At 42.6% G+C, this 288,358-nt stretch overlaps 1 protein-coding gene across 1 annotated transcript; it reads left to right on the top strand.

Moving 5' to 3' along the window:
- The first annotated feature begins 83,281 nt into the window (after window positions 1–83,281).
- On the top strand, window positions 83,282–282,908 carry LOC146772941 (uncharacterized). The gene is made up of 8 exons (XM_085637042.1): window positions 83,282–83,356; window positions 83,640–83,972; window positions 102,777–103,079; window positions 105,195–105,308; window positions 177,142–177,444; window positions 179,518–179,631; window positions 278,147–278,199; window positions 282,636–282,908. Exons 1-8 carry the CDS (start codon window positions 83,323–83,325, stop codon window positions 282,726–282,728), a joined length of 1,347 nt encoding a protein of 448 aa, XP_085493168.1. The 5' UTR covers window positions 83,282–83,322; the 3' UTR covers window positions 282,729–282,908.
- Window positions 282,909–288,358: the final 5,450 nt, after the last annotated feature.

The following is a 288,358-nucleotide window of genomic DNA, read 5'->3' as shown; positions in this document are numbered from 1 at the left end:
GGGTAGGGACGGGGTAGCGGGACAGTCTATAGTAGCAGCTTGGTACGAAAGTACCCTGGGCCCAGTTCTTGATCCTCAAGCTGGAGGGACTCCGGGTCTCGGAGTGGTCGAGCCGCGACGGCGTCAGCAGGGCTCTGGCGATCAGTTCGTGGAGTTCGAGCCGCGACCAGGTCAGCAGGGCTCTTAAGGTGTTTCAGTTCATCTCGAGCCGCGACGACGTCAGTAGGGCTCCGAGGGAGGTTTCAGCGAGGTTGGGCCGCGACAGCGTCAGCAGGGTCCCGATGTTCCGTGAGGTTCCTTGTCTCAATAAGGTGGAGCCGCGACGCAGTCAGCAGGGCTCGTGGTATAGTCTCAAGCAAGAGTTCTTCTCCGTAGGGTCAGCCGCGATTCCATCAGCAGGGCTCTTGACTCCGGGATACAACTACTGTCCCATTGCGGGGTTGCCCCAGATATAGGTCTGGAGCCCTTTGATGTCCGGACCCTTGCGCCTGGGGGGCGGAGAGGCCGGGCTGGGAGAGGCCAGACGCCCAGCGGGAAAGGTGCCAGGCCCGGGGAGGCCGGAGGACGATCGCACCTAGGTGTTGAGGGACGGTGGGGGGTCCCATCGAAACTCTCCTCCTCCGGGAGTGGTGAAGTGGCCATGCGGTGCCCCCTGGCCAGATCTTGGTGCCTCGATGTCGGGGCTTCGCTGGGGCCGAGGCCGGAGGGAGCCGGGCTGCGTGGGCTGGTGCGTGGAGCAAGCATGGGGGGACCCCGAAGGGATGAGGGGTCCCTGGGTGACCTGGAAAAGGGGGCCGCTGAGGCGGGTGTGGGAAACGGGTACAATCCAAAGGGGGCCTCGAAGGGAGGAGGGGTCCCTGGCGGCCTGAAAGGGCGGCCTGTGTAGGCCGGTGCGGGGGACGAGCACAATCCAAGAGGGTTAAGACCCCCCACGAGGCCGGGTCCAACAGACACTTTATGGGAGCAATCTGTGGAGAAGATCTTCTCTTCTACATGTGATCTTCTAAACATAGAAAAACATGCATGAGTCAGATTAACTTAAATAGCCTCCCCTTCCCCTCTCTACTGGTCATTTCCCCGTTACCGGTTATATATGCAGGACGAAGATCAAATGTTCATCGTAGCACCGATAAAGTTACAATTCGTTTGTAACTAGTTCCCAGAAGGCTGTATGAAGAAGTGTTGTTTGCTCATCCCAGCTTGGATTGACAAGGTAGTTCTCCAGCGCCTCACATACGAGTCCAGAGAGGCAAGAGACGCACGCCACCCAAGCTGAGAAGGGTTCCAGAGGAGATAGGGGAGAGAGCTAGGGACAAATAAATGGAGGGAATGCACCCCAAGACACCTGGCCGGCCCTCGGGAGACAATTCCGGAAAGGCGGGCGGAGCGCTGAGTATGCGGAACAAATCACAAGGGCAGAAAAGATGGTGGCGATATCTCCAGCAGAGAAGCAAGGGAAGCACAATAACGGGCCCTGCCTGCCTTCGCAAACTCGAACTACAAGTAGCGTGCGAAGAGCAAGGCAAAGGCACGATACAAAGGCACTGTGCACTGGGCAAAGGCACGGAGCAAAGGCACGGGGCAAAGGCACGGAGAGTAAAGGCACGGGGCAAAGGCACGGAGAGTAACGGTGCGCTTCTACCCCCTAATACAGAGCTCTGTCAGGGCAACAAATAGGAATCTTCAATTGGCTCTAAGTCCCAGGCACGCGAATGCCGAAAGGCGTCGTCCGGAAGGAAAACAGGATTCGAAGACAGGAAACAGGAAATGAACGTCAACGCTGCGGGGCAACACTAGAACGCGAAGCCCTGAGCTATCGCGCTTCAAGCCTTTTCTAGGGTAGCGCCGCTACTGCGCATGCGTGTTAGCAGGATCACTGCTCACAGCGTCCTGTGCGTGGCAATCCTGACACTATGAATGTCGTCCATGTACAAATATCTTGCGTAGCCAGCCAATAGTCTAGCCTGGACCACGAGTTATGAGCAGAGGACGTGCAGGTACCTTCACTACAATCTGAGTTACGTAGTTGCCACACATCCAACAAGGCATATTCCTCCATACCGTCTCTCAGCGCTACAGCCGCCTGCTTCCCGTATCTATCAATCCCAGTTGATCTGTCCAGGGCTGGGTCTATGCAAGTGTTAAAGTCCCCTCCCCATAGGACCGCTGCGGGAGGCAGTGTGTGTAATTTTGCAAGTAACTGTACAAAAAAGGACGGATCGTCAGTATTGGGACCATATGCTGTGACAATCGTTAAGGCGGAGCCTCCAAAATTTCCATGAACCATCACATAAAGCCTTTGGTCATCTTTAATGGAGTGGATATAGTGGAAGAGGGTACCACGTCTTATTAGGAGTAACACCCCTCTGGCGTATGTGGAGTATGAAGAAGCGAACCGGTAGGATGCACATCTCGCACCTATTCTGCTTTCCGCAAGGCCTGTTAGGTGTATCTCCTGGAGGCATGCAACATCAACTTTGTGGTGGTCCAAGTATGCGAATACCTTGCGTATTTTCTGTGGGTTATGTAGGCCACGCACATTCCATGTCAAGAATGTTAAGGGTCTCGTGTCTCTGCTTCTACTATCTGTACTCAGTGTTGTGTCTTAACTGATTTCGAGAGCAATTGGTGTACATGCTAATAGTAAAACAGTCTAAAGTTTCTATTCTATTGCCGACCAGGCTTTTCTGCATAACTCCCATCCCAACCCCCTCCCACTTCGCCACTCCCTCGTTTGCGAAGCCACGACCCATACCGTTACATCTGCCCCATCCCCCCCCCAACAGAAAAATAACTAGGTGTGGTATACACAGGGTGGCGGGAGCCACCAGTCCGATGCCCAGTGATATAAAATCACTAGGGTGGTCGCTATCAAATCAGTTAGTCTGCTGCTCACCATAGCCTGCAAGTCACTAGCCTTACAGCCAATTTAACTGCACTCAGAAACAATTCAACCTTATACATTAATATAATAACCATGTGCATATGCAAAATGTTCAAACATATTGAGTTAACACTGTTGCGAAGCTCTCATGTGCACTTATCTGTATTTCATGGTTCGTGCTGCCTTTACCAATAGGCCCAATGACATGGATATCAGTGCGCAGTCCCAGTTCAGTGACCATGTTGCAATCGGCGTCACCAATTCCATATCATTCTTAGATAACGACGCACACATTAGATCCTTGGGGCCCAAGTCATAGGGCGCCCCGGAGTCACATCTCGCAACCACAGCTTTAGTTCAAGGGATGTAAACTCGCAGCCGGCATGCAACCTGTCACAGCCGTTCCTTCATTCGACATCTGAGGTGGCGGGCTGTTCTTCTGTCACGCCTCTCGGCGACCTCCGTCGTGCGCCCTGGAGTCCTCTTTGTTGTAGGAATTTGAGCACATCTTTTGGGTAGTTGTAGACAGTATTCTTTCTGCTGTCCATGAACCGCAAGCGGGCCGGGTAGAGCATTGCATATGGTATATCTTGGTCTCTAAGTTTCTTCTTTACAGGCACAAATTTCTTCCGTGCCTCCTGGACCAGAGGTGTGAAATCTGGGTAGAAAGTTATGTCCATTCCTTCATGTGACAGGCTGCTCAATTCACGAGCTCTACGGAGCACCGCTTCTCGATCTCTATAGTTCAATACCTTGTCTATTATCGGTCGAGGCCTGGCCGAGTCAGTGGCGGGGGAGCCAGAGATCTATGCGCTCTTTCTATAATAAACACATCAGAAAACAACTCTCGTCCCATCAGAGATATGAGTAGTTGTTCAATATATCATTCCATTGGCCCCGTGTTGGTTGTTTCTGCTATTCCCATGAGGCGTATGTTGCTTCGTCGAGAGCGCGCCTCGATATCTTCAGCCTTTGCCAGCAGAGTTGAAAAAGCTTTTGTCCATCTTCCCTTGGCGCACTTCCATCTGTTGGTGAGCATCTTCTGCGTCTGAGATACGACGCTCCGCCATGTCGATTCGTTCCGTGTGCTTGTCCAGCCGCTCGGACATGCGATCCACCCTGTAGGTTAGAGAGTCTATCTTCCCATCAATACTTGCCTGTATGGTTGAGAACATGGCCTGCACATCGCTGTTCGCCACTTCACTCGCGCTCCCCTCCGGTTGTTGCGTACGCTGCTGCTCCTCTGATTTAGTCTCCGTCAATTTTTTTAGTTTTTCGAAATGGAGTTTGGGCTGACTGCGGTCTGGTTTGCCCATGTTTGCCCAGTTCCTTCCTCTCAGCACGTGCGGATTGCCGCGTCCACGGGACGGCTATCGGTAGGATCAATGTGTCAAGTATCTTTGCTGTGGGGGTGGGCTGGTCTTGGTCGAGCAGTGGAGGGAACGCTCCAAGGATCTCCGCGTATGTTACGGTGCCTGCGATTCCAGCCCTTAGCTCTTCCGTTGTGGGTGACTTAATGGTGATTGGGTGTCCCTCTGGTCCTGGCCCCTCAGATTTTGCTTGCACACCTCCCAGTGTACCTGCGGGGGAGCCGCTCCACAACCATCGCCTACTCGAGCAGTGAGATACGTCAGCCGGGCTGCAGGGACCGCATGCCGTATGTAGCTCAATGGGGCCAACCAGCTGGTAGAAATTTGTCCGGGATCCACTACGCCACACCGTCGGTCCTCAACGCGGTGGCGCCTGCAAAACTCAAGTGTATCGACCCCTCAGTGTTCGTGCTCTGGAGCGCAGCCGTCCCAGTGCGCTGAGGTGGTGCTTTTTGTTGGGCCCCCACAAATAAATCATGCAGTACCCCTGTGGGTTGATGGGTATCACCCACTATCTCCTCTAGCCCGCGGGATATGCGAGGCCCGTCCCAGTTGCTGCTGCTGTCCCCTCCCCTCGGTTTGCAGAGCGGCGCCCTGATGAGCAGTCCTTCATGCAGCACCTTACTGATAGCGTCTGCTCCAGTCCTTTAGCAGTCCGGGGTGTTTCAGTGGGTCAAACTTCCCTGGGGGGCAACAAGGTGGATCATGCGGTCTTGCGTGCCTTGCATCTTGGGTGACTTCTCACACAAGCACGCTGCTTCCCGGCTCGACCGGCTTGCATAGACCTCAGCTACGCAGCTACGCCGGATCTTTTCAGCAAAAGCATCTAGCAAATGGATCCGCTTGTAGCTCCGGTGTTCCGGTGCATTCGTTTTACCAATTTAGTGCCCTACATGCACTCAGTGAGCAGGATTTCTTTAGGATTTTTACAGCGACCGGAGGAGCTCGCTCAAGAAGTGGACATCTTCTGTCGTGGCGAGCTCCACCCCCCTGCATGGTAACAACTTGAAGAAGCACACAGGTCAGTTCACACACATGCGGGGAAACATTCTGTGTTCCAGCCCAATTCTTTTTTCTTTTTTTTCTTTTTTTTTTTAAAACCTTTATTTATGTCAGTCTGGAACACAGCTATTCAGCCGACATCCCGGAGGTTCGGCAGCCAATTAAGTACAACACCTGGAAGCGTCCACAGCTCTGGTACAGGAAAAAACAAAGGTTCCTTTTTTGTGAAACATCCTAAAGTAAATAACACAAGCAAGGCAGTATACACAATAAACTCATGCCAGTTCCCGACGGGGGCGCGGCCCCATTCCCAAAGTCAGAACAAAGCCACCGGTCGGGTGGATGAGGGAGAAGCAGAGGCGTTAACATTCTAGCATACAATCATCTTAAAAGTCCCAAGTTGGAAGTGAAGCTAGGGGGAAAGATGCTCCTCTAGCGGTTCAGTGGCCGGGGGCAGACATATATCACCCCTATACTGGTTCCATCGCCCCCATATCTTATGCCATTTCTTAGGCCGCCCCCGGGCACTATACACCGTTTTCTCCCTAAACATGCTCCAGTCCATATTTTCCATCCATGCTTCCATAGCGGGAGGTCTCTGAGAACCCCACAGTCGCGCAATATCACGCTTCGCCACCATATTTCCTAGGGTCACCCATTGAGTCTGCGCCGCATCATAGTCAGTAGGACCCCAGACATTCAAAAGACAGCGCCGTGCCTCTGGCAGCAGTGCAATGCCCGTGACCTCCTGCATCACAACATGAATTCGCTTCCAGAACTCCGTGATCACACCACATTCCCATATGATATGTAGGAAGGTGCCCACCATCCCACAGCCCCTCTTACATAAGCCATCCTTGGAGAAACCCATATGAATCAGTCGGGGCCCCGTGACATAGACTCTATGAAGTATCTTAAGCTGTACCAGCCTTAGTCGTGCCGGGATCGCGACCTCCTTAGGAGAGGAGATGGCATACTGCCAGTCCTCATCATCCAGTTCAAGGCCGTCCCTAGTCCACTGATCACGCACCCCGAGGAGGAGGTCAGTCCGGACATTAACAAGCTTCTTGTAAATTAAGGAGATTGTACTCTCCGGCATATGGCCATCCAGGATCCGATCCTCCAAGGGAGAGGACTCAGGCACAGTCTCCCCCTCGACGAGGACGGACCGCAGAGCGTGGCGCACCTGTGCATACCGGAAATATTCCGTACCCTCCAGATCGTACTCCGTCCATAGCTCGTCAAACGATTTCACTCGTCCCTTAACCAGCAGGTCCCCCACTCTGGATATCCCAATCAGGTCCCATTTCTCAAACCCCTTCGTGTGCCAAAGTTTCCCCAACACATCTGAGTCAAACAGCGGAGTAGCGCGGGTAAGCCTATCCTTCCAACCCAACGAGTTCGTAACAGCCTTCCACACGTGCACCGCCGTCTTGGTCGGCCCCGTGAGGGACCCATCCGTTGACCTGGAGTAGAGTGCTCTAAAGTAATTACCCCCGCGCAGCAACCACCGATCCATAGCGAAGCCGGGGCTCAGCGCCGGTCCGTAGACTCCGTGGTTGATCGCACTCAACTGGGTGGCCCAATAGTATCTTCTAATGTCAGGAAGCGCGATACCCCCATCGTACCACGGAAGGGTCAGCTTTGCAATAGCTATACGCGGTCGGCCATCCCACAGCAACGAGCGCTGGAGGCTCTCGACCTCCCGAAAATAGCTGGCCGGGACCAGCTCCAGGGTATTCTGCAGGGCATAGAGAAAGCGGGGAAGAGACATCATTTTGAACAGCGCGGCACGGCCTAGGAGGGAAAGCGGCAACCGCCGCCAACCCGCCACATCCCGCCGCAGGCGCGTCAATGGAGGGAGCAGGTTTCTCTCATATCGAATAGTTGGATCGGTGGAAATATAGATCCCTAGATACAAAAAGCCCTCCCGGGCGATCTGGATCGAGAAATTCCGCGGGAGAACAGGGACGTCTCCACTCAGGGCATACAGATGCGACTTCCCCCAGTTAATAGTGAGACCCGAGTTCCTACCAAAAGAAGTCAAAATGTCACAGACTACTATGAGAGACTTCCTGGGTGAAGTGAGGTATAGCAAAATGTCGTCGGCATAAAGAGAAATGCGGTCCTCATGATCTGGTGACCATCGGATCCCCCTTATGTCCGGGTGCCATCGTATCCATGCCGCCAGCGGTTCGAGAGCGAGGGCAAACAACAACGGCGACAGGGGACAACCCTGCCTGGTGCCCCTCCCCAGCTCGAACGGGCAGGACGCCCTACCATTGACCGCGACTTTAGCCAAGGGTCCTTCATACAGTAGTCTCACCCAGCCAACGAAGCCAGGTCCAAAGCCGAATTTTGCAAGTGCAGCCCACAGATATGCCCACTCTACCGTGTCAAAAGCCATCGTGGCGTCAAGTGCAGCCACAACGGTCGACTCCCGCAGCGTCCCCGTCCTTGCGAGCACGCCGTGGATGCGCCTAAGATTCAACGCAGTGTTACGGTGCGGGATGAAACCGGATTGGTCCGGGTGGATCAGGTCCCCAATCACCCTGATCAAGCGGTTGGCCAGAATTTTAGCGAGGATTTTCGGCTCGGCATTGAGTAGCGAAATCGGCCTGTATGAGCTGCATTTATTCCTGGGCTTGCCATCTTTGTGTATGACCACAATTGTCGCCAGGCGTTGGTCGAATGGAAGGCATCCCATCTCCCGCGCCTCTACAAACATAGCTCGCAGATGTGGAGCGATCTTGTCCGGCCGGAGTTTATAGAACTCAATTGGCAGGCCATTCGGGCCCGAGGCCTTGCCCGGGCGCAGTGAACGAATAGCACCGGCGACTTCGTCAGCTGTGATGTCACCATCTAGATCTTCCCTGTCTATGTCAGAGAGGCAAGGCAGAGCCAGATCGCGCAGAAGTTCACACGAGTCCTCCACCGGCCTGTCCGACACAGAGGTATATACCGTGCGGAAATAATCCGCAAAGCACTGGACTATGCCATCCGGCTCAGTGACAATAACGCCACCCTCTGTTACTAGTTCTGGCACCACACGATTAACCCGCTCTTTTTTATCCAGCCACGCTATTAATTTCCCGGCCTTGTCCCCAACATCGTACAGTCGCCCCTGCTGCTCCCTACTCAGTGCTTTGGCCGCATTCGTCACCAGGGCCTTATACTCCGACTGCTTAATGCTCAATTTATGCAGCGTTGCTGCCGTAACCTCCTCCTCCAAAACCAACTCTAGAGCCGCTATCTCCGCCTCGACCTGTGCGACCTCCGCATCCCTCCGACGTTTGGCCGCCGCTATCAAGGAAAGGGCCTCTCCTCTCAGCACAGTTTTAAATGCTTCCCACAAAGACACCGCAGACGTAACCGAGCCTAGATTTTCCTGGAATTAGAGATCGACCGCCTTCAGCACCGCGCTACGAGTCCTAGGGTCGCGGAGATACCAGGGGTTAATCGGAGCCACCCTGCCCACCACTCCTCGACCAACATCCATACAGATCCACACCGGCGAGTGGTCGGAAATACCCCTAGCCATGTGCCTAGCCTCGGACACAAAGGAGGCGTGTGCAGCCAAAGTAGGTACATAATCAATTCTAGAGAGACTGCCATGCGCCCCGGAGTGGAAGGTGTACTGCCGCTGAGTGGGATGCAGCAGTCTCCAACAGTCAACCAGACCAAGGGTATCCACGAAGTCTGGAAGCCACTTCTGTGCCCCCCCAGAGCTTCTTGGCGGGTGTCTATCAAGCAATCCAGAGCCAACCGCATTAAAGTCACCACCCACCACCAACATTCCCTCAGGGAGATCCAACAGAGCCCTCCCCAGGTCCGCAAATGTGGAGGGCTGCAGCGCAGGAGGGACATAAACAGAAACCAAGACCAGCGTCCTGCCCTCCCACCTCCCCGCCACAGCCGCAAATCGCCCCCTGTCATCAACAGTGGTGGAGTCAACCTCAAACGGCAGCGAGGCCCTAACAAGTATTCCAGCCCCTCTAGAGCCCGAGGAAAACCCCGAGTGTGCAACGAATTTGTAGCCCTTCCTGTTGAGTGCGTAGCACGTGTTACCTATCAAGTGCGTCTCTTGCAATAAAACTATATCAGGGGAGCATCGCTTCAGAAATTGCAGGACAATCCCTCGCTTAATACGATCCCCTAAGCCGTTAACATTCCAACTGAGTATCTTTAAGCCCCTACCCCCCATCCCGAAATGTAAGGAGACCTCCACCCCCCCGTAGAACCGCACTCGAACTACAGAAGCTTGCATCACTACGCCTTGCAGAACAAAAACCAACAACAACCCCCTCAACAACCCCATTCCACCCCCCACCCTGCACCCCTGCATAAGCTTAAAAAGCCCCCCCAACTTGCAGTGTGCCTGTCGCCCTATTCTAAGACTAGTCTACAAAAAGAACCCCAGAGGAGGAAAGAGCTCCCTTCATACCCCCGCCACCCCCCGGGCTACTACCCTCCCGGAGAGACCGAAAACTGTGAATCACTGTCCTGGGCAAAGTCAAAATGATCTAGCACCAGAGTCCTCACTCTTGTTCATCACGGCCACCTTCTGCTCCACCAGCATGCTCCCCGCTAGTCCGTCGTTGGGGTAATGTGTCCAGCCAGTCTCCGACCATGTCCGGAGATTCGAAAAAGAAAGTCCGCTCTTCATACACCACACGCAACCTGGCCGGGAAGAGCATGGCGTACTTCAGTCCCATCCCTCTTAGCCTTCTCTTAACCGCCAGGAAGTTCTGCCTTTGCTTCTGCACCGCCTGGGTAAAGTCAGGATAAAAACTCACTGTGGTGTTCGTTCCAGCCCAATTCTGATAATTATTAAAGACAGCAGGGCATTGGCTACACAAAAACTTGGTTTGGGAGAGACACAGTTGGTGTGTACTCTGAATATCTACTCCAAAATATAGGTGGAACACAATATTGAGGGCAAAATCTCGAAAAAAAAATATTGACAGCAAGTCTAGATTTTCAATACCTTACTCCACATATATGTACCATTGCGGTACAAATATCTTCAAGTACTTATATGTTGGTGTTAGGAATAGTAAACCTATACTTCCTTATATGCACTTACCTTTGCACTGCCCCTCAAAAGTCTGTCCTTATTATTCTTGTGGCATAATATTCTGGAGATCGATATTCAGTGTAGTTTCAAGTAGGCCTGCTCAAGATATAGATGTGGATATGGAGGAGATAGGGTGGCCTATCCTGAATGACCCCTGAATCCAGATGCTCTCCTCTCATCACAATTAAAACCAAAAACACTAAATCCAGGGAAAGTAACACCCATGAAGTGGACATGAAACATAATGGACAAAGAGTTTTTTTTTTTTTTACATCTACCCATCTTGTGCGTTATAAACCCTCTTAAGTGGACACGTACTTTTATATGGTATTGTGATCTGCAAACAGGCACCTGGCAGGCTGTCTTCTCTTTTGTAAAGGTTCAGTAAATTCTGGCTGCCTCTATTTGCAAATGTTGAGGCCTGTCAATTAGTTTCTTTGGAAACCCTATGTTGAAGATAAAACAATAGTCAGTGCATGCAAGAACCAGTGCTCCTGTGAACACCGCTCTGTGATCTGCTTGGAGGAAACAGGAGCTGCAAGTCAACTCCTTTCATAAGTGCGTTGACTTGGGCTGGGAATGAGGTCTCAGAATTGAAGTTGGTTCCCAATTTGCTTACTTTTGGTAAAGAAGATGATGGCGTTCCATGGTTGCTTGGTTCTATGCTTCCCATCTCTATGATTTATGTTGTGCCTCTATTCATGCAAAGGATACTCTGCTTCATTGAGTGTATCACCGCATCCAGGTGTGGGGTAATGAAGATGATTCCACTGAATCAGTTTATATTTTTGTGGAAACAAAGAATTGGATCCAAGCCAGACACACTTACACAGTTTTCCAGCCTTTCCAATAGGAGTCCCTGATCCAAATATAAGATACTGAGAGGTGGAGGAGTATCAAGTCAGACTTTTTGAATTTGTCCATGGAAAGGAGCACAACTTCTCTGATGTTAATTACAGCAAATTCTCTGCCCCTCACAGTTCTATATTCAGGCAGTTTATCATGGAGGAGGTGGGTCTTTTCCATATTCTCTTCCATGATTTGGAAGGTGAAGAGTAGTTTGGGGATTGGTCTGTGGTCTTCCTAGTTTGTCAGGCTCTTCAGATCATGAGGGCAGTAGTGGTGCAGTGGCTGAGACAGCAACAGAAAACTTCTTTAAAAGAAAATCATTTGTCATGTTTGTGATACCGCCAAAAAGTGACATTATGCACTTGTAGGAAAGTAGGAGCTGCTTTTTATGGTGACCCCCACTTTTTTTGCTTCATGTGATACTGTTTTCAACTAGTCTGACTGGAATCCTGCTAATAAGGACCCCAGTCTATCTGCTTTCTCCTTAACTGTAATGTCATGTACTAAGGTACACTCCACATTGGATACTGGGGTACCCTTGTCAGTCCCTAGTATGTGGTACCCAGGGCATAGGTACCCCAGAGGCCTCCCATGGGCTAAAGCATGTATTATGCAACCCATGAGAGGCCATGCAAAATGGAACTACAGGCCTGCCATTGCTGCCTATGTAAGATGGTGCATGCCTTCACTTACTTTAGATGTAGGTTTACTATATCTAAGGGTCACTACATAATCACCCCTATAGCAGGCCTTGACAATCCTGAAGGCAGGGTGCTTGTTTCTAAGTGAGAGGTTGCCACTGCATGAGCAGGACACCCCTGCAGCCTACGGAGTCCATTCTCCCGGGTTGTTAGTGCTGCCGCCATTTATTACATATAGAGTGGCATTATGCGAAAGCATGATGACCAACTCTAAAACTGCTGAAAGTAACCCTATTGTGTTTGGGGTCAAACATTGTGGAATCATACCCCCACACCGGTGTGTGGGTTATGATTCCACCCCTCAGAAATTAGCTTTGTGAGGTCCATGGTGTTCCCAGTAACAGCCTTCTAGTCCTGGGCAGCCCAAAATGGTTGCTGCTGACCAGAGACACATTTCTGCCCTCCTGCTGCTGAGCCAAGCTTGAGCTAGGGAAGGCAGAACAATAGGCATCCTGTCACAGGGAGGTGTGACCATCTCCCAGACAGGATTTAGTTTATTAGGCCTGGGTGGGTACGCTTGCAGTGACTGAAAGTCTGCATGAGGGGCACATTTGGTGTCCCTGTGCATAGTCCAGTTCAAACCAGTCCTGGGAACCCTTGGCTCCTGCTCTGGCACGAAACTGGACAAAGGACATGGGAGTAACCTCCCCACTGTCCAGACCCTCACCTAGGAGGGTCCCCTGAATCTGTCCAACCCTCTCCCGTGGGTACAAAAGGGCTTGCCATCCTGTAGGACCCTAGATTCGACGTGGACAAGATTCTGAACCAGATACCTCTGAACTTCAACCGTCTGGACACTCTGGACTTCTCTGGACTTTGATTGGGCCTGACTTCGTCTCCCTCTCAGTCTGAAGCATCGCCTGTGCCCATGCACCATACAGGCTCCGTGCAGGACCTGTGGAGCATTAAGGACAACTGAAGATATCTCCCTTGGAGTGAAGGAGTCACTCCGCTGCAACCGCAGGCACCACATCCCAATTGACCGGTCTACTGCTTCTGAGCTCCTATGGACTCCGAAGGCATCAGCAACAAAAGAGGTAAGTTTCTAAATCCCTCGAGGTCTGAGCTTCCCTCTCACCAGATTTGAGGTCAGAATCCCTCGTGGGGGTTGCAATATCCGTACTCCTGTGCACTGCATTCATTTACAAGTGCAGATGCTTGTTGGCAATTCCTGAACAAGTCCACTGGGCTCCAAATAGCTCCAACCTCTAACTCTATTTCCTACAAAGAACTCTGGCCTCCTCGCACCGAGTGCTCCATGGGCTGTTGCTTTGTGAAACTGCTTGAGGTCCCCTCGTGGTTCCTGTGCCTCTGGCCTGTGGGTCCGCTTGAGGGTCAACTTTGCTTTTCGTGGGCTCCCCTGGTTGCTCCAGGCCTGCCCTGACTCCCCTGTGTTTGGTGAGTCTCCTGGATCTTGCTGGTCCGAACCTTAACCTTCTTTGAACTTCTGCATTGGTTGCGTTGCCAAGGCTTGTTGGTACTCCAGCTGAACACTGACCCCTCAGTACTCGACAACCTTTGTGGGACAGCTCGTATCCAGCTCCTGGTCATCCTCCACAGATCCTGGTTCCTGTGGCTGCAGAGTCAAGAACCCCCTCAACGCACCTGAAGAACCTGACATCGGTGGGCATTCGTCTACTGAGCCCCGGTCACTCCTGAGTGACCCAGACTCTGTCCCCTCTGCTTTCAAGTACTCTTCGACAAGAATCCACCATTGGATTCCAACAGATACTCTTCATCCTTCCAGCAGCGGCTCTTCTTCAAAGTCCTCCATTGAGTTTGACGGCGGTTTCTGACAGCACTTCAGCCCTATGCACCCGGCTTCCCTGGGACAGGTAGCTCTGGTACTATGGTATCCACGGATGGGGTGGCTCTCCAACCTCATAACTTCCACTGGGTTTCTTCGAAGTCCACTGGGAAGGGTCCTTAAACTTTAAAACTTCAACCGCGACTCTCCCATAGAATTGTACGTAGCACGCGGTCGTGTTCCCACACTGCACCCATCCTCCGTGGGGTCCTACTTACTCACCTTGGGTGGTTCCTTGGGGTCCCAGCGATTATACATACTCTAGACACTGTCTTGACTCGAGTCATGGTTCTTATACCACTATTATAGTATATGGTTTGGTCTCCCCCTGGAGCCCACTGTGTATTAGTGCTATTTACTATTGTTTCTGTGCTACAGTATTGTGTGCTTTGTGAGTATCTTTGTGTAGAAGATACTGTGTCATATGTAGAGTGTGTTATATTAATAAATACATATTGTTATACCTACTGTGTGGTTCTCCTTTCATTTAACCAATACTATAAGGTTGCACTCTGGTAAAACAAGCTGCTTAATATTCCTTCAAGACTAAGCCTGAAGGCTGCTCTCCACAGCTACCACTTGGATAGCTTTGTAAGCTTATCTTTGACCACATAAATCAACAAAAGGGTTGTTTGAACTGGTACAGGGTGCCCACTTTAATTAGTGGACAGCATATACCATGCCAACTTCTCACATTGGTGTGCATCGGTTGGGATTCAAGCCTGCATTGTTTTACCAGATAAATCTTTGTATTGATTAACTGAAAACCACTAGGTACAAATAATACTAGCTTAGAATAAGTAAGTTCTACTGAACTTAGGTTTGGGTAAGTCAAGGGTCTCGCACACCCTTTCTCCAACCTCAGAGAGTTTAGTTCCCACTAGGTTAGGTAGGTGCAACACCTCACCACACTTAGCATGTCTACTAAAGGAGATGCCAGTGGTTCTCTGCCCTCTAGATGCAGTGAGCTTTCATTCCAGGAATTGAAAGCCCTGTGTGCCTCTAGAAAGCTGAAGACAGGGAGAAGTGCCAACACTCAACGTCTAATAGAGATGTTACTGTTAGATGACCTAAGGAAGACTCCTGTGTCAGATGAGCAGGACTAAGTGGGTGGGACAGGGAATGAAGAGAGGTCAGGAGGTGATGCCTTTTATGACCTGGAATCTAACCCTGACCAGGGGGACCAAGATGGGTCCTACCTGGATAACGTCGATCTTCCAGAAGGTAGTGGAGAAGGCAATGATGGCCCCCTCTTCAACACTCCTGTGCAGAGTTACCCAAGGAGATCTAGGTCTCCCTCTGCAGAGTCTAATCATTCAGGACAGTCTGTATGGACCTCTGTATCTAGCAAGAGGGACCACTCTTATGATGGGGAGTACCAATTGCTTGAACTTGAGAAAGCTAGGCTTAGGCTCAGGCAAGAGCAATTGGTCCTTGATAAAGAGTTCCTAGAAGTCTAGAGAGCTAGATAAAAATGGGACTAGAGTCCCATGGTGGCAGCAACAGTGTCCCTAGAATTAAGGAACATGCCTTTGATAATAGGAACCTGAGCAAGATTGCAAGATTGTCCCTCCCTACCATGTTGGGGATGACATCCATAAATGGATAAGTGCTTTGGAGAGGGCCTGTAAAGTTCAGAGGGTCCCTCAAGAGCAGTGGGCAGCTATCTTGTGGCTCTCCTTTTCTGAAAAGGTAGAGATAAGCTCCTCACTGTTAAAGAAGAAGATGCTGACAACTACTCAATCTTGAAGAGTGCTCTCATTGATGGGCTTGGCTTTACCACTGCACAGTATAGGATTAAGTTCAGACACCCAGAAGACACAGAATCAAGATTGGGTAGACTTTGTGTATAGTGCCATTAAGGCTCTGGAAGGCTGGTTGCTTGGCAGCAAAGTGAATGATTTCAAGGGATTGTACAATTTAATTATGAGGGAGCAGATCCTTAATAATTGCAAAAATCAGTTATTGCATCAGTACCTGGTTGACTCTGATCTGACTTCTCCCCAATAATTGGGAAAGAAGGCTGATAAGTTGGTCAGAACCAGGGTGAAGCAGAAAAACCAGAACAATGGTGGTGACTAAAAGAAGCAAGATGATAAAACTCCAGATAAGAGTGGGGACAAGGGTAAATATCAGAAGTCTTCATCAGGGCCCCAAAAACCTTTATCTCGGGGGTGGGTGGGGGGGGGATCGCAATCCACTTGACACGTTTACGCTGCCGGTTATTCACTGACTGCCTCCAATACAGCATAGCAGGTTTTGGAACGATTCTACCTTTCATGACTACAATTCCCAGCAAGCTTTGCGAGTCACGCCCCATGTGACACTCACGCAACGCCGGTCGAGAGGTCAAAGAGGCAATGGAAAGACTTCCGCATTGCCGATAATTCCATGGAATGAGCCCTTCGCAGACTCTGCCTGAAAACCACTGTGCGGGGGCGGTAAGAGTGCAAAGGCACCTTTTTCAGAACGCTTGAGAAGAGCGGAAGAAGAATTCCGCCACCTTGTTACGTTGCGCCCCATAGGCAGCGGTAACCCGATTGCTTCGGTCACAGGCAAGGGAAACGCTGCGCTGGTCCTTTGATTCCCCTAAACTCCTCTGTTGGCTGAGACCCGCAGTCCGCGGTCTCGTGCAGAGGAGCCTTACGGTTCTTGGTCCCCTGATCCCCCTATACTCCTCTGTTGGCTGAGACCCGCAGTCCGCGGTCTAGTGCAGAGGAGCCTTACGGTTCTAGGTCCCTTGATCCCCCTTAACTCCTCTGTTGGCTGAGACCTGCAGTCCGTGGTCTTGTGCAGAGGAGCCTTACGGTTCTTGGTCACTTGATCCCCCTTAACTCCTCTGTTGGCTGAGACCCGCAGTCCGCGGTCTCGTGCAGAGGAGCCTTACGGTTCTTGGTTCCTTGATCCCCCTTAACTCCTCTGTTGGCTGAGACCCGCAGACCACGGTCTCGTGCAGAGGAGCCTAACCATACTTCCCGCTTCGGGCAAAGGAGCCTTTTCTTGATATTATTTCTCGCTGGAGATTCACAGCGGACAAGTAAACAGAAAGCCGGTATTTATATGATTTCATGTGGGAAGTTGTGGTGAACAGTTTATACTGGTGATTTTGGTTGCACTCGACAAATCTATCCTGGCAAAAGAAATAAGAGGTGACTGTTCTTTGGTCCAGAAAAGCTCATCTACCCTTTGTCATTTTGTCGTTTTATCTCTACCATAGGAGAGAGGCTCAAAGAGGGCGTGTTGCCACTTTAGGTTAGGCATCTAGCCCCACTTCCAGGCACGTCGGTAGGTGGACAGGGTGGCAAGAGAGAAAATTGGCTCCTGTACATTGTGACGAATGGTCTGATTGCATTCTATGATTTTGCTGTTTCTGTTTTTTAACATAGTGTCAGGAGGTGAACTTGCCGCTGCCCTCAGCTCTCTTCTATGTCCTAGGCGTTACCTTTTGCTTTTCAGGTGAGGGGTGGGACCTGTTAAAACACTGTATTGCATCCAGTCTGTTTCTCTGACTATTATTGGTAGCCTCTGTGTTCTTAAGGTGTTTTTGTCTTCTCCTCAGATCTCCCTCCCTACCCTTTTCTTCTGTGGTACTGTAAATTTCGGAACCATGTCGGTGGCATGGTCCCACCATGCCGATTTTGGTATCAGCGAACCGCAAATGACTAGCGCGGTATGTATGAGTGTTTTCGTCATGTTTTACCGATGAATTCGCATTGTATACGATACTATATATAGTACCCTCAGGTTCCATTTTAGAGCGGCAGCCATTTTGTGGTTGCCCTCACATAGGCTGTGCACTAAGGCCATGCCTAGGTCTAAAGGACACGTACCTAAATATAACAAGATTAGGGAGTGTAGAGGCAGGGCCTACGTAGGAGCTAAGGTGGATACGTCCTCCACTTTAGTATCAGTTATAAACAAAAGGATCCACCTTAAAAAGGAGGTACTGTGGAGACTGAATAAAAGGGATAATGGTGAGTGAGTGTCCCTAAACGTGTTAGGGCACACTCAGTGTTGTTTAAATACCCCTCACACACCAAGAATGGCCCATGGTGTCATGCTTCATCATAGGGGTCTTCCCGTCCCGCTGCGGGACGGGGCGTGCTGCGACCTACGACTACGTGGGAGCACTTTTGATGAAGTACTATGTGTGGTGTAAAGGGAGGGTCTATTGTAGTTGTGAATATGTGTGTGTTAAAAAGCAACTGGCCCAAGGAGACTGAAAAAAACTTTAATTAGTCCCAAGAGGGCTGGAGCTATTAAAAAAAAAAGTGCGGAGTTTGCCTACGTAATGTGTGGTTACTCCTTGTGGGTCAACATGTTTCGATGCGGAGCATCTTCATCAGGACAGGAAAAAAGATCCCTCCCAAATAGGAGCATGTGCTTAGTTATATACAAAAGTGAGACAGATGCAGTAAATGGTGCATGTATATACAATACCTAATCGTATGTATGTGAATCTGCAAAACAAGGGAAAAATGGAAGACTAAATAAAATTCCTTAGTAGGAGATCGTAGTACCTGTAGATACAAAAAAACAGAAAAACTACGCAATGTGACTTAGATTGCGTGCTTCAGCTGTAATATTAACGTTATCTGGAAGGGGTGCAGTGACCTGTAAAAGGAAGGACAGTACAAGACACTACAGAACAGAAAACACACACTCTATACCTAATCGTGAAAAGTTATTAGCATTTCAAGTGAGAAAACGTGGTTGAAAAACGAAAAGCATACTTATATGTAAATGAGGATAATGCCTCATGAACCTAGAACGGGTGGGATCGTAATGGAGCCTCAATTCTAATGGTGAGAGAAAATAAAACAAGGGGTCAAGTTGTTACCTCCGTTGACAGAAGTGCCGGGCGACGTCTGCAAACCGGAGCTGTGGCTCCGTACTTACGTGCCCTGGCTGAAAATCTCAGCTACGAGTCTGTCCCTCCCGCGGTTCCGCTGTGTGATGGAACCAGGGCGGGAGGAATGCTTATAAAGCTCGTGATTGGCTCGGAAAATGGTTTCAGCTGGTGGCGGCGCGGTGTATAGAAGTGCTTCCGGGTCAGGGTTTAAAAGAAGACTAGACTGCGTGCATTGTGGTACGGAAGTGGATATACAGCTCCTCGTAGAATATTAACAGTGAGGAGATGTCGGCAGGAACAATGTAAATGCACCAGCGTGCAAACGCTATACCTAAGAGAAAAGAAATTCTTAATAACGGTGCTTATGGCAGAATAATGCTGAGCTCATAATTATTAAAAGACTATTTATCTTAAGTTGTTAAATAATTCATGAAGGATACAAATGGCCCGCTGCTAATCCGGTACATCAAATGAAAATGATTTAAAGAGGTAACACACCACGGGGGAAATGAAGGGAGGTGTGCTGGTGAACCTAATGCTTCTTTAATATTTAGGGTGCGTAGGCAGGATCAATGCTGAGCTCATAATCAGTGTGAGAAAGATGTTTACACTGAGCTGGTAATTAAAATATTGCTGCGCATGGCCTGTTACTGACACTGATCGCTAGTTAAGAAATGAGTTTATAAAGTTATTGATTGCACCAAAGAGGTGTGCTGGTGTAGGCAAGTATACCTGCGCCGTATTGGGGGGAGGGGGAGTTTGTGTCCAAACAATGGGGTTTTTTAGGGGTAAAGGGACACAATCCGGCTTTTCGCACCAACACGCTGCTGATAGGTATAATAAGGATACCTCCATGTTATATCAGTTGTGCCCAAGGTATATCATCGTTCAGGCCCATTATATGAGTGCCTAGACGGAACACCCAACGTTGTTCTTTTTCAAAGAGTCCACGATCATTGTTGAGTTGCTCAATGATAGTCCACTTGATTTCATCCATACCATGGTTCATGTTCAAAAAATGGGTAGCCATTCTGGTTGTGCTCTTCTTGCAGCGGATATTACTCTTGTGTTCTCCAATTCGTACCTTTATTTGTCTCGTGGTCATGCCAACATATTCCATACCGCATGGGCAGGTGATGAGATATATTACGTTCTTGCTGTTACAGTTCGTGAACTTGCGTTGTTCCCATGACGTACCATTTGAAAAAATGAGCTGGGTACTCTTTTTTGTGAGAGGGCACGTACTGCACGTGCCACATGGGTGATGCCCTCTGATGGGTGGCAACAGACTACACGTATTTTGATGTGCTGGAAGAAGCCGTGGTCTGGTGTGAACCAAGATATCCCTTAAGTTGCAGCCGCGTTTGTGCGAGAACATTGGTTTTGGGAGGTCCAGACCTCCACAGTTTAGAATCTTCCAGTTCTTATTGATAATTTTAGACACTTGGTTAGAGTGGGTATTGAAGGTGGTTACGCAAATTGGTCTGGTTTCCTGTTCTTTCGGTGTTTGGTTTTCCAGAAGAGCTTCTCTATTGTTATTTCTGGCACGCTTGAGTCCTCTTTTGACTATCCGTTCTGGATAGTTGCGATCTAGAAGCCTCCTTTCCAGATCTTTGGCTTGTGTTTTGAAATCCGTTAGCTCTGAACAATTCCGTCGTAAACGGAGAAATTGTCCGTAAGGGAGATTATCCCGCAGATGCCGCGGATGGAAACTCTATGATAGTTTCAATAAGAACTGTAGCTGAGATTTTCAGCCAGGGCACGTAAGTATGGAGCCACAGCTCCGGTTTGCAGACGTCGCCCGGCACTTCTGTCAACGGAGGTAACAACTTGACCCCTTGTTTTATTTTCTCTCACCATTAGAATTGAGGCTCCATTACGATCCCACCCGTTCTAGGTTCATGAGGCATTATCCTCATTTACATATAAGTATGCTTTTCGTTTTTCAACCACGTTTTCTCACTTGAAATGCTAATAACTTTTCACGATTAGGTATTCTGTAGTGTCTTGTACTGTCCTTCCTTTTACAGGTCACTGCACCCCTTCCAGATAACGTTAATATTACAGCTGAAGCACGCAATCTAAGTCACATTGCGTAGTTTTTCTGTTTTTTTGTATCTACAGGTACTACGATCTCCTACTAAGGAATTTTATTTAGTCTTCCATTTTTCCCTTGTTTTGCAGATTCACATACATACGATTAGGTATTGTATATACATGCACCATTTACTGCATCTGTCTCACTTTTGTATATAACTAAGCACATGCTCCTATTTGGGAGGGATCTTTTTTCCTGTCCTGATGAAGATGCTCCGCATCGAAACATGTTGACCCACAAGGAGTAACCACACATTACGTAGGCAAACTCCGCACTTTTGTTTTTAATAGCTCCAGCCCTCTTGGGACTAATTAAAGTTTTTTTCAGTCTCCTTGGGCCAGTTGCTTTTTAACACACACATATTCACAACTACAATAGACCCTCCCTTTACACCACACATAGTACTTCATCAAAAGTGCTCCCACGTAGTCGTAGGTCGCAGCACGCCCCGTCCCGCAGCGGGACGGGAAGACCCCTATGATGAAGCATGACACCATGGGCCATTCTTGGTGTGTGAGGGGTATTTAAACAACACTGAGTGTGCCCTAACACGTTTAGGGACACTCACTCACCATTATCCCTTTTATTCAGTCTCCACAGTACCTCCTTTTTAAGGTGGATCCTTTTGTTTATAACTAAAGGACACGTACACCTTCTGATGACTTCTTTGTGACCTGTGTAAACTAACTTCAATGCCCGAGGTCATTCATGTCCGGCCGGTTCCTTTTACTGCGGCCAAATGAGATTAGCATCAGTGCTTGACACACCATAAAGTCGTTCTTCCCACACGAACCCTGACTAAGCTCTTTCACACCTGACTCTGTTTCCTACTTTATGGCTTTCTTTACGAGGAGGAGGTGCCCGTTTATTGGGGTCCGCTGAAATCTGATGAAGGTTCTGAGCCTCGCTGGGTAAATAATTGTGGGCTGACCGAGCTGAAATGTGGGATTGTCATCATGACTTTGCTGTTTCTTTGAAGCGAAAATATGTGAATGACCACTTGTAAAATGGGGGCGGTGTTGCCCAGAGCGTAATATTTTGTATATAAGAAAAGACTGTTTTTTTGGTTTGGGGCAGTCTCCTGAGAACATACACCGTGTTGTACTTCTCGGATACCTGTGATTGGTCTGCAGCCAATAAAATTCGATCTTTGACTTCACCTAGAAGACTCTGTGTTTCTCTAGTCTGAAACAGGAAGAACTCGAAGTCTTCGGGTGTGTCCCCTGGCACCACTGGGTTGGTTCTGAAAAACCCAGTACTTCAGTTGGCGCCCAACTTGGGGCGATTTCAGCGGTACCGGTCCAAGCCAGAGGTTCGTGAGGAGCTTCGTGTGAAAATTCTGGTGGAAGGCCGCCACTTCATCGACCCCTGCATGTCAACGTGGTCCGAAAGTCTTTACTGCGAGGTTCTCCGCGTCCCGACGGCTACTAAGGACTGCTGCCCTGACTATCGCCCTGTTTTGGACCCTTGATGATTTGGTAGAGCGAAACGATTAAACGAGTCTTCTGGTGACGTCATCGATACCTCAGTTAAGTATAAGTAGAGCGTCTCCCAGTTCTTAGTTTGGTTCTTAGTTTAGTATCCCTTCGGGATCGCTTTGATTTGGAACTTGCAAGTGCCAAAGCCGAAGGACTCGTGTATTTACGAGACTATCGTACTCGATAATCCTTTGAAGTTTGAAACTAGACTAGTGAACGAAGATGCCTGGTTCTAGTATATTTGGAAATTTGTTTTGTTTGGGTTGTAATGGGGACTCCCGATTAGAGGATTCGTGTCCGGTTCCTCCAATTGGAACTCCAACGTATGAGCTTTATGTGAAACACGGCTTGGGCCCCATTGCGTATAATGAAGTATGGATCCGATACACCAGGAAGGATGGTGTTTTAAGATGGCCCCAAAATGGTAGTTTCGACACAGAAATCCTGGATAACTTAGTAGTTAAATTATTTAAGAAGAAAGCCCGGCCGGCGATGTTTGATTCTTTCCGCCTATGGCGAAAGGAAGCCAAACAGAAAGAAATTAAATTAGCAAAGAAAAATAAAAGAGAGAAAGGTATGTCGATAATGCAAGCAGCTTTGCAGTTTAAAGATAATGAGGATGAGCAAATGAATGAGCAGTTGCGCAGGCAACATGAACTAGTAATTGATAAATGTTACCCAGTTTTGCCGCCCCTTCAGCAAGACGCGTCAAAAGAAAAGGAGAAAGATCCCCTAATGTCACATTTGCTGAGTTCACCACCCCCGTATGTGCAGAGTGCTAGAGCACCTCCGCAACATTTAAATGTACAGCCTCCAGTTAATTTCCCGCAAGCCTTCCCGCAGCCGCCAGCTCCTCCTCAGCCCGCTCCTATGCCTACGGCGCACCCCTCTCAAGTTCCGCCGGTTTCGCTACCTGTCTCTTCTGCGGTTTCTGCGACTTTACCTAGTACATCAGCTGCTTCCCTCGGCGCTCTTCCTGATACGACTCCTGTACCTGTATCTGCACCCGTTTTTCTTCCCTCTATCTTTCCCCCTGTTCTTGCCTCAACTTCTCCTTCTACACGACAACGAATAGCTAGTGCGGTCACTAGTTTTATATCGCCTCTCTTTGGGTCACCTAGTACGACCCCTGGTTCCCAACGTAAGCAGTTGCGTAGTCAGCGGCCTGATTCTGGAGAGAAAGAAGTCTTAGACCGCATGGCACGTAGATGGATTGTTTTTCCTTCAAGATATGATGTGGAGTCTGTTGTAAATGTTTTTCATCAATGGGAAGCACCAAAACAGAGGTATGTTTTCGAGAAAATGTGTGAATTCCTCTGTGAGGAATTGGAAGATCATGGACTAGACTCAAGCCCACAGGAGTTGTGTCATGTACGGTTTGAATTTGGAAAAGGCACGATTGTGGGCACCGATGTCGAGAACGCAGTCACGACATTGTTGTCCTTCAGGAAGGGGGATTGTCATCAGTCGTTGTTCGACCAAGAGCTCCCTGTGGGGAAACAGGTGAAGGCGCGCCAATATCCAATGCGGGAGGATCCCCCAGTTTGGAGACCTGGTGATTTAAATGCTAACCCACCTGTTCAGCCATATTTTCAGCGTGTTTGGGTACATGTTCCTTGGAAGCGATCAGAAGTTTTAGCCCTTAAGCAGACATTGCCTGACCCCCGTAAAAACCCTGCAGGGTATTATAAAGAGTTATCACAGACTGCAGAATCGTGTGTCATGAACCTGGCTGTCATAGATATGTTGTTCGGGAATGTTGTTCCGCAGCCTTTGTGGGGGTTGATTCGTAATGCAGACCATGTTGCAGAATTAGGTGGCACATGGGCTAATATCATTGCTACAGACACTGCTCAAGTTGGTGGTGCAAAACCTGAGCCCTTAGTAGCAGAACTCCCTGGTAGAATTATTACCTACTTGAAGACCTTAATGCCGGCAATGCGTGTGAATTGGGATAAATTATCGGCATGCAAACAAAAGAAAGACGAAACAGTGTCTGATTTCTTCACCAGGTTTGAAGAAACATTTATCGACCACAGTGGTCAAGACATGAGTACGGAAGGTGGTCAACGGTTATTTGTTGATAAATTTGTGCATAACTTGCTTCCCGAGTTGTGTAAGAAATTAAAAGATTCAGAGAGTTCCTGGGCTGTTTCCTCATCAGCGCAAATACTGGCTACTGCACAGTATTACAAAAATAGGGATAAAGATGAGAAGGATAGAACAGACAAGAAAACAAAAGAGTTAAAGACGAAGGTTCTTTTACAGCAGGCTTACCCGCCACGTGGAGATCAGAATAACTATAGGCAAGGTCAGAGTAACTCTCAACAACCCCAACAATTTCAGAGTAACTCGCAAAGGTTCGGGTATTCCCAACCGCGTGTTCCCGTTGGTCCCAATCAGTGTTCGTATTGCAAACAAGAAGGTCACTTTAAGTATAGTTGCCCTATATTGTTGCAACGTACGAATAATGCTTATGGTGCGAGAGGTAGAGGTGGTCAGCAGGCTCCTAGAGGTAGAGGGCATGGGAATGTTCCCCAGAATGCGCATCCTCTTCCGCCTCAAAATACGATGAACAGTTTTGATCAGCAGGCCAATGTAACTGGTGGGACAGCCCAGTACTATAATAATGACTATTATGCAGAAGATGGAAATGCGGAAGGTAATGATTACTAGGACAGCCGTAGACAAAGAGAGGGAGTTGTTTCAGTGCCAGTGGATCAGAGTGGACCGTATGTTAAGGTGACTACAGCGGGTGTGTCAGAGCCCTTTTTGTTGGATACTGGTGCTGCAAAAAGTTCAATTATGCACTCAAAACTCCCTGGCGCACCTTTGTCTGGCGAAATGAATGTTTCAGTAGGTTTTTCTGGCGCCCCGGTTAGAAATCCGATCTCTAGTCCTATGTCCCTTTCTGTTGGACCTTGTGAGCTGAAAGCACCCCTTATCCTAACGACAGGATGTGGTGAAAACCTGTTAGGATTGGATTTGTTAAAAAGATTACATGCAACATTATATTGTTCCCGCTCGGGAGTAAAATTTACGCTGGGTAGGGAAGTGGTTTCTCCCATGTATTTGTCGAAGAATAAACTACCAGCTGAATTGTCGTCTCTTACGGATGTCCTTTGGGCTACTGGTCCTAACGATGTGGGTCTCTTGGAAATACCGCCATATGTGGTCACTTTGAAAGCCAATGTTAAATTGCCACACATTCCCCAGTACAAGATCTCTAATGAAGGTGAGAAAGCGTTGTTAGCGATCATCTATGACTTGATTGAAAAAGATGTAATTGAAGAGACAAGAGGTAACGTTTGCAATAGTCCTGTTTTGCTTGTTTTAAAACGTACCGACCCTTCTCAGCCACCTGTTTACAGATTTGTGATCGATCTTAGAGAGGTCAATAAGATAGTTGTGCCACAGTTTCCAGTTGTCCCTGATATAACTGCCTTGTTAACTATGATCCCAGCGTCCGCTGCTTGGTTCTTTGTAATTGATTTAAAGAATGCTTTCTTTAGCATCCCAATTGCAGAGGAAAGCAGGGATATTTTTGGTTTTAGTTTAGGAGGTTGCAGCTTCCGTTTCAAACGCGCCCCACAGGGCTACTGTGAAAGCCCATCAATATACAGTCAGGCTTTAAAAGCGCAACTTGATGCAATTGTTTTACCTAGTGGTGCTACCCTTATTCAGTATGTTGACGATTTACTAATCGCCGCGGATACTGAGGAGATTTGTAAAGAAGCTACATTGTCATTGTTACGTCATTTGTCTGCCTTTCATCACAAAGTGTCTCTCTCAAAACTGCAATATTGTCGACAAGAAGTGACCTACTTAGGTCATCTCTTATCGAAGGAGGGAAGGAAACTGACCCCAGAAAGAATTCAGGCCATTACACAATTGAGCGTGCCAAGAACACAGAGAGAAGTGCGTGCTTTCTTGGGTATTACTTCATACTGTAGGCAGTGGATCCCGAGTTTTTCTTTGCTGGCAAAACCTTTGATAGCACTAACATGTAAAGATACCCCGAATCCCGTCCCATGGTCTGAAGAGTGTCAGAAAAGTTTTTCGGAATTACGTAAGGCATTATGTTCGGCTCCTGTGTTGGGTACCCCTGACTACAGTAAACCTTTTACATTGTATGTCCACGAGAAAGAAGGTTGCGCGTTGTCAGTGCTGACACAGTCTTTTGGAGACAGACAGCGTCCGTGCGCGTATTTTTCGTCGACTTTGGATCCAGTAGCTAAGGCATTGCCAAGTTGTTTGAGAGCTACAGCGGCAGCAGCAGCAGCTGTGTCTATTCGACAGTCTGCTGGGTTAGTAATGAATAACACGTTGATTGTAATGGTTCCACATGCAGTGGACACATTGTTAAACAGGACCAAGACACAGCACTTAACTAGTGCTCGATTGTCAGATTACGAGTTGACACTGCTAGCGAGTCATGTGCACATAAAGAGATGCAATACGTTGAACCCAGCTACACTATTACCGATTTCAGCAGACACAGTGAGACTGAACAGCATGATTGTCTGTTCAGAACAGAAGAAGAAACAAAAGGGAGAGTGGATCTTAAAGATACTCCCCTGGTTGAATGTGATGGTACCTTATGGGTGGATGGCTCATGCTTCAAGCTTCCGAATGGTGATACGACTGCTGCATATGCTATCACGACTTTGCACACGATTGTTGAAACTGCACGTATACCACATAATTCGGCTCAAGCAGCAGAATTAATTGCACTTACAAGAGCATGCGTGTTGTCAAAAGGAATGAAAGTGAACATATATACTGACAGTCAGTATGCCTTTGGTGTGGCCCACAGTTTTGGGCGCTTGTGGAAAGAACGTGGGTTCCTGACGTCGCATGGAATTAAGATTCAGAATGGTCAATTGGTGAATGATCTCCTTGAATCACTGACCTTACCGTTACAAGTCGCGATTGTGAAATGCAGTGCACACAAGAAGATCATTGATGATGTTGGTCGTGGTAATGCGTTTGCTGACGAAATCGCGAAAGGAACAGCAAAAGATGTGACGGATCGAATGTATGTTGCAGGCCCTGCAAGATGGGTTGGTGAGGTTGGAATGTGTGAAGACACGATAGAAAGTGTGAAGTCCCTTCAAGCTGAAGCCACAGAGAAAGAATTGAGCATGTGGAGAGAAAGTAAGGGAAAATTGGATGAAAATGGTTGTTGGATTGATTTGTCAGAGCACCGACGATGGTTGTTACCTGATGCATATGTGCTTCCAGTGGTCACGATGGCACATGGAATGGCGCATATCAGTGTGAAAGGGATTTGTAAGTTGTTAGCTCCAGTATGGCAGAATGCTGAAATTCCCAAGTGTGCAGAGAATGTGGTCAAAAATTGCATGGTATGTTTGAAATACAATCCTGGTAGGGGAACCCCAGCTCCAGCGGGCATTTTGCGCCTCCAACGTATCCGTTTGAGGTTTTGCAGCTAGATTTCATCCACATGGAAAGGTGCAACAATCTGAAATACGTACTTGTTGTTGTCTGCACTTTTTCAAGGTGGATAGAAGCATATCCCCTAAAAGACAATACTGCCTTATCCACAGCTAAAGCCCTTGTTAAGGAATTCTTCCCTAGGTTTGGAATGCCGAGAATGGTCTGGAGTGATAATGGGAGTGAATTTGTGGGACGAGTGATGAAGAATGTATGCGAAGGACTAGGCATTAAGCAGAAATTTCACGCTGCAAATCACCCCCAATCAGCTGGACAAGTAGAGTGCTATAATGGCACATTGAAGCTCAAATTAGCCAAGATCCAAGCGAGTTCTGGGCTTAAATGGCCTGACGCGCTACCCTTAGCACTCCTATCGACAAGAACGACTGTGCATTCACGAGTGGGACTTAGTCCGTATGAGATTGTGTTTGGCCGCCCGGCCAATATATGGGGAGTGCCAAGGCCGACAAAATTCAGTGAGATCGAACATCCAGTACTGCTTGATTATCTATATGAATTGACGGCTAAATTGCGTGTCTTACACCAACAGGTCCACGATACTCTGCCTCAGGCCTCTGAAGCTCCAGGACATCCTATCAGTCCTGGATCGTGGGTGCTGATCAGAAATTTCCAATGGACGAAAAATGATGAGCCCCGTTGGACCGGCCCCCATCTCGTCCTCCTTTCGACAAGATCAGCTGTTCGAGTGAAAGGGAAAAAGAACTGGATTCACGGCGTACATTGTAAAAGAGTTCCTTTGCCTCTGCCGTATGACCGGTGGGTCCAGGAGGGTATCGCTGATTCTGAGACTGACACTGTGCCTCGTTTCGTGCCATTTAGCGATGCACGTGTAAAAGGAGCAATTTCAGAACAAGAGAACGACGACATTTTGCAGGAAGCTGTGCCGCCATCAAACCGATTGGACACCACAGAGCCTGAACTCTTGTTTCAAGACCAAACAGTACCTACAAGAAGTCGCTACAATCTGAGGCCGAGAACTATGGACAAATAAAAATCCCTTTTTGATATTTTTCTTAGAAGTGCAGCTCCCTCTCTTCCATCTGAAAGACTTTCTTATTTTTGCTTTTTCGAACCACCATCCGGGTTCAGCTGTAGGGTCGCGGTGCCAAGACTTTGGGGTACAAGCTGGAGACGTTAGGTCAACGGTTCTGGTTGGTCTAGGGCGTTCCCTGGACTGACAAGTGTACTCCTAAGCAGAAGACACTCATCCGCCGCGAACAGCACGATTAGAGGATGGAGTTTTTCAAGATGAAGAGACCCGCTGAGGAAATTAATTTTAAGAGCAGAATATGTAAAGCAATGAATAGCAAACGTTTTGTAATATTATGTCTGTTTGTCCTATTTAGCATGATGATGTTTTCTGTAGGTTATGTATTATTGTCTTTTCAAGTGCCGTTTGCACCCACTATACAGCCCATACCTCCTCCTACTGTTTCCTCACACTCTTTCCACCCTATGCCTGAACACGAACAAGCTAGACGTTCTGAGTTCGTAAACAATTCGTTTATTCAACTTCTGCACCAACATCAATTAGTTATGAATACGACAAATTGCTGGGTGTGTGGTTTGATGCCGCATACCATTAATAAGGGTATCCCATATCTAGTGCTGCCGTTTAGCTATAATGGGTCATCATGGGCATTCCAGACTATGTTTCTTTTTGCGCTTGAAACCTACTCCCCGCGACCACCGCGTTCCACTAGACCTAGCACGAACAATAAGGCCTTGATGAAAGGAGTTGCTGATATGAGCAGAGATATCGATGCATATTCATCTATTCCCAAGGATGAGTTGCGGGCTTATGTAGGTTGGAACGCGACGGGATATAGCATTAGTCTGGGCGAGAAACAGCGTAAAAGTTCATCCCCAATTTGGGTCGTACCCCACAGAGGTGGTTCTGTTTACAAGGCAATGGTCAGAATCCAAGAGCTCAACTAGGGAAGAGTGACTGTACTGAAACGTACACTTTTCCATCACAGTTTTCCCCTGCATTTTTGGCTGCCAAGGGTACATACTTTGTTTGTAATGATCGAGCATATACATGGTTGCCCCCTGATTTCTCGGGCACATGCTATGTCGCAAATTTGCTACCGCCGACATTTACTGCTGCCTCTGATTATCACAAGACCAGAGTTGTGAGAGGCGTTGTTAGTAAGGAGGATACTGCCGGTCAGGAAGCGGGAGACTTTTTCTTGGGTTTCCTGCCGTTTTGGGGACCAATGGTCAATAGTAGGAACCTGAGACAACTGACTCGTGTAGTTGAATCCACTGTTAATGTAACGGCTGGTGACCTTGGTAACTTGACAGCTGAGCTTCAAGCGGATCGCCTCATGACGTTGCAGAACCGTATGGTTCTAGATGTAATACTTGCAGACCGTGGTGGAGTATGTAAGGTCATCCAATCAAGCTGCTGTATTTTCATACCAGATAACGCTCCGACAGTCTATCAAGCCATCTCCAAACTGCATAAGATTTCCGAATCCATTCATGTGGATAAAGGAGACTGGTCGATGATGGGGTGGTTCTGGGGACTGATATCAGCTTGGGGATGGAAGATTCTAATAGCCACTGGGATGATCTTAGCCATTCTTTTTCTGTTCTGTCTATGTGTACAGTGTGCTCCTGTAATGTGTAGCCTCTGTGTTACATCATGTGTAAGGAAACCTGTATCAAGGGACGAGCTGAGCAATAGGATGATGCTACAGCAACATCTCCATGACTTTATGAACATAGACCTGGACTCAGATTAGTATAGTTATTGCCTATGTAAGGGCAAAAGGAGGGTCTGTGGTACTGTAAATTTCGGAACCATGTCGGTGGCATGGTCCCACCATGCCGATTTTGGTATCAGCGAACCGCAAATGACTAGCGCGGTATGTATGAGTGTTTTCGTCATGTTTTACCGATGAATTCGCCGTGTATACGATACTATATATAGTACCCTCAGGTTCCATTTTAGAGCGGCAGCCATTTTGTGGTTGCCCTCACATAGGCTGTGCACTAAGGCCATGCCTAGGTCTAAAGGACACGTACACCTTTTGATGACTTCTTTGTGACCTGTGTAAACTAACTCCAATGCCCGAGGTCATTCATGTCCGGCCGGTTCCTTTTACTGCGGCCAAATGAGATTAGCATCAGGGCTTGACACACCATAAAGTCGTTCTTCCCACACGAACCCTGACTAATCTCTTTCACACCTGACTCTGTTTCCTACTTTATGGCTTTCTTTACGAGGAGGAGGTGCCCGTTTATTGGGGTCCGCTGAAATCTGATGAAGGTTCTGAGCCTCGCTGGGTAAATAATTGTGGGCTGACCGGGCTGAAATGTGGGATTGTCATCATGACTTTGCTGTTTCTTTGAAGCGAAAATATGTGAATGACCACTTGTAAAATGGGGGCGGTGTTGCCCAGAGCGTAATATTTTGTATATAAGAAAAGACTGTTTTTTGGTTTGGGGCAGTCTCCTGAGAACATACACCGTGTTGTACTTCTCGGATACCTGTGATTGGTCTGCAGCCAGTAAAATTCGATCTTTGACTTCACCTAGAAGACTCTGTGTTTCTGTAGTCTGAAACAGGAAGAACTCGAAGTCTTCGGGTGTGTCCCCTGGCACCGCTGGGTTGGTTCTGAAAAACCCAGTACTTCACTTCCCCTGCTCGATTACCCCAAAAGTCTGTGTTTTTTATGATGCCGGACTTGGGGTTGTCCAGAGGTGGGCCCCTTTAGAGCATCAACACAGTCCTGAGGATTCGGGACGGCGGAGCCTGACACCACTAAGGTAAAGAGAAACCTTGGTGTTATCTCCATAAACGAAAGACACAATCCTCCTACCACAACTGCCCCTAAAGCAACTGCGCCCCCTAGCACTAGTACAGGTGGTGGTACAGGGTACAAGGGATTAGTAGGGTTAACCTTGAGCTCTGAGATGGGTTCTGGCTTAGTCAGAACTCTAGCTCAGGATGTGCTTGTCTGTGATGGTGGCATGGATCTTGCCACCTTACTTATCAGTCTCAATAACCTGGGCAAATACAGACAACAGTCTTTGATCAATGGTAAGGAGGCCATGGCATACAGGAACACAGGTGCAAGTGTCAATATGGTGACAGAAAATCTTGTGGGCCCTGACCACATCATATTTGGTGAAATCTACCAAGTGACCAATGCTAACAATGTCAGGACTGATAATTCCTTGGCAGTTGTTAATTTCAGCTGGGGAGAGGTAACTGGCCCTAAAAAAGCTGTAGTTAACTCAGACTTTCCAGTGGAGTGTTTGTTGATCAATGATTTGGAATAAGGATTCATGCAGCAATGCTGAGCTTCACTGCAGATGTGTTTGCTGTGACCAGGTCACAGGCCAAACTGGCTAACACTGAACGGCCCTGGATCCTGAAACAATGGACCAAGGGCCTTCCGAGAGAAAGAGCAGGAGGGGTAAGGCTGTGTCTCCCACCCCCCCAGACTCAGTGTGAAGATCAGTCTCTTGAGGGAGATGATGTCAGACTCTGTGAAGGAACTGTCTCAAAGGAACTGGAACCTGATAAGGCTGAGTTCCTGGGGACAGTAGGCCATTCCAGGGCAGATTTGAGTCTGGAGCAGAAAACCTGCCCCTCTCTTGAACCCCTCAGACAGCAAGCTGCTGCTGAGGCTGCTGGGATTGTCAGTAGATCCCACAGGTTCTCTTGGGATGAGGACTCCTATACGCAGAGGGTAGAGACCTCAAGCCTGGTGGCACCAGGAGGTGGGTTATACCTCTGAAGTTTAAGGGCTTCCTACTCACTTGACATTCCCTTAGCAGGACACCTGGCCAAAGTGAGACTTGGGACATGCTTATCCCTCACTTTCACTGGCCTCACATGTCTGAGGACACAAAGGAGTTTTGTCGCTCCTGTACCACCTGTCAAGCCAGTGGTAAGTCAGGTGGTACCACAAAGGCCCCCCTCATACCACTACCACTGGTGGGGGTTCCCTTTGAGAGGGTTGGGAATTATATCATTGGTCCCATGAACCATTCTACAGCATCTGGACACAGTTAAATACTAGTGGTGGTGGAACATGCCATTAGGTATCCAGAGGCCATACCGCTTAGATCCACCACAGCTCCTGTGCTGGCCAGGGCCCTCCTCGGAATCTTTTCCAGAGTGGGTGTCCCTAAGGAGGTCTTTACTGACAGAGGTACAAACTTCACATGTAGTTATATTACTGCAATGTGGAAGGAGTGTGGAGTGAACTACAAGTTCACCACACCTTATCACCCTCAATGCAATGGGTTGGCTGAAAGGTTCAATGATACCACCAAGAGCATGATCATGGGCCTCCCAGAAAAGCTTAGGTGAAAATGGGATGTCCTGTTGCCCTGCCTTCTCTTTGCCTACCGAGAGGTCCCACAGAAGGGGGTTGGCTACAGCCCTCATGAACTTCTGTTTGGGCATCCAGTTAGGGGTTTCTTGTGTTTGTTGAAGGAAGGATGGAAGTTACCTCTCAAACCTCCTAAGCAAGACATAGTGGACTATGTGCTTGGTCTTAGCTCCAGGATGGCTGAAAACAGGAAGAAGGCCAGTAAAAACCTTGAGGCAAGTCAAGAATTGCTAAAAGCTTGGCATGACTAAAAGGCTGTCTTGACTGTTTATCAGCCAGGACAGAAGGTCTGGGTGTTGGAGCCTGTGGCCCCAGCAGCTCTCCAAGACAAATGGAGAGGACCCCATACCATTCTTGAGCAGAAGGGAGAGGCCACCTACCTGGTGGACCTTGGTACCCCCAGGAGCCCCCACATGGAGCTCCATGTGAAGAGGTTCAAGCCATACATTGACAGGGCTGACAAGGGCTTGCTCATGGCAACTGATGTGGGACAGGAGGAAGAGAGTGACCCACTCCTTGACCTCCTCTCACAGAACCCTGATGATGGATCTGTTGATGGTGTAGTCTTGGCAGACAGCCTCACTGGTCAACAGCAGAGTGATTGTAGGAAAGTCCTCAATCAAAAGAGGCATTTGTTTTCCCTGACACCCAGTCAAACCACCTGGTGTACTCATGAAGTGGACATAGGTTACAGGCTACCTGTCAAGAATAAAACCTACAGGCAGCCTGACCATGCCAGAGATTCCATCAGGACAGAGATCCAAAAGATGCTAGAATTGGGAGTGATTGAACCCTCAGATAGCCTTAGAGCTAGCCCAGTAGTCCTGGTACCTAAACCTCACACCAAGGGTGGTAAGAGAGAGGTGAGGTGTTGTGTGGACTACAGGGGACTCAATGCAGTCACTAGGACTGATGCTCACCCAATTCTGAGGGCAGATGAGCTTATTGATACTCTGACCTCAGTCAAGTACATTTGACCTAACTGCTGGCTACTGGCAAATCAGACTAGCTGAGGATGCCAAACCAAAAACAACATTCTCAACCCCTAGTGGGCATTATCAATATATTGTGATGCCCTTTGGTTTGAACAATGCACTCGACACATTCTAAAAAGCTGGTGAATAAAGTCCCTACATGCATGGAAGCCTAAGGTGCAGCATACCTTGATGATATAGCTGTCTTTAGTTCGACCTGGGAGGCTCACCTGGTCCACCTGAAGAAGGATTTGGAGGCTCTGCAGAAAGCAGGCCTCTCTATCAAGACCACCATGTGCCACATAGGGCAGAGTAAGGTTGTATACCTGGGCCACCTTGTGGGTGGAGGCCAGGTTCGACCATTGCAAAGCAAAATCCAGACAATAACGGACTGGGTTGCTCCAACTACCCAGACTTAGGTCAGAGCTTTCTTGGGCCTGACTGGGTGTTACAGGAGATTTGTTAAATGATATGGGTCTATAGTGACTCCCTTGTATGATCTTACATCAAAAAGGACGTCTAAGAAGGTTCAGTGGACAGTTAGCTGTCAGAAGGCATTTGATGATCTCAAGCAGGCCATGAGCACTGCTCCCATTCTGCAGAGTCCTGACTACTCCAAGCAATTTATTGTCCAAACAGATGCATCTGAGTTGGGGGTGGGGGCTGTGTTGTCACAACTTAATGCAGAGGGTCAGGATCAACCAGTAGCTTTTATCAGCAGCAGGTTGACCCCCAGAGAGAAACGTTGGTCACCTATAAAGAGGGAAGCCTTTGCTCTGAAGAAGCTGAGGCCATACCTGGTTGGTATTCACTCCATTGTTCAGACAGACCATAAGCCCCTCCTATGGCTAAAACAGATTAAGGGTGAAAACCTCAAACTTTTGAGGTGATCCATTTCCCTACAGGGGATGGACTATACAGTGGAACATAGACCTGGAAGTAACCTTGCCAATGTAGATTGACTCTCCAGATATTTCTACTTAGAAAATGAAGACTCAACTGGGCAAGGTTAGTCTTATCTGCTTAAGTTTAGGGGGGGGGTTGTGTAGGAAAGTAGGATCTGCCTCTTATGGTTACCCCTACTTTTTTTGCTTTATGTGATACTGTTTTTGAATAGTCTGACTGGGATCCCGCTAATCAGGACCCCAGTCTATCTGCTTTCTCCTTACATTGTCATGTCATGTACCTAGGCCCACTCCAGATTGGATACTGGGGTACCCTTGTCAGTCCCTAGTATATGGTACCCATGTACCCAGGGCATAGTTACCCCAGAGGCCTCCAAGGGCTGAAGCATGCATTATGCCAACCATGGGATGCCATGCAAAATGGAACTACAGGCCTGCAATTGCAGCCTGTGTAAGATGGTGCATACATTACTTACTTTAGATGTAGGGTCACTACACTTAATCCCTATGAGTCACCCCAAAGCAGGCCACGACAATCCTGAAGGCAGGGTGCTTGGTTCTAAGTGAGAGGGTGCCACTGCATGAGCAGGACACCCCTGCAGCCTAAGGAGTCCATTCTCCTGGGTTGTTAGTGCTGCAGCCATTTACAGCATACAGAGTAGCATAATGCTACCGCGTGATGACCAACTCTATAACGGCTGAAAGTAACTGTCAGGTTCCCCACGAGTTACCTGTTACAAGTGGAGATATCTCGCAGAGATGGCAGGAGCCAACGCCCCCACTCCCACCCTATCCCACTCTGGCTGTGTTACAAACTAGGACAAGGATGGGAGCCGGGATGGTAGCCAATTATTATAGATGCGGATCACGAGGAATGGTGAATGTCCCTCTGTGCGGGTGGACAGGGAACCCCAACTGTAGAGGAAGACAAGCAAATGGTTACTACCGCATATCAGACCGGGACCATTCATACCATGCACACATGTGGAACGACACTCACCTCAGGGACTCCTCCAGAGAGTAAACTACCAGACTGCTTCCGCAGGTTCAGCAAGCGCTCCTGCGCTATAGGTAAAACGAAAATAAGGACTCCTCCAACTTGTCGCACTGGTGACGGTTGAGGAATAGAAGCACGTCCGTGCTATGTAGTTAAGGGTAAATAGGGAGGTACCAATCCACACCACGCTGACCAAGAGTTCCGGATCAACAATGATGCAACTGGTCTGGAGTGTTGTCTTTAGGTGCGTCAGCACGGTAAGAAAGGAAGGAAGTGCTCCAGCGGGACTACTGGGGATACAACGCGCGATTAGCGCCATGAGTAATGGTAAAGGCGCGTCAGCGCGGTTTCACTGTGGCCAGCGCTTCAGAGCGGTTTCAAATGTAGCACGGCGCTTCAGCGCGAGTTCCAGTTCGCAGGCGCTTCAGCGCGGTTTCAAATGTAGCACGGCGCTTCAGCGCGAGTTCCAGTTCGCAGGCGCTTCAGCGCGGTTGGGATGTGGCCAGGCGCCTGAGCGCGGTTTCCAGGTTTTGCAGGCGCTACAGTGCGAATTCAATGTTGCAGGTACTACAGTGCAACTTCAAGGGTTGCGGGTGCTTTCAGCGTGGCGATGACGCATGCAGCTGACTCCTTATTGATTAGCACAATCAGAATTCAATCCGGCCCTTGTGCATCGGAGGTTCTGGCGTTCTTTATAAAACCTACTACCTCATCCCCTGACGGGGGGGGGCCAAATTCAAGAAGAGAAGATTCCTCCACACCTAACATCATAGGAACTACTGGGGGGCTGTTGTTTTTATATAATAGGGAGATATAGTCCACCCACTTCTTTTCTGAGATCGAAATAGGCAGAGCCCTCTGCCTTGAATCACAATATTCCGCAATCAAGTGCTAATACTTTCTTGAATCTTTGGCCCTTCCGGCTTTCCTTAGCCCAATCCACTTAGCGTCTAACTCCCTTCTCTTTTCGCCAAGTTGACGACCGCTTCTTACTCACTTAAGGCAATTGATTTCCTGCTGTTGACCCATAGAGAATTGTATTTACTGTTTTTGAACTAGTCGATTAATTTCTTGATTTAGTAATTTCAGTGAGGACATACCCTGTTTAGGCAATCGGGGTCTAGTAGATTTAGAGCTTAAATTACGTATCTCTTCCATTTGGGACTCAAAAACTGTATAATATTAGCGTGAGCATAACGCTGCTGTTCTACATAAGCCCTCTTCACTATCGAACCTACTTCTGAAATATTTTTTAGCGTCTAAAAAGAACGTCCGTTTGCTTTACTAAAAATCATCATGCCCTGGCCCAAATTCCCCGGATCCAATACAGGTAGATCAAAAGCCACTGTCATACCCACTACACTATGGTCGCTCCATACCGACAGATGGACAAATAGATTTTCACAAGCCCCAAACATTTGATAAGAAACAACCTCATAGTCGAAAAGGCTCTGAGTGTGATGGGAGTGAAAATTCAAAAATATAATCTAAAGGTTTGTACCTCAGCTAAATAAAATGGCTGTCAACTGTATTTGCAGGAGGGCGCAAGGTCCAGGCTGAGGAAAGAGCTGTTCTTCTCAGCCTCCCGGCACATCTTCTCAAGACAGGATCCAACCATAGACATTAATTAGGGGTCGCCAGGGGTCACAACAGCAACCTTTGGCTAGATCCTTCCAACCCCTGACATTGCTCTTTCGACCCCTGGCTCCACGCTGTAAAAGCAACACCACGTCCTGTTGATGTTAGAATATTAAAAAAAATGCTTTTGGATGTGTCTTTTTGTAAAACAGTAGCAGCTCCAGGCTGCTCGGGACAGTCAACAGTGGAAACATTACATTGTTTTGGTTTCCCATCAAGTCAGGTGTTGCTTAGCAAAATTCCCTTTAATGCCTCCTATGGCCCAGGCTCCACCAAGCACAGCTTTGCTTGTCTTGCAGGCAGCAGCAGCTTAATTAGAGTGTGGGGGCTCTCTGCCATATTTTTTTGCCTCCTTTAGGTTTAAATGAACTAAACTGAACCTATCACTACAATTGTTTTTTGCGGTAGAGAACTCTGACTCTCGCTTTGCGCGAGGGTCAGGCAGAGTCACATCACTGACAGGCACATGCACTGCTGCGCATGTGCCATGTCGCACATTTTAAAGGGCTCGTCTACTTTCAGCCCTAGCTTTAGTAGCAGGTCACTCCTCCTAGATGTGTTCCACCCTCACTGATTGCATGCAGCCTGAGCTTTCCGAGGATGTGTGCCAATCACCACAGGTGCCCCTTTCGCAGCTTGTCACAGGTTGGGGTGAATCAGAAAACCTCACAGAATCCACCCCACCATGTGACGAGCTGGGGAAGGGAAGGCAGGATTGGAGGCATAAAAGCTTTTAAGTGTTCATGTGATAGGCGTGACAAGTGACAAGTGACACCAGATCACACGTTCTCAAAAGGAAGAACATGCTTGAGTTTACTAAAGTGTGCACACTGCATCCGAACATCAGAATTGTTTTTGGTGGTGGTTTGTCCTGACAGACGGACCTGGAATGACACATGTCAGGCAAAGGCTCTAAGGAGACTGCCATGTGTTCGGAGCAGTGGGGATAAAAAATTTGCTAGCATTCGCGCAACGAATTTTCAATTCTATTAAGGACATGGAGGCGAGGATTATTGCTTCTCTTCCTTTACTGTTAAATCAAAGCAGCCTATGAAAACATTTTTTATCATACTAAAACTACATTTCCCATGATGCTCTTGCACCAATCACTTCCCATCAGACCCTATAGGAGCCATCATCTCCATCCCATGAACCTCTTTCTTTGCTCGAGTCTTTTAGTCCAAGTGCGAACATTAATTTGACAATCACTAGTAACATCCTCCAACGTGGAAGAACTTTAACCAAAAACTAGGACGTTGTCCAACCTCTTCAACCAGAAGAATGTTTACTTCGCTTTCTTTTCAGAACCTGGAATAAAAGAAACAGAAAAAACCTGTGATCTCTGTAAAAACAAAGTCTAAATTATATACAGGTGGATACTTTATTGCAATACAGCCGGGTGGGAGAATTCTCGCCTCCGTGTCCTTAATAGAATTGAAAATTATTGTCGCGAATGCTAGCAAATTTTTTATTCTATTACAGGACCGGAGGATTTAGATTATTGCTCGTTTAACGCTTATCAAACACCAAAGTAGTTATATCACCCACCGGTTTATAATAAAATTGTTTAAATGTGGATTCTGAAGACCAATCACCAGACTTCATAATGTCTTGAAATTTGGAACCTAACATAAAAGTTTTAGATGCCATGGTACCACGTACAGAGTGTGCCCCAAAGATCTGGATATCAATTCCAGCTTTTTTCATAACAGACCTTAACCATCTGGCTATCGTAGCTGTTGAGACCGCCTTAAACATTTTTTGCAAAGCAATCAATAATTGTGTCAAACCCTCTGGTCGCAAGGACTGTATATATTCTTCATAGGCTTTAAGACATTGCATCACACACAATTTAGCATTACTGGGGAAAGCATTATATTCAATATTACGTGACAAAGTCTTCGTTCTGCCAGTAATGTTAAAAGAAACCCCTTCCGGAGTGAATACTCTACCTGTAATGTACAGAGCTCTCACATCTGAAGAGCGTCTGCAGGCGGATAAGCACAACAGCATAGCTAGTTTAGCTGATAGTTGTTTCCTGGATAACAAATCATTATTCGGCCATTTGTCAAAAAGGGCAAGAACCAAGGAAACGTCCCATAAACATGAGTATTTCGTTTTAGGAGGGTTAGTCACTCTAATGCCTTTAAGCAACTTACACACCACCGTGTGCATTCCTACCGGTTTTCCGTCTACCTGTGTATGTCCTGCCGAAATGGCTCATCTAAAATTATTCACTGACCGATATGCCAAGCCTTCTGAAGCTTTATCAGACAGGAAATTTGCAATATGGGATAACTCCGCCCCCAAGGGATCCATTTTCCCTTCCAAGCACGAACGTATTCAGCATTTCCAAGCTGTGGAGTACCTCTTTCATGTGGAAGGAGCACAGGCTTGCTTAATGAATTCGGAAGCTTTGTCCAAAATGCCAGGCATTTCCCATTGTTGCTGCAAAACCTCCATGCCATCAGGGACAACTGTCCCGATGTCACCATCGGGTGCAGTTCTCCGTGAGGACCCTGGGGCATCGTCTGAGACCAAGGGAGCATCCTGGGAAGTCATCATCTCCAATAGTATTGGGAACCAGGGCTGCGACTTCCAGAGGAGGTCACCAAAATCACTTCCGCCTGCTGTCGGGCTACATGAGTCGTCACTCTGGGTATTAGGATGAAGGGGGAAAGGCATAATTCAGGGTCACTGCCCAATTCTGGAAGAAGGCATCTGTCGCTCTCGCTAATGGGTCCGGCCTCCAGCTGAAGAACGTTTGTAATTGCCTGTTCGGTCTGGAGGCAAAGAGATCTATCTGGCAAGGACCCCACACTGCCTGTAACCACTGGAACAGTCGCAGTTGTAGTTGCCAATCGCTGTAATCCTTGCGGTGCCTGGAATTCCAATCCATGACGGTGTTCAACTGTCCCGGAATGTATTCCGCTATCACTGATATCTGGTAACTCATACAATAGTGCCAGAAATCTTTCGCTATCGCCACTAGCAGGGACAACCTCCTACCTCCCAACTTGTTGATATATCTCACCGCTGAGATATTGTCCATCCTGAGAAGGATGCAACAAGAGACCTGTTTGGGGGACAGTGTCCGAATCGCGAACAACCCTGCCAACAACTCCAGACAATTGATATGGAAGAATAGTTCTTGTAGGGACCATCTTCCTCCTGTGGAGATATCTCCGCAGCACGCTCCCCAACCCCAATGGCTGGCGTCTGATTCTATAGTGACTTCCGGTTGAAAGCCAAAGATAGCTCTGCCGTTCCATGCCTCTACATGGCCCAACCATCATTGCATCTCTTCCCTGACGTCCTGCGTCAGAGGGACCAGATCCGTGAAGGACAAACCCTTCCTCAGGTGTTGGATCTTTAGTCTCTGAAGGGCCCGATAATGCAAGGGGCCCAGAAAGATAGCCTGTATTGAGGATGCCAGTAAGCCCACTACTCTGGCGATTGTTCTGAGGGAGACCGTCTGTTTGGCCAACACTGAATTTAGTTCCTTCTTGAGATCTCGTAGTTTTGACTTGGGAAGACTTCGTTGCGCTGTCTGTGAGTCTATGACAAACCCTAGGAAGTCCATCGTCTGAGAGGGAAATAAGGCAGACTTGGATTCGTTGATTACAAATCCCAAGTTCTGCAGAAGTGACATTGTCATTTGTAAATGACGTTGGGTTAGGGACTGAGACTGGGCCATGATCAGTATGTCGTCTAGATACACTATAATGCAAACGCCCTTCTCCCGAAGATGAGCTATCACTGGCTTAATGACTTTGGTGAAGCACCATGGAGCAGAGGAAAGCCCGAAAGGAAGGGCCAAATATTCCAACCACCGGTTCCTCCATTGAAACTGTAGGAAACATCGATGGGGAGGAAAAATAGGAATCATCATGTACGCATCCTTTAGATCCAGGCAGACCATCCAATCTCACTTCTGTAGAAGATCTGCTAAGAGATGGATGCCCTCCGTCTTAAGTGCTTGTAAACCAAGAAGTGGTTGAACTTTCTCAGATTCAATACCAATCAGTGACCACCACCTTTCTTCTGCACCAAGAAAACATTGCTGCAGAAACCGCGAGGCCCGTTGTCGCAATAGGCGATTACACGCTTCTGCAGCAATTCCTCTATCTCTGCGTCTATAAAAGCACATTCTTGATCGGAAAAAACGAGTGACCTCAGGTGCGGGTCTGGATTGGGGTTTGATAGAAATCTAGATGAAACCCCTGAATGGTCTGTATAATCCATGCATCCTCTGACAATATTCCCCAATTGTGTATGAATAACTGAGTACAACCCCCCAAAGGTAACTGAGATGTCTCGGTAACTCTTACCGGTAGTATTTTGGGCTTGGAAGTTCGCCCTGTGTCCACCTTTATTGAACCGGTGCTTGTTGAACCTCTGTCTTGTGGGGTAAAAGGTGCCTCGTCTGGTGGAGTCCCAGTAACCTCTACTGCGTCCGTAATCTCCTCTGGGAGGATCTTGGTAATACCGACGGCCTGGTCAGCATCCTCTGCCTCGCCCTGCCCTGTTGAAAAGGCCTGCCTGAAACACTCTCTTTATTCCTGATTGGGATTTGTCCAAAGACGTGAACGTACCCACGTACTTTGAGACATCTTTGAAAACTCTTTCCCCATAAAGGAGGCCCTCCATAAGTGGACCTGATTCGGCCGAAGCCAATTCAGTAAGATTAGAATCCATCCTCATAAGTATAGATTTGTGTCTCTCTGTAGAGATGGGGCAATCTGCTTTCCCAGGAGGTATATTGCTCGCTGTGTTCAGCCTTCCAAAATGTCCAGATCTACTGGACCAGATGATTCCTTTGCCTCTAGTGCCATTTCTATAATCTTGGCAAGGGGACCTACCACATCGAGTAGCTTGTCCTGGCAGCCCCGCCAGGCAAGGTCAATGCCTTTTTTAGGATCCTTAGCGAATTTTTTGAAAAAGGTCTGGAGACTGGTATCAATCTCAGGTGTCTCCGCCACCTTATCCGGTATATCTGGCCTGGAACATTCCGATCACAATCTGTTGCGCACTTCCTTGTCGAAACCCTTCCTAAGGTTTTCGTGCAAGTACTCCGCTACCTCCGGGGCCAGAGCCCAATCTGAGGAGCGGGGATGAACAATATCTGCCGGGTAAAAGGTGAATGGGGTGTTAAGAGCCTGGGGAGTCGTATCGGGCACAAGAATGATTGTCTTCCTAGCCTTCTTCTTGGGAGGGCCTTCTCCTTCCGATTTCATCGTGTTAGTGTCAGTGGTGTCAGTATCTACATACACCTTTTGCTTGCGCTTTGCCTTTCCACCCTCTGGTGCTGGGGTGGTGGAATAGCCATGTTTGTCTATGGTTGCTGGAGGCAGGTTAGCCAATGCACCTGCATGAGGCCACTGCCCTGACTTGGCTTTACTTGTGCCCGAGGGGGCACCATCTTGGGGTTCGGGAGGATTCTGGAAACCATGGTGCTTTGAGAAGCTCTCAAACTGCTTAGTGATTGGTTTCAGTACTGCTGCCAATGCTTGTTGTACTGTATTTGGCACAATGCTCTCAATGGCCCTGTTGACTGACTGCTGGACTGAAGCATCTAGGGCATCAACAATACTAACCTCTATAACAGTCTCCTGTTGCCCATCATAGTAGGGTTCATCCTCCTCATCTTCATATCTAACCCACTCTTCCATTTTAATGGTAAAAGGAAGCAGTTTATTCCTAGTTATACCCAGATAAGACTTAGTCAATTATTAGGAGGAGTCAAGGGGGGAGCTGACCCACGTGCACCCTCAATAAACTTTACTTAGCTTCTCAGCAGTGCTGTTGTCTAAATTATTGCTGCCCACATGTTCCAGGGCATAAATGAGCCAAAATATCGCTTTAAGGGAGTGTGCACTCGCTCCCAGGGCCGACTACTATTGCAGCCTGTCCAGGCGTCCGATCAGTAGAAAGATTGCGGTTGAAAAATGAACCCCAGAAGGCTTGGGGTCACGCTAGACATGCGTAGCCCAAAAAACACCCAGAAGTAGCTCAATTGGGCTACGCACGTCAGGAAGTGTAACAACTCTTTAAGGAAGTCGGGCCCGATCAGGGGGGCTTCTGACACGAACGTAGAGACCGCGTTGACTGAGATGCCAGAAAAAATGTGCTGCTTAAACTACACGCTCCCGCTACGAAACACAGAGACATGCGCTCAACAAGCAGTGAGTTCAGAACAAACACACTGGCAAGCGCAAGCAGTAATGGATACAAAAGAAATTATACAGTCAGCCTATTATAACCAGTAACAAGCGACCGCGGTCGCGCAATGCAAAACGAAAATGCAGCTTGTTCCCACTCTCGCGAACATGTGTGGGAAAAAACTGTTCACATGCAGTATAATTATAAAGGTCAGAAACGGTATAATGAGAGCACTTATCTACTGCTGTGAGCAGCAAAGAAAGAGGCTCATGAGATGGAGATGATGGCTCTGATAGGGTCTGATGGGACGTGCTTGGTGCAACAGCATCAAGGGAAATGTAGTTTTTCTATGTTAAAATGTTTTTTTATTGGCTGCTGTGATTTAACAGTAAAGGAAGAGAAGCAATAATCCGAAGCCTCCAGTCCTGTAATAGAATTATTCTTGTCCCAAAGTCACCCACATACTTGACAGTGCACAGCCTGCTGTCCGTGGCCCACTGCTGGTCTGTGCTTGACGCTGACTGAGTGCAGGCACAGAAATGGAGAGCAAAAATATATGAGAACCCAGTTACTGTTGTTAGTTCGGAATGTTGAATGAACTAAACAATTTATTTGCATGTATCACGGTTCTGTGGTCAATCATTATAGCAGACAGAGGCCATTGTATCAAAACACTTTTAACTTTAATATCAAAAGCAATCTATCTCTGTCTGATTTGTGCAACTTGTACCCAGAATATATTTATATCAAAACATTTTACAGACAAGAGCTAACTGCAATGAACATTTGGCCTTATACACATTGCTAAGCCAAATTGAGCCTATTTGTATTATACCAGTTTGCCCTGTGTGTGTTTTTCTTCCATTGTGCAGCAGCTGCAAAATACCGTTTTCAGCTATACTCCTCACCTGGAGTTAGTTTCTGAGAGCTCATCATGGAGAATGAACATCCCGGTAAGAGAGAGGCAGGAGGATGGAGGTACAGAGCGATAGGAGTGCAAATGGAGATCAATGCAGTTTCCTTGACAGAGAAATACGTAGAAAGCGAAAGATGAGAAAGGTGAGTGAGGTGTGGGAATAAGAACTATCTGGAACAGCAACTGAAATTAAGTTTGAGGCGCCTGAGGGAACGAGAGGTGAAGTTGTACCAATTCACTTGTATAAGTAATCTAGTTGGTTGTACTTTGCATTCTGGTACTTGGAGTCTTTCAACTGAATTACAAAAGCCAGAATGCAGATTAAACAGGTTTGGATAAGCTATTAACTCCTAATGTAGGACATTTTAAAATTTCTACTGAAAGACAGCCACACAGAATAACAAACTTGGAATAGGCAGATGAAAGGAACTGAAAAATATACAAGATAGAGCTGACATGAGAAATCTTGAAGTCTTTGAGGAAAGAAGATAGAAGAAGATGTGGAAACAATGAGGTACTGGATGGCAAATGGAACAGGCAGGGTAAAGAAAGCTAAGGAAGGAAAATAAAGAATAGGGAGAGGCCAAAGGATGTTGATGGAATAGTTATTTGAAGAGGCTAATAGAGGGAGGGAAAGAATAAAATAGATGGGCACAGGAGCTACAAAAGAGGGAGTAGTATGTCAGAATTTCAACCATATAAATATTGTGCTTCAGGATATAGACTGCCAAGATGTAGTGAAAGTACGCTTATATAGGTAAGTATAGTTTTACTATTGTTAGTTCCACATCTATGTATCTTGACACACCTCTGTCTCCACCCCTCGAAGTCCCCTTATGACATTTGTGCTCGGGTTGTTTCTCTCGCAGAGTCTAACTCAGGATTTGGTTTTACGACTCACCACTTTCAAAATTCACCAGCCGCCACTGCTTGCAGAAATTGGTTCAAGAAGTTTATTTGTCAGAGAACAGGCAGATACAACTGTTCACCAGCTCCGACCACTGTAACTGACACACTCAACATTCTCTAAGTAGTAGCATCCTGTCACCTAGGAATGGTGAAAAGAATGTTACTAAGATCCCACATCTTCTCTCTTTAATAAAATACAATAACTGATACAACCAGGAACTTTAGAGTATTCTCACAAGTTAACATGGGAAAAATGTGCACAATAGGGGAACAGAAGAAAGGAACTATTAATGAAAAGAGAACGAAAGCAAGTAAAACATAATAAAACATAATAACATCCCCACTTGACACAATAAAAACATATTATTACACAACATAATCTTGAATCTTCTTTGGAAAAATGATCAGTCTACCTTTAGAGGAGATGAAGGTAGATCCACCAGAGGCACACGTGGAACCACTAGCAGGACACTCCACATCACTTACAGGTAAAGGTAGATCTTGACTAAATGGTGAGGCAGAAGAACTAGAAACATGACTGTCAGAATTAAAATTATTGACATATGCTGAGGCAGAAGAACCAGAAACATTACTGTCAGAATTAAAATTATTGACATTGGTAACATCATCCTACATCCAATTGGAAGATAATTTGAGTCTTCCTCACGTACACTTCCGCAATTCAAAACTCTATTGCATCTGGCCATTCTGCTAAATGCCACACTTTTCCGTCACTTAACTTTGCAGATTTTGAATACACTTCAATCACTTGTAAGGGATTAGAGAATTTACTTCCCCCTTTCTTCATTTTATGAGCAAACTTCACTCTAACCCAATCACCTTGATTAAGAGACACATCTTTGGTGTTGTGCTTCTGATCATAGTGAGATTTACTCACCTCTTGCATCTTCCTTAAATTCGCTCTAACCACTGCAGGTGACCACATGCTGCAAATTTTCTTTTGACTCCAAGCTACATTGCCCTTCGTGAAAGGCTCCCTACCTCTCAAAATTCTAAAAGGACTGTAACCAGTGCCCGTGGGTGTGATTCTAAAGGCCCAAATAGTTTTAAAAAGTTCCTTTATCCAATCTTTTCCAGCCCCAATAGAAGCTTGAATACTGCCCATAATCACTCTGTTGAATCGTTCCACAATTCCATTCCCAGCTGGATGATATATAGGTGTCTTCTTCCCAATAATATCATTCCTGGTTAGAAAATTCTTAAATTTGTCTGAACAAAACTGAGTACCATTGTCACTTATATTGACTTTAGGAATTCCTTCCCTCAAAAATAGATTCTCCGAGCAGTCAACAACTGTTTTGCTCTCAATATTGTCAATTAGATCTACCTCAGGCCACTTTGAAAAGTTGTCCACTACAAAAAGTGGATACTTAGGTTTTCCTCCAGCATCGAACACAAGACCCAATAAATCAACACTTAAGTATCCTATGGTCCATTAGGAATTTTTCTATCACCTAAAGAAGGTGTGAGTAACAATTGAGCTTTATCAGAATCGGAGCAGACTTGACAAGATCTGACAGTATTCTCGATGTCCTTGTACATATTCGGCCACCAGTACCAAAGATTCACCTTTTTCTTTAATTTCATGATGCCCAGGTGACCGCCATGACATAACTCAAGTATCCTTTTCCTTAAAGAATCAGGTACTACCACCCTGTCTCACCTCAAAACTAAATCAGAGTCATCTATTGATAATTCTTCTCTTATTTCCCAAAAGCTTCTGAAATGAATTCGAATTTCCCTCTTGCAAGGCCAACCATTAATAATAAACTCCTTAATACTGGTAAGAATGGTGTCTTTAATACATTCATCTACCCACTAATTTCTTGAAATAGCAACGGAATCCAAGTCATGAATAGCTGCAACGCTACAGTCTTCCCAAACTGAGATGTCCAATTCACAAATACTGGCCACACTGTAATCATCCCAAACATTTCGAGTATGGGTAGAATCTGGTAATGGAGCTCTACTTAAAAAATCAGCCACTTGGTTGTTCTTCCCAGGTACGTATACCACATTATACACAAAATCTAAGAGTCTTAAGGTCATCCTAGCAATCCTGGGTGTGGCCTTGATGATTCCTTCAGAGGTAAGTATCTTCCCTAAAGGCATATGGTCGGTGAGAATAGTGAACTTGGATCCCCAAATGTACTGCCTAAATTTTTCCATGGCCCAGACAGTGTCTAACATCTCTTTTTCCATAACAGAAAATTTGCTTTCAGGAGTAGTCAAGGATCTAGAGGCGAAGGCTACAGTGGATTCTTCCTCACTCTTATCTTTCTGTGTCAGGACAGCACCTAATCCTTTACCACTCGCATCAGTGGTTATGATGCTGTGAGCTAGAGGATTGAAAACCTGCAAAGGAAATGCATCACACAATTCATTTTTAATAGAATCAAAATCATTCTGTAAATTGGAATTCCATATAAATTCTTGTCTCACTTTTAATAGTTCCCTCAAATTATGTGTTTTTGAGGATTTATGTTTTTACAAACTTAGTAAAACTCTGCTAATCCTAAGAAGGACCTTATATCTTCTTTTGAAGTTGGGGAAGGGGCATCTTTGATGGCTTTAATTAAATTTTTCTTAGGACGTATGCCATCACCACCAACTTCATGTCCTAAATACGTTACAGATTTCATAGCAAATTTACATTTCCGTAGTTCAGTGGTTAAACCATATTGTGACAATTTAGATAGGACAAGTTCCCAATTTTTGTCATGCTCAATTCTATATCGGCCCATCACCAGAATATCGTCTTGAAAATAAGTTACCCCTTTTGTGCCTTTAAAATTTTTGTGCATCAGCCTTTGGAAAACAGCAGCAGCTGATGCTAGGCCGAAAGGCATACGTATGAACCTATAACAGCCGAAAGGGGTAATGAATGCTGTAAGATTCCTACTAGAAGGATGTAACTAAATCTGGCGATAAGCCGAGGTCAAGTCTATGGTGGAAAACCACCTCACACCCTGAGACTGTGCCAACAGCTCAACATTCCTGGGAAGTGGGAATTTATCTACAATAATGTTTTTGTTAAGATCTCTCAGGTCAATACATAGACGAAGACGTCCATCAGATTTTCGAGCCACAACTCATGGAGCCAACCACTCCACATATTCTATGGGTTCAATTATCCCTTTATGCTCTAAGGAATCAAGTTCAGCCATAACTCCTTCCCTTACTCATAAAGGAATGTTCCTGGCTTTGTGGCAAACTGGAACAGCTCCCTCTTTTAGTATAATCTAATGCATAAAGCTATTCAGCTTACTTACATTACCAGAAAACACCCCAGGAAATTTCTCTTTTAAGTAGTCTACTAAAACTTGGTTTTGGTCATCCAGGAGCAACACTTGATCATTCTTATTAGGATCAAGAATGATGCCTAGAGCCGATTGATCCTTCCATCCTAAAACAGAAGGACCTTTTTCAACTACGTACAGCTTTCCTAAGCCTGCTCTATCTTTAAACCCAAAAGTAACTTCAGTAAATCCCACCATAGGGATTTCATCACCTTTAAAAGTGACTGTATGTACATCAGTGGGTTTTAACTCTTTTCTTAAAGTCCTAACTAGCATTTTCTCCCATATTCTTCTTTGAATAATAGTGTATGGGGAACCAGAGTCCGCCACAATTTGAATTTGAACACCGTCAATGGAAATTTCATAACGTGTTTTTTTAAGGAGCTTGAACTGATCCCCAAAACAACATTGTTGCAATCCTTGTCATCATCAGTGCATAAAACACAATCCTCAACTGAAGGATCCATATCAACATTGTTATCATCACAATGTTCACACACACACATCACATGTTTGCGACCTGTTTTATATAATGTTTTCCTGCATACTTTTGCAAAATGGCCATAAATACCACAATATGTGCATCTAGAGTTCCATGCTGGAACAGGCTTATCCTTTGCAAAATGTCCTTTGTTACCACATCTAAAACAAGTAGCAATTCTGTCACTTTGAACTTTCTCATTTTGAACTGGCTTACTTTTGTTAAACTCTTTAGAGTTGGGTTTATCTAGCTTTTTGTTCTCCCATTTCGGAACATTGGAAACTTTCCCGACAACATCCCCCTCTTTCTTGGTTGCTGCTTTGATACACCTTTTTGACATCTCAGCTTTTTTAATTAAGGCAGTAACTTCAGCTAACGGTGCCTCACCACACACCCATAACTTGTCTTGAATACATAAACAACTAGAATACATTACTAATTGGTCTCTAATAAAGTTATCATGTAACGGACCAAATTTGCATGTAACAGCTAACGTCTTCAGCTCGGCTACATAATCTTCGACACTCTCTGTATCTCCTTGCTTCCGTTGAAAAAAAGTATATCTGTCTATACCTACACACACTGTAGGATGGTAATGCGTATCCAGATCTTCCAAAGCTTCTAAGAAGACATTGGTGCTGCTTGCTCTGGCTTTTTCCTCCATTCGGTAATATACACGTAAACCTTCAGGTCCCAAATTGTGTAAGAGTAAGATTTTTTTCCTTGAAGGTGTGTATTCATCCTCACTTTCCTCCTCTAATGCAGAAATATAATTTAAAAAATAGTCTTTCCATCCTGGCCATTTTAAAGCTGGTTCACCAGAATGAGCCAAGAATGGGATTAAAGGAGTGAGACCATAATTTTGTGAACTCATATTAATTTCCGCTTAAATAAGTCTTGTCAAACCACTTACCTGTTGAACTTGACTCAATGTCTCGTTGAGAAAGGAAAGATGTACAAATGAGAAGAGGACTCAACAATAGTATATGTAAGCCGAATGACTTTGACTTAATTCAAAGGTAATTAAAGCTAAAAATTATTCAGTGAATATCAGTGCTAAGGACACTTGCTAAGGCCACTTGAATTATGGTGAGCATGACGTGGGCTCATCGCTGTGAAACTCAGGTGCAGTGAATACTAAATTAGTGGTGTGCGTGTCACCGTGAACTACGATGCACACTAATTACGATGCAGTGAAATGTGTGTTTCACTGTTAACTTGAAGAAAAGGCTGCTCCAAAATGGCGGCACGTTACGTACAAACGTGATGACGTAGGCACGTCTGTTCAAGGTTCACTGCAAATCTGGAATGTGCATGTGAGCGAATACGCATGGGCAGTCACAGCGTTTGAGTCTTCTATGTCACAGGGACTCGTGCAAACTTGGGCGCACAGTGATCACGAGCTCACGCACAAGCTCGAGCGGTCTCACAACGGTCGCGAGCCTGCCAACCGCCACACACTCCCAAAAAGAAACACAGAACCTCAAGAAGTCTAAATCACGGCAAGACAGGTCTAGTAACTCACGTTCGCAACCTCAGGTATGTTGTTGCTCCATCTGGTTTGTGCTGAGTAACTTCTAAATTGAGGTGGAGAGAGGAAAAAAAAATCTTCTAACGTCCGATGGAATTTTCCAAAATTCCTCTGCCTGTTCTCAAGTAGGAATGGATGATCCCTCGCTCGTCACCAATTTGCAGGAACCTTGGAAGCAGGAAATTGGTTCAAGAAATGTATTTGTTGGAGAACAGGCAGATACAACTGCTCACCAGCTCCGACCACTGTAACTGACACACTCAACATTCTCGAACTAGTAGCATCCTGTCACCTAGGAATGGTGACAAGAATGTTACTAGGATACCAAATGGTCAATCTAGAGTGGCGACCTTTCTCACTGAATGACACTGTCTATTTGTTCAGTGTTTTTTTATTATTTGGATAAACTTGAGCTAGTACATCAATAAGAAGTTATGTAACATTCTTTATGTATTATATAACAGGGTAATTCAACTTCTGTCTGCTTTAACAATCAAAAAGGGTTGATTTAGAGAGCTTTAAAATACATTTTATCCTCTTATTTTGCTGTTTTAACATTTCAAAGTGGAAAAAGGACCACCTTATTTTTGTTATGACTGGCATTGGCAATGTAATACCAGGCTTGTTGTAAAATACTTGCAATGTGGAAGTCCTAAGTGAATCAAAGAAAGAAACGAATCACTTTCTGTGGCTAAATCAGGGTCAAACATCACATGATGCCAATTTCTGTGATGTCATCAAGGCTAAAGACCATATGATGTCTCATCCTATGAAGTCACCGGGTCAAAGGCCAAATGAGTCACTACGCTGCCCCAGGCCTTATGGCGAATCCACATCCATGGATGCAACAAAGGCTCAGTTGCAGAGATTATGGGACCCAGCTCTCACCACTTCAATACCATTGTCCCATTGACAATGGTAGCAACACAGGGCATCCTTTGGTATTGGGTGTGGGACATGTGGTCACAGGGTCTAAGCGCACCTACTGGCCCACTCATTCAGCTGCAAGTGCGACTTGTCAGTGCAGACATGGCCTGTTTCATAGCACAGGCTATGATTAGTGACAGGTGTGTGAAACATACCATACATGCCGACATCCTCACCCATGGTGCTCCATGCATGAATTCTTCGACAGCAGAACTCAGAGAACATGCACCATCTGCCTCCTTCTCTGATGGTGTCAATTAGGGAGGCCGAGGTTATAGGATGTAACTTTTAATATCAATATTTTGTTGACTTGATGACGATATTTAGAAAGTGGACTTTATGTATACATAACCACAGTCTCCATAAAGGGGAAGAGGGTCTCTAGGGTGCCTGCTTTTTCCTATTGGGGGGTCACATTTGATCAGCAGAATAACTGGCTTTCATGTCTATCTAACCACTGCTTTTGTTTTTCCCAAGAATGTACCGCTCTTTTTAGATTTTCTTCTTCTATTGGTTATAAACCTATTCTTCCCTTTTTGCAGATCTATAAAATGAAATGTCTTCATTTACTATTGTATGGTGCTGACATCTGGGGATACCACATCTGCAAGGCCTTTCAGCTAGAAGAGATCCGCTTCTGTAGGAAATTGCTGGGATTGGGTCCAAACACTTAATCGCTATTTGTCCACTAAGGACTGGTCCTTGATTATGTGGAGGACTGTGTGAAATTGGCCCCAGTATTACTATGGATCTAAGAGTGGTGTGGTAAGCATACAGGGTTCAACAGGGATGTGATCAAAGATTGTCTTGGGTGCGTGTACGGTCAAAAAATACCGTGGTTGAATTATATAAAGCCTGTTGCCCTGAGCTTAGACTGCCCGACTTGTGCCACAGACCACACCTCCTTAATAAGGGGGATAGGAGATTAGTGAGGGAGTGCTTTCTAAAGCAGCTTAAGGAAGTTAGGGAATCTGAGGTACTTATGAAGCCAACCACTATATCTGTTCTATTTTTGCCAACTGATGCTGGCCCCGAGCCCTCCCTTCTACCATGGGATAGTTCTTTACAAAATTCGGATTGTGCTCTATACGTTTGCTTATTTGTTTCCCGCATGGCAAGTTTTATCCTAGATTGATCCATGCATGCCTCTGTGACAGATGTTTCCTACAGACTTTGAAACACTTGGTACTATTTTGTAAATTTTAAGAGTATTTAGTGCCACTACTAAAGCCCTGGGGCTTCTGCCAGTTTTGGACATCTTTGTTACATTTGCAGCTGTTACCTGACCACCCCATAATGTTTGCCGTCTCTTCCTTTTTGAAAGGTGCTTTGCTCTGGAATAAAATTATGAACTCATAATTATTTTTTTTTACTGTAAGTCCGTGGGCAATAATTTTAAATGTATTACTCTGGCATGTTTTTTGAGTTTTTGTATATTTAGTCTGTCATGATGATTTTTAAATGTGTGTATGTTTTTATATGATTTTATCTTTTATGATTGGGTTGTATAATTGATTAAAGGTTTATTCATCATCAATAACCATAGTATGCTACAAAACACTGACCCGGATTCAATTGTATTTTTTTAAATTTGATTATTCAGTTCACCTGATGCGAACTTCAGGAGATGACAGTATTTTAAAACTTCTTTGCCTGGCTAGCTGTCTACCAGTCTGTTGGCATGTCAGCCTGTTTGTTTGGAAATGTATTATTTATTTTTCAAACTCTAGAAAAACCTGCCAAAATCTCCTTAAGCTAGCCAGATTCCGAACTACAATATGAGACCCCAGGCTGATCTGATAGGATTTTACAAAATCATAATTATGTTACTGGCACTTGGACCAAACCAAGAATCTACCAGAACTGAATGTCCAAGTAATGAGCTATTATGATGACTGATATCTAGCTTAGGAGAAATTAGGAAATCTGGATTTTGCATTGTGCTAAGTACTAACATACTTTGCTTAGCATAATCTCTCCACATTTCACATCTTTACAAATTTTAAGCTGTTAAAAATAGGAAGTTGAACTAATAAAGAACCTGAAATGGAAACGTAATGTGCTATATCTTCTCTAGAAACTCAGTTGGATCGAGGAGACTCAAGGAGGATAAGTTACTTTCCTGTAATCCCAGTTCTCTTCCACGGAAAGCCTCATCAAAGTCATAAGCATTGAATATTCCCGCCCACCTTAGGGGCCCCGGAGCACATATTAAATATAGAATATATACATATATGTATAGCATAAAATATATATGTAGTACTTTTATATATATATTAAGGGCTAAAAATGCACAATTTACATTTAATTTTTCTTTAATAAACCTCTTACCAGCCTCAAGCATTTATGGAAAACAGAAAGAGTATAGAATGCAACACACAGCCTTTATCGAAGAGAAAAACGGCAAGGGAATACAAAGGCATTGTTAGCCAATAGGCTGCAATAAAAGCATAACAAGTGGATACTGGCACCATGCCTTTAAGACCTCCAGGACCTCCCGTATCCCATCATGCCCCAAAGGTGACAGCTAGGTAAGTCCTTTTTTACGATGGCGTGGAGTGCTGAATACAGACATGTATGAACTGCTGCATGCAAGATTGGCCCGGGGAGGTGGGTGGGTGCTTATTACTTTGATGAGGAATCCCCTGGAAAAGAACTAGGATTACAGGTAAGTATCTTTCTGTTCCAGGGGATCCTCATCTATAGTCATAAGCACTGAATAGAGTAGCAACCTCATCCTGATCCCTTGTGGGCGAGTCAAAAACAAGCAAAATCGGTTTTCATCATCATTGAAATAGATTTCTTTAGGAGACCTGTCCAACTTGGGTGTCTGTCTTAGTATCTGAATCTAGACAGCAATACATTGTGAAAGTATGCACCGATCTCCCAGTAGCCGCGTTGCAGATTTCGGTAATGGGAACATTTTAGTAGGGCCGCTGTTGCACCTTGCCCCTTGTAGAGTGGGCTTTGGATCTGGCAGGTAATTGTTTGTTGGCTAACTGGTACATGAACAGAATACAAGAAACAATGCCAGTCCTCACAGTGCCATCATTAACAAACAGACAGTCAGATTGTCTAATGGTTTCAGTCTTGCCTAAATGAAATTTTAAAACTCTCAAGATCTAACTAGTGTAATGCTCTTTCTACTGTTGTAGAAGGATTTGGAAAGAACGTAGGGAGTGAAATTGTCTGGTTGAAGTGGAACTCAGACACTACCTTGGGAAGAAAACACAGATGAAATGAGTTCTCATCACCACCCTTTTAGCATGGAACACTGTGTATGGCTCTTTGGTGCAGAGAGACTGAATCTCGCTGGCTCTGCAGGATGAAATAATAGCTACCAGTGAAGCAGCTCTCCTGGTAAGGTGTTGTAAGGATGCCTTATGTATCGGTTCAAAAGGGGTATGAATGAGTTTTGAAAGAACCACATTCAGTTCCCATGAAGAAGATTGAGAAAGTGCAGGTGAGAACACCTTCTTCAACTCCTCTAAAAAAATCCTTCACTACAGGAATTTGGAACAATTACCTCTGTGAAGGGGACTTTCTAGAAGCATAATGGCTGCAAATTCTTAATAGATGAGAATTGCAGACCAGACGTTGCTGAATGTAGAAGATAAGATAATATAGCATCTTCCTGCCCCAGAATTGGATGGAGTTCATTTTAAACACACCACATGTAAAATCTATTCCACTTGAAAGCGTAAGAGCGCCTGATGGGTGGCCCTTTGGACTCCCTGAGAATGCCCATGCACTCATGCAAAAGGCCTAAGTGTCCATACTGCAGGAATTCAGGCTGTCAAGCGAGGAGAGAGAAGATTGGGGTGGAAAATCTTCCCACCTAGCTTGTAGAGAAGATCACGGTCGGCATGGCAGTCTCCTGTGTGGTCTTTCAGACAGGTTAAGGAGATCCGGGTGCCACGACTGATGAGGACATTCTGGAGCAATTAGGATCATTCTGGTCCTGGCTCACTACAGTTTGTTGATGACCGTCAAGATCTCGAGGATGGGGGGGGAACATGAAAAGAAATGTCCCGGACCATTTAATCAGAAGGAAATTTCCCTTTGTTCCTGGCTGGTAGAACCTGGATGTGCAGTCTGGGCATTTTTTGTTGCTTCCGTCTGCAAACAGGTCTATTTGCAGCTGCCTCCATTCTCGGTAAATGTCTCGTACGATGTCGTCGTGCAGAATTCAGTTGTGCGTTTCATCAAAGTTTCGGCACAGAGAGTTCGCTTGTGTGTTCTCGACTCCTGGCAGGTGAATTACTGAGATTGTCAGCTTCCTCACTATGAGCCAGTTCCATATAGCTGTTGTCCCAATGGTCTGTGAATTGATTCCACTGATCTTCCAGATTCAGTTGTAGCGGTCTCATGCGTAGTTTGGCATTGGGAAGAAGAAATATACATGATTCCAATGATCCCAGGAGCAACGCCATCTGTCTGGCCAATGGGTGCAGCATGTAAAGGAGGTTGGCACACTTCAGAGCGATTAAGGATAGTCTCTCCTCCGAAGGACACACTTTTGCGATGTTTGTGTCCAGGGTCACACCTAGGTAGTGTAGTCTTTGAGTTGGAATCTGGATTGATTTTGCAAAATTTACCTGGATACCTAACTATTGATGGTTCTCGATGCAAATGTGGTTGTGTTTCTTCGTTTGACCTGGAGAGGAGCTTTTTACCAGCCAATCATCTAACTATGGGTAGACGAATATTTTTTCCTTTCATAAGGCTGCTGCTATGACGTACATGCACTTTGAGAATGTGTGAGGGGCTGATTTCAGGTTAAAAGGCAGCACCTTGTATTGGCAATGCTTGGATGCCACTTTGAACTTCAGAAACATGTGATGCTTTCTGCCGATTGGAATGTGGAAGTAGGCATCCTGAAGGTCCATGGAACACATCCAGTCCCCCTGATGGAGCTAGGGTATATATGGTGGAGAGCAAGCATTCTGAATTTCTCCTTGCATATGTATTTGTGTAGCAGACATAAGTTCAGAATGGTCCTTAATTCTCTGTTTGGACCTTTTTTCCTTACAAGGAAATACCACGAGTATACTCCTACTCCCCTTTGTGAGAATGGGACCTCTTCTATTGCCTCCTTGTGAAGTAGAGTAGACACTTTGTTCTGTAGTACCATCTGATGATGGCAAAAGACTTTTGAAGGTGAAAAAGCTGAAGGAGCGGACTTGAAGCAAAGTGAGTACCCATTCTCTACAATATTCAAGACCCACTTGTTGTTGGTGATGTTGCGCCACTCGTTCAGACGTTTGGTTATTCTTCCCCCAACAGAGTAGGTAACAGCAACGGGGTAAGCGACACAAGTGGATACTGGCACCGTACCTTTAAGACCTACAGGACCTCCTGTTTCCCATCATGCCCCAAAGGTGACAGCTAGGTGTCTATTAGCTCCTCATCCACACGTTGATCTGTGGGACTGGTAGTGAGATCTGGCTTGTTGGTGTTGGTTTTGTTACTGACATGGAATCCAGTGAGGGGTTTGAACCCTCTGATGGTAGGGGGTCTGTCATAAGGCATGTACCTTCAAATGAAATATTTCCTCTTCTTCAGGCCCACAGCCTTGAGTGTGTCTGACTCGGATTTCACCTATGCCATCTCGTCATCTGTGTGTGACCCAAACCACAAATTACCATTGCAAGGGAGATTCAGGATGCACTGCTGCGCCTGTGTCATAAGACTGGTAATACAAAGCCATGATGAGCGTCTTGCACTGCGAGGTCAGAGCCATCTGCTGCTGTGCTATTTATTTGGTTAGGGACCAACCCTCCTTCTTGAAGGTTCTCCTCGAAGTCCTGTCTGTCTTCCCTGGGACGCTTGACTGAAAACCTGGCTAGAGAGTCCCAGACAGACCTATTGTATTATCCTAATAATGCTGCAGCGGTAGACAATTTCATGAATGAAGCATAGGTGCCTCACATTTTCCTGCCCAAGGAATCTGTTTGTTCACTATTCTCGTCCGGAGGAATGGATGATGAAGCTGCAATGGAGTGCGTCTTCTTGACGGTGACTATAATGACCAAGTCTGGTGGAGGGTCGGTTCTCAGAAATAAAGGGTCTTGATCAGGAGCCCTATATTTCTTTAAAATCCTTGATGGAGCCACTCAAAGGGAGGCTGGAGTAAGAATAATGTCCATGACTGGCTGGAGCAGACTTGGGACCAAAGGTACCAATGGGCTTGAGGTGGACTTATGATGTAAGTCTCGAAAATGACCTATGAGGTTGTAGCAGGTTCTGGAATATCAACGTTCTGCTTGGCAGTCCTTCTAATCAGGGATGGTATACCGCGTCTATGTCTTTGCATAATGATGTCTTTAAATATGTCTGTTGATGACAATTAATTAATTTAAAATTATGAGGAACAATTGTAATTATTATGTAATAGCGAAATACATTTTTGTAAATATTTGAATCTTGGCACACTTCAAGTGTATGACAGTATGTTTTTTATGTCGACGAGTCACTAGGACTATTTCTAAAGGCAATTGGGCACAGTATGGTTACTCGAAAAAGGCTTCTGCCGAATCACGTCATTTTTGTGCATAAATAAATCTTTTTATGCTGTCTGGAGGTGTGCCGCAGTGACTATTCTTTTGGAGTTCCAAAAATTTGCCTAAACTTACTAATATATATTAGTAAGTTTCCGTGCTTATGACTTTGATGAGAATTCCCCTGGAAGATAATTATACTTTCTCAACAAACCTTTTTAGTTAAGGCAAAACCACAAAACAACTTGTTGAGAAACCTAAACTCCACAGGACCAAGCTGTCCATTGCTTTGGATCTGGAAAGGAATAGAAGGCCCCAGCCCCTGAATGGTCGGGGCACACTCCATACTACAGGGTATGGAAGACCTGTGATAAGGCCCTGCCATTGCTTTATGCACAGCTTATGAGTATACGTTGCTCAAAATTCTATCTATCACAAATCTTGCTACCCAGAACTCCCTTTCAAAGCCTCCGCTGACTCTCCTACCTTTGACGGCAAGGTCAAGAACTTACTCTGACAGATATGGCGGATCATCAGTCAGGCAGTCTAATACAAGTGGTCAGTCACTGGGTCTGATGGAGGTAACTCTATCAAATACCACAGTGGAAATTTTGGCAGCCTTTCATTGAAATGTGGGTATGGTGTACCTAACACAGTGAATAGAGAAACCAGAGGCCCTATTATAGATAGGGCGCACTTTTCCTGTTTGCGCCATAAGCAGGTGCACCGGGTGCAAACAGGAAAAGTGCACCATATCATGTAGAATGCACTGCCCTCGAGGTAGCTGTGAACTTGCGCTGCCCCCAGGTCAGTGCATTCAAGAGAAATATGGAGTAGCTGTTTAAAAGCTGCTCTGGCTTTCTCTGTGTAGGTGACATCCCACCTGCACTTTAACGAAGGACTGGCAATCCTCTTGCAGGCGGGTGCAGTGAGTGACTGCACCCACCTGGAAGAGGATGTCTATAGGGGTCAATAGGACCCCCTTTTACCTCTCCAGAGGGCTGCTATTAGACGGCGCACTAAGAGTTTGCCACCTTTTAGGTTGCAGACTATCTGTGTTCAGCACCCATGTCTTTAATGCCGTGCGGGTGCAGAGACAAAAGAGATTGCCTCATTTGCATGTGGCCACACCCCCATACAAATGAGGTAATTCACTCTTGAGAAAGCGATGGTTCTACATGTACACCTTAACATGCACACAGACCGACCCAGCTGACTATTACGTCAGTAAGCTGGACTCGACATAGTTTCAGTCAGACGGCAGACGAAGCATAAGCTCTGAAGGTGAGAGGAAGCAATCACTGGCACGCTTGTGTTGCTCAGATTTTCTCCTTCCTGGAAGAGCATTCCCAGTAGATTTCTTTAAACAAACAGTATTCAACCGCTTTTGGTGGCGTTATTTAACAAAATATGCTCAACATCACAAGACTCCAACCGGCTGGTGGAGGTCACGTTTTTGAGTGATTACTCTTATTTATGGTATGCTTTTTTAAATCGTGTATGCCTAAAACCACTTATTACACCAATTCCTTGACCATTTCTGTTTAGACTCCAACCTGTTGGTGGAGGTCTTCAAAGATTTCTTCGCAAATCAGAATCCCACCGGAGGGTGAATGTTAATTGAATTTACCGATTACCTTACCCTTGGATACCATTTTTGGATCCCCATCATGCCCTGACTCTCAGCAGGGTTCTTGGTAAGGTCCTCTAACAGTTGCATCGCTTTTACTGTTGCACCACCGCAACTTTAGTCACTAAACCATGACTAATGGTGTTTTTCCGGTTCTTGTTCTTTTGTTTTTTCATTTGTAGATCTCCGATCTCTAGTGATTGTTCCATTAGGATCACAGTTTTCTTCTATTTCCATTGAATGGATTTTCTGTCTATGTGGTAAGCGTACCTTAGCTACTGTAATACACATGATAGTCTTTTGACCATTGGAACACACCTGACCCCCTTCTTTAGTTTTTAAATTAATCTTATAGGCTGTCTACTCCGCCTTTTTACAGTCCTGAAGAAGACCCGCTTTGATGGATATCTCTCTGTGCTATCTCCAGGGTCGAAACTTTAACATTATTGTCATGCATGTCCATACGGTCTCCTTGACCCTAACTTAAAATCATCATTGGGTCGCTTATTCATGTTAAAAATTAAGGGTCAGGACGAAAAAAACTTTGAACCCGATTTATTTATGTCACTTATGTATGTTGTGTATATAATGCACCATTGACTTCACTTGTCACCACGTCACTTATTTTCACAATAGTGACTATTGTATCCCCGTAATTTAATTGTGTCTATGACAGCCATATTCAATTTCATTGTTAATAACAAAAGAGTAAAAAACTCTGTTTTTGGCAAATTTACTTCTCTGGGTGTGTTCCTACCATAAGGTTTCATTCCTTTATTCAAAAAATTGTTTTGAATTTGTTGAAAACAAATTGAGACACATCGTTGCTTTTGTATTGAATACATGGATCACAGCAATTGTATTACTCAACAGAACCATTTGTTCTCTATATTATAAATACCCAGGTTCTGAGGGACACAGGGTCACCCCATTAACTCCAATGGTGCTACTTGTGCATCAGCGCTTTCAGTATTACAGAATTGGCAGCACAAGCATCCACGGCCCCTTCTGTAATACCAACGTGGCCTAGGGGCATGCAAAAAGGGCGCACATGCCCGCTGCGCCCCTGGCCCACATTCTGTAATATGGCCCCAGATATGTAGGCACTGAAAACCTACCCTCAATTTGTGGTTACACTGCCTATGTTGTATTTGATGCCATAAATTCTGCAAGCAATGGTGTGCATGTATTGAATTTCCACCTGATGTTTTCTGCTTCTTCCACAACTAACACAGCCACTTTGGTTGAGAAACACTCAAAATACAGCAGCTGCTCTACTGCTTACAAAGCTGTGCAGAAAGTCCACTACATTAGTGGATGGAAAACCTGCCCCAGCTCAAAATAGGCCCATTTCTCTTATCCAATCAGGTTGTGTGAATCCCCGAATGGTCTTCAACCACATCTGCTTAATAACCATGACCTGGGGCTTAGGGGTTGGGTTCTGATTGGCTGATAGAGCTAGTGCTCTGATTGGGTCCTAGGGCTAGGGCTCCCATTGACTTTAGGGTTAGGGTTATTACTGGCTAAGGCTAGGGTTCCCGTTGGCCCACGATCTACTGATCACTAGGGCTGTTTAATGTCAGGGTTCAGCACATCCAGCCTGGGCGTCCAGGTAAAGGGAGACAGGTTAAGGGTATTGCATGTTTGGGCCTGTTTGGGCCGGGTGAGGCCTCGGCCAGAGATGCTGCCTGTTTTACAATCTAAACCACTCTCCAAAAAGAGCCACAAACGCAGTCATGCTCATGAAACTCTACCCAGTTCTAGAACACACTATCACATATGTTTATATCCCTGCACTCACAACTCCTCCATAACCCATCACTGTTTACTACAACACAACCAAATCTTATCTTATCTTATCTTAGGTGCAATTTGTAAAGCGCACTGACGCCGAAGCTTCCTGGCGCTGATAGACAGAATGAGAGAGGAGGGAGCATGAATGGCGGGATTCTTGCTAGGGGGAGGGAAGAGGTGAGTTTTTAGCAATTTCCTGAAGTTCAGAAGGGAAGAGGAGGATTTGATTGAAAGAGGAAGGAGATTCCCAAGCACGGGAGCCAGGTAGGAGAAACGGCGACCACCGAATTTCTTGGTTTTATTTTTAGGAGTGACTAGCAGATGACGGTGAGCTGATCGGAGGTTACGTATTGGACAATGAGGACAGATGAGAGATTTGAGGAACGCGGGGCCAGATCAGTGAAGGGCTTTGAAAGTGAGGCATGCCACCTTGAAGGCTGCCCTTTGATCTATTGGGAGCCAATGAAGGCTATGGAGCAAAGGCTTGGCTGATTGCCATCTGGGGGTTCCATGAATTAAGCGGGCCGCTTGATTCTGGATGACTTGGAGGTGATGTAGCAAGAATTGTGGGAGACCATGGTAAATGGAATTGGAGAAGTCCAGACGGGAGAGCACAAGTGAGATGACAGTTTGGGTAAGTGCCGCAGGGGGAAGAAGGTGGCGGACTTTGCGGATCCTCCGAAGTTGGTACATGCAGGATGAGACTGCCGCTCCAACTTGGGCTCTAAGGGAGAGTTTGGCGTCAATGATTACACCCAAGCTCTTTACTGTTTTTGCCGGGACAGGGGGAGAGCCAAGCTCCGGAGGCCAGAACTGCGGGCCCCAGTGGGCGTGACCGGGGTTCAACTTCAATTGGTTCTGGTTCATCCAGAGTTGGATGTGAATCATGGCTGCGTGGAACGTATTGATGGCATGTGGTGAGTTGAGTGATAGGATGATTTGTAGATCGTCGGCGTAATTATAGACGATAATATCCCATTTCAAAAGAGATTGAATCAGTGGCCGGAGATATAGATTAAATAGAAGCGGGGAAAGGGAGGAGCCTTGGGGGACTCCGCAAGACGTGGCTTTTTTTTTGGCAGTGTAGGGACCCAGGCGGACCGCCTGTGTTCTTCCAGTGAGGAAGGACCTGACCCACTCAAGAGCAGTACCCTGGATGCCTGCCTGCTCGACACAGTGGAGAAGGATGTTATGATCCACCGTGTCGAATGCGGCCGACAAGTCCAGGAGAAGGAGGGCTTGGGGGAGCCCCGCGTCCACGTTGCTCCTGAGTGTGTCAAGGACTGCCAGGATGACGCCCTCTGTAGAGTGGGCAGGTCTGAAGCCGGCCTGATTAGGCTCTAGATGTCAGGAAGATTCAATAAAGTTTGACAGGCACCGGGTTACGTGGGCCTCCATTAGTTTAGAGACGTATGGGAGGAGGGAGATGGGGCGATAATTCGACGGCTCCGCAGGGTCGGCCCCGGGTTTTTTGAGGAGGGGCACTAGGATGGCCTCCTTGAAGGAAGTAGGAAAGATGCCACTGCTAAGAGACCTGTTGAGTAAATGTAGGATACAATCTGGCAAGTTAACGCATATACTCCGCAAGACGAACGGTGGACAGCAGTCGTTCGGGGAGCCAGATTTCACGCGGGTGGCAAGTTCCGCTAGGGAAGTAGGGTCTAAGGCGGGGAAAGTGGTAAAAGTCGAGGAGTTATTAGAGGAGATATCCAGTGAATGTGACTGGGGAAGGGGGGGGATAGATTTTTTAATTTTTGTGATCTTTTCCAAGAAGAAAGAGTTGAGGGTGTCGCAAGCCTCCTGAGTGGGGGTCTGGGCTGGGAGGGTTCTGTCATCTGTAGTTAGCTCATTCAAGACTCTGAACACCTCCTTGGATTTGTCGACCGCCGAAGAGATCCTGTTGGAAAAGTGTTCCATCTTAGCTAAACTGATGGCTGCTTTATAATCTTTACGCGCGGCCAGATAGGACTGTCTGGCTGAATCGGAATAATCGCGTCTCCAGGTGCGTTCTAACTGGCGCGTTTTTAATTTCTGAGCCTTGAGGTCATCAGAGAACCACCTATGGGAGTTCCGATGCCTGGTGCGGGGGAATTTGACTAGGGGAGCAAACAGGTCGCTGGCCGACTCTAACCAGGAGCCGATGTCTTGTTCTAGTTCATCGATGTCGTTAGAAGGGGGAGAGGCTGGGCGGGTGTCGGCCAGGGCAGTGAGGAATCCCTGAGAGTCGTATGTGCTCCATTTCCGTGAGAAGCCACCAGCCATCAGGGGGGCAGAAATCTGACCGGCAACTGTGATGGTGGTGTCAACTAGGTAATGCTCGGACCAGACGCAGGGGAGTATGTCTGGTGGGGACAAGGCCAGAGTGCAAGTCCAGATCTGGTCCAGGATGTGTCCCTTGATATGGGTGGGTTGGGTGACCTGTTGAGTGAGATTCAGACTTTTAAGAGTCTCGAAGAGCTCTGTGGCATGGGGGCCGGCATTGGTGTCGTTAAACCAATAGTTTAGGTCGCCAAAGATGGCGAAACTGGAGTGCAGCGTTAAGAGTGTGGCCAGTTGTTCACTCATAATGGAGGAGAAGGATGACATGGAATGGGGAGGCCGGTATAAGAGGAGGAAAGTAAGGGTGCCGATGTCCGTTTGCACACTGATGAGTAAGTTCTCCACCTCCGGGAGGGGAAGAGAGTGAGAGGAGATAGAGTTCAGTCGTTTAGATATGATGGCTGCCACCCCACCCCCGGGCCGATCACCGGGGCGATCGGCGTGGAGGATGTAATAATCAGGGGGGAGGGCAGCCAGGATATCTGGGAGGGACTCTGATGTTAGCCAAGTTTCCGTAAGCAGGAGCATGTCAGGATTGGTGTTGGATAACAAGATGAAAATGTCCTCGGAGTGTTTCACTAACGAACGAGTGTTCAAATATAACACCCTGATGGACGTGGTATTCCTAATCGGCATAGCTGAAGGTGTGCGTCCGCATAGATGGAGTTGGTCAGGGCGCATAAGGCCAGCAGTGACTATGCGGCGAGTGGCCGTTGGGGATGGCATGGTGGTAGTATGTTGTAGATCTCTGAGTTATTGGGGTGAATACGTGATAAGATGGTCAGCGTGGCGTGCCCTAGGGCCCGTCCTGGCACGGACGGGCGCAGACGGGCTTGCCTTAGGCGCTACCGCTGCGCTCGTCCGCTGCGCGTCCTGAAACGGCACATGATTTATAGAGAGAGGGCGGGGAAAGAAGAGGGCGTGGCCTCACTGAGGGGTGTGGCCTCGGCGAGCGCCGGTGATGGCGCCAAGAGTATCCCGGGTCGACTACCGCAGCAGCGCTGGATCCGCTGCGCGGCGTGGTCGGGTGATTAAGTTACCGAAGAGGAGCTGGGAGGGAGCAGAGTGAGTAGTAAAAACACAGAGAATAGTGACACTCAAATTTTTTAAAATAGCACGAATCACCCTCCCGGCTTTCCGCCTCAGGAGATACAATCAAATACACTTTTTACTTACCAATTGTGAGAAGTTGGTCTGGTATATGCTGTCCACTAATTAAAGTGGGCACTTTGCACCAGTCCAAATGACCCTTATGATGTATGAGGTCAAAGATAACCTTTAGAAACCTATCCTAGTGGTAGCTGTGGAGAGCAGCCTTCAGGCTTAATCTTGAAAGAATGTAAAGCAGATGGTTTTACCAGAATATCACCTCCTATATTGACTAAATGAAAGAAGAACCACACAGTAGTTATATGAAAATATGATTTTATTAAAATAACACTCTCTAGTATCCTCTACACGAGGATAAAATACGAAGCACACAATATGAGATCAATAGAACAGTTGGAAGTAGCACAATACACAGTGGGCTCCAGGGGGAGACCAAACCATATACTAAAATAGTGGTATAACAATCACGACTTGAGTCAAGACAAGGTGTAGAACACGTAGATTCACTAGGACCCCAAGGAACCATCCAAGGTGACTAGATAGGGACCCCACAGAGGACGGGTGCCGTGTGCTAACACGACCGTGGGCTCTGTACAATTCTATGGGGAAGTCGTGGTTGCAAGTTTAAAGTTTAAGGACCCTTCTAGGTCGACTTCGAGCAAACCCTTAGGAACTTAAGAGGTTGGAGAGCCACTCCACCCGTGGATTTCGTAGTACCCGAGTTACCTATCCCAGAGGAGCCGGGTGCATAGGTCTGGAGTGGTGTCAGAAACGGCCATCGTTCTCAATGGAGGGCTGCGAAGAAGTACTGCTGTCGTGAAAGTGAAGAGGGTCCGGTGGAATCCTAGCCTGGATTCTGGAAGGAAGGAACCTGAAAGCAGAGGGATCAGAGTCTGGGTCACTTCAGAGTGACCAGGGGCTCGGTAGACGAATGGCCAGGTGCTTCAGGTGCGAAGAAGGGATGCTTGACTCTGCAGCCATGAGGACCAGAAGATGTTGAAGACAACCAGGAGCCAGAGGTGAGCTGTCCCATGAAGGATATCGAGTGCTGAGAGGTCGTGTCTGGCTGGAGCACCAAAAAGCCTTGGCAAATGCAACCCACGCAGGAAAGTCAAGCAGGTTACGGTGTGAACTAGCAAGGTCCAGGGGACTCACCAAGCTATGGAGAGTCAGGGCACGTCTGGAGCAATTAGGAAAGACCAACAGAAATCAAGATGACCCTCAGGAGTACCCACAGGCCGAAGGACCAGGAGTTGCAAGGGGACCTCGAGCAAGGTTGCAAAGTACCAGCCCACGGAGCACTCGGTGTGAGGAGGACGGAGTTCTTTGGTGCAAATACTGCTCATGGTCAGAATTACACGGAGTCCAATGCACAAGCTCGGAAATCACCAACAAGCATATGCAACTGAAAATGGACGTGGTGCACAGGGGTTCAGGTTATGCAGTCCCCAAGAGGGGTACTGGCCTCAAACTTGGTGAGAGGGCAGATTGACCTCAGGGACCTTCGAAAGCCCACCTCCTGTGTGGCTGAAATCTTTGGAGTCCGCAGGAGCTCAGGAGCAGCAGACCGCTCAGTTGCGTTACGGTGCCTGAAAATGCAGGGGAGGGTCTCCTTCACTCCAAGGGAGATTATTCAGTTCTCCTTAGTGCACCACAGGTCCTGCATGGAGCCTGTATGGAGCAAGGGCACAGACAAAGTTTTAGAGGGAGACGAAGTCGGGCCCAGTCGAAGTCCAGCGAAGTCTAGAGTGTCCAGACGGTTGAAGGTCAGTGGTTTCTTCTTGTAGAATCTTGTCCACATAAAATCTAAAGTCTTACAGCTAGGTAAGCCGTTTTGTACCCACTGGAAGGGGTTGGACAGATTCGAGGGACTCTCCTAGGGGAGGGTGAGGACAGAGGGGTGGTTACACCCATGTCCTTTGTCCAGTTTCACGCCAGAGCAGGAGCCAGTAGCTCCCAGAACTGGTTTGAGCTGGACTATGAACAGGGACACTAAATATGCCCCCAGTGCAGACTTTCTGGCACTCTCAGAGTGCACCCACTCAGCCCCAATACACTAAATCCTGTCTGGGAGGTGGTCACACCTCACTGTGACAGGATGCCTATTGTGCTGACTTCCTCTGCTCGAGCTTGACTCAGCAGCAGGAGGGCAGAAATGTGTCTCTGGTCGGCAGCATCCATTTTGTGCTGTCCGGGTTGAGAAGGCTGGCACCGTATAGACCAGTGACCCCACGAAGCTCGCTTCTGAAGGGTGGACTCATACCTCCTACACCGGTTACCAGTGTGGGTGTATGATTCCAAGGGGTTTGATACCAAACATGATATGTTTCTATGCAGCCGGTTTCAAGAGAGCATTTACCGTGAGGCTATAATGCACCTCTTCCTATATGTTCGGTTGAGTCACAGACAACCCGGGAGAATGGTCTCCGAAGGTTGCAGAGGGGCTCTGCTCACACAGGGGCACCCTCTCACAGAAAACTCAGCACCTTGCCTTCAGGGTTGATAAGGCCTGCTATAGAGGTGACTTATACATTTTAAGTGTAGTGACCAATAGATATAGTGAACCTATATCTAAGTAAGTGGTGCAAGCACCAGCTTACACAGGTTGCAGTAGCAGACCTGTAGTTCCATTTTTGCATGGCCTCCCATGGGTGGCATAATACATGCTTCAACCCATGAGAGGCCTCTGGGGTACCTATGCCCTAGGTACAGGTGTACCGTATACTAGGGACTTATAAGGGTACCTCAGTATCCAATCTGGAGAGTACCAAAGTACATGTATGCCAATTTAAAGGAGAAAGCAGATAGACTGGGGTGCTGATTAGCAGGATCCCAGTCAGACTAGTCAAAAACAGTGCAACATCAAACAAAAAAGTGGGGGTAACTATAAGAAGCAGATCCTTCTTTCCTACAACAATAAAACACAAATCTCACACATATAATCTCACAAACTCCAACCCTTTAAACATAAATACCTTTCAATACCCTCTAACTACTCCTAGCATTGCACTTGCCAACCCTCTGAACCTTTACTTCAACCATCTATTATATGCTTACCAACATAACAATCCTTTTCTTCTCACACACAGCCAATACAATAACAAAATGCTATCAACACTCTCCTACACAAATAAGGCAAAATAACGCCCCAACTCAGCCTACAAAGTTCTCTCAAATTAAATATTTTCCCACACTACACAGAAACTATACTCGCACACACCGCCACCCCCTTCTCCTCCAATATACACCACTCACAGGCCTTCATACTCAAATTATGCACCTCAAATCACTACCAAAATATTGGACAATACTGCCCCTCCAAAACAAAACCAAAACACATCCAAAATTTATCAGCACAGATTCTTGCTCATTCGGCATCTCCCCATCTCAACATGCATACACACATCCACTGTTTGCGAAATACCGGCATACATAACCCGCATTTAAATCTTCTTAAACTCACCCTCTCCATGCAGTAAATACACCTGTTACTCAGTACACAAACACACAACAATACCTACTCACACATGTATGACTCATTGCTCAATTCAGAGCCATTCAACATGAAACTCATGCTTAACCACCATCCCTCTCCCACACCTTCAACATACAAAAAAGAAAGCAACTCCACAATACTCTTCATAACCTTGCATCCCCTTATCTATCCCAAAACAAAAGTGACGTTCTGGTGGTGCTATCCCCTATGTAAATATGCCCACCAATATGCCACACCCCAGAATCATCCTCACTGGCCTAGACACACACAACCTCCAATAACTCATTCCTAACCCCACACACTTCACTGGACACACATTAGATATTATTTTTGGCAGCCCAAAACCTAGTCACACTCCAAAGAATTACTCCTGTCACATGGTCCGACCAATTCCATGTTGCCTTCCAACACAAGACACCAAAATCCAACACAACTGCGACCATCCTACCCTCAATCACATACCAACCATGGAACAAGCTGAATTTGAAGGAACTAGAAAATCTGCTCACCTCCATCACATCTATTCTGTACACACATTCAATTGATAACTCCAAAGAGCTTTTGATCTCTTAATTCCTCTGAAGACATCTAACCATAACAAAAGAAAACACACCTCTTCGATGAATGCAGATTTAAAACAAACCAAACAGCAAATTGCTAAGCTTCAATGCAACTGTCTCAAAACAAAAAACCATGAAGACAAGATATGCTTTCACAGACACAAAAAATATACAATTCAACAATCAAAAAAGCAAATAAATTATAATTTCAATCTGAATCCATAATGCAAAGAGTGCCACTGAAGAATTCTATAAAATACTCACCCAATTCCGTAGGCCAAAATGCACATTATCTTCCAATCCCATCTCACAAGTTTTTGTGACAAACTGACTCACCATTGTACATCTAAAGCAAACATGTTGGATGCCCACTTACACAACAAACAAATAACAGTACTAACCTGTTTCCGACAATACCCTTCAGCACTAGGCAAACAAAGCAGCTACACTTCAAAGAAATATGACCAACTGAATTTCTGGAGCTTTTCAATGCAAGCAAGCCAACCGGCTGCCCCTCTGACCATTTATCACATGAAATCTTCGAAAACATCCTACTATCAACTTCAGCAGCCATCCCAGTAAGAACACTCGTCAACAACTCCTTAATGATAGCATGGTTTCCCAGAACACCCTAAAAAAGTGTACAAATTACCCTATGTAAAACAAATCTTACAATCAAGAAACCAACAACCACAGACTCATAGCAAACAGACCATTCCAGGGCAAACTTATGAAAAGAGCACCTTTCACTCAGATGGCACAGTTCATTAAAGTCAATTCCATACTTTCCAACTTCCGAAATGGTTTTTGTCCAGAAAGAGGCACTGAAATGTCCCAAATCTCTATATGGGATGATCTTAAAAACACAGTGGATCAGATTGGAGCTGCTGCCCTTCTTCTCTTGGACCTTTCAGTGGCCTTTGACACAGTGGATCATTATGCACTGATCCAAAGATTTAAGGAAGCCAAAGTAGAGGGCACAGCTTTCATTTGGATCACACCCTACCTACATAACAGAACAAATATTATACATGACCTCCATTCTCTTCTAAACCATACAAGATTAAAACAGGAGTTCCTCAAGGCTCATTTATCTCACTCATGCTTTGTAACATCAACATGAAATCATTAACCGATCTGATCAATGAGTTTAACATCACCTGCTATAACTACGCAGAAGACACACAAATACTTCTGAAATTGGAAAGGACATTAAAACATCAAACTCTTTGATTGTGTCAAAGCCATTGATCAATGGATGATATGGAGCCACCTCAAATTGAATGGTTCCAAAACCGATATACTCACCTGTGCCAAGTGGAAAGCATATGACTCCGTCTGCACTTGGCCTGGAGATTTGGGACATCATCCTAAAATATCTAAGGTGATAAAGAACCTTGGAATTACAATGGACACCAGACTGTCAATGAATTTACAAGTAGATAAGGTAGACAAATCAAGCTTTCTCAGAATGAAAACACTGCAACACATCTTCCAGCACCCAGGATTCCCACACAAGGTCCATGCTACCATCTCTCTTGTCCTATTAAAACTGGACTACGCTAATGGTCTGTATTGTGGCTCAACTTTGGCAACTATGAGAAGGCTACAAGAAATTCAGAACCCTGCCCCAAGACTCCTCCTACATGTAAAGCCACAACCACATATCCCCCCTGCCTTGAGGGCACTACACTGGTTACCAGTTTCCAGAAGATCCTTCCTCAAGCTGCTTTGTTTCACACACAAAGAAATAGATGTCAAGGGACCACTCTTTAACAGCAAGAAAATCAACAAATACATACAACAATGGAACCTATGCTCAAGAATTGCTCCTCGCCTCCTAATTCCTACATACATAACAAAACCATGGGGGGAACATGTCTCTGTTCAAACAGCCAAATTATGGATTTCCCTGCAAGGCTAGACTGGTTGTACCATACATCGGGCGTTTCCCCGGGAGGCTGGAAGGGTTGGGTGCCCGCTTTTGTTACTAGGGGCCGGTTTTGTAGCAGTGGAGCAGTTTTAATAGTGCTACAGAGTTCCTTGTATAGCCAAAAGCTTTCAAGCAACAATAAAAGTGCCAAAATAAATCTGGTAATTAAGGTACCTGCTGGAGAGAGATCGAAGTTTTGTCAAGGGGCAGTTTTAATTCATTCTGAGGTAATGCAGAGGGTTAATATGCCTGCTGTACAGAGCATTTACTATGCAGATCACAGAACAGTATTTCATGTGCATAGCTCAGTGGGTTGCTGCTTTTGTCACAGAGATCACTTTGTCACTGTGTGGTTCATAAGTTACAATCATAATCTAGGTTAGAAAGTTATGTTTTTTATCCCAGTTTTCATTAACCTGATCTTGCAAAAAGGGGGCTGTTTGGGTAGAAATACATTCTTGTTAGTAAAGTCAACCCTATCCACTTTGTTACGTTCTGAATCCTGAGTTTGTGCTTCTCTAGACCAAGCATTGTTAGAAAATGCCTACTAGTATAGATGACTTGTGAATCCTACACCATGTAGTCCCCTTTGTCTGAAGTAACATTTTCTATACACTGATTTACACATGTATGATTTATTGACTCTGAACGTGTGTGTGATGTAAAATGCTCTGACCTCTCCCCTACACTGGTATGAAAGGTGCTATAAAACAGATGAAATACATGTTAGAGAGAGCCTATGGAGAGATGAGGGGCACTGGTGGAGGATGATGGTGAAGTAATCATTGAAGAGCCCCAATAAAGATTGCTGTAAGCTGATGCACTCTAAGGTCATCATTTACTATGCTTCAAAGATAAATGCAATTACATATATATTGAAATATGTGTTGTACTCCATTTTTGCCATTTTTTCCCCAAATACTTTTTGGAGGGGAGAACCCCCCCCCCGTACCCCCTCCCCCCCCCCCCCAAGTCCCCTTGTAGTGGTCAGGCTCGCTTGCTACGCTTACCTGCTAAGCACCGTATGGGGCTGGTCTGACCAAATTTGCCTGGGGTGCTTTGGGTTCCCAGTTCGGCCCTGATTCCCTGCCCCTAAACATAAGATCCATAGTCACTTCAGAAGACTAACCAAGTGCTGGCTCGTCTCTACAAGACGACTATACTCACAACTCAAGAATGTACCAAAACAGCATACTCATACATGACAAACTATACTTGCCACAGTATGGAAAAGAGCTATTGTTATACAAGTACATGTCATTGAACTATGCATCCTGTTATAAGCTGATACATTTATATAACGGAAAAATTATATATTACACTACAAGATACATGTGTATATCAGACCAAATCAAAATTGCTGCCTCTATGTACATATAAGTACATATATCGAGGATTATGCCTGCTACTAATAACTAAAATAAATAGTATGCATATATTTATGTATTTGTGTAGATATAACTTAATTACAGCTATTTGAAACCATAAAAAATGTACCACAAGATACATGTGGACGGCAGACATTGTAAATGGTGACGCTTCAATGTGCATATGGGTATTTATTAAAAGGGGTTTAATCAAGAAAACAAAACTTTACCAAGCATAATCAGTGTGTATGTATAATGAAAAATGTGTTGTTGAATTAAATATATATATATATATATATATAATATAATGAGTTTCGCCTTTCCTGGAAGCTCCGCCCGTGGATCGGTGGCGCGTGAAGCCAGTAAGGCACAGCTGGCAATTTCAGATGAGGTCCGCAAAGCAATAAAGACGCGCTCTCAGGACTCCAAGGAGGATATTTATTGCAGGTACAGGTTACGCGTTTCGGAAGACAAGCTTCCTTCCGAAACGCGTAACCTGTACCTGCAATAAATATCCTCCTTGGAGTCCTGAGAGCGCGTCTTTATTGCTTTGCGGACCTCATATATATATATATATATATATATATATATATATATATAAATTACTGCGCATAATCTATGCAAAAAGCACACTTTTTTGGAAACTTATTAGGCACACAGAAAAATGCAATCCTAATTATAACTATCTAGCGGTGGCCCCCATTTCAAAATCATTCCCATCATTCTATCCCTACTTCAAACTCTACTACACACACAAGAAATTAAGATCACAATCCTAAATCAGCTAATGCACTAGAAGAAGAAATTGCACTAAGCTAAACTGCTAATCTTTGGTTCTGGAGTGTTGGACTTGGCCCTTCTGGCAGGTTCACCCCTGAACTTTTTTTGCTTTTTACTGGTGACTTGGTGTGGTGATATTTGGTTTCTGCGCACTTTCCCTGTGTCCCAGAGGAAAGTGCGTGCGCATTCTGAGTGCATGCGGTGAGATAGGCCTGCCCTCCCATAGGAATGCATGGGGAATGTATGTGTCCCTAGTAGTTCCTGATGCGTGGGGTGTGCAGGCCCGAGTTTGGTATGTGCGGACTCGTGTGATTGAATGCTACGCGATGATGTGTGCGGCGTGCATGTACCTAGTGTGGAAGTGCCACTTCTAGAAGTGGGCACTTCGGTGTGCAGTGTGTCTGTCGCGTGATTGGCTGATCATGTCATGTGACGGGCTAGGGATTCCCCAGAGTCAGGATGAGTCACCCAGTGGTGAATGGGGAGATCAGCAGCTAGATGGGTGGGAGGAGTACACCTGGGTCCTGAATAGGACAGGGTTTTCCACACACAATGCTGGCCCCGCCCCCTGCGGTGCGACTGACGACCCTAGCCCTGCCAATGAATAGAGTGAGGGGCTGAGCACATCAAGGGTGCTCCCCAACCAGCTGCGACTGGTTTTCCCCCTCACCCTGAACCCAGAACAAAGGGATGTGGTGTATAAAAAGGGGCTGTGTCCCCTTACAAAATGTTCTTGTTCCAACTCGAATCTACCAGGGGCGTGCTGCTGCTGGGGCCCAGGGGAAGGCTTGCCTCCCTGGGCCCTGCCCAGCCCCTGGATACCTGGAGGATTTTCCCTTGCTGGGAGCTGCTTTGCTCCATCTTCAGATGCCCAGGACTGCTTAGAACTTTTCCCTTTGCCAAGGCTTGTTACAGCCTGCTAGCGCCCTAGGAGCGCTTTTATCGGTATTTTTGGCCAGGAAGAAGAGCGTGCATGCTCTGCAGCGCTCAGCTGCCATCCTTGCCCCCAGAGGGAATCCCCAGCGTAGGGATTCCCCCGTAATGGCTGTTCCGTGTGGGAGCCTACCCTGCCGCCTGTCGGCTTATGATAATTATGCGCGGGTGCCCACCCCGCATTTGCGGCCTTAATTTATGTCATTGCGGGTGCCCACCCCGCTAAATATGCCGCCAAACTGCTTGATTTAAAAGCGGGTGCCCACCCCGCACTTTACCTCGTGAAACTTCACCGCCGCGGCTCGCGGCAAAACCGGAAGCCAGGCAGGCCTGCCCGTGACATGGGCGGGGCCTGCAACCAAGCCGGAAGAGGCCGGCGTGAGTTTGTGGTGCGGGGCTCCCATGACCGAGGGAGAGCCCCGCGCCGCACTGCCCGCAAAGAAGAAGACAGCGTCCCCCGCCGCCTCTGGAGAGCAGCCTGGTGAGTAGAGCTGCCTGGAGGGGGGAGGTCGCCAGATAGAGGCACCCGTGCAGTGCTGAGCGGCCCCTCGTTACAGTGGGCCGCTCCAACATGCCTCTCCCGTGTGCGTGCCGGACGAGGCACTGCGCTGGATCCCGTCTTTCTCCGAGCAGCCCCCGCTTGATAGTGGGGCTGCTCCAACGAGGGGGGCACAATTGTTGTGAGAGGCCCAACGAGGCGGGCCGGGTCATTCTTGAGCCCCAGATGGCTCCAACAGTGACACATTGTTTAGAGCCCTAGCATGGCTCCGATTTCGGGGGCATTATTTTCTCTGAGCCCACGAGGCTCCTACGCTATTTGGGGACATGCTTAGTTTAAAGCGCCCGTGCGCTCTACGTTTCAGGGGGCCATTTGATATTTAGAAGTCCCAGGGGGACTTGGGGACATGTTGTTTCTAGAGCCTAGAGGGCTCCCACGTTGTGACATTGTGTCATGGGCCATTTGAGAGCCCAGGCCCCTATTTGCCTTCCACAGCTGCACAGCACTTAGTGCCAGCTGCAGCGTTTAGGCCCTGCTTTGTCCCCAGCTGCCCAGCAAGTAGTGGGCAGCTGCTACGTTTAGGTTCTGGTGCGTCCTGGACTCTAATGTGATTGAGGTGTTATTGCGATTCATGCTAATGTGCTTTTGGGTGCTAGGAAATGTATTGTATATAGCATGTTTTGCGCACCCTGTGTCTGATACCTCTAAATGTGGTTATTTCTGCCTAGAAGGTTGTTTTACCTGCTTAGGTTGATGGTAGGGAGAATGTACTTCCCTGTGCGATGTGCGCCCCTAGTATAGTTATAGCTAGGTGGTTAGGTCTAATGAGTTAGACCAATGAGAATTGCATAATGTGATTTATGCCCCTGTGATAGATACAGGATAGGTTTTATACCTGATGCTAGTGTGATGACGCTGAGGTCATTATTGCGCCAGTAGAGACTGGTTGTGTTCTACAGTTACTTTGTGTTATGTTCTACGTTTACTATTGGTGATTTGTGCTATGTTCTAAGTGCTAATTCCTGACAGTGGTCCATGTGGCCCTGTCCCCTGTATATATAATCCCTTGTAAATTCTGCCCGTGCCTGTTGGCACATTGTAAAGTGTGTGTTTTTATCTAATGTGTTGTGTATAATACAAAGGTTATTTTTATAGAATACCTTGTGTGGAGTTTCCTTTGTGGTGGGCCTTGGGTGTTGTTGCTGGGTGCGCGCGCAAACGCTTTACACATCGCCTCAGGGATAAGCCTGTCTGCTCGTGCCAAGCTACCAAGGGGGTGAGCAGGGGTTATCTTTGGCGTGTAACTTCCTTGCCCTGACTAGAGTGGTGGTTTCTGCCTGACTTTGGCGCAAGCCTTAGCCAACCAGAAATCCCATTTCTAACATTGGTGATCAGCGGTGGGATTTGGACTTGCGTTTGCGCTGTACCGCAGCAGCAACTGGCCGCACTACAAAACTCTGCATTTAGATAAATCACATGGTATAGGGATTATTGTTTTTAAATGTCATTTCTGTGGAAATGTGTTTCTTGTGCACTGTGAGTTAGGTGTCCCTAGCTCGGGAGGGTAGATCATCCCCCTTAGTGCGTTGTGTTTTCTGGATTCACCAGAGGGTGGGATCCAGTGGTGGCAGTAGATGTGTGTCCAGTGCATGTATTCCCATTCCCAGTTCCCGGGGTAGTGGTACCTGTGTCACGTGGTGGTCAGGTTGAGAAATCAGGGGCGGTAGAAACTGTCTTACCAGTCTTGGGAGGGGTTTGGGGATGAATGTGTAATGCGCTGGATGAATGTGAATGTCCCATTCCCAGTTCCCAGAGTGATAGTACCTGTGTCACGTGGTGGTCAGGTTGAGAAATCAGGGGCAGTAGAAACTGTCTTACTAGTCTGGGGGGTGTGAGTGTGGCTGAATGGTGTGAGTTCTCTGAAATAAGGAGCTTGCTGGTTGATTGGGTGTGAGTTCTCTGGGATAGGGAACTTGCATTGGGGAGTGATTCCAAAAGTAGTGGCTGAGGTGTCTTCCAGCCCAGCGTGGTGGAAGAGGTTCAGAGTAGCCCAGCTAGGTCTCGGTGTAGGGGCTCACGTCCTGTCTCTGCGGAGAAGGAGTGGGTGGGACTGCGTGTCTCCAGGTGCCCGAAACCCAGTGTCAGGGCCTGGATTGTTTCTTTAGGGAACATCAGGTCGGGGGCCTAGGCTGTACCAATAGGTCATTTGAGGAGGATCTCCCAGTGTTTAGAGGACGTGGAGTGTCTGTAATCAGAGCTCCAGTAGTCCTGGTGTCTGGCGGTACCGCTCCAGTTGGGAGGGTGCAGAAGTCCAGAGTGAGGGGTGAGAGGGGGAGGGATTCCCCAGTGGGAACAAGTAGATCAGGGACCAGCCAGGAGGGCTGAGTCGCCACTGAGTGACCGTGGTGTTGCCACTTCTGTCCTGGGGCATCTTCACGCACTGTCAGAGGGACAGGAGGTCGTGAGCTCTGCGCCAGGCAGACTGTCACACGACACGCTAGGTATGTGTCACCCTCGGGAGGGTATATGTACTCCCAGGAAGTCCTGGTTCTCCGGGCAATTGTGAGGTGATACCCCCCTGATAGCAGGTGGGGTACAGTTGTGAGGGGTGAGAGGGGGAGAGGTCCCCAGTGGGAACCAGTGGGTCAGGGGGCCAGCCGGATGGGCTGAGCCACCAATGAGTGACCATGGTGATGCCACTTCTGTCCTGGGGCATCTTCACGCACTGTCGGAGGGACAGGAGGTCGTGAGCTCTGCGCCAGGTTGCTGGGGCATCTTCACGCACTGTCAGAGGGACAGGAGGTCGTGAGCTCTGCGCCAGGTTGCTGGGGCATCTTCACGCACTGTCAGAGGGACAGGAGGTCGTGAGCTCTGCGCCAGGCAGACTGTCACATGACACGCTAGGTATGTGTCACCCTTAGGAAGTCCTGGTCCGCCAGGCATCTGACCAAAGGGTACGTCCCTCGGTTGGGGAGCCAGTAGCCGGTGTTTCCGGATCTGGACGTAAGGACGACTGTAGTCAGTGTCCTGGCCGGTTTGCCTTCTAGGGGTACCACTCCAGTTGGGACGGTGCGGAACTCTGGAAGGGGGTGCAGAGGGAGGGCGGCCTCGCCTCTGACCCCGGTGCAGCCGGTGAACTTGGATCCCAGGTGGTAGACCAGTTGGTGGAGAGAGGTCCTGAACTGGTGGGAGAGTTGTGTTCTGGTGGGTGCTTCCCTGGGAGGGTGCGGAACCCCAGAAGTAGAGGTAGGGTGGGGCATTCTTGCCCGTGACCTCTGGTCAGCCTGAGGGTGCGGACCCTAGGTTGAAGGATCAGTGGTAGTTGGGAACTACACTGAGAGGGAGAGTGGAGAATGGCTTGTATGCCTGGGGTTACTACCCCCCACTCTGGGTTTGGCAAGGACCAGTGGTATCTGGGTGGCCTAGGGCCTGGTCCTGGCCGTGGACAACTAGGTAGTACCAGTGGGGTAGCCTAGTTGGGCCTGAGTTCTTTTCGGTTGTTTTTTTTTTTCAGATGGAACCATGTTGATTGAGAATGGCGTAGAACCGGAGAGTGTCCCTGCAGTGCGGGCCTGCGTCCGTGTTCTATCGCCCCAAGCAGGGAAGTCCATCACGGTGGTGATTGGGATGCCCTGCGTTTTGGCTGGAAGGGGGTTGTGTTGGACTTGGCCCTTCTGGCAGGTTCACCCCTGAACTTTTTTTGCTTTTTACTGGTGACTTGGTGTGGTGATATTTGGTTTCTGCGCACTTTCCCTGTGTCCCAGAGGAAAGTGCGTGCGCATTCTGAGTGCATGCGGTGAGATAGGCCTGCCCTCCCATAGGAATGCATGGGGAATGTATGTGTCCCTAGTAGTTCCTGATGCGTGGGGTGTGCAGGCCCGAGTTTGGTATGTGCGGACTCGTGTGATTGAATGCTGCGCGATGATGTGTGCGGCGTGCATGTACCTAGTGTGGAAGTGCCACTTCTAGAAGTGGGCACTTCGGTGTGCAGTGTGTCTGTCGCGTGATTGGCTAATCATGTCATGTGACGGGCTAGGGATTCCCCAGAGTCAGGATGAGTCACCCAGTGGTGAATGGGGAGATCAGCAGCTAGATGGGTGGGAGGAGTACACCTGGGTCCTGAATAGGACAGGGTTTTCCACACACAATGCTGGCCCCGCCCCCTGCGGTGCGACTGACGACCCTAGCCCTGCCAATGAATAGAGTGAGGGGCTGAGCACATCAAGGGTGCTCCCCAACCAGCTGCGACTGGTTTTCCCCCTCACCCTGAACCCAGAACAAAGGGATGTGGTGTATAAAAAGAGGCTGTGTCCCCTTACAAAATGTTCTTGTTCCAACTCGAATCTACCAGGGGCGTGCTGCTGCTGGGGCCCAGGGGAGGGCTTGCCTCCCTGGGCCCTGCCCAGCCCCTGGATACCTGGAGGATTTTCCCTTGCTGGGAGCTGCTTTGCTCCATCTTCAGATGCCCAGGACTGCTTAGAACGTTTCCCTTTGCCAAGGCTTGTTACAGCCTGCTAGCGCCCTAGGAGCGCTTTTATCGCTATTTTTGGCCAGGAAGAAGAGCGTGCATGCTCTGCAGCGCTCAGCTGCCATCCTTGCCCCCAGAGGGAATCCCCAGCGTAGGGATTCCCCCGTAATGGCTGTTCCGTGTGGGAGCCTACCCTGCCGCCTGTCGGCTTATGATAATTATGCGCGGGTGCCCACCCTGCATTTGCGGCCTTAATTTATGTCATTGCGGGTGCCCACCCCGCTAAATATGCCGCCAAACTGCTTGATTTAAAAGCGGGTGCCCACCCCGCACTTTACCTCGTGAAATTTCACCGCCGCGGCTCGCGGCAAAACCGGTAGCCAGGCAGGCCTGCCCGTGACATGGGCGGGGCCTGCAACCAAGCCGGAAGAGGCCGGCGTGAGTTTGTGGCGCGGGGCTCCCATGACCGAGGGAGAGCCCCGCGCCGCACTGCCCGCAAAGAAGAAGACAGCGTCCCCCGCCGCCTCTGGAGAGCAGCCTGGTGAGTAGAGCTGCCTGGAGGGGGGAGGGCGCCAGATAGAGGCACCCGTGCAGTGCTGAGCGGCCCCTCGTTACAGTGGGCCGCTCCAACATGCCTCTCCCGTGTGCGTGCCGGACGAGGCACTGCGCTGGATCCCGTCTTTCTCCGAGCAGCCCCCGCTTGATAGTGGGGCTGCTCCAACGAGGGGGGCACAATTGTTGTGAGAGGCCCAACGAGGCGGGCCGGGTCATTCTTGAGCCCCAGATGGCTCCAACAGTGACACATTGTTTAGAGCCCTAGCATGGCTCCGACTTCGGGGGCATTATTTTCTCTGAGCCCACGAGGCTCCTTCGCTATTTGGGGACATGCTTAGTTTAAAGCGCCCGTGCGCTCTACGTTTCAGGGGGCCATTTGATATTTAGAAGTCCCAGGGGGACTTGGGGACATGTTGTTTCTAGAGCCTAGAGGGCTCCCACGTTGTGACATTGTGTCATGGGCCATTTGAGAGCCCAGGCCCCTATTTGCCTTCCACAGCTGCGCAGCACTTAGTGCCAGCTGCAGCGTTTAGGCCCTGCTTTGTCCCCAGCTGCCCAGCAAGTAGTGGGCAGCTGCTACGTTTAGGTTCTGGTGCGTCCTGGACTCTAATGTGATTGAGGTGTTATTGCGATTCATGCTAATGTGCTTTTGGGTGCTAGGAAATGTATTGTATATAGCATGTTTTGCGCACCCTGTGTCTGATACCTCTAAATGTGGTTATTTCTGCCTAGAAGGTTGTTTTACCTGCTTAGGTTGATGGTAGGGAGAATGTACTTCCCTGTGCGATGTGCGCCCCTAGTATAGTTATAGCTAGGTGGTTAGGTCTAATGAGTTAGACCAATGAGAATTGCATAATGTGATTTATGCCCCTGTGATAGATACGGGATAGGTTTTATACCTGATGCTAGTGTGATGACGCTGAGGTCATTATTGCACCAGTAGAGACTGGTTGTGTTCTACAGTTACTTTGTGTTATGTTCTACGTTTACTATTGGTGATTTGTGCTATGTTCTAAGTGCTAATTCCTGACAGTGGTCCATGTGGCCCTGTCCCCTGTATATATAATCCCTTGTAAATTCTGCCCGTGCCTGTTGGCACATTGTAAAGTGTGTGTTTTTATCTAATGTGTTGTGTATAATACAAAGGTTATTTTTATAGAATACCTTGTGTGGAGTTTCCTTTGTGGTGGGCCTTGGGTGTTGTTGCTGGGTGCGCGCTCAAACGCTTTACACATCGCCTCAGGGATAAGCCTGTCTGCTCGTGCCAAGCTACCAAGGGGGTGAGCAGGGGTTATCTTTGGCGTGTAACTTCCTTGCCCTGACTAGAGTGGTGGTTTCTGCCTGACTTTGGCGCAAGCCTTAGCCAACCAGAAATCCCATTTCTAACATGGAGTAGCGTGCTACTCGCCGAAAAAGCGCTTCAATGCCACCTCAGGGGTTCTAAGCACTATATAATTACATTTACAATTACATGTATCTTTAAAGATACAATTAAATGCGTCATCGGGTAAAGACGTGGTAACAATTTACTTTTGCCTTCTTCATTTTTGTAGGTGGAAGCATATATGTAAGAGGTGTAGACTTGTACAATTCCATGCTGTAGAAAATTAAGTGACTTGAAAAGTATTTGCTATTACGGTAACCTTTAAAGATATATCGATTTCCTGCGAGCTAGGGGAGTAACAGAGCTATGATCCTTATACAGTTTCCCGTGCAATATGATGTTGTTGATGAGACACTTTTTTCACTCACAGCATTTCGTGGGTGCTTGAAAAAACAACAAAAAAACACATTTTCAGTTTCGGAATTATATAAAAGGGTGCTACCTCCGGGTTGTGAACGAGTTTTTAAGCACTTTGGAAAGAGAGAGTGGCTGAGTTAATAAAAAATAGTCACAAAAAGATTATAAACAATCTTAAATGTAATTTGTGCTCAAGATCTGTGTTCTGTATTCTTTCAGGGGGGTAACGCAGGCCCCTGCAGCCACTGCGTGGGGGGGGGGGGGGGGCAGTCAACCCTTCAGGGGCTCCATTCCATCAGGGGCCTACCAATCAGCTCAAGTCCAATGAGATATTGTAGACTCCGGCCCCGAGCTCATAATATGCAGGGGCCCCATATTTAGGGGCCGATTACGATCCTGGAAAAACCCGGTACAAACCGTGGGTCGGAGCTTTTTCTCCGTCCGACTCGTACCGGGTTGTAAAACTTTACTAACATGCAATTACGATTCGTACGGAAACACCATTCCCGTACGATTCGGAAAAAAGACCAACCGACAGAAAAATACATACAAATGTGATCCGGGACACCGCGGACGTGACGTCCGGACGGAGTTAGGCATGTTTTTACGTACCAGCAATTCCGATTCGCACCGACTGCAGTCCGGATGGGAAAATTTTTACGGCACCTAAAAAGTGCCGGAAAAGCTAAGTACGCAGCGATGCGAGCTGATTAGGGGGCCCGGTACGCGCCGTACCCCCCCCGCATGTACAGAGCGAACCCCCGTACCCCCCCGCCCCCCGTATGTACGGAGCGTACCCCCGTACCCCCCAGCCCCCCGTATGTACGGAGCGTACCCCCACCCCCGTATGTACGGTGCGGACCCCCAGCGCTGGGGGTCCGCACCGTACATATGGGGGTGGGGGTACGCTCCGTACATACGGGGGGCTGGGGGGTACGGGGGTACGCTCCGTACATACGGGGGGTTGGGGGTACGGCGCGCCCATCCGCGGGGGGGCTGGGGGTACGGCGCGAACATACGGGGGGTGGGGGGGGGGGGGGGGGGGGGTACGGCGCGTACCAGGCACTTGTTTGGACATCTCCATGGTTGCTATGGGAGTTCGCACCGGACGGTCTTTTTTCCATACAGTTGTACAATCGGACGGATGGGACGGATCGTAATTGCGCATTGGGACATCAGTTTTCCCATTTGTACGTAAAAATGTCCGGGGACGTGTCGGAGACTTTTCCCGACCCGAGGACGTGTGGGGGAATTTTCCCAATGCGATTTGTATGGACTTTTTCCCATACGAATCGTACTTGGCAGTTTGTACGGCGCTTTTACCATTTGTACGGAAAAAAGTCCAGATTCAATTCGGTTGGGGAAATTTTTTCCAGGATCCTAATCGGCACCTTAGTATTTTTCATACCTGGCAGATCCTACTGTAAGCCAATCACTGGCTCCTTGGCCCACTGCTTGGATTTTTGTGAAATAAATAACTTGTTGGATCTACACCTTCAGCTTGAGTGAAATATTGAAACACAATACAGTATTTCTCGGTTATCTTAGTGATGTTATTGCATACACACAAAATGTGTGAAATTCAAATTAATTTGTCGAAACATGTCCAGTGGAAAACATTTATTTTTCAGATTTTAAAATGTTAATGTTTTGCCAATGCCTAGATGTAAGGCATTGCTTCCATTTTTTTTAATGACCTCATCTCACCCTGTCGTCAATTTACCAGAATCATTCAGAACAAACAAGGATTTAACACATCCCTGACGATAAAAACATTCTAGAAGTGATTGCCGCCTGATCGCCCCCACTGCTTCATCCTGTGTGGGTGGGTCTGAGTAGTTTAAGAGCTCCGCCACCAGTCTCCACAGCTAGTCACCGATGAGAAAGCATCACCATTTGATGTCTACTTGTTTCTTGAAGAGCAGAGATGTTCATCAGATATTTTGTGCTCTTTGCTAAGGGTAAGAATGACATTGACCAATAACAAGACAATGTAAAATATTTACCGTTATATCTTTTGGACAAGTCATACTTTTTTTTAAATTAAATTTTATCGAAGCGAATTTATTTTGAAATGAAAAATTCTAGGTAAATAGCTACAAACCCATTCTTTATAACTATTCATTGTCAGAGCAGGACCAGTGATAGATAGGGTGGGCTTCAAATGGCTCAGAGCAGGTGTTGCTACTGAAGGATATTGAGGGCACCAATATTAACATTATATGTTCTGCTTTCTTTTCACAGTGTTGGGGGTCCATCTGTGCCTGTATCAGACGGAGCGGTACCGGTTCGTTACCATCGATGATACCACCAAGATCTCCTGCTTTTTAATTGCAGATAACCAGGATGGAGGACATAGAGTCAACTGGTTCTGGAGGGGAGCAGAGGAGAGGGTCACATTTATTGTGAACTGTCATGATAGCAAGAGGGAAGGAAAATATCTCTGTAGATCTGAACCCCGCCGCGCGACCCTGGAAATCTACAGCATGCAGCGGAATGAGAGCGGCGCCTATTACTGCTCGTATCCAGTCCTGAACAAGCTACATTTTGCCAAAGGATCCACACTCATAGTGGGAGGTAAGACTTACCATGAATTTTTTTTTTTTTTACATTGTTTTGGTCTGTGATAAATCATTCCTGTAACCATACATTATTGAGATATTTCAAAATAGGAAGGGCAAGAAAAACAAAGACGTTAATTTTCATCTTATACTGATGCTGTCATCTTAAGACAAAAACTAAAAACTTGCCAAAAAGTTTAATAAATACCATTAAAAATTTGGGGAAACCGGCTTTTTACCCTTGAGCCCATTTATTGATGAACTCAGAACAACGCTTATCTTATGTATATGAACACAGTCACTCTATAAGAGAATGTCAGGGGTGCACTTTGGCGACAACTGCCCTGGAATTTGTGACTGCGTTGGAAGGAAATTTATATTATAGTTAAGCATAAAGGCCACAAAAACGCTATTGTGGCTGGAAATAGTTTATTCTCATTCTCATAAATTGTCTAAATCAAAACCACTGTGTAGTGAGGAGTTTGAGATAACTTCAAATGTTTAAAAAAGTCAGGTCCAGGTTTATAAAAAGCAGTTAACACCACAATCTATTTGACTGAAAATGATCATTTATTTTAGTGTCAGTTTTTGCCATTTCACAGGTGTCATTATCGGATCACTGACATAATATCGACTACAAAAATATAGACTTACAAAAATATCGATGCCAAAATATAGAATGCCAAAATATCGAAGTCCTATCTCCAAACAGGAAATTACAAAAATATCGAATCCAAAATATCGTTGTAAGTAATATAGTTAGTCAAAATATCGAATTTTTTAAATGTTTTAAAAGTAATGTTAAATAAATGAAATAATACATATAATTAACTGACACATACTTAAAAATACTTAAATAACAGTAAACTTAATGAATAATTAAAGTAAGTAAAAAAAAAAATTAATACATATATCTTAACGTGATATTAATTAAAAATATTCAATATTTTCTGTGTAGGATAGCGGGCGCGTAAAATTTACTATTACCACTCCAGTAAGTGCAATAGTAGGGAAAGCGTTGGATAGCGGGAGGGTAAAAATTACTATTCCCACTCCAGAGAATGCAACAGTAGGGAAAGCGTTGGATAGCGGGAGGGTAACATTTACTATTCCCACTCCAGTGAGTGTAACAGTAGGGAAAGCGTTGGATAGCGGGAGGGTAACATTTACTATTCCCACTCCAGTGAGTGCAACAGTAGGGAAAGCGTTGGATAGCGTAGGGGTAAAAATTACTATTCCCACTCCAGAGAGTGCAACAGTAGGGAAAGCGTTGGATAGCGGGAGGGTAACATTTACTATTCCCACTCCAGTGAGTGCAACAGTAGGGAAAGCGTTGGATAGCGGGAGGGTAACATTTACTATTCCCACTCCAGTGAGTGCAACAGTAGGGAAAGCGTTGGATAGCGTAGGGGTAAAAATTACTATTCCCACTCCAGAGAGTGCAACAGTAGGGAAAGCGTTGGATAGCGGGAGGGTAACATTTACTATTCCCACTCCAGTGAGTGCAACAGTAGGGAAAGCGTTGGATAGCGTAGGGGTTAAAATGACTATTCCCACTCCAGAGAGTGCAACAGTAGGGAAAGCGTTGGATAGCGGGAGGGTAAAAATTACTATTCCCACTCCAGAGAGTGCAATAATAGGGAAAACATTGGATAGCGTAGGGGTAAAAATTACTATTCCCACTCCAGAGAGTGCAACAGTAGGGAAAGCGTTGGATAGCGGGAGGGTAACATTTACTATTCCCACTCCAGTGAGTGCAACAGTAGGGAAAGCGTTGGATAGCGTAGGGGTAAAAATTACTATTCACACTCCAGAGAGTGCAACAGTAGGGAAAACGTTGGATAGCGGGAGGGTAACATTTACTATTCCCACTCCAGTGAGTGCAACAGTAGGGAAAGCGTTGGATAGCGTAGGAGTAAAAATTACTATTCCCACTCCAGAGAGTGCAACAGTAGGGAAAGCGTTGGATAGCGGGAGGGTAAAAATTACTATTCCCACTCCAGTGAGTGCAACAGTAGGGAAAGCGTTGGATAGCGGGAGGGTAAAAATTACTATTCCCACTCCAGTGAGTGCAACAGTAGGGAAAGCGTTGGATAGCGGGAGGGTAAAAATTACTATTCACACTCCAGAGAGTGCAATAATAGGGAAAGCATTGGATAGCGTAGGGGTAAAACATTACTATTCCCACTCAAGTAAGTGCAATAGTAGAGAAAATAATAAATGTATTTTTATTTTTAAATTAATTAATTATTAATACAAAAACAAGTATTACCATTAATTACCAATCACACAAGAATTGATCATTTTTAAATACCAATACATTTTTGTTTAATTAATTAACAATTAATAATTAATTAACAAACAATTGTTTTTCAATAACAAACATTAATAAATGCAAATAATACCAATTAATAATTAATTTATAATATATTAATTAAGGATATACACAAATTATTTAAATAATTTTTTTTTCCCAATTATATTACTTCCCACCATATTCCCGTATAAACACAATACCCGCTACAAATATTAATTGAATACAATTAACATAATTATCAATTTACCTATTAATACTAATTAATTACCAATTAATACTAATTATTTACAAATTAATAATTAATCAACAAACAATTAATTTGCAATACCAATTAATAATTAACTAATAACAATTAAATTACTTCCCACCCTATTCCCCTATAAACCCACAACCCGCTACAGAAGTAAAATGCAAAATTAAATTAAAGATATATTAATTAACAATATACACAAATAAATTACATAATTATTTATTTACAATTATATTACTTGCCACCATATTCCCCTATAAACACACTGCCCGCTACAAATATTAAATGAATACAATTAACATAATTATCAATTAAACAATTAATACAAATTAATTACCAATTAATACTAATTATTTACCAATTAATAATTAATCAACTACCAATTAATTTGCAATACCAATTAATAATTAACTAATAACAATTAAATTACTTCCCACCCTATTCCCCTATAAACCCACAACCCGTTACAGAAATAAAACGCAAAATTAAATTAAAAAAAATTAATAATTCCTATAAATTATTATTTAATAATATATAATTAAATTACTTCCCACCCTATTCCCCTATAAACCCACAACCCGCTACAGAAGTAAAACGCAAAATTAAATTAAAAATAATTAATAATTCCTATAAATTATTATTTAATGTACTATAATTAAATTACTTCCCACCCTACTCCCCTATAAACCCACAACCCGCTACGGAATTAAATTACAAAAAAATAAAAAAACATAAAATTCAATAATTTAAAAATATTCTAACATACATTCCAATATTAATACATACTTTTAACACATATACTAACACTTAAAACACTATAAAAAAATCGATATTTTTAACAACTATATTTTTGCAATCGATATTTCTTACCTGTTTTTCGATATTCTTCACCACTATATTTTTGCAAGTCGATATTCTGTCCATTCGATATTAAAAACTCGATATTCTTGCTACTCGATATTTTTTTTTCGATATTATGTCTATTTACCGTCATTATCACCCTATAGAATGAAACTCGATTTATAGACCTCAGGAGGATGAAAGGCTAAATTGGCAAAATTGAAACTGATAGACGCAGACTCATACTTTGATGTCTGTCGTGTTTTAACTATTTAAGCTGCCGAATATTACATAAGAATACATCCACTTGTAAATACTAGCATTATACCACAAATGTATATTGACACATGCCTTTATTTAAAGAAATTTCATCCTGTTTTTTAATTTCCAAAACTGTCCATCTGCTCATCTGTTGGGCTATAATTCATGAAAGACAGCATGGAGAGTCACTTAAAAGCAGCACAGTTTTCTGTATTTATCCACTTTTAAAAATAAATGCAGACAGACAACTTATTGTTTTCTGTCTGTATTTATCTGTAAAAATCCTTAAAAACTGAAAGCAGGGAGCCTTAGATATAATATATTATATAACTGGCAATTCTCCACGAAGGGACTCGGAGCCAACTCCTCTGACTGGGCGGCCTGCAGGCCGCCCGCCAGGTTCCAAATGCCCCTGTAAGATGAAATGTTTCAGGGCCATCTGAAAAGGGGTCTCAATGAAATTAAGAGTACCCAATTTAAGTTAAAATGAGCTCAGATGAAGGACAAGTGAAAGTTAGGACAATTGTTCAAAGGGTGAAGACTTTGCGCTCGTTGAACAAAGACCAGATGTAAATGTGAACTAGTTTATGTACGACATGGATTTTAAAAACTTGCGATAATAAATCTGAGTCAGCACAAAGGTAGATGAAACAGTATTAAAAGAATAGACGATTTCTTTTTGACCCCTTGACAAAGTACTGCTTTTTTAAAGACCCTCATTGTGACACTTGTCTAATGTCCAGCTATCATTGACAAAATGAATTTTAACTACTATGTAGCTCTGAACATGCCACGGAGTAACCTGTAATCGCCAATATGAGTTCTTGACACATGAACACCGTGGGCGAAGATTTGAAAGTTATTTGTAACAAAATAAATGAAAAATTGAATTTCGGGAAAAAAGTAGTAACCTGTTTACGTTAATTGTGCACCTTCTACTTTACGAACTGCCTATAGGTAGACACTCCAAAGCCTCTTAGACCTTAACTTGTTCAAGAAATCAGTATATTTTTCTAAGTAATACAAACATATGTTACAAAATTGACTGTAGCTGCATTGATACATACTGCATAATACTGTAGGGGTATTTATCCCTTGTGAGTCCTAAAGCGACGTTCTGGGTGGTCCAGTTGCATTATTAATACACCCCTTCGTGTGTATTGATAGTTGGCATAGTAGGCTGTCTATTTCGGCCACTCCCAAAACACAATGAACATTGGTTTTTGCTCTTAACACATTTGTCTTAGCCTTTCGATGGTGTCTCTAACAATCTCTCAAGAACAAATAAAGATCATGTTTCCTCCTCCTGTTTCTCCTATTCCCTACTACTCTCACCCAGGCTCCTCCCCTCTGTCCTTCCATTGCAGGGCTTTGGAGGAGTCCAAGTGTGGCATGTGTGATGCAGAAGCAACCGTTCCACATGAGATAATACTGACTCCTTTTTTTATTTCTCTCTCTCTCTCTGGTTCCTCTTTCCATTTCATGCCCCCTTCTGCTTTCTTATTTTCCTCTCACCTTGATCAGAACTATCTATTGCAAGGTGGTTTCAAGGGCTGTACTCACAATCACAATGAAAGAAGACCAAGCTTCATTCCTTCCACCAATCCAATGGCTGCACTGATGCTCATTCAGCAACATGTGAATCATGGTCTCTATGGGAGAACATCCCATGGTTGCCCATTTGTCTCCTTGGTGTCCTCTCAGACGCCTTCAGTTCGATGCTGCTGTGGTAGAAGAAGAATGGCCAGTTGGGGAAACAGGAAACTACAGAAACTACAAGGAGCTATGAGAAACCTGCTGATTTAATGACTCTAGAGAGCTGGGGAACAAGCAGTGCTTAATTTGAGCTGGTGGTTTCCAGTGCTCGTCACCAGCACTTAATTGTCAGCACCGACACTTGTAACAGTCTGCCACAAGGCGGCACTGTCTAGGTAATTTAGAGATGACCACAACTACAGTTCAGGATTAATGTTACATTAATTAAAAATTACTATTACCTGCCGCCCAAACTATTCTTATAGCTTTAGGGGCCTGAAATTGTCCGAATTGTCACACTTGTACATGTGTGATGGTTTGTAGTTGTGTTGTTACTATCATTGGCAGCATCGCAGGGGCAATATGTGGTACAAGCTGCGGTGGCCTCCAGACAGGAGCCCTGGCACTTATTTCTTTACAAATTAAGCACTGGGAGCAAGCACAGTGACATGGGGTAATTCAAGCCCAGCTAGGAGTAGGAAGCGCTATACCTGCTCCCTGTAACTGACGCCCATGAAAGTCTATAGTACTTTTAAGCGACCACCATAGCCATGCAGGAACTGAACTGTTCAACAATGTCCAACCTGATCTGACCACTTGATGGTTCTTCCAAGGAATAACAATTAAATCCCAGAGACATTTCTTTACCGAGGTTTCACATGATAGATGGGAAATTTGTTTGATACTTTCAAGATGACCACGAGGTTGATTCTACCACAATGTGATGGATATCTTGGAAGAATGGAAAAAAAAGTCAAGGTTGGCCCAATAACTAGCATCCTCCTACTGCTCGGGTACATAACTTAGGGAGAGGGTCTATGAGAGGGCCTTTAACAAATGTTAGAGCTTTTGGCAGGAAATTATAACGCTATATTTAAACAGTTCAATGTATGAACCTCTGATTGGAGATTAATCAATGTGGTTATATTTTTCATATGTACGATATAGGCAAGACCTTAATGGATTTAGTTATTTCACAATCTGCATGCATGCACTAACCAACTGAGAGAAACACATACCAACATATGCACAATTTAGCTCTTCGATCACTGTGTGAGTTAATTAGGCGCTTTGTTCACTGGTCCTGCCATTTTCACCCGTATTTGTGCAGTGTTCAGTGTGCAAAATACCTGAGTTTGTTACAACTTGATTTTGAGCAGAGAAGAATTATACAACCATGAAACTGAACAAAACGCTGCTTCTTAAAAACGAATAAAATAGACCCATAAACCATATAAAAATAAAGAACAAACTAGAAGTTAAATCAAACAAAATACATTGAAAAAGGCAAACACGGTGCATGGATGTTCACAAGTGCTATGTTTACACTACGGTCCTTTTCCTGGGCCGCTGCATTAGCCGACATTTGTAAACACAGCACTTTCCGACCGCCAGCATAGCGGTCCCATCCAAATTCGGTGGTCAGACCGTGGACTGTTTGTCGGGTGGTCTCCCGACCACTGCGATAGCAGTTGGTAGTCGTTGAAATAAGTCCCATAGTTTCCTGTTAGTAGGAAGTTACTTATTTCTTTGGCAACACTGAATACACCTATTTCAAAGTACATCAATAAACAAATAGGCTTAAAGAAGGCCCAGCAAAAAAGTACCATAGCCATATCAAATTTCTATGGCACACATTAAGAGTGGTATCCAATGAGATCCTTGGGAACATTTCAGATCTCTTTACCCTTGTACGAAGGTTCAACCTGCTGAAAACAGCAGACATCTCTAAGTGAAAGTCCAGGAAGAAATGAAAAACTACTGAGGTTATCAGACTTTGAATTACTGGGATCAACTTTGGTAATTCCTTATTTTTTAATGTAATGACCGCAGGGGCTGGCTCATAATGGGCTGGATATGTCGCTCTTATTTAGGGCCTGAGTATTCACGTTCAACAGTATTTCCATAAAGTAAACACCACCTGGAACGGTGGCTGTTTCTTTTCAATATGACTATGTTCAATTCTTTAGCTATAATCAATTAGGGATGATTTCCCAGAACAAAATATTGCAAGACAATCTGCTAAGAGATATCTTTATTCTGCTGCCTCTAGGTTTGTTGAGCTCATATAATGCCATATGAAGAGTTTCCTGGTCAGTGGTCCATTAATTCAGGAGGATAACGTGTTCCACATCCAGTCATATCAACAGAGAAAAGAAACCGTCCTGTAGTGATCCAGAATCAATTTAACAATAATTTGAAAAGTTCACAATCCCTAAGAAGACCAAACCCAACCCTCACGGTGGGACTATTAGTAACTACTTCTAGCCAAAGAAACACTGCAAGGAAGGCAAATTCCTGCATAGAAGATAAAGAATCTCAAATAACTATTGATCGGATGGCCTGGTCAATTTAGACATTGTGTCTGTCCAATCTCACATAATGTGACTGTGAGCAGAAAGGATTAGGGATTCTAGGGAAACACAACCTTTCACCTCACACACTATATGAGGTAATTCCTCCCAATCATTATTTCCTGCTAATGCTAGAGACACAATATGCCCTAGACACCTCTGTATTCTACTTAGCTGTCACCTTACTGTGTTTTCTGCCGACTGTGTATATTTATTCTCTTCAGCTAGTATTCCAACTATACTCATGACATACCTACATATGTAATATTGTTTCATCATTTTCTGGCAGTACTCTCATATCATGGGCCAGATTCACAAAGGGCCTCCGCACCCGTGGTAGAGGCTCCCGCAGTCATAAGGGAGTCTCCGCACTCAGGGCGGAATCACCGCCATGAGAATTCTCATCGTGGATATTTCACCCCCCCCACTACCACAGGGCCTCTGCCACAAGTGCGGAGGCCCTTTGTGAATCAAGCCCAATTAGTCTAGCTAATTTCTGGATATATGTAAATTATTGCTAAATATATCCTAGCCAACTTAATTATATACCTGTAACTTTGATTTTGTGCTGCTTATCCATGTCCACGTTTACAGTATTCTTATGCCTTCTATTTTCTGAAAAGCTCTGCAGTACTCATTCTGGCGTTGAGGCGTTGCTTAAGACCACAAAACAGACAGATAAAAAAATAAAAAAACTTAAAAATAAGTACAATTGTTTCTTACGAGAAGGACAGCGAATATGCCTGTTCAGCTATTGTCCAAAGTATATATTTTTAGGGGAAAAGGAAGAGCAGCAAAATCTCTATGACCAATGTGTTTTGATGGGATATAGTGTATTCAGCTAGCCTTGAAAGCCATAAAACATGTACTATATAAAACCACAACTGCCTAAAGTTAATTTAATCAGCAACGACTACATAGAAGAAATGCATTTGATCTAGTGATTTTGTAAGTTATCAATAGACAATATCCCTTAAAACTGAGGGGTGCATTTACTAAAAAACTCTCACAAGCCGTTGCAGCAGCCAAAGTTGCTGCATTGAGTGTAATTTAGAGAGAAGGACAGCGCCATATCAACTAAGATATGGCACTCTACGGCTCTCGCCCTACAGCTGATGTGCAGTGAGGCATTATAGAGCCACACACACATTTTTGCACTATGGTGTCAGGTCTATCATAGGTTTTGTACTAGAAGGATACCATTCCAGGACAAAATACAATGCCTAGACAAACTTTAAAACTTTTCCCACTTTGGATGTGTACTGTACAGTGCATCACACATGCAAAGACAGACATATTTGGAGAAAGAAAAACCTTTCACCTTTTTAACCTGCACCTCAAAGAGTCATTATTTTTGGGTGCAAAACCCTGTCTACCATTGTTAGTAATCAGGGCTTTGCTTCAAAAACCATGAGTGGCTACATGGCCTGTCTACTTTCTTTCTGGCATCGATCCAGTGCAAAAACAAGTTTAGAGATGGAAAGTAAATCTCAAATAAACATTTTGCACCAGTCTGCTAACCTTTGTGACACAAACCAGGTGTAAACTGATAGTAAATCTGCTCCCTAAATTGGAGAATATAAAATGGTAATGCTTATACACTACAAAAAAATGTAATTGTAGATTACCACAACTAAGGGATTTAAGCTTCCATTGAAAGTTGTAAAGATGGAGCTTGGCCTGTATAGAATATGTACCTACACAACTTGTGCTGAAACATTTTGGACCTTATTACGATTTTGGGTGGAGTTGCGTCCGCCTGACACCGTATCAGTTTGGGAACCACCCGACCATTGGTTGGCGGTTCCACATACCTAGTTACAATGCGAAATTCCCATTTTCCTGTGGGAGCTTGAACTGCGGCTGTAAACCGGCCGTAGCACAAGCTCGCCTTTGGGAAATGGGAGTTTGTGTGAATCCCTGCACCGTGTTTCAGGCACCGTGACACACGGTCCAGGGATTCACAGGGGGCACCATAGGTGCCTCCTTTGCCCCCAAACAGAGGCCATATGGTGAAGGGGGCACCATAGGGACCCCCAATGCCACTTTCCAACAGGCTTTTCAAGTTGGGAAACCCCAACATGGAAAGCCTGTCGAAAACCGACATCGTAATCCCAACGGTGGAAACGCCGTCCATTGGGATTATGTACCGGTCTCTGACTGGCGAATCCAGCTGGAATGACCGGTTGGTTTTAGTTTCAACTGCCTGCATTGAAATGCAGCGTATGAAACTGAAACAGCGATGAGGCTCAGAAAGCCTCCGATCTGCTGTCAGAAACTTTCCGACTCTCATCGTAATTGGGCCATTTGTATCAAAAGTTCTCACTTCCTATTTGCATACATAGGAAGTCTTGCTAAAGACATTTGGAGTTCAGAATTTTTTGGACACTTCAGAATAGTCAATTTGTTTTGGTTGTTTTTTATTTAGGTATGTAATAGGAGAGAGGGACCCCTTTACAAGCAAACCAAGGGGATAGGGTACTGTCACAAGTAAATAGTGGTTAAAGTTGAGGCAAAACCACAACAATCACCTCACCATTCAACTAGAGATGCATATGGACATAGTCCTTATCTCCACACCTTAAAATAAACAATGTAATAATGCGAAAATATTTAAATTCTTAGTATAAAGATAAGATTTAAATATATAAAATTAGAGAAACATTTAATACAATAAAATAAACCTGTTTGTGACTTTACATACACAGAAATTGTTAAAATTGATACACACAATAGATCTAAAGAGCCTCGTACACTCCCAAAATCCTTACACATTAAGGGAAACACATGCTTTAAAAATGAAGAGACAAACAAAACAGACAGTACATTTTGTCATTCAGTGTAACACATTCGTTTTAAGCATAGTTATCCTGGAATCTGATGGAAGACAAATTCTTATAATATCTACAGATCCAGTGGCCTTCACGAATTGTGTGGATATTGCGTTGACGCGTTTCGATGGTATTACTGTTAATATCCCATCTTTAGCAAGACAAAGTAATAGGAAACTCTCTTTAAGTTGCACTTATATGGTTGCACCTTAAAATCCTGAAGCACTTGGATGTATGGCTTCTTTCATAAAAATCAGAGATTGTCTGACACTATCAGTTCTTAGGCAAACTTGTATTTATTCTTCTCATTGTACAAAGAAATGTTAATTATATATCGACTCGATCCGCATCCCATATCTGTTTCTCACAACATTATGGTTTTATGCTGGAACTCGAGGGGCCAGGTCCTTTTAAATGCCCCTTCTTTTGTGGTGGCTTTTTCTAACTTCTTTGTTGATGATGTGCTTTATGATGGAGCTAGCGCCTTCAGGGACACCATATATTCAAACAGGAACGGCAACGGCTCTCATCGCAAAGGAAAGCAGGCTTCCAGGCTCCATATGCACAACGGTGTGAGACGGACCATGAGAGCACCCAAGGAATGAGCCTTTGAAAAAATAGTTGATTGCCATTCCTGTTTGAATATATGGTGTCCCTGAAGGCTCTAGCTCCATTATAAAGCACATCAACAACAAAGAAGTTAGAAAAAAGCCACCACAAAAGAAGGTGCATCTAAAAGGACCTGGCCCCTCGACTTCCAGCATAAAACCATAACGTTGTGAGAAACAGATACGGGATGCGGATCGGGTTTTTTATTTAGGAGCTTACAAAACACAGCAAGACTGCATAAATATCATAATATTGACTATGAAATTAAATAACTAATAATTTTCCCCCACATGCCAATTCAAGTTCATATGCTTCTATAGATTTCCTCCACCATTCTTCGTATGTAGGCACGGACTCAAGTTTCCATCTTTTTGCAATCATAATCTTGGAAATAGTTAATCCACAGAAAACCCAATCTTCTACTCTAACTCCTGTAAGAGTAAGACCCTCCTTTGTAGTATATAGGCTATTTGCTGTGAGATCGAGGCCCAAAATTCATTACATTTCTGACAGTTAGCGAACATGTGGATATTTTTAGCAGCCATAGTGTGACTTTGTGTGCAGCAGTTAGGTGTTTTGTGCCATCTACACAGTTTGAAAGGAATAATATAAAAATCAAATACAGTATGATACACTTGACCTCGTAATATAGTAGGTTTATCAATTTTGCAAAAGTGTCTAGACTATCAGCCACCTCTCATTCCGTAACAATCTCATCTAAGATTATTGACCACTTGTCTGTCCATAATGCTAAATCATTATATTGATGTTGCATTAGGCAGCAACATCTCTCAGAGATAGTAGAACGTTGAAGGCTACAAATCATTTGAGAAAAGTCAGACTGGATCGGTGGTATTATTAAGCTAGCCATGCTCCTAAGTAAAAGGTTCCAATCTGCAGATATGTAAAAAATTCACTGAAAATTCCATCTGTGGATCTGGCCTTGGCCCCGACTATTTCGCAAACAAGTTCAAGTGGTATATTCCAGAGAGGCAGCTCCGCTCTGCGACCTCTGCAAATCTGATAATCTCCAGGGCCAAAACGGCCTCTTCGGGGGGAAAAAGTTTTATTTCAGGCACAGCCAGATTGTGGAACTCCCTCCCACTGGCACTCAAGGCAGAAAACAATTTACTGGCATTTCCTAAACTTTTAAAAACTCAGCTCTTGAACAACTAGCCTGTTACAGTATCACAAATACCCTCTCTGGGTATTAGCATGCGCTATAAACCCAAATTTCATTTAATTTCATTTAATTAAAAAACATTTTAACCTCTGACCATCAGACAAACCTGCTGTATACCTAATCCCAGCCTGGTGCCAGGTGCCAAAGTTCGAAGATGTAAAGCAATTTAGGGTTATCCATTAGTAAGGTATATGGGTGTATTTCCAGGATTTTCAAACGTTTTATTATGTCCACCCAAATCTTTGTTAGATCTCTGGTAGTTTTCAGTCTGACTTTCTTGAAGAATTTCTCATTGTTGAACTTGCCCCTTATAATGGTCGGATTATTGTTAATGGATATTATACTTAGCCAGTTCGTTGAACTATGATCGTACAACATCTTGATGTGATTACTAATACTTGCTCAATAATACAATCACCAGTTGGGGAGTGCTCAGCCCCTTCTCATTATGGAAAGCTTTAGAAACTGAATTGCCCTTTGCTCGTTCTTCCCTTTCCAGATGAATTTGGATACAATATAATCTAGCTGTTTCAAATATTTATTAGGAATGTAGAGGGGTAATGCCAAGAGGAAGCATCAAATTTCAGTCAAGAAATTCCTTTCCACTAAATTAATTCGCCTGATTAGAGAAATAGGAAAATGCATCCACTTGGTCAGTAAAGCCTTTATCTGATGTGACAGTGAAATATAATTATATTCAAAGCAGGGTCTTTTAAGTAGACACAATAGTGATACCCAGATATTTAGCTCTTTAACCACTAGTGCATCTTGGCTAGTAGCCCCGGCTGCAAATACGAGTTGCCTTTTATGAGAATTTAATTTGTAGCCAAATTGAAGGGCTGCTTGTTCAATAATATTCAGAGTAGGGTTAATACAATGTGAAAATGCCAATACATCATCGGCGAGGGTAGATGCCAGAGATACATTAGGATTGTTTGGTATATTTTTCTATAAATACCTAACATTTGTCTCCATGTATACAGCATACAGGACTGGTGAGAGTGGACAGCCTTGTCGGGTGACAAGCGTAATTGGGATGAATGAGGTCAATTCTTGTTGTATATGTATTTGAGCTTTGGGTGTTTGGTATACTGCTCGAATCAATTAGATGAATTGAGGTCTAATATTATATTCTTTTCAAAATTCCATAAAAATTGCCAAGAGACTCAATCAAATGCCTTTTCAGGTTTGAATAAAATGATATTTACTGGCTCCCCTAAAGTGTCAGTTCTGTCTATTAAATTTATTATAAGATTTGTGATATATTTACCAGCAATAAATCCATGCTGCTCAGCTGATGTTAGCCTATGGATAATTTTGTTAATCCTATTAGCCACAAGTTTAGTATAAATATTAAAGTCAGCGTTGAGCAGCAATATAGGATGATATGCATTGCACTCCAGAGGGTCCTTGTCTTTATTTTAAAATATGTTATTATGACATCGCACCAGGAAAGGGGAGTGCCATCCAGAGTAGGATTCTCTTTAACAGAAATGGAGACAGTATGCTAGACAAAATCTTGTATATTTTGGCTGGGATATAGTCCGGGACCTGAGCTCTTCCCAAGCAATAAATTGTCAATGGTGGTTATGACTTCTTCTACTGTAAAGTCTGCGTCAAGTATTTTGTTATTACTGGTTTCCACTGTTGGCAGCTCAATAGCCCTTAAATAGTCATGAATGTCCGTCACAATGCTACCCGCATCCTCTTGGTATAGTTCTGAGTAGCATCTTTTAAAGATTAAAAGAATTCCAGACTGTTGAGTCCATATCCCCCTTTACATCTTTTATCTGGGTAATTACAGTTTTCTGAGTATCCAGCCAGCTTAGACCTGCAAATACTTTCATTGACTTTTCTCCAATTTCACAGATCTGAACTCTGGACTGAAAATCTATTTTATTATGTCTGGCTGTTATTAATGCAGAAATATGGCCGCGAAAGCCCATTTTTTTGTACATACCTTCCTTGTGCTGAATCAGAACAAGAAAAGATCTGAGCTATAGATTAATCTACTCAACTGTCTTCTTGCTGATTCGTCTTCTTCCCTATCATTTTTAGTATCTGCGTAATAAAAGATTGTGATATGCCTCTAATATAGGCTTTCATAGTGTTCCCCACTATAGAGGGGTGGGCTGATCCTTGATTAATTCAGATAAACTCCTGAATTTGCATTCATAGATACTGGATATAATCAGGACATTCAAGTAAATATTTAGGAAAATAGCAGGGGCGCTGTTTCATGCTAGCGATATTATTAGATTCCCATATTAGTGCAGTGTCAGAGTGATCAGATAGTAGAAGATGCTGAATTTAGGCTTGGCAGGAGGAGGCAATTACTTTGCTGATTCAGCATAAATATATTTCCCTGAACACTAGGATTGCTATTCCTCCAAGCATTCACTAGATCCAGCATTTTACATCATATTGAAATACTAGCTCTGGTTCCCTTCATCTGACCAGTATATGTAGTATTGGTAGTGTTCAATAGTCAATATTATTATATATAGCACAATGTCAGTACACTGGTTTGGCACTACTGTACACCCTTTGTTCACGATGATCACAATGATGACAATGTGTGATGTGTCTTTACTACCAGCCTTACATGAGAGATCAGATTTCACCTACATATTCGCATTTCCTGTGCGCTAATATAGTTAAATGATTATGTCATTTTTATTCATTCTCATCATACTGGTAATGTCCTTCCATTTAAGAGTCTGAGAGGGTATTGTATTGTATTGTAATTGCATTTATATAGCGCTAACTACCCCTGACGAGGCGTCAAAACGCTTTTTCGGCGAGTAGCACGCTACTCCGGGACCCATAGAGGATTAGTGTTGAATTAGTATAGTGAAACATGCAAGTACATTTTAAGTGGCAGATAGGTTAGTCAGTTATTTGGATTTGGAATGATAGCAGAAGGATATAGGAGGAAAAAAGGTTTGTATTTATATAGCGCTTGTTACCCCTGATGGGGAGTTGAAGCATGCTATTCAGGAAGCCCATAAATGATTAGTGCTGAATTAGTATGGTGAAATATGAAAGTAATTTGAGTGGTGGATATTAGTCAGTTATTTGGAGTGAGAAGGATAGCGGAGGGATAAAAGGGAAGAAAGGTTTGCATTCATATAGCACTTGTTACCCCTGATGGGTGTTGAAGCACTTTTCTGGCGAGTAGCATGCCACTCCGGAATCCATAAAGGATTAGTGTTGAAAATTAGCATAGTAAAATATGAAGTAATTTGAGTAGTGGATATGTTATTCAGTTATTTGGGTAGAGAAGGGTAGGTGGCGGTATAGAAGAGGGAAAGAGGTTTGTATTTATATAGCGCTTGCTACCCCTGATGGGGTTTTGAAGCGCCAGTAGCACGCTACTCTGGAACCCATAAGGATTAGTGTTGAATTAGTATGGTGAAACATGAAAGTAATTTTTGTGGTGGATATGTTAGTCAGTTATTTGGATTGAGAAGGGTTTGGGAGGGGTAGAAAAGGGAAAAGGATTGCATTCATATAGCGCTTGTAACCCTGATGGGGTGTTGAGACGCTTTATTGGCGAGTAGCACGCTACTCTGGAACCCATAAATGATTAGTGGTGAATTAGTATAGTTGAATATGGAATTTGGGAAGTGAACATGTTAGTCTGTTAATTTTGATTGAAAAGGATAGTGGAGGGATAAAAGAGTGGAGGATTATTTAGGTCTTAGCAGTAGGAGGAGGCTTTTGGATGAGTAAAAAGGAGTTTTGGATGGGAGGAGACAGAGGGAAGAGTTTAGAAAGGTTTGTTTTAGGGGATCGGTATAGTAAAAGAGGTGTCAGATGATGCAAGAAGGGGTAGAGTAGGAGAGAGTCTAGAAAGGGTTATTTTGGGGATCATGGTAGTGGTATGGGGTTTGGGTTAAATGAGAACGTGGATGTAGAGGATATATTGATAGATGTATAGGATGAGAGATAGGGTAGTGCATTGGAAAGAGTAGTAGAAAGAAGTTTGAGATGAGTCAGAAGGTTGGGCTAGAAGATATATTGAGAGAAGTAGAGGCTGAAAAATAGGGTAGTGCATTGGAAATGCTAAATTAGAAGAAAGTGATAAATATATAGATCCATAAGTACATTGAAAGTATATAGATACATAAAGGAGGTAAGTATATGTAGATTAAAGATATTGATAGAGGCACAGGATGAGAAATAGGGTAGTGCATTGGATATGCTTTTTGAGGAGAAAAGTAACAGACACACAGATCCAAGTACATGTAAGGTACATAGATGCACAATGGAAGTATGTACATGTAGACCAAAGATGATTTTTATTTATTAATTATTATTATTATTTATTGTTTTCTCTCTCTCAACAATATAATTATTTTATATGTTTATACAAAGCAATACACAAAGATAGGTACATATCTATAGTGAAAACAAATGCTTATATACAGAGAGATATGCTGTAAATTTCTCTTTGCGTATGGTGCTTATGTGGGGAAGAGCCAATTCTTGAGTAGTTTTCTGAATATAACGAGGTTGTTGGTTGACCTTATGTTGGGGGTAAAGAGTGGAAGACAGGTCTTTCTTCGTGATGCCCTCACACACCCCGAGAGGTGTCATGCTTCATCATTGGGCGTTTGCCCCTCGTCAGGCCGGCGCTGCAATGCCTGACGGGCTCCCGAAACCGGGGCTCTTTTGCGGGGATCTTTTGAAGAAGAAGCCGTAAGGTGCGTGCAGGTGTGGGGGGCGATGATATTCTGATTTTCTGGAGCGGCGACAGGAACACAATCCCTGGGTTCAACCGGTGGATTAACAGCCTTAATCCGTACCTGAACTTCACATCCAATTGTTCTGAACAAGAACTCCCCTTTCTTGATCTCATGATCATCAAGAAACCGAACAGGTTGGAAACCATTACATACAAAAAACCCACCGACAGTCACTCCCCCCTCCTGTACCAAAGTTTCCATCCCAAAGCCTTGAGGGAAAATCTTCCCTACGGACAGTTCTTACTCATCTGTAGGAACTGCAGCAACATTGATGACTACAGAAAACAGGCATGCGAACTCAGCACACACTTGGTCAGTAGACAATATACACCACGGATCGTAAGCAATGCTCAAAAAAGAGCATGCAATACTAACAGGTTAAACCTCCTCAAAACACACACAAAACCTACTAGTGATATCATGACCTGTGTCACTACCTACACCCCTGAGTCGAACTTGTTAAAAAGAATCGTAAAACAAACACTGGAGAATTCTGAGCACAGGGGATCTTGCCTTAAGCAATCCACGGTTCGCCTTCAAGAGGACAGCCAACATCAAGGACCTATTGGTAAATACGAGACCAAAAAAACAATTGTCCAGGGCCCCTAACACCATCTGGAACCTACCCCCTGTGACTGGCCATTACCCTTGCGGACAATGTGTAGTCTGCCCTTTCACTCAAGCCACTAACACCATGCCACTTACTAACAACTGGACGTGGACACAAACCAAGCACACAAATTGCAATACACGTAATTGCATCTACCTTATTACGTGTCCCTGTCCACTCCAATACATAGGTATGACCACTCGAGCAGTCAAAACAAGAATCACCGAACATAGGAGCAACTTTCGTTGCAAAAAAACAAACACTAAAATGTGTGCCCATTTTGTGGAACATAATCACTCAGCCAATGACAAACAATGGACAGTTCTTGAGGCCTTCAATACCATCACTAAGGAGGCTCTCTTTAGAAAAGAACCATGTTGGGTCTTCAAACTGGGAGGGCACATAATATGGTGGTAACTAGTTTAGTATTAGCAAAAATGACATCTAGGATATGTCCAGCGGTGTGTGTCGGTTTGTGGACAATCTGATGCAGGTTCAGTGCCTCTAGGCCAGTGATTATTGTTTTTGGATGGGTCATATTGGGTTTGTCACGCCAAATGTTGAGGTCACCCAGAACGCATAGGTTGGAGTGTATTGTTATCAGGTTTGAAACTTAGTCTAGAAGTGCGTCTGGGAATGACGCCTTGCTAGGTGGAGGTCTGTAAAGGAGCAGGAAGTTACAGGAGGAAGAAGGTGTAGGATTGCAACTTGTTAGAAGAGCCTCACAATTCTTTATGGAGATGTTGTCAATTTTAGTGATATGTAGGGTTTGCCTGAATACACCAGCTAGACCACCTCCTTTTTTGGCTATACGATTTTGGGTGATTGTTTGATACCCTAGAGGAATGGCTTCATGCAGGACTGGAGCCATATCCTCTCCCAACCATTATTAGGTTATGAATAGTATGTCTGGTTTTGCATCTGTGAGAAGGTCGTAGATGTGATGCTTGTTTTTAGAGAGGGTAGCGTTCTTTTAGGGGTTCAGGAAAGCCAATGTATGCACATTTTTAAGTTCAATGTAATGCATATTAATAACTGTTCTTTCCTTTTTCTGCTCAGACAGTTACACAGAAAGGACATCGGTGGAGCTTGTGGCCGCCCCACTCCAGCAGAATGCGCTGCACCGTCGTGTCCTTCTGGCCTGTGTGGTCAGGGCTGTTTCCGGACCAGTCTGGGTGTCCTGGAATATTTCCGGGAGCTCAGGTGAAGGGCAGACAAGATTGACCAGAGACGTAAACAGGGACTTCACCTTTATAAGTCATATCTCCATCTCTCCGGACAACTGGACCAGAGGAGAGGTGTCCTGTAATGTCCGGTTCAATTCATATCAGAGCATGGTGACGAGAAGTGCAGCCTACAGAGGTAGATTTTACATCCTTATTCATGAAAATGGTCTGACATAATATACAGAAATGTGTGTAGTGCTTCAGAGGGAGACGTTGCTGATGACCCAGATGACATTAACTGATTACCCGAGATTTTTATTACTTGGAGCCCTTCAAGGTCAAACGTGGGCTGTTGCTGCTCTCAGATTCTGTTGCTAAACTAGGAGGCCTTCTCAGTAACTCAGGGCCCCTGCCCACAGGTCATCCACACACTCACAACTTGATGCTCACTCTGTTTTTTACACCTTGTTTCTAAATTTCGAATGTCGCCTTTACCTGTTGTATTGCCAAATGTTTGGAGCAGGAGCTCTTAACCTTTTCACTATAGAGGATCCCCACTCATTACTTGAGTACATGAACCCCACTGAACCATTACTGGTATCAGGGGATCCCCACTGTGTCATTATTGGTATCAGGGGATCCCCACTGAGTCATTATTGGTATCTGGGGATCCCCGCTGAGTCATTACTCAGAAGAAGGGGACCTCGGGTTAAGCAATTTGGGTGATTTGAACATCAAAACAATACACAAAAATACATAAGCAAGCATTCATCAAACAAATTGATAAATAGATAAATCTTGAAATATTGTATTTAATTCACAAACAAATCTAAATAATCAAAATTTCAATTTTAAAGTGATGGTTGTGGCTTTTTGAAAATTAACTAAGGCCACTCATTTTCCATACTATATCCTGTTTGATGCATTTGCACTGCTACCGCAAATCAATCTGAAGGCACCAACTTAACTTTTAGCCTCCAATGGGAAAATCCTTCCCACTGCTTAACATTTTAAAATGTTCAATTTGACCTTTTTCTGCCTTATTTACATATACTTTATTAATCTTAAATTTTTTAAGCAGCAGTAGACCTCCTGAGTATGGGCTGCAGCTCCCGGGATCACCAGACCACAGGTTAAGAACAACTGGTTTAGAGTATCAACCCTGAAGCAGCTGTCTCATGTTTGCGCTACCTAAAGGCCTTGAGCGAAATTGTAAACTGTTTTCCATGTGTAAAACCCACAGATTGTGGAATGTTTGTGTTTTATAAGTGGTAGGTGAGAGGGAGAGGTATGGCGCAGCGTCTAGGGCTGTTGACTCCGGAGTACGGGCTCACGGTTCAATCCCCGGCGGAAGCTCAGCCCAGCACCATGTGACTCTGGGCAATAGCTTGCTTAATAATCCCAATGGCCCCCAGCGCCTTGAGACCCTTAAGGGTGATTAGTTCGCGCTTTACAAATACTGGGTTGTTATTTATTATTGTTATCCATGTATACACTGTAACTAATGTACAACAGCAGACAATATAGTACATCATTATATTGCATGTTCAGTTTCTAGTGCCAAGAGGAGAAAATGGCTCACCCACAGCATGCAGCCTGGCACACATCCAGTTTTACAGTTCTAACAAAATATTTTCTTTTGCAAGCAAAAAACACAATGTGCCCATTAGAAGCAATGGAAATTATGCAAAATAAGCAAGGCGACTAAAATTATGAAGTAGGAAAGGGACAAATTAGGGAGCAGGGTTGACTAAGTTATGAGGCAAGAAAAGGCAAATTATGCAGCGTAATAGAGCAGATTTTCAGATAGCATTACTTCATTATTTTGTAATTTTACCAATTGTTAATACTGTCTGGGCATAGGTTGCACCTCAGTTTAACAACGAAACATGGCAATAAGCAACAGAAAGGTGAGAACTCAACCTTTTCAAAGGACCTTCCACTGAGCGGCAACACGTGTCGCTGTAATTTTACAAACTTTAGAACCGTTTGAGCTAGAAACAAACAGGTTTTGTTAAATTCTGCTGATTATGCAGCAGATGATGGAATCTGTGGTAAGTGTAGCAGATCCATAATTATGCAAAAAACGCTGCGGCCACACAATCACATAATTCCAGTGGCCATGAAAATAAGCAAAACCCAATAATTTGGATTTTTGCAAGATTAACACTTGGATGAAAAAAATATTGCCCAGCCCTATCAACAATCCAACAATCACCCAATAATCTGTCAGGAGCTTTGTAGGTGCCTCTGTCATGCATCTGCACATATATGACAATTTGAGTTAATATATTTTCTTTATCCTTCCCAGTTCTCTCCAATGCTGATGTCAGTCAGTGCGCTGCTCCCGTCGGGGCTGGGATCCTCCTATTGCTGCTGACTTTGTCAGTGACCTTCTACAGGCTTTACCAAACTTCAGATAAAGGTAATGGCCTCCACCATCACCCTCTTCACTGCTGTGAACAGCTTTTACTCGCCCCATCAAAATAAAAATAAATGGACTTCGTAATAAGGCCTTTCTGGGTTTTGAGGCCTTTTACCGCAAAAAGGCTTATGAAAAGCACTTAGGACCATTAACTTTATCCAGTGTTAAGTGAAAAACCAGTGTAGTAAAAATGGGATAATTTGCTGCCTCCTCACCTCATGCATCTCTAACGTTTATAATTTAATTTTGTATGAACTTTGTAAAGTAAAATGAATGGCGAAGGTATTCCATCTACTTAGACTCCTAAATATCTTCTGACCATGCTATCATGGTCAAAGTACTGTGACTGCAAACACAATTGTGGACGAATATTGGAGGCAAGTATATATGTTTTTTTACCATAATATCACGCTTTAAAATATATATTGTTGACAGTAATATCATTTTTATTATGATGTTTTAATACATTTCATTATACTTTTGTTTATTTATTATTTTAATCTTACAATTATTTTAATAATTTAAAAATTAATATTGTATTGTATAATTATTTTGGGGTTTCTTGGAGTTATTGGTGGAATGAGTTGAGGTTGTTATTTTTTTTTCCTATTACTTACTGTTAATTGATTCACATGTTAAGTATATTATTTTGTAATTATTTATTTGTTTGCATGATTAATCCATATTTTAACTATGTGATACATTTTAATTTCGGGTCTTGGAGTTTATTGGTGGATTTTGTGGGAAGTCCTTTAAGTGAAACATATTTATATTGATATTAAAAGGAAATTATGTTTGCTTTAACATTAAATTATAAAAGTATGTTTATATACTTTTAGACAATTATGTTATTATTTTTAAGGGTTGTGGAACATCTTACAGTGTGGGTGTGTATTATTATTATAAAGTATTAATTATTGGTAATTGTTTAACATGTTATATTTTAATGTCTGACTTTTTTTGTATGATTTCTAATTTTGCAATTATTTTTAATGTTGGAACGTGGGGTTTATTTTGGGAATTGGATTGTAGTCTTTTAATTGACATTACTTTTCAATTTATATGAAAGGAATAATCTATTATTTATGTTTATTTTTTTACTGAAAATGTTTTTATGTAGCATATTTATTTTTCTAACTTATTGAATTATGTTTTAGTGTTCTTCTTGTTTCAGTCCCATGCTGATGCCCACTCTCTTGCAAATATCAGAACTCTACCCTCCTATTAGCTGACGACACCCTATTGATCTCCAGTTTACGGAGACTTCTGACCTACTTTGACATGTTATGTCGGGCTCAGGGTTTGGATATCAATAGGTCAAAAACAGCGTTAATGAGTTTTAATTCCCATAAATCTTTTAAAAGGTTTCTCACTTTAGATGGTGTCCCACTCAGGAGGGTGGATTCATCTGCATATCTTGGAATAACTTTTTCATCAGACATGTCTTGGAAGCCCCAAAACACCAAGTCTACACATAAACACGGACACCTGGCTGGGACAATTCTCAGAGAGCATTGTGGTTCCTTTACCAAACCCATAGTACCTGCCCCCCAGCTCTACGCAGCCAAGACCTTAGGCTTATCCCTTTACAGGGCTGAACTTTGTGAGTTTTCCAATATTAACCACCAGGTCATCTCTGAGAATAAATTTATGAGAGCAATTACCCTTTTGCCCCCCAGCACCCCCTTTCTCCCCTCATTTCAGGACCTAGACATGAAATGAATCGAGGGCAAAGCCAGGCAGCACCACCTACTATATTGGAGGCAAATCTGAACCATGCCCAAACTTGCTAACTGTGTCACCACCCTACAGGATGTCATTTTTCTTTTTTTTATATAATTTTTATTATATACCCATAAAATCATTTACAGTACATTGATTCATTAAATTAATTTGCGGTAAGGCAGTGTGTTACAGTTATAAAGAACAAATAAATACTTGACTGCTTCTTTAAAATATTTAGTTCAACCTTAGAAGAAAGTTAATCAAACATATTATTAGCATATTAAATACAGTGCGAAATAGACATTGGGTAAAAGAAAGAACGAGACATTTAAGAAAAGGGATTAAATAATAGCAGATCATGATTGTATAAAAATCCCTGAGTATATCATAGTTTATGTTGCGTACCAAATTTCTCCGCTCCTACTTCTATCAGGGCAACCCACGTTCTTTCTCCGCCTTACAATGGGTGACCAAATTGCCCTCCCCACTTTTCTTGACTCTTTACCCCTGCACGAATATAGAGCTGTCTCTTGGTTATAGATCCCCAAAAGGCGTGTTACCCACATTTGAAAGGTGGGGGGGGATCCACATCCTTCCATCTTGTTGCTATCAGGATTCTAAAGACAGCTGTGCAGATAAATACAAAATATTTCTCCATGGTATGCAAACCTATACAGCTATTGCAGCCCTTAATCATCAGGGTAGGAGATAGCGTAACCTTGCGTCATAGCAGCCCCTCCCAGAAACTAGCCATCTCGTTCTTTATGGAGAGCAGCCTAACACAATCGTAAAATATGTGCACTAGCATTGCGAGCCCGTCCCCACATCTTGGACAGCTATCATCAGCTCTCTTGCCCCATCTAACGTGTTTGGCAGGGGTATAATATAGATTGAACAAAGTCCTGTAGTGCTGCGCCTTAAGATTTGTTGAGCGAAGGGTTTTACCCGTTAGTAGCAGAGCCATATACACATCTACATCGGGGTCATTCAGTTTCACCACCCACTTCGATTCAGTGTCCTCCAAATTAATGTTTTGTAGCAACATGCTATAGATATTCCTAATCCTATTGCCTCTCCCTACAATTAGCTCCAATAGCGAAATTCTTTCCCCTGGAGATACTGCTGGCCTTAGACTAGCAATAGACTCCCAAATCTGTACATATTTAAAATAATGTCTAGACAAGATCCCGTTCTCCATTTGTAGGGTGCCAAAGGGGCGTAGCTGATCGAATTCATAAATATCTCCAATCGTCCTTACGACAAGTTGTTCCCAGTGCCTACCCATGGTATCGCAAAAGGAGTGCGGAAAAGCATGGGATCGCCACAATGGGGTGTAATAGTTAATTTTTGGAATTGCCATAGCTTTGCGCACCTTGGTCCACACTTCACAAACACTGGACATGATCTTACATTGTAACTTCTTATAATAGCTTGGCACCACTCGGTGTAATAGCAGCCCCATAGCCTCCCTCCCTATAATAGGTTCAAATATTGTTGGGACACTGTCTTTTCTTACCTCCTCTGTCTCTTCCCTTCTAACATTGCAAAATAAAATCGACATCTGGAATAAAAGGCACGCCCAGTGATATAATATAATATTAGGGAATGCCAGCCCACCCTGTACCTGTGGGAGTGACAGATATTTTAAAGAACGTCTGATTTTTCCATATTGCCAATTGAATTTTGAAAATACAGTTTCTAGCGTTTTCAAAATATCTGCGTCTATCGTAAGTGGTATAGAGAGAAACAAGTATAGAATTATTTGCAGCATTGTCATTTTAAGGACGTTTCCTCTCCCTACAACAGATAAGTGCAATCCATTTATCCTTTTAAGATCTGCTGTAATTGTCTTAATCACAGGATTAAAATTAATCTTAACTATTGTGTTCACTCCTGGACTGATACGAACCCCCGAATAGGTAGCACTCTAAATGCATAGTGAATCATTAAGACTTATGTTATCTGTACATATTATCAGTGTCTTACCTTCATTCAACGAATATCCTGATCTCTGCTCAAATACTTTTGCAATAGCCGTGGCCTCCCTGATTGCGCTAGCCGGATCGGTGGTTAAAATGGCTATATCGTCTGTGTAAGCCAGTACCTTCGATTCATAGCCTCTTGAGATAATTGGTTTAATAGCCTGGATTCCTAATAGTTTTTCTATCAGATGATTTATATATAGGGGAAACAATATGGGTGAACAGGGACACCCCTGTCTTGTCCCTCTTGATATAAAAATGTTGTCTGATGTTTCCCCCATCAGCTGTAACCGGGCTCTAGGATTCATATACATTGCCTTGATTGCCCTAATAACTCTACAGGATGTCATTAGTGTAGACTGCTTTCACAAGATACCCTGGTTACAGATCATTAGAGAGCAGCTCCTCTCCCTTGGTTTAACGGTACTCTGGGAGGCCCCTGCTGGAACACATTTTCCTTCTAAAGAATGTCTAAAACAGAAGAATTGGCACAGTGTAACTGCCATAGACACCCAAAAAACAGCCAGTTCCAATGTATCTCTTGAATTTCTTGATTTTAAGCTGCCTTGTGGCTTTGAGCCCTTCTGGGATTTTATTACGGCACCAATGGACAGGAAGCTATACTTCCAATTCAGACTGGAAGTACTCCCTTTGAGAACCTTCACCTCCAAATGGTCAGCTACATCTTCTACTGCTTGTTCAGGTTGTAACCATCCGGCAGAATCTGTTTCATATATTTTTTTTAATGCCCGGCTTATCTGTTCCCCGTTCTTTTTGGTTAATACCAGCATGTAAACAGGTGGACACATGCAGCCATTCTACTGTTTTGCATATTCTCAGATTAGATTTGCGACCTCTATTTGCCTGTGCAGGGTTAAGTTCCTAGGGGGTATGTGGTTGCTAAGAAGGAAGTGTCTTTCATCTCAGCAGTCTTAATGGGCCTCTGCCTGATTGCATGCATGTTAAGCTCCTTTTCTATTGCCCACACGTTAGGCCACCCTGCTTTTTATGTTTTGTTATTGCTGTTTTTTTAAGAATCTGTAAAACTGTATTTATTTATTATGTATATATGTGTGTTGTGTACGTTTATGGTTCTGGCAGCCAAAAGAAAATTAAATTTAGCTCTGACTTTGAATTATTTTTCATTTAAAAATATTCTTTACATTTTATTACAGGTTTTCTTTATTTTAGTTTTGGTATTTTTAAGGATTGGGTGGAAAATGTTTTTAAATATAATTAGAGTTAAATGTAAAATTTTATATTTGTATTTTTTTCCCTGTGAAATTATTTTTGCGTTATCATATGAAACTTTCTTAGTTTTCTTTTACATGTGTGTTTTTGGGACATTTGAGGGATATTGTTTATTTAAAAAATTATGTATTTATTTGTACAATTCTAATGCATTAAATTATTTTAATGATTTATTTAAAAAATTTAAGATATTTATGCTTGTTAAGGTTTTCATTTAAACTTCTGTGAAAACAAGAAATGATCCCCTACAACCACATTTATAACCTTTTTTATATTTTCATACTCACAATTAAAAACCCTTGACTTCAAACTCACAACACTGAACCCAAATATTTGCAAAAATTTCAAATGTTTATTATACCAATTCAATGTACATATTCATAGCATTTAAAAAAAAAACAATTAAAAAATCGTACTCTAGATATTTACTATATACGTAGACTGCTATGTCTTTTCTTCATCAGTACATTCATACGGTGTCATGAGAGGATCACAGAATAATTAAAAATGGTATTGTTGTAATTTTGACCATTTCACTTTTTATACACAATGTGCAAATATGCAAGATAAATTAAAATTGTAAAAATGCTAAACAGCATGAAGTTGTTGACGTGGCATTTCAGTGGAAGAGAATTGATAAACCACCTTCTTCAGGACTTAAGTTAATAACAACAATCATCTATAAAAAATTTACATACAACATAATTATACCTCTGATATATACATCACAGTTTTACATATACAGTGTTCAGCATGATTAATCACACCAATATCACACTCAAATCTGATGAGATGTCCCATCATTCAACTCTAAACCAAACCTATCAAACATTATGGATGTATATACCCTGTTGTTTACCAGGTATCCATGTTTACAGTCCTACACTGCTTTATTAACTTCTTTTAAAAGGTCAAATAGTTACCTTTATATGATTGTATATATATATATATATATATATATCATATCATGAACAACTCCTTCCGGACTTGAGTGGACCCGTGGAAAGTGGCGCGCATGCCGGCGGAGATAACCGGCTGTTTAAATCCACAATAATCACTATTTCAATCCGCGCGCTCTCAGGAATCAAAGACCCAACACCAGTATAAGTGGACTGCTGTTTATTCACACAACGCGTTTCACCAAAAGGCTTGATCACGTGTAAAAAACCTAAAGTTATAGTTAGGACCTATTTTCCATAGGAAATCCGCAACATTCTATTTGGAATAACGTTGGCGTCGATTGATGAATCTTCGCGAAAGTTTCCAAACTTTTGGCCAGCTCCGGTCCGCTCTTATCCTGAAAATTTCACGGTGATTCGTCAAGCGGGGGCCGAGAAAAAAGGGAGGTCCCAAAACGCGTTTTCCCCATGCATTTTCCCATAGGACCTGTTGACGCAGCTACAGCCCGCAGTGCTGAACGGAATTACACCAAATTTGGCAAAGAGGTAGTCCTCAGTTCAGACTCGTGCCTTTTGCTTAAATGGTGTAAATCCGTTCAGTAGTTCCTGAGAATATCAAAAGTAAAATCACATATATATCTAGGCGGAGCCTAACCACACATCTCATCGTGAGATCTGATTGGCTGTCATCACTTCATCCAAGAAGTGTTGGCAGCCATCTTGGGACCAATATACATGATAGCACCTCATTAAAAAGCATTGCAGTTAATAGAAGGTTTTAAGACTTTAGTTACATTATAAATCATTTGTTCATGGTACCATACTCATTTTAGGAATTGCGGTGTGTTCTAAGGTGATTTTACCATGTGAAAAAGCCTTCTGCTGTGATATCATGAATCATGTTTGAGAGAAAACTATTTTCTCATGCTTTTCCCACAGAGGTTTGGAAGGTTATCTATAAGCTAAACTGAGAGCATATTTTCTGTAAATTCACATTATCTTTCTCAGTCATGTGAGAATGAAGTCTGACATTCTCAGTAAAACATGTACATCCAACAAGGGCAGAGACTGTCATTTGATTCCTTTGTGTTCTACTGCAGCTTCCCAGAGTGTTCTAAAGAACAACTAGAGCGCTAAAAGTCCTACTTATGACAAACGTATGGCACACCTGAAGCCATCTTGGTTGGAATAAAGTGGTAACTCTTAAAACATTTAATTTAAAAAGGAACAAAATGAGGGGGTTCATTTTGCCATAGAAAGTATGATTAGTGCTACAGAAAGAAAAATTAGGGCACATTTTGAGTGACTTCTCAAATCCTCTTCTATTTCATTAAAACATTCTGACATGCAGACTGAAACATGCACTTTCAATACCAGCAGCAGACTTCCCTGGTGAGCAGTAGCTTTACTACAGTGATCTAATTAGCAACTAGAGTGCTAACATTCTGAATTTATGGCAAATGTGTGACACATCTGAATGCCTTCTTGATGGAATCAAAGTAAAAAACTGAAAGTATTTCCTACTGAGGAGACTGTAGTAAATGAGGAAATTAGGAAACATCATAACAAATAAGTCTCCCAAAATGGCCACCAGAGACAAAAGAGCCCAAATGTAGCCCAAATATCACCCAGATGTAGCCCAAGTATAGCCCAATGACAGAATGTCCCAGAGTGTTCTAACGAACAACTAGAGCGCTAACAGTCTTACTTATGACAAAAGTATGGCACACCTGAAGCCATCTTGATTGGAATAAAGTGGTAACACTTAAAACTTTTAATTTACAAAGGAACAAAATGAGAGGGTTCATTTTGCCATAGAAATTATGATTAGTGCTGCAGAAAGAACAATTAGGGCACATTTTGACTTCTCAAATCCTCTTCTATTTCATAAAAAAATTCTGACATGCAGACTGAAACATGCACTTTGAATACCATCAGCAGACTTCCCTGGTGAGCAGTAGTTTTACTACAGTGTTCTAATGAGCAACTAGAGTGTTAACATTCAGAATTTATGGCAAATGTGTGACACATCTGAATGCCTTCTTGATGGAACCAAAATAAAAAACTGAAAGTATTCCCACTGAGGAGACTGCAGTAAATGAGGAAATTAGGAAACTTCATAACAAATAAATCTCCCAAGATGGCCAACAGAGACAAAGGAGACCAAATGTAGCCCAAATATCACCCAGATGTAGCCCAAGTATAGCCCAATGACAGAATGTCCCAGAGTTTTCTTAAGAGCAACTAGAGAGCTTACTGTCTTACTTATCACAAAAGCATGGCATACCTGAAGCCATCTTGATTGGAATAAACTGGTAACACTTAAAACATTTAATTTAAAAAGGAGCACAATGAGAGGGTTAATTTTGCCATAGAAATTATGATTAGTCCTGAAGAAAGAAAAATTAGGGCACATTTTGAGTGACTTCTCAAATCCTCTTCTATTTCATTAAAAAAAATTCTGATATGCAGACTGAAACATGCACTTTTAATACCAGCAGCAGACTTCCGTGGTGAGCAGTAGCTTTACTACAGTGATCTAATGAGCAACTAGAGTGCTAACATTCAGAATTTATGGCAAATGTGTGACATATCTGAATACCTTCTTGATGGAATCAAAGTAAAAAACTGAAAGCAAATGAGGAAATTAGGAGACTGCAGTAAATGAGGAAATTAGGAGACTTCATAACAAATAAATCTCCCAAGATGGCCACCAGAGACAAAAGAGCCCAAATGCAGCACAAATATCACCCAGATGTAGCCCACATGTAGCCCAATGACAGAAGTGTGCAAAACACTTATTTTTTGTGTATTTGCAATTTTATATAGTGCAGACTTGTCAGGTATTGGAGTGCTTTACATGAGCATTGGTTACATCACACAAGAACAAATTCATTTTGGTTGTAGACATGGGGAGATCAAGTAATTTGACCAGAATCACAGAATGTTGAGCTGAAGCAGAAACTCCAACCTGGTTCCCCAGTTGCAAAGTCTGCAGCTCTGGAAGTAACACCACATCCTCTCCCCTAGGTGCAACATTTAATCAAGTGGTCAACAGGATAAAAAAACATAAAGATTCCAAATAATTTAAAAGTTCTTTGTCGCTATTTGAAAACTCAGAAAATATGTCCTCATTTTAGTTCTTTAGAGCACTAACCATAATTTTGATGCAAATAAGACCCTCTCATATATGTAATTTCTAAAGGAAATACTCTAGGTATTACAGTTTTGATTACATCAAGATGACGTCAGGTGTTCCACACTTTTGTTATAAATATAGAATGTTAGCAATCTAGTTGTTCATTGGGATACTGTTGAGAGGCAGAGGCCAGGGGCACGGACTCTGAAAATTGAAGGCAGGTAGGAGAGTGCAGAGGCAACAATTTTACCACACTGGGCAGGCAGGAAGGGCAGTGGCAGCACAACAGACTATGGAGGGCAGTGGAAAGCGGGGCAGGGGCACAAACCAAAAATACAGAACTGGCAAGAGAGGCTGTGGCAATATAATAGACCATTGTGGGCAGACGAAAGAGGCAGTGGTAGTACAACCATACATGCCAACAGACCCGTTTCAGCCAGGAAATGTCCAATGTTTTTAAGCTCAAATGGGCTTTATTTGATCTGTCTCCTGTCTACAATCTCCTCTTTTTCAATGTAACTCAAAGGGGAAAATCAATACCCCAGTATTTTTTCAAAATCTCCCTCTTACCAAGTTCAAAATGTTCGCAAGTATGGTACATTGGATCATGGTAGGCAGGAGGAGTTGGGGTAGGGACATGGACTCGGATAACAGAGGACAGGAGGGACATGGAGAGGTGCACCAAACTGACCCTACAGGGCAGGCATCAGGGTTTGCAGCAGCACAATACACCACACAGCGCATGCGGGAAGGGAGTGCAGCACAACAATCCATAGAAAGCAATAGGGAGGGGACAGGACCATGCAGATTGACAACAGAGAACAGAGGGGAAAGAGGCAATGGTAGCTAGCTGACCATAATGGACAGATAGGAGAGAAAGCTGCAGCATAACAGACCATAAAGGGCAGGAGGGACGGATAAGGGGCATTACAATGGAACAGACAAGCCAGGAGGGAGGGAATAGGGGTCTGCACATGGAAACAGAGGGCTGGGGGCAAGGGGGCAGGGCAGGAGCAGCAAGATGACCATGGAGGTCAGGCAGGATGGGCACTAGAAACAAGACACACCATGGAGAGCAACAATGAGACTATGATGGCATACACACAGACCATGGAGGGAAGGTGGGAGGGGGTCAGGGGCAGCTAGCTGACCACACAGGGAAGGTGGGAGGGGTCATGGCAGCACAGAAGACCATGCATGGCAAGCGGGAGGGTTAGTGGCAGCGCAATGGCTATGATGGGCAAGAAGGAGGGTGCAGGGGCATGCACAAAGGACCATGGAGGATAGAAGGGAGGGTCAGGACCTGCGCACAGACAGGAGAGTTCAGGGGAAGGGGCCTCACAACAGACCGCGCGGGGAAGGCAGGAGGAGCAGTTGCAGCACAACAGACCAGGGAGGGCAGAAGGGTGTGGCAGTAAAATGGACAATGGAGGACAGGAGGAAGGGGATAGGGGCATGGCATGTGGACAGGCAGAGTGGAGGTGGCAGGGACAGGTTATAGTCATCTGACAATGCTAGGCAGGTGGGAGGGAAGTGGCAGCTCAACAGAACACTCAGAGTAGATAGGAGTGGCAGGTCCATGGAACATGGTGGGCAAAAAGGATGGAGCAGGGGCATGCACAAAGACATCGGAGGGCAGGGGGAAGGAGAATAGGGGCAGCAAGCTAAGCACAGAGGCTTAGCAGGAGGTCAATGATGGGCCATAGAATTGAGCAATGGAGGGCAGGAGGAGTGGACTGGTACATCATGCTAAATGGAGGGCAGTGGCAGCATATCAGACCATGCATGGCAGGAGGGAGGAGGCTAGTCCATGGATTCAGACAACAGAGGATAGGGAGGAGGTAGATGGGGCAGCAAGCTAACTGTTCAGAGAAGGTAGGTATTAGGAACTTTATTGTTTTTAAAAATGTGTGTCTGTGTGAACTACTTAAAGTATGCAGCATAATCTCACTTTTATTTAGGAAGAAGAGGACGTTTGTGACTGTGACTCCGGGCTCACTTGGCAGAAACACCCCCTGACTCTCCACCCCCCATCACAAAATGGAATGCCCGTGAAAAGGGTAGGTGGACGCAGTGTTATATAGAACATAGTCCTGAGAGCACGATTGAAAATGAAAACTAGATATAGTATATGGTATAAACTATGCACCAAAAAGCGTGATATAAGACGAACCAGGGCGTGAAATATAATATGCAATACATTGTGCGCAATGACAGATTCATTGGAGAGCGCGAGATAGCACAGGCACTAGCGCGTGCTATGCGATATGCGCCTTGGAGTGTAATATGCTCAGGGTAGTGTTGTGTAACCTAACTAGTCTCTAAAGTTGTAATATAAAATATGTGCTGGGGAGTGTAACGTTGCATATGCACTGTGACAAAGATATGGATCCCAGATTGTAATATGTATGGCATAGCGCTGTGCATTATAACATAGGCATCGAGGAAGGCACGTTAGATGGGGCAATATAACCCGTGCGAAGGCAAGTGTGGCATGACATATTCACGGGGTGGTGTTACAGTGCACATGGGCTAGAGAATGTCATAGCATATGCACTAGCTGGTGGAATACAACACAGAGGTGTGAGGCACTCGGCGGGCACTGGTGGGTGTAACACAGCATTCGGCTCAGCCCGGAGTACGCTGTGACTCTAAAGTGAGGTTCGAATCCTTTCCAGAGAGTAAAATAAAAAGTATTACACATCCGGCGGTGGATGTGTATTTTATTAACCGTAAGGGGGGTTTCTTGCATAGTTTGGTCGAATTTTTGTCGAATCCCCTTTGAATGGCTTGGTGTGCGTGTATATTAAATGTGCCCGTCAATAGCTACCCATGTTTTTATAAATAAATGACAAGGGTGTCTACTTGAAGAGTACCCACCAGCGGGGGCGCTGGGATTAGGCACGGTAGGGTGTCAGACATGTCAGAGCTTCACTAGCAGTGTAAATACATTCCATGTGGATTCATTCTATGTATAGTCGCCTTTTAATGAATATCACACAAATCGTCATGGTGATAGGTACATACGGTTTGTCCAGCATGTCCTAGGTGTTTCTATAAATATATATTTTTTTTAAATAATAAAAAACAAAGGCCGGCCCCGGGGGATGGGGTCCCCGGGGCCATAAGTGGCCTGAGGAGGGGGGCAACGCAGCCCCCTCCTAAAGAGTAAAAAATAAAAAAAGCCCATGACCCGGGGTTTGGGGTCCCCGGGGCCGATTAAGGCCTTGGGAGGGCCAAATTTATTTTTTTCAACAAAAAAAATTAGGGTGCAGGCCCTGGGGGATGGGGTCCCCAGGGCCAGTAAATTAGAAAAAGAAGGGGGGCCACACAGCCCTCCTTCTTAAAACAATAAAATTAATAAAAGACCGGCATCGCGCCGGAGGCCACGCCCCCTCCTTGCAGCACTCTGCAAACGCGCCCCCTGGCCAGTTGTAAGTTGGGGAATTAATTCCCCTTCAATACTGAGGGTCCCTGAGGGCCAACTAGCCCAACAGGTATCTCCAGTATGCGCCAGGGAGCTGCGTTGCAGACAGGCGTTCTGAGGCCACGCCCCTTTTTACACCTCTATGCAACGCAGCTCTGTGGCGCTTACTGGAGGTACCTAGTGGGCTAGTTTGACCCTAGGGACCCTTAGGATTCAAGGGGACTTAATCTCTCAACGTAGAATGGCCACAGGGCGCATTTACACAGTGGTGAAGGGAGGGGACGGGGCCTGAGGTGATGTGTGCAAACACGCCCTGTGGTGCATTTTAAGTTGGGGAAATAATTCCCTTTCAATCCTGAGGGACCCTGGGGGCCATCTAGCCCACCAGGTGCTTCCAGTAAGCGCCACTGCTCTGCGTTGCAGAGAGGTGGTGCAGGCCGTGCCCCTTTTTACACCAATCTGCAATGGCGCTTACTGGACGTACCTAGTGGGCTATTTTTCCCCTAGGGCTCCTCAGGATTCAAATGGACTTAATCTCCCAACTTAAAAAACGGCCACAGGGCATGTTTACACAGTGGGGATGGGAGGGGACGGGGCCTGAGGTGACGTGTGCACACACGCCCTATGGCGCGTTTTAAGTTGGGGAAATAATTCCCCTTCAATCCTGAGGGCCCCTGGGGGATAACTAGCCCACCAGGTGCTTCCAGTTAGCGCCAATGAGCTGCGTTACAGAGAGGTGGTCCAGGCCGTGCCACTTTTTACACCTCTCTGCAACGCAGCTCTGTGGCGCTTACTGGAGGTACCTAGTGGGCTAGTTGGACCCTAGGGACCCTCAGGATTTAAATGAACTTAATCTCCCAACTAAAAATGGCCACAGGGCATGTTTACACAGTGGTGAAGGGAGGGGACGGGGCCTGAGTTAACGTGTGCAAACAAGCCCTGTGGCGCGTTTTAAGTTGGGGAGATAATTCCCCTTCAATCCTGAGGGACCCTGGGAGCCAACTAGCCCACCAGGTGCTTCCAGTAAGTGCCACTGCGCTCCGTTGCAGAGAGGTGGTCTAGGCCGTGCCCCTTTTTACATCTCTCTGCAACGCAGCTCTGTGGTGCTTACTGGAGGTACCTAGTGGTCTAGTTGGACCCTAGGGATCCTCAGGATTCAAGGGGACTTAATCTCCCAACTTAAAACTGCCACAGGGCTTGTTTACACAGTGGGAAAGTGAGGGGATGGGGCCTGAGGTGACGTGTGCAAACACGCCCTGTGGCGCGTTTTAAGAGGTAGTTTTAATCCCCTGCCCTAATATATACTAGGGGCTTACAGAGGAGGTCATGCTGATCACAGGGGGATCCCAACGCATAGTGTTCCCTAGTGTATGTAGGTGTTTTCACTGTATTCTGAGTGTCTTTTAACATAGCACTGGCTCTAGGACTGGTTAGTCAGACTCAGTTACCACCAGTATCCGTCTGAAAAAGTTGAGGGTACAGGATGATTTTGCAACAAGGCTTCTTTCTGCTCTTCTGTTTGTTCTTTCTGCACGTTATCCTTCTTCCTGCACTTTTCTTCGTCTTTGAGGACTTCTGTTGCTTCTTTCTGCATTTCTTTTTTTTCTTTCTGTGCGTTTTTTCTTCTTTCTTCACATGTTCTATCTCTGTAGGCATAGTTAGAAATTAGCATTTAAAAAACCTTTGAAATTCACTGAAAAAACCATAGGTTTCAGGCACGTTATAGTTAGGAATTAGCATTTAAAAAACCTTAGAAATTCACTGAAAAAACCATAGGTTTCAGGGGCGTTATAGTTAGCTGGACTTTTCACTCGTACAAAACCATTGAAATTCCCCCGTTATAGTTAGTTCAGCTAACTATAACTCGCGAGCCCGCAATGCACTGCTGTTAACGTCACATATTACATCACTCATGACATGGTCAGTGACATCACTCATGACATCACTGATGACATCTCAAATAACATCACTGATGACTTCATCCTTGTGATAGAGTGGCAGACCTCCTCTCCCCCTAATATAACCTTTGAAACACACATTCAAAAATAAAAACTAACATTTTCAAAACAATGGACATACCAATATCATTTACAACAACCTATTCAGTAATTCTAAGATCCACATACACATCCACTCATTCACCAACAGTCCTATACAGTCACTCATACATGTACTCACTCATCATATGTACTCATACACCTATACATTCTGTTACACAATGCCACTCATCCATAGAGTTACTCACACACATAGTCACTCATGCTAATAAAGAATCAAACATCCATTTACTTGCATGTACAGTTATACACACACCACCACACTTACTTCTACAGAAACTTACACATACTTAGTCTTTTAAACAATCACTTATAGAAACACATACTTATTCATACAGGAACTCTTTCAATCTCTCACTCTCACATATACTCACTTATATACACCACTAGTCACATATACTAGTTTAAAACATATGTAGTTACTCATAAAGACACTATTGAGACTGTCATTCACTCACTAACACACCCATGCACACACTCATCCACCCATACAGTCCTGCACACATGCTGTCTTCAACACATACAAACAGTGAGTCACTCATTCATGCACCTATGCACTACGTAATACCCCCCACCGAACCATACAGACACTCAGACACTCATACTGATACTCAAAAAACCAACTAATAACCTATATAGACACTCATGTAGCTACTCACCAACCCATGCAGCCACTTATACACAAAGTGAGAGACTGATACAGATATTTACATATTTAAACATTACTCACTAAGCCATGTATTCACTAAGATACACTTAATCAGTCAGTTATGCAATCAATTTTTCAAAAACAAATCATCCATTTAGACACTTATATACCCATTTATTCTTCCATGGACCTTGAGATATACATATATAAAACATATGTAATTTTCAGAAAAACATACATTCACTGGATGATGTCATCAGTGATGTCATTTGAGATGTCATCAGTGATGTCATGAGTGATGTCACTGACCATGTCATGAGTGATGTAATATGTGACGTCATCAGCAGTGCATTGCGGGCGCACGAGTTATAGTTAGCTGAACTAACTATAATGGGGGAATTTCAATGGTTTTGTACGAGTGAAAAGTCCAGCTAACTATGACGCCCCTGAAACCTATGGTTTTTTCAGTGAATATAATTATAGTTATATCTATATCTATCTATCTATCTATCTATCTATCTATCTATCTATCTATCTATCTATCTATCTATCTATCTATCTATCTATCTATCTATCTATATATATATATATATATATATATATATATATTCACTGAAAAAACCATAGGTTTCATGCACGTTATAGTTAGGAATTGGCATTTAAAAAACCTTTGAAATTCACTGAAAAAACCAAAGGTTTCAGGGGCGTTATAGTTAGGAATTGGAATTTAACGAGGCAATTCCAAGACTGTTTGAGCAAGCAAAATTGTTCGGAGAAATCTCGGGGTATAGGGTAAATAAAGAAAAAACTGAGACTATGCACTGGAACAAGGTACGAGGGGCAGTTGGAGCTAAGACACATATGAGGTATTTGGGTATAATTTTGGCCCAAAATATTTCAGAAATAGCCAAAATAAATCTGACGAGAGTCTACAAGGATGTTTGTGGTCTACTGCAGGGTTGGTCTGGCCTCTCCTTGAGTATTTTTGGCAGAGTAAATCTAATCAAAATGATTATTCTGCCGAAGATAACCTTCTTGTTTGGCTCTATTCCATTGACATTCTCAGCACCAGATATTGCCAAAATACAGGGGAAAATAGGCTCCTTTATCTGGAATGCTAAGATAACGAGGATCTCCTGGAAAAAACTTAAGGAGAAGCCTTGGTATGGGTGGGCTGACCCTACCGGACTTACTTGCCTACTGTCACTCCTTCCATTTTAAGAACTTCAGAATGTTAGCCGGAAAGACGGATGCCTCCTCTCTGGGTTTATTGTTTCAAGCCTTATTACATGGTATACCTCAGGGGCAAGAACACTTTCTATTTAAATATGGCGACCCACGGTTTTTTAAGAGAGTCAGACTAAAAATCCTGGATACTGCTCTTAGGAACTGGCTGTATGTTAGAAAGATTCTAAAAATTCCATACTATGCACCTCAGGCCCCGATATGGGATTCCCCGGGTACACCAGACTGCCTGAATGATCAATTATCTCGTCCTCTTAAAGTGGCAGGCTTGTTTTTTTGGCAGGATCTACAGAAAGACTCGCAGCTCCTGAATTGGGATTCCTTATCTTGCCTGACAGGTGGAACGCTATCAAGGTATAAATACTATCAGCTGTCAGGATGGTGGGCAACTAAATCCTGGGAATTCGAATCATTGAACCCTAAATTTGATTATGTATCCAGGAGTGGTAGATGGAAGCAGGAGGTATCTTTTTGGTACTGGGCCATCCTAAAAGCGGAAGCAATAACAGAATCCGAACTGTATAAACTTTGGGGCAATGTTATAAACTCAGACTTTAATCTCATGGAATTATGGGGAGATTCTTTTACCATGATACATGCGGTGGTTAAATTAGCTGCACTTAAAAGAAACCATTTATATACTGCATATAGAGCTTATATATCCCCAAAAAAGCTAACAAAGATAACAGGCTTATGCCATCATTGCCCAAGATGTAAAATGCCTGCAGCCGACGATTGCCATATGTTTATAGATTGCCCTGAGATAGCAAGCTACTGGGCCACGGTGCGAGATTTTTTAGTTGAGGTATTACATAAACATATTGAAGTCACTCCAGAAATGATTATGTTCGGTCTGCACACGGATTACCATCTTAATGATCCGACATCTAAATTTATTTTCTATGTGATTATCCTGGCAAGACGAGAGATATGTAGAGCCTGGAAAAACATAAGTGCTCCAACTTTCACAGAATGCCTGAAACATATAATATACACTAGTGAATCTGATATGGCTTGCGATGGAAATAGCTATGGAAAAATCTGGGCATCACTTGTTGCATGGCGGAATAGATAAAGAACATTCCAATGATTTCACCTGGGCACTGTTGGTTTGATCCCTCCAAAATAGCGCTGGGTTATCGGGTAGCGTGAAAAGGAGTGGACATTAAAAACAGTGGTTGCTTGAGGGTTTGAGCCTCTCTCTTTCCACACTGGTCTCCAATATCAAGGCTTGGTTACGTTGATTGGTGGAGAGAGGTGGTGGCCTCCCATCAGGAATGCCCATCTTGGTATATGAGGAATAAAAAAAAAAAAAAAGGAATTGGCATTTAAAAAACCTTAGAAATTCACTGAAAAAACCATAGGTTTCAGGGGTGTTATAGTTAGCTGGACATTTCCCTCGTACAAAACCCTAGAAATTCCTCTGTTATAGTTAGTTCAGCTAACTATAACTCACGCCCCCGCAATGCACTGCTGATGACGTCACATATTACATCACTCATGACATGGTCAGTGACATCACTCATGACATCACTGATGACACCTCAAATGACATCACTGATGACATCACTGATGACGTCATCCAGTGACTGTGTGTTTCTGTAAAGTTTAAATATATTTTATATATTTATAGTGAAAGGTCTGTGGAAGAATGAGTGGGTGTACAAGTGTGTGAATGGATGATTTTCTAGGTGCGTAACTGACTCTATAAGTGAGTCATTAAATGTATCTTACTGCGGACTAGTGACTAAACTGTGTGAATGTCTGTATGTGTCTGTGTGTAGGTGTATAAGTGGCTGCCTGATTTTGTGAATAGCTATATGAGTGTCTATATGGGTTATTGATTGGTTGTCTGAGTATCTGTATGGGTGCCTGAGTGTTTGTGTGGGTAGGGTGTGTGTGACTCTATGCATAGATGTGTGAGTGGGCGATTCTATGGGTGCATGGTTTTAAGAGTGCATCTGTGATCAACTGTATGGTTGGGTGAGTGTATGTATGGGTGTGTTAGGGATTGAATGTATATATCAGTGGTACATGTGTGACTAACTACATATGTGAAAGGCAGTATATATGCATGTAAGAGTATATAAGTGGGTATATGTGAGAGTGTGTAATTGTGAGAGTGGCTGTATGGATGAGTGTGTGCTTGTATCAATGATTGTATAAGAGCGTAAGAATGTGGTACTATTTTTATGAGTAAGTGAACTTGAGTGTGTTTAACTGTATAGGTGAGTAAATTGGACTGTGTTTAATTACTTGCACAACTGACTAGGTGTGTCAGTACCTCAATGGATGATTGGCGGTCTGTGAGTGTTTATATAGGTGTATAAATGCATATGATAGTCTTGTACGGAGTGACTGTAAGTATGAGTGACTGTACAGGTGAGTGAGTGGAGGTGTATGCAGACCTAAGAGTTAATGAGTGGGTATGTAGCTATTGGTATTGGAGTATCTATGGTTTTGAGAATGGACGTCTGAAATTTTGAGTTGGTGTATCAAAGGTTAAATTAGGGTGTGAGAAGATGCAGTAATTTATCACATGGATGATGTCATCAGTGATGTCATTTGAGATGTCATCAGTGATGTCATGAGTGATGTCACTGACCATGTCATGAGTGATGTAATATTTGACGTCATCAGCAGTGCAGTGTGGGGGCGCGACTTATAGTTAGCTGAACTAACTATAACAGGGGAATTTCTAGGGTTTTGTACGAGGGAAATGTCCAGCTAACTATAACACCCCTGAAACCTATGGTTTTTTCAGTGAATTTCTCAGGTTTTTTAAATGCCAATTCCTAACTATAACGCCCCTGAAACCTTTGGTTTTTTCAGTGAATTTCAAAGGTTTTTTAAATGCTAATTCCTATCTATAACTTATCTCTGAAGATATCATGTTTAATGATTTTCATTGGATTTGTATATTTTTCAAATTCAGTGTGTCAATTTCATTAATTACGTTTTTTCTCAAATACTTTTTTATCACCATTTTTTAAACTTATTTTTTCAATTAGTTCTTTTAAAAATTAAAAAATATTATTTGAACTTAATGGGTTTTTCAAACATATTTTTTTAACTATATGTTCAAAACTTTATTTTATATATATTTTTTCAATGTTTTTGGATCCGCGCACCCTAAGCGCACCGTTCTCGATCCCTACGCAATAGCATCCACGCATGGTAAGTGTTGGGTACGTGTTTAGTGCGCGATTGCAATGCGACCGGTACACGACTCCCAGCCTATACGCGACACGTTCGATGTACGTAACATGATGTTTACACGCTTCCGCGATGCGTCATCTGCATCGATGACGCGGTAGGTGCGCGGATCCCGTGAAATATTTAACATTTAAAAAAACGTATATATATATATATTTCATGTGAATATTATTTGAAGACCAACTCTAAACTAGTCTTAAAACGAATATATTTTCACATCTAATCCTTTAATTTTTTTATTTATTCAATTTCGCGGATGCGTGCTGGGTGCGTGCTGCGTAAGCGAAGGGTGCGCGGATCCCATGTGACCTGCAAAAAAAGAGATTTGATTGGTTCATTACACTTCCTCTTCTAACTATTGAAAGGCCCCACCCATTTCAATCATTCTTCTTTGACCTTCTTTAGAGCACCATCTCTTTGGAGAGAAGAAGATTTTTTAGACTAAGTTTACACTTAGCTCTAACTTTTTTCAACCAAAAATGGCTTCAGGGCAGCAGGCATCACCTGCATCACCTCATACTTCTGAGGATGAATTTTTGGCGGAGGCACCACCTAAAGAACGTTTTTCTTCAGTGGTGTGGACATTTTTTACTTTTCCCGAGGGGCAGAATAAGACCAATGCCACCTTGGTCACGTGCAAGATTTGCAAAAGAGTCCTGTCGCGAGGGGATCCTAACAAGAAATACTCGTGCGGCATGGCAAGTATGATGAAGCACATGAGGACCCTTCATCCAAACAATCTTGCACGAGAAGAGTGCCGACGGATGAGAAACACTCCTGCGCCATCCACCTCATCGCAGCCGAGCACCTCAAGAGTGCATCCATCAGCCCAAACCTTGGACATCCGTCCTCAATTTCAATTTTTAAAAGTGCTCTGCACTAAGTGCAATGCGACTTTGTGCTATGGTGAGCAGTCGATCGATCTGATCTGCCGCCGGCAAGAAAGTCACATTTGCTAGTTTTTTTTGTTTCTTTTTCTTTCTTTTTCCTTGAAGTTCATTGTTTGGTTTCTCCTGTTTTTTTTTTTGTTTTTTTTTTTGCAGAAAAACCAAAAAAAAAAAAAATTGTTCAGAAAACTCAAAAAAAATTATAAAAGAAGAAAGAAGAAAAAAAAAAGTTCTTGTAAGAACTAACTTACCTGGTTTAAAAAAAGAGCTACATTTCTTTGTTAGTGTTAGTTTAGATGAATGTATGTGTAGTACGTAATTGACTGAATGAATGCATCAGTAGCGTATGGTGAATGTATAAGTGCAGAACTATGAGGAAGTGCTGCAGCATCACACAGTAACCTCTTTAACTGCAGTGTGCTGTAGTACTTCCGAAGCACAGGGATGCAACATATGTACATAAATATTTTGCAAATCTATGCTTCTGTCTGCCCGGCTGCTTAAACTGCAGCCATGTGGTGACAAAAGCACCCTTGCACCATAGTGCAAGGATATCTGTGTCATGTGCTGTTTGTTTTTCTACAGGAAGACACGCCTTCCTGCACAAAAACAATGAGAAAATGCATTTTTCTCCTTCAATGTATGCTGAACATTTCAGCATGCATTGAAGATATAAAAATGTGGAGAAATTAAAACAATTCTCCTTGTTGTGCTTTCCTACACCAATTTTAGAATGGTGCACCATTCACACACATATCGAGATTTATGATTTCCGATAAATCTAGACATGTGTCTTGTTCTATGAGTATTAAGTGCAATCATGCACAACAACACTTATAGAACACCCTATCAACGCAAAGTGGTCTGCATGATGAGGTTGTATTTACATGGAGTATAAAAAGTGCACAGAGTGCCTTTTCATCTCTTTGTAATTATGAAAGAGTATCTTACACAAAAACTATGTTACAAAAAGTGACATATTTCCAGTTTTAAAATTCCTTGCGAATGATAAAAGGTAAGCACAGAGTTTTGTCTGCAAAGATGTTCAAAGAAGAATCATTGAAATAATTGCGGTCCTTCAATAGCTAAAATAGGAAATATTATGAACCCCTCAAATCTCTTTTTTTGCAGGTCACATGATATCTGATTATGGTCAGATTTCAAAACTACAAAGGTATAAACAGAGTGTTTTTAGAAACATGTTTCAACTTTGTAGCTTCTTGCAGACCTCCTCATTCTGCATATTGAGACTTAGTTAAACTTACCTTCACAGTAATAGGAATAAAAAATGGTACACATTTTTTTCACATTTTCATTCCAGTCTAGATTCATAAAAATTGCTTATTTTAAAATTTGGATCTGTGAAAGAAAAGGAAAAAAAAATTATAACATGTAATATTACATTTTTTACAACACAGCATAATTTCCACAAAGTAATCTTTTTGCCTTTTTTGCTGTTCTCAGAATATATTAAATTTCACTAAAAATAGTGATTTCAATCGTACTCATCACTTAACAGCGGGCAAAAAAAAACAATTTCAAAGATTGTTAAAAAAAAACAACATGCTATTCTCACAAAAAAAACAAGATACAAATCACAGATATATAAAATGCATACAGCTAACAAAATATTATAAGTTTAACTTACAAAAACTATAAATGCTGTCACTTTAAAATATTCACCGAATCTAAGGATGAATTTTTGGAGGATGCAACACGCCCACAACGTTTTCCTTCAGTGATGTGGAAATGTTCTACTTTTCTCGAGGGGCAAACAAAGACCAATGCCACCTTCGTCACGCGCAAGATTTGCAAAAGAGTTCTGTTACGAGGGGATCCTAACAAAAAATACTCGTGCGGCACAGCAAGTATGATGAAACACCTAAGGACCCTTCATCCAAACAATCTTGCACAAGAAGAGTGCAAACAGATGAGAAACACTCCTGTTCTGTATCTGTAAAGAAGAATCACAAATAAATGTATATTAATAACTTTCAAATTTATACTATTCCATTACCGTACAAACACATTTTATATAAAAACTGACGAAGAAACTATAGCCCTGAACCACAAGTGTGACGATGGTTAAAACACTACATGCATAGTGCATACTACTTTGAAGCAGTTCATGCCCTAAAGCCTACCTCACTAAAAGACTACATGCTAACTGACTAAATGATTACAGTACTATAAGGAGACACACTGGGTGAGTGACAGGGTTTGCTAGAAGTGTATGAATACTAACTAGGGAATTGACGGTGTGAAAGACAACTGTGTAGGTGATTAGAGGACTGCATACATACTGCATAGGCATTTAAAGCAGTCCATGTACTAAGGCCTGGCTCACTGCATGACTACTTGGGTACTGACTGAATGATTAGAGTACAGCAAGGAGAGTGCCTAGGTGAATTTATAAGTGGTAGGCTTTTTGCACAGGGAATGGATTAGTACTTGGTACTGAATGGGTCACTAGAGGAGTGCAAAGGGAGTGACAGGATGTTTGCTGGACTGTATGGATACTGACTAGGGAATTGAAAGTGTGAAAGACAAGTGTCTAGGTGGTTAGAAGACTGCATACAGAGTGGATAGGGGTTTGAAGCAGTCCATGTGCTACCAAATGCTTCTCTCACAGTGGTTCCCAAATGCACACATACTCACTGTGTGATTCTAGACAAACAACACTATCTCTTGCACTATACCAAAACACATTTCTTCATCTAGAAGTACTACATTTTAGTATAGATACAAAACGTAACTCATTTCACAAATTCATAAACAATGACTGGTTTCTAATTCTACCAAAATATAAAAACAGCACAGTTATCTGTCTGCAAACACATGAAAAACACAAATGATTATCACAGAATGGTTTCTACATGCACACTGTCAATAAGATTGTAGAGAAAAAAAGTACTCCCTATACTTTAGCAGGAGAAATACATTAGTCTGATTAAAATCAAAATAGTCTACATACATCCCCTCACAATTAAATAACTCACCTTTCAAGTTTTTTTGTAGATTAAGAAGTATATCAGTCACTCACCATATTTTCATTTACAGAATCTCTGCACTGTGCACCTCTCAGCAAAAACAAAGAATGGAAAAGTTTCCCTTTCATTTTCCACACATATACATGTAAACATCAAATCACAATCCTTCACACATAAACTCAAAACCAAACACACATTTCTATTGGTTAATCATTTCAACCCTTTGCAACTGAAATACATTTCAACCCTTCTCCCAATCTGCCTTCTACCTGTTACCATAGAGACAGCTCATGGAACACTGCAATGAGCACACAGGTCACAAGTTCAGCACACAATGTTGCTAAACAAGACAGGAAGTGTGCTTGACTTTTCAACATATCAGCTTATCATATATAATGTTCCTTACAATCTGTTTTTGTCAACCAATAAGAATCATACCTTTAAAAAACAGAAATATACACCCTACCTTTCAGTGTAGAAAGTAGTCATACAACCAATGATTTCTTTTCTTTTTTCAAGAATAATTTCAGTGGATCCGCGCACCCAACGCGAGAGAATCCGTGCACCCAACGCGGTAGGATGCGTGCACCGTGCGCGCATTCCGCCATTTAAAAAAAAAAATGGGACCCCAGGAGCACCTCTAAAGGGTCAGAGTATTTCCACTCTGCCCCCTTTATATGTTTTACACACTTATTCCCCTTGCTTCTTCAGCCTCGCTTCTACCGAGGCAGAAAATGGCCGCCAACAGTTCCTGGTTTTGAATGTAGACAGACACTCGACAGCCAATTAGCATTCAGCGTGTGATCGGGAGGGTGCGCGCTTGGTCTGGGGAGGGTGCGCTCACGGTGCGGGTAGGGTCCGCGGATCCTCCCTGGCCATAGATATTTATGTACTTTTAACTCTAATTTTCTCAGGAACTACTGAACAGATTCACACCATTTATGCAAAAGGCACGAGTCTGAACTGAGGACTACCTCTTTGCCAAATTTGGTGTCATTCCGTTCAGCGGTTCGGGCTGTAGCTGCGACAACAGATCCTATGGGAAATTGCATGGGGAAAATGCGTTTTGGGACCCCCCTTTTTTCTCGGCCCTCACTTGACGAATCACCACGAAACTTTCAGGGTAGGAGCGGAGTGGAGCTGGCCAAAAGTTTGGAAAATTTTGCGAGGATTTGTCAACCGGCGTCAGACTTATTGGGAATAGAATGTTGCAGATTTCCTATGGAAAATAGGTCCTAACTATAACTACCTACTGGCGACTGCCAGTAGGTAATATATATATATATATCTATATATATATATCTCTATATATATATATATATATATATATATATATTATCTACTGGCGGTCGCCAGTAGATAGTTATAGTTAGGACCGTGTTTACATAGGAAATTAGGATCTTATCGGGGCGCATTTTTTAGTGTTCGCATTTTATCAAAAAGTTTTTATACTCCGCACAATTATCGCGTATTTGCACATAGAACCAATTTGCACTTTTGCACTATTTGCACTTTAGTAGAATGTATATATTTGCACTTTTTGAATAGGGTCATATAATCTATACACACTAAAAAACAATAAAAAATAAGAAAACGAGAAATATGAGTACAAAAATAAACAGTTTAAACTATTAAATTACAATACGCACCGATTGAATGTCACGTTACATACTTTCACTGATTGGACATATTCAGTATGACATTTATGATATGAGGTACTTGCAAACCGGATTCATCCAGATGACAATGTATTGGTTTGTTTGTTTTTTTCTTGACGAGTTGAATTGCAATGGATTATTGGACACAATATGTTTTTTTAACTCGGTTCGCTCTAGTTTGAGAAATTATGCTAATATTTTATTCTCTCTACACGATCCAATTTGGGAATTATTTAGATCTCATGTGTTTGAATTTTCAATTAATCACAGTATTTAAACTGGGAATGTAACATATGAATTGTACAAGGTGGATCATCAATAATGTATTCAATATATGTATTTATGTTGTTACAAGCACATTAGCAGATATAATCGAGTATTTATTTTGCAAACTCGTCACGTTGTGGTTTTACGCAAAGTACCAATCTTTGATGTTAAAGTCTTTCTTTCATTTCTGTCCATCATGTGATGTGGGTGTAAGCATTTTTAAACGCCGTCATACGCAAAGTTTGTCTCATGTGATCAAGGCCGTTTGCCGGCCGAAACGCGTCATGACATAAGGGAGATTTGAGAACTGAATAAAAACGACAGTATCTACCGACGAAGAGGAGTTCGTGCATTCTTTCTTTTCCTTGAGAAAACTGGTGAATGCTCAGTGTTCATATATATATATCTATATATATATATCTATATATATATATATATATATATTATCTACTGGCGGTCGCCAGTAGATAGTTATAGTTAGGACCGTGTTTCCATAGGAAATCTCAAAATTCTATTTTGAATAACTTTTGCGCCGGTTGACGAATCCTCGCGAAATTTTCAAAACTAATGGGGCGCTCCGTTCAGCTTCTACCCTGAAAGTCTCGGGGTGATTCGTCAAGCGGGGGCCGAGAAAAAAGGGGGGTCCCAAAACGCGTTTTCTCCATGCATTTTTCCATAGGACCTTTAGACGCAGCTACAGCCCGAACGGCTGAACAGAATTACTTGAAATTTGGCAGAGAGGTAGCCATAAGGTCAAGGAAGTGCCTTTTGCAGGTCTGGTGTAAATATGTTCAGTATTTCCTGAGAAAATAGCATTTAAATGCATATCAATATCTATACGCGCGCAGGGTGCGCGCACCGTGCGCGCACCGTGCGAGCACCCTAACGTGCGCGAGCGTAATTCTGATTGGTGGTTACAGGTTAGTCAACGTTTGAATCAGTCGAAATCAGGAAGTGTCGGCCGCCATTTTGTTTGTTTTCAGTGCGAGAGTGAAAAAGGAAGGTGGCGAACGTGAAAAGGGGGCAGGGTAGAGAGTTCCTGACCCCCTAGCCTTTGTCAGGGGGTCCCTGAAGGACCCCGAAGGCAGAATTTTTTTTTTTTTTTTCTTAAATCGTGGGGGTGCGCGCACCGTGCGCGCACGGTGAAAATAAAAAAAATTTTAAAAAATTAATACGTAGTTTATTATAAAATAAATATATAAAAAAAATAATAATACATAAATAAATTAGCATTTAAAAAACCGTACAAATTCACTGAAAAAACCATAGGTTTCACACACGTTATAGTTAGGAATTAGCATTTAAAAAACCTTGCAAATTCACTTAAAAAACCATAGGTTTCACACATGTTATAGTTAGGTGGATATTTCACTCGTAAAAAACCAATGAAATTCCCCCGTTATAGTTAGTTCAGATAACTATAACTCGCGCGACCGCCACTCTATCACAAGGATGATGTCATCAGTGATGTCATGAGTGATGCCACTGACCATGTCATGAGTGATGTAATATGTGATGTCATGAGCAGTGGATTGCGGGCGCGCGAGTTATAGTTATCTGAACTAACTATAACGGGGGAATTTCATTGGTTTTTTACGAGTGAAATATCCACCTAACTATAACATGTGTGAAACCTATGGTTTTTTAAGTGAATATATATATATATATATATATATATATATATATATATATATATATATATATATATATATTCACTTAAAAAACCATAGGTTTCACACATGTTATAGTTAGGTGGATATTTCACTCGTAAAAAACCAATGAAATTTCCCCGTTATAGTTAGTTCAGATAACTATAAATCGCGCGCCCGCAATCCACTGCTCATGACGTCACATATTACATCACTCATGACATGGTCAGTGGCATCACTCATGACATCACTGATGACATCATCCTTGTGATAGAGTGGCGGTCGCGCGAGTTATAGTTATCTGAACTAATTATAACGGGGGAATTTCATTGGTTTTTTACGAGTGAAATATCCACCTAACTATAACATGTGTGAAACCTATGGTTTTTTAAGTGAATTTGCAAGGTTTTTTAAATGCTAATTCCTAACTATAACGTGTGTGAAACCTATGGTTTTTTCAGTGAATTTGTACGGTTTTTTAAATGCTAATTTATTTATGTATTATAATTTTTTTTATAAATTTATTTTACAATAAACTACGTATTAAAAAAAATGTTTTTATTTTTTTTTTGGTTTTCACCGTGCGCGCACCCCCGCTATTTAAAAAAAAAAAAAAATTAATACGTAGTTTATTGTAAAATAAATATATAAAAAAAATTAGGGGGTCAGGAACTCTCTACCCTGCCCCCTTTTCACATTCGCCACATTCCTTTTTCACTCTCGCACTGAAAACAAACAAAATGGCGGCCGACACTTCCTGATTTCGACCGATTCGAACGTTGACTAACATGTAACCACCAATCAGAATTACGCTCGCGCACGTTAGGGTGCTCGCACGGTGCGCGCACAGTGCGCGCACCCTGCGCGCGTATAGATATTGATATGCTTTTAAATGCTATTTTCTCAGGAAATACTGAACAGATTTACACCAGACCTGCAAAAGGCACTTCCTTTACCTTATGGCTACCTCTCTGCCAAATTTCAAGTAATTCTGTTCAGCCGTTCGGGCTGTAGCTGCGTCTAAAGGTCCTATGGAAAAATGCATGGGGAAAACGCATTTTGGGACCCCCCTTTTTTCTCGGCCCCCGCTTGACGAATCACTCCGAGACTTTCAGGGTAGGAGCTGAACGGAGCGCCCCATTAGTTTTGAACATTTCGCGAGGATTCGTCAACCGGCGCCAAAGTTATTCAAAATAGAATTTTGAGATTTCCTATGGAAACACGGTCCTAACTATAACTATCTACTGGCGACCGCCAGTAGATAATATATATATATAATTCACTGAAAAAACCATAGGTTTCACACATGTTATAGTTAGCTACTGATAAAAAACCAATGAAATTCCCCCGTTATAGATAGTGCAGGCAACTATAACTCACGCGACCGCAATCCTCTGCTGATGCTAATACTGTATTTAGACACTTATTTGCCCATGTCTTCTTCCATACATTTTTAGCTATACATATATTACAAATATTTTTTTTTCATAAAGACACATATGTCATCAGCAGAAGATTGCGGTCGTGTGAGTTATAGTTGCCTGCACTAACTATAACGGGGGAATTTCATTGGTTTTTTATCAGTAAAATTTCCGCTAACTATAACATGTGTGAAACCTATGGTTTTTTCAGTGAATTTGCAAGGTTTTTTAAATGCTAATTCCTAACTATAACGTGTGTGAAACCTATGGTTTTTTCAGTGAATTTGTACGGTGTTTTTAAATGCTAAGTTACTTTACGCCATTCGTGGCGTGCGCGACCACTTAACGCAGTTCGTTCCGTGCGCGCACGGTGCGCTTCGCGCACCGTGCGCCCACTTTACGCAGTTAGTGCCGTGCACGCACGGTGGGCACGCGGTGCGCTACGCGCACCGCGTGCCCACGTTACGCTAGATGGGCCATGTACGCACGATGCGCTTCGCGCACCGTGCGCACATGGAGGACATATGATGCACTTCGTTTTGAAAGGTAATATTTTTAATTTTTCGTATATGTTATAAGCCATGCACAAATGGTGCCCTTCGGGCACCATTTGCACACGGGGTGGAGAGAGTGTGGATAATTTTTTTTTTTATTATTTTTTTAAAATTTTTTTTAGTTTATCTCAGCACTAATAAGCCATGCACAATTGGTGCACTTTGGGCACCAATTGCACACGGAGTGGGGAGAGTGTGGATAATTTTTTATTTTTTTTTATAATTTTTTACCGTACGCGTACGGTAAGCGTAATCGGCGAAATTACCGAAAAAATAAAAATTCCGTTTTTGGCCTTGGGGGATCTTTGGGGACTCCCTCAACATGGCTATGTGTGTGGGAGCTGTCTAAACAGCCCCTTTACATGTTTTTGTGCTTTATATTTTAAACATCACTCTCAGTGCGAGAGAGAAAATGGCGGCCGCCGCTTCCTGGTTTCGGCCGATTCGAATGTTTACTAAGATCTAAGAGCCAATCAGAATCGCGCTCGCGCACGCCACCGTACGCGTACGGTAAGCGTACCGTAAGCGCACCGTAAGCTGCCTCAGATATATATATTGATTTAAAGGCTATTTTCTCAGAATCTACTGAACAGATTTACACCAAACCTACAAAAGGCACTTCCTTGACCTGAGGACTACCTCTCTGCCAAATTTCTAGTAATTCTGTTCAGCCGTTCGGGCTGTAGCCCTGTCTAAAGGTCCTATGGAAAAATGCATGGGAAAAACGCGTTTTGGGACCCCCCTTTTATCTCAGCCCCCGCTTGACGAATCCCCCCGAGACTTTCAGGGTAGGAGCGGAGCGTAGCGCCCCACCTATTTTGAAAAATTCGCGAGGATTCGTCGACCGGCGCCAAAGTTATTCAAAATAGAATGTTGCGGATTTCCTATGGAAACGTGGTCCTAACTATAACTACCTACTGGCGACCGCCAGTAGGTAATATATATATATATATATATATATATATATATATATATATATATATATATATGTGTTCAATGCCTGAATGTACAGAATTACTCAGACGTGATCTGCTGGTGAAAATTAATTTAATCCATAAACTCCTCAGACGCATTTCGGCATGACGCCATATCACTGAAAAAAACAAAGGTTACAGTGATGTTATAGTTAGGCTCAAGTTTCACTCGTACAAAACCAGTGAAATTCAGCAGTTAAAGCTAGCTAACCTAACTATAACTTGCGCAACCGCAATGCATTGCTTATGACCTCACATATTACATCGCTCATGACATGGTCAGTGACATCACTGATGACATAACTGATGACATCATCCAGCGACTTGAGTGTTAAATATATATACGAAGGTGTATTAATGAATCAGTGGGTGTATGAGTGCCTGTATGGATGATTCATTGGGTGCGTGACTGACTGTATAAGTGAGTGATTATGTGTCTCAGTGAATGTATGGGTGAGTGGCTAAGTTTTGAGAATGTCCATATCAGTCTGTCAGATGGTGTCTAAGTGGCTGTATGGGTTGGTGAGTGGGTATGTGAGTGGCTGTTTGGGTGATTGATTGGGTTTCTGAGTACCTGTATGGGTGTATGAGTGTCTGTGTGGCTGGGTGAGAGGGTGTGTGAGTGCCTGCATGGATGAGTCAGTCAGTGAGTGTATGGGTTACTGAGTCTACAAGAGAAGGGCTGTATAAGTGACCGAGTGTGTGTATGGCTGTGTCAGTAAGTGAATGGATGTGTCAGTGGTATGTGGGTGAGCATGTGGATATGTGTAAGGCAGTATAGGTGAATGTTTAGTATATGAGTGACTGTATGTGTGAGTGAGGGATTGTGATAGTGGCTGTATGGGTTAGTGAATTCTTGTGTGAGGGGCTGTATGGGTGAGTGAGTATGTGTTGGAATCTATATGAATAAGTGACTGGGTGTATAGGTGAGTAAATGGCTGTCTGATTGACTCTATAGGTGAGTGAGTAGGTGTGTGATTAGCTCTTTGAGTTACTGACAGTGTGTGAGTGGCTGTATGTGTGGATATAATAGTGGCTGTATTAGTGGGTGAGTTAGTGTATGAGTGGCTGTATGGGTAACTGAGTGGGTATGTGCGTAGATCTATGAATCAGTGAGTGAGTGTGAAAGTACTGGTATGTGTGTGTCAAGGGTTTTGAGAATGGTAGTGTGGAAGTTGGAGTGGGCGTATGAAAGTTTATATTGGAGTGTGAGTGGGTGCATCAGAGATTCTGTGGATGATGTCATCAGTAATGTCATTTGAGATGTCATGAGTGATGTCACTGACCATGCCATGAGTGATGTAATGTGTGAGGTCATAAGCAGTGCATTGTGGGGGTGCAAGTTATAATTAGCTCAGCTAACTATAACTGCTGAATATCACTTGTTTTGTACGAGTGAAACCTATCATAGAAAAAGTCTCCAACTGGCGATCTACCAGAGGGAAGCTGGAGGGCCATCTACATCAGCGGCAGCAGCAACAATACCCATCCAGAAAGTACCTTCGGAGGTGCACATTAATATAACAGATATGGCTCCAGAGTTTCAAGAATGGCCACGTATTGCACGGACTGTAGTATTGTTATAAGTGCAGGTGAGCAGTGTGTTACAGCTATTTGCAATGCTGAAATAAATCATACAACCACATTTTTTTCTCCCCTTTTATATTTTTTGCACATTTCTCAATGCACATTTTTGGAATTCCTCCTGTCTCCTGTTTTGTTGCCATTAAAAAGAACAAAACATTTTTACATTACAAAAGCACATAAAAAAATTCAAAAACAAGACAGAAAATCTTGTCACCGAGAAAAAAAGGAATATCATTGCATAATACACTTTCCCCCTAAAAAACATAAGAACACACCTATTTATCTATCTTGAACATTCTTTAAAAGGAGTTCATAGAGAGCAGATTTGTGCAATGCACAATATGTCACAAGACATTGTCAAGGGGTACACATAAAAAATATTCTTGCGGGACTATGTCCATGCTTTACCATCTAAAAACAATCAATTGCAATAGTGTAAAAGCAGCAAGAAGGCAACGCAAGGCTGAAGGACCGTCAGCGTCAATAGCAACCACAACAACACGGGCAGAGAGTACCTAAGGAGGTCTAATCTCAACTTGAAGATTTGGCTCCACAGTTTTCCTGTATGACATCATACTGCATGGATTGTGAAGTTGTAGTGAGTGCTGGAGAGCAGTCCATAACAGCCCTTCGCAATGCTGCAAAGAATCATAAATGTTGATTTTTTTTATTTTTGGCCCTTCATAGTTTTTCTACCTTAGCAGGCATTTTATTATCTTACAAAATGGGTATCTATTTTCTATGTGGTCTTCATTTTATTATCTTCTAATTTATTGTAACACTACTTACTTATAGCTTGCCATATGGACAAGTCAAAGCATTCCTCTACCAATAAATACACCGCCAACTTTTGCCAGTTATCATATTATACTTTTTTACTTTTTAAATACAAGTCAACAGTCTGTGTTTGAATCTTCTAGTGAGTGCCTCAACAACATATACAAAAATACTCAGGTTTTTGAGACCACACTGTGTTAAACTTTGTAATCTCTTTTTCAAAACTATCAACTGTAATATCTGTGTCCTGTTCTGCAACTCCTCCTTTTAACAACTTTTCATTTTCCCTAGAATCCTGCTCAGGACGAAAGAAACAAAACTGCACATCATCACAAACCTTTTCTACGTCTGCCACAGTACCATGCAAAAGTGCTGTTTCATTTCTCCTAAAAATAAAGCAGGAGTTTTTACATAATACTGCCTCCTAACTAAAATTCGCATTGTTGAGTGATGTGCAGCTAACATCTTGAAATGATGAAAAGTGCTTTGGTACACTTTCTATGATAAACAAGCTTAGTAGTGTCCTTGCAAATTTGTATGCATTCTAATCTTGCAAGAATCCAATCCTTGTAAAGGACTTATTTTGTGTTTTAAACTTATCCTTGGAAAGATATGTAGGAATGTCCTTAATATAGCAATGGCTTGCTGTCAAATTCTACAAACACCACTACACTTCCATTTATATACAGGTGTGTGACTCCGCCTTTCTTGTACCTGTTCACCAATAACTTTTTCTACATTTGTAGGTACCATCGCCTCTTTTGCTATAGGAGTGCCATTCTTCATTTCATAACATCGTCTTCTCTTCTAGTCACTAATTTTTTTTCTGGTTTTGTCTCCTCATGCTCAACAACATTTAATCAAGAGTCTTCCTTCTATTTATAATCAAAATGAAAAGATTCCTCTTCAAAGCAAAGGCCTTATCAACTACTCTGTCAACTCGTTCTTTCTGTTTCAGTGCCTCTCTCCTCATTCTATATTTTTCATAGTTCTCAGTAGATACATAAATACTCTACTACAAAACATCCTGGCTCTGATTTGCGTAATCTAGTTCTATCTCCTGGTTAAGGTGTGTCCATCTTTGTTACATTCGTCCCTGTTCTTGTTATATACATTTTGTCCATTGTTAATATTTTTCATAGTTTGAATTTTATTTTAATTATTTCATAATCTTTGTAAATGTCCTCATATATTTTTAAGAAAAGACTGTGTCCTCTTACCAATAGCTCTCTTTTCGTCCACCACTTTTTCTTCATTTTGCCCCTTTGGAGTCTCAGTTCTAGATACTGTAGTTGCTTCAGATCCTTTCTCTTCCAAGCTTTTGTAGGCATTCCGTCTTTATATATGCAGATCTTATTCTGTATAAAACAATAACTGTATTTGAATTTTTTTTCTAGCCAATGTACCAACCACTTTATTACTGGCTTACACATAATATAAAAACCGTTTTCATGTTATGTTGCAATTGAAATCTACAAATGAACCTACCTACATAACTACAAGCACTTATTTCAATGTACCAAAACAAAACGCAAAACTTAATTTATTAGTTACCTTTTAATATTATGGCAACCTTTCCTATAACACAGCTGCACCATATCTCAGTTCTCACTTATACACGCTGAACTCAATTTTAAAATAAACATCAACCAATTTGTAAAAGTACATACAGTGTCTCAATACTGTAAATCCCAAAACACAGCATAAGACCAATTTCTGTGCCTCTTTACAACTGTGTCACCAGTACATTTAGTGTTTCAATACTTTCCTGTTCAGATGTGTCAGATTTAAATTTAGAGAAAAACTCCATATAAGAATCTGCCCATTAATGTGTATCACAGCATATAGCAACCCTGGGCGGAGCAGGCGTAGTGCCTCTACGCGAAGTTCCACGGAGTTGGAAAACAACTCTGCGGAACTTCGCTCCACACCCTCCAAAAGTAATTAAAAATAATTAAAAAGGCACTTACCTGCCCTGTGGCTGCTTCCTCCTCGCCATGGCTGCTCTCCTGTCCCCTCCTGGCCGTCCTTCTTCACTGATAACCCCTACGTTGTACGTCCTGCGCTGGTGCATGCGCATTCGCAAGATGTACAATGTAGGGGTTATCACTGAAGAAGGTCGGCAAGGAGGAGGCAGGACAGCGGCCATGGTGAGGAGGAGGCAGCCATGGCAGGTAAGTGCCTTTTTAATTACTTTTAATTACCTTGCGACTATCTGGGTGATTGGATGAACATATGGGTGTTGCCTGCGTAGTTCAATGAGTACCTAATAGGTGCCTGCATGATTGGAAGAGTGCACGTGTAGTGCCTGGGTGATTGAATAAGTCTAGATATCACACTTGATATATAATTGCATACATGACTGTCTAAGAGCATACATTGCTCTGTCACTCAGCGTGCAGATGCATCAGTAAGTTTCTGAAACTGAAAACAACAATTCTAAATTTTTCAAAGCACAAAACCTTTTCTTAATGGCATCCCTACAATATTTCGCAAATATTTTGCATGTCTTTAAAACATACATGCAGCATTTGTCAAAGATAAGTTACACACCAAGTGAAACTAGCTCAAGACCTCTTAAGGGATATTCTGCACTATTAACCCTCCTCAGTGTTAAACATGGCATGTTTAAAGAAATACACCACTCTCTCCATTTACATGGCATTTTCAACAGCCTTAAAGAACATAAATCACCATTTAAACAGATATGTGATTTCATAATCGATATACACCTTCAGGCCATCTTTCCAAAAATATATAGTTCTCTGCATCTTTATGTAAACTGAAGTCTCATCATATATATAACTAACTACAACTACAAAAACCATATCTCACCATCTCATTATCTAAGTACATACAAACCGGTCATATAAGTTTAATTCATACACAGATGCAGCCCATTTTCTCATCTTTTATTTCTATCTACACTACTCCTGTTTAATAATGTGACTACAACTACCACAACTCCCAGAACGCAAATAATATAGATGTATCTATTCTGCACATAATGCCTAGACATATAAAACATTTTCATTTTTGAAGCCATTGCTCATGGTAATTTTCAACAGTACTAACATCTTAAACACATACCCGCTGCCATATACAGTTCATCTGATATATTTTGTTTTACATCACTGTGATACTCTTTTTAATCAAACTCCCATATACATCGTCATTTCTAATCTACATTTTTTAAATATTTAAAACGTTATATACATACCAGTGAATTGAGTTTGCAGATTATATTGTTGTTTTAGCTCTTTTTGGATAGTTTTGACACTGTTAAGATTTGCAAAAACTAAGCACAAGAATGGTACACCACTCTCATAAACAGCAACTATTAAATGGCAAGCTATTCAACTTTCCTTTCTATGTTCATGAGAAAGGCATCAAATGAAATCATGTCTTTCATTTTAGACTACTGTAGCTTCACTTGTGAATGGTTTGCATCTGTTAACCCTTTCCTTCTGTTTCAAAACGAGGTTCCTGCCTCTGTGTGTTTGCGATGTTTTCGCATTCATCGCAAAAAAAGATGGGAGTCCAAACCGATATTAAGCTTCAGTTTTTAAAATCTAAATACTAAACAACAGTTTATTACATAGTCCTGATTTGGAAATTAAAGTTTGTCATTAAAAAATGTTCTGTCATGGAACGTCAATGGGTTGGGGGACCGTATCAAACGGGGTGTAGTTCTGCAGTATTTGCGTCGTCTGACTCCTGATGTGGTGTTTATCCAGGAGACGCATTTGGTTGGCAATGTCTGCCATGCAATGAACAGGGGGGGATACCGCCTCGTGGCTCACTCTGGTTTCACAACTGGCTCCAGGGGGGTGGGCATTCTCCTGCGATCCTCACTTCCGTTGGAGATCACGAGGGTGGTCTCAGATGACAGAGGGCGTTATGTTTGTCTGACTGGGAGGTGGGAGGGGCATCCCCTTGCCCTGGTCTCAATTTACGTCCCACCGGGCCTCCAGAACTCCACCTTCGCGGACTTGGGTCGAATGCTGCTTGAACTTCCGGATGGCCTTTTGCTTATGGGCGGGGATTTTAACTCGGTGGTTTCGGGGGACCTGGATCGTCACCCACCCAGGGCCCTCCCCGCTGCCCAGGCTTGGCTAGGTGGTCTGTTGGAGACCTTCGGCCTGGTGGATAGTTGGCGATTAATGCATCCGACCCAATGTCAATACACCTTTCACTCTGGGGCACATGGGAGTCTTTCTAGGTTAGACTATTTCCTTATGCCCGCGGCGCAGACGGGTCGAATTCGAGAGGTCAGGCCCCTGGCGAGGGGTATCTCCGATCATTCCCCGCTGTGGCTTCTCTTTGACACCGAGTCGCGGTCTGCAGGGCGGATCGCTCCCATTAACCCGTGGTACCTGCGAGACCCTACGACCCGCGAGAGTCTGGTTAAGGCTATGGACCAATACTTTCTTGAAAACGAGGGGTCTGTGTTGTCTGCAATGTCCCTGTGGGAAGCCTTTAAAACCGTAATCCGCGGACACGCCCTCTCCCAGATAGTAGTGGCCAAGAAGCTCAGGAGTGAGGCGGTGGTGAAGCTGGAGACTGACATCTCGGGGCTGGAGTCGGCCTTGGAGGCGGGTGTCACTCCGGACGGGCTCCATGCCCTCAGCCTGAAACAGTTTGAATACAGATCTCTTGTCACCGACGCTGCCAAAACTATGTATAGGGAGCAGCAGGGTCGGTTGTATGATGCCGGGGACAAGGCGGGAAAGCTGATTGCGTGGCTGGACAAGAAGGAGAGAGTGAATCGTGTGGTCCCGGAGTTGCGTGTCTCGGATGGAGTGTGTGTGACTGAGCCTGGTGAGATTGTGGAATGTTTTGCCGACCACCTCCGGACTGTGTACTCCCCGGTGACTGATAGGGATGAGGAAGATTCTCGCCTTCTCCTGAGGGACATTGCTTTGCCTGGCCTTTCTGCCGAGGACCGTGAGCAGCTAGACGCTCCCTTGTCGGTGGATGAAATCGCGACTGCGATTCGGTCCCTTCGCTCGGGCAAGGCCATGGGTCCCAACGGTCTACCTATCGAATTATATAAGTTGCGCCCGGATAAACTAGCTCCCTTCCTCAGTCGTATGTTTCAGGAGTCCCTTGAGGCCGGTTCCCTTCCGGTCGACCAGCGACTGGCCACGATAGTCGTGATCCCCAAGGAAGGTAAGCCACGGGACCGCTGTGCCTCTTACAGGCCTATCTCACTGCTAAATGCAGAGCCTAAAATCCTGGCTAAAGTCCTTGCCAATCGTTTGTTGAGCGTTATCTGCGATCTGATTCATCCTGATCAATGCGGCTTCATCCCACATCGCAACACCGCCCTCAACTTGCGGCGTCTCCATGGCGCCCTCGCCAGGGCAGAGTACCTCTCCGAACCGGCCGTGCTGGTTTCTTTAGATGCCACGATGGCCTTTGACACCATCGAGTGGCCATTCCTCTGGGCTGTCTTGACCAAATTCGGCTTTGGGGAGGGATTTCTTGGCTGGGTGAAGCTTCTCTACACGGGACCCATGGCTCAGGTGGTGGTTAATGGGCGGGTCTCTCGGCCCTTCGCTCTCGGTAGGGGTACGAGGCAGGGGTGCCCGTTGTCCCCTCTGCTCTTTGCTCTCGCCCTGGAGCCACTCGCCGCTTGGCTCCGCTGGGAGCCCTCGATCAGGGGGATCCGGTGGGCCCCGGGCTTTGAGGATCGGGTCTCGTTATATGCTGACGATATCCTCCTGTATCTTACCTCGCCGCGGCAGTCGCTTAACGTTCTCTTCGATGTTCTGACTTCCTACGGGAGAAATTCGGGTCTCACGATTAACTGGTCTAAATCCTGTGTCTATCCTATCTCCGGTGGCCCCCCTCTCCTGCCGCCTCGGCTTCCGATCCAAATATCTCTGTCCGGCTTTAAATACCTGGGGATACACATCTCGCTGGACCCGGTAGCTCGCTATGAGCACAATCTCCTGCTTCCACTTCGGCGTTTGAGGGAAGACACGGCTCGGTGGTGTAGGCTGCCCCTGTCCCCACTGGGTCGGGCCGCATTGTTTAAAATGATGTCCCTTCCCAGGTTCCTCTATGCACTTCAGAACTCCTTCGACATCATTCCAGTGGCCTACTTTCGGGAAGTAGAGAGCCTGCAGGGGAGACTGGTGTGGGACGGACGGGCGCGTATCGCCCTGGCCAAACTCACTCTCCCCTGGTACGACGGGGGCATCGCGCTTCCCGACATTCGCAGGTATTATTGGGCCTCACAGCTATCAGCCATTAACCATGCCACGTATGCGCCTGGCTTGAACCCGGCGTATGAGATGGATAAATTCCTGCTTCCCGGCGGTAACTATAACAGGGCGCTTTACTCCCGCTCGGCTGGACGGACCCTGACGGGCCCCACTAAGATCGCGGTACGGATTTGGAAGGCGGCCAATGTAGCCATGGGCTGGAGTGAGCGACTGACATGCGCTACTCCTTTATTTGCCTCCGACCGACTGGGAAGCCTCTGGACAACGAAGGGGTTTGACCGTTGGGACACGATTGGCATCAGTAGAGTGGGAGACTTATGGATGAAGGGCGCGGTTAAGACCTTCGCGGCGCTCCAGAGCGAATACGAACTCACGGAAAAGGAGTTCTTCCGATACGCCCAGGTTCGGCATGCCCTGCTCTCTGTCTTTGGGGAGGGGACCAAGATCCCGGCCTCTTCGCCCCTCGAGGACCGCATACTTGATGGTCATGTTCCCGACAGTACTATCTCCTTAATCTATAAAAAACTCATTAATAATCGGGCTGACCTATTGGTGCGCCTTCGGGAGACGTGGACGGGGGACGGGGTGGAATTAGACGACGAGGACTGGCAGTCCGCACTATCGTCCCCCAAGGAAGTCGCCATTCCAGCCCGTCTCCGCCTGGTCCAGTTAAAGATTCTCCACCGGGTGTATGTGACGGGCCCCCGTCTGGTCTCGATGGGATTCTCGGAAGATGGGCTCTGCAAGCGGGGGTGTGGGCTCAGTGCCACCTTTCTCCATATCCTTTGGGAGTGCCGGGAGGTGGCGGAATACTGGCGTCGGGTTCATGGGGTCATGGGACAAGTCACCGGGGTGGCGCTGCTGCCGGAGGTGCGTCGCTGTGTCTTGAATGTGTGGGAGCCCAATGATTATAACACGGCGCAGACTCGGTGGGCGGCCCTGGGCTACATGATTGCTAAGAGGGATATAGCGCAGCTTTGGGGCTCCCAGCGGCCACCCACCGTGTCAGTATGGCAGGAAAACATGGACTGGTGTATGTTCAGGGAGAAGACGGTATATGTGGCCCGCGGTAAACCCGGGGCATGGGGTAGAATTTGGGGGCAATGGAACGTGTATCGTGGGGGTATCTGTACGCCCCCCCTAGTGGACACCGATATTGCCTTGTCCCCCTGACCCTTGCAACTGATTGTAATAATCGAATATAGATGTTCCTTTCCCGTTACCCCCCCCCGATCTTTCAGTACTCCCTCCTGTTGATAGCTAATTGAAGGTTTGGAGTAAAAGTCCCCCGGATGTAGCCTGACCCACGCTTTTTGCCCGTATGCCTCGCCTTTTGTTTTTTTGTTGTTATTTATGTTAAATGTATGTCTCCTGCTTCTCTCGAGCTATCCTGAGCCATTTACTGGGCTGGGCCCCAGGTGTCGCCTACTGCTTTAACTAATGTACGATCCTTTCTGAGTCTAGCGGCCGGCCCTGGTGGTTGTAGGCCCATGCTTGTAACTGCTTTATTGTTTTAATAAAATTTTTGAAAAAAAAAAAAAAAAAAATGTTCTGTATCTTTAACATCCTTCTTCCAAAACCCTCTTAGCTCAGTGTAACTAGCAACCCAATGGAACCTGTAGGTCACAAGTTCACCGCACATTCTAGAAGGAACATGCTACTTCTAAATAAGATACAGTAGGTGTGCTTTACTCTATAGATTCAAAGCATATCCATGTCTGTATTACATTTCTTTTTTTTAACAATAGCCAATAATAGGGCTTGTTGCTAAGGAATCAAACACACTACCTAATTCTATTCACTTTCATGCTTACAGCATCTAATGAAATATATCTTTTTTGTTTTTAATCACCTTAATTTTAACTGCTTTTTATTTGGAAAACTACCTCGTTCAGCTCCAGCCTTCACTTGACTGCTACTGTTCATTCACTTCAAAATGCTTAGAGCGTGGATTGTGGCCAACAGTTATGTCTATTGGGCTAAAGAGACTTGGGTTTGCCAAATGTGGAGATTACTTGGTTTGGGCAGAGAAGGTTAACGTTTCATCAGTTGCTGGCTGTGGTTAAATCCATTATGGATTCCCAAGCTACTCACCTCATAATTGTGCACTGTGGTGGCAATGACCTAGGCACATTGACTGGGGTAGGGCTGAAAATCCTAATGAAAGAAACTTTAGCTGAACTGTTGTCGCTTTTCCCTCTCATGGTCTTGGTGTACTCTAATATATGCCAAAGACAGAAATGGAAGTAGTCAAATCAATTCTGTCCACAGACTGACAAAGCCAGGAAATATGTTAATAAAACTGTTTCTGCTTTCCTCAGATACCATAACATGGGCTGTATCTATTTATAGAAAGGATGGAGCGCCCTTTACAGACAAAGGCAACAGCGTGTTTTTAATTAACCTGATAAACTGCATCCGGTCTTTTGCTTAGCTGTCATATACACACAATCAACACAATGTTGTCACTGAGAATGGAAAACAAAAGCAGACATTCAACGGCAACCAGCTCATCCAAAAATAACAAGTAAAGAAGTCCATTCTAGACATTGAGCCACACATATTATTATTTACATGCTTCTTTAAAAACATGTTTAAACTCATGATTTGGTACTAAGTTTCTTTAAAATTCATTTTAAGACCCATTTTCCATTTTCGTGGTTATTCAGGGAGTTGCGACAAGGCTGTTAACTGAGGCGATCATGCCTTTTCCATAATGTGAAAAACACATATATGCACACATATTACAGTACTTTACACACTGGAGGTTTATTACTGTACACTTCAAACTCATGTTTTTCTAGTGTATTTCTAGAACAACCATCTTTAAAAACTATTGGCCGTTTTCGCGATGAGGCAGTAGATCGTGATGATGTCACTAATCACAGAACCCGCGGATAAAGTGTGAAAGCAAAAGCAGGAATTCAATGGCCACTATAACATTAAAATATTATAACTATATAAAAAACTCTAACCATCACACTAGATATCATTATCTAAATAACTCTACAAAAACATTTATCAGAATCTCAATATCTCTATGACAATGCATATTAATGATTTACTGATTTTTGTTTTATATTTCTGCCAATATTTGCGACAACATCAGTAGTTGTGACGTCCCTGCGATGGTACACAGGGGGCGCGCTGGTGATCGCATCAGCGTCGCGAATATCGAGCACGATTACAAAAATCAATTTTGGACACATAACTTGTGTTACTATACACCCATTTCTCTAGCATGGGGTCAGAGTATCTACACCCTGACTCCTTTTGTTAGCTTTCACACACATTTTCAGCCCAGAGAACCGTTACCGGACGATAAAAGAGTAGGCACAACTTTCTGTTCAGGTTGCGTCCAGCCAATCAGAACATTCCCGTTGGTGCAAAATATTTGCAGCCACAGATATATCTATACATTTCTGCTTACATTTCCCCAAAACTACCAGATGGATTTGCACCAAATAAGAAAAAGTACAATCTGCGTAACAGCATCTACCTTTCTGTCGAGTTTGGTGTAATTCCAAACGGCGGTTCGGGCTGTAGGTTCAACAACGCGTTCCTATGGGAATTAACATGAAAAACGCACCCTTTTTTCGTGCCCCTATTTCTCAGTCTCCACTGCTCGGATCACCCCCAAACTTTCCATGATACACAGAACATACTTTGACACATTTTTTGGAAAATTTCATTGAGATTGGTCAAACGACGCCAATGTTATAGGCAAGTAAAAAAATGGTTTTCCTATTTAAAGTAGGTCCTAGCTATAACTACCTCCTGGGAACTGCCAGTAGGTTATACATACATATATAAATATACACACTAGGTGTCCTTTGCATTTTCGCGTGCTATTTAACTTTACAGTATATTGCCCCGTGATATCAAGTGTTTCTGTTATGTGTTATCTCGATGGAAATGCTGTCTCCTCTATATTGTTGTACATTTTATATCGTATCAGCAGCATGTTGGCATTTTACTTTATTCGATGTCATGTTGGGTTACACTTTCTGAATAAAGGAAGCCCTATACCTTCGAACTTCGTGTGCGTGCCTTCTTCCCTTGTGGAGCTGGATGGATTGTATGTATGTATATATATATATATATATATATATTCACTGAAAAAACCATAGGTTTCACACATGTTATAGTTAGCGGAAATTTTACTGATAAAAAACCAATGAAATGCCCCGTTATAGTTAGTGCTGGCAACTATAACTCACGCGACCGCAATCCTCTGCTGATGCTAATACTGTATTTAGACACTTATTTGCCCATGTCTTCTTCCAAACATTTTTAGCTATACATAAATTACAAATATTTTTTTTTATAAAGACACATATGTCATCAGCAGAAGATTGCGGTCGCGTGAGTTATAGTTGCCAGCACTAACTATAACGGGGCAATTTCATTGGTTTTTTATCAGTAAAATTTCCGCTAACTATAACATGTGTGAAACCTATGGTTTTTTCAGTGAATTTGCAAGGTTTTTTAAATGCTAATTCCTAACTATAACGTGTGTGAAACCTATGCTTTTTTCAGTGAATTTGTACGGTTTTTTAAATGCTAAGTTACTTTACGCCATTCGAGGCGTGCGCGCCCACTTAACGCAGTGCGTTCCATGCACGGTTTTTATCAACTTTAATAAGCCCTGTGCATTTGGTGGCCTTCGGCCACCAAAAGCACAGGGGGTGGGGTCAATGTGGATAGTGTTTTTTTTATTTCGATTTTATAATTTCATGTTGCCAAAATATAGTTTTTTTACTGATGTAATAAGCCCTATAGATTTGGTGGCCTCCGGCCACCAAAAGCACAGGGGGTGGGGTAAGTGTGGATAGTGTTTTTTTTATTTCTATTTTTTACCGTACGCTTACGGTAAGCGTACGGTAAGCGTACTCGGCGAAATTGCCGAAAAAAAAATAAAACCGTTTTTGCTCTTGGGTGATGTTTGGGGACTCCCTCAACATGACTATGTGGGAGGGAGTTGTCAAAACAGCCCCGTAACATGTTTTTGGGCATCATGTTTGATAAATAACACTCAGTGCGAGAGACAAAATGGCGGACGCCGCTTCCTGGTTTCGGCCGATTCGAATGTTTACTAAGATCTAAGAGCCAATCAGAATCCCGCTCGCGCACGCCACCGTACGCGTACGGTAAGCGTACGGTAAGCGTACCGTAAGCGGGCTCAGATATATATATTGATTTAAAGGCTATTTTCTCAGAATCTACTGAACAGATTTACACCAAACCTACAAAAGGCACTTCCTTGACATAGGGACTACCTCTCTGCCAAATTTCTAGTAATTCTGTTCAGCCGTTCGGGCTGTAGCTCGTTCTAAAGGTCCTATGGAAAAATGCATGGGAAAAACGTGTTTTGGGACCCCCCTTTTATCTCAGCCCCCGCTTGACGAATCCCCCCGAGACTTTCAGGGTAGGAGCGGAGCGTAGCGCCCCACCTATTTTGAGAAATTCGCGAGGATTCATCGACCGGTGCCAAAGTTATTCAAAATAGAATGTTGCGGATTTCCTATGGAAAAGGGGTCCTAACTATAACTACCTACTGGCGACCGCCAGTAGGTAATATATATATATATATATATATATATATATTCACAGAAAAAAACATAGGTTTCAGGCACGTTATAGTTAGGAATTAGCATTTAAAAAACCTCAGAAATTCACTGAAAAAACCATAGGTTTCAGGGGTGTTATAGTTAGCTGGACTTTTCACTTGTACAAAACCATTGAAATTCCCCCGTTATAGTTAGTTCAGCTAACTATAACTCGGGCGCCCGCAATGCACTGCTGATGACGTCACATATTACATCACTCATGACATGGTCAGTGACATCACTCATGACATCACTGATGACATCTGAAATGACATCACTGATGACATCACTGATGACATCATCCAGTGAATGTGTGTTTTTCTGAAAATTAAATATGTTTTATATATGTATATCTCAAGGTCGATGGAAGAATAAATGGGTATATAAGTGTCTAAATGGATGATTTGTTTTTGAAAAATTGATTGTGTAACTGACTGATTAAGTGTATCTTAGTGAATACATGGCTTAGTGAGTAATGTTTAAATATGTAAATATCTGTATCAGTCTCTCACTTTGTGTATAAGTGGCTGCATGGGTTGATGAGTAGCTACATGGGTGTCTATATAGGTTATTAGTTGGTTTTTTGAGTATCAGTCTGAGTGTCTGCATGGTTCGGTGGGGGGTATTACGTAGTGCATAGGTGCATGAATGAGTGACTCACTGTTTGTATGTGTTGAACACAGCATGTGTGCAGGACTGTATGGGTGGATGAGTGTGTGTATGGGTGTGTTAGTGAGTGAATGACTGTCTCAATAGTGTCTTTATGAGTAACTACATATGTTTTAAACTAGTATATGTGACTATTGGTGTATATATGTGAGTATATGTGAGAGTGAGAGATTGAAAGAGTTCCTGTATGAATAAGTATGTGTTTCTATAAGTGATTGTTTAAAAGACTAAGTATGTGTAAGTTTCCGTAGAAGTAAGTATGGTGGTGTGTGTATAACTGTATATGCAAGTAAATGTATGTTTGATTCTTTATTAGCATGAGTGACTATGTGTGTGAGTAACTCTATGGATGAGTGGCATTGTGTAACAGGATGTATAGGTGTATGAGTACATATGATGAGTGAGTACATGTATGAGTGACTGTATAGGACTGTTGGTGAATGAGTGGATGTGTATGTGGATCTTAGAATTACTGAAGAGGTTGTTGTAACTGGTATTGGTATGTCCATTGTTTTGAAAATTTTAGTCTCTATTTTTGAATGTGTGTATCAAAGGTTATATTAGGGTGAGAGGAGGTCTGCCACTCTATCACAAGGATGATGTCATCAGTGATGTCATCAGTGATGTCATTTGAGATGTCATCAGTGATGTCATGAGTGATGTCACTGACCATGTCATGAGTGATGTAATATGTGACGTCATCAGCAGTGCATTGCGGGCGCCCGAGTTATAGTTAGCTGAACTAACTATGACGGGGGAATTTCAATGGTTTTGTACAAGTGAAAAGTCCAGCTAACTATAACACCCCTGAAACCTATGGTTTTTTCAGTGAATTTCTGAGGTTTTTTAAATGCTAATTCCTAACTATAACGTGCCTGAAACCTATGTTTTTTTCTGTGAATTTCAAAGGTTTTTTAAATGCTAATTTCTAACTATGCCTACAGAGATAGGACATGTGAAGAAAGAAGAAAAAATGCACAGAAAAAACAAAAGAAGTGCAGAAAGAAGCAACAGAAGTCCTCAAATACGAAGATAAGTGCAGGAAGAAGGATAACGTGCAGAAAGAACAAAAAGAAGAGCAGAAAGAAGCCTTGTTGCAAAATCATCCTGTACCCTCAACTTTTTCAGACGGATACTGGTGGTAACTGAGCCTGACTAACCAGTCCTAGAGCCAGTGCTATGTTAAAAGACACTTAGAATACAGTGAAAACACCTACATACACTAGGGAACATTATGCGTTGGGGTCCCCCTGTGATTAGCATGACCTCCTCTGTAAGCCCCTAGTATATAAGAGGGCATGGGGATTAAAACTACCTCTTAAAACTGGCCACAGGGCGTTTTTGCACACGTTAACTCAGGCCCCGTCCCCTCCCTTCACCACTGTGTAAACACGCCCTGTGTCCATTTTTAGTTGGGAGATTAAGTTCATTTGAATCCTGAGGGTCCCTAGGGTCCAACTAGCCCACTAGGTACCTCCAGTAAGTGCCACAGAGCTGCGTTGCAGAGAGGTGTAAAAAGTGGCACGGCCTGGACCACCTCTCTGCAATGCAGCTCAGTGGCGCTTACTGGAAGCACTTGGTGGGCTAGTTAGCCCCCAGGGGCCCTCAGTATTGAAGGGAAATTATATCCCCAATTTAAAACGTGCCATAGTGCGTGTTTGCACACGTCACCTCAGGCCCCGTCCCCTCCCTTCACCACTGTGTAAACGCGCCCTGTGGCTGTTCTAAGTTGAGAGATTAAGTCCCCTTGAATCCTAAGGGTCCCTAGGGTCAAACTAGACCACTAGGTACCTCCACTAAGCGCCACAGAGCTGCGTTGCAGAGAGGTGTAAAAAGGGGCTTGGCCTCAGAACACCTGGCTGCAGCGCAGCTCCCTGGCGCATACTGGAGATACCTGTTGGGGGCGCGTTTGCAGAGTGCTGCACGGAGGGGGCATGGCCTCCGGCACGATGCCAGTCTTTTATTTATTTTAGTTTTTTAAGAAGGGGGGCTGTTTGGTTCCCCTTCTTATTCTAATTTATTGGCCCTGATGACCCCATCCCCCAGGGCCAGTCTCCTAATTATATTTTTTTGACCCCAATCCCCAGGGCCGGCCACTGTTTTTTATTATTTTAAAAAAATATATATTTATAGACACACCTAGGACATGCTGGACAAACCGTACGTACCTATCACCATGACGATTTGCGTGATATTCATTAAAAGGCGACTATGCATGCAATGAATCCACGTGGAATGTATTTACACCACTAGTGAAGCTCTGACATGTCTGATGCCCTACCGTGCCTAATCCCGGTAGACACCCTTGTCGTTTATTTATACAAACATGGGTAGCTATTGACGGGCACATTTAATACACATGCACACCAAGCCATTCAAAGGGGATTAGACAAAAATTCGACCAAAACTATGCAAGAAACCCCCCTCATGGTTAATAAAACACACATCCACTGCCGGATGTGTAATACTTTTTATTTTACTCTCTGGAAAGGGGACGAACATCACTTGAGAGTCACAGCGTGCTCCTGACAGAGCCCAATGCTGTGTTACACCCACCATTGCCTGCCGTGTGCCACACACCTCTGTGTTGTATTCCACTAGCTAATGCATATGCTATGACACTCTCTAGCCCATGTGCACTGTAACACCACCCCGTGAATATGTCATGCCACACTTGTCTTCGCACGGGTTATATTGCCCCATCTAACGTGCCTTTCTCGATGCCTATGTTATAACGCACAGTGCTATGCCATACATATTACAATCTGGGATCCATATCTTTGTCACAGTGCATATGCAACCTTACACTCCCCAGCACATATTTTAGATTACAACTTTAGAGACTAGTTAGGTTACACAACACTGCCCTGTGCATATTACACTCCAAGGCGCATATCGCATAGCACGCGCTAGTGCCTGTGCTATCTGGCGCTCTCCAATGAATCTGTCATTGCGCACAATGTATTGCATATTATATTTCACGCCCGGTTCATCTTATATCACACTTTTTGGTGCATAGTTTATACCATACACTATATCTAGTTTTCATTTTCAATCGTGCTCTCAGGACTATGTTCTATATAACACTGTGTTCACCTACCCTTTTCACGGGCATTACATTTTGCGATAGGGGGTGGAGGGTCAGGGGGTGTTTCTGCCAAGTGAGCCCGGAGTCACAGTCACAAACGTCCTCTTCTTCCTGAATAAAAGTGAGATTATGCTGCATACTTGTTCATATTTTAAGTAGTTCGCACAGACACAATGTTTTAAAAACAATAAAGTTCCTAATACCCGCCTTCTCTGAACAGTTAGCTTGCTGCCCCATCCCCTTCCTCCCTATCCTCTGTTGTGTGAATCCATGGACTAGCCTCCTCCCTCCTGCCATGCATGGTCTGATGTGCTGCCACTGCCCTCAGTATGATGTACCAGTCCCCTCCTCCTGCCCTCCATTGCCCAATTCTATGCCCCATCATTGACCTCCTGCTTAAACTCTGTGCTTAGCTTGCTGCCCCTATTCTCCTTCCCCCTGCCCTCCGATGTCTTTGTGCATGCCCCTGCTCCATCCTTTTTGCCCACCATGTCCCATGGACCTGCCACTCCTATCTACTCTGAGTGTTCTGTTGAGCTGCCACTCCCCTCCCACCTGCCTAGCATTGTCAGATGACTGTAACCTGTCCCTGCCACCTCCACCCTGCCTGTCCACATGCCATGCCCCTATCCTCTTCCTCCTGTCCTACATGGTCCATTGTACTGCCACACCCTTCTGCCCTCCCTGGTCTGTTGTGCTGCAGCTGCTCCTCCTGCCTGCCCCGTGTGGTCTGTTGTGAGGTCCCTTCCCCTGAACTTTCTTGTCTGTGCACAGGTCCTGACCCTCCCTTCTATCCTCCATCGTCCTTTGTGCATGCCCCTCCACCCTCCTTCTTGCCCATCATAGCCATTGTGCTGCCACTAACCCTCCCACTTGCCATGCATGGTCTTCTGTGCTGCCATGGCCCCTCCCACCTTCCCTGTGTGGTCAGTTAGCTGCCCCTGACCCCCTCCCACCTTCCCTCCATGGTCTGTGTGTATGCCATCACAGTCTCACTGTTGCTCTTCATGGTGTGTCTTGCTTCTAGTGCCCATCCTGCCTGACCTCCATGGCTATCTTGCTGCTCCTGCCCTGCCCCCTTGCCCCCAGCCCTACTCCCTCCCTCCTGGCTTGTCTGTTCCATTGTAATGCCCCTGATCCGTCCCTCCTGCCCTTTATGGTCTGTTATGCTGCAGCTTTCTCTCCTGTCTGTCCATTATGGTCAGCTAGCTACCATTGCCTCTTGCCCCTCTGTTCTCTGTTGTCCATGTGCATGGTCCTGTCCCCTCCCTCTTGCTTTCTATGGATTGTTGTGCTGCACTCCCGTCCTGCATGCCCTGTGTGGTGTATTGTGCTGCTGCAAACCCTGATGCCTGCCCTGCAGGGTCAGTTTGGTGCACCTCTCCATGTCCCTCCTGTCCTCTGTTATCCAAGTCCATGTCCCTATCCCATTTCCTTCCATGATCCAATGTACCATACTTGCGAACATTTTGAACTTGGTAAGAGGGAGATTTTGAAAAAAAACTGGGGTATTGATTTTCCCCTTTGAGTTACATTGAAAAAGAGGATATTGTAGACAGGAGACAGATCAAATAAAGCCCATTTGAGCTTAAAAACATTGGACGTTTCCTGGCTGAATCGGGTCTGTTGGCATGTATGGTTGTACTACCATTGCCTCTTCCTTCTGCCCACAATGGTCTATTACATTGCCACAGGCTTGAAGGAGGGTAGATTTTGTATCACAGGGGGCCCCTGGCCCGTTCTGTCCACACCTGAAGTATGAGACCCTTGTCCTTGCCCTGCCAGCTGCATTTGTAGGCCGTATTAAATTGACCAGCGGGTCCTGTGTTGCTATATAATTATCCTGAGACATCCTTACCACTCAGCCAGTATAAAACCCCTGTGTAGGCCCTTCTGTTCAATATGTAGGCCTCTTTGTTAAATTGACCATAGCTCTGCAATTTTAGTGTATAGCAGTCTGAAGGCAGGTCTGCGAGGCCTTCTGCTCCAAACCAGTAGCCCCCACCCTACCCGAGTGCTCCGTGCTCGGTATCAAAGTTCAACATCCCCCTGAAGCTGTCGACATACAGTAGGCTGCATCCTGGACTGGTACTTGCTTCCTGGGCAGGTTTCCCGCTTTTAAGGAAGTGGCAACCGCAGAGCGTCAAGTTAGGAGAACTGAGGAGATTTTATACATGAATATATTGAATTCCCGTACAATACCCATTATTTTCTGCTTGCTCTATGGAACTTACGATAAGCGATTGGCCTGAGAGACTGACCTTTTCACCCAGTCCATTGTCAGCATTAAGTGGGTAAATGACGAAATGTCTGGTAAAATCTGCAGACGAAGCTTTTGGGTAGCATACGTAGGTAGATGTAGCGTGCAAAGCAGCCCACAAAATGATATAAAAAGGGAGCACCCACAGATATCGACGGACTACCTCGCCGTCTGTATGTAGGTTAACAGGCAGTGCAGGTTTTCCCCAAGAGCTGGGAGCTCTTGTCTTCCTTTGCTTAAAATGTCTTGCTCTGCTTTGCTTGAAGTATCTTATTCTATTTTACCTATATGAAATGTCATGTTATGTTTAACCATTGTTCTCTTTACTTTTGCATTTAAAAGATTTTGTATTGTAATTGCAGGAATGCTTGCTCTAAGAGTAAACGTGAGTGTTCCTAGGTAACATTTTCCTTGGTGTAACTTGTTTCTCATGATGCATTTATAGATGTGTTTTCTCTCTCTCTCTGTCAGTACATTAATTGAGATACAGAGAATATCATGACAGCTGTATGATTATCTGGATTCTGTATTTTGTACTTTATGTCTCTATTCTGCGGTTTCTTTGAAGTTGCATCTTCTCATTAAACTGCCATTGTATTCTGCCTCCAATTCCATGTCTCATATGTCTGTTTTCTTCATTTTTGGAGCAAGCGTTCCTAGGCACCCCGGCTCAAATTAAGGTGCCCCTTTTGTCCCTGACTCACTCTCCTGCTCATTTCTGTGGTGGCTCCCGGGGATCTGGGGACCGCCCCTAGCTTCCTTGACCCGTAATAGATCTTGCCTCCAACAGCCTCTCTTGCAAGTCCTGTATTGTTGGTTTGTTGCCCCTGCCCCCCTTTCCACTGCCCTCCATAGTCTGTTGTGCTTCCACGGCCCTTCCTGCCTGCTCAGTGTGGTTAAATTGTTGCCTTTGCACCCTCCTACCTGCCTTCAATTTTCAGAGTCCGTGCCCCTGGCCTCTGCCTCTCAACAGTATCCTAATGAACAACTAGATTGCTAACATTCTATATTTATTACAAAAGTGTGGAACGCCTGACATCATCTTGATGTAATCAAAACTGTAATACCTAGAGCATTTCCTTTAGAAATTACATATATGAGAGGGTCTTATTGGCATCAAAATTATGGTTAGTGCTCTAAAAGGCTAAAATAAGGACATATTTTCTGAGTTTTCAAATAGCGACAAAGCACTTTTAAATTATTTGTTATCTTTATGTTTTTTTATCCAGTTGACCACTTGATTAAATGTTGCACTTAGGGGAGATGATGTGGTGTTACTTCCAGAACTGCAGACTTTGCAACTGGGGAACCAGGTTGAAGTTTCTGCTTCAGCTCGACATTCTGTGATTCTGGTCAAATCACTTAGTCTCCCCATGTCTACAACCAAAATGAATGTGTTCTTGTGTGATGTAACCAATGCTCATGTAAAGCACTCCAATACCTGACAAGTCTGCACTATATAACACTGCAAAAACACAAAATAATAAGTGTTTTGCACACTTCTGTCATTGGGCTATATTTGGGCTACATCTGGGTGATTTTGGGCTACATTTGGGCTCTTTTGTCTCCGGTGGCCATCTTGGGAGATTTATTTGTTATGAAGTTTCCTAATTTCCTCATGTACTGCAGTCTCCTCAGTAGGAAATGCTTTCAGTTTTTTACTTTGATTCCATCATGAAGGTATTCAGATATGTCACACATTTGCCATAAATTCTGAATGTTAGCACTCTAGTTGCTCATTAGATCACTGTAGTAAAACTACTGCACCATGGAAGTCTGCTCCTGGTATTAAAAGTGCATGTTTCAGTCTGCATGTCAGAATTTTTTAATGAAATAGAAGAGGATTTGAGAAGTCACTCAAAATGTGCCCTCATTTTCTTTCTTCAGCATTAATCATAATTTCTATGGCAAAATGAACCTCCTCATTGTGTTCCTTTTTAAATTAAATGTTTTAAGTGTTACCAGTTTATTCCAATCAAGATGGCTTCAGGTGTGCCATACTTTTGTCATAATGAAGACAGTAAGCGCTCTAGTTGTTTTTAAGAACATTCTGGGACATTCTGTCATTGGGCTATACTTGGGCTACATCTGGGTGATATTTGGGCTACATTTGGGCTCTTTTGTCTCTGGTGGCCATCTTGGGAGACGTATTTGTTATGAAGTTTCCTAATTTCCTCATTTACTGCAGTCTCCTCAGTAGGAAATACTTTCAGTTTTTTACTTTGATTCCATCAAGAAGGCATTCAGATGTGTCACACATTTGCCATAAATTCAGAATGTTAGCACTCTTTTTGCTCATTAGATCACTGTAGTAAAGCTACTGCTCACCAGGGAAAACTGCTGCTGGTATTGAAAGTGCATGTTTCAGTCTGCATGTCAGAATTTTTTAATGAAATAGAAGAGGATTTGAGAAGTCACTCAAAATGTGCCCTAATTTTTCTTTCTGCAGCACTAATCATACTTTTTATTGAAAAATGAACCCCCTCATTTTGTTCCTTTTTAAATTAAATGTTTTAAGAGTTACCACTTTAATCCAAGCAAGATGGCTTCAGGTGTGCCATACGTTTATCATAAGTAGGACTGTTAGCGCTCTAGTAGTTCTTTGGAACACTCTGGGAAGCTGCAGTAGAACACAAAGGAATCAACTGACAGTCTCTGCCCTTGTTGGATGTACATGTTTTACTGAGAATGTCAGACTTCATTCTCACATGACTGAGAAAGATAATGTGAATTTACAGAAAATAAGCTCTCAGTTTAGCCTATAGATCACCTTCCAAACCTCTGTGGTAAAAGGATGAGAAAATATTTTTCTCTCAATCATGATATCCCAGCAGAAGGCTTTTTCACATGGTGAAATCACCTTAGAACATACCACAATTCCTAAAATGAGTATGGTACCATCAACAAATGATTTATAATGTAACTAAAGTCTTAAAACCTTCTATTAACTGCAATGCTTTTTAATGAGGTGCTATCATGTATATTGGTCCCAAGATGGCTGCCAACACTTCTTGGATGAAGTGCTGACAGCCAATCAGATCTCAGGATGAGATGTGTGGTTAGGCTCCGCCCACATATATATATGCTTTTAAATGCTATTTTCTCAGGATCTACTGAACAGATTTACACCAAACCTACAAAAGGCACTTCCTTGACCTGAGGACTACCTCTCTGCCAAATTTCAAGTAATTCTGTTCAGCCGTTCGGGCTGTAGCTGTGTCTAAAGGTCCTATGGAAAAATGCATGGGAAAAACGCGTTTTGGGACCCCCCTTTTATCTCAGCCCCCGCTTGACGAATCCCCCCGAGACTTTCAGGGTAGGAGCGGAGCGTAGCGCCCCACCTATTTTGAAAAATTCGCGAGGATTCGTCAACCGGCGCCAAAGTTATTCAAAATAGAATGTTGCGGATTTCCTATGGAAACGTGGTCCTAACTATAACTACCTACTGGCGACCGCCAGTAGGTAATATATATATATATATATATATATATATATATATATATAATTAAAGTTAATGTTTATATATATACATATGTATATGTCCATATATATGTGTGTATATATATGTAGAGGCCACCCTGAAGGGCTTGGGGCTCCCGTAACGGGGAAACGCTTTTGCTTCTTATGGATATATATATACATATGTGTATATATATCTATAATATATATACACATATACCACACATTTGCCAATCTTTTTATGGGGAAATGGGAGGAGGACATCAGGAAAGAACACATACTCCTTCCTTTTTTCAGCAAAGTTAAAATTTGGTTACGGTATATAGATGACCTTTTTGTAATCTGGACGGATACTGAACGAATGGCGACTGCTTTCATAGAACAACTGAACATCAATGATCGCAACATTACACTCACTAGCAATATGAGCCAACACTCAATTGAATTCCTAGATTTACTAATTACACCCCAAGGAGACAAACTGGAAACTAGCCTGTTCCGCAAAACTACTGCAGGAAACACTCTTCTTCATGCTCTCAGCAGCCACCCAGATCCCCTTAAATGGAGCATTCCATATGGTGAGCTGCTAAGAGCAAGAAGAAACTGCAGTACCGCCAGTGCATTTCAAACAGAAAAAGAAATCATGATCAAAAGATTCACTGACAGGGGCTATCCCAAATGGGTGCTTCAGAAAGCCTTATCTAAAGTAAACTCCATTGACCATGCTCAAACCCTTCACACTGATCATGACACCTCTGACAACACCTCAGAAGGCAGCAGCAGAGTTATACTTACTTTCAGTGGTAACTCTGGACAAATACATAAAATACTGACTGACAACTGGAACATATTGAAAAGTGACCCCATCATTGGTCACACAGTTGAGAGTAGACCAAGAATAACATACAGAAAAGGTCGCAGTCTTAAGGACTTGCTGGTACACAATGACATCACGTCTAAAAAAACAAACACACATAATCTCGCAGGTTTTTATCCTTGTGGTCATTGCAAAGCCTGCCGAAATAGCCACATGACTAAAACTGTGAATATACCAGGGCAAACAACACCTAAAACGATCAAGCAATTCCTCACCTGCAGTACCTCCTTCTGTGTGTATGTATTGATGTGTCCATGTAAGTTATGGTATGTTGGGAGTACCACATGTATGGCAAAGAAAAGAGTACTGGAACATATGCGTGCCATCACTAAGAAAGACAGTACTTATCCCATTGCAAGACATTTTGACCTCTTCCATCTGTCTAACAGCTCTTTGTTGAGCTATTTTATCCTAGAACAAGTCCATCTTGGACCAAGAGGCGGAAATAGAACCTTACTACTCCGCAAACGTGAGTCCAAATGGATAATTGTACTAGAGACCAAGTTCCCCAAAGGCCACAACCTCGATGAGGAACTTAGTGTGCATCTACATGTGGACTAATTGTGTGCTTTCTCTGTTTTCAAATCTGCATACCTGTATCTAATAGGCCACTAACTATGGTTCTATATGTTCTTTTTGCTGGTTGTTAAAGTTAAGAATGTTGTTTATTCAGTATGAATACTATGACGGAATAGTAGAATCATGTGTATTTTAATCATGTGTTTTATAGCATTTACTATGTTACCTTATTCTTTTTTCTTTTCTTTTCTGTACACAGGAGGAAAGGAAGGGTCGCCATCTTACCGGACCACTTTCATCCGCACCGGTTACCCTACCCTTTTCTTCCCGGTTTCTTGAACACAGATAAGATTTCTGTATTTTTTATATAATTTTGATATTGTTTTGGGCACTATTTTTGAATGAAAGGGAAGTTCGAAGAGGCTGTTGATTCTTAATGACCCACAAATGGCTTGTGACTCTAGACTCCAATAATTTACTGTGTTGATCTATGTTGATATTTTGGTTTTCAAGAATTTTGGCTTTTACAGGCACTATGCCGATGTCTATTGGTAGTACAAGAATACACATACACACATTATGGAATCTAATGATGTACATTTATCGTGTCCTGCGGCAATCATGTAAATGGTAATTAGTGACCATGATAATTTACAGGTTTTATACATTATTTGCAATTAATAGCTAAGTAAGTTTGACATCAGCATTTGTTAGATTGTATATACTATTATCAGGTTGCGTAACGCAGACACTCCACGTGTCAGTTGATAGGAGCACTAGACTTCAACAATAATAATCAATGACAAAGTACAAGCACCATGAACATCCACCTGGTTGCTGAAGAAAGCGCACTATTTGTGTTTAATTTCTGTTGGTTTGATTTGTCTACCGAACATATTTGGACTAAGTACATCTATTGAACCATGGCAGGTCCTATATCTTTACTTTGTATTTGGACATTTAACAATGGCCGCCATGGTTACTGTCAATACTTGCCATTTTATTTGTATCTGTCGTTTGTTTCTAACAGCCAGATAAATACTTCCTGTTTCCTGTTGCACTTCGTGTGATCAAGTCAGTTTCACTGACGAAACGCGTTACGAGTGTTGATTAAAACTTTATGTGTAAACCTTCCGAGTGCGAGTCCTTCTATCAGAAGAATCCGTGTGTATATATATATATATATATATATATATATATATATATATATATATATATATATATATATATATTAACTTTAATTTTTCATAAATTAAGATGAATTAGTTAGCAATACAATGTACATTTTTGGGACCATAAATAACATTTTGGAAGCTACTATTTTTGCGTTTTAAATTAAATGTGTGTAAAGACGCCATTTTGGTTCATATTTTGACAACCATATTTTGGTCAAATGAAATGTTTATGGTCTACATTTTTACAAACAGTCCATGTGCATCTGCTTTATTCTCTGTTCAGTTTCCATTTGATGCACAGTAAAGAAAACAGGAACAATACAACTTATGACATACTGAATGTACAATAACTTGTGCATATCTTATCAACATTGAAAACATACAATATCTCAGAATGTAATAACAAAAATCTGTTAAAATCAAAACTATTTTTCTGTTTCAGGAACCCGTGGGAGCCAGACTGTGGCAATTAGGGCACAAACAGAAAGCACACAGGTAAAGATGAACCCAGTAAATATGACTTCCACAAGGTTTCTTTTTAAAAACTCACACAAAGTAGTGGAAGTAAGTAAGTTTGGAACTCAGAAATAGAATGATGCAATGGTAACCCTCAATAGATCAATAAGCACTCAGAAAGATATCTTATAACTAGTAATGTCAAAGCCAAAAGGGTTTGGTTTTTCTTTTACGCATTCACGTAGAAGCACACAATATAATAACACACGTGCACACAAACACATCTACAGTTTACATTTTCATAGGGTCCAACAGAAGTACCCGCATCCTAGTGCAAAGTTTAACAAGCATACAGTTGTGAATGCACATATACAAGAGTCCTAGATAATGCTGTGCAGAAGGAGGCACACAGTGATGAAACTCAGCCTGATTTGTGTTCGGAGGCATGGTGCAATTTACGACAGAACAGTTCAAAGTGATGTGCAAAGGGGATGCACTAATGATGCCCCCAAGGTGAGCACTAGTTGATGTCTCTCTTAGAAACACAGGTTGAGGTTCCTCATGAGAGCACTGAGTCCTTTGATTCACGTGAGCACTAGGTGCTGTGCTTTGGGTGACCGCTGGGTGCCATGCTTCATGTGAGCACTGGGTGCTGTGCTTCATGCGAGCACTGAGTCCTGTGCTTCATGCGAGCACTGAGGCCTGTCCTTCACGTGAGCACTGGTTGCTGTGCTTCAAGTGAGCAATGAGTCCCGTGCCTCATGAGAGCGCAGAGTCCTGTGCTTTGTGCAAGCAGTGGGTGCTGTGCTTCACGTGAGCACTGGGTGCTGTGCTTTGGGTGAATATTGGGTGCTGTGCTTCACGTGAGCACTGGGTGCTGTGCTTTGGGTGAATGTTGAGTGCTGTGCTTTACGTGAGCACTGGGTGCTGTGCTTTGGGCGAATGCTGGGTGCTGTGCATTGGGGGAGCGCTCGGTGCTGTGCTTCAGGGATGTACCAAATGAGGTGGAGTAGGAACCAGTTATTTATGGAGGCGCAGCCCACTCCTCCCCAATATTGTCTGTATTTTATTATCAAATGGAGTTGTAAAGTCCCTATGTCTGCATTATGATCCACGGCACAATTTGCTAAGACACAGTCCTTTTAGTCCTTTCTATTCTGTATCTTTATGGGTTTTTTCCATTATAATGTGAGACTGCAAATAGCAGAATGCAAAAGTAAAAGATTAAGGAGCATATATACAAGTGCATTGAGCCACAAGAAGTCACTTTTTCTGACGTTCCTGGGGCACAATGCCCTGCTCCATATTTACAACGCGGCGTTAAGCCATTTTGTATGGTTTACCACTGCTTTGTAAAATTTGTACTCTTTTACGCAGGTATCAGCATGAAAGGGGCATGCAATGGGTGTTGCCATTGCTTTTTGATGCTGCCCCAGATTTACAAGGATCTGTAAATTTGAGACAATGCCAAAGACTAACGCCATGCAAGAGCAGGCATTTGATTGGCGCAATGAGGAGAAATACTTTTATTTCTCCTTGGTTTTGCATTTTACTTGTGTGATGCTTTCTGCAGCACCCATAGAAAGAGCAAATCGCCTTTAAAGATTGATTATGTGCAGGAAATTGTCCCTTCCTGCACATTAACAATCATCCCTGCAATGCAGGCAGCCCGACCGGCGGTGGCGATCCGCCTGCCATAACTCCCCGCCCGATGGCCATTTACCCCCCGCCACATTAGCATGGTGGGGGGTACCACGGCAGACGGAAAGACCGTCCACCGCTCTTCCACCGGCAGGCAATCATCACGATTGCCTGTCGGACGGAAGAGCCACACAATATGGTGGTGGTGCCTTGCAGGCACCGCCATCCATATTAGGATGGGTGCGTGGGGCATGCCTTTCCATGGAAAGGCATGCGGCGAATGCCTTTGAGGGCCCGTTGCGGGCCCCCGGAGGGGGTGGGGGTGGATGCCTGCACTTGGGGGGTACCATTGGCATGCACAAGGTGGCAGGCACCACGCGGTGCCTGTTACATTGTGAATGTCATTGCACAATATGCATATTTTGCATTGCCGCAATGTAAAAGGTGTGGGATGCGACTGCCAGGGTGGCGGTCGCATCCTAATTTGCATAGCGGGACCACCGTACCCATGGCGGTCATTCCCATTTACCGTTACGGTGGCGGCATCGTAATGGGGCCCTTAATCTACCTGATGCGTTTTTAGTGAGGGAGAATTATCGGCAGATAAAATACCATCTCAACTCATCGCCTCCAAAGTTGAACTCTTGAACAGAAGGAAATTCCACCCTGTGCTTGTCTAAAGTGTGTCTCAGGTGCTTCTACAGTGTAATTCATATTCCTCTGTGAGTGTCGTAGATGATTTCAGGTGTCCCACAACCTAAACATCATTCACTATGGAGATCCCAATGAGGTCCCATTCACTAAACCTTTCCGGCTTTGCCACCTTGTGTAATAGCATACCTTGCGATAACAGGGTCTTTCTAACAATCTTGTCTTTCCAGCCACTCCACTTTACACAAATAGGCTTCTTGCAGCAATGGACAGATGCATAAAATGCTGAAAACTGGACTTGCTTCTGGTTTGCAAGCTTTAAAGTGTTTTCTTCTTCATTTTATCAATGTACCATATTCTAAACTAAATAATGGGTACCTTAAGTAACTATTTGTATTTACTTGGTGCCACCAAGGATTCATTATAGCCACTATTCACATTTCAATCCAGATTGTAAGGCTCCCAATAAAGAAGCATTGGTAAATGCACTTGCTCTCCTTCGTTATTATTAGGTACTGCACCGCATGACTCAGATGATTCACGTCAAGACTGGTTTCTAACAGGTCACCAATAAAAACATGGTAAAAGAGCTATACTTAAGCCTGGATCATGATGCGAATCTTCTGTTTTTTTAATGGAAGACGGTAACTCAGATGAATGCACCAAAAGGGATACTCCCCTTAGTGAGAGGCCAACAAATGTGACAATTGGTCCCCGGGACAATTAATGATTTGGGGACTGAACCGAGGGATTCAAACTTGCTTCAGGCTGTTTCCCAGTGGTAGGTCAAAGGTTCAAGTCTTTCAGTCACTAGAAATCTGGCCTCTCTCTAACCCGAGCCCTAGAGTCAACATTGCATAATGCTAATTTAGGAATCCCACAGATGAGGTGTTCTACCGCAGCTTGCTGCCTTGTTGAGCGAAATACAGGTCAATGAGGAGAGCAGGTCCTTCCACACTTAGCAGAGGGAACAAGAAGGCCCTCCATGCTCGCTCAATGAAGGGCTTCTAGTTTGCCCGCTTAATCTCCAGTCTGGTTGAAGGTTCTCAATGGCAAGTCAAAGCTACATGGAAATACTGGACCGGTTGCTCAACATCTTCCACTGATGCCACAGCAGTACTGATGACCAGCATCAGTGCTTAGTCCCATCTGTTTGTAATGTTCAATTTTTCATAAATAGGAGAGAGACGAACTGCAGAAGAATGAGAACCAAGGAACAGGGCTTTTTTTTAAAAGTTCTAAACAACACTAGCTTCTAATCCATAGATGTGTAAAGCAGAAACTCGTAGTATACGTACTATACACAGCTTGCCACAACTGAAGAGGACACATACTAAAACAAACTTGTGGTGTGGCAAGTCTCAAGGTGACCTCATATCCTGTGATGTTCTAAGGGCTCTTTCTGAATAATAACCTCTCCGGAATGGAACCCAAACTAGGGATGAGAGGAAGAAGGTGTCCAGTAGGGGCATGATGCTGCTGGGGAATTGGCGATGAACGACAGAGATGTGGCATTTTTACAATCATAGAGAATAAAGTACCTGAACTGGTACTTAATAAGGATCTGAAAGGAGCTCTGGGGAATTATGGAGCCCACAGCGCTCAGTGACAAGTAATATAGTCGTTACTGGGGAGTTATGGCCTCTCAGTTGGACTGGACGAAGAAGTATCTCTATTTAAATTGTTGAATATGGATCTGATCTCAAATCCTCCACTTCACCAAATTTTGTGATCCAAGTCAATTCATTCTATCTCTGTGAAACTAAGTAAAAGGTTCCAATCTGCAGATATGTAAAAAATTCACTGAAAATTCCATCTGTAGATCTGGCCTTGGCCCCGACTATTTCGCAAACAAGTTCAAGTGGTATATTCCAGAGAGGCAGCTCCGCTCTGCGACCTCTGCAAATCTGATAATCTCCAGGGCCAAAACGGCCTCTTCGGGGGGAAAAAGTTTTATTTCAGGCACAGCCAGATTGTGGAACTCCCTCCCACTGGCACTCAAGGCAGAAAACAATTTACTGGCATTTCCTAAACTTTTAAAAACTCAGCTCTTGAACAACTAGCCTGTTACAGTATCACAAATACCCTCTCTGGGTATTAGCATGCGCTATAAACCCAAATTTCATTTAATTAAAAAACATTTTAACCTCTGACCATCAGACAAACCTGCTGTATACCTAATCCCAGCCTGGTGCCAGGTGCCAAAGTTCGAAGATGTAAAGCAATTTAGGGTTATCCATTAGTAAGGTATATGGGTGTATTTCCAGGATTTTCAAACGTTTTATTATGTCCACCCAAATCTTTGTTAGATCTCTGGTAGTTTTCAGTCTGACTTTCTTGAAGAATTTCTCATTGTTGAACTTGCCCCTTATAATGGTCGGATTATTGTTAATGGATATTATACTTAGCCAGTTCGTTGAACTATGATCGTACAACATCTTGATGTGATTACTAATACTTGCTCAATAATACAATCACCAGTTGGGGAGTGCTCAGCCCCTTCTCATTATGGAAAGCTTTAGAAACTGAATTGCCCTTTGCTCGTTCTTCCCTTTCCAGATGAATTTGGATACAATATAATCTAGCTGTTTCAAATATTTATTAGGAATGTAGAGGGGTAATGCCAAGCGGAAGCATCAAATTTCAGTCAAGAAATTCCTTTCCACTACATTAATTCGCCTGATTAGAGAAATAGGAAAATGCATCCACTTGGTCAGTAAAGCCTTTATCTGATGTGACAGTGAAATATAATTATATTCAAAGCAGGGTCTTTTAAGTAGACGCAATAGTGATACCCAGATATTTAGCTCTTTAACCACTAGTGCATCTTGGCTAGTAGCCCCGGCTGCAAATACGAGTTGCCTTTTATGAGAATTTAATTTGTAGCCAAATTGAAGGGCTGCTTGTTCAATAATATTCAGAGTAGGGTTAATACAATGTGAAAATGCCAATACATCATCGGCGAGGGTAGATGCCAGAGATACATTAGGATTGTTTGGTATATTTTTCTATAAATACCTAACATTTGGCTCCATGTATACAGCATACAGGACTGGTGAGAGTGGACAGCCTTGTCGGGTGACAAGCGTAATTGGGATGAATGAGGTCAATTCTTGTTGTATATGTATTTGAGCTTTGGGTGTTTGGTATACTGCTCGAATTAATTTGATGAATTGAGGTCTAATATTATATTCTTTTCAAAATTCCATAAAAATTGCCAAGAGACTCAATCAAATGCCTTTTCAGGTTTGAATAAAATGATATTTACTGGCTCCCCTAAAGTGTCAGTTCTGTCTATTAAATTTATTATAAGATTTGTGATATATTTGCCAGCAATAAATCCATGCTGCTCAGCTGATGTTAGCCTATGGATAATTTTGTTAATCCTATTAGCCACAAGTTTAGTATAAATATTAAAGTCAGCGTTGAGCAGCAATATAGGATGATATGCATTGCACTCCAGAGGGTCCTTGTCTTTATTTTAAAATATGTTATTATGACATCGCACCAGGAAAGGGGAGTGCCATCCAGAGTAGGATTCTCTTTAACAGAAATTGGAGAGACACTATGCTAGCCAAAATCTTGTATATTTCGGCTGGGATATAGTCCGGACCTGGGCTCTTCCCAAGCAATAAATTGTCAATGGTGGTTATGACTTCTTCTACTGTAAAGTCTGCGTCAATTATTTTGTTATTACTGGTTTCCACTGTTGGCAGTTCAATAGCCCTTAAATAGTCAGGAATGTCCGTCACAATGCTACCCGCATCCTCTTGGTATAGTTCTGAGTAGCATCTTTTAAAGATTAAAAGAATTCCAGACTGTTGAGTCCATATCCCCCTTTACATCTTTTATCTGGGTAACTACAGTTTTCTGAGTATCCAGCCAGCTTAGACCTGCAAATACTTTCCCTGACTTTCCTCCAATTTCACAGATCTGAACTCTGGACTGAAAATCTCTTTTGTTATATCGATCTGTTATTAATGCAGAAATATGGCCTTTAAAGCCCCTTTTTTGTACATACGTTCTTTGTGCTGAATCAGAACAAGAAATGATCTGCGCTATAGATTAATCTACTCAACTATCTTTTTGCTGATTCTTCTTCTTCCCTGTCATTTTTAGTATCTTCATAATAAAAGATTGTGATATGCCTCTTATATAGGCTTTCATTGTGTTCCACACTATAGAGGGGTGGGCTGATCCTTGATTAATTGAGATAAATTTCCTAAATTTGCGTTTATAGATACTGGATATAATCAGGACATTTTCATGTAAATTTATAGGAAAAGAGCAGGGGCGCTGTTTCATGCTAGCGATATTATTAGATTCCCATATTAGTGCAATGTCAGAGGGATCAGATAGTAGAAGATGCTGAATTTAGGCTTGGCAGGAGGAGGCAATTACTTTGCTGATTCAGCATAAATATATTCAAGAATATTGTTTGTTAGTTTGGAGCAAAAAAGTGTATCCCTGAACACTAGGATTGCTATTCCTCCAAGCATTCACTAGATCCAGCACTTTACATCATATTGAAATACTAGCTCTGGTTCCCTTCATCTGACCAGTATATGTAGTATTGGTAGTGTTCAATAGTCAATATTATATATAGCACAATGTCAGTACACTGGTTTGGCACTACTGTACACCCTTTGTTCACGATGATCACAATGATGACAATGTGTGATGTGTCTTTACTATCATCCTTACATGAGGGATGAGATTTCACCTACATATTCACATTTCCTGTGCGCTAATATAGTTAAATGATTATCTCATTTTTATTCATTCTCCTCATACTGGTAATGTCTTTCCATTTAAGAGTCTGAGAGGGTATTGTATTGTATTGTAATTGCATTTATATAGCGCTTACTACCCCTGACGAGGCGTCGAAGCGCTTTTTCAGCGAGTAGCACGCTACTCCGGGATCCATAGAGGATTAGTCTTGAATTAATATAGTGAAACATGCAAGCACATTTTAAGTGGCGGATGGGTTAGTCAGTTATTTGGATTGGAATTATAGCAGAAGGATAGAGGAGGAAAAAAGGTTTGTATTTATATAGCGCTTGTTACCCCTGATGGGGTGTTGAAGCACGCTATTCAGGAAGCCCATAAAGGATTAGTGGTGAATTAGTATGGTGAAATATGAAAATAATTTGAGTGGTGGATATTAGTCAGTTATTTGGAGTGAGAAGGATAGCGAAGGGATAAAAGGGAAGAAAGGTTTGCATTCATATAGCACTTGTTACCCCTGATGGGTGTTGAAGCGCTTTTCTGGCAAGTAGCATGCCACTCCGGAACCCATAAAGGATTAGTGTTGAAAAGTAGTATAGTAAAATATGAAGTATTTTGAGTAGTGGATATGTCATTCAGTTATTTGGATTGAGAAGGGTTGGGGAGGGGTAGAAAAGGGAAAAGGTTTGCATTTATATAGCGCTTGTAACCCTGATGGGGTGTTGAGACGCTTTATTGGCGAGTAGCACGCTACTCTGGAACCCATAAAGGATTAGTGGTGAATTAGTATAGCTGAATATGGAACTTGAGAAGTGAACATGTTAGTCTGTTAATTTTGATTGAAAAGGATAGTGGAGGGATAAAAGAGTGAAGGATTTTTTTTTATTTTTCATTTATTTATTTATTTTTAGGTCTTAGCAGTAGTGGGAGGCTTTTGGATGAGTACAATGGAGTTTTGGATGGGAGGAGTTAGAGGGAAGAGTTTAGAAAGGTTTGTTTTAGGGGATCGGTATAGTAAAAGAGGCGTCAGATGATGCAAAGAGGGGTAGAGTAGGAGAGAGTCTAGAAAGGGTTATTTTGGGGATCATGGTAATGGTATGGTGTTTGGGATAAATGAGAGAGTGGATGTAGAGGATATATTGATAGATGCATAGGATGAGAGATAGGGTAGTGCATTGGAAAGAGTAGTCGAAAGAAGTTTGAGATGAGTCAAAAAGTTGGGCTAGAAGATATATTGAGAGAAGTTAAGGCTGAAAAATAGGGTAGTGCATTGGAAATGCTAAATTAGAAGATAGTGATAAATATATAGATCCATAAGTACATTGAAAGTATATAGATACATAAAGGGGGTACGTATATGTAGATTAAAGAGATTGATAGAGGCACAGGATGAGAAATAGGGTAGTGCATTGGATATGCTTTTTCAGGAGAAAAGTAACAGACACACAGATCCAAGTACATGGAAGGTACATAGATGCACAATGGAAGTATGTACATGTAGACCAAAGATAATTTTTATTTATTTATTATTATTATTTTTTTTTTTCTCTCTCTCAACAATATAATTATTTTACATGTTTATACAAAGCAATACACAAAGCTAGGTACATATCTATAGTGAAAACAAATGCTTATATACAGAGGGATATGCTGTAAATTTCTCTTTGCGTATGGTGCTTATGTGGGAAAGAGCCAATTCTTGAGTAGTTTTCTGAAGATAAGGTGGTTGTCTGTGGACCTTATGTTGGGGGGTAAAGAGTAGAAGACAGGTGTTTCTTCGTGATGCCCTCACATACCCCGAGAGGTGTCATACCTCATCTTTGGGCGTTTGCCCCTCTTCAGGCCGGCACTGCAATGCCTGACGGGCCTGGTGGGGATCTTTTGAAGAAGAAGCCGTAAGGTGCGTGCGGGTGTGGGGGGCTAGGTAGTGCACGAGGGAGTGAGATAGTTAAAATAGGTAAGGAGCAGTCCTATTGGGTCAAATTTTAATAAACTAGGTAGCCCCCGCCTAATTAAAAACTGTGTGTGTGCCCCTGTATGGAAAACAATGTTCCTCAAGGGTCAAATTATGTGGGAATGTTCAACATGTTTTGTGCCTAGTTTGCCCCTAGTGGGTCAATTGGCAATTCGTCAGGACTGGTAAGTGTGAAGAAGTGCACTACCACCTGGTATTCAGTATAATGACTTGAATTACCAGGGAGGTAGGAGAGCCCTAGTAGACGTGTACTGGGGCGTTCAGTAGACTTGTAGGAGAAACAAGAGGGGAAGGGACAACCAAAAAGGGCATTAAGGCATAGGCCTGGTTGGAAGAAATGCATTGCCAATGGTGGCGAACAGCGTGATTCTACAACTGGGTATCAATACATCTTATTAAAATCATAACATGTACACCAATGGGTGCAACTGGTCAGAGAAACAAACATCAACATAAGTGGTCGGGTAATTTGAAACAAAAGTGGGAATGCCACTGGTAATGAATACATATTAGTAAATCCACCATTTTAGGCAGTGAATACGGCTGGTCAATAGACAAAGCAATTGTCAAAGGTAATGGCAACGGCTGGACAGTTTAAAAAGGTTTTTCGGACAAGTGAGTGAAATACATTAAATCGTGGCAAAAGACCACCGAACTCTTTTAAGTTAAATTCATTCATAATGGTGAATTATGTCTCACGTTAGACACCCCTTCGCTGCCGTGAGTACGTGTGTACCTTTGTACTAAGGCTGGTAACATCAGAGTAAAAATGCTTAGTGGCATAGGAACTCACTCCGAGGGTGGTGTTAACTCAGAGCAGGAGGTAACACTGGGTTAGTGCGTAAAAGGCTGCCCGAGGCTTGTGATCTCAATGTTAAGTGCGTGGTAGCATACGATCTATTGGCTGGCTCTATAGGTGATATTATCACTGAGTGGGAGGTAACGCTGAGCTGATGTGTAAATGACCACCCGAATGCCGTGTTGGCAATCGGGGTTGAGTGCTGATGGTGAAAGTTAAAAACAGAGTACCGGAGGTGAATTGCCGGCATTGAGGCAATGAAGCAAATGTGTGCGTTTAGATATCTCAGTGAGAAAGACGCGGTGGGTGCTCTACAATTGCCTATAGGCAGTAACACGTACTCGCACATCTGCAACAGTAAAGGTCACGGTATACAAACAAACACACAAACACACTCCCGATGCTCGCATGAACTCACCCCTAGTACAAGCGTCTGAGGCTGACGGGGCTGGCCAGAGCACGTCGCTTCTCCGGTGATCTGTAAATGAATTTGCGATGCATTCAAGTTGGGTTAAAAGGAGCTCAGATGGCTTACCGGTAGTAGAAGGGCTCCTGCATGCGAGGCATACTTACAGCCATCGAGAGGCAACTTGCCTTCGTCCTACCCTTGTTCTGGGACCCGTAGTAAAGACTTCCGGGTTACTCGTTTTTATAGCAGAGGCTAGAATGCTAATGTTTAGGCGGCCATCTTGGAAGGATGCGGTCCGGAAAACTTTATTGAGAACGACACTGATAATGCAGGGACAGCCAGGATTCACAGTTGGTGAGTTAGGAAAGAAGGGTTGTTACCACGGGAAGGAATGCCCTATGTGGTGTCAAAGGTGTTCCCTATAGTCTATATGTGTTAACAAATGAAAAGGTAACCCTAGGGCAAGTGATCTGCCTGCTGGAGAAGAAAGGCAAGGTGAAATGGGGGAGGGGGTTATAGTACTCATAGTTGGAGTTTGTCATGCAGAGGCTAAATTGCGATGGGCTTGCGAGTGTGTGTTATGTGGATGGAATATACAGCTGTAGGTCCTCCTATCTGAGAACGTGGTGCACTGGAGACACAGAGTAGAACCAGGTCCAGTGACTCTGTTGGGGGCACAAGTTCTCTAGTGTTTGAGTTCTGTCCACTTGGGACACAGAATGGAACAGGTACAATAGGTCTAGGGGGCACAAGTTATCTAGTGATTGAGTTCTGCCCAGGGAATATCATCATTGAGACCCCTTATGTGCCCTCCCAGTTTGAAGACCCAACATTGTTCTTTTCTAAAGAGAGCCTCCTTAGTGATGGTATTGAAGGCCTCAAGAACTGTCCATTGTATGTCATTGGCTGAGTGATTATGTTCCACAAAATGGGCACACATTTTAGTGTTTGTTTTTTTGCAACGAAAATTGCTCCTATGTTCGGTGATTCTTGTTTTGACTGCTCGAGTGGTCATCCCTGTGTATTTGAGTAGACAAGGACACGTAATAAGGTAGATGCAATTACGTGTATTGCAATTTGTGTGCTTGGTTTGTGTCCATGTCTAGTTGTTAGTAAGTGGGATAGTTTTAGTGGCTTGAGTGAAAGGGCAAACTACACATTGTCCGCAAGGGTAATGGCCAGTCACAGGGGGTAGGTTCCAGAGGGTATTAGGGGCCCTGGACAATTGTTTTTTGGTCTCGTATTTACCAATAGGTTCTTGATGTTGGCTGTCCTCTTGAAGGCGAACCGTGGATTGCTTAAGGCAAGATTCCCTGTGCTCAGAATTCTCCAGTGTTCGTTTTACTATTCTTTTTAACAAGTTCGACTCAGTGATGTAGATAGTGACACAGGTGATGATATCACTAGTAGGTATTGTGTGTGTGTTTCGAGGAGGTTTAACCTGTTGGTATTGCGTGCTCTTTTTTGAGACATTGCTTACGATCCGTGGTGGATATTGTCTCCTGACCAAGTGCGTGCTGAGTTTGCATGCTTGCCTTTTGTAGTCATCAATGTTGCTGCAGTTCCTACGGATGCGTAAGAACTGTCCGTAGGGAAGATTTTCCCTCAAGGCTTTGGGATGGAAACTTTGGTACAGGAGGGGGGAGTGACTGTCGGTGTTTTTTTTGTATGTAATGGTTTCCAACCTGTTCGGTTTCTTGATGATCATGAGATCAAGAAAGGTTAGTTCTTGTTCAGAACAATTGGCTGTGAATTTAAGGTACGGATTAAGGCTGTTAATCCACCAGATGAACCCAGGGATTGTGTCCCTGTTGCCCCTCCAGAAGATCAGAATATCATCGCCCCCCACACCCGCACGCACCTTACGGCTTCTTCTTCAAAAGATCCCCGCCAGAGAGCCCTGGATTCGGGAGCCGTCAGGCATTGCAGCGCCGGCCTGATGAGGGGCAAACGCCCAATGATGAAGCATAACACCTCTCGGGGTGTGTGAGGGCATCACGAAGAAAGACCTGTCTTCCCCACATGTCTTTATAGGAACTGCACACTCTTTTTTAGTTCTTAACCTTACCCCGGAGCCTGTGTGCAGGACCTCCTAACCCGGCTCTCTGTCCCTCCTTTTTGATTTAATGGTGGGAAAAGAGTTCCATAGTTTGGCTGCTTGAACAGAGAAGGATGTTCCACCCATGGTTTTTTTCTTGTATCTTGGGATTTTGAGGCAAGATGCTCCTTTAGAGCGGAGGTTCCTTTGTTGAATGTGTTCAGTGATTTTATTCCTGATGAGGAGTGATCCCATTCCATGTATTGCCTTGTGGGTGATACAATGCAGCTTGAACGTAGATCTGGCAACCGGTAACCAATGCAGGGCTTTCAAGGCAGGGGAGATGTGGTCTCATGGTTTGATATGCAAGAGTAGTCTGGCAGCCGAGTTCTGAATCCGTTGTAGTCTTTTCATGGTCGTTAAAGATGATCCGTGGTAGAGGCTATTGGCGTAATCGAGTTTGGACAGAACAAGGGAGATGGTAGCTTGGACCTTGTGTGGAAATCCCTAATGAGGGAAAATTTGTCGCAGCGTTTTTATAGTGACAAAGCTTGATCTTTCTAGTTTGTCCACTTGGGCATTCATCGACAGCTTGGAGTCCATTGTCATTCAGAGGTTTCTTACTTCCTTCGATACTTTAGGCGGTGATCCCAGTTCATTAGGCCATGCGGCAAGTGGGTTGTAATGTTTCCAATCGCTACACGTGAGTATTTCAGTTTTTGAAGCATTCAATTTGAGATGGCTCCAAGTCATCCACTGATCCACGGTTCTGAGACAGCTGAAAATTGGTGATTTTCAATGTCTTTGGGGCATTCCAGTTGAAGGAGTATTTGCATATCATCTGCATAGTTATAGCACGTGAGGTGAAATTTATTGATCAGTACTGGTAATGAATTCATGTAGATGTTGAAAAGCATGGGCAAGATGATAGAACCTTGAGGGACCCCTGCTTTTGTGGAGTACGGTTTAGATGAGAAAGGTGGGGTATGGATGACATTAGTTCTGTTTCGAAGGTAGGACGCAATCCAGTCTAGAGCAGTTCCCTCTATGCCGGCTTCATAGAGTCTTTGTTTCAGAGTGTCATGGTCAACCATGTCAAAGGCAGCTGAGAGGTCCAAGAGGAGTAGCGCAGCAACCCCCTTGCGGTCAACTGTATTCTTCAGGTCATCCCAGATGGCAAGGAGGGCAGATTCAGTGCCTCTTCCCGGACGGAATCCTGTTTGGAAGTCTGAAAGTATGTCATTCTCTTCAATGAATTGTGACATCTGGGCGAACGCTGCTCTTTCTATCAGTTTGCCCAGGAAAGGTCCATTTGTAATGGGTCTGTGGTTGTCAGGGCTCAGCGGGTCCAAGTTTGTTTTCTTCAGTAAAGGGCGTATGTGTGATTTTTTGAGTTCTGGAAATATTCTGGTAGTGAAGGAATCGTTGATGATTCTTCTTACTGGAGTGGCAGCAGAGGTTGTTAAAATAATTGTCTTGAAAGTTTGTGGTGGACAGGGGTCAGAAGAGTTGCCGACAGGCCTGCTTGCTTTGACCAGGTCCATAAATTCATAGTGTGAGATGTGTTGGAAGGAACGGAGAGGCTTGGTTAGAGTATTCTTGGATTGTTGTTTTGTACAAGGGTTAGTTCTGGTGCTTTGTTTCTGTGTTAAGTAAGAGTCCAACGTGTCTGCTTTGTCCATGTAATGATTTGCCAGTTTGTCTGTGAAATCTTGAGTAACAGGATGAGTTCCTTCTAGGCAATTTGGATTGCGAAATTCATTAAGTATTTTATAGAATTCTTTATTTGCACATTTAACGTTTTGAATTCTGTCTGAATAGTGCCTTTTCTTAGCTTTTTTGTTAGCCGACTTGTATAATCTATTAATTTTCTGTAGGTGAAATTTGTCTTGTTTGGTGTTTGTTTTGAGCCAGGTACGTTGCAGCTTTCTAATTTGTAGTTTTATGTCTTTTATTTCAATGTTTCTCCAAGGCCCTTTTTTTCTTTTGTTCTGTTGTGTGGTTTTGAGTGGTGTCAGGTTTTCAAAAGCTTCCTGTAGCCACTCATATAGATTTTGAACAGAATTTATTGTTTCCAGATTTGTACTTGATGTTAGTTGTGTTTTTAAGTGTTCCCAATTGAGTTTGTTCCACGGCCGATAGGTGGATGGATGTAAGGTAGTTTTAGGTGAGTCGCTTAGCGTTGTTTTATGTTGGAAAGCAAGCAAGTGGTGGTCTGACCATGTGACTGAAGTTATAGTTTGAAAGGTAACTAGTGTAGTATTAGCAAAAATGACATCTAGGATATGTCCAGCGGTGGGTGTCGGTTTGTGGACAATCTGATGCAGGTTCAGTGCCTCTAGGCCAGTGATTATTGTTTTTGGATGGGTCATATTGGGTTTGTCAAACCAAATGTTGAGGTCACCCAGAACGCATAGGTTGGAGTGTATTGTTATCAGGTTTGAAACTGTGTCTAGAAGTGCGTCTGGGAATGTCGCCTTGCTAGGTGGAGGTCTGTAAAGGAGCAGGAAGTTACAGGAGGAAGAAGGTGTAGGATTGCATCTTGTTAGAAGAACCACAAAATTCTTTATGGAGATGTTGTAAATTTTAGTGATATGTATTATTTGCCTGAATACAACAGCTAGACCACCTCATTTTTTGGCTATACGATTTTGGGTGATTGTTTGATAGCCTAGAGGTATGGCTTCATGCAGGACTGGAGCCATATCCTCTCCCAACCATGATTCGGTTATGAATAGTATGTCTGGTTTTGCATCTGTGAGAAAGTCGTAGATGTAATGCTTGTTTTTAGAGAGGGTAGCATTCTTTTAGGGGTTCAGGAAAGCCAATGTATGCACATTTTTATGTTCAATGTAATGCATGTTAATAACTGTTCTTTCCCTTTTCTGCTCAGACAGTTACACAGAAAGGACATCGGTGGAGCTTGTGACCGCCCCACTCCAGCAGAATGCGATGCACAGTCGTGTCCCTCTGGCCTGTGTGGTCAGGGCTGTTTCCGGACCAGTCTGGGTGTCCTGGAACATTTCCGGGAGCTCAGGTGAAGGGCAGACAAGATTGACCAGAGATGTAAACGGGGACTTCACCTTTATAAGTCATATCTCCATCTCTCCGGACAACTGGACCAGAGGAGAGGTGTCCTGTAATGTCCAGTTCAATTCATCTCAGAGCATGGTGACGAGAAGTGCAGCCTACAGAGGTAGATTTTACATCCTTATTCATGAAAAAGGTCTGACATATATACAGAAATGTGTGTAGTGCTTCAGAGGGAAACGTTGCTGATGACCCAGTTGACATTAACTGATTACCCAAGATTTTTATTACTTGGAGCCCTTCAAGGTCAAACGTGGGCTGTTGCTGCTCTCAGATTCTGTTGCTAAACTAGGAGGCCTTCTCAGTAACTCAGGGCCCATGCCCACAGGTCATCCACACACTCACAACTTGATGCTCACTCTGTTTTTTACACCTTGTTTGTAAATTTCAAATGTCACCTTTACCTGTTGTAATGCTGAATGTTTGGAGCAGTAGTTCTTAACCTTTTCACTTTAGAGTTTCCCCACTCATTACTTGAGTACATGAACCCCACTGAACCATTACTGGTATCAGGGGATCCCCATTTTGTCATTATTGGTATCGGGGGATCCCCGCTGAGTCATTACTCAGAAGAAGGGGACCTCGGGTTAAGCAATTTGGGTGATTTGAACATCAAAACAATACACAAAAATACATAAGCAAGCATTCATCAAACAAATTGATAAATAGACAAATCTTGAAATATTGTATTTAATTCACAAATTAATCTACATAATCAAAATTTCAATTGAAAAGTGATGGTAGGGGCTTTTTGAAACTTAACTGAGGCCACTCATTTTCCATACTATATCCTGTTTGATGCATTTGCACTGCTCCCGCAAATCAATCTGAAGGCACCAACTTAACTTTTAGCCTCCAGTGGGAAAATCCTTCTCACTTCTTAACATTTTAAAATGTTCAATTTGACCTTTTTCTACCTTATTTACATATACTTTATTAATCTTAAATTTTTTAAGCAGCGGTAGACCTCCTGAGTATGTGCTGCAGCTCCCGGGATCACCAGACCACAGGTTAAGAACAACTGGTTTAGAGTATCAACCCTGAAGCAGCTGTATAGTGTCATGTTTGCGCTACCTAAAGGCCTTGAGCGAAATTGTAAACTGTTTTCCATGTGTAAAACCCAAAGATTGTGGAATGTTTGTGTGAGAGGGAGAGGTGTGGCGCAGCGTCCAGGGCTGTTGACTCTGGAGTACGAGGCTCACGGTTCAATCCCTGGCAGAAGCTCAGCCCAGCACCATGTGACTCCGGGTAATAGCTCGCTTAATAATCCCAACGGCCCCAGCGCCTTGAGACCCTTAAGGGTGATTAGTTCGCGCTTTACAAATACTGGGTTGTTATTTATTATTGCTATCCATGTAAACACTGTAACTAATGTACAACAGCAGACAATATAGTACATCATTATATTGCATGTTCAGTTTCTAGTGCCAAGAGGAGAAAATTGCTCACCCACAGCATGCAGCCTGGCACACATCCAGTTTTACAGTTCCAACAAAATATTTTCTTTTGCAAGCAACAAAACACAATGTGCCCATTAGAAGCAATGGAAATTATGCAAAATAAGCAAGTCGACTAAAATTATGAGGTAGGAGAGGGACATATTAGGCAGCAGGGTTGATTAAGTTATGAGGCAAGAAAATGCAAATCATGCAGCGTAATAGAGCAGATTTTCAGATAGCATTACTTCATTATTTTGTAATTTTACCAATTGTTAATACTGTCTGGGCATAGGTTGCACCTCAGTTTAACATCCAAACATAGCAATAAGCAACAGAAAGGTGAGAACTCAACCTTTTCAAAGGACCTTCCACTGAGCGGCAACACGTGTCGCTGCAATTTTACTAACTTTAGAACCGTTTGATCTAGAAACAAACAGTTTTTGTTAAACTCTGCTGATTATGCAGCGGATGATGGAATCTGTGGTAAGTGTAGCAGATCCATGATTATGCAGAAAACGCTGCGGCCACACAATCACATAGTTCCAGTGGCCATGAAAATAAGCAAGGCGCAATAATTTGGATTTTTGCAATATTAACACTTGGATAAAAAAAATATTGCCCAGCCCTAGCAACAATCCAACAATCACCCAATAATCTGTCAGGAGCTTTGTAGGTGCCTCTGTCATGCATCTGCACATATATGAAAATTTGAGTTAATATATTTTCTTTATCCTTCCCAGTTCTCTCCAATGCTGATGTCAGTCAGTGCGCTGCTCCCGTCGGGTCTGGGATCCTCCTATTGCTGCTGACTTTGTCAGTGACCTTCTACAGGCTTTACCAAACTTCAGATAAAGGTAATGGCCTCCACCATCACCCGCACCACTGCTGTGAACAGCTTTTACTCGCCCCTTCAAAATAAAAAAAATTGACTTGGTAACAAGGCCTTTCAGGGTTTTGAGGCCTTTTACCGCAAAAGGCTTATGAAAAACACTTAGGACCATTAACTTTATCCAGTGTTAAGTGAAAAACCAGTGTAGTAAAAATGGGATAATTTGCTGCCTCCTCACCTCATGCATCTCTAACGTTTATAATTTAATTTTGTATGAACTTTGTAAAGTAAAATGAATGGCGAAGGTATTCCATCTACTTAGACTCCTAAATATCTTCTGACCATGCTATCATGGTCAAAGTACTGTGACTGCAAACACGATTGTGGACGAATATTGGAGGCAAGTATATGTTTTTTTTTTTTACCATAATATCAAGCTTTAAAATATTGTTGACAGTAATATCATTTTTATTATGATGTTTTAATGCATTTCATTATACTTTTGTTTATTTATTATTTTAATCTGAAAATTATGTTAATAATTTAAAAATTAATATTGTATTGTATAATTATTTTGGGGTTTCTTGGAGTTATTGGTGGATTGAGTTGAGGTTGTTATTTTGTTTTCCTATTACTTACTGTTAATTGATTCACATGTTAAGTATATTGTTTGTAATTATTTATTTGTTTGCATGATTAATCCATATTTTAACTACGTGATAAATTTTAATTTCGGGTCTTGGAGTTTATTGGTGGATTTTGTGGGAAGTCCTTTAAGTGAAACATATTTATATTGATATTAAAAGGAAATTATGTTTGCTTTAACATTAAATTCTAAAAGTATGTTTATATACTTTTAGACAATTATGTTATTATTTTTAAGGGTTGTGGAACATCTTACAGTGTGGGTGTGTATTATTATTATTATTATAAAGTATTAATTATTGGTAATTGTTTAACATGTTAATGTCTGACTTTTTTTGTATGATTTCTAATTTTGCAATTATTTTTAATGTTGGAATGTGGGGTTTATTTTGGGAATAGGATTGTAGTCTTTTAATTGACATTACTTTTCAATTTATATGAAAGGAATAATCTATTAATCATGTTCATTTTTTACTGAAAATGTTTTTATGTAGCATGTTTATTTTTCTAACTTTTTGAATTATGTTTTAGTGTCCTTCTTGTTTCAGTCCCATGCTGATGCCCACTCTCTTGCAAATATCAGAACTACTACCCTCCTATTAGCTGACAACACCCTATTGATCTCCAAGTCCCGAGAGTTTACGGAGACTCCTGACCTACTTTGACGTACTATGTCGGGTTCAGGGTTTGGACATCAATAAGTCAAAAACAGCGTTAATGAGTTTTAATTCCCATAAATCTTTTAAAAGGTTTCTCACTTTAGATGGTGTCCCACTCGGGAGGGTGGATTCATCTGCATATCTTGGAATAACGTTTTCATCAGACATGTCTTGGAAGCCCCAAAACACCAAGACTACACTTAAACACGGACAACTGGTGGGGGCAATTCTCAGAGAGCATTGTGGTTCCTTTACCAAACCCATTGTGCCTGCCCCCCAGCTCTACGCAGCCAAGACCTTAGGCTTATCCCTTTACAGGGCTGAACTTTGGGAGTTTTCCAATATTAACCACCAGGTCATCTCTGAGAATACATTTATGAGAGCAATTACCCTTTTGCCACCAGCACCCCCTTTCTCCCCTTATTTCAGGACCTAGACATGAAATGAATCGAGGGCAAAGCCAGGCAGCACCACCTACTATATTGGAGGCAAATCTGAACCATGCCCAAACTTGCTAACTGTGCCACCACCCTACAGCATGTCATTTTTCTTTTTTTATATAATTTTTATTATATACCCATAAAATCATTTACAGTACATTGATTCATTAAATTAATTTGCGGTAAGGCAGTGTGTTACAGTTATAAAGAACAAATAAATACTTGCCTGCTTCTTTAAAATATTTAGTTCAACCTTAGAAGAAAGTTAATCAAACATATTATGAGCATATTAAATACAGTGTGAAATAGACATTGGGTAAAAGAAAGAACGAGAAATTTAAGAAAATGGGATTAAATAATAGCAGATCATGATTGTATAAAAATCCCTAAGTATATCATAGTTTATGTTGCGTACCAAATTTCTCCGCTCCTACTTCTATCAGGGCAACCTACGTTCTTTCTCCACCTTACAATGGGTGACCAAATTGCCCTCCGCAGTTTTCTTGACTCTTTACCCCTGCATGAATATAGAGCTGTCTCTTGGTTATAGATCCCCAAAAAGCGTGTTAGCCTCATTTGATAGGTGGGGAGGGGGGGTCCACATCCTTCCATCTTGTTGCTATCAGGATTCTAAAGACAGCTGTGCAGATAAATACAAAATATTGCTCCGTGGTATTCAAACCTATACAGCTATCGTAGTCCTTCAGCATCAGGGTAGGGGATAGCGTAACCTTGCGTCATAGCAGCCCCTCCCAGAAACTAGCCATCTTGTTCTTTATGGAGAGCAGCCTAACACAATCGTAAAATATGTGCACTAGCATTGCGAGCCCGTCCCCACATCTTGGACAGCTATCATCAGCTCTCTTGCCCCACCTAACGTGTTTGGCAGGGGTATAATATAGATTGAACAAAGTCTTGTAGTGCTGCGCCTTAAGATATGTTGAGCGAAGGGTTTTACCCATTAGTAGCAGAGCCATATACACATCTACATCGGGGTCATTCAGTTTCACCACCCACTTCGATTCAGTTTCCTCCAAATTAATGTTTTGTAGCAACATGCTATAGATATTCTTAATCCTATTGCCTCTCCCTACAATTAGCTCCAATAGCGAAATTCTTCCCCCTGGAGATACTGCTAGCCTTAGACTAGCAATAGACTCACAAATCTGTACATATTTAAAATAATGTCTAGACAAGATCCCGTTCTCCATTTGCAGGGTGCCAAAGGGGCGTAGCTGATCGAATTAATAAATATCTCCAATCGTCCTCACGCCAAGTTGTTCCCAGGGCCTACCCATGGTATCGTAAAAGGAGTGCGGAAAAGCATGCGATCGCCACAATGGGGTGTAATAGTTAATTTTTGGAATTGCCATAGCTTTGCGCACCTTGGTCCACACTTCACAAACACTGGACATGATCTTAGATTGTAACTTCTTATAATAGCTTGGCACCACTCGGTGTAATAGCCGCCCCATAGCCTCCCTCCCTATAATAGGTTCAAATATTGTTGGGACACTGTCTTTTCTTACCTCCTCTGTCTCTTCCCTTATAACATTGCAAAATAAAATCGACATCTGGAATAAAAGGCACGCCCAGTGATATAATATAATATTAGGGAATGCCAGCCCACCCTGTACCTGTGGGAGTGACAGATATTTTAAAGAACGTCTGATTTTTCCATATTGCCAATTGAATTTTGAAAATACAGTTTCTAGCGTTTTCAAAATATCTGCGTCTATCGTAAGTGGTATAGAGAGAAACAAGTATAGAATTATTTGCAGCATTGTAATTTGCACTTCTTGCACTTACTTGCATTTCCTTTCCCTCGTGACCCCGTTCCGCCCCGGCTCTGTGCCGTTTGTGCGGAGGGTCAGCTTGAGGAGCGTCACTTCCTGCTCGTGACACCACTTCCGCCCTGCAAGAAACCTTCGCAGGTTAGCGGTCTAGTGCTGCCGAGCCTGCAGAGTATATAGACCTCGCTTTCAGCTCCCAGTCCCATTGACAAACGCGGCGATCTAGGCTGCGGTTGTGTGTTGTGTGTTGTTGTGGATGCTGTTTTTAAAAAAAACGGTATTTTGCTGCTGATTTTAATAGCACGCCTAGAAAGCATTTTAAAATTGTAATTTGCACTTCTTGCACTTACTTGCATTTCCTTTCCCTCATGACCCCGTTCTGCCCCGGCTCTGTGCCGTTTGTGCGGAGGGTCAGCTTGAGGAGCGTCACTTCCTGCTCGTGACACCACTTCCGTCCTGCACGAAACCTTCGCAGGTTAGCGGTCTAGTGCTCCCTCACCCCCCAGTATTTAATGGCAGTATGGAGGAAGCGCAGCGGACGAGCGCAGCGGGAGCGCCGACTTCGCGCCGAAGTCGCGCACAAGTCAAGCCCGTCTGCGCCCGTCCGCGGCCGACCAGGCCCAGGGCCTTGTCGTAATGCCCAATCTTACTCTTATTCCTCCTCCGATCTCCTGAGACTCAAATCCTCAGGACCCATTCCCGCCCGTGCTGTCAGAGCGGCTCAGGCATGTGGCATATTTGTTCCATCTGACTTCTCGGCACTTGATTCTCTTTACGACCCTTCCCCCTCACTACCGCAGATCTCCGTCTCTTTACTGATTTACTATCTTAATACCCGTTCCCTTATCCGCCATCAGCTTGAGATCTTCCAACTATTGCATCAGAGCTCCATCGATATTCTTCTCCTAGCAGAAACCTGGATCACTGAAGACTCAGCCCCCGACATTCTCGCAGCAATCCCTACGGGATACTACATTATGCACGCCAACCGGCCCGCGGGGAAGACTGGTGGCGGAGTGGCGGCTATCATCCGCTCTGAACATATCTTCTCCGAGATCACGGTGACTTCTATCTCTAAAACTGATTACTTAGCACTAAAATTTACCTCCCCTAAGTCGTCTTTTATTTGTGTTCTCGTATATAGACCCCCCGACTATATGCCTCTCTTTCCCAAACTCTTCAGCGACTCTATCGCCCAACTAGCAATCAACCACGCTAACATCGTGGTGATTGGTGACTTTAATTATTGGCCTTCTGATGTCCATGAAAGCCAATCGTCGGTGGAATTCACAGACCTTCTAAAAGGCATGAATCTCTCCCAACACATCCACACCCCCACCCATCAGAAAGGTCATATCCTCGACCAAGTCTGGACATCTAACCTCGACATTTCACCTCCTTCAGTTCTCCCTTGCTCCTGGTCTGACCATTACTTCATCTCCTTTCACTTACATCTGCACACTCTGCGTCCTCCCCCCCGTATTAAGAATCTTATGGCTCGCAACTGGAAAAGAGCCAATCTGCCTGAATTTCACGACTCACTGGCTTCTACTGCACCCACGTCTTTGACCTCACTAGAGGACCAGGTTGACAAACTTGATGAATGGATACGTCAGGCTAGTGACAAAGTTGCCCCTTTAAAAAAGATCAAAGCTAAGCGCCCCCACGACGCACAACGATGGTTTACGGACCAACTCAAAGCGGACAAACTTGCCCTGCGGCAAGCTGAACGCCGCTGGCGTCGCCACTATTACCCACAGCTTAAACTTGTTTACACTGAGGCTTTAAAATCTTATAAACAATCGATCCTGGCAGCTAAGACGGCATATTTCTCACAAAGAATCCTGGACTCAAACAACAAAACGAAAGATATTTTTTCAATTGTAAATGAGCTCTCATTGCCGGATAGGGTCACCCCCCAACCCCAGCCGACCCAAACCCTCTGTGACTCGCTAAACTCCTACTTCATAGAGAAATTTACAACAATAAAAAACAACATCCCGACCCCGGCATCTCCTACTCCCCCTCCTCTTCCCCCTAGAAATACCAGCACCTTGTCGGAGTTCCCACCTATCTCTTTACAAGAATTCGCCTCACTCCTTCACAAAGTCAGTTCGGGATCCCCCAATGATTGTTGCCCCCCGCAGATCCTGAGAGAAGCCTTTCTCGCATGTCCAGACTCCCCCCTAGCACTACTTAACAACTCTCTTGCTACTGGGTAGGTCCCTCTTTCCTTCAAGCAAGCTGCCGTCTTACCTATCCTAAAGAAACCCAACGCAGATCCCACAATACTCAGCAACTACAGACCCATTTCCCTCCTCCCCTACCTAGGAAAGATTCTGGAGACCTACGTCACCCGCTGCCTGAGCTCTTTCATAGAGAAATCCTCCTTCTTGGACCCTCAACAAGCGGGATTCAGACCCCTCCACTCCACCGAGGCGGTCATAGTAACAGTCATGGACACCCTCAGGAAGGGCGCTGACAATAACACCTCCCAGGCCCTTGTTCTATTAGATCTCTCGGCGGCATTCGACACGGTCGATCACACCATCTTGATCGACCGTGTCCACAATGCCGGCATCCAGGGAGTGGCCCTTGACTGGCTCAGACCTTTCCTTCACCAGCGATCACAGTCCGTCCATCTTTTCACTTTTTCCGCACCCTACACATCCCTTCCCTGCGGCGTCCAACAGGGCTCTGCACTATCCCCTCTTCTTTTTAATTTGTATCTCCAACCCCTCTTAGCCTCCCTCCGCAACTCCCCGGTCACAATTTTTAACTACGCGGACGACCTCCAGTTAATTTTTCCCATAGACTCCCTTCCTTCCTCCCGTCTTAACTTCCAGTCCACCATGCTGACCATTGCGGAATGGATGTACCACAGCCACTTAAAGCTGAACCCTACCAAAACTGAGCTCGTCCTGGTAGGAGGCCCCAATCACCCATGGAATTCCACCTTCTGGCCAACATCTCTGGGGACAGCACCCACTCCTGTGAGCTCAGTCAAAAGCCTGGGGGTGATCATTTCTGAAGATCTTTCGATGAGACCGCAAATCAACGCGGTCACCTCAGCCTGCTTCTTTCACCTCAGGCGGATCCGCAAGATCAGCAGGTTTCTCACCAAAGAAGCCCTGACCCAAGTTGTCATTGCACTCATCACCTCCAGGCTCGACTATTCCAACATGCTGTACGCGGGAATTCCTGCATGCCACCTTTACCGACTACAGCTGGTGCAGAATCAAGCTGCCCGCCTGATTTTCCGCCAGCCCAAACATCAGCACGTCACTCCCCTCCTCCGTAGTCTGCATTGGCTCCCTATTTCCAAACGTTGCACTTTCAAACTGGTATGTTCTACCTTCAAGGCCCTCTCGGATGCAGCCCCCGCGTTCATCTCTTCGGGCTTGACCCGTCACATCCCTTCTAGAGTTCTTCGCTCAGCATCATTTAATCTCCTTGAGGTCCCCAAATTCAAAAGAAAAAAGCACAGTGGCTTGAGCTTTTCTGTCCAGGCCCCCTCCACCTGGAACTCCCTGCCACCTTCACTCCGTCTCTGCCCAAAGTACGACTGTTTCCGCAGACTTTTAAAAACCCTGCTTTTTCAATCCGCATATGACTAACCCTCTCATCCTGGATCACGTTACCTGTCAATGAGCGCCAAGAAACCGATGGTGATAGTGCGCGTTACAAATAATTTTAACGTAACGTAACATTGTCATTTTAAGGACGTTTCCTCTCCCTACAACAGATAAGTGCAATCCATTTATCCTTTTAAGATCTGCTGTAATTGTCTTAATCACAGGATTAAAATGAATCTTAACTATTGTGTTCACTCCTGGACTGATACGAACCCCCGAATAGGTAGCACTCTAAACGCATAGTGAATCATTAAGACTTATGTTATCTGTACATATTATCAGTGTCTTACCTTCGTTCAACGAATATCCTGATCTCTGCTCAAATACTTTTGCAATAGCCGTGGCCTCCCTGATTGCGCTAGCCGGATCGGTGGTTAAAATGGCTATAACGTCTGTGTAAGCCAGTACCTTCGATTCATAGCCTCTTGAGATAATTGGTTTAATAGCCTGGATTCCTAATAGTTTTTCTATCAGAGGATTTATATATAGGGCAAACAATATGGGTGAACAGGGACACCCCTGTCTTGTCCCCCTTGATATAAAAATGTTGTCTGATGTTTCCCCATCAGCTGTAACTGGGCTCTAGGATTCATATACATTGCCTTGATTGCCCTAATAACTCTACAGGATGTCATTAGTGTAGACTGCTTTCACAAAATACCCTGGTTACAGATCATTAGAGAGCAGCTCCTCTCCCTTGGTTTAACGGTACTCTGGGAGGCCCCTGCTGGAACACATTTTCCTTCTAAAGTATGTCTAAAACAGAAGTATTGGCACAGTGTAACTGCCATAGACACCCAAAAAGCAGTCAGTTCCAATGTATCTCTTGAATTTCTTGATTTTAAGCTGCCTTGTGGCTTTGAGCCCTTATGGGATTTTATTACGGCACCAATGGACAGAAAGCTATACTTCCAATTCAGACTGGAAGTACTCCCTTTGAGAACCTTCACCTCCAAATGGTCAGCTACATCTTCTACTGCTTGTTCAGGTTGTAACCATCCGGCAGAATCTGTTTCATATTTTTTTTTTAATGCCCGGCTTATCTGTTCCCCGTTCTTTTTGGTTAATACCAGCATATAAACAGGTGGACACATGCAGCCATTCTACTGTTTTGCATATTCTCAGATTAGATTTGCGACCTCTATTTGCCTGTGCAGGGTCAAGTTCCTAGGGGGTATGTGGTTGCTAAGAAGGAAGTGTCTTTCATCTCATCAGTCTTAATGGGCCTCTGTCTGATTGCATGCATGTTAAGCTCCTTTTGTATTGCCCACACGTTAGGCCACCCTGCTTTTTATGTTTTTTTATTGCTGTTTTTTTAAGAATCTGTAAAAAAAAATTGTATTTATTTATTATGTATATATGTGTGTTGTGTACTTTTATGGTCCTGGCAGCCAAAAGAAAGTTACATTTAGCTCTGACTTTGAATTATTTTTCATTTAAAAATATTCTTTACATTTTATTACAGGTTTTCTTTATTTTAGTTTTGGTATTTTTAAGGATTGGGTGGAAAACGTTTTTAAATATATTATTCAATTAGAATTAATTCAAATTGTTATATGTAGAATTTTATATTTGTATTTTTTTCCCTGTGAAATTATTTTTGCGTTATCATATGAAACTTTCTTAGTTTTCTTTTACATGTGTGTTTTTGGGACATTTGAGGGATATTGTTTATTTAAAAAATTATGTATATATTTGTACAATTCTAATACATTATTAATTATTTTAATGATTTATTTTAAAATTTTAAGATATTTATGCTTGGTAAGGTTTTCATTTAAACTTATGTGAAAACAAGAAATGATCCCCTACAACCACATTTATAACCTTTTTATGTTTTCATACTCACAATTAAAAACCCTTGACTTCAAACTCACAACACTGAACCCAAATATTTGCAAAAATTTCAAATGTTTATTATACCAATTCAATGTACATATTCATAGCATTTAAAAACAAACAATTAAAAATCATACTCTAGACATTCACTATATACGTAGACTCCTATGTCTTTTCTTCATCAGTACATTCATACGGTATCATGAGAGGATCACAGAATAATTAAAAATGGTATTGTTGTAATTTTGACCGTTTCACTTTTAATACACAATGTGCAAATATGCAAGATAAATTAAAATTTTAAAAATGCTAAACAGCATGAAGTTGTCGACGCGACATTTCAGTGGAAGAGAATCGATAAACCACCTTCTTCAGGACTTAAGTTAAAGACAACAATCATCTATAAATAATTTACATACAACATAATTATACCTCTGATATATACATCACAGTTTTACATATACAGTGTTCAGCATGATTAATCACACTCATATCACACTCAAATCTAATGAGATGTCCCATCATTCAACCCTAAACCAAACCTATCAAACATTATGGATGTATATACCCTGTTGTTTACCAGGTATCCATGTTTACAGTCCTACACTGCTTTATTAACTCCTTTTAAAAGGTCAAATAGTTAGCTTTATATTATATTCCCAGGCAAGCATTTATATATTATCTTTTATGCTTCTTGGTTGAAATTCATTCTATAACCAAAGATAAATATTTTTTATTTAGTGTGCTACCTTATATACGGATGCCTCCCTAATGTATCATATACTGCTTATGTCTTACCTCCTGATTAGTGTTCGTATTGTTATCTTCAGATATCCTTTATAGAAGCCTAAGCTGTATATGATGACACCTAAAAAAGTCAAGAGTGTACATTAAGGAATAATCTGTCCCATTGGATATAATGGACATATCCCGCAAATGAGTGGTTCGATTCCTCTCCTTTTGTTTAAAATTGTTAGGCAGACAATATATTTTTTTAATTAATTAGCACAGGTGTAATAATTTTTTCAATTTCGATTGTGGCACCCTTTTTTTCCAATCTACAATGTGTAAACAATCACGTATTATAAAAGAGTTTCACAACATCATCCTGCACTTATACTGTATATAGGTTAAATATACATAATGGTGTTTCTCAATAAGTCAACTAAGGAATTGAAGCATGCAAAAAAACCTCTTCCATATATTGCTGGTTATCGGCAAAATGAAAACTGCAAACAATGTTCATGACTCTCGGCAAAACCCCTGTGTTATTTGGGGTCCTTATATTTTAGTTATTAGAAAACACTGCTAAATGCAGTAGCAACTTATAGAATCGTTATTCAATAGTCCATCCATTGCCTCAGGAATAAGGGCCCTCGGTCACCGACTTCTTATGAAGCATGAAAGATAATAAATGCTTGCCTGGGACAATCATATAAAGGTAACTATTTGTCCTTTTAAAAAGAGGATAATAAAGTCGCGTATGACTGTTAACATGGATAACTGGTAAACAACAGGGTATATACATCCATAATGTTTGATAGGTTTGGTTTAGGGTTGAATGATAGGACATCCCATTAGATTTGAGTGTGATATGAGTGTGATTAATCATGCTGAACTCTGTATATGTAAAACTGTGATGTATATATCAGAGGTATAATTATGTTGTATGTACATGTTTATAGATGATTGTTGTCATTAACTAAAGTCCTGAAGAAGGTGGTTTATCGATTCTCTTCCATCGACAACTTCATGATGTTTAGCATTTTATTACTTTTTATTTTATCTTGCATATTTGCACATTGTGTATATAAAGTGAAAAAGTCACAATTACAACATTACCGTTTTTAATTATTCCGTGATCCACTCATGGCACCATATGAAAGTACTGATAACGAAAAGACATAGGAGTCTACATATGTAGTGAATATCTAGAGTAGAATGTTTTAATTGTTTTTATTTAAATGCTATGAATATGTACATTGAATTGATATAATAAACATTTGACATGTTTGCATATATTTGGGTTCAGTGTTGTAAGTTAGAAGTCAAGGGTTTTTAATTGTGAGAATGAAAACATAAAAAAGGTTTATAAATGTGGTTGTAGGGGATAATTTCTTGTTTTCACTTTAGTGCACCCTGTTCCCTACTTTGGAAAGGGTACCTCCCAGCATTTGTTAGTAGTTCATTTAAACTTATATAATCATTTTAAGATGTACTTTTATTATTTGGCTATGGTGAATCTAATAACACAATGCGGGCACTTTCCCCAATATTTGTTAGACTGGAGTTAGTAAATCTCACTCCTCGCCCTACCTCTATTCTATGCACTTTCTACAATGTTTATTGGATTAGACTTAGAATAGTAAATATGCCACTTACCCAAACATGCAGTTACCCAAATGTTTGCTAGACTAAAGCAGGATATCTGAAGCTCCCAACGTATAGAGTTTCCCTAATATTTTTCAGACTGGAGTTATATCAGTAAGTCAAGTCTCCCACTCCAATGTATCCACTTTCCCCAATATTTGTCAGATTTTAGTTAGAATAGTAACTTTGACCCCTCCCCACTCCAACGTATGCATTTACCCAAATGTTTGTTAGTTTTGAGCTACAGTAGTACATCTGACGTCCCAAAAGTAAATGTGCTTACCCTCAAATATACACTCACCCAAATATTTCTTAGACTGTAAAACTGACCCCACCAGTGTATGCACATTCTTCAATAATTTTCGGAATGGAGTTACATTAGTAAATGTGTCCCACCCAAATGGACCCACTTTTACCTAATGCCCATTACACAGGGTTTAGAATAGTACAGCTACCCACAAAGTATGCATCTTTTCCTTGTTTGTTAGACTTGTTAGAATAGTATATCTGACAACCCCCATCCCCAATGCATGCCCCCTGCAACCACACAATGCATGCGTTTTATGCATTTTTCCTAATTTGCGAGATTTTAGTTAGAATGGTGTATTCGAATTATTTTTATGTGTTTATTTTTTTAATTAATTTAGATCGGAATTGGGTCAATTGATGCTATTGCATCCTGGAGTTTTTTTCAAAGATATCTTGAGCATATTTATTTAAAGTACATATTTTAAAAATTATTTTATATATTTCAAATATTTTCCTATTGTGTAATGGTTTTGAATTATTTTTTATGTTTTGGTTTTAGTTTTTTAAAATAATATTTTTTGCTAACTATTTGAACTTTGACTGCTCACTGTCTCTGAGCCACTTTACCATGGTGAGCTCACGGCAGGGTAGCGAGTCCTAACAAGTCCATCAACCTTGCTAAATCCTTTCAAGGAAAACACACCACGGCTCTGATGCTTTTCAAGTGTGTTTATTTTATCCTGCAGCAATATTACTCAACGCGTTTCGGAGCTGGATATCTTAAGGTATTTTCCAGTGTACTCCCTCTTGAAATACAATAGGTCTACCCTGTGGATTCACCTTATCCTTATGCAATTTACGCAGAAGGTATATGGAAGGCAATTTGGAACATTTGCATGTTAGAAATTGATATTCGTGGGGCGTGGCTTGAACGCCGAAGGAAATGGCCGCTGCCTACCGGAGCTCCGTGACGGAGTAGTGCGTTCGACTTCCCCCAGGGCTCCCTTCCTTCATGACGAACTCCCCAGGTTGTGGGATCATGCTCCGGACTCCTGCCTGCACTGTTTGAGACGTCAATGAAGCCTAAATGATAGCGGAATCGGCTGCTTTTTGGCTCCTGCGTCTATCGAGGCTCCGTGAACGCCGCGGCCGCCATTTTGGATGTTACGGTTTCCCGCGTTTCGTCCTTGAAGACTTTCCTCACATCCATTGTTTATGTGACTGACGGTGAGCGTTTTTTGGCCTCAATTGTTTGCATCTGGGTTTCTATGTCTTCCTGACGTCGTGGTATAAAATTACTGACTTTGGCTTTCGGTATATTAATGAAGTAGGTTACTCACCTCCACCTCATTGGCTAATTTTTCAAAAACAAGCTATTTTACCCACATTTCTTGGTGTTCCATCTCTGGAATTGAATGGCAATGCCTCGCACTAGCCGTGGTGGCGCCCAGCAGCCCAAGTCTTCGTCTATGGCGGACCCTAATCCTTACAGTGTGTTGCAGGAGTCTGTGGAAGAGCCCGGCTCTGAGATTGCTAATTCTGCGCCTCTGCCTTCCGTTCCTTCATGCTCCAGTAATAAGTCACTCTCTAAGATTCCCTCTGCCTCTTCTGCATCTTCGGGTAAAAGAACAAAAATCAACCCTCCTTCTCCTCCTAATGTTTCACCTACGCTTTCAATGGAACTTTTATTGGATGAAATTCGCTCTCTTAAGCCATACATGACAGAGACTAATTTTCGCCTCCAACAACTTGAGGATAATTGGTCAAATACTGAGAAGAGAGTTGATGCCCTGGAAATTCATGTTGACTCTATTCAAGCTGCTACAGATCACATTCCTGTTATGCGAAGGGAGATTATGCATCTGACACAACAGGTGGAGAATTTGGAAAACAGGAATAGGCGCAATAATCTACGCATTTATGGTCTTGCGGAAGGAATTGAAGGTCCTGACCCCTTGCTATTTTTCCGCTCTTTTTTGCCAAAACTTCTTGGTTTTCCTGCCACACCTCCTCTCAACATCCAACGAGCTCACCGCCTGGGTCATATCCCGAGCTCTTCTGCTTCGTCCTCTTCTTCGTCCTCTCATGGGAAGCCAAGAGGTGTTATTTTATATTTTTTGGAGTATACCGACCTACTTAAAGTCTTACAAGCTGCCAAGCAGAAAGGAAAGATTCTTTGGAACGGCTCTAATTTATTTTTTGCCCAAGACTATTCTAAAGCCACGGCAGATCGGCGAAAGAAATTTTTGGACATGAGGCCTGCTCTCCGTAACTTGAATGCTCGTTATGGGTTGTTTCATCCATGTCTGTTCAAGGTCACGTATCAAAACAAAACAACTAATTATGAAGATCCTGCACTTCTTCAGCATTTTTTGGACACATGTAGAGATGAATCTATGGACATGTCTCGATCGTAACTCCGGCCAACGTATTGTCCTTTGTTGTGTTCCTCTGTGTTATGCTTAGGTTTTTGCACTTTCTTCTCTATGTCCCGTATATAACTTTGGTGGTTAACATTTTTTCTTCTTGTTTCCTTTGTAGATATATTATTGATTCCCTTCCTCCTGCCTTATTCATTGTCCCTGGAGGTCGTCGTCCTTCGTACCTTCGTCAGTCTTGGAGTTGTCCGTCTTGGTATGCTGCCTTTTCCTATGTGGCTTCACCCTCCCCATCCTCAATGTTTACCTGTGGTATGTCTTTATGATACATTATATTGCGTTCTTTTATCATGTCTTTTGGTTCTTTGTTTCTCTCCTCGCACAACGGTGTTGTTTTGTAATGTTTATTCTCTTATTGCTTTTTTCTCAGTTTCTCCTCTTTCCATGTTCTTTTTTTATCTCCTCTTTTCTTACCGTTACATTACACATATTGCTGGTGTTGTTTCTCTGTTTCTTGTTCTAATTCTCTTTATTATCTCTTTTTCTCCTACTGTTTTGCTAGTTTTCTTTTTATCTCACTTTCAGTTATGTTCCTGGCGTTTATTGCTTCTCTTATCTCTGATTCTCTCTCGTTTTTTCTTATCTCTTTCTATTTACATTTTCTTATTCTTCATTCATTCTCTTATCTTAAACTTCTGTGCTGCATCTTCTCATTTTTCTTCTAATGCTAATGTTATTTCTCTCCAATTTTTATCTGATGATTGTCTGAGTATTCATTTACTTGATTGTCTTATACACAAGAGTTATTATTGTTATGAGTTATATATTTAGATGTCGTTAAATATTTTTACTTGGAATGTTAAGGGTTTGGGTTCCCCCATTAAGCGGCAACGAGTTTTGTCTCATCTAGCAAATTTAAAGGGAGATATTGTGCTGTTACAAGAAATCCATATACAAGAAGTTGAAGTTGCCAAGTTACGCCGTAACTGGGTAGGTCATGTATTTGCTTCTCCTGGTTCAGGGAAACGTAATGGTGTTGCAATTCTCTGTCATAAGCGGTTAAATATCAAACTTATAAGTCAAGCCAATGATTCTGATGGTAGATGGGTCATTGTATCTGTATTAATTGATAAAGTCCCTCTAACTATTTTTAATTTGTATGCTCCCTCTACATATGATAAATTATTTTGGCCCCAGATATTAGTCTCGTTAATGCAATCCTCTGATGATTATCTGATTTTAGGAGGAGATTGCAATATGGTTATGGATCCCCTCTTAGACCGCAATTCACACTCACGTTTCTCACCATCCTCCATACATACTCAATTTACATCCACTATATCCCAACGCTCCCTTGTTGGTTCTTGGAGACTCTGCCATCCTACACTTCGTGAATATACATATTACTCACCAGCCCATTCTTCACAGTCCCGGATTGACTACATTTTTGTTTCTAATGCCTTGATCCAACACATTACCAGATCTGAAATAGGTTCCATTTTAATTTCTGATCGTGCTCCAGTTTCTCTATGCCTCGATCTGCTTCCCCCCATAAAAGGTACCAGGAGATGGAGGTTTAATAATTCTCTCCTATTAGATCCCAAATTCACCCCAGCCTTCCTTGACTTTTCATCCCTATTTTTTACTGAAAATGAGTCTCCTTTGATATCCCCTCAGGTACTATGGGATACTTTTGAAGCTGCCTCTAGAGATTTCATTATCTCGTTTGTTTCCCATAAAAGGCGCAATGCTTCCCATTCCTTACAGTTAATTAATACGCAAATTAAGCAATTAGAGCATTCTTATTATTTAACTAAGTCTCAGTCTGATTTAGATAAGCTTCTCAAGGCCAAACTCTCCTTTAATAAACTCTCCACGGAATCTGCTAACCTAATCCTACTTAAATCCAGTGCCAAATATTATTGTGCGCAAAACAAGGCAGGCAATCTTCTTGCCAAGTATCTTAAAGTTAAGCAAGAGCGCACAAAAATTGAGTCTATTGTCTCCTCATCGAATCTCATTCTTCACAAAGATGAAGATATTCTGGCAGAATTCACTAATTTTTATCAAACTCTGTATACTCCGGAATCTCCTCCTCTGTTAACAGATATTGATCGTTATTTATCTTCCATTCCTCCTCCTTCATTTCCAGACACTGACTTTGCCCCGTTGGAGGCAGATATAGGTTCTAAGGATATTTTAGAGTCCATTTGAATAATCAAAAAAGGTAAGGCTCCTGGGCCAGATGGCTTTACGATAGAATTTTATTTACATTTTGCTAATTTGCTTGTTCCCAAACTTCATCGATTATTTTCATTTTTTATATCGTCCAAAAAATCTGAAGGGTCTTTTCAAGAGGCCTTAATTTGTCTCCTGCCTAAGGACAATAAAGACCATACTTTATGCAAAAATTATAGGCCCATCTCTTTGATCAATTTGGATTATAAAATCTTTGCAAAAATTCTTGCACTCCGCCTTGATAAAATTTTACCTAGCATAATTGGTAAGGAACAATGTGGTTTCATTAAAGGTCGTCACCTTTCTGACAACACTCGCCTCTTTTTTAATGTGCTGAGTAAATCCCATTCCTATCAGCATTCTTTAGCCGCTGTTGCGTTAGATGCTGAAAAAGCATTTGATAGGGTTAACTGGCAATTTATGCTTGCAGTTCTTGTTTGGTTTGGTTTTGGCCAGAAATTTCTTGCTTATGTCTCTTTGTTATATTCTTTTCCTAGGTCCTTTATTTTGGCCAATGGTCTCGTCTCCTCTTCGTTCCCTCTCTTCAGAGGTGTCCGACAAGGCTGTCCTCTTTCTCCTCTTCTTTTCATTTTGGCACTAGAACCATTCTTGATAAAAATTCGTATGAATACAGATATTACTGGTTTCCCATATGGGGATAAGTATTTGAAACTTTCTGCCTATGCAGACGATATTCTCTTATTTATTTCCAATCCACAGTCCTCTATTCCATCCTTTTTATCTGAAGTATCTAATTTTGCGAAAGTCTCAGGTTATAAGCTTAATGTTGATAAGTGCGAAATTCTCCCCCTGAATAAATTTTGTTTTCATGCAGACTTTTTGACTTCTTCTTTTCATTGGAGTCCGGTTAAGATAAAATATTTAGGCCTATGGTTTAAATCTTCTATTAAAGACACTGTAACACTTAATCTTAAAAACCTACAAACATTGTTACTGGACTCTACGACTCGTTGGCATCCCTTGTTTTTATCCTGGTGGGGAAGACTAGACTCGATTAAAATGATGTTAGTTCCCATTATTTTGTTTTACCTTTCTAACCTTCCAGTTAATATCCCTAAGTCTTGTTATAAGAATATCTATTCTACGCTCTCTAAATTCCTATGGCAACATAAAAAGGCTAGAATGTCCTTTGCAAAACTTAAATGCCCTAAGCAGTTGGGTGGAGTTAATTTTCCGGATTTTGCCTCTTATCATTCCTCATTTTTCCTTAAACATTCTATCCCCTTATTATCCGGGCAGGTATCCGATGCCCTGTCAAGGCCTTTGTGGGTTGAGATTGAATCATCTTTTTTTCATCCTTTTACCTTTGAAGAATTTGTATCATTGTCCCATATTCCCAATAAATTCTCTCTCCCTATTCTTAAAAATTCTTGGAAATCTTTTTCTCCTCTCTAGCTAAATGGCTTAGATGACCGTTCGCGTTTTTTACAATCTCCCTTGTGGTATAATCCTCTTATTAAACTTCGAAATAGGATACTTTTTTGGAAGGATTGGTATGACCTTGGTATACTTTGGACTCATCAATTGTTTGATGAGGGCACGTGTATTCCCTTTTCTATCCTTCAATCTCGTTTTTCTTTGCATGTATCACATGCATCCAAGTATGAGCTTTTACGTGAGGTTTTGCAAAGCAGGTATAATGTTCTTTCTGATTCCATCACTCACACTAACTTTTCTCCTCTCTCTATCCCTTGCTTACTGGCTTCTTCTTCTGCTTCCCAGATATATGCAAAATTGAGAGATACTACTAGTACTCACGATAAATCTAAAACAGAATTGGACTGGGAGTCAGATGTAGAGGACACTTTCTCTGTCTCACTGTGGCATAGGGTCTGGACTAAGATAAGGAAAACCTCTAGAGCAGCAAATATGACTCAAACGTTATTTTTTATATACAACAGACTTTTGGTTACTCCTGTCAAGTTGCATACAATTGATCCTTCCATTCCCTCCTCTTGCTGGTCTTGCTCAGCGTCAGGGGCTGATCTTAAGCACATGTTATTTAAGTGTCCGAAGATTCATAAATTTTGGTCTGATGTGTGGGCTCAGATCAATAGGATTTTTTCCACCTCTTTCCCTCTTACACTTTCACATATCTTTTTAGGTAGTCTTTCAGACATATGGTCCTCTTTTACCACTAACACGTCCATTATTGATTTACTTTTAGCTGTAGCGTTTCAGCAAATCACTAAATCTTGGAAGGATACATCGAATGTTTCCTTTCAGGCTTGGTGGTATGGAGTTTGTTATCATCACAGACTCGATAGAGCCTATGTTTACCCCATTACACTTGCTATTAAGCGTGATTTATTATGGCTCCCCATCACAGATTTCTTAGATGTGTCTGCTCGACCCCTACCCTTACATAATCCGTGTACAGAAGAAGTTCCCAAACCCCCATGATAGCATTCCTAATGGTTTTATGTACATATTTTTATCGTTTAACTTATAGCTATTGTGTATATCTTTATTGGAAGAGTTTTTGTACGTCTGATGCACTCCTTTAATTTTGTGTATAATTTTGTATGGCAATGATTAAATTTCTACTGCAATTGCTTTTGCTATATTTGATGATGCCTTCTACCTTTTTCTTTTCTACCTCTCTCCCTTGTCTTTTCTTGCTCTCTCTTAAATATGACGTTCTATTTTTCTACTTGAGATTAGTTTTAATACTATGCTTTGTTGATAATATGTTGTAAATGAACTTTAATAAAATCTTCTTTAAAACTCAAAAAAAGAAATTGATATTCGTCCCATTCTAATAAGCATTTGTCTTTGCATTCAATTTGTTGTTCCTGATATTTCTGTTTGCATTATCATATTTCTGTCTCGTGGTCAGCTACTATCTTTCTATATCATTAAGCTGTCTGTATCCCTCTTACACAAATGCATCTTCCTATGAAGTATCAACAGGTTCACACCTTTGTCAAGACAACACAAAATGTAATCATGGACATTCATGTGACCGTCAGGATTAATAATGTTAAAACAATGTATTTGTATTGAAGTGTATACTCAATTGCTTTATTCAATATATGTTTAGAGATGTATAATTACTTATTGTGTTTAGAAATTTTTATCTGCATTATGTTGCGATAATTTTGAATATGCAGTAAAACATGAATAAATGCTATTTAAACCTCAAAAATAATTGTTCAATTGGAGGATGATAGCTCTAACACTAGGTAATCATTTAATATTTAGGTGGTGAAAGAGAAACAACCTAATGGGGGAACATTTGCCAGTCTTTTTTCAATGTTCTTTATGCACAAAAAAATCACGTGGTGGATTATAAACCAGAACTTATTGAGTGTTTGTTTACTCGTGAACAAGGAGCCGAGAGCTCCGAAACGCATTGAGTAATGTTGCTGCAGGAATAAAATAAACACACTTGAAAAGCAGCAGAGCCACGGTGTGTTTTTCTTGAAAGGATTAAGCACGGCTGATATATATATATATATATATATATATATATATATATATATATATTATCTACTGGCGGTCGCCAGTAGATAGTTATAGTTAGGACCGAGTTCCCATAGGAAATCTGAAAATTCTATTTTGAATAACTTTGGCGCCGGTTGACTTATGTTCGTGAAATTTTCAAAACTAATGGGGCGCTCCGCTCAGCTCCTACCTCGGGGTGATTCGTCAAGCGGGGGCTGAGAAAAAAGGGGGGTCCCAAAACGCGTTTTCCCCATGCATTTTCCCATAGGACCTTTAGTCGAAGGTATAGCCCGAACGGCTGAACAGAATTACTTGAAATTTGGCAAAGAGGTAGTCCTCAGGTCAGGCATGTGCCTTTTGCATATATGGTGTAAATCCGTTCAGTAGTTCCTGAGAAAATCAAAAGTAAAATCATATACATATCTGGGCGGAGCCTAACCACACATCTCATTGTGAGATCTGATTGGCTGTCAGCACTTCATCCAAGAAGTCTTGGCAGCCATCTTGGGACCAATATACATGATAGCACCTCATTAAAAAGCATTGCAGTTAATAGAAGGTTTTAAGACTTTAGTTACATTATAAATCATTTGTTGATGGTACCATACTCATTTTAGGAATTGTGGTGTGTTCTAAGGTGATTTTACCATGTGAAAAAGCCTTCTGCTGGGATATCATGAATCATCTTTGAGAGAAAACTATTTTCACATGCTTTTCCCACAGAGGTTTGGAAGGTGATCTATAAGCTAAACTGAGAGCATATTTTCTGTAAATTCACATTATCTTTCTCAGTCATGTGAGAATGAAGTCTGACATTCTCAGTAAAACATGTACATCCAACAAGGGCAGAGACTGTCAGTTGATTCCTTTGTGTTCTACTGCAGCTTCCCAGAGTGTTCCAAAGAACAGCTAGAGCGCTAACAGTCTTACTTATGACAAACGTATGGCACACCTGAAGCCATCTTGATTGGAATAAAGTGGTAACATTTAAAACATTTAATTTAAAAAGGAACAAAATGAGAGGGTTCATTTTGCCATAGAATGTATGATTAGTGCTGCAGAAAGAAAAATTAGGGCACATTTTGAGTGACTTCTCAAATCCTCTTCTATTTCATTAAAGAATGCTGACATGCAGACTGAAACATGCACTTTCAATACCAGCAGCAGACTTCCCTGGTGAGCAGTAGCTTTACTACAGTGATCTAATGAGCAACTAGAGTGCTAACATTCTGAATTTATGGCAAATGTGTGACACATCTGAATGCCTTCTTCATTGAATCAAAGTAAAAAACTGACAGTATGCCTACTGAGGAGACTGCAGTAAATGAGGAAATTAGGAAACTTCATAACAAGTCTCCCAAGATGGCCACCAGAGACAAAAGAGCCCAAATGTAGCACAAATATCACCGAGATGTAGCCCAAGTATAGCCCAATGACAGAAATCCCAGAGTGTTTTAAAGAACAACTAGAGCGCTAACAGTCTTACTTATGACAAAGGTATGGCACACCTGAAGCCATCTTGATTGGAATAAAGTGGTAACATTTAAAACATTTAATTTGCAAAGGAACAAAATGAGGGGGTTCATTTTGCCATAGAAATTATGATTAGTGCTGCAGAAAGAAAACTTAGGGCACATTTTGACTTCTCAAATCCTCTTCTATTTCATTAAAAAGTTCTGACATGCAGACTGAAACATGCACTTTGAATACCAGCAGAAGACTTCCCTGGTGAGCAGTAGCTTTGCTACAGTGATCTAATGAGGAACTAGAGTGCCACCATTCAGAATTTATGGCAAATGTGTCACATCCGAATGCCTTCTTGATGGAACCAAAGTAAACAAGCATTGAAAATGCAATAGGTCTCGCCCTCGTTTAAGTTAAAGAAATTCTGTTTGTAATTAGGTGGCTTTTTAGCTTTGCTTTTATTAGTGTTTTTCAAAATTTCATGTACATAACATGCATATATGTATATGTATGCATGCATTTATATTTGTATTTATATAGATATGCAGATTATATATATGTTTATATATGGATGTATATATATATATACACATACATATATATAAATGCATATGCATATATGTGCATATGTGTGCGTGTAGAGAGAGGTAGAGAGAGGTAGAGAGGTAGAGGTGTAGAGGTAGAGACGTAGAGGTAGAGAGGTAGAGGTAGAGAGGTAGAGAGTAGTAGAGAGAGAGGTAGAGAAAGGTAGAGAGGTAGAGAGTAGAGGATGAGTAATAGAGAGTAGAGAGAGAGTAGTAGAGAGTAGTAGAGAGAGTAGCAGAGAGTGAGTAGGAGAGAGTAGTAGAGTGAGTAGTAGAGAGTGAGTAGTAGAGAGTGAGAAGTAGAGAGTAGTAGAGAGTAGTAGAGAGTGAGTAGTAGAGGGAGTAGTAGAGAGTAGTAGAGAGTGAGTAGTAGAGAGTAGTAGAGAGTGAGTAGTAGAGAGTGAGTAGTAGAGAGTAGTAGAGAGTGAGTAGTGGAGACTGAGTAGCAGAGAGAGAGTAGTAGAGAATGTGTAGTAGAGAATGAGTAGTAGAGAGTGTGTGGTAGAGAGAGAGTAGTAGAGAGTAGTAGAGAGTGAGTAGTAGAGAGTGAGTAGTAGAGAGAGTAGTAGAGAGTAGTAGAGTAGTAGAGAGTGAGTAGTAGAGAGTAGTAGAGAGTGAGTAGCAGAGAGAGTAGTAGAGAGTAGTAGAGTGAGTAGTAGAGAGTGAGTAGTAGAGAGAGAGAGTAGTAGAGAGTGAGTGGTAGAGAGTAGTAGAGTGAGTAGTGGAGAGTAGTAGAGAGTGAGTAGTAGATAGAGTAGTAGAGTGAGTAGTTGAGAGTGAGTAGTAGAGAGTGAGTAGTAGAGAGTAGTAGAGAGTAGTAGAGTAGTAGAGAGGGAGTAGTAGAGAGAGAGTAGTAGAGAGTAGTGGAGAGTGAGTAGTAGAGTAGTAGAGAGTGAGTGGTAGAGAGTAGTAGAGAGTAGTAGAGAGTGAGTAGTAGAGAGTGAGTAGTAGAGAGTAGTAGTAGAGAGTAGTAGAGTACTAGAGAGTAGTATAAAGTGAGTAGTAGAGAGTGAGTAGTAGAAAGTAGTAGCGAGTGAGTAGTCAAGAGTGAGTAGTTTAATTTAAAAGGAACACAATGAGGAGGTTCATTTTGCCATAGAAATTATGATTAGTGAGAAAAAAAGAAAAATGAGGGCACATTTTGAGTGACTTCTCAAATCCTCTTCTATTTCATTAAAAAATTCTGCCATGCAGACTGAAACATGCACTTTCAATACCAGCAGCAGACTTCCCTGGTGAGCAGTAGCTTTACTACAGTGATCTAATGAGCAACTAGAGTGCTACCATTCAGAATGTATGGAAAATGTGTGACACATCTGAATGCCTTCTTGATGGAATCAAAGTAAACAAGCATTGAAAATGCAATAGGTCTCGCCCTCGTTTAAGTTAAAGCAATTCTGTTTGTAATTAGGTGGCTTCTTAGCTTTGCTTGTATTAGAGTTTTTCAAACTTCCATATACATACCATGCATATGTATGCATATATGTATATGTATATGTTTGCATGAACTTATATTTATATAGACATGCAGATTATATTTATATGTTTATATATGTATATATATATATATATATATATATATATATATATATATATATATATATATATATATATATATATACACACATACATATATATAAATGCATATGCATATATATGCATATATATATGTGCATATGTGTGCATGTACAGAGAGGTAGAGAGGTAGAGGTGTATAGGTAGAGGTGTAGAGGTAGAGAGGTAGAGGTAGAGAGGTAGAGAGTAGTAGAGAGAGAGGTGGAGAGTAGAGAGCGAGTAATAGAGAGTAGTAGAGTGAGTAGTAGAGAGTGAGTAGTAGAGAGTGAGTATTAGAGTGAGTAGTAGAAAGTAGTAGAGAGTAGTAGAGAGTGAGTAGTAGAGTAGTAGAGAGTGAGTAGTAGAGAGTGAGTAGTAGAGAGTAGTAGAGAGTGAGTAGCAGAGTGAGTAGTAGAGAGTAGTAGAGAGAGAGTAGTAGAGAGTGAGTAGTAGAGAGTAGTAGAGAGTGAGTAGTAGAGAGTGGTAGAGAGAGTAGTAGAGAGTGAGTAGTAGAGAGTGAGTAGTAGAGAGTGAGTAGTAGAGAGAGAGTAGTGGAGAGTAGTAGAGTAGTAGAGCGTGAGTAGTAGAGAGTGAGTAGTAGAGAGAAGTGGAGTAGTAGAGAGTGAGTAGTAGAGAGTAGTAGAGAGTGAGTAGTAGAGTGAGTACTAGAGAGTAGTAGAGAGTAGTAGAGAGTGAGTAGTAGAGTAGTAGAGAGTGAGTAGCAGAGTGAGTAGTAGAGAGTAGTAGAGAGAGAGTAGTAGAGAGTGAGTAGTAGAGAGTAGTAGAGAGTGAGTAGTAGAGAGTGGTAAAGAGAGTAGTAGAGAGTGAGTAGTAGAGAGTGAGTAGTAGAGAGAAAATAGTAGAGAGTAGTAGAGTAGTAGAGCGTGAGTAGTAGAGAGTGAGTAGTAGAGAGTAGTGGAGTAGTAGAGAGTGAGTAGTAGAGAGTAGTAGAGAGTGAGTATTAGAGTGAGTACTAGAGAGTAGTAGAGAGCGAGTAGCAGAGAGCAAGTAGTAGAGAGTGTGTAGTAGAGAGTGAGTAGTAGAGAGTGAGTAGTAGAGAGAGTAGTAGAGAGTGAGAAGTAGAGAGAGTAGCAGAGAGTGAGTAGTAGAGTGAGTAGTAGAGAGTAGTTGAAAGCGAGCAGTAGAGAATCAGTAGTGGAGAGTGAGCAGTAGAGAGTAGTAGAGAGTGAGTAGTGGAGAGTGAGTAGTACAGAGTGAGTAGTAGAGAGTAGTACAGAGTGAGTAGTATAGAGTAGTAGAGTGAGTAGTAGAGAGTGAGTAGTAGAGAGAGAGTAGTAGAGAGTGAGTAGTAGAGTAGTAGAGAGTGAGTGGTAGAGAATAGTAGAGAGTGAGTAGTAGAGCGAGTAGTAGAGAGTAGTAGAGTAGTAGAGAGTGAGTAGTAGAGAGTGGGTAGCAGAGAGAGTAGTAGAGAGTAGTAGAGAGTGAGTAGTAGAGAGTGAGTAGTAGAGAGTAGTAGAGAGCGAGTAGTAGAGAGTGAGTAGTGGAGAGTGAGTAGTAGAGAGCGAGTAGTAGAGAGTGAGTAGTAGAGAGTGAATAGTAGAGAGTGAGTAGTAGAGAGAGAGTAGTAGAGAGTGAGTAGTAGAGAGTAGTAGAGTGAGTAGTAGAGAGTGAGTAGTAGAGAGTAGTAGAGAGAGAGTAGTAGAGAGTGAGTAGTAGAGAGAGAGTAGTAGAGTAGTAGAGAGTGAGTGCTAGAGAGCAGCAGCGAGTAGTAGAGTGAGTAGTAGAGAGTAGTAGAGAGTGAGTAGTAGAGAGTGAATAGTAGAGAGTGAGTAGTAGAGAGAGAGTAGTAGAGAGTGTAGTAGAGAGTGAGTAGTAGAGAGTAGTAGCGAGTGAGTAGTAGAGAGTAGTAGAGAGTGAGTAGTAGAGTAGTAGAGAGTGAGTGGTAGAGAGTAGTAGAAAGTAGTAGAGTGAGTAGTAGAGAGTGAGTAGTAGAGAGTGAATAGTAGAGAGTAGTAGAGAGTGAGTAGTAGAGAGTAGTAGAGCGTGAGTAGTAGAGAGTGATTAGTAGAGAGTGAGTAGTAGAGAGTAGTAGCGAGTGAGTAGTAGAGAGTGAGTAGTAGAGAGAGAGTAATAGAGAGTGAGTAGTAGAGTAGTAGAGAGTGAGTGGTAGAGAATAGTAGAGAGTGAGAAGTAGAGAGTGGGTAGCAGAGAGAGTAGTAGAGAGTAGTAGAGAGTGAGTAGTAGAGAGTGAGTAGTAGAGAGTAGTAGAGAGCGAGTAGTAGAGAGAGTAGTAGAGAGTGAGAAGTAGAGAGAGTAGTAGAGTAGCAGATAGTGAGTAGTAGAGTGAATAGTAGAGAGAAGTAGAGTAGTAGAGAGTGAGTAGTAGAGAGTAGTAGAGAGTGAATAGTAGAGAGTGAGTAGTAGAGAGAGAGTAGTAGAGTATTAGAGAGTCAGTAGTAGAGAAGTAGAGAGTAGTCAGTCAGTGTCAGTCAATGTCAGTCAATGTCAGTCAGTCAGTGTCAGTCAGTCTGTCAGTGTCAGTCAATCAGTGTCAGTCAGTGTCAGTCAATCAGTGTCAGTCAGTCAGTGTCAGTCAATCAGTGTCAGTCAGTCAGTGTCAGTCAGTGTCAATCAGTGTCAGTCAGTGTCAATCAGTCAGTGTCAGTCAGTCAGTGTCAGTCAGTCAGTGTCAGCTAGAGCAGCTCTGCTGACCTGGTTCTCTGGCTCTAAAGCAGCTCTGTTGACCTGGTTCTCTCTCTCTAAAGCAGCTCTGCTGACCTGGTTTCTCTGGCTCTACAGCAGGTCTGCTGACCTGGTTCTCTGGCTCTAGAGCAGCTCTGCTGACCTAGTTCTTATGCTACAGAGCAGCTCTGCTGATCTAGTTCTCTGGCTCTACAACAGCTCTGCAGACCTGGTTCTCTGGCTCTAAAGCAGATCCGTTGACCCAGTTCTATGGCTCTGAAGCAGTTCTGCTGACATGGTTCACTGGCTCTATAGAAGCTCTGCTGACCTGGTTCTCTCCCTCTAAAGCAGCTCTACTCACCTGGTTTCTCTGGCTCTGCAGCAGCTCTGCTGACCGGGTTTTCTGGCTCTAGAGCAGCTCTGTTGACCTGGTTCTTAGGCTCTAGACCAGCTCTACTGACCTGGTTCCCTGGCTCTAAAGCAGCTCTGCTGACCTGGTTCTATGGCTCTAAAGCAGCTCTGCTGATTTGGTTCTCTGGCTCTAGAGTAGCTCTGCTGACCTGGTTCTCTGGCTCTAAAGCAGCTCTGCTAACCTGTTTCTCTGGCTCTAAAGCAGCTCTGCTGGCCTGGTTCTCTGGCTCTAAAGCAGCTCTGCTGACCTGGTTCTCTCCCTCTAAAGCAGCTCTGCTGACCTGGTTTCTCTGGCTCTACAGCAGCTCTGCTGACCTGGTTCTCTGACTCTAGAGCAGCTCTGCTGACCTAGTTCTTAGGCTCTAGAGCAGCTCTGCTGACCTGGTTCTCTGGCTCTACAGCAGCTCTGCTGACCTGGTTTTCTGCACTCACGACGCACGCACCCGACTTCGCGAAAATATATTTAAAAATAATATAAGTTTCTTATAAGTACAAATATCTTATTTTGATGAATATCTTACATAATCTCTTGCCTTAATATGTATATTAAAGACACATACATATCATTTAGGAACATAAAAATTTTTTGCGGGAGTCGCACACCCAGCGCGCCCCAGCACGTATATGATGTCACGCGGGACCCGCAAGCGTGCAAACATCTTGTACCGTAATGCGCATGTGTCGCAAATGCGCGGGAGCAGGAGTCGCAGACTGGTCGCATACCAATCGCGCATATCACGTGATATTAAATGTATATGATGTAAATGAAAAACACGCAGCCGTCGCACACCATACACGGATCCTTCATGACTTTTCTAAAATGGCGGCTAGAATGCGCGCACCCACCGTGATGTGTACACTTTGAGTGCGCGACTGCGAAAAAAATTGGATTTTTTTTTAAAAGAAAATTATATAAATATATTAAAATAAAAAATGAAAACAAGAAAATGTATCAATATTTCAGTTTTAATTCAAAAATGTTTTTTGCAATTTTCAGAAAAATATATAATGTTATTTAATGAATAAAATATTTATAAATAAACAGTTAAAAAACTGTAGAAAATCAGTACAAAAAATAGATATAACTACTATCACACTTAAAAGTTAGCATTTAAAAAACCTTTGAAATTCACTGAAAAAAAACATAGGTTTCAGAGACGTTATAGTTAGAAATTAGCATTTAAAAAACCTTAGAAATTCACAGAAAAAACCATAGGTTTCAGGGGTGTTATAGTTAGCTGCCCATTTCACATGTACAAAACCATAGAAATTCCTCCGTTATAGTTAGTTCTGCTAACTATAACTCACGTGCCCGCAATGCACTGCTGATGATGTCACATATTGCATCATTCATGACATGGTCACTGACATCACTGATGACATCACTGATGACATCTCAAATGACATCACTGATGACATCATCCACTTGACAATCCGATACACCACATCATACACTAGTATAACCTTTTATCACTCACTGTAAAATACAGAGTACCATATTTGAAACCATTGACACACCAATACCAGTTACTACATACCCACTCACTGATTCCTGAGTCTACACACACAACTACCCATTCAACAACAGAATCATCTATACATGCAGTCATTAATTATTAGAACACTATCAAATGCACTTATACACATATATAGACATTGACACATCAGCAGTCATCTTAGTCGGTTATGCAGTCATCCTACTCACTCATGAAAAAAATGTATCGTACTTAAATTTACTCACACAATTATCCAACGACACCTCATTTATTCAAACACATAGTAACTCATTGTTAATATGTTAAAAAAGCACCATTACAATTATACACTCATTCATATATTTACTCTCACAATCACTGACTCTTACACAAACTTATTTATATACACCAACTCTCACATGCAATGCCTTTTAATTTTTTTACTTTGTTGAAGATGTACAACTAAAACATATATTCGCTCACCAACACACAAATAAATACACTCAGTCACCCAAACAACTGTTTACACATGCACTCTTAAACCCATACACCTAGTCAATCAACCATTCACACATCTATGCATAGAGTTACACACACCCCATCCAACCACACACAAACTCAGTGTCCCATACAAATACTCACCCAACTAATCAATAACTAATATACACACTCATGTAGTTAGTGACCAACTGAGGCAGCATGTTATACAACAACAGAGACAGTGCTGCACACATTCACATAGTTTAGTTACTAATCCATGTATTAAGTGAGACACTTTTAATTACTCACTTAAAAAGACAGTCAGACAGCTACTAAATCCTCCATCCAGACAGTTATATATCCACTCAATCTTCAATACAGATTGGTATATATATAATACATATTTAAATTTCAAACTAAACCACATTCAGTGGATGATGTCATCAGTGATGTCATCAGTGATGTCATCAGTGATGTCATTTGAGATGTCATCAGTGATGTCATCAGTGATGTCACTGACCATGTCATGAATGATGCAATATGTGACATCATCAGCTTTGCATTGCGGGCGCGTGAGTTATAGTTAGCAGAACTAACTATAACGGAGGAATTTCTATGGTTTTGTACGAGTGAAATGGGCAGCTAACTATAACACCCCTGAAACCTATGGTTTTTTCTGTGAATATATATATATATATATATATATATATATATATATATATATATATATATATTACCTACTGGCGGTCGCCAGTAGGTAGTTATAGTTAGGACCACGTTTCCATAGGAAATCCGCAACATTCTATTTTGAATAACTTTGGCGCCGGTCGACGAATCCTCACGAATTTTTCAAAATAGGTGGGGCGCTACGCTCCGCTCCTACCCTGAAAGTCTCGGGGGGATTCGTCAAGCGGGGGCTGAGATAAAAGGGGGGTCCCAAAACGCGTTTTTCCCATGCATTTTTCCATAGGACCTTTAGACAGGGCTACAGCCCGAACGGCTGAACAGAATTACTAGAAATTTGGCAGAGAGGTAGTCCTCAGGTCAAGGAAGTGCCTTTTGTAGGTTTGGTGTAAATCTGTTCAGTAGATTCTGAGAAAATAGCCTTTAAATCAATATATATATCTGAGCCAGCTTACGGTGCGCTTACGGTACGCTTACCGTACGCGTACGGTGGCGTGCGCGAGCGCGATTATGATTGGCTCTTAGATCTTAGTAAACATTCGAATCGGCCGAAACCAGGAAGCGGCGGCCGCCATTTTCTCTCTCGCACTGAGAGAGATGATTAACAAACAAAGCACAAAAACATTTAAAGGGGCTGTTTTGACAGCTCCCACACACATAGCCATGTAGAGGGAGTCCCCAAAGATCCCCCAAGGCCAAAAACTGAATTTTTATTTTTTTGCTAATTTCGCCGATTACGCTTACCGTACGCGTACGGTAAAAATATATTAAAAAAAAAAAATTATCCACACTAACCACACCCCGTGTGCAATTGGTGACCGAAGGTCACCAATTGTGCATGACTTATCACATCAGTAAAAAACGAAAATATTAAAAAATAAAATATTAAAAAAAAAAATTATCCACACTCTCTCCACCCCGTGTGCAAATGGTGCCCGAAGGGCACCATTTGTGCATGGCTTATAACTACTGCGAAAAATTAAAATATTACCTTTAAAAACGAAGTGCATCATATGTCCTCCATGTGAGCACGGTGCGCGAAGCGCATCGTGCGTACATGGCCCATCTAGCGTAACGTGGGCACGCGGTGCGCGTAGCGCACCGCGTGCCCACCGTGCGTGCACGGCACTAACTGCGTAAAGTGGGCGCGCGGTGCGCAAAGCGCACCGCGTGCTCACTGTGCGCGCACGGTGCACGAAGCGCACAGTGCGCGCACGGAACGAACTGCGTTAAGTGGCACGGAACGAACTGCGTTAAGTGGGCGCGCACGCCACGAATGGCGTAAAGTAACTTAGCATTTAAAAAACCGTACAAATTCACTGAAAAAACCATAGGTTTCACACACGTTATAGTTAGGAATTAGCATTTAAAAAACCTTGCAAATTCACTGAAAAAACCATAGGTTTCAAACATGTTATAGTTAGCGGAAATTTTACTGATAAAAAACCAATGAAATTCCCCCGTTATAGTTAGTGCAGGCAACTATAACTCACTCGACCGCAATCTTCTGCTGATGACATATGTGTCTTTATGAAAAAAAAATATTTGTAATATATGTATAGCTAAAAATGTATGGAAGAAGACATGGGTAAATAAGTGTCTAAATACAGTATTAGCATCAGCAGAAGATTGCGGTCGCGTGAGTTATAGTTGCCTGCACTAACTATAACGGGGGAATTTCATTGGTTTTTTATCAGTAAAATTTCCGCTAACTATAACATGTGTGAAACCTATGGTTTTTTCAGTGAATATATATATATATATATATTCACTGAAAAAACCATAGGTTTCAGGGGTGTTATAGTTAGCTGGTCTTTTCACTTGTACAAAACCATTGAAATTCCCCCGTTATAGTTAGTTCAGCTAACTATAACTCGCGCGCCCGCAATGCACTGCTGATGACGTCACATATTACATCACTCATGACATGGTCAGTGACATCACTCATGACATCACTGATGACATCTCAAATGACATCACTGATGACATCACTGATGACATCATCCTGTGAATGTGTGTTATTCTGAAAATTAAATATGTTTTATATATGTATATCTCAAGGTCGATGGAAGAATAAATGGGTATATAAGTGTCCAAATGGATGATTTGTTTTTGAAAAATTGATTGTGTAACTGACTGATTAAGTGTATCATAGTGAATACATGGCTTAGTGAGTAATGTTTAAATATGTAAATATCTGTATCAGTCTCTCACTTTGTGTATAAGTGGCTGCATGGGTTGGTGAGTAGCTACATGGGTGTCTATATAGGTTATTAGTTGGTTTTTTGAGTATCAGTCTGAGGGTCTGCATGGTTCGGTGGGGGGTATTACGTAGTGCATAGGTGCATGAATGAGTGACTCACTGTTTGTATGTGTTGAACACAGTATGTGTGCAGGACTGTATGGGTGGATGAGTGTGTGTATGGGTGTGTTAGTGAGTGAATGACTGTCTCAATAGTGTCTTTATGAGTAACTACATATGTTTTAAACTAGTATATGTGACTATTGGTGTATATATGTGAGTATATGTGAGAGTGAGAGATTGAAAGAGTTCCTGTATGAATAAGTATGTGTTTCTATAAGTGATTGTTTAAAAGACTAAGTATGTGTAAGTTTCCGTAGAAGTAAGTGTGGTGGTGTGTGTATAACTGTATATGCAAGTAAATGTATGTTTGATTCTTTATTAGCATGAGTGACTATGTGTGTGAGTAACTCTATGGATGAGTGGCATTGTGTAACAGGATGTATAGGTGTATGAGTACATATGATGAGTGAGTACATGTGTGAGTGACTGTATTGGACTGTTGGTGAATGAGTGGATGTGTATGTGGATCTTAGAATTACTGAAGAGGTTGTTGTAACTGGTATTGGTATGTCCATTGTTTTGAACATTTTAGTCTCTATTTTTGAATGTGTGTATCAAAGGTTATATTAGGGTGAGAGGAGGTCTGCCACTCTATCACAAGGATGATGTCATCAGTGATGTCATCAGTGATGTCATTTGAGATGTCATGAGTGATGTCATGAGTGATGTCACTGACCATGTCATGAGTGATGTAATATGTGACGTAATCAGCAGTGCATTGCGGGCGCGCGAGTTATAGTTAGCTGAACTAACTATAACGGGGGAATTTCAATGGTTTTGTACAAGTGAAAAGACCAGCTAACTATAACACCCCTGAAACCTATGGTTTTTTCAGTGAATTTCTGAGGTTTTTTAAATGCTAATTCCTAACTATAACGTGCCTGAAACCTATGGTTTTTTCTGTTAATTTCAAAGGTTTTTTAAATGCTAATTTCTAACTATGCCTACAGAGATAGGACATGTGAAGAAAGAAGAAAAAATGCACAGAAAGAAACAAAAGAAGTGCAGAAAGAAGCAACAGAAGTCCTCAAAGACGAAGAAAAGTGCAGAAAGAAGGATAACGTGCAGAAAGAACAAAAAGAAGAGCAGAAAGAAGCCTTGTTGCAAAATCATCCTGTACCCTCAACTTTTTCAGACGGATACTGGTGGTAACTGAGTCTGACTAACCAGTCCTAGAGCCAGTGCTATGTTAAAAGACACTTAGAATACAGTGAAAACACCTACATACACTAGGGAACATTATGCGTTGGGGTCCCCCTGTGATTAGCCTTACCTCCTCTATAAGCCCCTAGTATATAATAGGGCATGGGGATTAAAACTACCTCTTAAAACAGGCCACAGGGCGTTTTTGCACACGTTAACTCAGGCCCCGTCCCCTCCTTTCACCATTGTGTAAACACGCCCTGTGTCCGTTTTTAGTTGGGAGATTAAGTTCATTTGAGTCCTGAGGGTCCCTAGGGTCCAACTAGCCCACTAGGTACCTCCAGTAAGTGCCACAGAGCTGCGTTGCAGAGAGGTGTAAAAAGTGGCACGGCCTGGACCACCTCTCTGCAATGCAGCTCAGTGGCGCTTACTGGAAGCACTTGGTGGGCTAGTTAGCCCCCAGGGGCCCTCAGTATTGAAGGGAAATTATATCCCCAATTTAAAACGTGCCATGGTGCGTGTTTGCACACGTCACCTCAGGCCCCGTCCCCTCCCTTCACCACTGTGTAAACGCGCCCTGTGGCTGTTCTAAGTTGAGAGATTAAGTCCCCTTGAATCCTAAGGGTCCCTAGGGTCACACTAGACCACTAGGTACCTCCAGTAAGCGCCACAGAGCTGCGTTGCAGAGAGGTGTAAAAAGGGGCTTGGCCTCAGAACACCTGTCTGCAGCGCAGCTCCCTGGCGCATACTGGAGATGCCTGTTGGGGGCGCGTTTGCAGAGTGCTGCATGGAGGGGGCATGGCCTCCGGGACGATGCCAGTCTTTTATTTATTTTATTTTTTTAAGAAGGGGGGCTGTGTGGTTCCCCTTCTTATTCTAATTTATTGGCCCTGATGACCCCATCCCCCAGGGCCTGTCTCCTAATTATATTTTTTTGACCCCAATCCCCAGGGCCGGCCACTGTTTTTTATTATTTTTAAAAAATATATATTTATAGACACACCTAGGACATGCTGGACAAACCGTACGTACCTATCACCATGACGATTTGCGTGATATTCATTAAAAGGCGACTATGCATGCAATTAATCCACGTGGAATGTATTTACACCACTAGTGAAGCTCTGACATGTCTGATGCTCTACCGTGCCTAATCCCGGTAGACACCCTTGTCGTTTATTTATACAAACATGGGTAGCTATTGACGGGCACATTTAATACACATGCACACCAAGCCATTCAAAGGGGATTCGACAAAAATTCGACCAAAACTATGCAAGAAACCCCCCTCACAGTTAATAAAACACACATCCACTGCCGGATGTGTAATACTTTTTATTTTACTCTCTGGAAAGGGGACGAACATCACTTGCGAGTCACAGCGCGCTCCTGACAGAGCCCAATGCTGTGTTACACCCACCATTGCCTGCCGAGTGCCACACACCTCTGTATTGTATTCCACTAGCTAGTGCATATGCTATGACACTCTCTAGCCCATGTGCACTGTAACACCACCCCGTGAAAATGTCATGCCACACTTGTCTTCGCACGGGTTATATTGCCCCATCTAACGTGCCTTCCTCGATGCCTATGTTATAACGCACAGTGCTATGCCATACATATTACAATTTGGGATCCATATCTTTGTCACAGTGCATATGCAACGTTACACTCCCCAGCACATATTTTATATTACAACTTTAGAGACTAGTTAGGTTACACAACACTGCCCTGTGCATATTACACTCCAAGGCGCATATCGCATAGCACGCGCTAGTGCCTGTGCTATCTCGCGCTCTCCAATGAATCTGTCATTGCGCACAATGTATTGCATATTATATTTCACGCCTGGTTCATCTTATATCACACTTTTTGGTGCATAGTTTATACCATACACTATATCTAGTTTTCATTTTCAATCGTGCTCTCAGGACTATGTTCTATATAACACTGTGTTCACCTACCCTTTTCACGGGCATTACATTTTGCGATAGGGGGTGGAGGGTCAGGGGGTGTTTTTGCCAAGTGAGCCCGGAGTCACAGTCACTAACGTCTTCTTCTTCCTGAATAAAAGTGAGATTATGCTGCATACTTGTTCATATTTTAAGTAGTTTGCACAGACAAAATGTTTTAAAAACAATAAAGTTTCTAATACCCGCCTTCTCTGAACAGTTAGCTTGCTGCCCCATCCCCCTCCTCCCTATCCTCTGTTGTGTGAATCCATGGACTAGCCTCCTCCCTCCTGCCATGCATGGTCTGATGTGCTGCCACTGCCCTCAATTTAGTATGATGTACCAGTCCACTCCTCCTGCCCTCCATTGCCCAATTCTATGCCCCATCATTGACCTCCTGCTTAAACTCTGTGCTTAGCTTGCTGCCCCTATTCTCCTTCCCCCTGCCCTCCGATGTCTTTGTGCATGCCCCTGCTCCATCCTTTTTGCCCACCATGTCCCATGGACCTGCCACTCCTATCTACTCTGAGTGTTCTGTTGAGCTGCCACTCCCCTCCCACCTGCCTAGCATTGTCAGATGACTGTAACCTTTTTCTGCCACCTCCACCCTGCCTGTCCACATGCCATGCCTCTATCCTCTTCCTCCTGTCCTACATGGTCCATTGTACTGCCACACCCTTCTGCCCTCCCTGGTCTGTTGTGCTGCAACTGCTCCTCCTGCCTGCCCCGTGTGGTCTGTTGTGAGGCCCCTTCCCCTGAACTTTCTTGTCTGTGCACAGGTCCTGACCCTCCCTTCTATCCTCCATCGTCCTTTGTGCATGCCCCTGCACCCTCCTTCTTGCCCATCATAGCCATTGTGCTGCCACTAACCCTCCCACTTGCCATGCATGGTCTTCTGTGCTGCCATGGCCCCTCCCACCTTCCCTGTGTGGTCAGTTAGCTGCCCCTGACCCCCTCCCACCTTCCCTCCATGGTCTGTGTGTATGCCATCACAGTCTCACTGTTGCTCTTCATGTTGTGTCTTGCTTCTAGTGCCCATCCTGCCTGACCTCCATGGCTATCTTGCTGCTCCTGCCCTGCCCCCTTGCCCCCAGCCCTCTGTTTACATGTGCAGACCCCTACTCCCTCCCTCCTGGCTTGTCTGTTCCATTGTATTGCCCCTGATCCGTCCCTCCTGCCCTTTATGGTCTGTTATGCTGCAGCCTTCTCTCCTGTCTGTCCATTATGGTCAGCTAGCTACCGTTGCCTCTTGCCCCTCTGTTCTCTGTTGTCCATGTGCATGGTCCTGTCCCCTCCCTCTTGCTTTCTATGGATTGTTGTGCTGCACTCCCGTCCTGCATGCCCTGTGTGGTGTATTGTGCTGCTGCAAACCCTGATGCCTGCCCTGCAGGGTCAGTTTGGTGCACCTCTCCATGTCTCTCCTGTCCTCTGTTATCCAAGTCCATGTCCCTATCCAATTTCCTTTCATGATCCAATGTACCATACTTGCGAACATTTTGAACTTGGTAAGAGGGAGATTTTGAAAAAAAACTGGGTATTGATTTTCCCCTTTGAGTTACATTGAAAAAGAGGATATTGTAGACAGGAGACAGATCAAATAAAGCCCATTTGAGCTTAAAAACATTGGACGTTTCCTGGCTGTATCGGGTCTGTTGGCATGTATGGTTGTACTACCATTGCCTCTTCCTTCTGCCCACAATGGTCTATTACATTGCCACAGCCTTGAAGGAGGGTAGATTTTGTATCACAGGGGGCCCCTGGCCCGTTCTGTCCACACCTGAAGTATGAGACCCTTGTCCTTGCCCTGCCAGCGGCATTTGTAGGCCGTATTAAATTGACCAGCGGGTCCTGTGTTGCTATATAATTATCCTGAGACATCCTTACCACTCAGCCAGCATAAAACCCCTGTGTAGGCCCTTCTGTTCAATATGTAGGCCTCTTTGTTAAATTGACCATAGCTCTGCAATTTTAGTGTATAGCAGTCTGAAGGCAGGTCTGCGAGGCCTTCTGCTCCAAACTAGTAGCCCCCACCCTACCCGAGTGCTCCGTGCTCGGTATCAAAGTTCAACATCCCCCTGAAGCTGTTGACATACAGTAGGCTGCATCCTGGACTGGTACTTGCTTCCTGGGCAGGTTTCCCGCTTTTAAGGAAGTGGCAACCGCAGAGCGTCAAGTTAGGAGAACTGAGGAGATTTTATACATGAATATATTGAATTCCTGTAGAATACCCATTATTTTCTGCTTGCTCTATGGAACTTACGATAAGCGATTGGCCTGAGAGACTGACCTTTTCACCCAGTCCATTGTCAGCATTAAGTGGGTAAATGATGAAATGTCTGGTAAAATCTGCAGACGAAGCTTTTGGGTAGCATACGTAGGTAGATGTAGCGTGCAAAGGAGCCCACAAAATGATATAAAAAGGGAGCACCCACAGATATCGACGGACAACCTCGTCGTCTGTATGTAGGTTAACAGGCTGTGCAGGTTTTCCCCAAGAACTGGGAGCTCTTGTCTTCCTTTGCTTAAAATGTCTTGCTCTGCTTTGCTTGAAGTATCTTATTCTATTTTACCTATATGAAATGTCATGTTATTTTTTAACCATTGTTCTCTTTACTTTTGCATTTAAAAGATGTTGTATTGTAATTGCAGGAATGCTTGCTCTAAGAGTAAATGTGAGTGTCCCTAGGTAACATTTTCCTTGGTGTAACTTGTTTCTCATGATGCATTTATAGATGTGTTTTCTCTCTCTCTCTGTCAGTCCATTAATTGAGATACAGAGAATATCATGACAGCTGTATGATTATCTGGATTCTGTATTTTGTACTTTATGTCTCTATTCTGCGGTTTCTTTGAAGTTGCATCTTCTCATTAAACTGCCATTGTATTCTGCCTCCAATTCCATGTCTCATATGTCTGTTTTCTTCATTTTTGGAGCAAGCGTTCCTAGGCACCCCGGCTCAAATTAAGGTGCCCCTTTTGTCCCTGACTCACTCTCCTGCTCAGTTCTGTGGTGGCTCCCGGGGCTCTGGGGACCGCCCCTAGCTTCCTTGACCCGTAATAGATCTTCCCTCCAACAGCCTCTCTTGCAAGTCCTGTATTGTTGGTTTGTTGCCCCTGCCCCCCTTTCCACTGCCCTCCATAGTCTGTTGTGCTTCCACGGCCCTTCCTGCCTGCTCAGTGTGGTTAAATTGTTGCCTTTGCACCCTCCTACCTGCCTTCAATTTTCAGAGTACGTGCCCCTGGCCTCTGCCTCTCAACAGTATCCTAATGAACAACTAGATTGCTAACATTCTATATTTATTACAAAAGTGTGGAACGCCTGACATCATCTTAATGTAATCAAAACTGTAATACCTAGAGCATTCCTTTAGAAATTACATATATGAGAGGGTCTTATTGGCTTCAAAATTATGGTTAGTGCTCTAAAAGACTAAAATAAGGACATATTTTCTGAGTTTTCAAATAGCGACAAAGCACTTTTAAATTATTTGTTATCTTTATGTTTTTTTATCTAGTTGACAACTTGATTAAATGTTGCACTTAGAGGAGAGGATGTGGTGTTACTTCCAGAACTGCAGACTTTGCAACTGGGGAACCAGGTTGAAGTTTCTGCTTCAGCTCGACATTCTGTGATTCTGGTCAAATCACTTAGTCTCCCCATGTCTACAACCAAAATGAATTTGTTCTTGTGTGATGTAACCAATGCTCATGTAAAGCACTCCAATACCTGACAAGTCTGCACTATATAACACTGCAAAAACACAAAATAATAAGTGTTTTGCACACTTCTGTCATTGGGCTATATTTGGGCTATATCTGGGTGATTTTGGGCTACATTTGGGCTCTTTTGTCTCCGGTGGCCATCTTGGGAGATTTATTTGTTATGAAGTTTCCTAATTTCCTCATGTACTGCAGTCTCCTCAGTCGGAAATGCTTTCAGTTTTTTACTTTGATTCCATCATGAAGGTATTCAGATATGTCACACATTTGCCATAAATTCTGAATGTTAGCACTCTAGTTGCTCATTAGATCACTGTAGTAAAACTACTGTTCACCATGGAAGTCTGCTCCTGGTATTAAAAGTGCATGTTTCAGTCTGCATGTCAGAATTTTTTAATGAAATAGAAGAGGATTTGAGAAGTCACTCAAAATGTGCCCTCATTTTCTTTCTTCAGCATTAATCATAATTTCTATGGCAAAATGAACCCCCTCATTGTGTTCCTTTTTAAATTAAATGTTTTAAGTGTTACCAGTTTATTCCAATCAAGATGGCTTCAGGTGTGCCATACTTTTGTCATAATGAAGACAGTAAGTGCTCTAGTTGTTTTTAAGAACATTCTTGGACATTCTGTCATTGGGCTATACTTGGGCTACATCTGGGTGATATTTGGGCTACATTTGGGCTCTTTTGTCTCTGGTGGCCATCTTGGGAGACTTATTTGTTATGAAGTTTCCTAATTTCCTCATTTACTGCAGTCTCCTCAGTAGGAAATACTTTCAGTTTTTTACTTTGATTCCATCAAGAAGGCATTCAAATGTGTCACACATTTGCCATAAAATCAGAATGTTAGCACTCTTTTTGCTCATTAGATCACTGTAGTAAAGCTACTGCTCACCAGGGAAAACTGCTGCTGGTATTGAAAGTGCATGTTTCAGTCTGCATGTCAGAATTTTTTAATGAAATAGAAGAGGATTTGAGAAGTCACTCAAAATGTGCCCTAATTTTTCTTTCTGCAGCACTAATCATACTTTTTATGGAAAAATGAACCCCCTCATTTTGTTCCTTTTTAAATTAAATGTTTTAAGAGTTACCACTTTAATCCAAGCAAGATGGCTTCAGGTGTGCCATACATTTATCATAAGTAGGACGGTTAGCGCTCTAGTAGTTCTTTGGAACACTCTGGAAAGCTGCAGTAGAACACAAAGGAATCAACTGACAGTCTCTGCCCTTGTTGGATGTACATGTTTTACTGAGAATGTCAGACTTCATTCTCACATGACTGAGAAAGATAATGTGAATTTACAGAAAATAAGCTCTCAGTTTAGCTTATAGATCACCTTCCAAACCTCTGTGGTAAAAGCATGAGAAAATATTTTTCTCTCAATCATGATATCCCAGCAGAAGGCTTTTTCACATGGTGAAATCACCTTAGAACATACCACAATTCCTAAAATGAGTATGGTACCATCAACAAATGATTTATAATGTAACTAAAGTCTTAAAACCTTCTATTAACTGCAATGCTTTTTAATGAGGTGCTATCATGTATATTGGTCCCAAGATGGCTGCCAACACTTCTTGGATGAAGTGCTGACAGCCAATCAGATCTCAGGATGAGATGTGTGGTTAGGCTCCGCCCACATATATATATTGATTTAAATGCTATTTTCTCAGGAACTACTGAACAGATTTACACCAGACCTACAAAAGGCACTTCCTTGACCTGAGGACTACCTCTCTGCCAAATTTCAAGTAACTCTGTTTAGCCGTTCGGGCTGTAGCTGTGTCTAAAGGTCCTATGGAAAAATGCATGGGAAAAACGCGTTTTGGGACCCCCCTTTTTTCTCAGCCCCCGCTTGACGAATCCCCCCGAGACTTTCAGGGTAGGAGCGGAGCGTAGCGCCCCACCTATTTTGAAAATTTCGCGAGGATTCATCGACCGGCGCCAAAGTTATTCCAAATAGAATGTTGCGGATTTCCTATGGAAACAGGGTCCTAACTATAACTATCTACTGGCGACCGCCAGTAGATAATATTTATATATATATATATATATATATATATATATATATATATATATATATATATATATATATATATATATATATATATATATATATGTATATATATATCAATGAACGCTCGCTCTATAACTCCATACCGCTCCGCTGGAACAAAGCGAGATAGGACCCAGATAGGTGCTTGATAGATTTTATTTACAAGCCACTCTCCACCATATATATATGTATGTATATATATATATATATATATATATATATATATATATATATATATATATATATATATATATATATTATCTACTGGCGGTCGCCAGTAGATAGTTATAGTTAGGACCGAGTTCCCATAGGAAATCTGAAAATTCTATTTTGAATAACTTTGGCGCCGGTTGACTTATCTTCGTGAAATTTTCAAAACTAATGGGGCGCTCTGCTCAGCTCCTACCCTGAAAGTCTCGGGGTGATTCGTCAAGCGGGGGCTGAGAAAAAAGGGGGGTCCCAAAACGCATTTTCCCCATGCATTTTCCCATAGGACCTTTAGTCGAAGGTACAGCCCGAACGGCTGAACAGAATTACTTGAAATTTGGCAAAGAGGTAGTCCTCAGGTCAGGCATGTGCCTTTTGCATATATGGTGTCAATCTGTTCAGTAGTTCCTGAGAAAATTGCAGTTAAAAGTACATAAATATCTATATGCGCGCACCAAATGTCCGCGAGCGTAATTCTGATTGGTGGTTAGATGTCAGTCAACATTCGAATCGGTCGAAATCAGGAAGTGTCGGACGCCATTATGTGTGTGACAGTGAAAAAGAAAGGTGGAGAACGTGAAAAGGGGGCAGGGTAGAGAGTTCCTGACCCCCTAGCCTTTGTCAGGGGTCCCTGAAAGACCCCGAAGGGAGAAAAAAACATTTTATTTTTTTCAAAAAATCGCGGGGTGCGCGCACGGTGAAAAACCCTTAAAAAAAAAACATTTTAAACTGTTTATAAGTTTATAGAAGATATTAACTATGCTGTTCAACTTTATCCAAATTCAAAAAAAAAGAGCTGAGCCATTCCATATTACAGGATACAGTCAATCTATAACTATATACATAGGTAGTTTATTGTAAAATAAATATATAAAAAATATAATAATACATACATAAATTAGCATTTAAAAAACCTTACCAATTCACTAAAAAAACCATAGGTTTCACGCACGTTATAGTTAGAAATTAGCATTTAAAAAACCTTGCAAATACACTTAAAAAACCATAGGTTTCACACACGTTATAGTTAGGAATTAGCATTTAAAAAACCTTGCAAATTCACTTAAAAAACCATAGGTTTCACACATGTTATAGTTAGCTGGACATTTCACTCGTAAAAAACCAATGAAATTCCCCCGTTATAGTTAGTTCAGCTAACTATAACTTGCGCGACCGCAATCCACTGCTGATGACGTCACATATTACATCACTCATGACATGGTCAGTGACATCACTCATGACATCACTGATGACATCTCAAATGACTTCACTGATGACATCACTGATGACATCATCCAGTGAATATGTGTCTTTCTGAAAAATAAATATTTTTTATATATGTATATCTAAAGGTTAATGGAAGAATAAATGGGTAAATAAGTGTCTAAATGGATGGGTTTTTTTGTAAAATTAATTGTATAACTGACTTATTAACAGTATCTTAGTGAATACAACTCGGGGTGCACATAGACAACCCACTGGGTAATTTGAACATTGTGAAGGAGGTCGGGCGGTGTCACCTACTACAGAATTTAGAGTTTCAAACTGCAAGTACCATCATGCCTTGTGCTGTTACGCCCACTGGGCGGGACTTTACTACAAATGCACTCATCTGTGACGCCGCTACTCCTCAATATGCCTTCCTGTGAACAAGGGCGGATGGACGCCCGAAACACGTAGGGATGAAAGGCTGATTGTGTCTTATGCACGAGGTTGCTCACCATGTCGCCTGGCAAAATAAAGTTGATTGCACCTTGAGTGTGGGCCTCCAACTGTGGGTTCTTTTTCGTTGGAATATATATATATATATATGTATATGTATGTATATATATATATATATATATATATATATATATATATATATATATATATATATATATATATATATATATATATATATATATATATATATATATATATATATATATATATGTTCAATGCCTGAATGTACAGAATTACTCAGACGTCATCTGCTGGTGAAAATCAATTTAATCCATAAACTCCTCCGACGCATTTCGGCATGACGCCATATCACTGAAAAAACCAAAGGTTACAGTGATGTTATAGTTAGGCTCAAGTTTCACTTGTACAAAAACAGTGAAATTCAGCAGTTATAGCTAGCTAACCTAACTATAACTTGCACAACCGCAATGCATTGCTTATGACCTCACATATTACATCGCTCATGACATGGTTAGTGACATCACTGATGACATCATCCAGCGACTTGAGTGTTAAATATATATACGAAGGTGTATTGATGAATCAGTGGGTGTATGAGTGCCTGTATGGATGATTCATTGGGTGCGTGACTGACTGTATAAGTGAGTGATTATGTGTCTCAGTGAATGTATGGGTGAGTGGTTAAGTTTTGAGAATGCCCGTATCAGTCTGTCAGATGGTGTCTAAGTGGCTGTATGGGTTGGTGAGTGGGTACGTGAGTGGCTGTTTGGGTGATTGATTGGGTGTCTGAGTACCTATGTGGGTGTATGAGTGTCTGTGTGGCTGGGTGAGAGGGTGTGTGAGTGCCTGCATGGATCAGTCAGTCAGTGAGTGTATGGGTCACTGAGTCTATAAGAGAAGGGCTGTATAAGTGACCTAGTGTGTGTATGGCTGTGTCAGTAAGTGAATGGATGTGTCAGTGGTATATGGGTGAGCATGTGGATATGTGTAAGGCAGTATAGGTGAATGTTGAGTATATGAGTGACTGTATGTGTGAGTGAGGGATTGTGATTGTGGCTGTCTGGGTTAGTGAATGCTTGTGTGAGGGGCTGTATGGGTGAGTGAGTATGTGTTAGAATCTATATGAATAAGTGACTGGGTGTATAGGTGAGTAAATGACTGTCTGATTGACTCTATAGGTGAGTGAGTAGGTGTGTGAGTAGCTCTTTGAGTGACTGACAGTGTGTGAGTGCCTGTATGTGTGCATATAATAGTGGCTGTATTAGTGGTTGAGTTAGTGTATGAGTGGCTGTATGGGTAACTGAGTGGATGTTTGCGTAGATCTATGAATCAATGAGTGAGTGTGAAAGTACTGGTATGTGTGTGTCAATGGTTTTGAGAATGGTAGTGTATAAGTTGGAGTGGGTGTATGAAAGGTTATATTGGGGTGTGAGTGGGTGCATCAGAGATTCTGTGGATGATGTCATCAGTAATGTCATTTGAGATGTCATGAGTGATGTAATATGTGAGGTCATAAGCAGTGCATTGTGGGGGTGCAAGTTATAGTTAGCTCAGCTAACTATAACTGCTGAATATCACTTGTTTTGTACGAGTGAAAACTATCATAGAAAAAGTCTCCAACTGACCATCTACCAGAGGGAAGCTGGAGGACCATCTACATCAGCGGCAGCAGCAACAATACCCATCCAGAAAGTACCTTCGGAGGTGCACATTAATATAACAGATATGGCTCCAGAGTTTCAAGAATGGCCACATATTGCACGGACTGTAGTATTGTTATAAGCAGTGTGTTACAGCTATTTACAATGCTGAAAAAAATCATACAACCACATTGTTTCTCCCCTTTTATATTTTTTGCACATTTCTCAATGCACATATTTTGAATTCCTCCTGTCTCTGTTGCTATTTTTGTTGCCATTAAAAAGAACAAAACAATTTTACATTATAAAAGCACACAAAAAAATTCAAAAACAAAACAGAAAATCTTGTCACCGAGAAAAAAAGGAATATCATTGCATAATACACTTTCCCCCTAAAAAAATAAGAACACACCTATTTATCTATCTTGAACATTCTTTAAAAGGAGTTCATAGAGAGCAGATTTGCGCAATGCACAATATGTCACAAGACACTGTCAAGGGGTAAAAATAAAAAATATTCTTGCGGTACTATGTCCATGCTTTACCATCTAAAAACAATCAATAGCAATTGTGTAAAAGCAGCAAGAAGGCAACGCAAGGCTGAAGGACCGTCAGCGTCAATAGCAACCACAACAGCACTGGGGCAGAGAGTACCTTCAGAGGTCTAATCTCAACTTGAAGATTTGGCTCCACAGTTTTCCTGTATGACATCATACTGCATGGATTGTGAAGTTGTAGTGAGTGCTGGAGAGCAGTCCACAACAGCCCTTCACAATGCTGCAAAGAATCATAAATGTTGATTTTTTATTTTTGGCCCTTCATAGTTTTTCTACCTTAGCAGGCATTTAATTATCTTACAAAATGGGTATCTATTTTCTATGTGGTCTTCATTTTATTATCTTCCAGTTTATTGTAACACTGCTTACTTATAACTTGCCATATGGACAAGTCAAAGCATTCCTCTACCAATAAATACACCGCTACCTTTTGCCAGTTATCATATCATACTTTTTCACTTTTTAAGAAACAAGTCAACAGTCTGTGTTTGAATCTTCTAGTGAGTTCCTCAACAACATATACAAAAATACTCAGGTTTTTGAGACCACACTGAGTTAAACTTTGTAATCTCTTTTTCAAAACTATCAACTGTAATATCCGTGTCCTGTTCTGCAACTCCTCCTTTTAACGACTTTTCATTTTCCCTAGAATCCTGCTCAGGACCAAAGAAACAAAACTGCACATCATCACAAACCTTTTCTACGTCTGCCACAGTACCATGCAAAAGTGCTGTTTCATTTCTCCTAAAAATAAAGCAGGAGTTTTTACATAATACTGCCTCCTAACTAAAGTTTGCATTGTTGAGTGATATGCAGCTAACATCTTGAAATGATGAAAGGTGCTTTGGTACACTTTCTATGATAAACACGCTTAGTAGTGTCCTTGTAAATTTGTATGCGTTCTAATCTTGCAAGAACCCAATCCTTGTAAAGGACTTATTTTGTGTTTTAAACTTCTCCTTGGAAAGATATGTAGGAATTTCCTTAATATAGCAATGGCTTGCTGTCAAATTCTACAAACACCACTACACTTCCATTTATATACAGGTGCGTGTCTCCGCCTTTCTTGTATCTGTTCACCAATAACTTTTTCTACATTTGTAGGTACCATCGCCTCTTTTGCTATAGGAGTGCCATTCTTTATTTCAGAACATCGTCTTCTCTTCTATTCACTAATCTTTTTTTCTGGTTTTGTCTCCTCATGCACAACAACATTTTGTCAAGAGTCTTCATTCTATTTATAATCAAAATGAAAAGATTCCTCTTCAAAGCAAAGGCCTTATCAACTACTCTGTCAACTCGTTCTTTCTGTTTCAGTGCCTCTCTCCTCCTTCTATATTTTTCATAGTTCTCAGTAGATACATAACTACTCTGCTACAAAACATCCTGGCTCTGATTTGCGTAATCTAGTTCTATCTCCTGGTTAAGTTGTGTCCATCTGTGTTACATTCGTCCCTGTTCTTGTTATATACATTTTGTCCATTGTTAATATTTTTCATAGTTTTAATTTTATTTTAATTATTTCATAATATTTGTAAATGTCCTCATATATTTTTAAGAAAAGAATGTGTCCTCTTACCAATAGCTCTCTTTTCGTCCACCACTTTTTCTTCATTTTGCCCCTTTGGAGTCTAAGTTCTACTTAGATACTGTAGTGGTTTCAGATCCTTTTTCTTCCAAGCTTTTGTAGGCATTCCGTCTTTATATATGCAGATCTTGTTCTGTATAAAACAATAACTATATTTGAATTTTTTTTCTAGCCAATGTACCAACCACTTTATTACTGGCTTACATATAGTATAAAAACCGTTTTCATGGTATGTTGCAATTGAAATCTACAAATGAACCTACCTACATAACAACAAGCACTAATTTATTAGTTACCTTCTAATATTATAGCAACCTTTCCTATGACACAGCTGCACCATATCTCAGTTCTCACTTATACACGCTGAAAGACCACTTTATCCCTTATGAACTCAATTTTAAAATAAACATCAACCAATTTGTAAAAGTACATACAGTGTCTCAATACTGTAAATCCCAAAACACAGCATAAGACCAATTTCTGTGCCTCTCTACAACTGTGTCACCAGTACACTTAGTGTTTCAATACTTTTCTGTTCAGATGTGTCAGATTTAAATTTAGAGAAAAACTCCATATAAGAATCTGCCCATTAATGTGTATCACAGCATATAGCTAACCCTGGGCGGAGCAGGCGTAGTTCCTCTACGCGAAGTTCCATGGAGTTGGAAAGCAACTCTGTGGAACTTCGCTCTGCACCCTCCAAAAGTAATTAAAAATAATTAAAAAGGCACTTACCTGCCCAGTGGCTGCTTCCTCCTCGCCATGGCCGATCTCCTGCCCCCTCCTGGCCGTCCTTCTTCACTGATAACCCCTACGTTGTACGTCCTGCGCTGATGCATGCGCATTCGCAAGATGTACAACGTAGGGGTTATCACTGAAGAAGGACGGCGAGGAGGAGGCAGGACAGCGGCCATGGCGAGGAGGAGGCAGCCATGGCAGGTAAATGCCTTTTTAATTACTTTTAATTACTTTGCTACTATCTGGGTGATTGGATGAACATATGGGTGTTGCCTGCCTAGTTAAATGAGTACCTAATAGGTGCCTGCATTATTGGAAGAGTACATGTGTAGTGCCTGGGTGATTGAATAAGTCTAGATATCACACTTGATATATAATTGCATACATGACTCTCTAAGAGCATACATTGCTCTGTCACTCAGCATGCACATGCATCAGTAATTTTCTGAAACTGAAAACAACAATTCTAACTTTCTCAAAGCACAAAACCTTTTCTTAATGGCATCCCTACACTATTTCGCAAATATTTTGCATGTCTTTAAAACATACATTCAGCATCTCTCAAAGATAAGTCACACACAAAGTGAAACTAGCTCAAGAACTCTCAAGGGATATTCTACACTATTAACCCTCCTCAGTGTTAAACATAGCATGTTTAAAGAAATACACCACCCTCTCCATTTACATGACATTTTCAACAGCCTTAAAGGACATAAATCACCATTTAAACAGATATGTGATTTCATAATCGATATACACCTTCAGGCCATCCTTTCAAATATATATAGTTCTCTGCATCTTTATGTAAACTGAAGAGTCTCATCATATATATAACTAACTACAACTACCAAAACCATATCTCACCATCTCATTATCTAAGTATATACAAACCGGTCATATAAGTTAAAAAACACATTGTCAAACACTTTCTAATACATAACTAACAAGTATTACTACTTTATAATTCATACAAAGATGCAGCACATTTTCTCATCTTTTATTTCTGTCTACACTACTCCTGTTTAATAATGTGACTACAACTACCACAACTCCCAGAACGCAAATAATATAGATGTATCTATTCTCAATCAATCAATCAAACAGTCTTTATTTCGACTTCATGTCATAAAAGACAATTTTAAAAACAAAACTCACCATTATTTACAAAAAACACATTTAAAAACATTTCATCATCAAGTGTTTCCAATTTGGGCTATGCGTATAAAATTCATGGTACTAAAGCTAGGAGCAACATGATTTGTTTTACTGCAGAAGTGGTATTCCTAGTCGACCAGATAAAAAAATAAATATCTGACTTTCATAAAAACAAGCTAAAAGAATACAAAAGATTCCACCGTTATACTGGATTACTTTTTAGGGCAGCTGGAGGGCTTTCAGTTTCCCAGCTCTAATTAACCACATCCGTTTCAGAAATCTAGCTATGGCAATCACTATTATTTCAGAACTATCGGATTGAAATATTCTTAGTGCAGAGATCCCCGTCTTAATACCCTTCTGAATGCAGACTGCTCTTATCCATCTTAGGCGGGGGGCCTTATATACTGGGCAAATAAACAAAATATGTGCTATGGTTTCACGGTATATTTTACAAAAAGGGCACATTTGATCGTTTTTGCTGGAGGCCCAATTACAGGTGACCGTGTTCAGTGGAAGAGTACCTACCCTGAACTGATGATATAATTTCCTATCTAGAGGCAATGTGATCAAATCCCAGTACATCTCATACCCAATAGAATGTTTCAGCTCCAAAAAAACCTTGGTATGTGATGGATCTGTGTGTGACTGGAACTCCACCTGGGATATATGTGACCAGTAAGCCTCTTTCAACTCTTGTTTAGTGGGAATTATTGTCCCCTGTGGATTGTCCCATAGATCCCCCATTCCTAAGGACTTTAAAAGGATTTTTACCTTTCTGAACCAAGGAATTTTTTCCCCAGTATCCATATTACGCGTCTCCAAAAGTGCTAACGCATAATGGTTCAATTCAGGGGTAACCCACAGTCTTCTCCAATAAGCAATTGGTCTAAATCTACAAATATTTTCTAGACTCTGACACCCCAGATCCATGCGAAGAGGTATTAGTGGTGTAGATTGTGGGAGGCCTGTGATACAGCGAAGAAACCTATTATGTGCTTTTTGTAAGCCTGCTATATCAGACGACCCCCACAATTCAGCTCCATACAGCATGGAAGATCTTACTCTCGAGTCATAGATTTTTAATACTGGGGCTATGGGTTTAGTGGCTGATTGCTTAAATTCTCTTAGCAATGCGCCAGAAAGTTGCGTATGCTTGGAGATTAAATGGGCCACATGAGGCTTCCACTGTAACCTGGAGCCCAGTGTGATACCCAAATAATTAAAGCTGTCAGTCTGCTCTAATAATTCCCCATTCATAAAAACTCTGCCCCTGATGTTCCGGTGCCTGTGCATTGTCATAAATTTAGTTTTGGAGACATTAACAGAAAGGCCAAAATCGTTACAAAACTTTTCAAAGCAGGCTATTGCCTTCTGTAGCCCTTCCTGTGTTTTGGATAATAGGAGGGTATCATCAGCAAACATCAGAAGGGGGACGGGGATGCCATTCTGTTTAGGTGGATCGGTTGTAGAGTCCTGGTAATATTCGATAACTCTATTTATATACAATGTGAATAGTGTGGGTGCCAGCACACAACCTTGCCGGACACCCCTATCCGTTGGGAAACTGTCAGTCACTTGGCTCTGGTTACCCCACCTGACCTGCGCATAATTATTTTCATGTAGTGTAATCAAAATTGCAAGTAATTCAGGTGGGATGCCCTGGTCATGGAGCGCTCTCCACAGCCTGTCTCTCGGTACTAAGTCAAATGCAGCCTTTAAATCAACAAAGGCTGCGTACAGTGTGCCTCCCCCCAGAATCACCCATTTCCAGTATATTGTGGAAAATCTAAAAACTTGGTCCACCGTGCTGGTCAGGGGTCGAAAACCAGCCTGTAAAGTGGACATAATTCCCGATTCCTCAATCCAGGTCTGGACCCTGAGAAGAACCATTCTGGCCACAACTTTTTGAATACAGGCTATTAGGCTAATTGGCCTGTAGTTTCCCGGGTCAGCTCGGTCACCCTTCTTATAAATTGGTACGATTTCGGCTCCCCGCCATATATCTGGCACCGTGGTGCCTTTGGCCAGGGTGTTCGCCAATAGTTCGATGTAAGGGACCCAGACTGATCTGCTATGCAAGAACAAGTCTGCAGGAATTTTGTCTAGGCCCGGGGCCCTGCCTTTAGGAATTAGATTGAGGGCACATTCAACATCCTTTTTGGTGAACACTAGCGTAGTAGCTGGCAGAAGGGGGCTGAGAGAAGCTAGGGCGGGTGGCGGGACATTATTTACATTGGCAAACTGGGACTTAAAGTGCTTTACCCATTTTTCTGGTGGGACATGATTAACCGGGGCTGGTTTTTGGTTTCCCATGCCCCACCTCACAAGATGCCAGAAGTCCGTTAAATCTCTGGACTGACTGGCTGCCAATAGTTCATCCCAGTATTTAGTGTCCCAGGTTTTTTTCGCCACATTTTGTGTCTTTTTATAGTGGATCCTTGTCGCCCTTATAACTTCCCTATCGGTGGATCGCACAGCATCAGCTAAAGATTTATAAGCGAGCCTACAGTTTTTATCGTACCATGATGCTTGTTTTCTTTTCCCCTTGCCGGGGTGCTTTTTCCTGGGGATATTAAAAAAAGTACTAAGTTTAAGAAAAAGGGTCGAATGGATATGAATTACCCTACTGCAGCAGTCCTCAAAATCCAACTGCCCCAGCATTTCGATTGTTGCTTCATTTACCATGTCATTCATTGTGTTAATCGATTCAGGCTTACACAGACACTCTGCCCATCTAAGCCGCCGGGTATCATTTGTCAAGATGATATCATCTATCAAATCAACATGTAATGACCCTTGCCCTTTGTATAACTGCAGCTCAAGACTTAGAGGATTATGGTCACTTTCGATACGCTGTATAACTATCATATCAAGTATGGTGGACCAAAATTCGAGGTTGACCAGTATATAGTCAATTCTACTGGTGCACAATCCATTGTTAAAAGTTGGATTGCCCTGCTTATCACCTCGTGTCCTGCCATTCACTGCTCTCAATCCATACTCAAGACTAAAAGTCTTAAGTTGTAGGGCAGCCTGGGTCCACCGTTTGATAGGGGTAAGGTTAAGGGTGGGAATTTGCCAGCAGATATCCTCTGCCTCCGTGAGCTCCAAGTCTGTTTGATCCAGGGGCTCATAGGAGCAGTTGAAATCACCACAAATTAGCAAATTGGCCCGTCCCCTCCAAATATTAGCATAGTGTCCCAATGTCGTCACAACTTCTGAAGGTTTCCCTCCTGGCTTTCCTCTGGCATATACATTAAAAATAATGAGCTCACCAAACGATGGAGATTTTAGCTTAACCGCCAGGATATCCCTTGAATTAATTTCAAGTTGTGAAATAGTGAAGCCATCGTCCTGCTTTACCCAGGTAGTCAGTCCCCCCTTGGGTCTCCCTCTATTTGTTTTCGTTGCAGGTATTGCAAAGTGGAGATACCCTGTTCTATGTTGGGGCTCTAAAGCCCATGTTTCTTGCATGTTAACTATCATAAAGTTGTCAATAAAGGTAGCCCAGTCACTGGAAGTCAACTTATTTTTTAAACCAGCCACATTCCATGAGACTAGAAACTGGGTCTCCGCATTACAGGTTATATTATTTGGGACAGTTGCAGAAACTCCTGTACCATTAGTATCCAACTTTTCGCCAGACTCATTTCCGCTACCTTCTCCCGGGCGATCAGTGTGACTTGACTTCTCTGGAAGGTTGCTTGGCATGGAAGAGCCTGTGGCCCCAGCATAAATCTCATGGTTATTTAGACCATAATTAGATATATCGTTTGTACGGTCTCCTTGTATAGTTAGTTTTATGCTGCGCGCAAAATTAATTGGGACATTGATAGTAACACCAGTCAGAATGAGATCTCTGTCGGGTATATTTGAATCAGTGGGAGAAATCCTATCCAAGGCCTCAGCCGTACCCACTGGCTCCTCCCCGGGTAGCTGTAAGCTTCAATCACAAGCATCCAAACCACTAAAGATGTCGAACCGGTTAGATACTTCCAGTGGAGTGAAAAGTGCCGGGTAGTCCCAGCTCCTATGTACAGGGAAACCCGGCCTAATAGGTACCGTATTCCACCCAAAGAGTTCTGACGTTTTGGCTGGGTTCCTGAGATTCAACGTGTCGGGAAGTTTAGTACTAGATAATGTGTAACCCCTAGTCTGGTGGGAAAATACTACAGATCGTGGGTAGAAATAAGTCAGAGGACGTGGAATAATGCAACTATCTGAATTGACCCCTGGCCAATTCAAGATATGGCGTACTGCATTTTGATCTCTAAAGTTTATCACAACCACATCCCCCCCAGTATCTTTGGGTCTACCCCCCAACCACTGGAGCCGGCGTACATGGATTATTTCGCCATCAATATTACTGGCGATTGGCCTATGTAGTGCCAGCCAGTGTGTTATTTTATTCTTTAGTTGGGAGAAACCCTCTCTCTTGTTCACTGGGAGCTCAGGAACCCCCGTTAGAATCACAACATAGGGAACAGCCTCAGGTGGAAGATCCGGTAAGGGTCCCCTAGACTGATTCCCTCGGGTCTGCCTCAAGCCTCCCTCCTCATGTCTCTGTGGCCCATCCGAGCAATTACCCATATCATTAGTAATATTGTTTACAGGGATTTTAGGATGGCAAATAGTATTGACTGACTCATTGCGCACAGGAGCATTTGACTGGTTGGTGGTACGATTGCTCGCAGTGAAATTAGAGACCAGAACTGGCCCTCTTGTTAAGTTGCTACCAGAGGACGGGTCACCTAATGATAGATTTGCGGGAGCTGTGTTTGCAGCTAGCCCATTTTCAATCAATAGTGGTCGGGTTTTATCAATAAGATTTCCCCCAGATGGGTGGGCTTGGGCTTGATCGGGTTCCAAGTGAGCTTTTAATTGTGTAGAACTAGACTTCCTATCCAGGTCTGCTTCGATTTTCCCTAGTCGATTCTCAATTTTTTCCAATCTTTCTACAATTGCAAGAGTATAAGAACGCAATATCAGCTCAAAAGTGTCCAAAAGATTACTAGTAAGTTTAATGTTAGACCCATTGTCTTTGGGGCAATGTTCAGTACTGTGTTCCCCCTCTATATGTACAGAGTTCGGCGCTGGTATAGGAACAATGTCTGATCCGGTCGCGTCCTTAGTAATTACAGTGGATATAACTTTAGAACTGGAGGGGATTGCCTTCTTCCCAAAATCGGTGTGGCTCATCCTCTGTTTCGTGAGTTCCATCCCTTTGCGTCTCCTCTTAGCAGGTGGTGGAACTTGCTTTGCGGGTTGTACAACCTTCTTAGTTTTTTTTGACTTATGGGGGGTAGGTGACACTATTTTCGATATTCCTGGAGAGCTGGGTAGATCAAGTGACGAATTGATAATAACTGTTCCAGTGGGAGGAGTACTGGGTACTACACATTCTCTCAACAGGAGTGGTACGCCTTCTGTACTTAGAGTATCATCGACAGGGGCTGGTACAGGAATATAATCATTTAAAGGAGTAGCTGTGGGATTAGCCTCGAGCAATGCCCTGGTTTTAATGTTTTCAATGGAGCGTCTACGCTCAAGTCTTCGCTCTGCTAGGGAAGACTCGGTTGTTCCTGCAAATGGAGTCTTGATAAGATAATTATCCAAAGTGCCATTCATTATAGTTCCCAGTCTGTCGGCCATTGCGGAAAACAGACTCGGCACACTGGTGGTCATAATAGTAACTGTGTCGAGTACTCAGATAGCTACAATAAAAAGTATATGCAACTTACGATGAGACGTATTCTTAGGTCCATCCGTCTAACCAGGGTGCTGTGCCTGGGCCGGTCTCGTCGGTCCACGGAGGGCCACAGAGGGCCCGCCCTTTGCCCGGGCTTAGCCCGGCGCCCGCCCGCGCGCGTCCCGCGATGCGGGAGGCGTCCCGTGCAGATAAGGGCTGTCAGCTGTTCCGGCTGGTGCGTGGCAGCGTCAGCGCGCTGGGGTTTCTGGGGATTGTGGTTTGTGCCGGACTCTGCCGTTCCCCTCACGGCGATATTGGCAAAAGAAACGGGCAGTTTACGAATACAACTGGGTCACAGACAGCAGGAAGAAAACAACAAGCCCGCCACTTCCCTCGTGGCAATGCAAAGAAGGATCTCAATGTGCGTCCCGCGATGCGGGAGGCGTCCCGTGCAGATAAGGGCTGTCAGCTGTTCCGGCTGGTGCGTGGCAGCGTCAGCGCGCTGGGGTTTCTGGGGATTGTGGTTTGTGCCGGACTCTGCCGTTCCCCTCACGGCGATATTGGCAAAAGAAACGGGCAGTTTACGAATACAACTGGGTCACAGACAGCAGAAGAAAACAACAAGCCCGCCACTTCCCTCGTGGCAATGGAAAGAAGGATCTCAATGTGCGTCCCGCGATGCGGGAGGCGTCCCGTGCAGATAAGGGCTGTCAGCTGTTCCGGCTGGTGCGTGGCAGCGTCAGCGCGCTGGGGTTTCTGGGGATTGTGGTTTGTGCCGGACTCTGCCGTTCCCCTCACGGCGATATTGGCAAAAGAAACGGGCAGTTTACGAATACAACTGGGTCACAGACAGCAGGAAGAAAACAACAAGCCCGCCACTTCCCTCGTGGCAATGCAAAGAAGGATCTCAATGTGCGTCCCGCGATGCGGGAGGCGTCCCGTGCAGATAAGGGCTGTCAGCTGTTCCGGCTGGTGCGTGGCAGCGTCAGCGCGCTGGGGTTTCTGGGGATTGTGGTTTGTGCCGGACTCTGCCGTTCCCCTCACGGCGATATTGGCAAAAGAAACGGGCAGTTTACGAATACAACTGGGTCACAGACAGCAGGAAGAAAACAACAAGCCCGCCACTTCCCTCGTGGCAATGCAAAGAAGGATCTCAATGTGCGTCCCGCGATGCGGGAGGCGTCCCGTGCAGATAAGGGCTGTCAGCTGTTCCGGCTGGTGCGTGGCAGCGTCAGCGCGCTGGGGTTTCTGGGGATTGTGGTTTGTGCCGGACTCTGCCGTTCCCCTCACGGCGATATTGGCAAAAGAAACGGGCAGTTTACGAATACAACTGGGTCACAGACAGCAGGAAGAAAACAACAAGCCCGCCACTTCCCTCGTGGCAATGCAAAGAAGGATCTCAATGTGCGTCCCGCGATGCGGGAGGCGTCCCGTGCAGATAAGGGCTGTCAGCTGTTCCGGCTGGTGCGTGGCAGCGTCAGCGCGCTGGGGTTTCTGGGGATTGTGGTTTGTGCCGGACTCTGCCGTTCCCCTCACGGCGATATTGGCAAAAGAAACGGGCAGTTTACGAATACAACTGGGTCACAGACAGCAGAAGAAAACAACAAGCCCGCCACTTCCCTCGTGGCAATGGAAAGAAGGATCTCAATGTGCGTCCCGCGATGCGGGAGGCGTCCCGTGCAGATAAGGGCTGTCAGCTGTTCCGGCTGGTGCGTGGCAGCGTCAGCGCGCTGGGGTTTCTGGGGATTGTGGTTTGTGCCGGACTCTGCCGTTCCCCTCACGGCGATATTGGCAAAAGAAACGGGCAGTTTACGAATACAACTGGGTCACAGACAGCAGGAAGAAAACAACAAGCCCGCCACTTCCCTCGTGGCAATGCAAAGAAGGATCTCAATGTGCGTCCCGCGATGCGGGAGGCGTCCCGTGCAGATAAGGGCTGTCAGCTGTTCCGGCTGGTGCGTGGCAGCGTCAGCGCGCTGGGGTTTCTGGGGATTGTGGTTTGTGCCGGACTCTGCCGTTCCCCTCACGGCGATATTGGCAAAAGAAACGGGCAGTTTACGAATACAACTGGGTCACAGACAGCAGGAAGAAAACAACAAGCCCGCCACTTCCCTCGTGGCAATGCAAAGAAGGATCTCAATGTGCGTCCCGCGATGCGGGAGGCGTCCCGTGCAGATAAGGGCTGTCAGCTGTTCCGGCTGGTGCGTGGCAGCGTCAGCGCGCTGGGGTTTCTGGGGATTGTGGTTTGTGCCGGACTCTGCCGTTCCCCTCACGGCGATATTGGCAAAAGAAACGGGCAGTTTACGAATACAACTGGGTCACAGACAGCAGGAAGAAAACAACAAGCCCGCCACTTCCCTCGTGGCAATGCAAAGAAGGATCTCAATGTGCGTCCCGCGATGCGGGAGGCGTCCCGTGCAGATAAGGGCTGTCAGCTGTTCCGGCTGGTGTGTGGCAGCGTCAGCGCGCTGGGGTTTCTGGGGATTGTGGTTTGTGCCGGACTCTGCCGTTCCCCTCACGGCGATATTGGCAAAAGAAACGGGCAGTTTACGAATACAACTGGGTCACAGACAGCAGGAAGAAAACAACAAGCCCGCCATTTCCCTCGTGGCAATGCAAAGAAGGATCTCAATGTATCTATTCTGCACATAATGCCTAGACATATAAAACATTTTCATTTTTGAAGCCATTGCTCATGGTAATTTTCAACAGTACTAACATCTTAAACACATACCCACTGCCAGATACAGTTCATCTGATATATTTTGTTTTACATCACTGTGATACACTTTTTAATCAAACTCCCATATACATCGTCATTTCTAATCTACATTTTTTAAATATTTAAAACGTTATATACATACCAGTGAATTGAGTTTGTAGATTATATTGTTGTTTTAGCTCTTTCTGGATAGTTTTGACACTGTTAAGATTTGCAAAAACTAAGCACAAGAATGGTACACCACTCTCATAAACAGCAACTATTAAATGGCAAGCTATTCAACTTTCCTTTCGATGGTCATGAGAAAGGCATCAAATGAAATCATGTCTTTCATTTTAGACTACTGCATCTCCACTTGTGAATGGTTTGCATCTGTTAACCCTTTCCTTCTGTTTCAAAACGAGGTTCCTGCCTCTGTGTGTTCGCGATGTTTTCGCATTCATCGCAAAAAAAGATGGGAGTTTAAACCAATATTAAGTTTCAGTTTTTAAAATCTAAATACTAAACAACAGTTTATTACATAGTCCTGATTTGGAAATTAAAGTTTGTCATTACTTAAATTGTGCAAAAACCAAAGGAAATGATGGACGGAGTGATGAACATTGCAAGCACTCACCCCCAGTCAACTGATCTGGGTTTAATCCATCACCGTTCTTTAGCCCACTCTGCCATCCCAGTTTAGACATGACCATATGCAAATCAGTCTGACCCTGTGCCTCATGGGAACAGTCCAGCCCGAACTGCCAAGCCATGTCTTCCCTGGACCGGAAACAAGCTTCCTAGGACCGGTTTCTGGCATTTCAGCCGTCTTCAGCCAGGCTTGCTTGAATCCAGTGGCAAAGTGAGCAAGGGACTCACGTCTGAGCATACCCTGCCAACTTATGGCGAACAAAGCAAAAACCAAAGGAAATGATGGACGGAGTGTTGAACATTGCAAGCACTCACCCCCAGTCAACTGATCTGGGTTTAATCCATCACCGTTCTTTAGCCCACTCTGCCACCCCAGTTTAGACATGACCATATGCAAATCAGTCTGACCCTGTGCCTCATGGGAACAGTCCAGCCCGAACTGCCAAGCCATGTCTTCCCTGGACCGGAAACAAGCTTCCTAGGACCGGTTTCTGGCATTTCAGCCGTCTTCAGCCAGGCTTGCTTGAATCCAGTGGCAAAGTGAGCAAGGGACTCACGTCTGAGCATACCCTGCCAACTTATGGCGAACAAAGCAAAAACCAAAGGAAATGATGGACGGAGTGTTGAACATTGCAAGCACTCACCCCCAGTCAACTGATCTGGGTTTAATCCATCATCGTTCTTTAGCCCACTGTAGGGTTCCACCCTTCAGGGTCCTCAGAATTGTGCTGATGCTCAAGGGGGTCCACCTCTCGACGGCCCCAAGTCCGGAATAAAAATACCTCGGACTAGTGGGATAGTCAAGTGGGGGACGGAAAGGGTAGGGACAGCGTGGAGGGAGATCTGTGGACGACAAAAGCAAACTAGGTTAATGCTACGTCATGTATCATGTGGAACAATTAACAGTGATTTATACTCTTGGTCTTGCCCTCAAAGGCCTAGAATGTACTAGCTGAAAAGTAAGAAGGTGGGTGAGTGAGTAGCCTGGAGAGAGAGAGAGATGGTTGCAAGGCCCCACTGGTACTGAAAGACAAGAGAGAGAAAGAGCACGCATTGGACAATGTTGCCACAGTTCTCCACCTCAGAGGTCTCACTAAAACAGAGAGAGAGAGAGGGATTCCCCTGGCATCACATACCCAAACCACATGTGAGGTACTGCTGTGTCAGCAATGCAGAAAAACGCCTGTACACCCTCTCTGGTCCCCCTCTCCTAGACGAAATAATTGTGGAGATAACAAAAATAAAAGACAACAAACTTCAGCACGAGTGATATATAGGGTCTTGAAACAATACAGTCTTGTACAATCCCTACTGTTCCTGTGATCAAAGTTTGTTTGTAGTAATCCATATACCCTTGACGACTCGACAGACGCAAAGCAAGGTAAAGGACAATGTCTCACTCTGAACGTGAGAATTCTACGTTTTGTTTAGTGAACGAGGTTCTCTCAGTTATATAAGCGTGCTGTGCATGATTCCCAAACTGTCAGCTCCATGCATCACTATTTTAGCAAAGGAAACAGCTGCTCCTTTCCAGTAAGCTAGCTGTTACTCACGGTTCGTAGTCTTCCTCCCTGCATGAGACCACGTCCTCGCCGGTCTCTCCAACAGGGGGATACAAAAGTTGTAGTTCCTGCACTTTGGAAACGCTCTCCCCGAATGTGCCAAGCACTTGAAAGGCTCTGGCAGCCCAACCACCAGGAGGAAACAGGGAAGCGCTTTGTGGGAGTGAAGGAGAACCACCCTTGCTCTATGGAAGGGCGTTGAAGTGATTCCTATGGCAGACGGCCTTGTGAATAGTGCGGGCCGCACTCTCGCCATCTCGTAGATCGCCGGGTAATTCTGCGGGCATCCGCCTGAATAATCGGCGTCTTCTTCCGGGTAGAGCCTCCCTTTACTCACTCCTGCGTCGCGAGTCACGTGTGCCGCGACTCGCGCGTTGCACGCCGGGGACTGTAGTCTGGTAGTAGTTCTACCGGCCGTGCGCACTGCAGCAGTCAGTGTCCAACCGGCGGTGGAATCCTGACACCCACTCTGCCACCCCAGTTTAGACATGGCCATATGCAAATCAGTCTGACCCTGTGCCTCATGGGAACAGTCCAGCCCGAACTGCCAGGGTCAGACTGATTTGCATATGGCCATGTCTGAACTGGGGTGGCAGAGTGGGCTAACATCCTTCTTCCAAAACCCTCTTAGCTCAGTGTAACTCGCAACCCAATGGAACCTGTAGGTCACAAGTTCACAGCACATTCTAGAAGGAACATGCTACTTCTAAATAAGATACAGTAGGTGTGTTTTACTCCATAGATTCAAAGCATATCCATGTATGTATTACATTTCTTTTTTTAAACAATAGCCATAAATAGGGCTTGTTGCTAAGGAATCAGACACACTACCTAATTCTATTCACTTTCATGCTGACAGCATCTAATGAAATATATATTTTTTGTTTTTATTCACCTTAATTTTAACTGCTTTTTATTTGGAAAACTACCTCATTCAGCTAAAGCCTTCACCTGACTGCTACTGCTCCTTCACTTCAAAATGCTTAGAGCGTGGATTGTGGGCCACAGCTATGTCTATTGGGCTAAAGAGACTTGGGTTTGCCAAATGTGGAGATTACTTGGTTTGGGCAGAGAGGGTTAAAGTTTCATCAGTTGCTGGCTTTGGTTAAATCCATTATGGATTCCCAAGCTCCTCACCTCATAATTGTGCACTGTGGTGGCAATGACCTAGGCACATTGACTGGGGTAGGGCTGAAAATCCTAATGAAAGAAACTTTAGCTGAACTAATGTCACTTTTCCCTCTCATGGTCTTGGTGTACTCTAATATATGCCAAAGACAGAAATGGAAGTACTCAAATCAATTCTGTCCACAGATTGACAAAGCCAGGAAATATGTTAATAAAACTGTTTCTGCTTTCCTCAGATACCATAACATGGGCTGTATCTATAACAACAATCTGCGTTTCCACATGCATGGAATTTATAGAAACGATGGAGCGCACTTTACAGACAAAGGCAACAGGGTGTTTCTAATTAACCTGATAAACTGCATCCGGTCTTATGCGTAGCTGTCATTTACACACAATCAACACAACGTTGTCACTGAGAATGGAAAACAAAAGCAGACATTCAACGGCAACCAGCACATCCAAAAATAACAAGTAAAGAAGTCCATTCTAAACATTGAGCCACACATATTACTATTTACATGCTTCTTTAAAAACATGTTTAAACTCATGATTTGGTACTAAGTTTCTTTAAAATCCATATTAAGACCATTTTCCATTTTCGTGGTTATTCAGGGAGTTGCGACAAGGCCGTTAACTGAGGCGATCATGCCTTTTCCATAATGTGAAAAACACATATTTGCACACATATTACAGTACTTTACACACTGGGGGTTTATTACTGTACACTTCAAACTCATGTTTTTCTAGTGTATTTCTAGAACAACCATCTTTAAAACCTATTCGCCGTTTCGTGATGAGGCAGTAGATCGCGATGATGTCAGTAATCACAGTACCTGCGGATAAAGTGTGAAAGCAAAAGCAGGAATTCAATAGCCACTGTACATCAAAAAATCATAACTATATAAAAAACTCTAACCATCACACTAGTTATCATTATCTAAATAACTCTACAAAAACATTTATCAGAATCTCAATAGCTCTATGACAATGCTTATTAATTATTCACTGATTTTTGTTTTATATTTCCGCCAATATTTGCGACAACGTCAGTAGTCGTGACGTCCCTGCGATGGTACACAGGGGGTGCGCTGGCGATCACGTCAGAGTCGCGAATATCGAGCACGATTACAAAAATCAATTTTGGACACATAACTTGTGTTACTATACACCCATTTGTCTAACATGAGGTCAGAGTATCTCCACCCTGACTCCTTTTGTTAGCTTTCACACACATTTTCAGCCCAGAGAACCCTTACCGGACAATCAAATGGTAGGCACAACTTTCTGTTCAGGTTGCGTCCAGCCAATCAGAACATTCCCGTTGGTGCATGCATTCGCGATTTATTGCAAAAGATCTGCAGCCACAGATATATCTATACATTTCTGCTTACATTTCCCCAAAACTACCAGATGGATTTGCACCAAATAAGAAAAAGTACAATCTGCGTAACGGCATCTACTTTTCTGTCGAGTTTGGTGTAATTCCAAACAGCGGTTCAGGCTGTAGGTTCGACAACGCTTTCCTATGGGAATTAACATGAAAAACACACCCTTTTTTCGTGCCCCTATTTCTCAGTCTCCACTGCTCAGATCACCCCCAAACTTTCCATGATACACAGAACATACTTTGACACATTTTTTGGAAAATTTCATTAAGATTGGTCAAACAACGCCAACGTTATAGGCAAGTAAAAAAATGGTTTTCCTATTTAAACTAGGTCCTAACTATAACTACCTACTGGGAACTGCCAGTAGGTTATACATACATATATTATCTACTGGCGGTCGCCAGTAGATAGTTATAGTTAGGACCGTGTTTCCATAGGAAATCCGCAACATTCTATTTGAAATAACTTTGGCGCCGGTTGACGAATCCTCGCGAATTTTTCAAAACTAATGGGGCGCTACGCTCCGCTCCTACCCTGAAAGTCTCGGGGGGATTCGTCAAGCGGGGGCTGAGAAAAAAGGGGGGTCCCAAAACGCGTTTTCCCCATGCGTTTTCCCATAGGACCTTTAGTCCGAGCTACAGCCCGAACGGCTGAACAGAATTACTTGAAATTGGGCAGAGAGGTAGTCCTCAGGTCAGGGATGTGCCTTTTGCAGGTCTGGTGTAAATCTGTTCAGTAGGTCCTGAGAAAATAGCATTTAAATCAATATATATATCTGTAAGCGCGCTCCGTGCGCTTACGGTAAGCTTACCGTACGCGTACGGTGCCGTGCGCGAGCTCAATTCTGATTGGTGGTTACATGACTGTAAACATTCGAATCGGTCGAAATCAGAAAGTATCGGCCGCCATTTTCTGTCTCTCGCACTGAAAAACAAAGGTTGATAACATGAAAAGGGGGCAACGAAGAGAGTTGCAGACCCCCTACCGTTCGTCAGGGGGTTCACGAAGGACCAAAAAGTATGAAAAATAAATTTAATAATTTTTTTAAAAAATCGCGGAGTGCGCGTACGGTAAGCTTACCGTACGCGTACGGTAAAAAAAAATAAAAAAAATAAAAAAAATTAACAATCACATTTAATATATAAATCTACGGACCCCCAAGGGAGAAAAAAACAATTGATATTTTATAAAAAATGGCGAGGCGTGCACGGTATGAAATGCGCAACGTGGGCGCTCGGTGCGCGAAGTGCACCGAGTGCCCACCGTGCGCTCAAAAATTAAAAATAAATACATAACTTAGCATTTAAAAAACCGTACAAATTCACTGAAAAAACCATAGGTTTCACACACGTTGTAGTTAGGAATTAGCATTTAAAAAACCTTGCAAATTCACTTAAAAAACCATAGGTTTCACACAAGTTATAGTTAGCTGTACATTTCACTCGTAAAAAACCAATGAAATTCCACGTTATAGTTAGATCAGGTAACTATAACTTGCGCGACCGCAATGCACAATGTGTCATTTCAGCTGTCATCATTGATGTCATGAGTGATGTCACTGACCATGTCATAAGTGATGTAATATGTGACGTCATCAGCAGTTTATTGTGGGCGCGCAAGTTATAGTTACCTGATCTAACTATAACGTGGAATTTCATTGGTTTTTTACGAGTGAAATGTACAGCTAACTATAACTTGTGTGAAACCTATGGTTTTTTAAGGGAATTTGCAAGGTTTTTTAAATGCTAATTCCTAACTATAACGTGTGTGAAACCTATGGTTTTTTCAGTGAATATATATATATACACACTAGGTGTCCTTTTCATTTTCGCGTGGTATTTAACTTTACAGTATATTGCCCCATGATATCAAGTGTTCCTGTTATGTGTTATATCGATGGAAATGCTGTCTCCTCTATATTGTTGTACATTTTATATCGTATCAGCAGCATGTTGGCATTTTACTTTATTCGATGTCATGTTGGGATACACTTTCTGAAGGTGTCAGCGCCATGCCAGGGGAGTATATTTGCACAGTATTGTGTTTTAAACTTTTATTGCCCAACCCATAGGAAGGATATTTTGGCGTTCCGTGTGCCCTTTAAATGACTTGAAAGTAGCATTTATGCTGGCCTCGTGAACTAATTATGCATTATGCATTTAGACGCATCTCTGCACTTTGCTTTAATATGTGATTTGCGATATTGAATTTTATCAGCCACAGTATTGTTTTACAGGTGTTTAAAGAATTCTTACCTTGTGCATATTGGAACCATCTATGTTTATTCAGGTGTAACATGCCTTCTTTGGGGGAGTGGCTATATAATCTTACAGTTTCATGGTGCTGATCAGATTGAGAAAGGCTGCGCCAGCAGCCAAAACGTTTCTCTTCAGTTACGGGGTCGAGGGAGACCCAAGATAATAAAGGAAGGCCTATACCTTCAAACTTCGTGTGCGTGCCTTCTTCCCTTGTGGAGCTGGATGGATAGTATATATATATATATATATATCAGTGAAAAAACCATAGGTTTCACACATGTTATAGTTAGCTGGACATTTTACTCGTAAAAAACCAATGAAATTGCCCCGTTATAGTTAGTTAAGCTAACTATAACTCGCGCGCCCGCAATGCACTGCTGATGACGTCACATATTACATCACTCATGACATGGTCAGTGACATCACTCATGACATCACTGATGACATCTCAAATGACATCACTGATGACATCAGTGATGACATCATCCAGTGAATGTGTGTTTTTCTGAAAATTAAAGATGTTTTATATATGTATATCTCAAGGTCGATGGAAGAATAAATGGGTATATAAGTGTCTAAATGGATGATTTGTTTTTGAAAAATTGATTGTGTAACTGACTGATTAAGTGTATCTCTCACTTTGTGTATAAGTGGCTGCATGGGTTGGTGAGTAGCTACATGGGTGTCTATATAGGTTATTAGTTGTTTTTTTGAGTATCAGTCTGAGTGTCTGCATGGTTCGGTGGGGGGTATTACGTAGTGCATAGGTGCATGAATGAGTGACTCACTGTTTGTATGTGTTGAACACAGCATGTGTGCAGGACTGTATGGGTGGATGAGTGTGTGTATGGGTGTGTTAGTGAGTGAATGACTGTCTCAATAGTGTCTTCAGGAGTAACTACATATGTCTTAAACTAGTATATGTGACTATTGGTGTATATATGTGAGTATATGTGAGAGGGAGAGATTGAAAGAGTTCCTGTATGAATAAGTATGTGTTTCTATAAGTGATTGTTTAAAAGACTAAGTATGTGTAAGTTTCCGTAGAAGTAAGTGTGGTGGTGTGTGTATAACTGTATATGCAAGTAAACGGATGTTTGATTCTTTATTAGCATGGGTGACTATGTGTGTGAGTAACTCTATGGATGAGTGGCATTATGTAACAGGATGTATAGGTGTATGAGTACATATGATGAGTGAGTACATGTATGAGTGACTGTATAGGACTGTTGGTGAATGAGTGGATGTGTATGTGGATCTTAGAATTACTGAAGAGGTTGTTGTAACTGGTATTGGTATGTCCATTGTTTTGAAAATTTTAGACTCTATTTTTGAATGTGTGTATCAAAGGTTATATTAGGGTGAGAGGAGGTCTGCCACTCTATCACAAGGATGATGTCATCAGTGATGTCATCAGTGATGTCATTTGAGATGTCATCAGTGATGTCATGAGTGATGTCACTGACCATGTCATGAGTGATGTAATATGTGACGTCATCAGCAGTGCATTGCGGGCGCGCGAGTTATAGTTAGCTTAACTAACTATAACGGGGCAATTTCATTGGTTTTTTACGAGTAAAATGTCCAGCTAACTATAACATGTGTGAAACCTATGGTTTTTTCACTGAATTTCTAAGGTTTTTTAAATGCTAATTCCTAACTATAACGTGTGTGAAACCTATGGTTTTTTCAGTGAATTTCTAAGGTTTTTTAAATGCTAATTCCTAACTATAACGTGTGTGAAACCCATGGTTTTTTCAGTGAATTTGCAAGGTTTTTTAAATGCTAATTCCTAACTATAACGTGTTTGAAACCCATGGTTTTTTCAGTGAATTTGCAAGGTTTTTTAAATGCTTTTTTTTTTTTTTATTCTTCATTTTTTTCAAACATATTTTTAATTTAATTTATTTATCTTTTATAAAGATTATGCTTTTTAAAAAAAAATTCTTAAATATTTTTTTTAAATATAATTTTTAAAATAAACATGTAAAATGTAATTTTTTTTTTTTTTTTTTATATTACGCGTACCGTAAGCTTACGGTAAGCGTACGGTTTACATAACGTCCGTAATCTATCCACGCTGCTTGCGTAGATTTACGTACTTTGCGTAGCCGCGCGTGGGACGCGTGCGCGCTTACGCAATACGCGCACGTTACGCGGTAGTACCGGGGAGTGACTGTTATGCGCATGCGCGCAAGCGCGTGTCTTTTTTACGCGCATGCGTACTTTTTGCCGTAAGCGTACCGTAAGCGTGACATACGCGTACGGTGTACGCAACGTCCGTAATCTATCCACGCTGCTTGCGTAGAGTTACGTACGTTGCGTAGCCGCGCGTGGGACGCGTGCGCGCTTACGCAATACGCGCACGTTACGCGGTAGTGCCGGGGAGTGACTGTTATGCCCATGCGCACAAGCGCGTGTCTTTTTTACGCGCACGCGTACTTTTGCCGTAAGCGTACCGTAAGCGTACCGTAAGCGTACGGTAGGTCATGTGATCTTGAAACACAACTTTTGATTGGTTGAAACTACTTTCAGTTCTAGAACTCTCCTACACCACACCCATTCCCCTCATTTCTGCTTGTGATCCCTTAGGAGAAGGAGCTGGTTTGTCTTTGGGATACGATGGCAGAACAGCAGAGCCCTTCTGAGAGTGAGGCTAGCACCACCAGCACTGTCTTGAGGCAGAGAGCGAGGAAAGTAAAGCCTTCTTATGTTTGGGATTATTTTACTTTTCCAGAAGGCCAGCAAAAGGTGAATGCACCCAAAGTTACTTGCAAGCTGTGTTCACGTGTACTTTCTAGAGGTAATCCTGACAGGAAGTATTCCTTTGGGAATCACACCATGATGAGGCACCTCCAGGATGTACACAGAAGGACACATGGTCATCTTTTTGGAGGTAACTCTTCAGAAAGACGAGCCAGTACTTCCACAGCAGCTCAGCCTGGACCATCATCTGCAGGGCAGACTCCTTCTTCTGCAGGTCAGGTGAGCCCTTCATCTGTGGGGGGAGCATCTCCTTCTGCTGGCCCTCTGGAAATGAACCTTCGATTTCGGAGGGTTGATATTCATTGCGCAGTTTGTAAAGGTCTAATTTGTCATAGGGAGACCAGTGTTTCCCTAGTGAATGACAAAATAGATCAGCACATTTGTAGCTTTGAATGATTTTCCCATGGCTCCTTTCCTCTGTCCCTGCATGAACACAACGGTTCTTTTAAGAGCCAACCTTATCTTTCATCTTTTTTTTACATGTTTTTAAAAACTTTTTTTATTTTTTTTTTACCGTACGCGTACGGTACGCGTAATTTTTTTTTTTTTTTTAAAAAAACACTAAAAATAATTTATCACATTACAAGGTCTTTGAGAGACTACAATTATTACTATTGACTTACCATACTCACTCAAAGAAAAATTTATTCATTTGTTTTTTTAAAAAATAGTTTTTAAAATGGTTGTAGTTTTAGAAAATTTTGTATATCGATCTGGAAAAAAAGAAAAAAGTATTAATATTTTTATAACAATTTATAATACAGTACACATATTTACATTTTTTACCAAAAAATAATTTTTGCCTTATTTTTGCTGTTTTCAGAATATATTGCATTTCACTATAAATTGTGAAAGCAATTGCATTCATCATTTTACAGCGGGCAAAAAAAATTTAACAATCTCAAAGATTGTATTAAAAAAGCCCAGAATCTCTTCTCACTTAAACTTATCATTACAGAAATGCATATTATTCTAAAAAAATGTCATCTAAAAACAATACTTTTTTCTTTAAAAGACCGTCTGATATTTTTGTTTCAGAAGTACATTCACAATAATATATCTCAAATAACTCCAAAATACATCTGATTTTATTTCCTTTAGGCCAAATAGTATTTTTTATTCTTTCCCTGGAATAAATTTCCAAGGGAAAACCATTAAAATTCTAAAGTTTAATCTGTCCAGATCTCACCGATTCTCTGTAACATTTTGGTTCACGAAAATTTTTTGAATAATTTATTTAGTCCACAATAGAATTGCTTACTTTTCCACATGGCCAAATAGTAATTTTTTAAATCATTTTTGAAAAAATTTCAAATGGCAGTCCAATAACATTCCAAAATTTAAAATGTCCAGAAGTTACCGATAATCTCTAAATTATTGGTTTTTCAAAATTGCATTAAAAATTTAAAAAGTCCACATTACAATTGGTTATCTTTCCTTTAGGCCAAATGATAATTTTAAAAATCTTTTTTCATCAAAATTGCAATGATAATCCTGTAAAATGGTAAAATTATTTTGTCCAGATCTTGCCAAGTCTCTCTAAAATTTAGGTTTCAGGAAGATTAGATAGGAATTTGCTAAATCAAAAGGCAAACGTTGTTTGAAAATCAATTGGGAATCATTACACAGTGTCCATCCTTTTTCACATTTTAGATAAACTGTGTAATGTCCAGAAGTAACAGTAGGTCCATCATGGAAAATTATTGCAACAGTTACAAAAGTTTTTCCTGAAATTGATAATTGCTGTCCTGTAAACTTCTTTATTAAAGTATCCAATTTTGATCCATCAGCTCTACATCGTTGCATCATTAAAATTACATACTGTCCGTATTCCCTTAAAATTAATGTTGATAACATGTCAGAATTACACTCACCACATTTCATGCTATGATTAGCATCTTTAACTAAGTTTGCAAAAGTGACTGTTTTACTCTCTGGCAATGTCAAATAAATAAACCTTTCATTATCAACAATAGAACCACTTATATTATAACAATTATCACAACTATGTTCCCATTTATAAGAGAGACCAAAAAAAATGTCAATGGGAACTCCTTCTTCTTCCACTACCTGAAGAAAATACATCAAAAATTCGTGAGCATCTTGCTGTTCATTTTGAGAAAACTGTGTTCGTCCTGAACATACATCTAAAAGTTTTCTAATATCAGTAGCACTTTCTATTTGAGTTTTATCTTTACTCAGCTTTTGAAACAGGAGACTGAGCTCAGAACAGAATCTTTTTCCCTGATTTAGTGTTATCTGCTCTTGCAAACCTTCCAGATAAAATGCAACATTCAGCACTACATTTGCGTAGCAGTTGACACCAGAGCTATTTTCAAAATGACATCCTACAACCTGTTCTTCATTTTCCTTATTCTTTCTGCTTGCAATTACATCACTCCTCTTTTTTTTCCTCCTCTCTACATCTTCATTACAGATATTCTCATTTCTCCTTTTACGAGAAACTACACGTTTCTCCAACACAGGATACTGACCTAAATGAGGAGCATAGCTTCTTCTTAATCTATTATACTCCTTTACACAGTTTGTATCAGCACTAACTTTTGAGTCATCGAAGTCTATCATGAATAAACCTGATAATGTTTTGACTCGTGACAAAGCTACATATGCCATACCTTCTTTGAACACAGTTGAACCAATGTTCACAAATGCACAATCTACAGTCAATCCTTGAGACTTGTGAATAGTTACAGCATATGCTAGTGAAAATGGAAACTGCTTCCTACGTACATATAAGTCTTTCACAAGCATGAAACGAACTGAACAACGACAAATGTCTTTAACTTCCTCTATCTGATCAAATTTTATTTTTAACCATTCAATTCCATCTTTTTTCTGATAATTAATAAAACCCACAACTCTTCCCATCGCTCCATTTACTAAGCCTTTTTCAACATCCAAATTTCTCCTTAAAAACACTCTACAGTTCATGCAAACATATAGATTTTTTTCTAATCCTGCTGTTTTGGAGATGTTCTTCTCTAGTGAGTCCAATTTATTTTTCAGTTTGCCTGTTACTGTGACAGTAATTCTTCCATCCTCAATTTTGTCCACTGCTTCTAATTTCCTGATCTCTTCCTTTTCCAATTTCAAAAGCTCCTCATTGAATATTGAGCATTCACGTAGAGTTGGCATTAAGCAGATGACACTTTTGTTTTCTGCAATGTTCTTGTATATCTTCTCTGCAACTATTTCTTGCTTTGGAAATAAATTATTTAGCAGCCGACTCTGTAATGCTTTTTTGCCAACTTCTGTGAGTAGTCCAATCCTGATATCTTTCAGAATACTTCCATATTCTTCATCGTTTGCTTGCCTCATATTAGTTGTAAGTTCCTTGTACTCAAAGAAGGACCAAATATTTGTATTTCCAATGCTTCCCAATGACTTCTTCGTGTCTTCATGTGTCACAGTATTAAACACTGGTTGTCCTTTAACTGGAGTAAGTTGCAAAAGATCCCCAAAAACTATGACGTGTTTTCCACCAAATAACACGTCATAGTCTGTCTTCAAAATTTGCTGCATTCTTAAATGCACAAAGGCAAGCATTAAGTTTGATACCATGCTCACCTCATCAATAATGAGAACTTGCATCTTCTTCAATACTCTTGAAACTTCCAAGCATGCTTCTCCAGTTAGCTTGTTGAATTGTATTTTGTTCTCATGCTCCACTGGTAACATTAGCAAACGATGTAAGGTGATTCCTTTTATGTTATATGCTGCTAACCCAGTTGGAGCAGTAACCACACAAGACAAAGTAGAATCCGTTTTTTGCTTTAGGTAGCTTCTGATGACTTTAATTAGGAAACTTTTTCCAGTGCCAGCTTGTCCGCTTACATACATCCTGATTGGATGAAATGATGTGCATGAGCACTCTTTTTTTTCATGTAGAAATCCGTGATCAATTTTGTTTTTGATCTCTTCATAAATTTGTAGCTGCTCTTGATTCAGTTGTCTTTCCAAATTTTCTAAGTCTATAAATTCTTCTTGAGCTTGATTCATAGCCGTTTCCACTTCATTCATGGCTATTGATGCTTCATTTTCAACGATTGGTTGTCCTAGGGGATCTTGACTGTATGTTCCTGAACTTTGGCTGTCCTGAGAACTGTCTCTAGCTATTTCTGCTGCAATTGTAGTTTCCTGTTCAATTTCTTCATTTAACATTTGCAGATAAGTTGAGAATGTACTGCATTGTATGCTGTCTTTGCAAGCATTAAAAGAATCTTCATAGCTCTGGAATTCTCCCAGTAGTTCATCCTCTGAACGCCATGGTTTAAACAACTGTAAAAGAGCCAAGTAGTAAAATTCTTTCTTGTCGGTAGTGTCGCAACTCAGCTTCCGGTGATTTATCAAACTTCCTTTGGTTTGCTTCACCAAACATCCTTCTTCACCAATGACTTTATATTTTCCATTATTGATGTCTTCTGCAGCTTTCCGTGAATAAATGTAGTTCTGCAGCACTTCATAGAGACACATGTTCTCCAGATGATGACTTCTCTTGGGATAATATGTGTCCAACATGTTTGTTTTCAATATATCTGTACTTTCAGGTTCGAACTGTGCCAAATATTCAATTTCTCCTACAGATTTCAGTACCCGATTTCTCATTGCTGCAAGGCCTAAACTTGCCCAAATTATTCTTCTTGACTTCGAGTAGAGACTTGCAGAAGATAATCTATCAGAACATTCGTAGGATCCAATTTCTCGATGCGATAACATCTTCAAACTGAAACTGTACAGCTTCTTACTGACAGTCTTCTCGTGAGAAATCTCTTCCCACATTTCCTTCAATTCTGTTTTTTCTGATTTCGTAATGTAAGACGTTACATATCGAGCAACAGCAATGGAATTGTCAGCTACATACTGTATATCCATGTTAGCGTTCCACATGGATAAAATGACTGGGTTGTAGTCATTTATATTTTTTGATTCTTCTTTTCTTTTAAGGTTGTAGGTATTCTTAGGTGATTTTCTTGTGATAGTATGTCTCACAGCTGACATAAAACTGTTGACTCTTCCATTTGAAAGAACAGGTCTAGGAAATCCAAATCGACATTTAGTGTAGTATTTTTCTTTGCTCTTGTATTTCCGTCGACAGTATTTTCCACACCGATGACTTTGGAAACGTAGAACTTGCTCCTTTAACTTGTTCTCTTCTGTGCTTTTAGGTATAGCACATGTTGCATATTCTTCAATGTAAGATAACACTGCTTCATCAGTATCTGTTCCAAACTTTGGGGCATCCTTGATCCACAGCAGCATATGAATATGAGGAGCACCTCTTGCCTGGTACTCTTTTCTCCAAAAGAAATCCACTACTTCTCCAAGGGGTGGATTTTTCTTATTGCAGATGAAGGACATCATAGCCTCAAATCTATGATTGAAATATCTGCAAACATTAACCGGATCCAATGAGCACAGTTCTCCTGCTGTTTTGTATTCGATGTTTTCAATATTTGAATTGGCCTCTCGTAGAAAATCCAGTAAATCATCCCAAGCGTACTCGGCGCAGCTTAGGGTAAGGAACCATGTTGGTGTTCCTAAATTCCGTAACATGCATTTTAATTCACCATGGCGTCGGTACCAATATTCATTTGTCCCACGCTGACAAGCCATCAGATTGATCAGTTGTGTTTCCAAATGATCATCTCGGTGCTGCACTTTCTCCATAAAATCCTTAGCAGTCACATTTTGTAAATGTACTCCACTTTTTAAAATGTGATTTACTGCATAAGACAATGCAGACAAGTCGCTTTCAAATAAAAGATGGAACAAATAAGGGATACTTTGTCGAAATCTGGGATCTTCAGCATATAGTCTTGTAGTCCGATACTCAGAAGCTGGAATCTGTTCCGGACGTTCATCGTATCGTCCTCCTTTTCCTTTAGGAAACAGCTGGGGAAAACATCGAGCTTCCAAGCTCTCCTCCCATACACTCACGGGATTTCCTTTTGCTTTCTTCATCTGAAAGAGATCAATATTGTCTCCCATAACTTCTTTCGAATGGAGAGGATGTATGCTAAAATGTTCATAAATTTCTTCTTCCTTTGACTTGTCCACTTTTTCAATTTGTCCACTTGGTGTTTCAGTATCTCCTTGTAAATCTTCTTCTTCTTCTTCTTCTTCTACTATATAAATTGATTCATACCATTTGTTATTTTTTTTCAAATACAAATTTGCTCTTTGTACTTTCCGCACATCTACCAGCTCCTGCCAAATCTTCTTATTCTTTGTAGGTACACCATTAACCAGAATAATTAATGGTTCACTTTCCGAAGTATCCGCATCAATAGTTTCCATATTTTTTTTCAAATCCAAGGGCAAATACACCACTCTACCTTTTAAACCTCTCAGTAAATCTGAAGGAGGTAATTTACCAGTTTTGGGCTCCATACGTACTATGGTCTGGAACGGATGAACACATTGAATGAGTATAGACTCATATGTATTTAATTCAGAAAGTTCAGCAGGAATAGCATCCAATTCTAAATTATTATGTACAGCTCTGGTCGGCATTCTATTTTCCTCTAACTTGTTGTAGCAGTATTTACAAATACGCTGATCTTCACCCAATTCATAACAATTTTCTAGAAATATATATGTTGCAAAATCCATCCACTTATAATTATCTTCATTTTCACTCTTTCTGTAGAGATCAACATTCCTAGTTTGTTTTCTATAATGAGTTCTGCGGCAACAAATACAAGTAACATTTGGTCTTTCATTAGAGACTATTGCAAATTTTGTTATGTGATCATTAAATGTCTTACTTACAGAAGGTTCTACATTCTCTTCCACTTCTGCCTCATTTACTGTGTCCTTCTCTGCACTGTTTTGTTCAGGACCAAAGTAACAAAACTGAATTTCATCAACAACCTTCTCTACATCTGATACCGTTCCTCGGAACAGAGCCCTATTCAATTCATTTAACTTTATTGCTGGACTTTTGGCAAAATACAACCGTCTCACAAACTTTCTCATTTCAGTATGATGAACAGCCAGCATCCTAAAATGATGGAAAACACTATTGCACACTTTTCTAGATAGACAAGCCAGAGAATGACCCTGCAAACCAGTATTCTCTCTCACTCTGCATGGATCCAGACTTTGAAGCACCTTAATCTTCTGTTTTACACTTTTTTTACTATATTCTCTTAGAAACTCTCGAAATCTGTCAATAGATTCCTGACGCACACTGCAAATACTACTACAATTCCAAGTGTACACTGGGGCTTTAGGACGTCTCCCCATTGCCTCATCTGCCATCACTTGTACCTCATCTCTTGGAACCATTATCTCCTTCTCCATTATGCAACCATTTTTTACTTCGTATGAACGACCTCTGGTGTCAACTGCATGCAGCAAACTATTACTTTGAAAATAGCTCTCCTCATTAAAAAAAGGTTCACTACTTGAACTATGCATCCATTTTCCTAAAAACACTTTACAAAAATTTGTTCTGTTCACTACTCTTTTGCTTTTGCTTTGTGATTTTAGTACATTAACCATTTTATCTAATGTACGCATCCTATTCAAAATTAATATGAATAGTTTCCTTTTTAATTCTAATGCTTTTGCTGCAATGGCTTCAATTTCTTTTTTTCTCTTGAAATATTTAGACTTTTGCTTATATTTTTTTATATCCTTTATCAAATTGGACATAACTCTTCTCTGAAACATTTTTCTACGTATCTCTTTAAATGCTGTTTTTCTGTTTATGTTAAACTTTTCAATTGCAGAAGGTATATTTGCATTAACTAAATCCTCAATTTTTTGCTGTTCTGTATGTTTTTTTACTTTTTTCTGACAACAGACATTTTGAACATTTTTCTTTGTTTTGAATAATTTGTTAATAAATTGTTTTTTTTGCTTACCAGCAGATTTTTTCTTTTTCCCTACATCAGCATCTTCTACTAACTTTGGTCCTCCAGTTGTCTTCAAATATAGTTTTTTTTTTAGCGTTTTTTGAACTCGAGATTTTGTAGGCATCTTAAATTTTGATCACTGTTCTTCAGCAATACCTGCAAAAAAACTAAAAAAAAAATCCTTTATTGTATTTAAATATATTACTACATTTCTTTTCACAATAGTCACAAAACGAAATTTCTTTGCCAATTTGAATGCACACAAACTCCTCTTTTTTTTTGGGCAAGTGAAAATCTGTATAACAAACTGTCACATTATGAAACCAAGCTGTTTTTTTTTTTTCAGACCACCACCGTGTGTATTCTCTGTGACTGCCTACACTCCAGCAGGGGCAACCAGCCTTACTGATGCTGAATGTATTTGCATTACAGACTTAAACCTGAAAACCTCACTCGCTTCTAATTACTGTGCATGACTATACATGGCAAGCACATGGGTGTGTGCTAAACCTCTGCTTCTTTCCCCTAAAAATTCGCTCCTCTTTTCCATCTACTGCAACTGTGAAATCACCAGAGCAAGACGCAATACATTTCTGACTATAATTCTACTATGCACACAGAGCCATGTTTTCACATTAGTGCCAATACGAAATTTCTTTGCCAATTTGAAAGCACACTTACTGCTCTTTTTTTTCGGGGCCAAGTGAAAATCTCTTTTTACACTTTGATATCACTTTTACAGACTGACACATTCTGAAACCTTTTTTTAAAAATTTATTTAAATGCACATGTCCAAGCTGTTTTTTTTTTCAGACCACCACCGTGTGTATTCTCTGTGACTGCCTACACTCCAGCAGGGGCAACCAGCCTTACTGATGCTGAATGTATTTGCATTACAGACTTAAACCTGAAAACCTCACTTGCTTCTAATTACTGTGCATGACTATACATGGCAAGCACATGGGTGTGTGCTAAACCTCTGCTTCTTTCCCCTATAAATTCACTCCTCTTTTCCATCTACTGCAACTGTGAAATCACATTCTGAAACCTTTTTTTTAAATTTATTTAAATGCACATGTCCAAGCTGTTTTTTTTTTCAGACCACCACCGTGTGTATTCTCTGTGACTGCCTACACTCCAGCAGGGGCAACCAGCCTTACTGATGCTGAATGTATTTGCATTACAGACTTAAACCTGAAAACCTCACTTGCTTCTAATTACTGTGCATGACTATACATGGCAAGCACATGGGTGTGTGCTAAACCTCTGCTTCTTTCCCCTATAAATTCACTCCTCTTTTCCATCTACTGCAACTGTGAAATCACATTCTGAAACCTTTTTTTTTATTTTATTTAAATGCACATGTCCAAGCTGTTTTTTTTTTCAGACCACCACCGTGTGTATTCTCTGTGACTGCCTACACTCCAGCAGGGGCAACCAGCCTTACTGATGCTGAATGTATTTTCATTACAGACTTAAACCTGAAAACCTCACTCGCTTCTAATTACTGTGCATGACTGTACATGGCAAGCACATGGGTGTGTGCTAAACCTCTGCTTCTTTCCCCTATAAATTCGCTCCTCTTTTCCATCTACTGCAACTGTGAAATCACCAGAGCAAGACGCAATACATTTCTGCCTATAATTCTACTATGCACACAGAGCCATGTTTTCACATTAGTGCCAAAACGAAATTTCTTTGCCAATTTGAAAGCACACTTACTGCTCTTTTTTTTCGGGGCCAAGTGAAAATCTCTTTTTACACTTTGAAATCACTTTTACAGACTGACACATTCTGAAACCTTTTTTTTTTATTTTATTTAAATGCACATGTCCAAGCTGTTTTTTTTTTCAGACCACCACCGTGTGTATTCTCTGTGACTGCCTACACTCCAGCAGGGGCAACCAGCCTTACTGATGCTGAATGTATTTGCATTACAGACTGAAACCTGAAAACCTCACTTGCTTCTAATTACTGTGCATGACTATACATGGCAAGCACATGGGTGTGTGCTAAACCTCTGCTTCTTTCCCCTTTAAATTCACTCCTCTTTTCCATCTACTGCAACTGTGAAATCACATTCTGAAACCTTTTTTTTTATTTTATTTAAATGCACATGTCCAAGCTGTTTTTTTTTTCAGACCACCACCGTGTGTATTCTCTGTGACTGCCTACACTCCAGCAGGGGCAACCAGCCTTACTGATGCTGAATGTATTTGCATTACAGACTTAAACCTGAAAACCTCACTTGCTTCTAATTACTGTGCATGACTGTACATGGCAAGCACATGGGTGTGTGCTAAACCTCTGCTTCTTTCCCCTAAAAATTCGCTCCTCTTTTCCATCTACTGCAACTGTGAAATCACCAGAGCAAGACGCAATACATTTCTGCCTATAATTCTACTATGCACACAGAGCCATGTTTTCACATTAGTGCCAAAACGAAATTTCTTTGCCAATTTGAAAGCACACTTACTGCTCTTTTTTTTCAGGGCCAAGTGAAAATCTCTTTTTACACTTTGAAATCACTTTTACAGACTGTCACATTCTGAAACCTTTTTTTTTTATTTTATTTAAATGCACATGTCCAAGCTGTTTTTTTTTTCAGACCACCACCGTGTGTATTCTCTGTGACTGCCTACACTCCAGCAGGGGCAACCAGCCTTACTGATGCTGAATGTATTTGCATTACAGACTTAAACCTGAAAACCTCACTTGCTTCTAATTACTGTGCATGACTATACATGGCAAGCACATGGGTGTGTGCTAAACCTCTGCTTCTTTCCCCTATAAATTCACTCCTCTTTTCCATCTACTGCAACTGTGAAATCACATTCTGAAACCTTTTTTTTAAATTTATTTAAATGCACATGTCCAAGCTGTTTTTTTTTTCAGACCACCACCGTGTGTATTCTCTGTGACTGCCTACACTCCAGCAGGGGCAACCAGCCTTACTGATGCTGAATGTATTTGCATTACAGACTTAAACCTGAAAACCTCACTTGCTTCTAATTACTGTGCATGACTATACATGGCAAGCACATGGGTGTGTGCTAAACCTCTGCTTCTTTCCCCTATAAATTCACTCCTCTTTTCCATCTACTGCAACTGTGAAATCACATTCTGAAACCTTTTTTTTTATTTTATTTAAATGCACATGTCCAAGCTGTTTTTTTTTTCAGACCACCACCGTGTGTATTCTCTGTGACTGCCTACACTCCAGCAGGGGCAACCAGCCTTACTGATGCTGAATGTATTTTCATTACAGACTTAAACCTGAAAACCTCACTCGCTTCTAATTACTGTGCATGACTGTACATGGCAAGCACATGGGTGTGTGCTAAACCTCTGCTTCTTTCCCCTATAAATTCGCTCCTCTTTTCCATCTACTGCAACTGTGAAATCACCAGAGCAAGACGCAATACATTTCTGCCTATAATTCTACTATGCACACAGAGCCATGTTTTCACATTAGTGCCAAAACGAAATTTCTTTGCCAATTTGAAAGCACACTTACTGCTCTTTTTTTTCGGGGCCAAGTGAAAATCTCTTTTTACACTTTGAAATCACTTTTACAGACTGACACATTCTGAAACCTTTTTTTTTTATTTTATTTAAATGCACATGTCCAAGCTGTTTTTTTTTTCAGACCACCACCGTGTGTATTCTCTGTGACTGCCTACACTCCAGCAGGGGCAACCAGCCTTACTGATGCTGAATGTATTTGCATTACAGACTGAAACCTGAAAACCTCACTTGCTTCTAATTACTGTGCATGACTATACATGGCAAGCACATGGGTGTGTGCTAAACCTCTGCTTCTTTCCCCTTTAAATTCACTCCTCTTTTCCATCTACTGCAACTGTGAAATCACATTCTGAAACCTTTTTTTTTATTTTATTTAAATGCACATGTCCAAGCTGTTTTTTTTTTCAGACCACCACCGTGTGTATTCTCTGTGACTGCCTACACTCCAGCAGGGGCAACCAGCCTTACTGATGCTGAATGTATTTGCATTACAGACTTAAACCTGAAAACCTCACTTGCTTCTAATTACTGTGCATGACTGTACATGGCAAGCACATGGGTGTGTGCTAAACCTCTGCTTCTTTCCCCTAAAAATTCGCTCCTCTTTTCCATCTACTGCAACTGTGAAATCACCAGAGCAAGACGCAATACATTTCTGCCTATAATTCTACTATGCACACAGAGCCATGTTTTCACATTAGTGCCAAAACGAAATTTCTTTGCCAATTTGAAAGCACACTTACTGCTCTTTTTTTTCAGGGCCAAGTGAAAATCTCTTTTTACACTTTGAAATCACTTTTACAGACTGTCACATTCTGAAACCTTTTTTTTTTATTTTATTTAAATGCACATGTCCAAGCTGTTTTTTTTTTCAGACCACCACCGTGTGTATTCTCTGTGACTGCCTACACTCCAGCAGGGGCAACCAGCCTTACTGATGCTGAATGTATTTGCATTACAGACTTAAACCTGAAAACCTCACTCGCTTCTAATTACTGTGCATGACTATACATGGCAAGCACATGGGTGTGTGCTAAACCTCTGCTTCTTTCCCCTAAAAATTCGCTCCTCTTTTCCATCTACTGCAACTGTGAAATCACCAGAGCAAGACGCAATACATTTCTGCCTATAATTCTACTATGCACACAGAGCCATGTTTTCACATTAGTGCCAAAACGAAATTTCTTTGCCAATTTGAAAGCACACTTACTGCTCTTTTTTTTTTCGGCCAAGTGTATATCTCTTTTTTCATTTTGAAATCACTTTTACAGACTGACACATTATGTAACTACAACAAAAACAATTCCCATTTCTATTATTCATTTCTTAAGTTACCACATACATCCCCTCTCAAACTGTAAACTCACCTTTTAAATTAGTTAGTTGTGAAAGAAATGTGGCACTCAAACAGCAAATTATCAGAGCTAGGATCTCTGTTGTGTTCACCTCTCTCCTCTCAGCAGAACCAGATAATGGCAAACTTTCCCTCTATTTTTCCACACATATACATGTAAGTTTCAAATCTCAGTGCTTCCCCCTTTTTTTTCACATGTAATCACACATTTCTATTGGTTGAAAACCAACCCTTTTCCAACAGTACCCTTCCCCCAACTTGACTTCTGCCTAGTACCCTTCCCCCAACTTGACTTCTGCCTGCTACCATAGCAACAGCTCATGGAACACTGCTGTGTGCAGTTAGGTCAGAAGTTCGACACACAATGTATCAATTCCACAGAGCAAGAGTGCTTGACTTTTCAAACCTAACAGCAAATCCATAGTACTGTTCTTTGGTTACACATTTTCTTGAACCAATACAAAACATGCTTCTATTAATTTTCACATACAGCCTAGTTTTTATTCTGGAATGGTATGAAACAGCCAATCAGTTCTTTTTGTTTTAAAAAAAATATGTATGCCTCCATTTCCAAACTGTCTTTCTTTTCATATTGCCATTCTACTGAAAGACACCTCCTGAGTGCATCCAGTTCTCCTTTGAAGATGTTCACAGTGTGGATTGTAGGGCACAGCTATGTCTTCTGGAGTGAAAAGTTTGCAGAGAAAACAGATATGGTGAGAGACCTTGCTTTGCCAAATGTAGACATTAAATGGATTGGTCAGAGAGGGTTAAAGTGGCACCAATTGATGCCATTGGTGAAATCCTTCATTCAAATCCAACACCCTGACCTCATAATAGTGCACTGTGGTGGCAATGACCTAGGCACTTTGACTGGGGTAGGTCTGGAAATGCTTATGAAGGACACCTTTGCACAACTGTTTACACTTTTCCCTAAAACTGCCTTTGTGTTTTCCAACATATGCCAAAGGCAAAAATGGAACTGGTCCAATCATTTCTGTCCGCAGATTGACAAAGCAAGAAAGCACGTCAACAAATCTGTTTCTGCTTTCCTCCGTGACTATGGTATGGGTGCCATTTACCACAACAACTTGCGTTATGACATGCAAGACATTTATAGAGGAGATGGTGTGCACTTCAATGATGAAGGGAACAGAGTCTTCCTCTTGAACCTTAGACTCTGCATCGGTACTTACTTGTAGGTACCACTAAAAAAATGACTCCATAAACACAACAGCTCTTTTTAGAGCTCCCTAATTTCTAAACTCTTAAATCTGATTTTCTTTTATTTATTATTTTTTTTTTTACCGTACGCTTACGGTCAGCTTACCGTACGCGTACCCCGTGATTTTTTTTTAAATCAATAAATATTTTTTTTGTACTTTTCTGTCCTTCTTTGACCCCCTTACAATTGTTAGGGGGTCTGTAACTCTCCTCATTGCCCCCTTTCCTTGTTTTCACTCTTTTTTTTCAGAGTGAAATACACAAAATGGCGGCCGCCGCTTCCTGGTTTCGGCCGATTCGAATGTTTACTAAGATCTAAGAGCCAATCAGAATCGCGCTCGCGCACGCCACCGTACGCTTACCGTAAGCGTACGGTAAGCGTACCGTAAGCTGGCTCAGATATATATATTGATTTAAAGGCTATTTTCTCAGAATCTACTGAACAGATTTACACCAAACCTACAAAAGGCACTTCCTTGACCTAGGGACTACCTCTCTGCCAAATTTTGAGTAATTCTGTTCAGCCATTCGGGCTGTAGCTCGTTCTAAAGGTCCTATGGAAAAATGCATGGGAAAAACGCGTTTTGGGACCCCCCTTTTATCTCAGCCCCCGCTTGACGGATCCCCCCGAGACTTTCAGGGTAGGAGCGGAGCGTAGCGCCCCACCTATTTTGAGAAATTCGCGAGGATTCGTCGACCGGCGCCAAAGTTATTCAAAATAGAATGTTGCGGATTTCCTATGGAAAAGGGGTCCTAACTATAACTACCTACTGGCGACCGCCAGTAGGTAATATATATATATATATATATATATATATATATATATATATGTATATAATTAAAGTTAATATTTATATATATACATATGTATATATCCATATATATATATATATATTCACAGATAAAACCATAGGTTTCAGGGGTGTTATAGTTAGCTGGACATTTTACTTGTAAAAATCCATAGAAATTCCTCCGTTATAGTTAGTTCTGCTAACTATAACTCGCGCGCCCGCAATGCACTGCTGATGATGTCAAATATTTCATCATTCGTGACATGGTCAGTGACATATATTTTTCTGAAAATTGCAAAAAAAAATTACAACTGAAATATTGTTTCTTTTTTTGTTTTATTTTTTTATTTTAATATATTTATATTATTTTCTTTAAAACAAATACATTTTCAATTTTTTTTGGGAGTCGCGCACCCAAAGCGTACACATCACAGTGGGTGCGCGGATTTTAGCTGCCATTTTAGAAACGTCGTGAAATGTGTGAAAGTTTGGTTGAATATATGTATACAGCATGATTGACTGAAAGAATGCATTAGTAGTGTATGGTGAATTTATAGGTGAAGATTTATGAGGAAGTACTGCAGCGTGACACTGCAAGCTCTTTAGCTGCACTGCACTGTGGCACTTCCGAAGCACAGGGATGTGACATATGTACATGAATATGTTGCAACTCTGTGCTTCCCTCTGTCCTGCTGCACAAACTGCAGCCATGCGGTAACACAGGCACCCTTGCACCATGGTGCAAGTAAGTCTATGTCGTGTGGAGATTGTTTTTGTGCAGGAAGGGACACCTTCCTGCACAAAAACAATCAGTAAAGGCATTTTCCTCTTTCAATGTATGCTGTGGAATGCAGCATGCATTGAAAGAGGAAAGAATGAGGAGAAATGAAAACAATTCTCCTCGTTGCGCCTTGCTACACCAACTTTAGGATGGCGCAGCATTCACACACATCTCCAGATTTGCAATTTCTTATAAACCTGGAGATGTGTCTTGTTCTATGGGTGTTGCGTGGGACACCCACAGAAACACCTATGGGACGCCCCTTCAATGCAAAGTTCTGTGTATGAAGGGATCGTATTTACGAGGAGAGGAAAAACCATGCAGGGTGGCTTTTCCTCTCCTTGTAAATATGAAGGAGTGCCTGGCGCCATCACTACGTTGCAAAAAGTGACGTACTGGTGGCACAGGGTGCTTGTAAATCTGCCCCATAAGTGCTTAGGTATTGGCAGACTGATACAATAAGAACATAGTGCTGGATGGGTGATTGAAGAATTGCATGAGACTGACAGGAGGTATCCTACGCTGCATGATTGGGTACTACTTCAGTATTTAATGGAGTGGACCAATAGTATGTATTTGCTTAGAGATTTGTAGGGATTATGCACAGAATATTTTATGTGTACTTGTGTTGGTGCCTAGGTCATTTTATAAGAATACCACTAGTAACTGGAATGATGACAGTGCTGCAAACAGAGTGAACACTTAATTTATAAGTCCTTACATATTGGTGGAGGGATAGGATAAGTAGATAGTGGTAGATAAGTGATTAAAGAAGTGCATGGGACAGACTGGATGATTCCTACACTGCATGAGTACTAACTGGGTATTTAGAAGAGTGTATCAATTGTATGAATCTACTTAGAGGTCTGCTTGGATAGTGCACAAAATATTATAGATGTACTTGTGTTAGTAGCTAGGCCATTCCATAAGTTCATGACTAGTAACTAGAATAATTACAGTATTACAAACAGAGTGCAAAGTGAATTTATAAGTGCTTAGGTATTGGTGGAGTAATAGGATAAGTAGATAGTGCTGGATGGGTGATTGGAGAAATGCATGGGACAGACAGGAGGATTCCTACACTGCATAGGTACTAACTGGGTATTTAGAAGAGCGTATCAATAGTTTGTAACTGGTTAGAGGTGTGCATGCATAGTGTACAAAATATTGTACCTGCACTTGTGTTTTGACTACGCCATTCCTTAAGTATACGACTAATAACTGGAGTAATTTCAGTGTTGTAAAGAAAGTGCGTGCTGAATTATAAGTGCTTAGGTATTGGTGGAGTGATAGGATATGTAGATAGTGCTGGATGGGTGAGTGGAGAAGTGCATGGGACAGACAGATGGATTCCTAGACTGCATAGGTACTAACTGGGAATTTAGAAGAGCGTATCAATAGTATGTAGCTGGCTAGAGGTCTGCATGCATAGTGTACAAAATATTGTACCTGCACTTGTGTTAGTGACTAGGCCATTCCTTAAGTATATGACTAATAACTGGAGTAATTTCAGTGCTGCAAAGAGAGTGCATGCTAAATTTATTAGTGCTTAGGGATTGGCAGAGTGATAGGATATGTAGATAGTGCTGGATGGTTTAATGGAGAAGTGCATCGGACAGACAGAAGGATTCCTAGACTGCATAGGTACTAACTGAGTATTTAAAAGACTGTATCAAAGCTCTGTAGCTGATTAGAGGTCTGCATGCATAGTGCACAGAATATTGTAGCTGTACTAGTATTGGTGTGTCTATGGTTCCGAGAATGGTAGTCTGTATTTTAGGGTGTGAGGAGGTGCATCAGATGATCACGTAGATGATGTCATCAGTGATGTCATTTGAGATGTCATCAGTGATGTCATCAGTGATGTCACTGACCATGTCATGAGTGATGTAATATGTTACGTAATCAGCAGTGCATTACTTCAATCCAAAAAGCTGGCCTGGTCACGATGTGAAAATTCAGGAATTGATACAATAAAGAAAAGAAAACAAGTGTTAATATGCACACAATGTCATTTCAGCATATCTTGCCCCGTGACCGCCATACCTGTATGTTTGTCAACGTGACTTATTCATAATAAACATACTTAGAATTGCAAACATCAACATTAACAATGGACTACACAATACTTTAAAGTGAAAGGCTATCAGCCATATTAATCTGGGCACGTTGCTTATAATAATGGTTCTTACACAAAAGAAAAGGAAAAAAAGTGGTGTTAATATACACACACTATCCCTAAATAAAGTTCTAGCGATTATAGTTCCATTCCATTCACAGCTCATTTGAGATGTCATGAGTGATGTCATGAGTGATGTAACTGACCATGCCATGAATGATGTAATGTCTGAGGTCATTAGCAGTACATTGCGGGGCGTAAGTTATAGTTAGCTCAGGTAACTATAACTGCTCAATTTCACTGGTTGTGTATGAGTGAAATCTGAGTCTAACTATACCGTCCCTGTAATCTTTGTTTTTTTCAGCAAATTTCTAGGTTTTTTTTAACGTTAAGTAAGATGCAGATCACAATGGATGGTGGGGGCTTGGAAGCAGGGCCTGGCATTGTGCTGCCCCCACCTAAGCTTGCTGCTCCTGCCTTCCCTCCTCCTAGCCATCCATTGTCCAAGTCCATGTCCCTGTTCCCTTATTACAGCCCTGTGTGGCCGTTGTTCTGCCACTGGCCTTCCCGCCTTCTCTGAACAGTTAGCTTGCTGCCCCATCCACCTCCTCCCTATCCTCTGTTGTCTGAATCCATGGACTAGCCTCCTCCCTCCTGCCATGCATGGTGTGATGTGCTGCCACTGCCCTCCATTTAGCATGATGTACCAGTCCACTCCTCCTGCCCTCCATTGCCCAATTCAATGCCCCATCATTGACCTCCTGCTTAGCCTCTGTGCTTAGCTTAATGCCCCTATTCTCCTTCACCCTGCCCTCCGATGTTTTTGTGCATGCCCCTGCTCCATCCTTTTTGCCCACCATGTTCCATGGACCTGCCACTCCTATCTACTCTGAGTATTCTGTTGAGCTGCCACTCCCCTCCCACCTGCCTAGCATTGTCAGATGACTGTAATCTGTTCCTGCCACCTCGACCCTGCCTGTCCACATTCCATGCCCCTATCCCCTTCCTCCTGTCCGCCATGGTCCAATTTACTGCCACACCATTCTGCCCTCCCTGGTCTGTTGTGCTGCAACTGCTCCTCCTGCCTGCCCCGCGTGGTCTGTTGTGAGGCCCCTTCCTCTGATCTCTCTTTTCTGTGCCCAGGTCCTGACCCTCCCTTCTATCCTCCATGGTCCTTTGTGCATGCCCCTGCACCCTCCTTTTTGCCCATCATAGCCATTGTGCTGCCACTCACCCTCCCACTTGCCATGCATGGTCTTCTGTGCTGCCACGGCCACTCCCACCTTCCCTGTGTGGTCAGCTAGCTGCCTCTGACCCCCCACCCACCTTCCCTCCATGGTCTGTGTGTATACCATCATAGTCTCACTGTTGCTCTCCATGGTGTGTCTTGCTTCTAGCGCCCATCCTGCCTGACCTCCATGGTCATCTTGCTGCTCCTGCCCTGCCCCCAGCCCTCTGTTTCCATGTGCAGACCCCTATTCCCTCCCTCCTGGCTTGTCTGTTCCATTGTAATGCCCCTAATCCGTCCCTCTTGCCCTTTATGGTCTGTTACACTGCAGCTTTCTCTCCTGTCTGTCTATTATGGTCAGCTAGCTACCATTGCCTCTTTCCCCTCTGTTCTCTGTTGTCCATGTGCATGGTCCTGTACCCTCCCTATTGCTTTCTATGGATTTTTGTGCTGCACTCCCATCCCGCATGCCGTGTGTGGTGTATTGTGCTGCTGCAAACCCTGATGCCTGCCCTGTAGGGTCAGTTTGGTGCACCTCTCCATGTCCCTCCTGTCCTCTGTTATCCGAGTCCATGTCCCTACCCCAATTCCTCCTGCCTTCCATGATCCAATGTCCCATAATTGCGAACATTTTGAACTTGGTAAGAGGGAGATTTTGAAAAATAACTGGGGTATTGATTTTCCCCTTTGAGTTAACATTGAAAAAGAGGAGATTGTAGACAGGAGGCAGATCAAATAAAGCACATTTGAGCTTAAAGACATTGGACGTTTCCTGGCTGAATCGGGTCTGTTAGCATGTATGGTTGTACTACCACTGCCTCTTCCTTCTGCCCACAATGGTCTATTATATTGCCACAGCCTCTCTTGCCAGTCCTGTATTGTTGGTTTGTTGCCCCTGTCCCCCTTTCCACTGTCCTCCATAGTCTGTTGTGCTGCCACTGCCCTTCCTGCCAGCCCAGTGTGTTCAAATTGTTGCCTCTGCACCCTCCTACCTGCCTTCAATTTTCAGAGTCCGTGCCCCTGGCCTCTGCCTCTCAACAGTATCCTAATGAACAACTAGATTGCTAAAATTCTATATTTATTACAAAAGTGTGGAACGCCTAACGTCATCTTGATGTAATCAAAACTGTAATACCTAGAGCATTTCCTTTAGAAATTACATATATGAGAGGGTCTTATTTGCATCAAAATTATAGTTAGTGCTCTAAAAAACTAAAATGAGGACATATTTTCTGAGTTTTCAAATAGCGACAAAGCACTTTTAAATTATTTGTTATCTTTATGGTTTTTTTATCCAGTTGACCACTTGATTAAATATTGCATTTAGGGGAGAGGCTGTGGTGTTACTTCCAGAGCTGCAGACTTTGCAACTGGGGAACCAGGTTGGAGTTTCTGCTTCAGCTCGACATTCTGTGATTCTGGTCAAATCACTTAATCTGCCCATGTCTACAATCAAAATGAATTTGTTCTTGTGTGATGTAACCAATGCTCATGTAAAGCACTCCAATACCTGACAAGTCTGCTCTATATAAAACTGCAAAAACATAAAGAATAAAAAGTGTTTTGCACACTTCTGTCATTGGGCTACACGTGGGCTACATTTAGGTGATATTTGTGTTACATTTGGGCTCTTTTGTCTCTGGTGGTCATCTTGGGATATTTATTTGGTATGAAGTTTCCTAATTTCCTCATTTACTGCAGTCTCCTCAGTAGGAAATGCTAACAGTTTTTTACTTTGATTCCATCAAGAAGGTATTCAGATATGTCACACATTTGCCATACATTCTGAATGTTAGCTCTCTAGTTGCTCATTATATCACTGTAGTAAAGCTACTGCTCACCAAGGAAGTCTGCTGCTGGTATTAAAAGTGCATGTTTTAGTCTGCATGTCAGAATTTTTTAATGAAATAGAAGAGGATTTGAGAAGTCACTCAAAATGTGCCCTCATTTTTCTTTCTTCAGCACTAATCATAATTTCTATGGCAAAATGAACACCCTCATTGTGTTCCTTTTTAAATTAAATGTTTTAAGTGTTACCAGTTTATTCGAATCAAGATGGCTTCAGGTGTGCCATACTTTTGTCATAAGTAAGACAGTAAGCGCTCTAGTTGTTCTTAAGAACACTCTGGGACATTCTGTCATTGGGCTATACTTGGGCTACATCTGGGTGATATTTGTGCTACATTTGGGCTCTTTTGTCTCTGGTGGCCATCTTGGGAGACTTATTTGTTATGAAGTTTCCTAATTTCCTCATTTACTGCAGTCTCCTCAGTAGGAAATACTTTCAGTTTTTTACTTTGGTTCCATCAAGAAGGCATTCAGATGTGTCACACATTTGCCATAAATTCTGAATGTTAGCACTCTAGTTGCTCATTAGATCACTGTAGTAAAGCTACTGCTCACCAGGGAAGTCTGCTGCTGGTATTCAAAGTGCATGATTCAGTCTGCATGTCAGAATTTTTTAATGAAATAGAAGAGGATTTGAGAAGTCAAAATGTGCCCTAATTTTACTTTCTGCAGCACTAATCATACTTTCTATGGGAAAATGAACCCCTCATTTTGTTCCTTTTTAAATTAAATGTTTTAAGAGTTACCACTTTATTCCAATCAAGATGGCTTCAGGTGTGCAATACGTTTGTCATAAGTAGGACTTTTAGCGCTCTAGTTGTTCTTTAGAACACTCTGGGAAGCTGCAGTAGAACACCAAGGAATCAACTGACAGTCTCTGCCCTTGTTGGATGTACATGTTTTACTGAGAATGTCAGACTTCATTCTCAAATGACTGAGAAAGATAATGTGAATTTACAGAAAATATGCTCTCAGTTTAGCTTATAGATCACCTTCCAAACCTCTGTGGGAAAAGCATGAGAAAATAGTTTTCTCTCAAACATGATTCATGATATCCCAGCAGAAGGCTTTTTCACGTGGTAAAATCACCTTAGAACACATCACAATTCCTAAAATGAGTATGGTACCATCAACAAATGATTTATAATGTAACTACAGTCTTAAAACCTTCTATTAACTGAAATGCTTTTTAATGAGGTGCTATCATGTATATTGGTCCCAAGATGGCTGCCAACACTTCTTGGATGAAGTGCTGACAGCCAATCAGATCTCACGATGAGATGTGTGGTTAGGCGCCGCCCAGATATATATGTGATTTTACTTTTGATTTTCTCAGGAACTACTGAACGGATTTACACCATTTAACCAAAAGGCATGACTCTGAACCAAGGGCTACATTTTTGCCAAATTTGGTGTAATTCCGTTCAGTTCGGGCTGTAGCTGCGACTAAAGGTTCCTATGGAAAACTGCATGGGGAAAACACGTTTTGAGACCCCCCCTTTTTTCTCGGCCCCCGTTTGACGAATCACCCCAAGACTTTCAGAATAGGAGCAGACCGGAGCTGGCCAAAAGTTTTGAAAATTTCACGAAGATTCGTCAACCGGCTCCAAAGTTATTAGGAATAGAATGTTGCGGATTTCCTATGGAAAATAGGTCCTAACTATAACTACCTACTGGCAACCGTCAGTAGGTCATGTGTATATATGTATATATATTGCTTCCAATCCTGGTTTCTCACGTGCAGAAACAGGCACTGATTCTGTGGGATGCTATTCAAAGAAAATTCTTTATTCCAACAATGTGGCCCAGAAGCGTTTCGGCGGACAAGTCCGCCTTGCTCACTGTGTCTGGCCTCACTCTGGTAAGTTAATTTAAGCATTTCCATACATGTGACACAAACCAGAAGGTCGCTTAGCAACCGGTAAATCAGTGATAAACATAGAAAAAATACTAACAGAAAATATTTCTTCTGACTCGTATTACCTTAATGGGTAATGCATTAGCCACCTATACCACAATTAACCTAGTATGGATTGTGTAATATTTTCTATATTCTATTTGTTCATACAAAATAATTGTTGTATTTCTGTAGTCACTATGAATTGCAATGCAATATATAAACAGTATGTAAACAATGTTTAAACAATATATAAGCATATAAACATATCAGCATAAAGCCCAAGTGGGCAATGATGTTGCTGGCATCGGATCATACCTCTACTCAATTTTGTTGAATTGGTAATGGTTGAAAACCTGAATGGTTATTACTACATAAGGAAATCTAGATAGTTAAAAATTAAAACAAAATAAAAATAATAGGAATGTTATCAATGAAACATAATGTGAAAAAACAAAAAGAAAAAGAAAGATTGAGTCAGATCTCATGGGGTTAGTTTAAAAATCTAGAGTGGGCAGACTTCTACATCATATTTTTACTAGTGCTAAATGATTAAAGGTGTACACTCATAGCTTCGTCGGCATTCATACCATTCGGAATTTTACAATCCAACTGGATTATATATCTCGACTCCAGTCTTCTAAGTGCTAGTTGTCTATTGCCACCTCTGATGTTCTTCTTTATGCTGTCAATAACAAAGTAAGAAAGATCTTACACTTTGCCGCCATGTACCTTATTAATATGGCAGGCCACAGGATATGTAGGGTCATTATTACTGATGGCCCTTAGGTGTTGTAGTATCCTAATATGTACAGGATGAATGGTACTTCCCATGTACATTTTTTCACAGGTACAACGTAACACATATACCGCAAAATCTGTTTTGCAAGTATAATTCTCCCTGATCTCAAGTGGAGTTTTTCTTAGAGGAGTGGAAACTGATCTAGTGTTAATTCCATATTTGCAGGCTTTGCACTTTGTGCATTTAAAAATATGTATATATATATATTCAGTGAAAAAACCATAGGTTTCACACACGTTATAGTTAGCTGGACATTTCACTCGTAAAAAACCAATGAAATTTTCCCGTTATAGTTAGTTAAGCTAACTATAACTCGCGCGCCCGCAATGCACTGCTGATGACGTCACATATTACATCACTCATGACATGGTCAGTGACATCACTCATGACATCACTGATGACATCTCAAATGACATCACTGATGACATCACTGATAACATCATCCAGTGAATGTGTGTTTTTCTGAAAATTAAATATGTTTTATATATGTATATCTCAAGGTCGATGGAAGAATAAATGGGTATATAAGTGTCTAAATGGATGATTTGTTTTTTAAAAATTGATTGTGTAACTGACTGATTAAGTGTATCTTAGTGAATACATGGCTTAGTGAGTAATGTTTAAATATGTAAATATCTGTATCAGTCTCACTTTGTGTATAAGTGGCTGCATGGGTTGGTGAGTAGCTACATGAGTGTCTATATAGGTTATTAGTTGGTTTTTTGAGTATCAGTGTCTATATGGTTCGGTGGGACGTATTACGTAGTGCATAGGTGCATGAATGAGTGACTCACTGTTTGTATGTGTTGAAGACAGCATATGTGCAGGACTGTATGGGTGGATGAGTGTGTGTATGGGTGTGTTAGTGAGTGAATGGCTGTCTCAATAGTGTCTTTATGAGTAACTACATATGTTTTAAACTAGTATATGTGACTATTGGTGTATATAAGTGAGTATATGTGAGAGTGAGAGATTGAAAGAGTTCCTGTATGAATAAGTATGTGTTTCTATAAGTGATTGTTTAAAAAACTAAGTATGTGTAAGTTTCTGTAGAAGTAAGTGTGGTGGTGTGTGTATAACTGTATATGCAAGTAAATGTATGTTTCTTTCTTTTTTTCATGAGTGACTATGTGTGTCAGTAACTCTGTGGATGAGTGGCATTGTGTAACAGGATGTATTGGTGTATGTGTACATATGATGTGTGAGTACACGAATGAGTGACTGTACAGGACTGTTGGTGAATGAGTGGATGTTTATGTGGTTCTTAGAATTATTGAAGAGGTTGTTGTAATTGGTATTGGTATGTCCATTTTTTTGAAAATTTCAGTCTCTCTTTTTGAATGTGTGTATCAAAGGTTATATTAGGGTGAGAGGAGATCTGCCACTCCATCACATGGATGATGTCATCAGTGATGTCATCAGTGATGTCATTTGAGATGTCATCAGTGATGTCATGAGTGATGTCACTGACCATGTCATGAGTGATGTAATATGTGACGTCATCAGCAGTGCATTGCGGGCGCGCGAGTTATAGCTAGCTTAACTAACTATAACGGGAAAATTTCATTGGTTTTTTACGAGTGAAATGTCCAGCTAACTATAACGTGTGTGAAACCTATGGTTTTTTCACTGAATTTGCAAGGTTTTTTAAAAGCTAATTCCTAACTATAACATGTGTGAAACCTATGGTTTTTTCAGTGAATTTGCAAGGTTTTTTAAATGCTAATCCCTAACTATAACATGTGTGAAACCTATGGTTTTTTCAGTGAATTTGCAAGGTTTTTTAAATGCTAATTTCTAACTATAACGTGTGTGAAACCCATGGTTTTTTCAGTGAATTTGTATGGTTTTTTAAATGCTAATTCTTACCTATAACATATGTGATTCCCATATTTTTTTTTTGATTTTGTATGATTTTTTTATTATAAATTCTTATCTTAAAAGTGTTTTTTTTTTTAAAAAAACAATTTTTTTTTTACTTTTTATTCTCTTAAAACACTTTTTTTTTTTATAAAAAATATGCAATATATCAAGTTTTCTCTTTTTTTTTTACCAAACAGGTAAGATATATTAGTATAACATAGAAAATGTTTTTTTTTTTTTTTTAGTGCGCGTACGGTAAGCGTACGGTAAGCTTACGGTTTACGCAATGTTTGTAATTTATCTACTCTGTTTGCGTATAGTTACGCAATTTGCGTAGCCGCGTGTACTGTGCGTGGGGCGCGTAGGCGTGTACGCTACACGCGCACGTTACGCGGAAGTGTTGTGGAGTGACTGTTTTGCGCATGCGTGCGAGCGCGTGTCTTTTTTACGCGCATGCGCACTTTTACCGTAAGCGCACCGTAAGCGTAACGTAAGCGGAACGTACGCGCACGGTGGGTCATGTGATCATGAAACACAACTTTTGATTGGTTGAAACTACTTTCAGTTCTAGAACTCTCCTACACCACACCCATTCCCCTCATTTCTGCTTGTGATCCCTTAGGAGAAGGAGCTGAGTTGTCTTTGGGATACGATGGCAGACCAGCACTCTTCTGCTGAGAGTGAGGCTAGCAGCACCACCATCAGGCAGAGAAGGAGGAAACAGAAGGGCTCTTTCATATGGGAGTATTTCACTTTTCCAGAGGGTGAGAAAAAAGTCAATGCTGCACTGGTGACTTGCAAGCTGTGCCAGCGTGTACTTTCGCGAGGTAATCCCAACAAGAAGTATTCCTTTGGGAATCACACTATGTTGAGACACCTTGAGGATGTGCATCCTAGGACACATGCACGACATACTAGGGGCAACCCTTCAGTAAGTCGCGCGAGCACATCCACAGCAGCTCAGCTGAGTCCTTCTTCGGAAGCTCAGCAGAGCCCTTCATCTGTGGGGGCACAATCACCTTTTTCTGAACCTCTGGAAATGAACCCTCGGTTTGGTAGGGTTACTATGCGGTGTTCATTTTGCCATGATCTAATTGTTCACAGGGAGACCAGTGTTTCCCTCATTAACAACAGAATAGATCAGCACAAATGTCGAACCAGCTAATGTTCCCATACTTCCTTTCCTCTGTCCCTGCATGAACACAACGGCTCTTTTAAGAGCCAACCTTACCTCTCAACTTTTTTTTATTTTTTCCTTTAAACTTTTTTTTTTTTACCGTACGCGTACGGTAAGCGTATTTTTTTTTTTTTTTTTTTAAAAACACTAAAAATCAATTACCACATCTCAAGATCCTTGAGGAATTAATAACTAAATACTAAAAATCTTTTTGAGATAAAGTGGAAGAAAGAGACCTTCTAATTTCTCAGTTACCTGTCCCACCCAACAATTTAATTTTTAATTAAAATGTAATTGAAATTACTTGAAAAAATGGTTGGTTTTTTTTGAAAATTTTCTTTCACAATCTGAAAAAAAAGAAAAAAGTATTAATATTTAATAAATCAATATATTACACAGAGTCATGTTTTCACATTAGTCACAAAACGAAATTTCTTTGCCAATTTGAAAGCACACTTACTACTCTTTTTTTTGGCAAGTGATAAACACTTTTACAGACTGACACATTTTGAATCCACTTTTCAGATTCTTAAAAAAGCACATGTCCAAACTGCTTTTTCAGACCAGCACCATGTGTAACCTGGGTGACTGACTACACTCCAGCAAGGGCAACCAGCCTTAGTGATGCTGAATGTATTTGTATTACTGACTGAAACCTCAAACCCCACTCGGTTGTGAATACTGTGCATGATTCCACAGGATAAGCAGCTGGGTGTGTGCTAAGAGTCTGCTACTGCACAAAAAAAATGGCTCCCCCTTTCCATCTAATGCAACTGTGAAATCACCAGAGCAATACGCAATAAATCTCTGCCTGTAATTCCTCTTTGCACACAGAGTCATGTTTTCATATTTGTCAGAAAACGAAATTTCTTTCCAATTTGAAAGCACACTTACTACTCTTTTTTTTGGCAAGTGATAAGTACTTTTACAGACTGACACATTTTGAATTCACTTTTCAGATTCTTAAAAAAGCACATGTCCAAACTGCTTTTTCAGACCAGCAGCATGTGTAACCTGGGTGACTGACTACACTCCAGCAAGGGCAACCAGCCTTAGTGATGCTGAATGTATTTGCATTACTGACTGAAACCTCAAACCCCACTCGGTTGTGAATACTGTGCATGATTCCACAGGATAAGCAGCTGGGTGTGTGCTAAGAGTCTGCTTCTACACAAAAAAATGGCTCCCCCTTTCCATCTAATGCAAATGTGAAATCTCCAGAGCAATACGCAATAAATCTCTGCCTGTAATTCCTATTTGCACACAGAGTCATGTTTTCACATTAGTCACAAAACGAAATTTCTTTGCCAATTTGAAAGCACACTTACTTCTCTTTTTTTTGGCAAGTGATAAACACTTTTACAGACTGACACATTTTGAATCCACTTTTCAGATTCTGAAAACAGCACATGTCCAAACTGCTTTTTCAGACCAGCACCATGTGTAACCTGGGTGACTGACTACACTCCAGCAAGGGCAACCAACCTTAGTGATGCTGAATGTATTTGCATTACTGACTGAAACCTCAAACCCCACTCGGTTGTGAATACTGTGCATGATTCCACAGGATAAGCTGCTGGGTGTGTGCTAAGAGTCTGCTTCTGCACAAAAAAAATGGCTCCCCCTTTCCATCTGATGCAACTGTGAAATCACCAGAGCAATACACAATAAATCTCTGCCTGTAATTCCTCTTTGCACACAGAGTCATGTTTTCATATTAGTCAGAAAACAAAAATTCCTTTGCCAATTTGAAAGCACACTTACTACTCTTTTTTTTGGCAAGTGATAAACACTTTTACAGACTGACACATTTTGAATCCATTTTTCAGATTCTTAAAAAAGCACATGTCCAAACTACTTTTTCAGACCAGCACCATGTGTAACCTGGGTGACTGACTACACTCCAGCAAGGGCAACCAGCCTTAGTGATGCTGAATGTATTTGCATTACTGACTGAAACCTCAAACCCCACTCGGTTGTGAATACTGTGCATGATTCCACAGGATAAGCAGCTGGGTGTGTGCTAAGAGTCTGCTTCTGCACAAAAAAATGGCTCCCCCTTTCCATCTAATGCAAATGTAAAATCACCAGAACAATACGCAATAAATCTCTGCCTGTAATTCCTATTTGCACACAGAGTCATGTTTTCACATTAGTCACAAAACGAAATTTCTTTGCCAATTTGAAAGCACACTTACTACTCTTTTTTTTGGCAAGTGATAAGTACTTTTACAGACTGACACATTTTGAATCCACTTTTCAGATTCTTAAAAAAGCACATGTCCAAACTGCTTTTTCAGACCAGCACCATGTGTAACCTGGGTGACTGACTACACTCCAGCAAGGGCAACCAGCCTTAGTGATGCTGAATGTATTTGCATTACTGACTGAAACCTCAAACTCCACTCGGTTGTGAATACTGTGCATGATTCCACAGGATAAGCAGCTGGGTGTGTACTAAGAGTCTGCTTCTGCACAAAAAAATGTCTCCCCCTTTCCATCTAATGCAACTGTGAAATCACCAGAGCAATACGCAATAAATCTCTGCCTGTAATTCCTATTTGCACACAGAGTCATGTTTTCACATTAGTCACAAAACGAAATTTCTTTGCCAATTTGAAAGCACACTTACTTTTCTTTTTTTTGGCAAGTGATAAACACTTTTACAGACTGACACATCTTGAATCCACTTTTCAGATTCTGAAAACAGCACATGTCCAAACTGCTTTTTCAAACCAGCACCATTTGTAACCTAGGTGACTGCCTACACTCCAGCAAGGGCAACCAGCCTTACTGATGCTGTATGTATTTGCATTACTGAGTGCAACCTCAAACCCTTAAAGTATTCCTTATTTTTACCAGTACACCTTAATTTATCGTGAAAACATAGTCCATATTATTTTACATGTTCCTCACATTTAAATTTCTCCCAAAACAGAAAATAATAAACACAACTTCAACAAAAGGAATTCCATTTCTAATATTCATTTCTTAATTTTCCATATACATCCCCTCTCAAACTCTAAACTCACCTTTAAAATTAGTTAGTTGTGAAAGAAATGTGGCACTCAAACAGCAGATTATCAGAGCCAGGATCTCTGTTCTTCACACCTCTCTCCTCTCAGCAGAACCAGATAATGGCAAACTTTCCCTCTCTTTTTCCACACATATACATGTTAATTTCAAATCTCAGTGCTTCCCCCTTTTTTTCAAATGTAATCACACATTTCTATTGGTTGAAAACCAACCCTTTTCCAAAAGTACCCTTCCCTCAACTTGACTTCTGCCTAGTACCCTTCCCCCAACTTGACTTCTGCCTGCTACCATAGCAACAGCTCATGGAACACTGCTGTGTGGAGTTAGGTCAGAAGTTCGCCACACAATGTTTCATTTCCAAAGAGCAGGAGTGCTTGACTTTTCAAACCTAACAGCAAATCCAAAGTACTGTTCTTTGGTAACACATTTTTCTATACCAATACAAAACATGCTTCTATTAATTTACACATACAGCCTAGTTTTTATTCTAGAATGGTATGAAACATCCAATCAGTTCTTTTTTTTATAAAAAAAATATGTATGCCTCCATTTCCAAACTGTCTTTCATTTCTTTTTACCATTCTACTGAATTACACCTCCTGAGTGCATCCAGTTCTCCTTTGAAGATGTTCACAGTGTGGATTGTAGGGCACAGCTATGTCTTCTGGAGTGAAAAGTATGCAGAGAAAACAGATATGGTGAGAGACCTTGCTTTGCCAAATGTAGACATTAAATGGATTGGTCAGAGAGGGTTAAAGTGGCACCAATTGATGCCATTGGTGAAATCCTTCATGCAAATCCAACACCCTGACCTCATAATAGTGCACTGTGGTGGCAATGACCTAGGCACTTTGACTGGGGTAGGTCTGGAAATGCTTATGAAGGACACCTTTGCACAACTGTTTTCACTTTTCCCTAAAACTGCCTTTGTGTTTTCTAACATATGCCAAAGGCAAAAATGGAACTGGTCCAATCATTTCTGTCCGCAGATTGACAAAGCAAGAAAGCACGTCAACAAATCTGTTTCTGCTTTCCTCCGTGACTATGGTATGGGTTCCATTTACCACAACAACTTGCGTTACGACATGCAAGACATTTATAGAGGAGATGGTGTGCACTTCAATGATGAAGGGAACAGAGTCTTCCTCTTGAACCTTAGACTCTGCATCGGTACTTACTTGTAGGTACCACTAAAAAATCACTTCATAAACACAACGGCTCTTTTTAGAGCCCCCTAATATCTAAACTCTTAAATCTGCATTTCATTTCTTTTTTTTTCTTTTTTTTCTACCGTACGCGTACGTTGAGCTTACCGTACGCGTACCCCGCGATTTTTTTTAAAATCAATAAATGTTTTCTTTGTACTTTTCTGTCCTTCTTTGACCCCCTTACAAATGTTAGGGGGTCTGTAACTCTCTCCCTTGCCCCCTTTTCAAGATATCACCCTTTTTTTTCTGAGTGAAATACACAAAATGGCGGCCGCCGTTTCCTGGTTTCGACCGATTTGAATGTTTACTAAGATCTAAGATCCAATCAGAATCGCGCTCGCGCACGCCACCGTACGCGTACGGTAAGCGCACCGTAAGCGCACGGTAAGCTGCCACAGATATATATATTGATTTAAAGGCTATTTTCTCAGAATCTACTGAACAGATTTACACCAAACCTACAAAAGGCACTTCCTTGACCTGAGGACTACCTCTCTGCCAAATTTCAAGTAATTCTGTTCAGCCGTTCAGGCTGTAGCTGTGTCTAAAGGTCCTATGGAAAAATGCATGGGAAAAACGCGTTTTGGGACCCCCCATTTATCTCAGCCCCCGCTTGACGAATCCCCCCGAGACTTTCAGGGTAGGAGCGGAGCGGAGCGCCCCATCTATTTTGAAAAATTCGCGAGGATTCGTCGACCGGCGGCAAAGTTATTCAAAATAGAATGTTGCGGATTTCCTATGGAAACGTGGTCCTAACTATAACTACCTACTGGCGACCGCCAGTAGGTAATATATATATAGATATGTGTATATATATATATATATATACACTTGCCGAATTCATTTCCCGAAGACTAATACCATCTGCACTAGCATGTTGAAGAAATTCAAATCCTTTAAAACTGTATGACTAACTCTGATTTTTAATTAGCTATTGTTAATATGCGCAAGGAGGTACCCTGCGCGAAAACATAAGAAGTAGCTGTAATCATTGAGCCATGTAATACAGCAATATGTGCAAATTGAGTATAAATCGTATTAAGAAAACATGTGAAACAAATAGGAATGAACATGTTACAAGATGGCGGCCAAAGTGCATTATACAGAGCTGGGGAATATGAAAGTTGAGTCCCTCTTTGTTGTCAATCACTAAATGAAATGTATTTTATTGAAAAAAAGTGGTGCACAAAACATCGTGAACAAGGCAGCGCGAGTCTGCTGAAACGCGTTGATGTTATACCTCGTTTGTTGAAAATAAAGACCGAGTGCCCATTCTTTCACCGGAGTGCTGGATGTTTATTTCCTAGAAGGAATATACCCATAGTTGGATATATATATATATATATATATATATATATATATATATATATATATATATATATATATATATATATATATATATATATATATATATACATATATATATATATATATATATATATATATATATATTAACTTTAATTTTTCATAAATGAAGCTGAATTAGTTAGCAATACAATGTACATTTTTGGGACCATAAATAACATTTTGGAAGCAACTATTTTTGCCTCTTAAATTAAATGTGTGTAAAGACGCCATTGTGGTTCATATTTTGACAACCATATTTTGGTCAAATGAAATGTTTATGGTCTACATTTTTACAAACAGTCCATGTGCATCTGCTTTATTCTCTGTTCAGTTTCAGTTTGATGCACAGTAAAGAAAACAGGAACAATACAATTTATGACATACTGAATGTACAATAATTTGTGCATATCTTATCAACATTGAAAACATACAATGTCTCAGGATGTAATAACAAAAACCTGTTACAATCAAAGCTATTTTTCTGTTTCAGGAACCCGTGGGAGACAGACTGTGGCAATTAGGGCACAAACAGAAAGCACACAGGTAAGATGAACCCAGTAAATAGGACTTCCACAAGGTTTCTTTTTAAAAACTCACACAAAGGAGTGGAAGTAAGTTTGGAACTCAGAAATAGAATGATGCAATGGTAACCCTCAATAGCTCAATATCCACTCAGAAAGATATCTTATAGCTAGTAATGTCAAAGTCAAAAGGGTTTGGTTTTTCTTTTACACATTCATGTAGAAGCACACAATATAATAACACACGTGCACACAAACACATCTACAGATTACATTTTCATAGGGTCCAACAGAAGTACCCGCATCCTAGTGCAAAGTTTTTCAAGCATACAGGTGTTAATGCACATATACAAGAGTCCTAGATAATGCTGTGCAGAAGGAGGCCCATGGTGATGAAACTTAGCCTGATTTGTGTTCGGAGGCATGTTGCAATTTACGACAGAACAGTTCAAAGTGATGTGCACAGGGAATGCACTAATGACGCCCCCAAGCTGAGCACTAGTTGATGTCTCTCTTAGAAACACAGGATGATGTTCCTCATGAGAGTACTGAGTCCTGTGATTCACGTGAGCACTGGGTGCTGTGCTTTGGGTGACCGCTGGGTGCCATGCTTCATGTGAGCACTGGGTGCTGTGCTTCATGCGAGCACTGAGTCCTGTGCTTCATTTAAGCACTGAGTCCTGTGCTCCAAGCGAGCACTAAGTCCTGTGCCTCATGAGAGCGCTGAGTCCTCTGCTTCGTGCAAGCAGTGGGTGCTGTGCTTCATGTGAGCACTGGGTGCTGTGCTTTGGGTGAATGTTGGGTCCTGTGCTTCACGTGAGCACTGGGTGCTGTGCTTTGGGTGAATGTTGGGTACTGTGCTTTACGTGAGCACTGGGTGCTGTGCTTTGGGCGAATGCTGGGTGCTGTGCATTGGGGGAGCGCTCGGTGCTGTGCTTCAGGGATGTACCACATGAGGTTTAGTAGGAACCAATTATTTGTGGAGGCGCAGCCCACTCCTCCCCAATATTGTCTGTATTTTATTATCAAATGGAGTTGTAAAGTCCCTATGTCTGCATTAAGATCCACGGCACAATTTGCTAAGACACCGCAGTCCTTTTAGTCCTTTCTATTCTGTATCTTTATGGGTTTTTTCCATTATAATGTGAGACTGCAAATAGCAGAATGCAAAAGTAAAAGATTAAGGAGCATATATACAAGTGCATTTAGCCACAAGAAGTCACTTTTTCTGACGTTCCTGGGGTGCAATGCCCTGCTCCATCTTTACAACGCGGCGTTAAGCCACTTTGTATAGTTTACCACTGCTTTGTAAAATTTGTACTCTTTCATGCAGGTATCAGCATGAAAGGGGCATGCAAAGGGTGTTGCTCTGGGTGTTGCACCGCAACACCCAGTGCTTTTTGATGCTGCCCCAGATTTACAAGGATCTGTAAATTTAAGACAATGCCAAAGACTAACGCCATGCAAGAGCAGGCATTTGATTGGCGCAATCAGGAGAATTACTTTTATTTCTCCTTGATTTCGCATTTTATTTGTGTGATGCTTTCTGCAGCACCCTTAGAAAGAGCAAATCGCCTTTAAAGATTGATTATGTGCAGGAAATTGTACCTTCCTGCACATTAACAATCATCCCTGCAATGCAGGCACACCGACCGGCGGTGGCGATCCGACCGCCATAACTCCCCGCCCGACGGCCATTTAGCCCCCGCCACATTAGCATGGCGGGGGGTACCACGGCAGATGGAAAGACCGTCCGCCGCTCTTCCACCGGCAGGCAATCATCACGATTGCCTGCCGGATGGAAGAGGCCCACAATATGGTGGCACCGCCATCCATATTAGGATGGGTGCGTGGGGCATGCCTTTCCATGGCGTAGACTCCGCCATGGAAGGGCATGCGGCGAATGCCTTTGAGAGCCCTCTGCGGGCCCCCGGGGGGGGTGGGGGGGTGGATGCCTGCACTTGGGGGGTACCATTGGCATGCACAAGGTGGCAGGCACCATGCGGTGCTTGTCACGTTGTGAATGTCAATGCACAATATGCATATTTTGCGTTGCGGCGGGTGCTGCTGACAGCACCGTCTGCTGCAATGTAAAAGGTGTGGGAAGCGACCGCCAGGGTGGCGGTCGAATCCTAATTTGCATAGCGGGACCACCACACCCATGGCGGTCATTCCTATTTACCGTTACGGTGGCGGCATCGTAATGGGGCCCTTAATCTACCTGATGCTTTTTTAGTGAGGGAGAGTTATATGCAGATAAAATACCATGTCAACCCATCGCCTCCAAAGTTGAACTCTTGAACAGAAGGAAATTCCACCCTGTGCTTGTCTAAAGTATGTCTCAGGTGCTTCTACAGTGTAATTCATATTCCTCTGTGAGTGTCATAGATGATTTCAGGTGTCCCACAACCCAAACATCATTCACTATGGAGATCCCAATGAGGTCCCATTCACTAAACCTTTCCGGCTTTGCCACCTTGTGTAATACCATACCTTGCGATAACAGGGTCTCTCTAACAATCTTGTCTTTCCAGCCACTCCACTTTACACAAATAGGCTTCTTGCAGCAATGGACAGATGCATAAAATGCTGAAAACTGGACGTGCTTCTGGTTTGCAAGCTTTAAAGTGTTTTCTTCTTCATTTTATCAATGTACCATATTCTAAACAAAATAATGGGTACCTTAAGTAACTATTTTTATTTACTTGGTGCCACCAAGGATTCATTATAGCCACTATTCACATTTCAATCCAGATTGTAAGGCTCCCAATAAAGAAGCATTGGTAAATGCACTTGCTCTCCTTCGTTATTATTAGGTACTGCATCGCATGACTCAGATGATTCACGTCAAGACTGGTTTCTAACAGGTCACCAATAAAAACATGGTAAAAGAGCTATACTCAAGCCTGGATCATGATGCGAATCTTCTGTTTTTTTTAATGGAAGACAGTAACTCAGATGAATGCACCAAAAGGGATACTCCCCTTAGTGAGAGGCCAACAAATGTGACAATTGGTCCCCGGGACATTTAATGATTTGGGGACTGAACCGAGGGATTCAAACTTGCTTCAGGCTGTTTCCCAGTCGTAGGTCAAATGTTCAAGTCTTTCAGTCACTAGAAATCTGGCCTCTCCCTAACTCGAGCCCTAGAGTCAACATTGCATAATGCTAATTTAGGAATCCCACAGATGAGGTGTTCTACCGCAGCTTGCTGCCTTGTTGAGCGAAATACAGGTCAATGAGTAGAGCAGGTCCTTCCACACGTAGCAGAGGGAACAAGAAGGCCCTCCATGCTCGCTCAATGAAGGGCTTCTAGTCTGCCCGCTTAATCTCCAGTTTGGTTGAAGGTTCTCAATGGCAAGTCAAAGCTACATGGAAATACTGGACCGGTTGCTCAACATCTTCCACTGATGCCACAGCAGGACTGATGACCAGCATCAGTGCTTATTCCCATCTGTTTGTAATGTTCAATTTTTCATAAATAGGAGAGAGACGAACTGCAGAAGAATGAGAACCAAGGGACAGGGCTTTTTTTTAAAGTTCTAAACAACACTAGCTTCTGATCCATAGATGTGTAAAGCAGAAACTCGTAGTATACGTACTATACACAGCTTGCCACAAATGAAGAGGACACAAACTAAAGCAAACTTGTGGTGTGGCAAGTCTCAAGGTGACCTCATATCCTGTGATGTTCTAAGGACTCTTTCAGAATAACAACCTCTCTGGAATGGAGCTCAAACTAGGGATGAGAGGAAGAAGGTGCCCAGTAGGGGCATGATGCTGCTGGGGAATGGCGATGAAGGACAGCGATGTGGCATTTTTACCATCATAGAGAATAAAGTACCTGAACTGGTACTTAATTAGGATCTGAAAGGAGCTCTGGGGAATTATTGAGCCCACCGCGCTCAGTGACAAGTGATATAGTCGTTACTGAGGAGTTATGGCCTCTCAGTTGGACTGGACGGAGAAGTATCTCTATTTAAATTGTTGAATATGGATCTGATCTCAAATCCTCCACTTCACCAAATGTTGTGATCCAAGTCAATTCATTCTATCTCTGTGAACATCAGTTTCCTTGTTTGCCAAGACTGGGGGTGCTTAAAAACTGGCTAACAACAGAATACAAAAAATGTGTAACAACTGGTAATCTGCATTCATGTTTAGTGCTCTTAAGATCAATTGCTCTTAATCTCTCTCTTATTATAACATCTTTCTCCAGTCTGGGAAGCACTGTGTTTTCTCTTTTAGCAATAGATTTATATGCTTAAATATCACACATGCCAAAAAAGTTTTTAATGACAGGTAAGTAAGTTAGCTGTAGTATTTGTTCAGGGTTTACAGTACCCGTTTTAGGGTAATCACTCATTAAGTGTAATATTATATAAAGGTACCTTTCTTGAATACATTAGCTCTTTGTTTATATAATAATAAAAATGATTGTGAATATTTTTTGCACAGGGGGACATCCTGTATGCAGACCTGGATTTTAATACTAAGAAGCCCAAGAAAAACAGACATCAAGGAAGGCTCAATAGGAAGGAAAAAGAATAAAGATCGGCGAAGAGAAATCCAACAAATGTATGATAGAAAGAGTGAGACCCCTGCCTTCTTGGAAGCCCCTTCATATACCTCCTCAGGCTCCCAAGTTTACTCTGTGCATTCCCAGTAACACCAAGTGTGTTCCTTGCTCATTTTGGTCCTGCTGAAAGCAGACAGAACATATCAGTGGAACCGACACGGAATCAGGGATCACATGCTAAGTTAGACCTGGTAATTCCAAGTCCCTCATACTTTCCCTGATTCCCTGCCAGGTGATCCAGGATGCCTGGTAATTGGAGGGAGATACCGTCCAGAACTTCTAAATCTGACCCCATTCCCCCTGTCTAGTTAGTAAGCATGTCATATTTGTGCTTCTCATAGCAAAATATACTAAGATAATCACTGATAGAAGGGCATCCTCCCTATAGAGGTCTAGAAAGAGCGATTGCTTCTGTTTCTGTTTCATACGCTTCTGTTGGCGAATATTGTGCTCAAATTTTAAAAGGACCAATATGTAACCTTTTCCTTGAAGATGGTCTTACTCATTTGCTTAATCGAAGAAATAAGCTTCATTTTTAATGTGTTCCTTTGAAATAAACTAAGAGGTTGATAAGTCGCTATAATCGGAATAAATTAATAAATTTACACATAAACATGAACTAAAGTCATGAATTTTGCTTAATTAGATCCTCACACAAAGTTTGCACCTTGAATTTCTCATCAGATCTGTCTAATGTTTCACAGACCTGCATTCAATCTAAGCTGTTGGAAAAACTTTCTTTTTTAAAGCTAATTCTCATTTCCATCCTGCTAATACTGTGTTTGTTTTAGTCCTTAGTCCAGAATTCCTGTCATGTCTTGGCTTCTCAGTCCATTGGTGTTGATCAGTTTCAAATGTTGCTGGTGGTCTTTCTGGACTGGCTGTCATTCTATGCTCCAAAGAGCCCCAGATTGCTGTACTGATGAGGTGACTCCATGTAGCTAACAGTGTGATTTAGAAATGGGTTGTGAGGCATATTCCTCTCATTTGTGTAAGAGGTGCTAAAATGGTTGAGACTCCACAGAGGTAATTTCTTCGCCAGGTAATTTCCCTTTTGCAAGATGGCAGAGTGAGTTAACACACGTCACAGGCTTCTGCTGTGACCTGAAGGTCGTCATGGCGCATCCTTCTAAGGTCTGGAAATTAGGTACCATTACATTGGATGGTGAGAGCAGCTGTTATACACAGCGCTTACAAACAGCAGAACTATAGTATGAAGAGCTATATAAGACACAAGTTATTACCGGGGAGGAAATTCCACAAGCAGATTATCTTCTGAATTTGTAATTTCCTCCACAAATCTCAGAATTTCACCAAATCACTTTTAAGGATTGCCCTAATTGTTGACCAAAGCTTCATTTTGGCCTACGAGCAAAATTAGTTTTGACCAGGGTCATATTTAACTAGCAAAATCGAAGCCAAATATCAAATAGTTGATCGATTCACAGCAATCTGGTATCTTCGAGGTAAAACGAGACCCATCCATGCGGCCAGTGCACTCCTGGTGTGTCAAGTGCTCCACAGCTTCAGCAGGGACACAAAGTGCTATGGAAATGTCACAATACAATTCCCTCTGAGATGACACCTTATGAGCTGTTTGTTACTTGGTAGAGGCTAAACACTGCTTTCACCTGCAAGCATCTATCCAGGCTGGAGAGTGTGCAGACTGGCATGACTTATGGTAGATGGGCTGCGTGGGCACCTGTTTTTTACATATCATACCACAAAAACCTCACAAGAAGCACATGAATTTGGGGCGAATTGCAGCGGCCAATGAAAATTGAGCTATAAGCAAAGATTTACAAAGCCACCTAAAAAACGGAAGGGGCTGCACAAACCTATATATGCAAAGACAGGTATAAATTACAACATGTTTCATTCACTCATAATTCGCATCATACTTGTTTAACTCACAAAACATTTGCATAACCTACACCAGCTTGCCTTTGAAAACAGGTATAAGTAAACTGGATTTGTGAAAAAGTCAGTCTTAGTCCCCAGTTCTCATCTGCACTAATTTCAATGTGCAGATTACACGACTATGGTTAAGAAATGTGAAACATATTTTATCCAAGGTGTTTCTTTCAATTTTCCACTTCAAAATATTTTCTCTAACATCTTTCTTTCCCTACACTCCGCTGTGAAAACTGAGATATTTGGTGCCTTTTCCCACACTTTCACTGGGGATACGAATGAATCACCATGGTTTCAGACTGATAGTTCACCTCATTTACACAGAATCCTACAATTTTTCTGCCACACCCTAAGATGATATGCTATAGTAATTTAAATACAAATCTACGAATGCATAGCATGCTCAAGAATCCTATCCATCATGTTGTTATGTGTATTTGTAAACCGCACTATGACCCGTGGAGGTAAGTTGCCGCTGAGCAGGCGTGTGTACCTAGCCCTGCCTAGGGTTGGCAGTGGCGTAACGAAAGTTCAAGGGGCCCTCCAGCAATGGACACAGAGGGGCCCGCTCTGGATTTAATCTGGAGCCCTAAGGCCCGAGTACTGTGCTGATGGGGCCCCCTGCATCTCGGGGGGCCCCACCACACCGCGGGGGATGCGGGGGCCTGTGTTACGCCCCTTAGGGTAGGTTCCTTAATTGAAAAGCCACGGATTCGGCTTCTTGATGAATTCAAGAGAGGAGTAGGCTCTGATGAGGAGTGGGAGGTCGTACACCTCCTTAGGAACTGAGTAACAACTGAGAAAGAGCACACCCGTCCACCTGATCTGGTTCTGTGTGTGTGGGGGATGTTCGCAAGTAGGAGTCTTGTGAAGCAGACGTGTCTGGGAGGTTGGTGGAAAGAGATGCAACAGTTCAGGTGGGTGGCGTCTAAGGGGCCGATTACGATTGCGGGCGGATCGCCCCCGCAGGGCCAGCGGTGGTCTCCGCCGGCCTGGCAGGGGCGATCCGCCCGCCATCCTGACTGCAAATACCCCCAGCCATATTATGATGGCTGGGGGGTCCACGGCGGACGGAAAGACCGTCCGCCGCTTTTCCGCCTGTCGACTCGTCGACCGGCGGACAACGGGTTTAATACGGGAAGACACCACCATCCATATTACGATGCAGGCTGTGATCAGCCTTTCCATGTCTGCATTGCTGCCATGGAAAGGCTGGCGGTTCCTGCTGTTGGGGGCCTGTTGTGGGCCCCCAGGGTGTTGGGGGGTGGAGGGTGCACATGGGGGGTACCTATGGTACCCCCTGCGTTTGCATGTACAATGTGGCAGGCACCGAGCGGTGCCTGTCACATTGTGCATGTAAAAGCACAACATGTATTTTTTACATTGCGGTGGGTGCTGCTTGCAGCACCTCCCGCCGCAATGTAAAATATACAGGATGCGCCCGCCACACTGGCGGGCACATCATAATTCGTATGGTGGGACCGCCGCAACTATGGCGGGTGGTCCCTTTTGCAGCTGCGATGGCGGGCAGACTTTGTCCGCCCGCCATCGTAATCAGCCTCTAAGTTCTCTACCACCTTGAATGTGTACATGAGGAGTTTGAAATGAGCACGTTTGTGTATCGAGGGCCAGTGGACATACCCAAAGATGAACTGATGTTGTAATTTAAATTAAAAGTTACAAGTGTGTAGCATGCTGATGAATGTTATCCATCATCAGCTGGACTGATGACTCAGTGGACCAATGCAGTCACCACAGGGATCTGTGTTTGATCCCATGGCGACAAATCTGATTCCGGGAGGATCCATGCAGACCTTCATCCTCATGAGATTGGTAAATTGAGTACAGTTGAGATGGGCAATGATAAACCACTATTCAGAGCCAAGATACCTGATGGTAACGATGCATGTTTACAATTACATGTTATGTTATATAAGACTCTGCCAGCACATCCCAAATGAAGTACAGCACCCACTGCTGTTCCTCACAAACCTTTAAACTGCTAAGACAACACAAACAAAGCTTGAAGTAGCATGTATCTAATGGCAAAAATTACTGGTTGCTCCAATATTTGTCAAAATAATCTATTTATTATTCAAGAGTGGCATCAAAGTTTGTTTTTAAATATATTATATAAAAGGAATCATGATAACATGAATTTGTGTTTGTGTTATAGCTTTTCAGAACGGCATTTATCTGGTGTAGAACAGTAATTATTTAAATGAAGTATTTCGTTTTATGAAGTAAAAAATCCTTCATTTGGTACTTTAGAATTCTACAGTTTATGTAGTCCAGTAATGACTTAGGGGGTTAATTTGAAAATTGGCTGTAATGGAGCCCATCCACTTACATTTATTTTCCTCACCTCATATAGAGATTGGGGATAGCGGTTTTCCCAGCAGCTGGGCCACCATCAGCTTTACCGTGGGATAACACTCACCATCGTTGGACCGTCCGGGTTAATGAAATAGGACAACTCGCCAATTAGCAAGGGGCCTTTCAACATAATTTCCACTGGAATTTTTCTTGTTCGGCACGGGGTCAGAAAAAAATATAGTAATGGCCTCTACATGGTGAGAAGAAACCCTGTCTGTCTGGGATCTTGGTTTTTAAATTTTCCAAAGACAACTCCCCCCCCAGCACCTCTTTGGGGGACTATCTTTGGAAAACAAACAAACAAACAATAGCAAAGCCAATAGGTCTAGCGTTCAGAACTATAGCCTTTGCCCAAATTTCTTTTAGCAATGCTGAGCTGTATGAGTAATGGGGAAAACCAAATAAAAAAGGGCTCTGATGCAGCCATAGCATTGTAAAGTACCTCAATCCGGTGAGAGCAGTGAAAGGACGTGTCATGATCCGGCGCGCGGCGAAGCCCCGCCACCAGGGAACGGACTCCAAGTCCCAGGATCCAACGCGCTTACCCGCAGCACGGGACCTCCGGAAGCCAATATAGCGCGGGACAACCCGGGAGGCGGGGGCAATGATTCCTATCGTCTGACTCTCGAGTAACGTCCTGGAAGCGACCTCCGAGTTGCTTCGTTCCTGCTTGGCTCCTTTTGTTCAAATCCGGCGCAGAATCCCCGTTGGGAGAACCGAGACAGTGATATCAGCAGCAAGGCGCAGGTGAGAGCTCTCTCTCCGTTGGCCTCACCCTCAACCCACGGTACCGGTTGCTTTCCCCTGACTGGCCATCCTGGCTACCCGCGACCCAGCTGTCCTCCCAGTCCTTTACCACACCCCCAGTCGGGGGACCCTACCTGCTGGTCCGGCGCTCCTCCGCCCAAGGATTCCGGGCGTGACGTTGCAGCGCCGGCTGCACTCGATTGGCGGACCTCCCGTCTCTCTGTGACCAGAGACACCGTCTGTCCTCTGGCGCTACTCCGCCCAAGGATTCCGGGCGTGACGTTGAAGCGCCAGCGGCAGTCGCTCTACAGACTTCAGGTCTCTCCGTGATAGAAACGGAGGAGACCCCTTCAGACTTCTGGCGCTCCTCCGCCCCAGGAGGTGAAAGGGCGTCGAGTGGTAGCGCCACCCAGTCAGGACTCTGAATCTTGCAGTACCCTCGCTCCCTTTTCGTACTTACCCGTGACTTAACGGGATAGAATGGGACGAAGGCACCCTGGCTTCTACCCGCTTTTGAACACACCCTCAGCCTTGCCCAGTGACGCAACTTGGGCCTAGGTGTCCC

This window comes from Triturus cristatus, chromosome 12 (genome assembly GCF_964204655.1).
Source record: "Triturus cristatus chromosome 12, aTriCri1.1, whole genome shotgun sequence".
Lineage (NCBI taxonomy): Eukaryota > Metazoa > Chordata > Amphibia > Caudata > Salamandridae > Triturus > Triturus cristatus.
This window is presented reverse-complemented; position numbering and strand designations above follow the sequence as displayed.

What these genes read in the sequence shown, in the direction of transcription:
- LOC146772941 (XM_085637042.1), top strand. Translation starts at nt 83,323, where the DNA reads ATGTTCATCAGATATTTTGTGCTCTTTGCTAAGG. An exon ending in GAGAAGTGCAGCCTACAGAG is followed by an intron (nt 103,080 to 105,194) that starts GTAGATTTTACA and finishes TATCCTTCCCAG; the next exon opens with TTCTCTCCAATGCTGATGTC. An exon ending in TTACCAAACTTCAGATAAAG is followed by an intron (nt 179,632 to 278,146) that starts GTAATGGCCTCC and finishes TTTCTGTTTCAG; the next exon opens with GAACCCGTGGGAGACAGACT.